Genomic DNA, 288358 nt, shown 5'->3' with positions numbered 1-288358 from the left:
CCAGTTGCCGTCCAGAAGTGCTGTACGCACAGTCAACAGTCCCTCCTCTGTTATTGGGGTTCAGTAACGTCAGCTGTTCCCCTGCTGTGTGTGTGGCAATCCCTCCTACCTCCTCCAACCTCCTCCAACCTCCTCCTCCTCCACCTGTCCCTGGGCTCCAACACCGCCAGTTGCCGTCCAGAAGTGCTGTACGCACAGTCAACAGTCACTCCTCTGTTATTGGGGTTCAGTAACGTCAGCTGTTCCCCTGCTGTGTGTGTGGCAATCCCTCCTACCTCCTCCAACCTCCTCCTCCTCCACCTGTCCCTGGGCTCCAACACCGCCAGTTGCCGTCCAGAAGTGCTGTACGCACAGTCAACAGTCCCTCCTCTGTTATTGGGGTTCAGTAACGTCAGCTGTTCCCCTGCTGTGTGTGTGGCAATCCCTCCTACCTCCTCCAACCTCCTCCAACCTCCTCCTCCTCCACCTGTCCCTGGGCTCCAACACCGCCAGTTGCCGTCCAGAAGTGCTGTACGCACAGTCAACAGTCCCTCCTCTGTTATTGGGGTTCAGTAACGTCAGCTGTTCCCCTGCTGTGTGTGTGGCAATCCCTCCTACCTCCTCCTCCTCCACCTGTCCCTGGGCTCCAACACCGCCAGTTGCCGTCCAGAAGTGCTGTACGCACAGTCAACAGTCCCTCCTCTGTTATTGGGGTTCAGTAACGTCAGCTGTTCCCCTGCTGTGTGTGTGGCAATCCCTCCTACCTCCTCCAACCTCCTCCAACCTCCTCCTCCTCCACCTGTCCCTGGGCTCCAACACCGCCAGTTGCCGTCCAGAAGTGCTGTACGCACAGTCAACAGTCGCTCCTCTGTTATTGGGGTTCAGTAACGTCAGCTGTTCCCCTGCTGTGTGTGTGGCAATCCCTCCTACCTCCTCCAACCTCCTCCTCCTCCACCTGTCCCTGGGCTCCAACACCGCCAGTTGCCGTCCAGAAGTGCTGTACGCACAGTCAACAGTCCCTCCTCTGTTATTGGGGTTCAGTAACGTCAGCTGTTCCCCTGCTGTGTGTGTGGCAATCCCTCCTACCTCCTCCAACCTCCTCCAACCTCCTCCTCCTCCACCTGTCCCTGGGCTCCAACACCGCCAGTTGCCGTCCAGAAGTGCTGTACGCACAGTCAACAGTCCCTCCTCTGTTATTGGGGTTCAGTAACGTCAGCTGTTCCCCTGCTGTGTGTGTGGCAATCCCTCCTACCTCCTCCAACCTCCTCCAACCTCCTCCTCCTCCACCTGTCCCTGGGCTCCAACACCGCCAGTTGCCGTCCAGAAGTGCTGTACGCACAGTCAACAGTCGCTCCTCTGTTATTGGGGTTCAGTAACGTCAGCTGTTCCCCTGCTGTGTGTGTGGCAATCCCTCCTACCTCCTCCAACCTCCTCCTCCACCTGTCCCTGGGCTCCAACACCGCCAGTTGCCGTCCAGAAGTGCTGTACGCACAGTCAACAGTCCCTCCTCTGTTATTGGGGTTCAGTAACGTCAGCTGTTCCCCTGCTGTGTGTGTGGCAATCCCTCCTACCTCCTCCTCCTCCACCTGTCCCTGGGCTCCAACACCGCCAGTTGCCGTCCAGAAGTGCTGTACGCACAGTCAACAGTCCCTCCTCTGTTATTGGGGTTCAGTAACGTCAGCTGTTCCCCTGCTGTGTGTGTGGCAATCCCTCCTACCTCCTCCAACCTCCTCCAACCTCCTCCTCCTCCACCTGTCCCTGGGCTCCAACACCGCCAGTTGCCGTCCAGAAGTGCTGTACGCACAGTCAACAGTCGCTCCTCTGTTATTGGGGTTCAGTAACGTCAGCTGTTCCCCTGCTGTGTGTGTGGCAATCCCTCCTACCTCCTCCAACCTCCTCCTCCTCCACCTGTCCCTGGGCTCCAACACCGCCAGTTGCCGTCCAGAAGTGCTGTACGCACAGTCAACAGTCCCTCCTCTGTTATTGGGGTTCAGTAACGTCAGCTGTTCCCCTGCTGTGTGTGTGGCAATCCCTCCTACCTCCTCCAACCTCCTCCTCCTCCACCTGTCCCTGGGCTCCAACACCGCCAGTTGCCGTCCAGAAGTGCTGTACGCACAGTCAACAGTCCCTCCTCTGTTATTGGGGTTCAGTAACGTCAGCTGTTCCCCTGCTGTGTGTGTGGCAATCCCTCCTACCTCCTCCAACCTCCTCCTCCTCCACCTGTCCCTGGGCTCCAACACCGCCAGTTGCCGTCCAGAAGTGCTGTACGCACAGTCAACAGTCCCTCCTCTGTTATTGGGGTTCAGTAACGTCAGCTGTTCCCCTGCTGTGTGTGTGGCAATCCCTCCTACCTCCTCCAACCTCCTCCTCCTCCACCTGTCCCTGGGCTCCAACACCGCCAGTTGCCGTCCAGAAGTGCTGTACGCACAGTCAACAGTCCCTCCTCTGTTATTGGGGTTCAGTAACGTCAGCTGTTCCCCTGCTGTGTGTGTGGCAATCCCTCCTACCTCCTCCAACCTCCTCCAACCTCCTCCTCCTCCACCTGTCCCTGGGCTCCAACACCGCTAGTTGCCGTCCAGAAGTGCTGTACGCACAGAGCCAAACACCTCGCCAATGTGTTAGTGGGGTTCAGCACCGCCAGCTGTTCCCCTGCTGTGTATACGGCAACGTGTACTGCGACCGCCACGCAGACACAACAAGTTAAATGTAAGGGAACCTGACCCCCCCCCCCCCCAGGCGTTTGTTACTGAAGGAGCCACCTTGTGCAGCAGTAATGATGCAAAGGGAAAAAGTGCCTCTTTTCGTGATGCTCCTTGCACATGCTGAACCTAACACTTATGAAATGTGTCCCCACACAGCGTTAAACCGTCCGGTAGGTGGAACTTTCCTTTGTCGTGTGACGCAGCACAGCCATCATTTTTACCCCCTTGGCGCCGTGCGCCCCCTCCTCAGCGTTGTTTGAATCTGTCCCGGAGCCTGCGCTGTTAGGTTAGCCCTTGGCCATGCACACATGTTGCGCTGCCCGTCTTCTGACCTCATTTGGTGTCAGGCTGGCTGCGCCTGTGCGGGTGCGCTGGCCGAGATCCCGCCTCGCAGTGTCGTCTAATGTAATCCCACCGCGGGCCTGTGATCCGTGCCCGTGCGCAGTGCATATCCTCTCCTCTCACTCCCCTCCCTACGGCTTCTTCAGACTGTGCGATGTCAGCTGGTCCCTAATAGCATGCCACGGCCGTGACACCGCACAGTCTGAAAAAGCCGTAGGGAGGGGAGTGAGAGGAGAGGATATGCACTGCGCACGGGCACGGATCACAGGCCCGCGGTGGGATTACATTAGACGACACTGCGAGGCGGGATCTCGGCCAGCGCACCCGCACAGGCGCAGCCAGCCTGACACCAAATGAGGTCAGAAGACGGGCAGCGCAACATGTGTGCATGGCCAAGGGCTAACCTAACAGCGCAGGCTCCGGGACAGATTCAAACAACGCTGAGGAGGCGGCGCACGGCGCCAAGGGGGTAAAAATGATGGCTGTGCTGCGTCACACGACAAAGGAAAGTTCCACCTACCGGACGGTTTAACGCTGTGAGGAGACACATTTCATAAATGTTAGGTTCCGCATGTACAAGGACCATAATTAAAAGAGCTAAGTTTACCTTTTCCAGCATTAGTGCTGTACACAATGGCTCTTTCAGCTACAAACGCCTGGGGGGGGGGGGGTTAAAGGTTTCCTTTCAACTTGCTCGAGTGCAGGCTTCGGCCAACACTCCGCTCCCCCTGCTCCTCCTGCTGACCCTGGGCTCTAACACCGCCAGTTTTTGCCCAGATGTGCTAGCTGCACAGAGAAAAACACCAGCCAATGTGTCAGTGGGGTTCAGCACCGCCAGCTGTTCCCCTGCTGTGTAGCCGGCAACGTGTCCTGCGACCGCCACGCAGACACAAGAACTGAAATTGAAGGGAACCTGTCCCCCCTCCCCCAGGTGTTTCTATGTTTTACAGCTACCTTGAACAGCAGTAATGCTGCATGTGTTCAAGGTGGCTCAGAAACTTATTCTCCTTGCCCATGTTGAAGTGAACACGTCTAAAATGTGTCCTCTGTGACCATTAAAACGTCCCTCAGGTGTGATTTGACTTTGTATTGACACACGCAACAAGCTCCTTGGTAACGCTGCCCGTCTTCTGGCATCATTGTTTGGCTGGCTGCGCATCTGCGGCCGCCCTGACCCACACAACGCCCCTCGTTGTCTTATTTAATGGGACTGCGAGGGTGTGATTGATGGGCAGGATCAGTGCATCAGTTCGCCTGTCCCTCCTCTCCTTCCGCCTTCTTCGGACTGTGCGGCTTCATGGCCGTGGCATGCGATAAGGGATCAGATGACGCCGCACAGTCTGAAGCGGGTGTAAGGACCCGAGTGTGAGAGGCCAACATATGTGCTGCGCCAGGCCCTGAATCCCAGCCCCGCAGTGTTTTAACAATGTTAAGACACTGCGGGGCTGGGATTCATGGGCATCGCGAACCGCACCGGCCGACATTACATGATGCCAGAAGATGGGCAGCGCTAACGGCGCTAGGCCAGGGGATAACACGACAGCGCAGACTCCTGTACAGCAAATAACAACGCTCGGGAGGCTGCACCCAGCACCAAGGTGGGATTCTTGACACCTGTGCTGCGTCTCATTACAAAGGGAACTCTCGCCTCCATTACACAGTTTGACTGTATAAAGGGCTGAATGTTATACGTGTTCCATTCAGCGTGTGCAAGGAGAAAAATTACAAGAGCAACCTTTGACTTGCGCAGCACTGCTGCTGCATAAGCTGTGGCTCTTCTACTTTGTAACCCCTGAGGGGGGGTTAAAGGTGACTTTTGAAATCGGTTCAATTAGGCTTCGGCCTACACTCTGCTCCACCTGCAGAGCCCGGGCTCCAACAACGCTAGTTGCTGTCCGGAAGTGCTGGCTGCACAGAGCCAAACACCTCGCCAATGTGTCAGTGGGGTCCAGCACCGCCAGCTGTTCCCCTGCTGTGTAGCCGGCAACGTGTCCTGCAAAAGCCACGCAGACACAACAGACCCAAAGCTGCCGCCAGTGCAGGCTTCGGCCTACACTCCCCTCCCCCTGCTCCTCCTCCTCCTGCTCCTCCTCCTGCTGACCCTGGGCTCTAACACACCGCCAGTTGGGGCCCAGATGTGCTAGCTGCACAGAGAAAAACACCTCGCCAATGTGTCAGTGGGGTCCAGCACCGCCAGCTGTTCCCCTGCTGTGCAGCCGGCAACGTGTCCTGCAAAAGCCACGCAGACACAAGAACTGAAATTGAAGGGAACCTGTCCCCCCTCCCCCAGGCGTTTTTACGTTATCCAGCCACCTTGTACAGCGGTAATGCTGCATGTGTGCAAGGTGGCTCAGAAACGTATTCTCCTCGCACATGTGGAACTGAAAACACGTCTGAAATGTGTCCTCTGTGTGACCATTTAACCGTCCCGGTGGTGTGACTTTCCTTTGTAATGACACGCTGCAACCCCCTTGGTAGCGCTGCCCGTCTTCTGGCATCATTGTTTGGCTGCCTGCGCCTCTGCGGCCGCCCTGACCCACACAACGCCCCTCGGTGTCTTATTTATTGGGACTGCGAGGGTGTGATTGATGGGCAGGATCAGTGCATCAGTTCGCCTGTCCCTCCTCTCCTTCCGCCTTCTTCGGACTGTGCGGCTTCATGGCCGTGGCATGCGATAAGGGATCAGATGACGCCGCACAGTCTGAAGCGGGTGTAAGGACCCGAGTGTGAGAGGCCAACATATGTGCTGCGCCAGGCCCTGAATCCCAGCCCCGCAGTGTTTTAACAATGTTAAGACACTGCGGGGCTGGGATTCATGGGCATCGCGAACCGCACCGGCCGACATTACATGATGCCAGAAGATGGGCAGTGCTAACGGCGCTAGGCCAGGGGATAACACGACAGCGCAGACTCCTGTACAGCAAATAACAACGCTCGGGAGGCTGCACCCAGCACCAAGGTGGGATTCTTGACACCTGTGCTGTGTCTCATTACAAAGGGAACTCTCGCCTCCATTACACAGTTTGACTGTATAAATGGCTGAATGTTATACGTGTTCCATTCAGCGTGTGCAAGGAGAAAAATTACAAGAGCAACCTTTGACTTGCGCAGCACTGCTGCTGCATAAGCTGTGGCTCTTCTACTTTGTAACCCCTGAGGGGGGGTTAAAGGTGACTTTTGAAATCGGTTCAATTAGGCTTCGGCCTACACTCTGCTCCACCTGCAGAGCCCGGGCTCCAACAACGCTAGTTGCTGTCCGGAAGTGCTGGCTGCACAGAGCCAAACACCTCGCCAATGTGTCAGTGGGGTCCAGCACCGCCAGCTGTTCCCCTGCTGTGTAGCCGGCAACGTGTCCTGCAAAAGCCACGCAGACACAACAGACCCAAAGCTGCCGCCAGTGCAGGCTTCGGCCTACACTCCCCTCCCCCTGCTCCTCCTCCTCCTGCTCCTCCTCCTGCTGACCCTGGGCTCTAACACACCGCCAGTTGGGGCCCAGATGTGCTAGCTGCACAGAGAAAAACACCTCGCCAATGTGTCAGTGGGGTCCAGCACCGCCAGCTGTTCCCCTGCTGTGCAGCCGGCAACGTGTCCTGCAAAAGCCACGCAGACACAAGAACTGAAATTGAAGGGAACCTGTCCCCCCTCCCCCAGGCGTTTTTACGTTATCCAGCCACCTTGTACAGCGGTAATGCTGCATGTGTGCAAGGTGGCTCAGAAACGTATTCTCCTCGCACATGTGGAACTGAAAACACGTCTGAAATGTGTCCTCTGTGTGACCATTTAACCGTCCCGGTGGTGTGACTTTCCTTTGTAATGACACGCTGCAACCCCCTTGGTAGCGCTGCCCGTCTTCTGGCATCATTGTTTGGCTGCCTGCGCCTCTGCGGCCGCCCTGACCCACACAACGCCCCTCGGTGTCTTATTTATTGGGACTGCGAGGGTGTGATTGATGGGCAGGATCAGTGCATCAGTTCGCCTGTCCCTCCTCTCCTTCCGCCTTCTTCGGACTGTGCGGCTTCATGGCCGTGGCATGCGATAAGGGATCAGATGACGCCGCACAGTCTGAAGCGGGTGTAAGGACCCGAGTGTGAGAGGCCAACATATGTGCTGCGCCAGGCCCTGAATCCCAGCCCCGCAGTGTTTTAACAATGTTAAGACACTGCGGGGCTGGGATTCATGGGCATCGCGAACCGCACCGGCCGACATTACATGATGCCAGAAGATGGGCAGCGCTAACGGCGCTAGGCCAGGGGATAACACGACAGCGCAGACTCCTGTACAGCAAATAACAACGCTCGGGAGGCTGCACCCAGCACCAAGGTGGGATTCTTGACACCTGTGCTGCGTCTCATTACAAAGGGAACTCTCGCCTCCATTACACAGTTTGACTGTATAAAGGGCTGAATGTTATACGTGTTCCATTCAGCGTGTGCAAGGAGAAAAATTACAAGAGCAACCTTTGACTTGCGCAGCACTGCTGCTGCATAAGCTGTGGCTCTTCTACTTTGTAACCCCTGAGGGGGGGTTAAAGGTGACTTTTGAAATCGGTTCAATTAGGCTTCGGCCTACACTCTGCTCCACCTGCAGAGCCCGGGCTCCAACAACGCTAGTTGCTGTCCGGAAGTGCTGGCTGCACAGAGCCAAACACCTCGCCAATGTGTCAGTGGGGTCCAGCACCGCCAGCTGTTCCCCTGCTGTGTAGCCGGCAACGTGTCCTGCAAAAGCCACGCAGACACAACAGACCCAAAGCTGCCGCCAGTGCAGGCTTCGGCCTACACTCCCCTCCCCCTGCTCCTCCTCCTCCTGCTCCTCCTCCTGCTGACCCTGGGCTCTAACACACCGCCAGTTGGGGCCCAGATGTGCTAGCTGCACAGAGAAAAACACCTCGCCAATGTGTCAGTGGGGTCCAGCACCGCCAGCTGTTCCCCTGCTGTGCAGCCGGCAACGTGTCCTGCAAAAGCCACGCAGACACAAGAACTGAAATTGAAGGGAACCTGTCCCCCCTCCCCCAGGCGTTTTTACGTTATCCAGCCACCTTGTACAGCGGTAATGCTGCATGTGTGCAAGGTGGCTCAGAAACGTATTCTCCTCGCACATGTGGAACTGAAAACACGTCTGAAATGTGTCCTCTGTGTGACCATTTAACCGTCCCGGTGGTGTGACTTTCCTTTGTAATGACACGCTGCAACCCCCTTGGTAGCGCTGCCCGTCTTCTGGCATCATTGTTTGGCTGCCTGCGCCTCTGCGGCCGCCCTGACCCACACAACGCCCCTCGGTGTCTTATTTATTGGGACTGCGAGGGTGTGATTGATGGGCAGGATCAGTGCATCAGTTCGCCTGTCCCTCCTCTCCTTCCGCCTTCTTCGGACTGTGCGGCTTCATGGCCGTGGCATGCGATAAGGGATCAGATGACGCCGCACAGTCTGAAGCGGGTGTAAGGACCCGAGTGTGAGAGGCCAACATATGTGCTGCGCCAGGCCCTGAATCCCAGCCCCGCAGTGTTTTAACAATGTTAAGACACTGCGGGGCTGGGATTCATGGGCATCGCGAACCGCACCGGCCGACATTACATGATGCCAGAAGATGGGCAGCGCTAACGGCGCTAGGCCAGGGGATAACACGACAGCGCAGACTCCTGTACAGCAAATAACAACGCTCGGGAGGCTGCACCCAGCACCAAGGTGGGATTCTTGACACCTGTGCTGCGTCTCATTACAAAGGGAACTCTCGCCTCCATTACACAGTTTGACTGTATAAAGGGCTGAATGTTATACGTGTTCCATTCAGCGTGTGCAAGGAGAAAAATTACAAGAGCAACCTTTGACTTGCGCAGCACTGCTGCTGCATAAGCTGTGGCTCTTCTACTTTGTAACCCCTGAGGGGGGGTTAAAGGTGACTTTTGAAATCGGTTCAATTAGGCTTCGGCCTACACTCTGCTCCACCTGCAGAGCCCGGGCTCCAACAACGCTAGTTGCTGTCCGGAAGTGCTGGCTGCACAGAGCCAAACACCTCGCCAATGTGTCAGTGGGGTCCAGCACCGCCAGCTGTTCCCCTGCTGTGTAGCCGGCAACGTGTCCTGCAAAAGCCACGCAGACACAACAGACCCAAAGCTGCCGCCAGTGCAGGCTTCGGCCTACACTCCCCTCCCCCTGCTCCTCCTCCTCCTGCTCCTCCTCCTGCTGACCCTGGGCTCTAACACACCGCCAGTTGGGGCCCAGATGTGCTAGCTGCACAGAGAAAAACACCTCGCCAATGTGTCAGTGGGGTCCAGCACCGCCAGCTGTTCCCCTGCTGTGCAGCCGGCAACGTGTCCTGCAAAAGCCACGCAGACACAAGAACTGAAATTGAAGGGAACCTGTCCCCCCTCCCCCAGGCGTTTTTACGTTATCCAGCCACCTTGTACAGCGGTAATGCTGCATGTGTGCAAGGTGGCTCAGAAACGTATTCTCCTCGCACATGTGGAACTGAAAACACGTCTGAAATGTGTCCTCTGTGTGACCATTTAACCGTCCCGGTGGTGTGACTTTCCTTTGTAATGACACGCTGCAACCCCCTTGGTAGCGCTGCCCGTCTTCTGGCATCATTGTTTGGCTGCCTGCGCCTCTGCGGCCGCCCTGACCCACACAACGCCCCTCGGTGTCTTATTTATTGGGACTGCGAGGGTGTGATTGATGGGCAGGATCAGTGCATCAGTTCGCCTGTCCCTCCTCTCCTTCCGCCTTCTTCGGACTGTGCGGCTTCATGGCCGTGGCATGCGATAAGGGATCAGATGACGCCGCACAGTCTGAAGCGGGTGTAAGGACCCGAGTGTGAGAGGCCAACATATGTGCTGCGCCAGGCCCTGAATCCCAGCCCCGCAGTGTTTTAACAATGTTAAGACACTGCGGGGCTGGGATTCATGGGCATCGCGAACCGCACCGGCCGACATTACATGATGCCAGAAGATGGGCAGCGCTAACGGCGCTAGGCCAGGGGATAACACGACAGCGCAGACTCCTGTACAGCAAATAACAACGCTCGGGAGGCTGCACCCACCACCAAGGTGGGATTCTTGACACCTGTGCTGCGTCTCATTACAAAGGGAACTCTCGCCTCCATTACACAGTTTGACTGTATAAAGGGCTGAATGTTATACGTGTTCCATTCAGCGTGTGCAAGGAGAAAAATTACAAGAGCAACCTTTGACTTGCGCAGCACTGCTGCTGCATAAGCTGTGGCTCTTCTACTTTGTAACCCCTGAGGGGGGGTTAAAGGTGACTTTTGAAATCGGTTCAATTAGGCTTCGGCCTACACTCTGCTCCACCTGCAGAGCCCGGGCTCCAACAACGCTAGTTGCTGTCCGGAAGTGCTGGCTGCACAGAGCCAAACACCTCGCCAATGTGTCAGTGGGGTCCAGCACCGCCAGCTGTTCCCCTGCTGTGTAGCCGGCAACGTGTCCTGCAAAAGCCACGCAGACACAACAGACCCAAAGCTGCCGCCAGTGCAGGCTTCGGCCTACACTCCCCTCCCCCTGCTCCTCCTCCTCCTGCTCCTCCTCCTGCTGACCCTGGGCTCTAACACACCGCCAGTTGGGGCCCAGATGTGCTAGCTGCACAGAGAAAAACACCTCGCCAATGTGTCAGTGGGGTCCAGCACCGCCAGCTGTTCCCCTGCTGTGCAGCCGGCATCGTGTCCTGCAAAAGCCACGCAGACACTTGCTCTTGTACCTTCTGCTCCCCATCCTGGTTCCAGTACCGTCAGCTGGTTCCGGGCAGAGCCTTTGGCTTAGGTGCCTCCCTTTGGTATCCGAGTTCCACCAACGTCAGGTGGTCCTTGGTAGTGCTTTCAGGCACGGGTACCTCCTGCTTAGTAACCGGGTTCCAGTAACGTCAGCTGGTCCTCGGTAGTTCCATTGGCTCTTGGACCTTCGGCTACCCATCCGGGTTCCAGCACCGTCAGCTGGTTCTCGGCAGTGTCTTTTGCTCTTGTACCTTCTGCTCCCCATCCTGGTTCCAGTACCGTCAGCTGGTTCCGGGCAGAGCCTTTGGCTTAGGTGCCTCCCTCTGGGTATCCGAGTTCCACCAACGTCAGGTGGTCCTTGGTAGTGCTTTCAGCACAGGTACCTCCTGCTTAGTAACCGGGTTCCAGTAACGTCAGCTGGTCCTCGGTAGTTCCATTGGCTCTTGGACCTTCGGGTAGCCATCCGAGTTCCAGTTCCATCAGCTGGTTCTCGGCATTTTCTCAGCCTTCTTGTACCTTCTGCTACATTTCCAAGTTCAAGAGACTAAACACAATGACCCAGAAGACCACCCCTAAGATGACGACGACACCAGAGACGACAACCACCGTGATGACGACGACCCTGGAGACGATGACCCCGAAGACCACCCCGATGACGACGACCCCGGAGACGACGACCCTGAAGACCACCCCGATGACGACGACCCCGGAGACGACGACCCTGGAGACGACGACGACCTGGAAGACCGAGAAGCAGAAGAACAAGAGGCTGCAGAACAAAGAGCAGAAGGACATTAAGCATAACACAAAATATCAGAGCAAAAAATATTATGTAAATTATAAGCAGAAGAAGACTAAGCAGTGTATGGGGGTGAGTCCGTTCCTCCTCGTGGTGCCCCTGGATAAAGCCTGATGCTGCAGGCCAAACTGAACGCGGACAAATGTAACTGTTTTGTGACAGGCAGAACGGAAGGTGTAATCTTCAAACTTTTATAGATAACAACTACGGGAATGCCTGTCACAAATAAGAATATGATGAAGAAGTTGAATATGATGAAGATAATAGTAAAATAAAAAGAATATGAACAATGTAACCCAAAAAATAATAGGTAGAAGATGAAGAAGAAGATGAATAAGGTGAAGAAGTTGATGTCAAAGAAGCTGATGATGAGGATAATTAAGAAGAAAGCGTGGGAGAAGTAAAAAAGAAGGTGAAGGGCGTGGAAGTAGTGAAACATCAATATCTGACATAAAAAAAAAAAAAAAAACATAGTCAAATTCTTTCTAACGCCGAACTTCATAAAAAAAAATAAAAAATCCTGCTATTCTATTACATTGGGCTAAACCTCTGTCCCTTTAATATCTCCGCCACGTCCCCCAATACATCCTACAATATTCTTAGTTGTTTTCCTTCATGTAGAATGAACCTACAAGTGTATAAAGGGTTTATTTTAATTCCGATATTTTCGTCCCATTGACTTGCATTGGGATCGGGTATCGGTATCGGATTGGATTCCGATACTGTGACGGTATCGGCCGATACTTTCCGATACCGATACTTTCCGATATCGGAAAGTATCGCTCAACACTAGTGAGAATGCTTTATTTGTTAAGGGCTCAAAGTGTCTCTTTGGAGTACAGAAGGTTCCCTTTTTGGGGTTTATTTTTTCCCCTTCTGCGGTGGAGATGGACCCAGTCAAGGTCCGTGCTATTCATGATTGGACTCAACCCACGTCAGTTAAGAGTCTTCAGAAGTTCTTGGGTTTTGCTAATTTCTACCGTCGTTTTATTGCTAATTTTTCTAGCATTGCTAAACCTTTGACGGATATGACCAAGAAAGGTTCTGATGTTGCTAACTGGGCTCCTGCAGCCGTGGAGGCTTTCCAGGAGTTGAAGCGCCGGTTTACTTCGGCGCCTGTTTTGTGCCAGCCTGATGTCTCACTTCCCTTTCAGGTTGAAGTGGATGCTTCTGAGATTGGGGCAGGGGCCGTTTTGTCACAGAGAGGCCCTGGTTGCTCTGTGATGAGACCTTGTGCCTTTTTCTCTAGGAAGTTTTCGCCTGCTGAGCGGAATTATGATGTTGGCAATCGGGAGTTGTTGGCCATGAAGTGGGCATTTGAGGAGTGGCGTCATTGGCTCGAGGGTGCTAAGCATCGTGTGGTGGTCTTGACTGATCACAAAAATTTGATGTATCTCGAGTCTGCTAAACGCCTGAATCCTAGACAGGCCCGCTGGTCATTGTTTTTCTCCCGTTTTGACTTTGTGGTCTCATATTTACCAGTTTCAAAGAATGTGAAGGCTGATGCTCTTTCAAGGAGCTTTGTGCCTGACTCTCCGGGAGTCGCAGAACCAGTTGGTATTCTTAAAGAGGGAGTTATCTTGTCAGCCATTTCTCCGGATTTGCGACGTGTGTTGCAGAGATTTCAGGCTGGTAGACCTGACTCTTGTCCACCTGACAGACTGTTTGTTCCTGATAAGTGGACCAGCAGAGTCATTTCCGAGGTTCATTCCTCGGTGTTGGCAGGGCATCCGGGAATTTTTGGCACCAGAGATCTGGTGGCTAGGTCCTTTTGGTGGCCTTCCTTGTCACGGGATGTGCGGTCGTTTGTGCAGTCCTGTGGGACTTGTGCTCGAGCTAAGCCTTGCTGTTCGCGTGCCAGCGGGTTGCTCTTGCCCTTGCCTGTCCCGAAGAGGCCTTGGACACACATTTCCATGGATTTCATTTCAGATCTCCCGGTGTCTCAGGGCATGTCTGTCATCTGGGTGGTATGTGATCGCTTTTCTAAGATGGTCCATTTGGTACCTTTGCCTAAGCTGCCTTCCTCTTCCGATCTAGTTCCTGTGTTCTTTCAGAATGTGGTTCGTTTACACGGCATTCCTGAGAATATTGTGTCTGACAGAGGATCCCAGTTTGTTTCCAGGTTCTGGCGATCCTTTTGTGCTAGGATGGGCATTGAGTTGTCGTTTTCGTCTGCCTTTCATCCTCAGACTAATGGACAAACGGAGCAAACTAATCAGACTCTGGAGGCTTATTTGAGGTGTTTTGTTTCTGCGGATCAGGATGATTGGGTGACCTTCTTGCCGTTGGCTGAGTTTGCCCTTAATAATCGGGCTAGTTCCGCTACATTGGTTTCGCCATTTTTCTGCAACTCTGGTTTCCATCCTCGTTTTTCCTCGGGACATGTGGAGCCTTCTGACTGTCCTGGGGTAGATTCTGTAGTGGATAGGTTGCAGCAGATCTGGAATCATGTGGTGGACAACTTAAAGTTGTCACAAGAGAAGGCTCAGCGTTTTGCCAACCGCCGCTGCGGTGTGGGTCCCCGACTTCGTGTTGGGGATTTGGTATGGCTGTCTTCTCGATTTGTTCCTATGAAGGTCTCCTCTCCTAAATTTAAGCCTCGCTTCATCGGTCCTTACAAGATATTGGAAATCCTTAATCCTGTGTCCTTTCGCTTGGATCTTCCTGTGTCGTTTGCCATTCACAACGTGTTCCATAGGTCTTTGTTGCGGCGGTACGTTGTACCTGTGGTTCCTTCTGTTGAGCCTCCTGCTCCGGTGTTGGTTGAGGGCGAGTTGGAGTACGTGGTGGAGAAGATCTTGGATTCTCGTCTCTCCAGGCGGAGGCTTCAGTATCTGGTCAAGTGGAAGGGCTATGGTCAGGAGGATAATTCCTGGGTGGTTGCCTCTGATGTGCATGCGGCCGATTTAGTTCGTGCCTTTCACGCTGCTCATCCTGATCGCCCTGGTGGTCTTGGTGAGGGTTCGGTGACCCCTCCTTAAGGGGGGGGGTACTGTTGTGAATTAGACTTTTTGGCTCCCTCTTGTGGTCACTAGTGGTATGACTCTGGGATTGTCTTTTTTCTGTTTGGCACTCACCTGGGTCGTTAGTCCAGGGGTGTCGCTATATTAACTTCCTGGATCCTTAGTCCAGTGCCTGGCATCGTTGTAATCAGATCCTTCTGTTGCTCCTGTCTGCTGGTCCTGGCTCTTGCAAAATTAAGCTAAGTCTTGCTTCTTTGTTTTTTGAGTTACTTGCTTTGCTACTATTTTTGTCCAGCTTGTACTAAATGTGATTTCTGACCTTGCTGGAAGCTCTAGGGGGCTGGTGTTCTCCCCCCGGCCGTTAGACGGTTCGGGGGTTCTTGAATATCCAGCGTGGATATTTTAATAGGGTTTTTGCTGACCATATAAGTCATCTTACTATATTCTGCTATTAGCTAGTGGGCCTCTCTTTGCTAAATTCCTAGCTCATTCTTATGTTTGTCTTTTCCTCTTACCTCACCGTTATTATTTGTTGGGGGCTTGTATCCAACTTTTGGGGTCTTTTCTCTGGAGGCAAGAAAGGTCTTTCTTTTCCCTTCTAGGGTTAGTTAGTTCTCCGGCTGGCGCGAGACGTCTAGAACCAACGTAGGCACGTTCCCCGGCTACTTCTATTTGTGGTGCTAGGATTAGATATATGGTCAGCCCAGTTACCACTGCCCTATGAGCTGTTTTTTTGTGTTTGCAGACTTGGTATTTATTCCTGAGACCCTCTGCCATTGGGGTCATAACAGAGGGGCCTATGACTCATCTTTGAGTAACCCTGACAGTAAGGGAAAGAGGAGAGGAAGATGAGCCAGCCTATCAATCAGCCGATGGTATTATCCCAAAATTATATCATAAACTCGTATCGGATAAAATATAACTTTTACTTATATATTTAAAAATAGAAAAACCACAAACTCACATATAAAGTGCAAGGTGCATATAACAGATAAACACACAAATACTGTGAACAGAAATTAGCGCTATAAATCCTTAAAACGCTATGTCACTATAACCCTTATATTAATCTTCCGAAATAGGGTACAATAGCGCTTCAAACCTCTATGATCTCTAAGATCCTTCAATATTAACATAGAATATCATTAATACAGCAATAGGGACCTTTCAATAATTGGCATCCCAAAGAGGTTTTTTAAACCCCAGTATCGCAGAGAACATATACATCTATACACTGCAGATCGGGGAATAACAGGTCTGGATTCTTATTTTACCGGAACCATACCAATATTTAGTCTGTCCAGGACCATTCAACACTCTTATTAGGTCCTACTAAAAAGAATCCATTTAGTTTTGACTGGTTTGTGCAGAAATAAATAGGAACAATCTCACCCGCTTTGTATTATTGCTGATGGCGGTGGATGTTCTTCCCCATTGTCCCGACGCGTTTCGTTTAAAACTCTTCAGGGGATAACATCGGGGTTAATCTAGTGTTTTTGCCCAGCCGACGCTGCTAGTCCATGCGCGTATTGTATATAGGTATGCTCGTTTCTTATATAGTGCATCTTACATTGTCGGCATCCGGTCTTTCTCCCGCCCGGAGTTTACACATGTGACCGGATGTGAGGTAATCTGACCGCATCAGCTGACCGGAATCTACGTCAGCCGTATACCATACTAGCTCCTGGAACGCAGGCTTTTCAACGCGCCTGCGCTCTCACTGTAGTATGTCTAGTACGCAAACATTCTCAATGCGCCTGCGTTACTAGTTGCGGTATTTATTTATATCGTTTGATAGCTATAAAATCCAGCTATCTTGCCTATATCACTAGATGGATGCTTATAACTTTTACATTGCATCTCTAGTGTACCATCATGTTATGTACATGTATTTTCCCTTATCGGTAAGACATTATTAAATAGTCAAAAGGCATATTGGACCCAGGACAAGTCTGTACAGATCAAGTATACTACCTATATAGGGGATAAAAAGATAATAAGCAGAGTGACATGAATTGGGGATACTATGTTACATATATACTTTTTATTTTTGTATTTTTTGTATATACGACCGACTATTCCCAAGAGTTCTGGGGCATAGAGGGGATAGTTTTAGATGGAAAAAGAAAGAGTAAAGTGGCAGCCTACACAGGCCCTAGGGGCCCCTATAACTACTAACCCTACCTAACGCGGAGGTTGGCACCCTAGGACCTACGCAGTGGCGCCCCCACTCAACGTCGACTCACCCTCTCTAATATCCCTAATCCACCCTACATCAGAGGAAGGAAGTAAACGAGAGCTGATCATTAAGACCATTTGGATGGACTGTACCTAACCAAAAAATCCATTTACATTCCCTTTGAAGAATCATTTGATCCCAGTTTCCCCCTCTAATAGGTGGTTTGATTCTATCAATCCCTACAAAGGTGATTTTCTTAGTGTTGCCTTGATGGTATCTATTTACATGATTGGCTATAGATGTATCGTTTTTCTTTATAATATCTCGTATATGCTCTCTTATCCTTTTGCAGAATTCCCTCTTAGTCTTTCCTATATATTCAAGCCCACATTCGCATGTAGCTTTGTACACCACTCCCTTCGTTTGGCAGTTGATGAATTGCCTAATCTGGTAGGTCTTTCCTGTATTATTTCCCACAAATGTCTTGCTTGTTTGTACAGAAGTACATGCTTTGCATCTACCGCATTTGTAGCAGCCAGCCGGCTGCGTACTGAGCCATGAGTGATTCTTTTTTTCTTCTTGGTAGTGGCTATGGACTAATCTGTCCTTTATGGATCTACCTCTGCGAAAGGTGACCTGAGGCAATGGGTTTATGCTATTCCTGATGTCTGGGTCCATACAGAGGATTTGCCAATGTTTTTTTAGAATTTTACGGATCTCGTTAGCTCCATTTGAGAAGCGGGTTATGAATCGTGTAATCCCTTCATCCCCATTTTTTGGTTTTTTTTTTATCAGCAGCTCTCCACGTTCTCTTGTAAGAGAGGATCTATATGCTTCATTGAGTACACGTTCAGGGTATCCCCTATCCCGGAACCTTCCTCTCAAATCATCCGCTTGTTCTTTAAAACTGCTCAGCTCCGAACAGTTTCGGCGGAGTCTTAAATACTGTCCTTTAGGTATACCTTGTTTAAGGGGACCAGGGTGGCTACTCTCCCACCTTAATAATGCATTGGTGGCTGTGGGTTTACGATAGTTTTTCGTAACCAATAATCCCCCTTCACCCCTTTGGACCAAGACATCAAGAAAAGCCAGTTTACTTCTATCCATTTCAGAGGTGAAGTGTAATCCAAGATCATTGTCATTCAAATTATCCAAAAAATTATGAAATTCCAATTCACTGCCCCTCCATAGTACAAAAACATCATCCAGATATCTTAACCATAATGCCACTTTCTCCTCCACACCTTTTGTTGTCTCACAGAATACAACATTTTCCTCCCACCAGCCCAGGAGCAAATTTGCGTACGCAGGGGCACAAGGGCTCCCCATCGCGGTGCCCCTGAGCTGGTGGAAGTACTTGCCGCCAAACAAAAATACATTGTTCTCCAGACAAAAACGTAGGGCTTTCAGCACAAACTCATTATGCCTCTTAAATTGTCGGCCCCTTGTCTGTAAGAAATCACTCACAGATGCAATGTAAAAGTTATAAGCATCCATCTAGTGATATAGGCAAGATAGCTGGATTTTATAGCTATCAAACGATATAAATAAATACCGCAACTAGTAACGCAGGCGCATTGAGAATGTTTGCGTACTAGACATACTACAGTGAGAGCGCAGGCGCGTTGAAAAGCCTGCGTTCCAGGAGCTAGTATGGTATACGGCTGACGTAGATTCCGGTCAGCTGATGCGGTCAGATTACCTCACATCCGGTCACATGTGTAAACTCCGGGCGGGAGAAAGACCGGATGCCGACAATGTAAGATGCACTATATAAGAAACGAGCATACCTATATACAATACGCGCATGGACTAGCAGCGTCGGCTGGGCAAAAACACTAGATTAACCCCGATGTTATCCCCTGAAGAGTTTTAAACGAAACGCGTCGGGACAATGGGGAAGAACATCCACCGCCATCAGCAATAATACAAAGCGGGTGAGATTGTTCCTATTTATTTCTGCACAAACCAGTCAAAACTAAATGGATTCTTTTTAGTAGGACCTAATAAGAGTGTTGAATGGTCCTGGACAGACTAAATATTGGTATGGTTCCGGTAAAATAAGAATCCAGACCTGTTATTCCCCGATCTGCAGTGTATAGATGTATATGTTCTCTGCGATACTGGGGTTTAAAAAACCTCTTTGGGATGCCAATTATTGAAAGGTCCCTATTGCTGTATTAATGATATTCTATGTTAATATTGAAGGATCTTAGAGATCATAGAGGTTTGAAGCGCTATTGTACCCTATTTCGGAAGATTAATATAAGGGTTATAGTGACATAGCGTTTTAAGGATTTATAGCGCTAATTTCTGTTCACAGTATTTGTGTGTTTATCTGTTATATGCACCTTGCACTTTATATGTGAGTTTGTGGTTTTTCTATTTTTAAATATATAAGTAAAAGTTATATTTTATCCGATACGAGTTTATGAAGATGAGCCAGCAAAAGATAGAGTAAGGCTAAGTGCCCACGTTGCAGAATAAACAAAGAATTTTCTGCTTCAGTTCTGCATACCCTTGGTAGGAAAAACACATATGGATTTAGACGCGGTTTATATGCGTTTTTAACATGTATTTACAGCGTTTTCCATGCGTTTTTCAAGCGGATTGCAAGCGGATTTCTAATGCATGTCTATGGGTGCAGAATTGCCATGATTCCGCAAAAATAATGAACATGGGGGAAACGCATGGCGGAAAAAAATGCAGCATGGGCACATGAATTGCGGAATGCATTAGAAATGAATGGGATGCTGTTTGTAAGCGTTTTTTAAGCGTTTCCGCTGCGGAAAATCATCGCAAAACTGCTTAAAAAATGCAACGTGGGCACATAGCCTAAAGGAGATGTCAAAGAGGTAGGAGGAAAACCTGGAGAGAGCAGTATCCTTGTGGCTGATAGTGTAGAATATACTGTAGTGAGGAGGAGCAAGTGACCTACAGTGTCGATTGCTGCAGAAATATCCAGGCGAATCAGCAGGGAGTAGTGATCATTAGATTTAGCTATTAGTAGATAATTAGAGACTTTAGTAAAGGCCCCGTCTCACATAGCGAGATCGCTAGCGAGATCGCTGCTGAGTCACAAGTTTTGTGACGCAACAGCGACCTCCATAGCGATCTCGCTATGTGTGACACGTACCAGCGATCAGGCCCCTGCTGCGAGATCGCTGGTCGTGTCGGAATGGCCTGGACCTTTTTTTGGTCGTTGAGGCCCCGCTGACATCGCTGAATCGGTGTGTGTGACACCGATCCAGCGATGTCTTCACTGGTAACCAGGGTAAACATCGGGTTACTAAGCGCAGGGCCGCACTTAGTAACCCGATGTTTACCCTGGTTACCAGCGTAAATGTAAAAAAAACAAACAATACATACTCGCCTTCTGATGTCCGTCAGGTCCCTTGCCGTCTGCTTCCTGCTCTGACTGAGATCCGGCCGTACAGTGAGAAGTGAGAGCACAGCAGTGACGTCACCGCTGCGCTCTGCTCTCACTGTACGGCGGCTCAGTCAGAGCAGGAAGCAGACGGCAAGGGACCTGGACACCGAAAGGCGAGTATGTACTGTTTGTTTTTTTTGGTAACCAGGGTAAACATCGGGTTACTAAGCGCGGCCCTGCGCTTAGTAACCCGATGTTTACCCTGGTTACCCGGGTGCTGCAGGGGGACTTCGGCATCGTTGAAGACAGTTTCAACGATGCCGAAGTCGTTCCCCTGATCGTTGGTCGCTGGAGAGAGCTGTCTGTGTGACAGCTCCCCAGCGACCACACAGCGACTTACCAACGATCACGGCCAGGTCATATCGCTGGTCGTGATCGTTGGTAAATCGCTTAGTGAGACGGGGCCTTAAGTGTAGTTTCAGTAAATTGTAAACAGTGGAAACCAGATTATAAGGGGTCAAACTTACTATTTCAAGATGGGCCAGGGTTTAAGAGATCTCCGACTACTAGGAGAAGGAGAATAGAGAGAGAGAGCAGATGGTTAAGTGATTTGTAAGAGTGTCTCTTGTGTTGTATGTGTAATTGAATGGATCTGTGTGGTTTATGTTTGTGATATACAAATAGTGAATACTTTTTGCAATGCAAATGACCTGTAAACAAGTTTCTTTGAATGTGGTGCATGACTTACCTGTCTCCTGCCAACTGCAATATTTTACTGCCCTGGCACTTTGGCAAATATGACATTTGGACAAAATCTGCGCAAATGCCCCCCTGCACAAATGTCTTCCTCTTGGACAGATCTACATATATAGGGAAGTTTTTGCTTAGATCTATCACTAATTTAACTCATTAACAATCAATCAACTAATTTAAGACAGCAGGAGGCAATAACATGCAGAGACAAACAAACAAACTTGGGGCCCAAAATGGGTCATAAACTCTAAAAGTAAGTGAGGTTACCTTACACCATCATGGAACAAACCCCATCACATGCATACATAGGACAAAGAGTGAAGGTATACTCATTGGTAAAGACATCAATATTTAAAGAAAGGAAAAACTCTAAGGCCGGGGTCACACTAGAGAGGAATACGGATGAGGGAGAGGCGCAAAAACAACGCATTGAACACGGACCAAAGTTTCTCTATGGGGCAGCTTCCATCAGGAAAAGTTTGACCTCTGTCATTGCCAACAAAGGATATATAACAAGAAAATTGAAATGAACTTTTATTAATGACCAAATACTTATTTTCCACCATAATTTGCAAAACAAATCTTGCCAAATCAGACAAGGTGATTTTCTGGATTTGTTTTCTCATTTTGACACTCATAGTTGTGGTCTACCTATGATGTCAATTACATGCCTCTCTCATCTTTTTAAGTGGGAGAACTTGCACAATTGGTGGCTGACTAAATACTTTTTTCCCCACTGTATCTATATGTGGCACCCCAGGAGTTCGATTACCACAGTAGTGCTGCCTTACTCTCTGGGAGGGTAGTGGTATGCCTGGAAACAAGAGGGATCTCTTTGGCAGGTAACCTCACACACACAACACCTTCTGAATCCAGGCTAGGAGGGGGAGCTCAAAACCCGGATTTAGGACAGCTTCCCTGAATAAAGATCCTGGTCTGGAGGAGGAGTCAGACAGTCGGAGAAAGACAGTGGACAGAGACAGTAGGTCCAGAGAGACCAGTGAGTGCAGTTCAGTCTGGTGTAGACGAGTGATAGGAAAGGAGCACAGAGGAGAGAATAGGGCTCAAGGAGGCTGCGAGTGGGCCTCCGAGGAGCCAGAGCGCAGAGACCTGGTACCGGGAGCCCGAGGCTTTTGTGGGACTCTAAGACACAAAGCAGAACCGGAGGGCACAGAACTACATGAATATTGCTCAAATTAAGCCTGTGGTACAGCAGCATTCTGGAGCCTGGAGTCACCATGCAGAGACCCCAGAAGGAACGGCTCAAGCTGCCTACCATACAGGTGCCTGTCCCAGGACAGGGGAAAAAACCAGGACCTTGTTAGGACACTTCAGGCAGCAAGGGACTTATAGCGAGCGCAAAGTGAAAGGCTCCCAACCTGACTTGCCAAGGGGATTTCACTTGTTTCCCGGATGCCTGGAAACCTAATGTATCTGTTGCCGGTACCCTGGACTGAGGCCTGCTAGATCTTCAGTAAACCAGGTAAAGACTGCAACGCTGTGTCCTTTACTCATTGACCGACATACAACATCATCGCCATACACCTTGGGAGCCTTGGGGACCCCGCTTCACCTGTGGGAAGCACCACCATCATTGCTGCAACAACATCCCCCAGAGGACCCCTTTAAAGCAGTGTCGGTCCCCCTATTGACCGAACCCCACAGGTGGCGTCACGACAGATTTTATCACAAATCCATCTAAAGACCGTTCCCTTTTTACAGTGAGTCCCAGGGCCACGGACCGGGTCGCAGCCACCGTGACATCCCCTTTAATCGCGACTGGACCCGGTGCCGAGTACCCCGCTGCTCTGGTGGACGACTCATATACGATGGTGGCAAAAAAGTATATACAATATAAACTCAAAGTCATCTAAGTTTTTATGTGTAGAATCAATATATACATATCAAGTAATAGGTAGAAAATGATTAAGAGATGGAAGTAATAAAAAATGTATGTACCAACATATTGAAGAATTAAGAAAAGTGCATAAAAATCAAAGAATAATACCTAAATAAAAAGTTGAAAATGAAATTGCCTAGAGATCGTATGTATCTGTGACACTGATCGGTAACTAAGATGATATAGGTAGATGTATACTCTGAGTAACGTAGAAGATTAGTAAGGCGCATGTGCATAAATACCTATTTAACAATTTTCTCCAGGGTCAGAGGAATAACATTTATATATATAGCTATAATGCAAAATTATCAAAGCCACGTATATACTGTAAGAAAAATTGAGGGTATGGGAGTCCACGGTACCTGTATAGTTGTTAGAGGTGACTGTCCCTGGGATGCCTCCACCCCAACACAGATTTCGGCGTGTGCCTTATTTCATGGCCCCCATGAAGTATGATGCCAAAAAAATGCCCTGCAAATGAGTCGCCCGCCTGCGCCGTGGGGTACTCGGTACCGGGTACGGTCTTAAAGGGGATGTCATGGTGGCTGCGACCCGATCCGTGACCTTGGGCGCCCAATTTAAAGGGAATGTCTTTTAGGGGATTTACACTCCTGCCCATGTAATAATAACCCCTTATACTAATAATGATCTTGTCCTTTCTCATAATAATAAAATCCCACCCCTGTGCTTCCTTACAATAATAATAATGTTTATATTACTTCTCTTATGATGATAATCATCTGTTTTCTAGAGCACTTGCATTAATATATTCTAGGGTATGCAAATCGCCTCTGCTGAAAAAAAGAGGACTTAACTCTATAGCGCCACCTATTGGAAGTAGCGATCCTAAAAGTCACAATCAACCCTTTAACGAGTCGTGCAATATGACTTAGGATAAAAGCCAAATGAGTATCTCAAATCGCAGACACGGTGTTTCGGGCTGTTGGCCCTCGTCAGTGCGAAGCATGAGAACTGATTTGGCTAGGTGAGAGGCTCTGGACTGGGGTCTAAGGGGTAACGTTTCTCCTTATGGAGAGTGACATACCAGCTGGCTTGTAAAGGTAAGGAGGCTTATTCGCCGTGCAATGCTCCTCTGGGAATTTAAATATGCAAATCGCCTCTGCCGAAAAAAAGAGGACTTAACTCTATAGTGCCACCTATTGGAAGTAGTCACCCCTGTCCAGAGCCTCTCACCTAGCCAAATCAGTTCTCATGCTTCGCACTGACGAGGGCCAACATATTGCACGACTCGTTAAAGGGTTGATTGTGACTTTTAGGATCGCTACTTCCAATAGGTGGCGCTATAGAGTTAAGTCCACTTTTTTTCAGCAGAGGCGATTTGCATATTTAAATTCCCAGAGGAGCATTGCACGGCGAATAAGCCTCCTTACCTTTACAAGCCAGCTGGTATGTCACTCTCCATAAGGAGAAACGTTACCCCTTAGACCCCTATATTCTAGGGAACAGTTTTATAATCTAGAGGGCACAAATGAGGCATTATGCTTTATAAGGGGCAGAGTGGTGGTCATTATTACTGCGTGGGCAGTAATAGGAGCCCTGGCACAATAACAGGGCTCCTATTACTGCGTGGGCAGTAATAGGAGCCCTGTTATTGTGCCAAACAGCAAGTAAAGTAATAGGGACACATAAGGCAGCAGTAGCTCAGCATTGGGGTATCAGCAGGATGAGAAGTTTGTGGTGGGACTAGTTGGGGATGGTCCCGTAAATGTGAGAAGTCCAATGTGTCTTTATTGCAAACTCTATCTACCACTACATGGTCACCATGTGGCAGAGCGGTAATATCAGTGTTGATATACGTATAGTGATTTATTTTCTATAACAACATGGCCATCTGCTGATGTTCCCCAATACCCCAAAATTAGGGTGTGCCAACATAGTTTTCAACATAGTTACCTGGTTAGGGGCTCACTCAGAAGTTTTGACCCCTGAGCTGAACCACTATCTATGCTTCCGATTAAGAGTAAGGATGTGCCGAGGGCACCAGAAACACATTGTTGTTTTGATATTCTATTTTATGGACTACAGATGCATGTAGAAATTTTAACAATGTGTTAATAAAATTGAGTATTTTTTTATCCATTGACTTGGATCCCCTTTCTACTCTTCTGAGTGCAAAATACTCACCTTGCTTAACTTTGGCAACCCACTCTATGCCAATGCCTTTCACATACCTCATATGACAAGCCTACAACCTGCAATGATCCTTAGCCTGCTGAACCGCCGCACAACCAGCTCTACCCTCTCCTAGTGTATCCTCACACATCCCCTGTGGTCTGTGAGCCCTCGCGGGCGGGTCCTCTCTCCCTTTGTACTTGTGTGTGCCTTGTTTTGCTCATGTTTATTGTACTTGTCTATATTTGCCCCTTCCACGTATAAAGCGCTCTATAAAAATGTATAATAATAATAATAATCAACTAGAACTCCACGTTTGACTTCCATGCTAGGGAAGATCTTTGAACAAATTATTAAACAACATGTATGTAAGTACCTGGATAAGAATAAAGTGATTAACCAAAGTCAGCATGGGTTTGTAACTAATAAGTCATGTCAGACTAACTTAATTTCCTTCTATGACAGAATCACTGACTGGGTGGATCAGGGAAATGCTGTAGATATAGTATATCTTCATTTCAGCAAAGCATTTGACAAAGTATCTCACACCATCCTTATTGACAAAATGACTAAGTATGGAATGGACAAGGCAACTGTTAGGTGGATTCATAACTGGCTTAGAGATCGGACCCAAAGAGTGGTTGTAAATGGTTGCACATCGAGTTGGAAGAATGTCTCAAGTGGGGTACCTGTTATGATCTGGTGGCCTAAGAGCAGCATGAGACGTACTCTGGAGAAGGTGGTACCTGTACTGACCGCAGACCCTGAACCTAACACCGCAACTAGAAGTAGCCGTGGAATGTACCTAGTGCTCCCTGGACATCTCGACACAGCCGGAGGACTAATTACCCCTAAAGATAGAAAAGGGAAAACTATCTTGCCTCAGAGAAAATTCCCAAAGGATAGGCAGCCCCCCACAAATATTGACTGTGAGAGGAGAGGGAAAAAACATACACAGGCTGAAATCAGAATTTAGCAAAGGAGGCCACTTCTAGCTAAATAGAAAGGATAGGACAGAGTACTATGCGGTCAGTATTAAAACACTAGAAAATATCCACCACAGAAAATACAAAAACTCCACAGCTAACTAAAGATATGGAGGGTATATCTGCATCTCCAGAGATACCAGCTTGGCTAAACAAATCCTTATACAGACCAAGCTGGACAAGACAAAAAAACATGGAAAAGAACTGAACAATAAGGCCACAGCATGTGGACAGCAAAAAATCAAGGCCAGAACTTATCTTTGTTGAAAAGAACTGCAAAGCAGGAGAGACCAGGCAGAGATGTGAATCCTCCAGGAACAATGGACAACTGGCACTGACTAAAGGGTGAAGCAAGACTAAATAGCCCAGTCAGATTTGCAAAAAGTGAACACACCTGACAAATGCTGCGACTCAGAGACAGCAGCGCTACCACTTACAACCACCGGAGGGAGCCCAAGAGCAGAATTCACAACAGTACCCTCCCTTGAGGAGGGGTCACCGAACCCTCACCAGAGCCCCCAGGCCGATCCGGACGAGCCAAATGAAAGGCACGAACCAAATCATCAGCATGAACATCGGAGGCAACAACCCAAGAATTATCCTCCTGACCATAACCCTTCCATTTGACAAGATACTGAAGCTTCCGCCTCAAAAAACGAGAATCCAAAATCTTCTCAACCACATACTCCAACTCCCCATCAATCAACACCGGGGCAGGAGGATCAACAGAGGGAACAACGGGCACCACATATTTCCGCAACAAAGATCTATGAAAAACATTATGGATGGAAAAAGAGGCTGGAAGGGCCAAATGAAAGGACACTGGATTGATAATCTCAGAAATCCTATAAGGGCCAATAAACCGAGGCTTAAACTTAGGGGAAGAAACCTTCATAGGGACATGACGGGAAGACAACCAGACCAAATCCCTAACCCGAAGCCGGGAACCAACACACCGACGACGGTTAGCAAAACGCTGAGCCCCCTCCTGAGACAACACCAAATTGTCAACAACATGAGCCCAAATTTGCTGCAACCTGTCAATCACAGAGTCCACCCCAGGACAATCAGAAGGCTCAACCTGCCCCGAAGAAAAACGAGGATGAAAACCAGAGTTACAAAAGAAGGGTGAAACCAAGGTAGCAGAACTAGCCCGATTATTAAGGGCAAACTCGGCCAATGGCAAGAAAGCCACCCAATCATCCTGATCAGCAGACACAAAGCATCTCAAATAAGTTTCCAAAGTCTGATTAGTTCGCTCGGTTTGGCCATTTGTCTGAGGATGAAATGCGGAAGAAAAAGACAAATCAATGCCCAGCCTAGCACAAAAGGCCCGCCAAAACCTAGAAACAAACTGGGAACCTCTATCGGACACAATATTCTCCGGAATGCCATGCAAACGAACCACATGCTGAAAAAACAACGGAACCAAATCAGAAGAGGAAGGCAACTTAGGCAAAGGTACCAAATGAACCATCTTAGAAAACCGGTCACAAACCACCCAGATAACTGACATCCTCTGGGAAACCGGAAGATCCGAAATAAAATCCATAGAAATATGCGTCCAAGGCCTCTCAGGGACCGGCAAAGGCAAAAGCAACCCACTAGCGCGGGAACAGCAAGGCTTGGCCCGCGCATAAGTCCCACAGGACTGCACAAAAGAACGCACATCCCGTGACAAAGAAGGCCACCAAAAGGACCTACCAACCAAATCTCTGGTACCAAAAATCCCCGGATGACCAGCTAACACAGAACAATGAACCTCCGAAATCACTTTACTAGTCCATCTGTCAGGAACAAACAATTTCCCCACTGGACAGCGGTCAGGTTTATCAGCCTGAAATTCCTGAAGAACCCGTCGTAAATCAGGGGAGATGGCAGAAAGAATCACCCCTTCCTTCAGAATACCGACCGGCTCAAGGACCCCAGGAGAATCAGGCAAAAAGCTCCTGGAGAGGGCATCAGCCTTAATATTCTTAGAACCCGGAAGATACGAGACCACAAAATCAAAACGGGAGAAAAACAGGGACCATCGGGCATGTCTAGGATTCAGCCGTTTGGCAGACTCGAGATAAATCAGATTCTTATGATCGGTCAAGACCACAATACGGTGCTTGGCCCCCTCAAGCCAATATCGCCACTCCTCAAATGCCCACTTCATAGCCAACAACTCACGATTGCCGACATCATAATTGCGTTCCGCAGGCGAAAACTTTAGAGAAAAGAAGGCACACGGTTTCATCAAGGAACCATCAGAATTCCTCTGAGACAAAACGGCCCCTGCCCCAATCTCAGAAGCGTCAACCTCAACCTGAAAAGGAAGAGAAACATCCGGCTGACGCAACACAGGGGCAGAAGTAAATCGGCGTTTAAGCTCCTGAAAGGCAGAAACAGCCGCAGAGGACCAATTCGTCACATCAGCGCCTTTCTTCGTCAAATCGGTCAGGGGTTTAACCACACTGGAGAAGTTGGCAATGAAACGGCGATAAAAATTAGCAAAGCCCAAAAGTTTCTGAAGGCTCTTCACGGATGTGGGCTGGATCCAATCATGAATGGCCTGAACCTTAACCGGATCCATTTCTATAGATGAGGGAGAAAAAATGAAGCCCAAAAAAGAAATCTTCTGTACTCCAAAGAGGCACTTAGACCCCTTCACAAACAAGGCATTATCACGAAGGATCTGAAATACCATCCTGACTTGTTTCACATGAGACTCCCAATCATCTGAAAAAATCAAAATATCATCCAAATATACAATCAAGAATTTATCAAGATAATTCCGAAATATATCATGCATGAAAGACTGAAACACAGATGGAGCATTAGAGAGTCCGAATGGCATCACAAGGTATTCAAAATGGCCTTCGGTAGTATTAAACGCAGTTTTCCATTCGTCACCCTGCTTAATATGAACAAGATTATATGCCCCTCGAAGGTCAATCTTACTATACCCACTAGCCCCCTTAATCCTAGCAAACAGATCAGAAAGCAAAGGCAAAGGGTATTGGAATTTGACCGTGATCTTATTCAAGAGGCGATAATCAATACAGGGTCTCAAGGAGCCATCTTTTTTGGCAACAAAAAAAAACCTGCTCCCAATGGTGAAGAAGATGGCCGAATATGCCCCTTCTCCAAGGACTCCTTAACATAGCTCCGCATGGCGGTATGTTCTGGTACAGACAGGTTGAAAAGTCGGCCCTTAGGGAACTTACAGCCTGGAATCAAGTCAATAGCACAATCACAGTCCCTATGCGGTGGAAGGGAACTGGACTTGGGCTCATTGAATACATCCTGGAAATCTGAAAAAAACTCAGGAATTTCAGAAGAGGGGGAGGAGGCAATTGACATCAAAGGAACGTCACCATGAACCCCCTGACAACCCCAACTAGTCACAGACATAGATTTCCAATCTAATACCGGATTATGCACCTGTAACCATGGGAAACCCAGCACAATAGCATCATGCAAATTATGCAACACCAGAAAACGACAATCTTCCTGATGGGCTGGCGCCATGCACATGGTCAGCTGTGTCCAAAACTGAGGTTTATTTTTAGCCAAATGTGTAGCATCAATGCCCCTCAAAGGAATAGGACTCTGCAAAGGCTGCAAGGGGACACCACAACGTCTGACAAATTCTAAGTCCATTAAGTTTAGAGCGGCGCCTGAATCCACAAATGCCATGACAGAAAATGACGATAATGAGCAGATCAGGGTCACAGATAACAGAAATTTAGGTTGTACAGTACTGATGGTAACAGAACTAGCGATTCTCTTGGTACGCTTAGGGCAATCAGAAATAGCATGAGCAGAATTGCCGCAGTAAAAACACAACCTATTCTGACGTCTGAATCCTTGTTGTTCAGCTCTAGACACAATCCTATCACACTGCATAGGCTCAGGAATGCGCTCGGAAGACAATGCCATAGTGTGCACAACTCTGCGCTCACGCAAGCGCCGATCAATCTGAATGGCCAGAGACATAGAATCACTCAGACCAGCAGGCGTGGGGAACCCCACCATAACATCTTTAACGGATTCAGAAAGACCCTTTCTGAAGATTGCCGCCAAGGCATCCTCATTCCATTTAGTCAGCACAGACCATTTTCTAAACTTCTGGCAATATGATTCTGCCGCTTCTTGACCCTGAGACAGGGCCAACAAGGTCTTCTCAGCATGATCCACTGAATTAGGTTCATCATACAATAACCCAAGCGCCTGAAAAAAGGTGTCTACATTAAGCAACATCGGATTCCCAGGTTCCAGGGCAAATGCCCAATCCTGGGGGTCACCACGCAGCAGAGATATAACAATTTTAACCTGCTGGATGGGATCACCAGAGGAACGGGGTTTCAGAGCAATAAACAGTTTACAGTTATTTTTAAAGCTCAGAAATTTGGACCTATTTCCAAAAAACAAATCATGAGTTGGAATTCTAGGCTCTAAAACCGGAGTCTGAACAATATAATCGGAAATACCCTGTACTCTAGCAGCAAGTTGATCCACACGAGAAGCCAATCCCTGAACATCCATACCAGCGCTGAACTCCTGAGCCACCCAGAGATAAAGAGGGAAGAGAAAAAAAAACACAACAGACTACAGAAAAAAAAATGGCTCAGCACTTTCCTTCCCTTCTTCTGAGATGCGGTTAACTCATTGTTGGCCAGTTGTACTGTTATGATCTGGTGGCCTAAGAGCAGCATGAGACGTACTCTGGAGAAGGTGGTACCTGTACTGACCGCAGACCCTGAACCTAACACCGCAACTAGAAGTAGCCGTGGAATGTACCTAGTGCTCCCTGGATATCTCAACACAGCCGGAGGACTAATTACCCCTAAAGATAGAAAAGGGAAAACTATCTTGCCTCAGAGAAAATTCCCAAAGGATAGGCAGCCCCCCACAAATATTGACTGTGAGAGGAGAGGGAAAAAAACATACACAGGCTGAAATCAGAATTTAGCAAAGGAGGCCACTTCTAGCTAAATAGAAAGGATAGGACAGAGTACTATGCGGTCAGTATTAAAACACTAGAAAATATCCACCACAGAAAATACAAAAACTCCACAGCTAACTAAAGATATGGAGGGTATATCTGCATCTCCAGAGATACCAGCTTGGCTAAACAAATCCTTATACAGACCAAGCTGGACAAGACAAAAAAAACATGGAAAAGAACTGAACAATAAGGCCACAGCATGTGGACAGCAAAAAATCAAGGCCAGAACTTATCTTTGTTGAAAAGAACTGCAAAGCAGGAGAGACCAGGCAGAGATGTGAATCCTCCAGGAACAATGGACAACTGGCACTGACTAAAGGGTGAAGCAAGACTAAATAGCCCAGTCAGATTTGCAAAAAGTGAACACACCTGACAAATGCTGCGACTCAGAGACAGCAGCGCTACCACTTACAACCACCGGAGGGAGCCCAAGAGCAGAATTCACAACAGGTACCATAGGGTTCTATCCTGGGCCCTGTATTGTTCAACATCTTTATCAATGATTTAGATGAAGACATTGAGGGTACACTAATTAAATTTGCTGATGACACAAAGCTAGAAGGGATAGCTAATACTAGAGAAGAGAGAGAGGATTCAAAAATATATAAATAAACTGGAGCAGAGGGCAGTAACTAACAGAATGGCTTTTAACAAGGAAAAATACAAAGTATTCCATCTGGGCAATAAAAATGAAAAAAGCATATACAGAATGCTTAATAGGGCTAAGCAACAGCACATGTGAAAAAGACTTGGGTATACTAATAGATCATAAACTGAACATGACTCAACAGTGTGATGCATCAGCAAAAAAGGCAAATACAATTATGTGATGTATTAACAGAAGCATACAGTCTAGATCACGCAAAGTGATTATTGCCCTCTACTCCTCTTTGGTCAGACCTCACCTGGAATACTGTGTCCAATTTTGGGCACCACATTTTAAAAAAGACATCAACAAACTGGGGCAAGTTCAGAGAAGAGTGACCAGAATGGTGTTTAGCTTGCAAAAAGGAAGACTGAGAGGAGACTTAATTGCTGTCTAGAAATATCTCAAGGGCTATCACATTGTAGAAGGATCATCTTTATTCTCATTTGCACAAGGAATGACTAGAAGCAATGGGATGAAACGGAATGGGAGGAGACACAGATTGGATATTAGAAAAAACTTTTTGACAGTTAGGGTGATCAATGAGTGGACTGTGCTGCCACGAGAGGTGATGAGTTCTCCTTCCAAGGAAGTTTTCAAACAGAGGCTGGACAGACATCTGTCTGGGATGATTTAGTGAATCCTGCTTTGAGCAGGGGGTTGGAGTAGATGACCCAGGAGGTCCCTTCCAACTCTATAATTCTATGATTCTAAGTACTCTACAGTACATAATGTATTAAATAACATTTACTCTAAAATAAAGGAAAACTTTGGGTTCTAAACAGTAACAGACACATTTTGTCATCATTGTGGTTTTCCTTCCTCTTGCAGACAGAACATTTTGTTCCACTAATTTAGAATACAATGAATTATTCATATTCAGTAAAAATATATGACAAAAAATCTTTAATATAAAAAAATTTGATTTTATATTCCCCAAAGGTTGACCTGTAGTGAGTCGCCCCGCGGGCTAGGGGTACTCGGTACTGGGTCCGGTCGGTTTGCAGGGGGATGTCACGGTGGCTGTGACCCAGTCTGTGGCCCATGGCGCCCATGCAAAAGGGGAAAGGTCTTTAAAGGGATAAAGTTTATGTTCGTGACGCTACCTGTGGTATTCGGTCAGTGGGGACCGACGCTGCTTTAAGGGGTCCGCTTGGGTGATGTTATGGCAGCTAGATGGTATAACTTCCCACAGGTGAAGTGTATCCCCAGGGCTCCCAGTGTGTAGATGGTAGGATGGTGAGAGGAGCAGTGAAGAACGAGGACACAAGGTTGCAGTCTCTTTACCTTTACTGAAGACTTCAGCGTCCACAGTCCAGAGCACCAGACCACAGGACAGGTAGAGTCCGGCTGGTTTGGAGGCAAGTCCAGAGTCCCCTTGGCCAGGTGGAGAATAAAAGCCTTCATTTGCGCTGTAGTGGTGTAGTCCCTTACTGCTAAGCTTCACATAAGGTCCTCACAGATGTTATCTCTCTCTCTCTCTGTCCCCCGGATAGGATAGGACAAAACCCCTATGACTGGTGACTTGAGCCTGTTTATAGGATCTCTTAGATGACCTGACTCTGTGGGGTGTCACTGTGCCTCCTGGGTGTAGGTGCGGACAGGTAATGTGCAATTAGCTGTCCTGCCGGTCTCTGATGTAAGGCGTAGAGGCCCTCACAACCTTGGTGTTCCAGCTACCGGCGTTTCTGCACCTCAGAAGGAGGCAGCCTGCTCGGGGCTGGTCCCCTTCTGGTATCCTCTCCTTTGCTTCCTCTCCTGCACGCTCGCTGCAAACAATTCGGCCTTCAATGTCTCTTTCTGGGAGCTGCAGCTCTGTGGGCATGCACAGCTCCATGGACCCTCTGTCCTCCTCAGATGGCTGTCTGGAACTAACTAATTTTCCCTACAGACTACCATTTATATATCTATATATGGGGAGTAACCTAGTAAATAGGATCAGAAGCTCCCCCTGGTGGCCTGGAGTGTGAAATGTTGCATGTTTGTGGTACATGGATGCAGTTATCCTTCCTTGCCTCCAAACGTAGCATCACTCTCCCCGGGAAGAAAGCAATACCACTGTGACGACCAGGACCCTGGGGCGCCACACTCCCCCCCATTAAGTCCAGTACTCCCAGACTGGGAAAAGAAAACAACAGTTACAGGTTAGCAAAAAGACATACAATTTTTGGAATGCAATACATTTAGAAAACAAATATTATAGCTAAAGCTTCCCTTTATGGGAGGTGAGGACACTTGAACGTTGCAATAACTATTTACATTGTATGCGTATTTTAATAAAACAATATAACTATGAAATACAATTACCCACTTTGGGTATACTAGCTTAAAGCTTTCAAAGTGCAGATAATCATTCAATCTTTATTCAGGTGCAGAACTATCTATCAACCCCCACGGGCTCACTATATCTTCTTCTTAGTTTATTCAAAAGTGCATCTTTTACTTCTTTCACATAATACTATTTAACTTCAACCCTCAATTCTATTATCATTGACTATATTAACTCTGTAACATATTAACCATCTATCTTGCAACATATAAGTCTATCTGTCAAAGTGCAACAATTCAACATTCCTTTTAAGAGTTCAAGCAATATTCAAGTCTTTTCATTTTAATACTCAGGTAGTGCAAATGTATCAATCACATTAATATTCAAGTCAATCACTAATGTTATAACAGCAGGAACGATGCGAGGGACCCTTCATTAACCCCCAACGTTGGCTTGGGCGGGCTACAAGGCGTGTATCCAGACCTGGAATCCTGCCGTGCCAAACTTGTTTTTCTTCAGGTCTCTGGAAAACAAAGCAGTTCTCACAACAATGTTAAAAGCAGTCTCTTGTCTTTAAAAGCTTCCTTTGTAAAACCAGTAGGAAACACCTTTAAGAAGGTGCAAACTATTTACAAACAAAGTCTCGATCATGCACAGTTCATGAGTCACAGTTCTTTAAGGCAACTTGTGCAACTTGTGCAAAACATAGGATCCCTTAAAACAGGGGACCCCTTTAAAAAGAAACCCTGGTAGGGTGTATTTAACTTTTGAACGGTAGCAGCAAAGAGTTAATGGTAAACTTGTGAAATGCAACAGTTATTTTAAATTTGCAGAAGATGAACTATTTACAGTCATTTTCAGATATGTTTGTTCTACTGGGGTAGCATTGGTAAAGACAGTCCCTTTGGATATGGGCGGCTACCAGGCACCACATAAAGTGCGTCTGCACTCCGAATGGGAGTCTGAGTACTCACTGTGTTTTGTTCTACAACAGCCCATGTGCATCTGGAGCACAGAACAACTGGTGCTCTGTCGCAGATAGAGACATTCTTCACCTGGCCAGGTGGGAGCGATAGTGTACGAGGAAGAGCCACTGGTTGCGGAGGCTCCAGGTCACAAGATCGGCGGTTTCGTGCATGCATCTGTGCACATGTAAAGCGTATCACCCCTTATCTACCCAATGTCGTGTGTAGGTAACACAGTCACCAGGGTAGAGGTCTCTGCCAGGGTGTCCCTTGATAAGGTGCGCCTCCACGTCCCGGGATATAAGCCTTGTTCTTTAATGAAGCCCCAACCAGATTTCAGGTGGAAGGTGACTACAATCCCTTGTCTCCGTGGGCCTCGATTGTCAAAGGTCTCCTTCCTGACCCGGGCCTTAGCTTGCAGGTCTTTTTCATGGGCAACATGGCGTCGGCGCTCCTCCTCCTGCTCTTCCTGTTCACGTGGGAGCTGCAGCTCTGTGGGCATGCACAGCTCCGTGGACCCTCTGTCCTCCTCAGATGGCTGTCTGGAACTAACTAACTTTCCCTACAGACTACCAGTTATATATCTATATATGGGGAGTCACCTAGTAAATAGGGTCAGAAGCTCCCCTTGGTGTCCTAGAGTGTGAAGTGTTGCATGATTGTGGTACCTGGATGCAGTTATCTTTCCTTGCCTCCAAATGTAGCATCACTCTCCCCGGGAGGAAAGCAATACCACTGTGACGACCAGGACCCTGGGGTGCCACAGTAGTAGAAATAACATGCAGCAATACAGAGCCATACAGAGGCTTCATTCATATGAAGGAAATAAAGAAATTACATTTTAGAAAACATCATACAGTGGCACATGGATAGACTTTATGGGCTGCTGTAAAAACGTCTACACTAGGGTCTGCCATGTTCATGAGCAGGGGTGGGCGAACCCAAACGGTAAGGTTTCAGATTCCGTACTGGACACCTAGTGTCTGTGCACGGACCCGGAACAACGACTTGTCACAGAAGACCGTGTTACTGTTTGGGTTCAGCAGCCCGAACAAAGCTTGTTGAATGACTGCAGTGCAGCCAATCAACAACATTTTCCTGTGTGAGCACTTCCGGTCCCATCACAGCCACAAGCACAGGTAAAACAGACAGATGTGAGCTGCTGGTTTATCTTGGCTGGTTTTCAAAATAGATGCCCCCTCACGCCATTTTTTAAAATTATCTAAATAAATAATTTACAAAATAGCATGAGGTTCCCCCATTTTTGATAACCAGCTAAGCTAAAGCAGACAGCTGGGGGGCTGGTCTTTTCAGGCTATAAAAGTTCCCCCCAGCCTAAAAATAGTAGCTTGCAGCCACCCTAATTCTGGTGCTTTGCCTCACTTACCCTGGTTCGTTGGCAAACGGAGTAATATTTTTGGGTTGATGTCAGCTGTATAATGTCTGCTTATATCAAGCCCAGAGGTTAGCAATGGGGCGACGTCTATCTAACACCCCCATTACTAACCAGGTAATTAATATGAGGGAAAAAAAACAAGAAAAAGTCTTTATTTGAAAAAGCCCTCCTCAACAATTTTCCTTTTTCCCGATTTATTTAAAAATAAAAAATAAATAAAATACACACCAGTCCGTCGCAGTTCAAATGGAAGTCCAACGACGATCAATTTATCCAGTCTATGGAGCTCCGTTGAGAAACGCAGCTCCATAGACTGGATGAGCAGCTACTGCTAGGCCTCAGTAAGGTTATCTTAGTTCACAGCAGTCAGTTCTCACAAGGGCAGCACGAGTGCCTGACTAATGCGCAACCAAGAATCTGGCCCTCCGACACTCATCACTCTGGCACTGCTATGTGTAGAGAAAATCACTATCTCCTAAAGGCTAGCTTTCATAGAAGGATCGTAATGACAGACACAAGGGCCATCAGCAAATAACAACCCATCGGCACACCGCAATCACGTCATGATGGAATCGTGGAGTGACGCACCCCTCTGCCGGCATGTGTTAAATGTTGCTGTCAGAGATAGATAGCGGGATTTAACAGGTTAACAGCTGAAGAGGTTAAAGTGTTTTTCTCTGAATTGCAGCAGCGTTTCAGAGGCAAACATACATGGCTGAAATCATACAGTACGACCAGTGTCTGATACATTATGCCCATCAGCTGATAGGTTACTTTTAAAGAGAACTTTTCACCACTCCTGACATGTTTATTTAAGTAAATGTTGCATATTTTACAAAAATTACATTTCATTGTTTCCAAATTAGCAGTGCCAGACTGTCGAAGGGTAATGGTAACACTCAGTTGCTAATTGACGCATACATTTCCAGGAGTTATAACAGAGGAATTACACAATAAAAAGTTATGAAAAATATGCTCCTGATTTATAAATAGATTTGAAATGCACACAGGGATGGACTGGGACTAAAATGCAGCTCTGGCATTTCAAAGCACACAGGTCCATGCAGTTGCCGTCCCCTTCCCCAGATGGGCATCTCTGCTAATAATTACCTTGCCTGGAGAAAATCAAGATTGATTGTAAGACTTATTCTTCCAATAATACCGCTATATAATATTTAATAATAATATTGCAATATAAGTTCCCATGATGAATTTTTGGTGAGTTTTTGATGCTGGGTATTTTTGTAGCACAAAAAATGGAGCATCTTTTGTGTTCCATCCAGCAGTATGGAGGGGATTAATAGAAATCTCATACCCACTGTTCTTTCTTTTAGGCCAGAGTCAGACACAACGTATAAAAAATCTGTCCGATTTTGTCTGCCGAGAATCGCACTAATGTTTTCTGCATGGTGATCCGTATGTCATCCGTGTGCAATGCGAGGATGCGATTTTCTCACATTTAAGTATCCATGTGACATCCTTATGGCGAGATTTTCTCGCCGGCTTGCAAAATGAACATATAATGGATCCCAGCCCAAAAAAATCATGAATAAATAATGTGGAAGCCTATTTATTGTCTCCACAAGTTCTATCCTACAAGCAAAAAAAAATTGTGTGGGCTCCCGTGCAATTTTCTTTGCCAGAGAAGGAAAGCCAAAGGTCGGGGCAGATATTTTTAGCCTGGGAAGGGGTTAATACCCATGGATCTTCCCAGGCTATGAATATCAGCCTGCAAATGTATATTTAGCCTTTACTGGCTATTCTAATTGGAGGACCCCCCCAAAAAATGACATGATATTCACAGCCTAGGAAGGGACTATGGATATTGACCCCCCTGCCTAAAAATACCAGCACCCAGCCGCCCCAGAAAAGGCACTTAAACTATTTAACCCCTTGAGATGGATTGTAGCGTGGAACTTGACTGTATGGCGGACAGGTATGGGAAATTGTTGGTTTTTTATTTTGGATTTTTTACAGGAGAACGAGGGCTTTACTTGGATTGAGAGTGATAATAAATATGGAAAACCTGTGTGTATAATTATTTCATTAAAAGACTTTATTCGTAATGTGTCTGTATTTTTTTAATCCTTTCATACTATCGTATTGACACCTCTCCATTATTAACTGGGCTTAATGTCACTTTACAATAGCAAGGTGACATTAACCAATTTTTACCCCATATGCCACCGCTACAGGGCAATGGGAAGAGAGGCTAAGTGCTAATTTTTCTTCAAATGACTCCTTATTATGCATCTTGAAACAACAACACCAGTAGTCTTCAGAGAGTCCAGTATTTCAGCTGATGTTATTTGTGGGTTTTTCTTTGCATGCTGAACAATTTTCCTGGCAGTTATGGATGAAATGTTTGTAGGTCTACCTGACCGTGGTTTTGTTTTAACAGAGCCACTGATTTTCCATTTGTTAATCACAGTTTGAATGCTGCTGACTGGCATTATCAATTCCCTGGATATCTTTTTCTATCCCCTTCCTGTTTTATACAGTTCAACTACCTTTTCCCTCAGATCCGTTGACAATTTTTTTGCTCTCCCCATGACTCACAATCCAGAAACGTCAGTGGCTGGATGAAAGATGCAAGAGTCTGTCTGGATCCCAGAAACTCACTCAGCTTTTATGCACACACACTGATTACAAGCAAACAGGTCACAGGTGAGGATGCTACCTTTAGTAGCCATTCAAATCCATTTGTGTCAACTTCTGTGCATGTTATCAGGCCAAAATCACCAGGGTAGGTGAACTTTTGATCATGGTCATTTGGATGCTTTGAGTTGTCATTATTATTAAAAATGAGGAAACACAGTAGGTTGACAATAAATAGCTTCACCCAACCACTAACCATGAGTGGGGAAAAAAGTTTTGGTGTTATCATTTATATTCTCTGAAAAAGGCCAAGAAAGCAAAAGTTTTGCCGGTGTATGTAGATTTCATTCACGCCAACTTACATTCCAGTTCATTGCTTTGCTTTCTATCCAGTAGCTGCAGAGATCGGGACTGAGAGAAGTGCTGTCTATTATTACATTTCACAGGAGAAGGCATATTCTTCTCACCTTCTGATTGTGTGTTAATTTTTCTTTGCATGATGCCTCCTGATTATGATTGGTCATCCTCATGCAGTGGAAGAAATACACCCCCCTCCACAGAAGAGTCTCATTCTTTCAACTTAACATAAATTACAACTTGAACTTTACAAGCTAAAATCTCCACAACAGAGATGAGAAATTAAAAGATAAAAACTATGTTTTATACTAATCTCTATAGCCACTATTCTGTGATGTGGCCAGTTCTAAAACTGGTGAAATGTCCTCTTTAAGTGAAAGGTCTAAAAAGGCACTGTATAATTCACCATTTAATACATTTAGTTAAAACGACAATAAAAGAAAATTCAGAAAACAGTAAAAAGGTGCTTTAATGTAGTGTCAATACATCAAACCATAGTTTGACTTCTATCTAGAAAAAGGCACATTAAAATCTAATGTGGCATTGTGAATATGATACGGCAAACATGTACAAACAAACATAAATATCATCATGACATTTTAGGTTGAGAACATTGTATAAAGGGGAATGAAGAGAAAAGACTTTTACATCTGTCTAGCCTTACTAGTTCTAAAATAAACACTAAATAAATGGCCTCTTGTCCAACATTTCTTTTCACAATGTTGCAAAACAAGAAATCAGTAATTTGTTGAAAAACAAATTTCTGCCACCAATTTAAGTCGTAAACATAATAGGCACCACACACAGAAATATGAAAACCATGATGTTTTTTTACAGTACGCGCTACTATACAGTATTGATAATATACTAATTATACCAATTAGACAGACTAAACATAGGACTCCTTAGCATATTGTATCTGATCATAAATCTCAAAGATGGGCTGACTGCACCTTCGACTTATGCTTTCATGCTTGCTCCTCTGTCTCGATTCTGACTTGGCTCTGACAAGTCCTGATTTTACCCTCTCAGGCTGAGAATTTGGCTGAATTGGTTCACAAGCACTTTGAGTTTTTAGGTCGTTAGCAGATCTTGGTCTATTGTCTTTATGAGATGGGTTCTCCATATTGATGGAATCTGTTGAAGGTCCATTAGTAATGTCTGGTGTTAGGCAGCCATTATTTGACACACTGTCTCTCATGGTTTGGACAGTCATGCTATGACTGTAAGGGGTTACACTTTTATAGACAGCCTCTTCATACGAGGGAGGTTTTCCAGGATTTCTTTGGTCTACCATCCTGAACACTTCATCTACAGATATTTTCCGAGCAGAAGGAGATCTTTTCCTTACGACATGTGGTTGTTGGAAATTTGTGACCTGGGAATCAATACAATCCACTTGGCTCCTATATCGAAAACTCTTGCTGAATCCATTTCTTTGTAATCCCTCAGCATTATCTCCGCCAGGGCCCCAGCTTTGTGTTTTGGTTAGTAATTTTTTGTGATTCACATAGCAAAAAGAATTTGAGTGTTTCTTGATTTCTTGCCCTGGTTTAAACATATCATTTATGACATTGCACTTTAGGGATAAAGATTTGTGTCTCAGCAAGTCATTTTTCTTTGAATGTAAGGGGGAAACAAGTGGAGAGCTTGTAAAAACAGAGCAGTCTGAGCAAGAGCTGTCAAGGGAACAGCTTGAGCACGCATTGATCAAAGAGTCATCAATGGTATTTGGGTCACAGTTGCTATCAATTGTCAGACCCTTTGGCATATTCCTCTTATATAAAGCTCGATCACAGTATTTCTCAGGGGAAATAGTGGGCAGCTTATCATTACAAAGCAGCCATTGTTTCCTGATGGTAACATCATCATGACTTCTGGTTAGCTTCTTTTCTGTCACTGACATATCATTCTCTGAAGGATAAATGAATGGCTCAGAGGACCTTCTATCCATGCTGCTGACTTCATTTTTAAAGTGGGTTATAGGCAAAACTGAAAGAGGCATATCATGGTGTATTTTGGCCTCCTTATTTTCACTTTTGCTGTGTATCTGCAGTCCACAGTGGTGTCGAGTGAAAGTTCTAGCTTGACATGCATGGTCTGGGCCAGGGCTGTCATAGGCTGAGTCATTCTGATGAAGAGACAATTCTGCAAAAAGACAAAATGTGTTTTCTTAGTTTTCATATATGCACAATAATAATTCCTTAGGCCTCAATAATACTGTATGTCAGTTTTTCTTATGTGAGTTCTATCTGTGAGGATAGAACTCGTACCTATTATAGTCTATGGGGCTGTTCACATGTCTTTGTATTTTTGTGTACTAAATGGTCCACACACGATCATGGAGTCATGTCCAATTTTGATTAGAGTCATGGATCAAACTCACCAATTGTAAAGTTGGTGTCCCTTCATGGTTCCTCCCCTCCTCCCGGCAGGGACACCAACATGCTCACCGCTTCGACCACCCAGCTATTTTCTCAGCTCCTGATCCCGTGTCCCAGAACCTGGGCACGGCACGCAGGTCTCCTGAAAGCATGCTTAGGGCATGTGTCCACCTCTTAAAGGGGTCAGTACCTGATCCTGAAACAGCTTTGTCAGTACCAGACCCTGAAACTGCCTTGTTGGTTCCAGAACCTGAAACTGCTCTGTCGGTCCCTGAAGCTGAAACCGCATTCTCGGTCCCTGAAACTGAAACCACCTTGTTGGTACTTGAACCTGAAACCGCTCTGTCGGTATCTGAGATACCCACAGATTCTACAGTACACCACGGGGATAATTGATTATATATAACTTTGAACTGCTGATTTTTAATTCTGTAGGGTGTTACTGTTGTGTTTATCTAACCTGTCGATATCTGAACCTGAAACTGTCATGTCAGTCCCTGAACACAAAACCGCTCTGCCGGTACCTGAACCTAAAACCGCCCTGTTGGTACCTGAACCTGAAACCGCTCTGTCAGTGCCTGAACCTATAATGACTCTGTCAGTACCTGAACCTGAAACCGCCCTGTCGGTACCTGAATCTGGATTCATCCCATCTGTTCCTGAACCTGAATACCTAGACCTGAATCTGTCCTTTCTGAACCTGTCCCTCCAGAACCTGAATCAGTCCTGTCTGTTCCTGAATATGAATACCTGAACAAGAACCCGTCTAGTCTGAACCAGCACCTGAATCTGTTATCCATCATGTCTAGCATTCCAAAATCCGCACTGTCTGAAACAGAACCAATGTCCATGCTGTCACGTGTTCCAGAACCCACACTTTCTGAACCTATACCAGTGTCCATTCTGCCAATTGTTCTAGAATCCACTCTCTCCACACTAGCATCAGTATCCGGTCCCTGCCTTGAACTCTGATTCCATACCTGCATTCTTAACCCTTGGAATCAGCTGTTGCAGTATCAGGGACTGTCTTGGAGTAGTACCTGGTGGCTACCTGCAGCTCAAGCCTAACTCCAGCATCAAAGCCACTAGTGAAAACCAGGTAGCAGCTTAGCAACACCTTTCGAGTGTAAGCCAGGCCTGTTACACAGTGGGTCCACAACCCACCAGTATGACACCAATCCAAGTCCATTAAAATAAATTGGACTGCACTTGGACACCATCCGTGTACTGTCCGTGTTTTCTGGATTGTTTAAAAAGAAAAGCTTGAGAAACCATAATCAATTTTTTTAGTTATCAAACTATGATGGTAAAAACTGACACACTGACCAAAATCTGATGCCACCTGATCAAAACGCTGATGAAACTCGGACCCCTATTTGCATACGAGGAAAATCACTGACATCTGAATAAATAATACTTACATATTACTAGAGAAGAGGTAAAAAGATTTGCATTACCATTATATCGAGGGGACTGGAATGCCAGTTCTAGTTTTCCTGGTCCAGCTGCCGCAGAATAACAAAGTGTAGGCCAGACCAGGATAATGCAAATATTTTTTTGCTCAACTCTACACGTTACACATGTATAATTTTAGATTGCCCTATTTACCCACCTGGACTATGAATGTTTTCTAGGGAATCCTCTTCAAAAGTGCTGATTAACTGTGATATGTTTTCACCAAACACTTCAAAGCAGTGATCTATGAAGAACTCAACCAAAGCTGTCACCTATTAAAATAAAGGCATATAAAAGTAAGCATAAAGGGTGTCGATACAGATAAAGAAGTTGTTTGGTGATTAAAACTGTTCTCATGGTGTTTAGTGCTAAACATCAGATGCAGCACAGCCAATTGTACACATACTCCAAGCTCTTGGGCTAGGTTGAGGATAAGTTGTTGAAAAAGCTAGAATAAGCAACTGGGTTCTGAAGTTGTAGGCACTGAGCAAATTAAGAAGCAAGAGAGGAACGAGAAGCTTGGGAGAGTCCATATAGCTTTCCCAGTTATAACCAGTAATTCTGGTTTAGGATTAGATAGCTGGGAACAGACTAAAGTTGCAGATTGAAATATCACAATTGCACAATTTTTGCAATTTTTTATGCATTTGATTGATTTTTGTGCTGTAAGCGGCAGTCATGTTAGCGCTATATAAAGTCACTATCACAGGTCCTGCTGATCTATGCAGTGGTGCCACTCCTTTTCTAGACTACTGTACATTATACATTCATTATAGTGTTTTTTTTACCTTCTCATTTAGCTCCATTTGAGTTTCTAAGGGAAGGTTCTTATCCACCTGAGGGATAAGCATGGTTGGCGCAATGCAGACAGCTAGGTTTCTGGAGTCCATCTTGTTTATGTCTGAAGCTTTACTAATATGATGGAGAACACAGATCAAGTGTCGCAGCAAAATAAGATTTGGTTTTGGTAATTTCTCTGCAGCCCTGCAAAAAAAGAGAAACAGAAAGAATTCAGGATTTGCGCAATCTTAGTTCAGCCATTCTGAAAACTTCCACGTCAAACGTGAAACTAAAGAAAACTTCCTTACGAAAGAGGAACTAGAATTAAAAAATTTTCATCAAAAACTCCCATTCAAGCTCAAACGGTCTGGTATTTCCAGTGTGAGCTTGCTGAAACAATGGTAAAAATCATAGGGCAGGGTTCACATTACATTTTTAGCCTCTGTTTATTCTATAATATGGGAAAAGCTACAAATATACATGTTCAGCATGTCCAAAAAGGCTTTATTAGTCAGACAGGGATGAAAAGACTTTTTTCTTACAATGTGACCTTATCAGTGAGCGATGCCACTGTATGACATCTATTAAAGGTTTAACATATGCTTTTCCAGTTTGTAAGTTCAACAGCATAGACCCAAAGTGGGTAAGCAAAATGTAAAAGCAATATGTCTAGAAATGTTAAACTAATATAGATGCTGAAAAAGCTTATAAATGAATTAAATATATAATTAGCACTCAGATTCCATTTCACAAAGGCCATGTTTAGGTAATAACAACCATAATCAATCTATGCCGCCATAGACAGCGCCAGTCTCTAGCAAATGTAATTGGAAAGGAGATTCAGATTGGAGTATAATTTTCACTGGTAACATGTGTGATTGGTAAGTGAACACTCAGTCAGCGCTCCACATTGGGAGAAAACGGTTGTAACGCATTGAAGATCACCAACCCACCTCAAATTATAGAGTACTTTTTCTAGAGAGCTATGTGGTCTACAATAAGTGTTACCTTGGTATACCATTCTGGCTAGAGCAGGTCATTTGGCAGACAAGCCACTACCCTAACGGACAAAATTGTAAATCCCATCTGCTAAACCCATTAGATGCTGCTACTGTGGATCCTATGTGTCTTTAAAGAGGGATGGGGCACCGTGTGTAAGCCCTTTGGTTCATCCTGGAACAATCATAGGTTGCGAATAGGTTGCCAGGGGGTCTTTAAAGGGAACCTGTCACCTGAATTTGGCGGGACCAGTTTTGGGTCATATGGGCGGGGTTTTCGGGTGTTTGATTCACCCTTTCCTTACTCGCTGGCTGTATGCTGTTTTTGCCATCAGGCACAATCCGGCAAATTTTGAAAACAACGGATCCGGCAAAAGTTGCCGCCGGAGCTGTTTTTTTCTCATAGACTTGTAGTAGCGCCGGATTGTGATGGATGGCCTCATGTTTCATCCGTTTTTTGCCAGATCCGTCCAAAATGTGTTTTCCGGCAGCCGGAGAAAATGTACAGAGGAACATTTTTTCTGTCCGGTGAAAAAACGCCCAGCGACGGATGAAACGTGAGGTCAAATTATAGAATCCGGCGACCAGTTCCGTTTTTTTAAGAAATTATGCATTTTCCATTCTGGAAAATCTCTCTCTCTTTTTTTCATTTGCACCTTGGAGTATGTGCACACGTTGCATTCTTGCTTTTTTTTTTCCCGCACGGATACACAGCGTTTTATAGCACCAGAAAAGTGAATGACATTTCTGAAATCTCCTTCATATGTTGCTTATTTTTTCCTTGCAAGTCTGCTGCAAGTCCTGAATGTGTGAACACTGCCTTATTCTTCTTTTATTTTTTTTCCTATTCTTTGTTTGCCTTTTTTATCTTATTCATTATTCATTATGGGGTCAGGGTTTTGAGTGTCCAATGTTTTCGGCTGATTTATCAATTGCAACTTTTTAAAAACTTGCCAAATTTTTACATATATATAATCCCAGTCCCTCATCCCTTATGAAGTAATTTTATCTACTCCTGAAATCTTTCAACACATGTTTCCACGTGTAGAGGAACATGTGACTTTTTGTTGTAAAAATTTGATAAAGGGTTGAAGATAAAAATCAAGAACGTGTTCAATTTTGCTCAAAATTCACGAAATCGTGGTCAACATTTTGAAGAATCTGGCACAAGAAATGTCACTAAATACAAGACAAAAGAAAAAAAGTGACTTAAATGAAAAATGCTAATGATGATCAATCAGGCCATACTGTAAGTGTGGCTCCAATATGCTAGGTAACTATTGTGGCAAACAAAGATTACACTCTCGCTCACCATTTCATCTCCTCAACTTTCTCTTCCAAATTCACCTTCTCCAATGCATTTATCCATTCGTTGTACAGATCTGATGACAGGAGCTGGTTTGGGATGCCTCTTAAGAAATCCTGATAATAAGAGAATATTATTTTAGCTAAAAAAATAACATTAAAATGGGCAAATAGATTTACCATGAACAAAGCAGAATACTGAAATACCTGACATTTACTTCTATAGAGACTAGGAGTTCTGTGTAGCAAGGACATAAGGTGTCGGAGGCGCTAGGGACAATGGTGACATGCCAACAAACCTTTCTGCTTTGACCAGTGTATTTGGATAATTTAGGACCGTACTCCCTAAGGCCAGTCTCACACGTCCAGATAATTCCGGTACCGGAGAAATCGGTACCGGACTTATCCGTGTCCGTGTGTCCGTGTGCTCACGTGGCACATCAGTGTGGCACACGTGCGGCAGCCATGTGCCGCCCGTGTGCTCACTGAGGACCACACGGACCGTGCAGAAGACAGCGCTAGAGTTAAGCGCTGTCCCCTGCTTTTAGTGCTGAAGCCGGCATTCATTCCTTCTCCCCAGCAGCGTTCGCTGGAGAGAAGGAATGAAAAATCAAGGTTTTTTAACTTTTTTTTTGTTAAGAATAAAGTTCGGGGTCACCTCCCGCCTCCCACCCCCTGTGCGCCCGCCCGTTTGCATTAAAATACTCACCCAGCTCCTACGATGTCTCCTCTCAGCGCCGACAGCTTGTCCTGTGTGAGCGGTCACGTGGTACCACTCATTATAGGGATAAATATGCGACTCTACCTCCCATAGGAAGGTGAGTATTTTAATGCAAACGGGCGGGCGCACAGGGGGTGGGAGGTGGGAGGTGACCCCGAACTTTATTCTTAACAAAAAAAATAAAAAACCTTGATTTTTCATTCCTTCTCTCCAGCGAACGCTGCTGGGGAGAAGGAATAAATGTCGGCTTCAGCACCAAAAGCAGGGGACAGCGCTTAACTCTAGCGCTGTTTCTCCTGCGGCGGTACGTGCACACGGAGGAGAGTGCACACTGTTCTCCGTGTGCACGTGTGCGGGACGTTTTGCGGACCGTGCTGCCAGAGAAACGTGGCCATGTCTCCGTGTTTTGCACACCGACACACGGTCAGCGAAAAATCACTGACATCTGCAGAGACACATTGATTTTAATGTGTCTACGTGTGTCAGTGTCTCCGGTACGTGAGGAAACTGTCACTACATGTACCGGAGCCACTGACGTGTGAAACAGGCCTTATGCACAATAATTCTTACAAGATGACATAACGAGATGTTTCTACAGGAAGCATTAGGAATAATTTTAGGCTTTACAAAGGAAGAAATGTTAATGTCAAGACCAGTCAGGTTTACCTTAAACACAACAGCAAGTAGGTGCACAGGTTTTTTTTTCAAGTCCAAGTCTCTTCCATAGCTCAGGTTGTCTTTGAGTTCCTTGCGAGCTCTTTCATTGGCTGCTTTGCGAAAAATGCCCTCCGTCTGTGGACCTTGCACTCTCAGAATAGTTAATATGTCCTAAAGGGAAATCGTAGAAAAAGTTATTGATTAGCATATAAAGATTTGGGTATAATTGCCCCTGTCATCCATTTGCCCTCTTTACCCTACGTTTTCAGCCCAGGGGGATGGTAATCTACTGTGCCCTTGCTATGTTTTTAACATATGATCATAGTCTCAGGGCACTTTGATTAAATGTAAGTGGGTGCTTGGCTCAGGAACATTAAGAAGTACCTCTCCAAATATCATCAGACATAATATACCCTTTCTAGAGTATGACTAGTATTATTAGATTGTCCTTCTTTTTACCGGACAAACAAATTTTTATGGTTTACCATATCAGTGGTGTAGCATGGGCCAACTGCGAGAATACCTATATATAAATGTGTTTCACCAAAACATCACATTTAAAATTTGCATTTTTTAAAGTAAGCAATTACTTTGTCAGGAGGTTTGTAAAGGATTGCATTACCAGACACAGCTTACATACAAGAGTCGTGCTATTTCATACAACCCCTTGAATCCTTACTTACAAGGATTGCTTTAGGAAGGTTGTCCTCTTCACAGATAATGGACAAGGGCTGGTCAAATAAAGGCGTGTTCAGTTCTGGTGGACTTGAAGACCCTGAGAGTGTAGAACTGCGTTTGAAAGTGAAGGGCCAGGAGATGACGGCTTTCCTTTTCTTGTTGCTTTCTGGACAGTCCAAGAGAGAAAAGACACCAATAAATCCACAGAAGAAATATTCTGCTTAAACTTATTACACCAAGAAATCTGGTTCTATGGTTTTCCACCGTTGGATACTCTACCTAGTCTGATAATGTGCCAATCATTATTATTTTCTTTAACTGCTTATTTCACATAAACTTTCTTTTAAAGATGTATAGTTCATTGTGAAGTTGTTGGATTGTTGTACTAAATCGTTAAATTATATTCAGTATGAGTTAATACTGCAAGGGCTGATATTACTCACCAATGACATGGCAGATGCCCTCCTCACTCATCATGTCTGCCAATAATTGGAATTTCTTGGCATCTGCCTGGGAAAGAGAATGAAGAAAATATAAAATATGAGTAATTCTTTTCGGACAACTAAAGGAACTTTTTATAGGAAAACAATCCTAATCAGTGATTGACAGTCTTCCTTGTATAAGGGTGAATACATAGATTGATGTAAATCAATGGACAGAAGCAATTACTGGACTCCTCGACAAAAAATGAGCAACCACTAATCCCAACATATCAGTCTGCTCCTGCTTTAGGGTATGTGCACACGTTGCGGATTTTGCTGCTGATCCGCAGCGGATTTGACACTGCGGATCTGCAGCTGTTTTCCATGCATTGTATAATACCATGTAAACGTATGGAAAACAAAATCCGCAGTGCACATGCTGCGGAAAAAGTCGCGCGGAAACGCTGCAGTGTTTTTTCCGCAGCATGTCAATTCTTTGTGCGGATTCCGCAGCGGTTTACACCTGCTCCTCAATAGGAATTCGCAGGTGTAAAACCGCAGGTGGAATTCGCACAAAAACTGTGGCAAATCCGCGGGTAATCCACAGTGCGGTTTACCTGCGGATTTTGCAAAAACAGTGAGGAAAAATCCGCACACCAATCCACAACTAATGCACATAGCCTTATACCCTGCTACCTGCAGATTGAGCTGAATATTTAATTTCACAGGTTCTCTTTCATTTAGGCTTTTAAAGTAAAGACTGGAAAATAGTTTAAAAAGTAATAAAAGAACAGACGACCTAATACTAACAGTAGCTATGGTAAGGTCAAACAGCCCATAATACATATAATTTGGCATCTATCTTTCATTCCCATAAAACAAGAGGAATGCTTTCAGTTTCTTTTTACAGTGTGCAGGATATCAGAAGCGTATTTTAAGATAATTATTATCAAGCATTATCTATTGGGTGTCAATTCACCATTTCCAGGATGTCTGTTTGCTGTTAATAAATTTGCATCCGAAGACTGAACTATTTCTTTTAATAAACTAGACAAGGATTTTTAGCAACGAGAAAATGTTTCCATCCTTTGATAGCAAGCAGAAATCTTAAAAAGTGGGAAGAGTTTATACTCCATTAATGTCAGGAATTTTATTATAGGGTAGAAGATCGTTATTTGCCTGCGAGTGATCCATTCCTTACATCTAAATATGGCTAATCCAGTAATTTATGGAGAAACTGATACCGAGATGCTTTGTCCTGCACTGAACGGACAATCCTGTGCACAATTCATAATCCTAATCTCGCCCTCCAGTGGATAATATACGGTAATCTGCAGTCTTGGCTGTCTTATGGCTTTTTAGCCCACCTCTATGAATAAATGAGAAGTTATCGCCTCTTTTACTTATAAGAGGAAGTATTAATGGTTGCTTCCTCCATTCACAACACATACATAACATACGTCAATGACTCACCTCTGTGTGACTTTCAATTCGTGAATCCATGTTGTTGGCAACAAGAGCCTTAGACTGCAGTGGAAATAAAATAGGGATAATGTAAGGATGATGTCTGTGTGTACACAAATGTCAGATATGGAAAGAGGCCGTCTACTCACAGCATTGCAGCCGGTTAGAACCTTCATTAGTAATCCTGCTCCAGGGGCGGCCGTACCCTCAATGCCACCGACTTCTCTTATCTGCCTGTGAGCAGAAATCCTGTGGTTAGTTGTTACAGTGACTGTTCAGTAGAGGAGACCGCTAACCTGCGCCTTTGCATTATATGTAAAACAATCACAAAATATTAAATGTTTACCATGAATTATGAAAAAAGGGGAATTGCAAAGTGAAACGAGCACACACTATTCTACCCATAATTTGGTAAATATTTCCTATACATGTAATATATGGTAGGATGTATTCTTTGAAAATTCCTCATCTTCTCCACCTGGTGGTTATAGTTGGTACTACAGTTTTGCAAAACGGGATTCTTATAACAGTTTGTAAAGTTTTGTCAAAAAAAAATAAAAACGCATTTACTAAGGCATCAAAGTGATTTTTACAGATCAAACTAGTATTGGGCTATTCAAGTCTGATTTTTTTGCATCAGTCCGAGTGGCCCACGTAAAATCTTGCCTGATCATGATCAAAATCGGCAATGCAAGTGTATGGGTCAGTGAAAAAACACTTGGATGCCATCTGTGTGCAGTCCGTTTTTAGGGTCTTTTAGAGAGGAGTAGGTGGAGAAACTTTTTTTTTCTTTTTCCATCTGAGAAAAACTGATGACACTCAGACCAATCTCTGCTGAAAATGTGCTAAAACTACAAACAAAATTGCTGATGAAACTGGGAACATTTTTCTCATACATGTAAAAAACTGCCAAAAGCAGAGCTCAAACAGATCATCAAAAATTAGTGATTTATTCTCCTGCAAGTCGGACACCTGCTACTGTGGGGGTGAATCAATCACTAATTTTTGAGAATCTGTTGGAGTCCTGCTTCATCTATCACGTTAATTAGTTAACCTCGTGGAAGGATTTATTGTTGCTGTGCTGCTCTCCTTCATCACTATTTGATATAATCTAAAAAAAAAACATGTTTTCTCCATGGTGCCACTTGAATGGCTGCAGGTGAACAGAGCTGTTGTGAATTATTTCAACCGCAAAGCAACTCCCATGGTGACAACAACCACAATCAGAATAACAGATCTACAAAACAAAAACTGGCGCGTTTGGGCACGCTTTGTTCTGTTCCATCTGCTTATCAGAGACGATAGTCAGAGTAATACAAGTCACATAGAACCACTACAGAAACAATCATTCCAATTAGGTATCATCACGTATCTGTAATATACAGGTCCACATGAAGCTGCATAGACTGATATAAGTCATATATTCTGGGCACTGAGCGTGAAAACGTTATACACCGCAAGTCCCGTGTAGTTATAGTAATCCATAGCAGATACTGGTATTTTCTCAGTATAAGCAACAACTAACGTAGATAAGTATGAGATATGGAAATTGGATATATTTAAGTATAAGGTGTTAATAATATGACTATTCTTAGCTAGGGATAATTTAATGTCAACGCATACAGCACCATCCAATATGTAGGTGATATGTAAACAACAATATAAACAATAATCACTAATAATAATCATAATAATAATCGCTTGTCTGCTTGGAAATCTGTCATTTGGACATTTTTGCCATATTAATGTATATATATATGTTACCCTCTTCAGCACTTTCCATACTTTCATACATTATATATTCCACTCACCACACAAGTGTGTCCAGCCAGAGTTCCTTCACTTCACAGGAACTGTAAGAAAGAAGAGACAAAGCTCACGACCATCCTGCGCCAAGAAGTCGGGCATGTACTGAAGACTGAAGTGTTCTCCACGCTTTCCTATTTTGTGTAGGGGGCAGGTGGAAATTCACAAGAGTCACGGAGACAGGAAGAAGCATCATCATGGGTCGCTCTGCAAAAGTCACTGTTTTACAAAACACGCCTGTTTCCTCTTCTCTCAAACAGGGGACTACTGCTTAAAGGTAATCATACTAATGGAAACCATGACCGTAGGCAGGTATAAGCACCCATGACATCACGGCCTGTGATCAGCTACCACAAACAAAGCCCAGCGTACACCCACAGCATTATATCCTGCCATGAAAAGTCTTCATTATCATTCAACATAATAACGATTAAAAATTCTGTAGTGATTGTCGTCAATGGTAGTGGGAGCAAAAGCATCAACAGCTAAAATCACAAATGACAAAACATCATTTCAAGGGGTTTTCCCGGTGAGGTCAAATAACATAAGAGCTAAACGGTTCTTATTGACCGACATACATGAAAATAAGCAACTTTGTAATATATCTTATCCGAGAAATCTGCTTCTTTCTCCTCCTGAACTGATCTTTCACTCTCAATTCTGAGGTAAAATCTGTGTTCAGTGAAGACAGATTTCTTATACAGAGATAGGAGATGGCAGTTGGTTCTAATGTAAGCAGGTTGCGGGATGCAGTGACACGAGAAACGCAGAGCGAGGGTTAATGATTTAATTTAACAGTAAATATACTCCTTGCAGGGAGATGAACAGTTAAATGGCAAATGATAGTGAAATAGAGAACAACAGTGTGATAACAGTCCACGCAATCAACTTATCGTGTTCGTGTCTTCCTTGTCCACGGATGATCCGATGAGGGTTGTAGTCCCAGCAACGGCCGATGCAATGTCCTCAGAGGAGATTCCACAGCTCACGGTATATCTTCTGGCGGCAACAGGTGGTCTCCAGTTTTTACCCATTGAGCCAATTAGTCCATAAACTTGTGCAGCCAAAGTCAAGGGGGTTGCATACAGTCTATTGTCGAGGGAGGTCGGCGGTGTGCTGTCCGGCAAAGAGGGCCGCAATGAACAGTTCTGAACATGGCCCCCGTTCCTATAACCCGCGCGAGGCACTCAGCTTAACGGAGCCCACAGCCCTTCCTCGAATGCTGGTCTCAGTGGCGTGCTAGTGTGCAGCCACCAGCGGTATGTTGCGGTGCTGCCGCATGCTAAGCTGAGCATGCTGTGTGCACAGCACGCTTTTCTCTTTTGCCATGCCCCCTGCTTCCTGGTGAAAAGGTCTGTCCGGTTCCCTATTCTTTCCCCCGAACAACCGGGGATACAGCCTTGACAGTTGCGGACCCAGCGCAGTAAAGGTGCCCCCAACCCGGTCTTCCTCCTTACACTGATAACATTTTATGGAGGAAAGAGAAACTAGAGGCTGACACGGACATTCTGCTGCAACTTGTCCTGAAAATGACAAGTTAAGTTCGCCATAGAACTTAAGGAGCATCAGCTGCCATCTCCTATCTCAGTAATGGGAAAGTCTGTATTCACTGAAGACATATTTCAACTGTGAATTGAGAATGAACGATCAGTCCGGAAGGAGAAAGAAACTGATTTGTCTGAAAAGATATTACTTTTTTTCATCAGTACTATTGATTTATGGAGTGGAATTAAAACAATGGTTATTCTTTAATTTTTGTTTCTCCATCGACACTATTCCATGACACTTTGGCCAATTCCCTGCCCCTTGCTAAAAAAAAATTTCTCTGAGAAGGGAATCCCATAAAAGTTCTTACCATATGGTATCAAAAGGAACTGACCCTTCTCTCTAGGGGCAGTACAACAGCCATATGCTCTGTACACCTTTCACTGCATCCATACTCAAGCAGGGATGGGCACCGACAAAAGACGGCCCCTGCGCAAGAACAATATGGGCCCTGTGAAGTCTAACAGCTCATCATAATGAACAATTCCATCTGATTTGGAGGTAAAATCAGACTGCATAGGTTACACCAATGTTGTGTTTGCCAATTTTCCTTTTTTCTCCTCTTCTTACAAGAATTATATATTTTTTTAATACTATATTCACATAGTCATATGATTGCTTGTATTCTGTTGGATAAGGTGTAGTTTTCAATCACGCTATTAATTTTCCAAAAAAATAATAATTAAAAAAGAGGGAAAAAATGAAGTAGTGAAAAAACACACCTCCGACATTATTTTTTACTTATTGTTTTTTTCGGCATAAAGTGTGTGGTAAAAATCTGCAGAAAATAGATTGTTGTATTGAGCCTTTCCTTCAGTTTAACAGCTCTGGCAAAAATTAAGAGACCACTGCAAAATTTTCAGTTTGTCTGATTTTTCTCTTTATAGGTATATTTTTGAGTAAAATGTGAATTGTTCTTTTATTCTATAAACTACTGACAACGTGTTTCCGAAGTTTCAAGCAATACATTTTGTATTTATTTTCAGAAAATGAGAAATGGTCAAAATAACAAAAAAATGCATTGATTGCAGACCTCAAATAATGCAAAAAAAAACAAGTTCATAATCATTTAGAAACAACAATACTAATGTTTTAACTCAGAAAGAGTTCAGAAATCAATATTTTGTGGAACAATCATGATTTTTAATCACAGCTTTCATGCGTCTTGTCATGCTTTCCACCAGTCTTTCACACTGCTTTTGAGTGACCTTATGCCACTCTGGGTACAAAAATTTAAGCAGTTCTTTGTTTAATGGCTTGTGACTATCCATCTGCCTCTTGATTACATTCCAGAGGTTTTCAATGGGGTTCAGGTCTGGGGATTGGACTGGTCATGACAGGGATTTGATGTGATGGTCCTTCATCCGCATCTTGGTTGACCTAGCTGTGTGGCATGGCGCATTGTCCTGCTGGAAAAAAACAGTCCTCAGATTTGGGGAACATTGCCTGAGCAGAAGGTATCAACTGTTTTTCCAGGATAATCTTGTATTCGGCTAGATACATACATCCTTTGAAAAGATTAACTTGCCCAATTCCAGCCTTGCTGAAGCATTCCCAGATCATCACCAATCCTCCACTAAATTTCACAGTGGTTGCAAAACACTGTGGCTTTTACGCCTCTCCGGGTCTCTGTCTAACCATTGGATGACCAGGTGTTGGGCAAAGCTGAAAATTAGACTCATCAGAGAAGATTGCCTTACTCCAGTCCTCTATGGTCCAATCCTTATGGTCTTTGGCAAACTTCAGCCTGGCTCTCCTTTGCTTCTCATTGATGAAAGTCTTTTTGCTAGCTTTACATGACTTGAGTTCTGCCTCTAGGAGCCTGTTACGAACTGTTCTTGCCATACACTTCACCCCAGCTGCCATTTGCTATTCCTTTTGTAGGTCACTTGATGTCATCCTGCAGTTGCTGAGTTACATTCGAATAAGATGAGGTCATCCTGGTTAGTGGAGAATCGTTTTCGCTCTCTGCCGGCCTGTAGCTTTGTTGTCCCCAATGTCTGCTGCTTGACCTTGTTGTAATGGACTGCCGTCTTAGAAATTTTAAGGATGGAGGCAGCACGACACTCACTGTGTCCCTCTGCTAGTAAAGCCAGAATTGAGCGCTTCTTTTCCTCACTTAAGACTTTTCTTTTTAACTCCTTTAGCATGGTTTAAAGTTATTTTTTCATTCCTATTATTTTTGGAATACTGCAAGCACTTGTTTTGCCATCCAGCTTGTCCTGTAGCAAGATGATTGTGAACACCAGAGCAGTGTTTTTTATACTTTCCTTCATTAAATAAGATTTGGTTCAGGTGATCACCTAATCAGAAGCACATTATGTAGAATGAGGTGTACTCTGGTTGGAATTCAACTGACACTGGAATGGAATGGCTGTCAGACAAGTAGAGCAGCTGATTTTTATAAAACTGTGCAGTGGTCTCTTAATTTTTGCCAGAGCTGTACATATATGCAATGGGATTTGCACATTCTCTTGCTGGTTGAATGTATCCAGCTTCTTTCAAAGCACTTCTATTGAGAGAAACCGGCATGTGATCGCCAGCTTGCTCTAGGGAATTCTGTGGAATCCTGACAGCACTACAGTGGACAAAATTGCTGTTATTGTGAACAGTTAAGCAAGTTGAAGATGAAATGATCTCTAAAAGACCTAAAGTTAAAGATGACACATTTTCTTTGTATTTTAGGCAAATAAAAAATATATATTTTCACTTTTACATTTAAAAACTACAAACAGGAAAGCAGGCTGATGGAAAAGTTTGGGCAGGTTGCATGGTTAGTACGTAGTAGCACTCACTTTTCAAACTATCACAGCTTGTAAACGTTTTTGTAGCCAGCCAAGAGTCTTTCAATTTTTCTGTGAGTGATTTTCATCTATTCTTCCAGTTCTGTGAAATTCTTTGGTTGTCTTGTATGCACTGCTCTTTTGAGATCTAGTCAAAGATTTTCAAAGATGTTCAGATCAGGGGACTGTGAGGGCCATCGTAAAACCTTCAGCTTGTGCCTTTTGAGGTAGTCTGTTGTGGATTTTGATGTGTGTTTAGAATCATTATCTATTTGTAGAAGCCATCCTTTTTTTCGACTAGCTTTTTTACAGATAATAAGGCTATGTTCACACGTTGCGGTTTTTGCTGCGGATCCGCAGCGGTTTTGACGCTGCGGATCCGCAGCAGTTTTCTATGCGGTGTACAGTACAATGTTACCCTATGGAAAACAAAAACCGCAGTGCACATGCTGCGGAAAATTCCGCGCGGAAACGCTGCAGAAAAAAAGAAGTAGCATGTCACTTCTTTCTGCGGATTCCGCAGCGGTTTTCAACCTGCACCAACAGGAAAGTGCAGAGGAATCCGCAGAAGAAACCGCAGGAAAATCCGCAGTGAAAACCGCAGTGGTTTTGCACTGCAGATTTTCCAAATCCGCTGCGGAAAAATCTGCAGCAAAATCCGCAACGTGTGCACATACCCTTACAGTTCTAGGCCCCCTCCTCTTCTTCCTATATACAGCCCCTGTTTAACAATCCATCAGCAGTTTTGATTTCCAGTATCGTCTCTATGCTTATGGAACCTAATTATATACCTCTTCTCTTGTCATTACCCCTACCTTGATGCAAGAAAACAGGGATTGTCTGGCCGCTGTCTCTATCATCATGTCCTCCCTCTATCTGAAATTGAATCTCTTGAAAACTGAAATACTTGTGCTTCTGCCATCTATCCTCCCAAACTACCTATACAAGGTATTGCAATTGCCTTGAGTGGTTCATAACTCCAAAGCAGCACACTCACTGTCTTGGGGTCATATTTGGCACAGAACTTTCCTGTATTCCCTATATCCAATCACTTACTCACTCATGTCACCTGAATCTTAAAAACATCTCCAGAATTTAACCTTTTCTCACCTTTAAAACTTCAAAAACTCTCATTGTCACTCTTATTCATTCTCATCTGTACTATTGCAACTGTCTATTGATCAATTTTCCTTTTATAAGGGTATTTGCACAAGATCAGTAATTGCTGTGGGGTTGATGCTGCGTACTTATGAAGCATCAAATCCGCAGTGGCCAGCTGTTACAGCATAGTGGATGGGATTTCAAGAAATCTCATGCCCACTATATGTCCACAGACGCCCACGGCTCACCCGCAGAGATGGACATGCGTCTCTGCAAGAGAAATTTCACTCATAGAAATTATTGAATGTGGTGAGTCCGCACGGTTCAGTGAACACTTACGGATTTACCTGCGTTATTTTTGTTTTTTGCTCCCCTTATTCCCAGAGCCATAACTTTATTTTTTGGTCAAAATGGTCATGTGAGGGCTTGTTTTTTTGCGGGACGAGTTGCACTTTTGAACAACACCATTGGTTTTAACATATTGTGTACTGGAAAACAGGAAAAAAAATTCAAGTGCGGTGAAATTGCAAAAAAGTGCAATCCCACGGTTGTTGTTTTTTTTTTAACCATGTTCACTAAATACTAAAACTGACCTGCCATTATGATTCTCCAGGTCATGACGAGTCATTACAGACATGAAACATGCATAGGTTCTTTTTTATTTAAGTGGTGAAAAAAAATTCCAAAGTTTGTTAAAAGGGAAAAAAAAAGCATCATTTTCCGATACCCGTAGCGTCTCCATTTTTCGTAATCTCGGGTTGGGTGAGGGCTTATTTTTTGCGCGCCAAGCTGTTTTTAACTATACCATTTTGGTGCAGATAAGTTCTTTTGGTCGCCCATCATTGCATTTTAGTGCAATGTTGTGGCAACCACAAATAATGTAATTCTGGTGATTTGACTTTTTTTCTCGTTACGTCATTTAATGATTGGGTTATATCTTTTTTATATTGATAGATCGGGAGATTCTGAATGTGGCGATACCAAATATGTGTATGTTTGACTTTTTCTATTGCTTTATTTTGAATGGGGTGAAAGGGGGGTGATTTGAACTTTTATCTGCATTATTTTTATTTTTAGAACGTTCTTTTTACTTTTGGCATGCTTCAATAGTCTCCATGGGAGACTAAAGCTGCCATAATCCGATTGGCTCAGCTACATACAGGAGATGACAGAGCGCCTGTATGTAGCAGAAATGCTCACTTGCTATGAGTGCCGACCACCAGGCGGGACACATAGCAATCCGGCATTGACAACCATAGAGGTCTGCTGGAGACCTCTGGTTGTCATGCCAACCCATCGGTGACCCACGATCACGTGATGGGGTCACCGATGGGCGGGATTTGCCGGAAGCACGAGTTAAATGCTGCTATCAGAAATTGATAGCGGCATTTAACTAGTTAACTGCTGCGGGTGTATTGCGATTCCACCCACGGTTGTTGTGGGCACATGTCAGCTGTATATATCAGCTGTCATATGCCCGGAAAGGGGGATTCCGACATTGGTGTACTATTACGCCCAATGTCGGAAAGGGGTTAACAAGCATGATCTGATCAGTTTCATGAGAATGTTTTATTATCACTATTCCTTTCTGCTGATTTACAACTAATCCTGTATCCTAAGGTTATAAACATTTTTTATAAATAGCATTTAGAAAATGTATCGCCCTTACAATTAGGTACTTGAAAATTTCTAGAGGAAAAAAATGAGCATGATCTATGACCAAGGGTTTGACCACAGGTTTTCCTTCCCTTGCTGTGGGTAATAGTTGGCTGATGTTCGAGAACATGTTTCACTGTTGTGCTTACGATAATTGGCTACATGCAGAGGTCTCTTTCCTTGCCGTATGATATATCATTGACAGACCCATGTTTTCATTTCACTTGTGGTAAGCACGTCCTTCTGACTGCTCACTTAAGTAATTACTACCACTTACCACTTTCATTAGAATTGTCTCTTTACTTTTCATATTTACAATGGTTGTGGCAGTAGGCTTCATACAGTCTGATTTTTCCTACAGTTCTGGCATTTAGCACTACTGTCCCATCTTTTTTTTGTTTTACTTGGGCCAGCGTTCCTCCCATTTGACCCAGGTGTTTTTCAATTAGCAGGATACTGCAAGAGGGGTTCTGCCTATTTTTGCTCTCAGTTCACAGTCTGATCTATTCATCTGGTGTTGGTGCTGTGTGGGGACTGTTGTTGCTGTGGTGTTTTGCCTGTGGGGTGCTGTGGCCTGGAGTCATGTTGACTCTTGCAGCATGGGTGCTGTGAGGCACCAGGTCGCTCACCCTGCTGGTGCACTGTAGCTGTGATGGTGGATGGCACACTGTGCCGCACCTTTTAGGTTAGGGACCAACTGAGGGCAGTGGGCTTCATACAGTTTGAACAGAATGTTAAACTAAGAACCTCATATTTAGTTTTGTACAATTTTACCTAGCAACATTAGATCATTGTATGAGTTTTGCATGTGCAGTCCATGTCAGTTTTCTAAAGTTCTACAATAATTTACAATACTTCCATTATATTTTTTGACACACCTTAGTGTTTTTTTGTGGCATGTATCATGCCTTTGTAAGCAGGTTGCAGGATGCCATGACAGACAGGGGGCAGAGCAAGGGTTAACAAATTAAGATGACTCGCCCACCAGGGCCGTGGGGTACTCGGCACCGGGTCCGGTGTTCACAGGGGGATGTCACGGTGACGGCGACCCAGTCCGTGGCCCTGGGCGCCCATGTAAAAAGGGAAAGTCTTTAAAGGGATTTGGTGAATAAAGTTTATGTTCATGATGCCACCTGTGGTATTTGGTCAGTGGGGACCGACGCTGCTTAGAGGGGTCCACTGAGGTGATGTTATGGCAGCTAGATGGTATAACTTCCCACAGGTGAAGTATAGCCCCAGGGCTCCCGGTGTATAGATGAGGATGGTAAACAGTGCAGTAAAGAACGAGGACACAGGTTTGCAGTCTCTTTACCTGGTTTACTGTAGGGTTCAGGCAACCGCAGTCCAGGGTACCAGATCACAGGGCAGGCAGAGTCCGACCGGCTTGGAAGCGAATCCAGAGTCCCCTTTACCAGGTGGAGTTAAAAGCCTTCCTCTAGCACGGTGGTGTTGTAGTCTATTACTGCCTGTGACTTCAGATAAGGTCCTCACATTTCTTCTCTGTCCCCCATATAGGATAGGACAATACCTGTATGACAGGTAACTCGAGCCTTTTTATAGGGACTCTATCACGCCCCGGGCTCTATGTGTTACTGTGTCTTCAGGTGTGTGTGGCGGACAGGTAACTTGCAGTTCAGCTGTCCTGCCGATCTCTGCTGTAAGTCGTAGAGTCCCTTACAACCTCAGTGTTCCGGCTACCGGTTATCTGCGCTTCAGAGGGAGGGAGCCCATTTGCAGCTGGTCTCCCCTGATATCACTCTCCTGTGCTTTGCTCTCCTGCACGCTCGCTACAATCTGTTCTTCTTTCAGTATTATCTCTGTCCAGGAGCTGCAGCACTTTCCCGTGGCTGCACGGCTCCTCATACACTCTTCCTGCCTCAGACTGCTCCAGTCTGCTTCCTGGCTCTTTCTGACTGACTTTCCCTCCAAACCACAATATATATAGGGGAGTCACCTAGGAATCGGATCAAAAGCTCCCCCTTGTGGCCTGGAGAGTGAATATGTTATGTGCATTGTGATTATCTGATAAAGAGATATCCTTCATCGCTTCCAAGCGTAACATCACTCTCCCCGTGAGGCAAGTGCAGCGCCCCAGAGTCCTGGTCGTTGCAGTACTGTTGCTCCGCCACTAAGGGGAGTGATGGGGAGTCACAATCTGGTAAAACTGGGGGCTGGATAGGAAGTTAGTCAGAAGCTGACTGGGTTGGAACCAGGCAACAACCTGTGGCAGGGGGTGTTGCAGGGGAAGATTCAGGGGGGTCTCTGTCACCGGTGGGATCCTGACAGTGGCCTAGCGAACAGAACAGAACATTACGGAGCCGCGCCTGCACCCGTTGCGGCGGCATCCTACGAAAGGAAAAGAAGCGAGGTTTACTGTGGAGAAGTGAGAAACAAGATTGCAGCAAAAAGGAGATAAAGCCAGTAGGAGTCGTGCCGTAAGATCGAGGCAACATCCTACTGAGGCGCGTAGCCAGTGGCTGGAACGCCGAGGAAGTATTAGGCTCCAAGCAATACTTCAAACAGCGGCAGGACAGTTAATTTTAGGTTGGCTATCTCACCTAAATCACCTAATCAGACATAGGGGGCAATTGTGGGAGAGGGGCGACGCTAGGGTCCTGGAAGAACTCCAGGCCTACCTGTCATACGGGTGCGTCCTATCCATATCATCTGGGGGACGGAAAAGAACATCAGAATAGATACGAGTTGTGAGAGAAGAACATCAGAAACAGACACAACAGTTGTGAGGACTATCCCGTGGTGCTCAGCAGGGAGGTACTACAACATACAGGCGCTAGAAGGTAGGCACTGATTTCCACCTGCAAAGGAAACTCTGGATGTGCCTTCGGACCGGCCGGTCTCAGTCAGCCCTGTTAGCAGTACTCTGGATTGAGGATCCTGAAGCCTTCAGTAAAGAGGTAAAGAGACTGCAACCCTGTGTCCTCGTTATTCATCGCGACCTGCACCACGCATCATCATCACATCTTTCATTGGACGCCCCTTAGCAGGGTCACGGACCGGGTCTAGCCACCGTGACAACCCCAGAACTGAGACAGAGAGGCTGTTATGGACTGGTAATTTAGGAGTGACGTGCGACTAGCTCTGAGCAGGTGGTAACTATACAGACCGCAGTTCCTGATCTTAGCACAACACTAGCAGTAGCCGTGGGATGTTCCTGTCACTCCCTGGACACCTCGTCACAGCCGGAGAACTAGCTACCCCTAAAGGTAGAAACAGGAAAGCTATCTTGCCTCAGAGAAAATCCCCAAAGGATAGGACAGCCCCCCACAAATATTGACTGTGAGAGGAGAGGGAAATAACATACGTAGTATGAAACAAGATTTAGCAAAGGAGGCCACTTCTAGCTAAATAGATAGTAAGGAAAGTACACTGTGCGGTCAGTAATAAAAACTAGAAAAAGTCCATCGCAGAGATATGCAAAAATCTCCACACCTGACTAAAGGTGTGGAGGGCAAAATCTGCAGCCCAGAGCTTCCAGCTTAGCTGAATAGATCCATACTGATAAGCTGGACAAATGAGCAAAACATAGAATGTGCTGAACAATCAAGTCCACAACAAGTAGACTGCAAAAGGACAAACAAGGACTTATCTTTGCTGGACTGGACAGAGTGTCAGGGAAATCCAAAAGAGCAGTGGCTCCAAGCAGGAACAATTGACAACTGGCATTGATTGAGGAATAAGGCCAGACTAAAATAGCCGAGCCAGAAAGACGATCAGTGGAAGCAGCTGCTCATGCTAAATCCAAGAAGCAGCTATACCACTCAAAACCACAGGAGGGAGCCCAAGAGCAGAATTCACAAAAGTACTACTTACAACCACCGGAGGGAGCCCAAGAGCGGCAGTCACAACAGAGGCCCGGTACCGAGTACCCCGCGGCCCTGCGTCTGGGGGCGCTCCACAAGCAATGACACTGTGACGACCAGGACCCTGGGGCACCACATAACAGTTTAATGAAACAAGGTGTAAACTCCTCGCAGGGAGATAAATGTTTAAAGAACAGATAGAATAACCAACAAGTGGAAAATAATGGCAGTCCAATTATTAAACTTATCGTGTCCTTTATGCTCCTCCACCACAGATGATCCTGCAAGGATTGTAGCACCGGCAGCGGCCGGAAAGATGTCCACAGGGGGGGTTCTTTAAACAATGATCCATCTTTTGGCGGCAGCGCTTGGTCTCCGATACCTTCCACTGAGCCCCAAGTCCATGAACTTGTGCGGTCGAAGCAAACCAGTCCGCAGCACTCTCAGGGTATTTTGTGGGCTGGCATCCAGCAAATGGCAAGGAAGGCCACAAACGAGTGTCCGGTACTCGGCCTTCTCTCATGCGCATGAGTGCAGTACTCACAGTCTCTGGGCACATGACACCTCTCTCTCTCTCGGCCCTGATGGTCGTGACTGGAGATGACAACCGCAGCCTGTCGCAGTGCTGGTACTCAGGAGGAGGAGCACTGCTTGTTCACGCCAGACTCCTCGCTACTGCGCACACTTTTTTTTTTATATCGCCGCTCCTACCCGGGTCATGGGGTTGGTCTGGGCCCTCATTCCTTCCCCCAGGCAACATGGGAGGCAGCCTCAACAGTTCCGGATCCGGCTCGGTAAAGGTACCCGCAGCCCGGTCTTCCTCCTTACACTTTCACAGAAATGCATATAACAAGTTTAACTTAAGCCTTTTGTAATATCATTGAATTTAGTGTCTTGTGATAGTTTAACCAACAGCGCCATGTGTTGACATGTTTTCTCATTGCGACCTGTTTATTTTTTCCTCATTTGTTTCCTGTACAGCCTAACTTTTGCTCCTTAGGCCTTCGTAATTTCCCTTCAGCCCCTTCACCAGCCTCCTCCCTTCCTTTTTGCAGTAGCCATCTTGGCCCCTTGGAAGCTGACATAATGATTGTCTCTCTTTATATTTTCAGTCCTTCTGCTTTCTTACTGTAACACCCCAGGGTCCTGGTTGTTGCAGTGGCATTGCTTTCCTCATGGGGAGAGTGATGTCACGCTTGGAAGTGAGCGAGTATCTTCTTTATCAGGTAACCACAAGCATACAACATGTTCACACTCCAGGCCAGAAGGGGGAGCTCTGATCCAGCTTGTGGGTGGCTCCCCTATATATATATTCTGGTCTGGAGGGAAAGTCAGTTTGTTCCTGTCAGAAAGACAGAGGGAAAGGAAGCAGAGGGGCCGTGCAGCCACAAGAAAGTGCTGCAGCTCCTAAAGGACAGAGACAACACAGAAAGGCAGACAGATTTGTAGAGAGCGTGCAGGAGAGCAAAGAACAGGCGAGTGACAACTGGGGAGGATTACTGCAATTGGGCTTCTTCCATGCTGAGCACAGATACCGGTAGCCAGAAGACCGTGGTTGTGGAGGTAACTTCATGCCCCAAGGCTGAAACCAGTGGACAGCTGATTGCAAGTTTCCTGTCCACCATTGACACCTGAGGACACAGTAGCAAAAAGAGCCTGGGTCGTGATAGAGATCCTGTAAAAAAGGCTCGAGCTACCTGTCGTACAGGTAGTGTCTTACCAACAAGGGGGACAGAGAGAAAATGTGAGGACCTTGTGTGAGGCCTAAGGCAGCAAGGGACTACAACACCACAGCACTAGAAGGAAGGCTACCAACCCCACCTGGTTAGAGGGATTCCCAATTCGCTTCCAAGTCGGCCGGACCACACCAGCATCCGTGATCCAGTACCCTAGACTGTGGCTGCCAACCAAGTAAAGAGGTAAAGAGACTGCAACCCTGTGTCCTCCATTTATTCTAGATTGTGAGCCCCATCAGGGACAGCGATGACAATGGGGGCAAACTGTAAAGCGCTGCGGAATATGTTAGCGCTATATAAAAATAAAGATTATTATTATTATTACTACCTACACCACCTATCACCATCTTCATCTATTACACCCGGAACCATGGGCACCCAACTTCACCTGTGGGAAGCCATACCATCTCTGCTGCCATAACTTTACCCCAGTGGACCCCTTTAAGCAGCGTTGGTCACCCCTGACCGAATACCACAGGTGGCGTCACAAACTTTTACTATTCAACAAACCCCTTTAAAGACCATCCCTTTAACATGGGCACCCAGGGCCACAGACTGGGTTGCCGCCACCGTGACACATCCCTTTAAGTATCGGGCCCAGTACCGAGTACCCCACGGCCCTGGCGGGTGTTCCATTACCTCAACATAGCACAGTCGGAGAGGTGTTATGTTCCCTTGTTAGTGCTCACCATATTGTCTGTTGCAGCTGCTCTGTTCTTCATTATGTCTTATTGAACAGTCTCTTCTGCCTGAATAGTTATCTCTGTCATTCGCCATGTTATGTAATTACGTTGTGTGTGTGTCCTGTACCATACGTAATGTTATTGACCTCAGATATGTTGTATGCTTTGTACTGAGTACTTTCATTTTTATTGTTGTTTTACACTGATCCTATCAATAAAAGTTGTAAAGGACCTCCTGCGTCTATCTCAGTGCATCGATGGGAAAAGTTTACCTGTCTGTCAACTCATTCTCCATGAACAGAGTGATGGCGTGAGAACAGTAAAACAACTGCTATAGAATAAGGTTGAAGCACAGACACTGGCTTCTATCAGAGAGCAGTCAAGACGCAAACCGTGTTAGATAGAGGTTATGAAGAATAGGCAACACGCTCCCAAGTAAGAACAACAGCGTCTAGGAAGTCTGCAAGTAGCACCACATCCTTCCCATTACGAAGGTAGAAGTCCCCAAAGTGATAGCTGCCTTCGCTGAAAAGGAGTTGAAATTAAAGATGGAAATAGCACATCTAGAAGCAGTTCTTGCAAAACTCACTGTGTACAAGGAAGCCGCAGCAGCAAAAGCCGAGGCACAGGCTTTAGAAGAAGCAGCATGCTACAGTCAAACTTCGCCATTATGATATCTTGCGACGCACTTCAGATTACGTGCTACAGCATTCCCTGCTAGATGACTACCTACATTCTGTTCCAAGAGCGAGACCAAACCCTGCTGCTCATCAATGACAAAATGCTGTCATTCAGTCATCAACCCTCATCCTCCAATCACCTCATAATAAGCATGAAGGTAATTCTGTCTACCTACTGTCATCGGTGGACCCTGCACCCAAGCCTTATTAACAGTGACCGCTTTAAAGAAAGAAGACATCCATAGTTACATACATAGTTACATAGTTATTAAGGTTGAAGGAAGACTGTAAGTCCATCTAGTTCAACCCATAGCCTAACCTAACATGCCCTAAGGCTACGTTCACATTTGCGTTGTGCGCCGCAGCGTCGGCGCCGCAACGCACAACGCAAATAAAAACGCAGCAAAACGCATGCACAACGCTGCGTTTTGCGCCGCATGCGTCGTTTTTTTCATTGAATTTGGACGCAGCAAAAATGCAACTTGCTGCGTCCTCTGCGCCTGGACGCGGGCGCCGCAGCGACGCATGCGGCGCAAAACGCAAGTACGCCGCATGTCCATGCGCCCCCATGTTAAATATAGGGGCGCATGACGCATGCGGCGCCGCTGCGGCACCCGACGCTGCGGCGAGGACCGCAAATGTGAACGTAGCCTATCATGTTGATCCAGGGGAAGGCAAAAAAAACCCATGTGGCAAAGGGTAACTCCACCATGGGGAAAAAAATTCCTTCCCGACTCCACATACGGCAATCAGACTAGTTCCCTGGATCAACGCCTTATCAAGGAATCTAGTGTATATACCCTGTAACATTATACTTTTCCAGAAAGGTATCCAGTCCCCTCTTAAATTTAATTAATGACTCACTCATTACAACATCATACGGCAGAGAGTTCCATAGTCTCACTGCTCTTACAGTAAAGAATCCGCGTCTGTTATTATGCTTAAACCTTCTTTCCTCCAGACGTAGAGGATACCCCCTTGTCCCTGTCTCAGGTCTATGATTAAAAAGATCATCAGAAAGGTCTTTGTACTGTCCCCTCATATATTTATACATTAACATAAGATCACCCCTTAGTCTTCGTTTTTCCAAACTAAATAGCCCCAAGTGTAATAACCTATCTTGGTATTGCAGACCCCTCAGTCCTCTAATAACCTTGGTCGCTCTTCTCTGCACCCGCTCCAGTTCAGCTATGTCTTTCTTATACACCGGAGACCAGAACTGTGCACAGTATTCTAAGTGTGGTTGAACTAGTGACTTGTATAGAGGTAAAATTATGTTCTCCTCATGAGCATCTATGCCTCTTTTAATACATCCCATTATTTTATTTGCCTTTGTAGCAGCTGCCTGACACTGGCCACTGAATATGAGTTTGTCATCCACCCATACACCCAGGTCTTTTTCATTGACGGTTTTGCCCAGAGTTTTAGAATTAAGCACATAGTTATACATCTTATTACTTCTACCCAAGTGCATGACCTTACATTTATCCCCATTAAAGCTCATTTGCCATTTATCAGCCCAAGCTTCTAGTTTACATAAATCATCCTGTAATATAAAATTGTCCTCCCCTGTATTGATTACCCTGCAGAGTTTAGTGTCATCTGCAAATATTGAAATTCTACTCTGAATGCCCCCTACAAGGTCATTAATAAATATGTTAAAAAGAAGAGGGCCCAATACTGACCCCTGTGGTACCCCACTGCTAACCGTGACCCAGTCCGAGTGTGCTCCATTAATAACCACCCTTTGTTTCCTATCCCTGAGCCAGCTCTCAACCCACTTACACATATTTTCCCCTATCCCCATTACTCTCATTTTATGTAACAACCTTTTGTGTGGCACCGTATCAAAAGCTTTGGAAAAGTCCATATATACTACGTCCACTGGGTTCCCTTGGTCCAGTCCGGAACTTACCTCTTCATAGAAGCTGATCAAATTAGTCTGACATGAACGGTCCCTAGTAAACCCGTGCTGATACTGGGTCATAAGGTTATTCCTCTTCAGATACTCCAGTATAGTATCCCTTAGAATGCCCTCCAGGATTTTACCCACAGTAGAGGTTAAACTTACTGGCCTATAATTACCGAGTTCAGTTTTTGCCCCTTTTTTGAATATTGGCACCACATTTGCTATACGCCAGTTCTGTGGTACAGACCCTGTTATTATGGAGTCTTTAAAGATTAAAAATAATGGTCTATCAATGACTGTACTTAGTTCCTGCAGTACTCGGGGGTGTATCCCATCCGGGCCCGGAGATTTGTCAATTTTAGTTATTTTTAGACGCCGCTGTACTTCCTGCTGGGTTAAGCAGGTGACATTTAATGGGGAATTATTATCACTAGTCATATTGGCTGCCATGGGATTTTCTTTTGTAAATACTGATGAAAAAAAGTCATTTAGCATATTGGCTTTTTCCTCATCCTCATCCACCATTTCACCCAGACTATTTTTAAGGGGGCCAACACTGTCATTTTTTAGTTTCTTACTATTTATATAGTTAAAGAATATTTTGGGATTATTTTTACTCTCTCTGGCAATGAGTCTCTCTGTCTCAATCTTTGCTGCCTTGATTTGGTTTTTACAGAATGTATTTAATTTTCTGTATTTATTTAATGCCTCCTCACTACCTACTTCCTTTAATTCTCTAAATGCTTTCTTTTTGTCCCTTATTGCGCCCCTTACAGCTCTATTTAGCCATATTGGTTTCCTCCTATTTCTAGTATGTTTATTCCCATACGGTATATACTGTGCACAGGTCCTATCCAGGATGCTAATAAATGTCTCCCATTTTCTTTGTGTATTTTTGTGTCTCAGGATATCGTCCCAGTTAATTGCACCAAGATCCTCTCTCATCCGTTGGAAATTTGCCCTCCTGAAGTTTAGTGTCCTTGTCACCCCCCTACTACCCATCTTATTAACCCCTTCCCGACCCATGACGCCACATAGGCGTCATGAAAACCCGTGCCAATCCGACCCATGACGCCTATGTGGCGTCATGGAATGATCGCGTCCCTGCAGATCGGGTGAAGGGGTTAACTCCTATTTTACCCGATCTGCAGGGAGAGGGGGAGTGGTACTTCAGCCCAGGGGGGGTGGCTTCACCCCCCCGTGGCTACGATCGCTCTGATTGGCTGTTGAAAGTGAAACTGCCAATCAGAGCGATTTGTAATATTTCACCTAAAAAACAGGTGAAATATTACAATCCAGCCATGGCCGATGCTGCAATATCATCGGCCATGGCTGGAAAACCTGAAGTGACCACCCCCCACCCCACCGATCGCCCCCCCACCGCTCCGTTATGGGGTCCGGTCCCCTCCGTCCTGTGCTCCGCTGCCCCGTGCTCCTGCCCGCTCCCCCGTCCTGCTGTCCGCTCCCCCCGTCCTCCGATCACCCCCCCCTGTGCTCAGATCCACCCCCCCACCACCCCTTCATACTTACCGATCCTCCCGGTGTCCGGCCGTCTCCTCGCTGGGCGCCGCCATCTTCCAAAATGGCGGGCGCATGCTCAGTACGCCCGCCGGCCGGCAGATTCCTTACAGGTACATTTTGATCGCTGTGGTAGGTTCTACCACAGCGATCAAAATAAAAAAAATAATAAATAAACCCCCCCCTTTATCACCCCCATAGATAGGGACAATAATAAAATAAAGAAAATATTTTTATTTTTTTTCCCACTGTGGTTAGGGTTAGAACTAGGGTTAGGGTTAGAACTAGGGTTAGGGTTACGGGTAGGGTTAGGGTTATGGCATGTGCGGATTTGGCAGCGGATCCGCAGCGGATCGGCCGCGGATCCGCGGCGGATCGGCGGCGGATCCGCGGCGGATCGGCGGCGGATCCGCGGCGGATCGGCCGCGGATCCGCAGCGGATTGGCCGCTGCGAATTCGTAGCAGTTTTCCATCAGGTTTACAGTACCGTGTACACCTATGGAAAACCAAATCCGCTGTGCCCATGGTGCGGAAAATTCCGTGCAGAAACGCTGCGTTGTATTTTCCACAGCATGTCAATTCTTTGTGCGGATTCCGCAGCGTTTTACACCTGTTCCTCAATAGGAATCCGCAGGTGAAATCCGCACAAAAAAACACTGGAAATCTGCTGTAAATCCGCAGGTAAAACGCAGTGCCTTTTACTTGCAGATTTTTCAAAAGTCGTGCGGAAAAATCTCACACGAATCCGCTACGTGGGCACATACCCTTAGGGTTAGGGTTGGAATTAGGGCTAGGGTTGGAATTAGGGTTACGGGTGTGTTGGGGTTAGGGTTGTGGTTAGGGGTGTGTTGGGGTTAGGGTTGGGATTAGGGTTATGGCTACAGTTGGGATTAGGGTTAGGGGTGTGTTGGGGTTAGTGTTGAAGTTAGAATTGAGGGGTTTCCACTGTTTTAGGCACATCAGGGGTCTCCAAACGCAACATGGCGCCACCATTGATTCCAGCCAATCTTGCATTCAAAAAGTCAAATGGTGCTCCCTCCCTTCCAAGCCCCGACGTGTGCCCAAACAGTGGTTTACCCCCACATTTGGGGTACCAGCGTACTCAGGACAAACTGGGCAACAACTCTTGGGGTCCAATTTCTCCTGTTACCCTTGCAAAAATAAAAAATTACTTGCTAAGACATAATTTTTGAGGAAAGAAGAATTATTTTTTATTTTCACGGCTCTGCGTTGTAAACTTCTGTGAAGCACTTGGAGGTTGAACGTGCTCATCACACATCTAGATAAGTTCCTTGGGGGGTCTAGTTTCCAAAATGGGGTCACTTGTGGGGTGTTTCTACTGTTTAGGCACATCAGGGGCTCTGCAAATGCAACGTGACGCCCGCAGACCATTCCATCAAAGTCTGCATTTCAAATGTCACTACTTCCCTTCCGAGCCCTGACGTGCGCCCAAACAGTGGTTTACCCCCACATATGGGGTATCACTGTACTCACAACAAACTGGGCAACAAACATTGGGGCCCAATTTCTCCTGTTACCCTTGTGAAAATAAAAAATTCTGGGCTAAAAAAATATTTTTGAGGAAAGGAAACACATTTATTATTTTCACGGCTCTGCGTTATAAACTTCTGTGAAGCACTTGGGGGTTCAAAGTGCTCACCACACATCTAGATAAGTTCCTTGGGGGGTCTAGTTTCCAAAATGGAGTCACTTGTGGGGAGTTCCTACTGTTTAGGCACATCAGGGGCTCTGCAAATGCAACGTGACGTCCGCAGAGCATTCCATCAAAGTCTGCATTCCAAAACGTCACTACTTCCCTTCCGAGCCCCGGCATGTGCCCAAACAGTGGTTTAGCCCCACATATGGGGTATCACCGTACTCAGGAGAAACTGGACAACAACTTTTGGGGTCCAATTTCTCCTGTTACCCTTGCAAAAATAAAAAATTCTGGGCTAAAAAAATATTTTTGAGGAAAGGAAACACATTTATTATTTTCACGGCTCTGCGTTATAAACTTCTGCGAAGCACTTGGGGGTTCAAAGTGCTCACCACACATCTAGATTAGTTCCTTGGGAGGTCTAGTTTCCAAAATGGGGTCACTTGTTAGGGAGCTCCAATGTTTAGGCACACAGGGGCTCTCCAAACGTGACATGGTGTCCGCTAATGATTGGAGCTAATTTTCCATTCAAAAAGCCAAATGGCGTGCCTTCCCTTCCGAGCCCTGCCGTGTGCCCAAACAGTGGTTTACCCCCACATATGGGGTATCATCGTACTCAGGACAAACTGGACAACAACATTTGGGGTCCAATTTCTCCTATTACCCTTGGAAAATTAAAAAATCCTGGGCTAAAACTCATTTTTGAGGAAAGAAAAATTTTTTTTTTATTTTCACGGCTCTGCGTTATAAACTTCTGTGAAGCACCTGGGGGTTATAAGTGCTCACTATGCATCTAGATAAGTTCCTTGGGGGGTCTAGTTTCCAAAATGGGGTCACGTGTAGGGGAGCTCCAATGTTTAGGCACACAGGGGCTCTCCAAACGCGACATGGTGTTCGCTAACGATTGGAGCTAATTTTCCATTCAAAAAGTCAAAAGGCACGCCTCCCCTTCCGAGCCTTGCCGTGCACCCAAACAGTGGTTTACCCCCACATATGAGGTATCAACATACTCAGCAGAAATTGCCCAACAAATTTTAGGATCCATTTTATCCTGTTGCCCATGTGAAAATGAAAAAATTGAGGCTAAAAGAAATTTTGTGTGAAAAAAAAGTACTTTTTAATTTTTACGGATCAATTTGTGAAGCACCTGAGAGTTTAAAGTGCTCACTATGCTTCTAGATAAGTTCCTTGGGGGGTCTACTTTCCAAAATGGGGTCACTTGTGGGAGCGCTCCAATGTTTAGGCACACGGGGGCTCTCCAAACGTGACATGGTCTCTGCTAGCGATGGAGATCATTTTTCATTCAAAAAGTCAAATGGCGCTCCTTCCCTTCCGAGCCTTACCATGTGCCCAAACAGTGGTTTACCCCCACATGTGAGGTATCAGTGTACTCAGGAGAAATTGTCCAACAAATTTTAGGATCCATTTTATCCTGTTGCCCATGTGAAAATGAAAAAATTGAGGCTAAAATAATTTTTTTGTGAAAAAAAAGTACTGTTTAATTTTTACGGATCAATTTGTGAAGCACCTGGGGGTTTAAAGTGCTCACTATGCTTCTAGATAAGTTCCTTGGGGGGTCTAGTTTCCAAAATGGGGTCACTTGTGGGGGAGCTCCAATGTTTAGGCACACGGGGGCTCTCCAAACGCGACATGGTGTCCGCTAAAGATTGGAGCCAATTTTTCATTCAAAAAGTCAAATGGCGCTCCTTTCCTTCCAAGCCCTGCCGTATGCCCAAACAGTGGTTTACCCCCACATATGAGGTATCAGCGTACTCAGGACAAATTGGACAACATCGTTCGTGGTCCAGTTTTTCCTTTTACCCTTGGGAAAATAAAAAAATTGTTGCTAAAAGATCATTTTTGTGACTAAAAAGTTAAATGTTCATTTTTTCCTTCCATGTTGCTTCTGCTGCTGTGAAACACCTGAAGGGTTAATAAACTTCTTGAATGTGGTTTTGAGCACCTTGAGGGGTGCAGTTTTTAGAATGGTGTCACTTTGTGGTATTTTCAGCCATATAGAACCCTCAAACTGACTTCAAATGTGAGGTGGTCCCTAAAAAAAATGGTTTTGTAAATTTTGTTGTAAAAATGAGAAATCACTGGTCAAATTTTAACCCTTATAACTTCCTAGCAAAAAAAAAATTTGTTTCCAAAATTGTGCTGATGTAAAGTAGACATGTGGGAAATGTTATTTATTAACTATTTTGTGTCACATAACTCTCTGGTTTAACAGAATAAAAATTCAAAATGTGAAAATTGCGAAATTTTCAAAATTTTCGCCAAATTTCCATTTTTTTCACAAATAAACTCAGAAATTATCGACCTAAATTTACCACTAACATGAAGCCCAATATGTCACGAAAAAACAATCTCAGAATCGCTAGGATCCGTTGAAGCGTTCCTGAGTTATTACCTCATAAAGGGACACTGGTCAGAATTGCAAAAAACGGCAAGGTCATTAAGGCCAAAATAGGCTGGGTCATGAAGGGGTTAAAGGTTACATGAAAACTTATTATTTTGTGATCACTATTCCCCAAGTGACCCCCAACCCTTATATTTGATATGCGGTCTGGCCTGTTGGTTAATATTAGGTCTAGCAGTGCCCCCCTCCTTGTTGGGTCCTGAACCAGTTGTGAAAGGTAATTGTCTCTCATAGTTGTCAAAAACCGATTACCTTTGCTGGAACTGCAGGTTTCTGTTCCCCAATCTATTTCAGGGTAGTTGAAGTCCCCCATAATAATGACTTCTCCTTGAGTCGCAGCTTCATCTATTTGCTTTACGAGGATATTCTCCATTGCTTCCATTAGTTTTGGAGATTTATAACAAACCCCTATCAGTAATTTATTATTTTTTCCCCCTCCCCTTATCTCCACCCACAGAGACTCTACATTTTCATTAGATTCACCTATATTATCACGCAGGATGGGTTTTAAGGTCGATTTTACATACAGACACACCCCACCCCCTCGCTTATCTGTACGGTCATTTCTGAAAAGGCTATAGCCCTGCAAGTTAACAGCCCAGTCATGGCTCTCATCCAGCCACGTCTCAGATATCCCCACCATGTCATAATTATGCTCCAACAACATTAGTTCTAAGTCATCCATTTTGTTGGCGAGGCTTCTGGCATTAGTATACATGCACTTGATGTTACTCTCTGTACCTCTATTCTTTCTTAAATTACTAACTGTTCTAACCCCACCCCCCATGCCACCGCCACCCCCAACTTCCTTATTTGTGCCCAGGTCTCTATCTGCACTATCTTCCCCTCCTATAAAATGAATACCCTCCCCCCCAATCCCTAGTTTAAACACTCCTCCAACCTTCTAACCATTTTCTCCCCCAGTACAGCTGCACCTTCCCCATTGAGGTGCAGCCCGTCCCTAGCGTAGAGCCTATAGCCAACTGAGAAGTCGGCCCAGTTCTGCAGGAACCCAAACCCCTCCTTCCTACACCAATTCTTGAGCCACTTATTAACCTCCCTAATCTCCCGTTGCCTCTCTGGCGTGGCACGTGGTACAGGCAGTATTTCAGAAAATACCACGTTGGAGGTCCTTGCTTTCAGCTTGCAGCCTAATTCCCTGAAATCATCTTTAAGGACCTTCCACCTACCTCTAACTTTGTCATTTGTGCCAATGTGCACCATGACCGCTGGGTCCTCACCAGCCCCTCCCAGTAATCTGTCCACCCGATCAGCGATGTGTCGGACTCGAGCGCCAGGTAGGCAGCACACCGTCCGACGATCCCTGTCTTTGTGACAGATTGCCCTATCTGTTCCCCTAATAATTGAGTCCCCCACTACCAGCACCTGTCTGGCCTGTCCTGCTCTCCTTTTTCCCTCCTTACTGGAGCAGTCACTCCTCCGGCTTTCAGAGGACATGCCTGGCTGCAGCAGTGCTACCCCTGTACTGGCACCCCCCTCATCTGCCAACTTAGCAAACTTATTGGGGTGTGCCAGATCAGGACTAGCCTCCCTGGCACTCTTCCCTCTACCCCGCCTTCTATCTGTCACCCAGCTAACTGCCACACTGTCCTGCAGCTCTATCCTACCATCCCCCTCCTCATCTATCCCATTGAGCGTCTGCTCTGTGAGCAGAAGACTCCTCTCCATATTGTCTATGGATCTCAGTGTTGCCAGCTGCACATTTAGATCCAGTATCTGGGTTTCCAAATGCACAATGTGCTCACATCTCGCACAGCAGTATGCACCCTCGACCGGCTGGTCAAGGACTGCATACATGTGGCAAGATGTACACTGGATGGCATTAACAATTGTGGAGCACATTTCCTAATGGGGATTGCACCACACAGAAACGTTAATTAAAAATAAATACAAAGTATTAATTAAACCAAATAAAAAAAAAAAACAGAAGCAATTCCTCCCTTGGAAACTCCCTGATTCCAAAGTCACTGAATCACAAGTCACACACTTACCGCCGTTCACACTTACGCTCAGGTCACACTCAGCTCGCTCACACTCGCTGTGCTGAAGATTTATAGATTTTTTTTTTTTTCTCTCTCTATCTCCCCTCAACAGCAATCCACCTTGCTGTTCAGATGCACTTCCAAAAAGTCCATGGTGACTATCGCGGTGATAACGCTTTTTACGACAACAATAGCTCACTGAGACCACACCACATTGATACTCACCCAGATTACCCTCTCAGAGATCAAGAGCTACCAGCTTTTTTCAAGTTCTTCACAGGACGTGAATTACTCACCAAAGGTCTCTTAAAATTTAACGACTGTCCTGAAAATTACAGAGCGTGGATAGCTTCCTACAGAAACGCCACTGTTGGCCTAGACATCTCTGCCAGTGAAGAGATCGACCTGTTGGTCAAGTGGCTAGGAAATGAGGCCACAGAACATGAAAAATCCATCAGAGATATCAATATCAACCACCCAAGCAAAGGCTTGTATATACTATGGGAGAAGCTCGACAAGTGCTACATCTCCTCAGAGAAGAGACAAGAATTCCTTTTGAAAAGGTTGGAGGACTTTCCTAAAATCTCTAAAAGCTTTCACAAATTAAGAGAATTGAGCTACCTCTTGGTAGAACACCAAGTCGCCAAGTCTGAAGGAGACCTGCTAGGCCTCCTGTACCAGATTCAATATACAAGACCTGCAGTATAGCAGATCCCAAAGTATCACTAACGAAAGACCCACTAACAAGTGCCCCCTACATAAATGCCCTTACCCACTGCAAAAGTGTAGAAGTTTTATTGAAAAATCTCTTGAAGACCATAGAACCTTTTTTTTCAAAGAGAACAATATATGCTACATGTGTTGTGCATCTACATCTCACTTAGCTGGAGATTGCAAATCCAGTATTACTTGTTCGGAGTGTGCTAGCCAAGAGCATAATACAGCTCTACACCCAGGGTCAGCGCCACAGACTCACTCACCTGTAGATCGATTTAATGAGCACGGCTAGGAGGTGAAAGAGAGTGCAACTCCTGAAGTGCCACCCCAGTGCACTCAAGTTTGAGGGGAAGGTCTTAGTAAAAAATCTTCCCAAAGATTTGTCATTTACAGTTCAACCTATAGGCCTCAGAGAAAAGGTAATTAAACTCTATTCTTGACATTCACAGCAATAGATCACTTGCCAGGTCAGCTTTCTTCGACATCTTTAAAATTGAGATACTTCGATCATCCTACTCACTTAAAACATGCACAGGGGTGAATGAGAAATCTGGGAGAAGGGCCATCAAATTAAATCCCTAGATGGGCAGATCCCCTTTGTAATAACCATTGGGGCAATATATATGAAATTTTGCAGAAAAAGTGCCGCATACTGCTCAGCGAACCAAAACTAGTACCATTAATCAACAAGCATTCTAAGCTTATTGCGAAAAGAGCAAGAAATCTTTAATGTTTACTATGCTTCTGTCACTTCAGATGTGGGTCAAACCAGCCAGGAACTGTGCTGTAGAATCCAGCAACATCATTAAATATTAAATGTGCACATAAGGACAAGTTACAAGGGTTGGAATCACATTAACTTTCTTTCTCATTGCCTTTAGTGTCATTTCAATTGCACTAATGTTTATTATTTGTTACAATTGGCACAGGTCAATATTCTTATATACATTTATTTTCACATCTATTATCCCCCAATTTTTCTTTTCGGAGCCCTCATTCATCTTTTTTCACTATTTTTCTGATATCACCTTTGTAGAGCACATAATGGATTTTATAACTTGTTGGCTGCATTTCATATATACATTTATTATGAGCTATTGCATAGCCCATAGTTTGGTATGTCACTAAACATACAGTATATACTTACCTTTTTTGTTAATACTATAGGATTTTTTCTTTTGTTCACTATATTTCGACTTAAGGAGCCAGAAACTACAGTATGTGGATTTATGCTATTTTATCCATAATAATATAACGATAGGTTTCAACCATGGAAAATGGGTATTTTAAATTTTTTGCAGTCTTCCACCATAAGTCATTTCCTCCTTAAGATATTTACACTCTTCCCTATAAATCTTCACCAGTTACTGTCTTTCATGGCCACGATCATGCATTTGCATTTTGTCACCTGATCATTCATTTCAGTAGGACAACATTTCGGATTTTAAAATCATTTTTTCAAGCTGATGTTATAAAGTATTCTAATTTACTGAGATAATGACTTTTGGGTTTTCATTGGCTGTAAGCCATAATTGTCAACATTAACAGAAATAAACACTTGAAATAGATCACTCTGTTTGTAATGACTCTATATAATATATGAGTTTGACTTTTTGTATTGAAGAACTGAAATAAATTAACTTTTAGATGATATTCTAATTTTGTGAGAAGCACCTGTATATACAGATTATACAGATATATGGGAATAATACAGGCATGCAGTTACTTCTTAGATGATTTTCTGGTTGAGAAATACTGTTATGAAACATACATAACCGTTGGTTAGGAGGAAGATGACACAATGTGACTTCAAAGTGAATCAGACGACGAGAAGTAGTGAAAATATCTGCATTATACATAATATGCCTTTGAATGATTCATTGTACAGTTGGTACAATTCTGATAAGCACGTGAGGACATGTGATAAAAGTCATTCATAAGACCTTGGATTTCCTGTAAGAGCCCGTTTACACTATACATCTGAAAACGACCAATGATTCACAACATGCTTTACAGTCAGCATTGATTAATATTCTGTTTAGACAGGTTTACTGGGCTTACTAAGGGCCCAATACACATCAGATGAAAGTCGATTGAATCTTCTGGCCAAAAATCTGACATGATTAGGAACCTCCCAACTTTTCCCTCACAGATTATGTTGGGGAAGAGAAGATTGGACTGTTAGATATTCAACAGTGTCCTTTTATTTTTTAGGGAAGATAAGTTGCTGCCAGAAAAGTCTGCCAGTGACTTTGATCTCTCTCCTTGCTGAAAATACATGAATGTTCAGCCAAGCCCTCATGTGTATGGTGGAGTCAGGAGAGATGGCTGTTTGCCAAAAGACTATTCAGGTGAGAGTTATTTTATGTGTATGGCCATATTTACCTTTCAAGGTAATCTTATTACTATGATGACGAGAATGCTGAATAATCATCATACAGAACATGGAACATGAAAAGTAAAGAAAAAAAACCCTTTAATATAAAAACCTTTTTACACTGGGATATGATAATGCAGGAAATCCCCCCCAGGCCTGATTTTGCTCCCTGTGCTCCTTCTGACTAATAGCACTTACTGGCACAGACACAGTGCTTTGCAGTGGCTCAATTAACTCCTCAAATGCCATGGTCAATAGCAACCACAGCATGTAAGATGATTGGCAGAGAGAAAAGCTCAATCTGTCACTCCATCCTCTCCCCACAGCACGCTCTTGAGGAGCTGATAGTTGATATGGCAACTGGAGGCTTAACTGCCCTCAGACGCATTAGATTAAAATTGGCCGAACGCGCCAATATCAGCTAATGTGTGTGAGAGCCTCCCGGCACTCCACCAGCAGGTGTTTTTGTGGAGATATCGATCCGGCATGTCCAATTTTGGACTTCTGATCCTTTTGTTCTCTGAAATAAGCCACTACTACAGGAATCTGTCAGGGGCTCTCTCACAGAGCGCACAGAAGCATCATCTTGGCTGAGGAGGACTTACTCCATGAAAAGATAGCAACCAGCTGAATTATTGGCTGAACCATTGTTTGGCTGACAGCTCTCTATTGTGCATGGGGCCCCTAACAATGGATGCCATTCTGCTAGAGATCATATTTCATGGCAGAGGCATGATCTACTAAGCTGCCTGTCTCATCCAGGAGAGTGGGACCATTTTTTTCTCACTTGTCATCCATGTGCTGTCAGTGTCTGTTTTTTTACTTAGCAGTTATGACCCAGCCTATTTTGACCTTAATGACCTGGCTATTTTTTGCAATTCTGACCAGTGTCCCTTTATGAGGTAATAACTCAGCAACGCTTCAACGGATCCTAGCGATTCTGAGATTGTTTTTTCGTGACATATTGGGCTTCATGTTAGTGGTAAATTTAGGTCGATAATTTCTGCGTTTATTTGTGAAAAAAATGGAAATTTGGCGAAAATTTTGAAAATTTCGCAATTTTTACATTTTTAATTTTTATTCTGTTAAACCAGAGTTATGTGACACAAAATAGTTAATAAATAACATTTCCCACATGTCTACTTTACATCAGCAAAATTTTGGAAACAAATTTTTTTTTTGCTAGGATGTTATAAGGGTTAAAATTTGACCAGTGATTTCTCATTTTTACAACAAAATTTACAAAACCATTTTTTTTAGGGACCACCTCACATTTGAAGTCAGTTTCAGGGTTCTCTATGGCTGAAAATACCCAAAAGTGACACCATTCTAAAAACTGCACCCCTCAAGGTGCTCAAAACCATATTCAAGATGTTTATTAACCCTTCAGGTGTTTCACAGCAGCAGAAGCAACATGGAAGGAAAAAATGAACATTTAACTTTTTAGTCACAAAAATGATCTTTTAGCAACAATTTTGTTATTTTCCCAAGGGTAAAAGGAGAAACTGGACCACGAAAGTTGTTGTCCAATTTGTCCTGAGTACACTGATACCTCATATGTGGGGGTAAACCACTGATTGGGTGCACGGCAGGGCTCGGAAGGGAAGGAGCGCCATTTGACTTTTTGAATGAAAAATTGGCTCCTATCTTTAGCGGACACCATGTCGCGTTTGGAGAGCCCCCGTGTGCCTAAACATTGGAGCTCCCCCACAAGTGACCCCATTTTGGAAACTAGACAACCCAAGGAACTTATCTAGATGCATAGCGAGCACTTTAAACCCCCAGGTGCTTCACAAATTGATCCGTAAAAATGAAAAAGTACTTTTTTTCACAAATAATTCTTTTAGCCTCAATTTTTTGATTTTCACATTGGCAACAGGATAAAATGGATCCTAAAATTTGTTGGGCAATTTCTCCTGAGTACACCGATACCTTAAATGTGGGGGTAAATCACTGTTTGGGCACATGGTAAGGCTCGGAAGGGAAGGAGCGCCATTTGACTTTTTGAATGAAAAATTATCTCCATCATTAGCAGACACCATGTCGCGTTTGGAGAGCTCCTGTGTGCCTAAACATTGGAGCTCCCCCACAAGTGACCCCATTTTGGAAACTAGACCCCCCCCAAGGAACTTATCTAGATGCATAGTGAGCACTTTAAACCCTCAGGTGCTTCACAAATTGATCCGTAAAAATGAAAAAGTACTTTTTTTTCACAAAAAAATTATTTTAGCCTCAATTTTTTCATTTTCACATAGGCAACAGGATAAAATGGATCCTAAAATTTGTTGGGCAATTTCTCCTGAGTACACCGATACCTGATATGTGGGGGTAAACCACTGTTTGGGCGCACGGCAAGGCTCGGAAGGGAAGGCGCGCCATTTGACTTTTTGAATGGAAAATTAGCTCCAATCATTAGCGGACACCATGTCGCGTTTGGAGAGCCCCTGTGTGCCTAAACATTGGAGCTCCCCCACAAGGGACCCCATTTTGGAAACTAGACCCCCCAAGGAACTTATCTAGATGCACAGTGAGCACTTTAAACCCCAAGGTGCTTCAGAGAAGTTTATAACGCAGAGCCGTGAAAATAAAAAATAATTCTTCTTTCCTCAAAAATGATTTTTTAGCCCGGAATTTTTGTATGGGGCAAATGTTTCTGTGGAGCATCTTATGGGGCCATAATCAACCTTTGTGCAGCATTATATGGGGCATACTTTTGTATGAAGCATCTTATTGGGCCCATCATAAACTTTATGGAGCATTATATGGGGCATATTTTATTATGGAGCATCTTATGGGGCCCATCATGAACTTTATGGAGCATTATATGGGGCATCTTATGGGGCCCATCATGAACTTTATGGAGCATTGTATGGGGCTCCTGATTCAATATGAATATTCAAAAACACTTAACCTACTGATGTCTCAATTAATTTGACTTTTATTGGTATCTATTTTTATTTTTAAAATTTACCAGTAGCTGCTGCATTTCCCACCCTAGGCTTATACTCGAGTCATTAAGTTTTCCCAGTTTTTTGTGGCAAAATTAGGGGTCTCGGCTTATACTCTGGTCGGCTTATACTTGAGTACATACCGTAAGTAGATTTGTATCACTACCGCAACCCTCGACCTACTGTCTCCTTCCCCATAATCCTGTAGAATATAAGCCCGCAAGGGCAGGGTCCTCTTCCCTCTGTACCAGTCTGTCATTGTTAGTTTTGTTTACTGTAAGTGATATTTGTATTTTGATGTAACCCCTTCTCATGTACAGCACCATGGAATTAATGGTGTTATATAAATAAATAATAATAATAATATCACTATACTAATGCAGACTCACAGAATAAACTTAAGGCCGGGGTCACACTTGCGAGTGCAATGCCAGAAACTCGCACGAGTCACTCGCATCAATACCCAGCACTGCCGCCGGCACTCGGGAACGGCGCGTTCAGCTGCATAGAAATACATGCAGCCACACGCTCCAGTCCCGAGTGCTGGGTATTGATGCGAGCGACTCATGCGAGTTTCTGGCATTGCACTCGCGAGTGTGACCCAGGCCTAACACTTAATATCTGCAACAAATGAAAAGCGTTAAATTTTCAATGTAAAAAACAATAGTAGTATTTCTTCCCATAAAGAGTCAATAAAAGATAGGTATTAGGTTGTATGCAGCCTAAAATGTTGGCACTGCCAAATACATCTCATGCAGCATTAACCCCTTAGTGACAGAGCCAATTTGGTACTTAGTGACCAAGTCAATTTTTGCAATTCTGACCACTGTCACTTTATGAAGTTATAGGTCTGGAATGCTTCAACGGATCCCACTGATTCTCAGACTGTTTTTTCATGACATATTGTACTTCCTGTTAGTGGTTAAATTTCTTCTATATAACTTGAGTTTATGAAACAAATGGAAATTTGGCAAAAAATTAGAAAATTTTGCAATTTTCAAAAATATAATTTTGGTACACTGAATCAGAGACTGGTGTCACATAAAATAGTTAATAAATAACATTTCCCACATATCAACTTTACATCAGTACAATTTTGGAAACATAACTTTTTTTCTTAGGAAGTTATAAGCGTTAAAAGATGACTAGCGATTTCTCATTTTTCCAACAAAATTAACAAACCCATTTTTTTAGGGACTATCTTACATTTGAAGTGAGTTTGGGAGGTCAATATAACAGAAAATACACAAAGGTGACACCATTCTAAAAACTGCACCCCTCAAGGTGTGCAAAACCATATTCAAGAAGTTTATTAACTCTTCAGGTGCTTCATGAGAACTAAAGCAATGTGGAAGGAAAAAATGAACATTTTACTTTTTTCACCAAAAAATTACTTTGGAACTAATTTTTTTTATTTTCACAAAGGTATCAGGAGAAAATGGACCAAAAAATCTGTTGTGCAATTTCTCCTGAGTACGTCGATACTCTGTATGTAAGGGAAAGCCAATGTTTGGGGGCATGGCAGGGATCAGAAGGGAGGAAGCACTATTTGACTTTTTGAAGGCAAAGTTGGCTGGAATCAATGGCGGGCACCATGTCGCATTTGGAGACCCCCTGATGTACCTAAACAGTGAAATCCCCCAATTCTATCTCCAACCCTAACCCCAACACATGCCTAACCCTAATCCTAACCCTGACCATAACCCTATTCCCAACCCTAACCATAATCTCAACCATAACCACAACCATAACCCTAACCATAATCCTAACCACAACCCTAACTCCAACAAAACCCTAACCCCAACACAACCCTAACACAAATCATAGCCCCAAACCTAACCCTAGCCCCAATCCTAACCCTAGCCTAACCCTAGCCCAACCCTAACGCTAGCTCTAACCCCAACCATAACAATGGCTCCAACCCTAACCCTAATGAAAAAATGGAAATAAATAAAAAAAATTATTTATTATTTTTACCTAAATAAGGAAGGGGGTTGATTTACTATTCTATTATTTTGATCACTGTGATAGGGTCTATCACAGTGATCAAAATGAACCAATAGGAAAAATTTCCAATTGTTGCAGAGTGCCGGCCGGCAGATCTCGGCGGGTGCAATGCGCATGCACCCACCATTTTCTTCCTGGAAGAAGACACAACGGCCGGGGACATCACCATTCCATTCCATGAATAACGGTGATCACAACACTGGGGTCGGTAAAAACCCCAAATCCCAAATCATGTTCTCCAGCATCTCAGCTACTCCCGGTAGCCGAGACCCTAGAGAATTTCCGACACTGGGGGGCACTATACACTTATTTCTCAGTGAGGAATAAGTATCCTTAACTGCCGCCGTTAAAAGGTGTATCGGCGGTTGTTAAGGGGTTAAACAAGCCCTCATTCAACAACGTTGACAAATGGGAAAAAAAACAAGACTCTCGGAATGCAACAAATAAAATAGATAAATAAATGTGGACCTTAAGGCCAACTTAGGCCTGATCTTTAAGGGATTAAACAATAAAACAAGAGGTCATTTTCTTTTAATACATTACCTATACCCATTTATCTATCTTGTACTGACCTCTTTTAGGCCTCATTCAGACATAATTGAATTTTTCCTTGTACTTAAAAAATGGACCAATTTTCATGACTGTTTTGGATCCGACTGTCATCACTGTTTGGTCACTGTTTGTTGCATACCATAAATTTTCTCAAGCTCCTATCAAGCAAACATGAAAGTCAGACAGCATGCGGATGGCCGATTTTTGTTTCACAGACCCGTAGACTGGTGAGTTTGATCTGCAATTTGGATTACATTTGGATATCTCCCTGTGTTTTGGTGCACAACATTAAGCCTGTAAAAAAGGATATGTGAACAATAGGTATTTGTTCTATCTGTGAAAAATACAGATAGAACTCAAACGTGAATAATGTATGTCTGAATGAGTCTTATGCTGATTTATATCCAAGTTCAAAGTTCAACCTCATAAATTAACTTACAAGGTGCAATGAGAACAAGCTCCCTGAAAGATTTAACCATTACTGTAGTACATAGAGGCAGCATACGTCAAATGGTCCAAAATTTTACAGTAAAAAATAAATTCTTTTAAGAAATCAATTCTATCAACAGTCATTTTAAGCTGGTCATCAGCTTGAAACAACTGGTAATCTAAATATTTCATAAGCTGTATTTAAAGGAGAAGGGTTATTTCATTAATAGTTTACATACTGATAACATTAGTATTTTATCTAGTTTATACTGATCGTTAGATACAGCGTTCATCTTTTCTGAGCTGAAATACATAAGCATTCCCTGTGTCTAGAAAAAGCTTGCTCTGCTTGTTTGTATTCTGTGAAGAGTAGTCTTCGCAACGGGAATGAAAAATTGAAATAACTCTTCTTCAATGAAATGCACTATAGACTTTTTTTCGGATGCGTACAGGACGTTGACTATGTCACTGACTGTTTCCAACAATTTCCAGAATATTTGGATTATAATACAGGAAGAAAGTTAGGATGAGTTGAAGATTAACAAAGTAACATAAATTCTAACTTTCTTCACACTGTAAAATGACACTTGAATGTACAACTTCCACAACACTCAGTTTTTAATGTAAGTACACCATAACAAGCTTCTGAATTATTATCCAACATCACACCACCATTATATTGATCACATTACTTGATATTGAATTAGTATTTAATTGCCAAAAATTCAATATTCAACAAGTAATCTTGTAAAACATTAAATGACAATGTTTACTTAACACTAAATAATTTTTCTCTAAAATTTCTAGAACGTGTTCTACTAAATTCAGAGAATAGATTATGACCATGGTGACAACTGGCAGGCATTAGAGTTAAGCAAAAAGATTCTCACTGTCCGGAGTAGATGACAGACCTCTGTAGCAGCTAGACCAGGGCAGTCTCAACTTCTGAGCCCAGCATTCTTAGCACCTCTTGGATTACCAGGTCCCCTAACATCATGTAATTGTGGTGTGTTGCCTGTCATAATGTCACCTGAGACCTAGTGTCAAGACATAGAAGAGTCTACTAAGTAGAACAGGTGCCCAGGATGCCTGTACCTCAGATGTCAAGCACAGAAGAGAAGACTGGCTTGATCTGGCTGTCATGGAGGATCAGACTGGAGGCTAGACCCGAGCAGCACAAGACTTTTTCTCAACTTTTACTCAACTCAATGGAAGCATACTTGAAGCTCATAATTTTCATGAAATTCAATTGTCTTAATCCAACCTACCGGAATGATGCAATACAGCCATTGAAAGGCCATATAAATATTAGGGCGTTCTTTGGTGAACCATGGAAAGCACATATATCTTCCTCATCTTCATCACATGACAACACTTTCATCTGAGAGAGATTCACTTTGTGTTTTAGTCTAAAGCTGGTGCCTGACCTGAGAAAAAGAAAATCAAGTTACAATATGCAGTGTTGAGAAGGGTTTATTCTATGCATTGCAATAATTTATGGTAGATTTTTAGGCACACTTTGTAGTATTTACATAAATTGTATGTTTGTCACAGAAGTTTTTTGTGGTCAGTGAGTTGAGTAATGGAATAATCAGGATACAATTTTAATTTGTGATATTGCGCCTGTAATATTTTTACATACTTGCTATAGATGGTTGCTATTCATTGGTTACTTTACAGGTACAATCAGGTTGGACATATCTGATGGTAGACAATTGTACATGACGACCTTGAATTTCCACCATTAGTAAAAATCGGTGACCAGAAAAATGCACACAGGAAAATTGCCCACATGAAAAATGCACACAGGAAAAATGCACACAGGAAAATTCCCCACACGGAAAATTCCCCACACGGAAAATTCCCCACATGGAAAATTCCCCACACGGAAAATTCCCCACATGGAAAATTCCCCACATGGAAAATTCCCCACACGGAAAATTCCCCACACGGAAAATTCCCCACATGGAAAATTGGCAATTACAGCATCACAAAAGTTTCAGATCTATGATATTTCAGGTGCAAGGTGAGGATGTTCACATAATATGTGATCAACTTGTGATTTACAGTTGACCTAGTGCAAAACTGCAAAAATGATGATCTGTGGTTTGCAGCAGTCTGTCATTATCAGCAATAGATAGATCTAGTCTGCTCTCTTCTCTCACTGATTCTGCCTTACTCCTCCCACCAGCCAAGAGCAGCAGCACATGCAGAACCAGCAGCAGTGTGATCCAGAGGAGCCATAACTGCTATCAGTGCTCACAAAAGAATCACTGCTGCTGGCAGAGATATTTGGTCCTGGAAGCCCAGAAGGCACCGCAGAAAGGTGAGATTCTGTCACTTGTACCACTTTGTGTTCTTGCTGAGAATGTATGATGTGCTTTTGCAGTGGAGTCCGATGGGCCCCAGTGCAAAATTTGGCCCTTCCCCCCCCACACACACACACGTTGGTCAGATGTATGGGCCCCTGTAGTGTTCTAAATTCTATAAAGACTTATGAATTGCCCCCCCCCCTTCATTATGTAGTAATGTCCCCCATACTGGTACATATGCCCATCATCCTGGTGCATATGTCTGCATCCTGGGCATTTTTCCTGTGTGCATTTTTCATGTGGGCAATTTTCCTGTGTGCAATTTTCCTGTGTGCATTTTTCAGGGAACCGTAAAAATCAAGTAGGCTTGTCCGTTACAACCAGAAATCCTTATGTATACAGATTTTTTTATTGATCCACATATCAAAGGACATAATAAAATTATATTTGGGATCAACTACACAAGAAATAGGCACAACCATAAATATGTTACATCTGCTGTCATAACTATAGTACCATTTATGGCGCTTCCACACAGAATGTCACAAGATGCGGTAGATCTCTGGGGTAGTTTAATATATAGTGCTAAAGTTAATCTCTATATATAATCATCTAAGGGGTACTTTCATCTGTCTGTCTGTCTGTCTGTTTGTCTGTCTGTAACGGAAAACCTACCTCGCTGATTGGTCGCGGCCGGTAGGCTGTGCTATATACTACGTGGCTGCTATATACTAAGTGGCTGTGCTATATACTACGCGGCCGTTCACGACCAATCAGTGATATTGTCACGGGATTTAAACACCGCTTCGGTGATTAGTCGTGCCCGGCCAACCGCGACCAATCAGCGAAACGCAGTCCGGCCGCGAATTGGTGCGGGATTTCAACCACACTTCGCTGATTGGTCGCACCCGGCTGGCCGCGACCAATCAGCGATAATGGTGCGGAATTTAACCCCCACTCACAGCACAACGTACATACATACATTTATATTCTAGAATACCCGATGCGTTAGAATCGGGCCACCATCTAGTTTCTCATAATCTTTCTTAACTAGTGACATCAGTAATGACATTTTCCTGGTGGTAACTTATAAGGCTACTTTCACACTTCCATCTTTTTTTCTCCGTCGCAATCCGTCGTTATGGCAAAAAAACGGATCCTGCAAATGTGCCCGCAGGATCCGTTTTTTTGCCATTGACTTTAACTAACGACGGATTGCGACGGATGGACACACGACCGTCGTGACAAAAAAAGTTCAATGCAACGTTTTTTTGTGCGACACGTCTGCCATTTTCGACCGCGCATGCGCGGCTGAAACTCCGCCCCCTCCTCCCCGGAACTCACAATGGGCAGCGGATGCGTCGTATAACTGCATCCGCTGCCCATGTTGTGCACAACATCCGTCGGTATGTCGGGCCGATGGTTTGCAACGGCCCCGTACCGACGGATGTGTGAAAGTAGCCTAATAACACATTTTAGAATTTTCCTAATAGACACGATACATAGGAACTGAAAGGTGTAGTTATGAAGAAAGCTATATTTTGTTTGAAATCTGTATTGACCTGAACATAAAATTAACTATCTTAAAAATATATATAATTTATACAGAATATACAGTAATAGTTTTATGGAAATAAGTCCCCCATAGACATTAGACAAACCCTCCGATATCAGTGGGTTCAGTTGACAGTCTCATGTGTATGGGGGCCCCCAACAGATGATGTTGGGGGAGAAAAGGATCTGGCTTGTCTAATTCCAGACTGTTGATCCTTTTGTTCTCAGTGGAGGCAGTGCTGCTGTATATGGAAGAGTCAGGCTCAAAAGCAATCTTAACCCCTTCACGACATATGACATAAAGTTACATCGTATGTCGTGTCCCTGACTTTGATGCGGGCTCACAAGCCAAATCCACATCTTTCCCAGCACATGATGGGTGATTTAATCTGTGGAGCGCCACCCACAGCTCTTAACCTGTTAAATCCCGCTGTCAATCCCTGACAGCAGCATTTAACAGATGCCAGCAGGGACACACGTTGTTCCACATTCCCATCTGCAATCCCGTGATGTGATCGCGGGGTGAAGATGGGTTGTCATGACAGCTAGAAGTCTGCTGACGCCCCGTGTCTAACATTACGATTCTCCTGTGAAAGCCATGGAGATCATGATTTTCTCAAACTATCTGATGATTGCAGCTTCAAGTCCCGTAACGGAACTATTAAATCCAGTAAAAATTAGGAATTAAAAATTAAAAATTTTTAAAATGTAAAAAAAATAAAAAAACACAAAACTTCAAATCACCGTCCAATTAAAAATAAAACAATTAGTTCAATCTATCAAAACATAAAATAAACTGTTCGATTGGTAAAAGGCGTGACGGAAAAAAAATCAACAAGCCAGAATTACATTTTTTTTGCAGCAATATTGCAATAAAATGCAATAAGAGACAATCAAAATATTGTGTCTACCCCAAAATGGTATCAGTAAAAATGTCAGCTCAGGCTGCAAAAAATAAGCCCTCACACAGCATCATATCTCAAAATATGAAAATGTTAGGTCTTGGAAAACTTCTACAAAAGCAAAAATGTTTCTTATTATAAATTTCAGATTTTTTTCACCACTTAAATTAGAAAAAATATATATGTTTCGTATCTGCGTACTTGTCCTGACCTGGTGAATCATATTGACAGGTGAGTTTTACCATATAGTGAACATGATAAATAAAAATCACAAAAAGCAATTGTGAAATAGCATTTTTTTTTTTTTTTTTTTTTTGCAATTTCATTGCACTTTGAATTTTTTCACATTTTCCAGTACACTATGTGGTAGAATTAATTGTGTCATTCAAAATCGCAAATCATCCCGCAAAAAACAAGCCTTCATACTGCTATATTCCCATAAAAATAAAAAAGGAGAGAACAACAACAAACTGAAAAAAATGAAAAATGGCCATGGTGTGAAGGGAGGGATGTACAGCTGACAAGAAAGATAACAATCAGTCATATAGATTTACAGTAGATACAAGTTCCAGTTCCTATGCAGTGATCATTACTAATCTGTTCAGTTCAAGCTTTTTTATGTATTAATTTTCACATTTCATCAGTCATATTTTGGTAAATGGCTTCACTGCACAGTAATGTCTCATTTGAGGACAGCTACATTAGTCACATAAAATGATTTATTTTTTTCAAGTAGTATTAAGGTTACTTAACTCACACTGTACTTTCCACATTGTCATTTTAATAGTGAAGTGTGAATAATCAGGGGCCACTGTGACTCTGGAGCAGACCACCCACTGTGCTTGGTATAAGTAGGAGGAAAGTGAGAAAGTCAACTATCATGCACTGAGTGTGGTGGGTGAGAGCTCGATCTCTGACATTTACTCTTTTTCTAATAATAAAGATTTTATTGACATTATTCAAGGTGATAAATTGAGTTTCTTACCACTTGTACTGCAAGAATAAATACGATATACAGTAGGTAAAATAAGTATTTGATACACTGCTGATTTTGCAAGTTTTCCGATCTACAAAAAATGGTAAGGTTAGTAATTTTTTATCAAAGGAACACTTCAACTGTGAGATACAAAGTCTAAAAAGAAAAAAAAACAGAAAATCACATTGAATGATTCTTAAATAATTAAAATGCAATTTATTGCATGAAATAAGTAATTGATCACCTACCAACTAGCAAGAATTCTGTCTCTCACAGACATGTTAGTTTTTCCTACTCCGCACTTATTACCTGTATTAATTGCACTTGTTTGAACTCGTGGTGGCTGTTATAAAAGACACCTGTCCACACACTCAATCGATCACAACCTCTCTGTCATGGCCAAGGACCAAAGATCTGTCAAAGAACAGCAGGGACAAAATTGTAGACCTGCACAAGGCTGGGATGGGCTACAGGACAATAGACAAACAGCTTGGTGACAAGGCAACAACTGTTGGCACAATTATTAGAAAATGGAAGAAATACAAGATGACTGTCAATCTTCCTTGGTCTGGGGCTCCATGCAAGATCTCTCCTCATGGGGTAAGGATGATTCTGAGAAAGGTCAGGAATCAGCCCAGAACTACACGGCAGGACCTGGCCAATGACCTGAAGAGAGCTGGGACCACAGCATCAAACATTACTGGTAGTAACACACTACACTGTCATGGTTTAAATTTCTGCAGGGCATGCAAGGTCCCACTGATCATGCCAGCTCATGCACATTTGAAGTTCCACAATGACCATCTGGAACATCTAGAGGAGGCACGGGAGAAGGTCAGTGGTCAGTTGAGACCAAAATAGAACTTTTTAGTATCAACTCCACTAGCCATGTTTGGAGGAAGAAGGATGATTACAACTTCAAGAGCACCGTCCCACCCGAGAAGCATGGTGGGAGAAACATCCTACTTTGGAGGTGCTTTTCTTTAAAGTGAACAGGACAACCACCATATTAAAGGGAGGAAGGATGGGGTCATGTATCATTAGATTTTGGTCCACAACCACCTTCCCTCAGTAAGTGCATTGAAGATGGGTCGTGGCTGGGTCTTCCAGCATGACAATGACCCATAACACACAGACTGGGCAACAAAGTAGTGGCCTGTAACAAGCATTTCAAAGTCCTGGAGTGGTCTAGCAAGTTTCCAGACCTGACCACAATAGAAAATCTTTGGAAGTAGCTGAAATTTAATGTTGTCCAGCAACAGCCCTGAAACCTGAAAAATCTGGAGATCTGTATGGAGAAATGGGCTAAAATCCCTGCTGCAGTGTGTGTAAATTGGTCAATAACTACAGCAAACGTCTGACCTCTGTAATTGAAAACAAAGGTTTATGTATATGAATTGCAAGAATTACAAGAATTGGAGCACTCACCCGGATCCTTACTGATGTCCAGTTTTTATTCCATTGTCCATTGAATGGACCCATAGAAGCGCTAAAAGAGGGCAAAATGGCGGTAGTCCGTCAGGCTCTTTCACCTGCATAATTTCCCTGCCTACCTGTATACCGCACTTTAAGATGTTTTTTTTATGTCATCTCCTAGTATGAAAAAAAACTGCACATCAGCAGGATCTGGGTGAGTGATCCAGTTCTTTCAATTCTTGCAACTCATATACATGTTTTCTACGTGAATGCACCACCTTGAAATCATCCTAAGGAGATATTCTGAGATGTTAGCTTATTAACACTCCCTTAATCCCAGCAATTGGTGCCTATTTCTTGAATATAAAGGTTTATGTACTGTGACAGGATCACTGGCAATGTATGTGCAAGAAGATATGTATCACGAAGATTGCTGTCTTCCATGATGTGAAAGCCCAGAAGTTTCTCTACAGCATTTTATGTGCTGAGAGGGGTTAATCGGCAATGACAGGGTTGTTTTTTTTTATGAGCAGTTGTAAGAGATGGGTGAGATGGTTACTCACCATAATTTAAACTGTAACTGTAAAGCGCTGAGGAATATGTTGGTACTATATAAAGATTATTATTATTATTATTATTATTATTATTATTATTATTATATCCTCCTGTGGTTCAGCAAGTTAAATTTCAAGCCATTGAATTTTTTTTCTCGGTCTGTGGGTCTGGAGGCAGGAAAGCTCCAGAGAAGTGTTTATGTGCAACTCTACTGGACTGTTGATTGTACCCTGAGCGGGTGGATTTCCGCAGACCTAAAGACTGTGCTATACGTTATCTTTTTGTTTCTGGTTTTGCAAGAAAGTCCGTGTTTATTTGTTGAACCTTGAACTGGTTTATGCCATGATTTAAATAAACCAGCAAAAGAAACGTTCCTGTGTCTACTTCTGTGAGCAGATGAGTGAGTCGACCTACCACAGTACCAAATATTAACTTCTGTTTTTCTATTGTATCACATACTTATTTCATGCCATAAAATGCAAATTATTTATGTAAAAATCATACGACAGCAAATTAGTTGCTGAAATTTTTGTTACTGAAAATTCATTTCATACATCTGAATGGGATTGTTTCCGCAGCTTGTGCATGGATTTCTGTGACAGTAGCAGAAACGTCTGAAAAGTTTGCATGTCACTTGTAAAAGGGTTCAGTAAGGAGGAAGGAGCTTAAAACTTTGATAAGATGAGATACCCCTTTGATAAGATTGTGTACCCCTTTAAGTATAATTAGGATGTAGAGAAGGAAAATTAAGGTAATCACCTCACCTTTCCAGGAGAACTGTCACGCTACGGACGCAGCTTAGCTTACTTAGCTTACGCACTCACGCCGCCAGGCCATGATGACGTAGGGTGTGCATCCCAGGTGGTAATGGAATGTGGATCCACTGGACCACAGAGGAGGACCCAGACCTACCCAGACTAGGGAAGGGTAGCGACAGGGGTCTATGGCAGCTGAGCATGTGGGCAAGGTGGTGACTTGCAGGACTAGATGACACAGCACAACTTCAGGTTTGAAGAAACATAAACTTTACTAAATAAAGTCACAATACAGAAACAAGACATTACAATGCCAGGTTCCCAATTCCGCACATCTAGCAAGGGTGAACATCTCAGGACAGCAGACATCAGACGATGGCAAGAGGTCATCACGGGTTGATGCAGTCCAGGGTCATCTGGCGCGGGCATATCATGAGATCTCAGGCCTCAGGCGTAGCACAGGCACAGCAGGAAAACATCAGACACCGCCCTCGGACATAAGGCATCATGGGATGGACCCCAGGGAACAGGCCAAACATCGAGACACAAGCAAAATACGAATAGCACGGATCCAGGAACACCGACATGGAAGCTCAAGACATCGGCTGGTCAGATCCAGGACACACAGGCAGAGCCGTAACCAAGGAACATGAGTAGACTAGAGACTCCCCAGAAACACTGAGGAGGAGCCCGTCCAGAAACACGAGTAGATCTGACTCTGAAACACCGACTGGACCCCCAGGACCATGGACTGGATATCTGGACACAGGCTGGACATTTGGAACAAAGGCAGGACATCTGGGCTACAGACAACAGACATGGCTCCATTCAGGGAATGACAGGACATCAGGGACACTGACAGAACATCAGGAAAGACTCCAGGCACCAGAGGACGGTCATCAGGCTCCAGGCACCAGGCAGAGGTAGTCAGGCTCCAGGCACCAAGCAGCGGTCGTCAGACTACGGGCACCACGCAGCGGTCATCAGGCTCCAGAGAATGGACACGACCTAGAAAGGAACTCAAGCGGTATGGTGCAAGCACCGCAGCATTGGACCGGAGCTGGACGGAGCTAGAACCTCATAGTAGGCTGAGCACAGTGCAGTAGACGCTCCGCAGGTTCTTTAATGTAGGTAACGAGTTGATTAGGAGCGTCTAACTGGTCTGTAGGAGCCAGAACTCTTAATGGTTGGTAGGAGATCAAATACTTATTTCTCACTGTAAAATGCAAATAAATTAACACAATTTATACAATGTGATTTTCTGGATTTTATTTTTGATATTCTATCTCTCAATGTTAAAATTAACCTACCCTTAAAATTATGGACTGTTCATGTCTTTGTCAGTGGGCAAACTTACAAAATCTGCAAGGGATCAAATACTTATTTCCCCCACTGTGTGGGTATTGCTACGTTGTAATTGTGAGACAAATTGTGGTGACATTTTTACCCACTTCTTGTGTTGTGAAAATGTAAAATCTGGGGCTAAAACTACCTTATTTTTCAGATTATAAGATGCACAAAATGTCGGCAGAGCCCTCGCAGTATCGAACACCCGTAGCAGCGCAACACACATCCAAACACCCCCTCATCCCAGCCTGCAGCAGCCCCCCCCCCCCCAATAAGCAATAAGATGCAAGGATTATAAGAAGCACCACTATTTCAATAAAAAAAAGGTTTTCTTCCTATTTTTCTCCTTAAAATTTGGGGTGCGTCTTATAATCTGGTGCATCTTATAAGCTGCAAAATACGCTAAATTTGGGTGGCACACATGTAGTTATTTTGTCTTCACTGCCCAATGGTATAAAATTCTGTGACACACCTGTGGTGTCAATATGATTACTGCACCCCTAGATGAATTCATTGAGAGGTGCAGTATGTAAAATGGGGTCACTTATGGGGGGTTCTGCTGTTCTGGTACCTCATGGGCTCTCGCAGTCGGTCATGACACCTGCAAACCATAGCAGTAAAATCTGGCGCTCCTTGCCTTTTGAGCTTTGCACTGTGTCTGATAAATATTTCCCAATTACATATACGGTATTGGCGCACTCAGGAAAAAATGGACCTCAGTCTGTTGTAAAATAAAATTCCTATTAAAATTTAAAACTTGAGGCTAAAACAACATTTTTGTGAGGAAAATGTGATTTTACTATTTTTATGGCTCAACGTTATGACCTTCTGTGAACCACCTAGAGGTTCAATGTGCTCCACACACATCTAAATACATTCCTTGAGGGATCTAGTTTCCAAAATGGGGTCACTTGTGGGGGGTTTCCACTGTTTTGGAACATCAGTGGCTCTCCAAATTGGACATGACATCTGGTAATGATTCCAGGAAATGTTACATTCAAAAGTCAAATGACGCTCCTTCCCTTCTGAGCCCTGCTGTGCGCCCAAACAGTAGTTTTCTCCCTCATATGGGGAATCGGCGTACTCAGGAGCAATTGCACAACAAATTGTATGCTGCAATTTCTCCTGTCACCCTTATGAAAATTCAATATTTTCTGCTAAAAACATATTTGTGGGGAAAATTTGATTATTTTTATTTTTATGGCTCAGCGTTACAAACTTCTGTGAAGCACCAGAGGGTTCAATGTGCTCAAGACACATCTAGATCAATTCCCTGAGGGGTCTAGTTTCCAAAACGGTTTCATTTGTGGGGTATTTTCACTATTTAATCACATCAGAGGCTCTCTAAATGTGACATAGCGTCCGCCAACTGTGCCAGCAAATTTTGCATTAAAAAAATCAATTGGCGCTCCTTCCCTTACGAGCTCTGCCGTGTGCCCAATCAGTGGTTTTCTCCCTCATATGGGGTATTGGCATGCTCAGGAGAAATTACATAACACATTTTGTGGTCCATTTTTCCTGTTGCCGTTGTCAAAATGAAAAAATTTGGATCTGATATAAATTTTTTGTGAAAAAAAGTAAAATGTTAATTTTACAAAAAAAAAAATCCTGTGAAGCACCTGAAGGGTTAATAAACTTTTTGAATGTGTTTTTTAGCACCTTGAGGGGTGCAGTTTTTAGAATGGTGTTGTTGGAAAAATGAAAAATCACTGGTCAACTTTTAACCCTTATAACTTCCTAACAAAAAATATTTGGGTTCCAAAATTGTATTGGTGTAAAGTACACGTGGGAAATGTTATTTATCAACTATTTTGTGTGACATATCTCTGTGATTTGAGGGCATGAAAATTCAAAATTGGAAAATTGCTAAATTTTCAAAATTTTCGACAAATTTCCGTTTTTTTTTTCAAATAAATGCAAATCATACCAAAGAAATTTTACTACTATCATGAAGTGCAATATGTCATGAAAAAAAAACCTCAGAATCACCAGGATCCGTTGAAGTGTTCCAAAGTTATTACCTCATAAAATGACAGTGGTCAGAATTGTAGAAATTGGCTCGTCATTAACATTCAAACCGCCCTCGGGGGTAAAGGGGTTACTGATGGTTATAGAAGTGGAAACAGATCTAAATATACAGTAAATAAGTAGAGAACTTAGTATATTAATAGAAGACAGCTAGGCAATAACAGATGGTATCTTTGGTGTAGTGGATAAGATGTTTGGGGTAATTGACCTAACACAGCCTGATGGTTCTGTTTTACTCTGCTAGTTTCGATTTTCAGTTAGTATTGGTTTCCCTTAACGGCTATTACAAAATCTGTCAGTTACAATAAGGAACTTAGCAGTTATTATCTTTTCATCATAAAGGTTATTATTCTTTCTTTTACACAACAGTGTCTTATGAAAAAATAAATGAAAAAGAATTGCAAGACTAGCAACCTGACCTCCCTGGCTGGAGAAGAGGACCATGTTTACATTATATCCACAGTAGACTGCAAAACGGGGATGACAAGTGGCATAACTGGAACCTTGGGGTAAATCTGGCAAATGCCAGATGGGCTAGTCCGGCTATGGGCTTCAATAAACTGCAACACCATTAACTATATCAAATGCCCAAACTGAATTTTTGTTCCATTCCTGTCCCCTTAGCAAAATTTCTGACAGGATTCCCAATTCTTAAAGGTCTTTAATATTTGTTACTGCAACCCCTGGACCCAGACCAGGACAAGGTAATTTGTTGCCCTAGGTAGATGAACCTAGTGACGCCCCACTTCTTCCCTCTCGCCCAGAGGCAAATGAATGGGTTAGACACTGAGGTAAAAGAACCCCTATTGCACCCCTCCTTTCCAGAAAGGTCAGGTATCAAGTTAATTACACTAGAATTGTTACCATTTTTACCAAAAAATACCAGCAAAAGTAAAAAAAAGCAGTGTAGTTTAGGTGTGAGGCTTAATGGGGGTGCAATATCAAAATTAGATATAGAACTATTAATTGTTTGTGGACCTCTTACTTAATGCAAGGGACAAATTGTGATACACTTCCCTGATGTCCTATTTTTTATATGTCAAATCCAAGGATGGTCATGGAAACGAATATAGCTTAACTATAATGTGGGCCATTTGGTTTCAATTAAGCTATCCAGCATTTGGCTCATATCTTAGGGTATGTGCACACGTCAGGATTTCTTGCAGAAATTTCCTGAAGAAAACCGGAAATTTTCTGCAAGAAATCCGCAATTTTTTTGGGTTTTTTTTTTCGCGTTTTTTTAGCATTTTGCAAGCGAAATTAGCTTGCAGAATGCTAAAGTTTTCCAAGCGATCTGTAGCATCGCTTGGAAAACTGACAGGTTGGTCACACTTGTCAAAAGTAGTGTTTGACAAGTGTGACCAACTTTTTACTATAGATGCTGCCTATGCAGCATCTATAGTAAAAGATAGAATGTATAAAAATAATAAAAAAAATTTAAAAAAATGGTTATACTCGCCTGCAGACAGCCGATCTCCTCAGCGTCGTCCGTTCCTATAGATGGTGTGTGCAGGACCTTCGGTGACGTCATGGTCACGTGAGCGGTCACATGAGCGGTCTCGCGACCAATCACAAGACCGCGACGTCATCGCAGGTCCTTCACACAGAGCATCTATAGGAACGGAAGAGAGAGCATGCAGCACTGAGAGGCGGGAACACTTCGGGGGCCATCAGAGGGTGAGTATATGACTATTTTTTATTTTAATTCTTTTTTTTTACCAATTATATGGTGCCCAGTCCGTGGAGGAGAGTCTCCTCTCCTCCACCCTGGGTACCAACCGCACATAATCTGCTTACTTCCCGCATGGTGTGCACAGCCCCGTGCGGGAAGTAAGCAGATCAGTGCACTCCTAGGTGTGCGGAATCCCCGCAATTCCGCATTTTTAATGAACATGTTGCTTTTTTTTCCGCAATGCGATTTTTTCGCGGAAAAAAATGCAACATTTGCACAAGAAATGCGGAATACACTGTAAATAATAGGAGGCATATGTTAACGTTTTTTTCGCGTTTTTATCACGTTTTTATAGCGAAAAACACGAAAAAAACGTGAAAAATACTGAACGTGTGCACATGGCCTTAAAGTAAACTAAACAGACCACATTATAGATAAAGGGATACATATGTTGGTTTTTGCATCCATTATGCGACAAATACCGCTGCACTGCACAAACTGATGGTGGTACTGGTGATGTATTCATGTACTTGCGGTTGTTATAGTGCTGTATTCATGTACTTTTTATGGATTTGGTGATATATATTTATGAAGTGATGATGCTTCTGGTGATGTATTCATATGAATCCAAAATCATCATCAGTAAATAAATAGAACACAAGAAGCACCATCAGTACATGACTATGTTACCAGAACAACCATCAGTACATGAATAATTCACTAGAAACACCATCAGTGCATGAATACGTCACCAGAACCACCATCAGTACATGAATGTGTCTCGAGAACCATCATCAGTACATGAATACATCATCAGAACCACCTTCAATACATGAATGCATCACCATAACCACCATTAGTACATTAATACATCACAAGAACCACCATCAATGCATCATTACATCACCAAAACCTACAATCAGCACAAGAATGCATCACCAAAACTACCATCAGTACATGACTACATCACCAAGCTTAGTACAGCAATCAATTGTAATGTCATGGCAGCCCCATATTCAATTGTATCAATGAACCTACAACTCCCAGTATGTCCTTAACAATGGTAAGGAAATGCTGAGATTTGCTATTATCAGTTATCATTATCAGATTGTGGACCATACAGTAACCACTGTACTGCTGAGACATAGTCAGTATCACAAATAAACATTAAATCCAGGTGCCTTATAAGTGACTCTGATTGGAGTCATCTCTTTCTTCTCATCTCCATCCTGTATAGGTGCAATGATAACTAATCTTTCACATCCACAGCTTGTCTTTGCAGACTTCCTTCTGCTCCTCTTCTGCAGCACATCCCCACAAGGTGCTCTTACAAATATGAATATTATTAAAATTCCCTCTGCATAAAAATATCTGTCCATACTATGCATTAAATAAGTCTCCCATGGTATTTGACCTCCACACTGTCTGCCCTTATGAATTATAATAACCACACTATCTACTTTAATGAACTATAACGGACACAAAATCTTCCCTTATGAACCACGGCCTATACCATGGTTGTCTCCTCTCCATTTACACTCTTTACATTTCCACACTGTCCCCCCACCATTCTAACCTCTCTCCATATTGTGCCCCCATTTCACGTTTCCCCCACTCTATATCCATTCTGTGCCGCCTTTTCACACAATGCCCCTATATACTGCCCACTATCCTACCCTCCCTATATAGTATGGATACTAACACAGCCCTGCATATCTAAAATGATGGACCTCAAAGCACCCCATACAGTGTTATGGGCCCCACAGTTCTTCATACAGTATATTGACCCCCTTTCCCGATACAGTATAATAGCCTCCACAATCCCTTATATACAGTCTAATGTCCCCCACAATAGCCCACACAGCATGATATCCAGCACAACTCCTATCCAGAATGGTCAGCGCAGCTCCCAGTATAATGTCCCCCAAAGCCCCACGTACAGTATGGTCACAACAGTCCCTCATATACAGTGCTGTCGCCCACAGTCCATGGTATGATGTCCCCCACAGCCCCACATTTGATGTCCCTCACAGACCTTTGCTTAATGTCCCCCATAGCCCATATTTAGTGGCAAATAACTTATTTAAAAAAAATTATACTCACCTAATCCAAGCTCCCCGTCCAGCGTAGCCTCTGTATCCTCTTCTTTCTGGTACAGCAGTGGGCCCTGAACGGCAAGATGATGTCACTGCATGTTCAAGTAGTGGACAACTCCGTAAAGGTTAGTGATAGTATTAATTATAGTGACATGAGACTAGCAGTCAGTCTAGTAAGGAAAAACTGTATAAAAGGCAAAATGGTAAAAATGTTAATGAAAATACAGGATGTTACAGAGAATCGAGATGAAAATGTACTGAATATCTAACCAAAATGTATCAATAGGTATGTGGGCATTAGAGAAAAGTCCAATGAAATGATGTCTGACTATACATGCTATAAATGTGTATATTTAATATTATGTTTTTGAATGGACGAAAGTGAGACTAATGTCTGCTATGCATACGGCGGGATGTGCTTTGAACTTTCGATATTCAATGCTCCTGAACAGGGGTCAGCTATTGTTGTGGACCATACATGGGATTTAGCTTAAGTATCTCGCTATAGACAAAACTGTTTAAAAAAACCCCTATCTTTGTTGTCCATAGTAAATAATCACAGTGCAGCTCTCACTTTACCAGAGCTGTTTAAAAAGTGAAAGAGGAGTTCTGAAAGTATACCTTATGAGCAGCGTCGGACTGGGGAGCCAAGGGCCCACCAGTAACATCAACTCCAAGTCCCCACTTTTCAGCTACATGCAAATATGACTTTACCCCCATTCACAAATTTCTATAGCAATAAACTAGGTTGATTGTTAAATGAATAAGATGCTACCTCTGTCTGTACATAGTGATTCAAGTATATAGTGCCAAGTACTGTTCATATAAGACGGTGGTGGCCCACTCCTGCAGGGAGGCCCACCGGAGGATTCTCCAGTTCTCCTGAGAGCCAGTCCGAGACTGATTATGGGTAATATGAAGGAAAATTACACTCTTAAGCCACTATAAAAAGTTACTAAGATATTAACATATAGGGGCCAAGTCATCATTGATTTTGCGCCGTTTCTTGTCTAGTTTTGTGACGGTTTTTGCTTGTATGCCAGATAATTTTTGTACAAATTTGGCATTATTTTATGAAACATGCAACTTTTTGTTCTAGAATGTTGCAAAAAAGGTTCACGATGACTAAAAATAAAAACCATTTTTAACTGTGCACAAAAGTCATGAACCACAGGCGGCATTTTGAAGAATTTGACACAGAAAAACAGCAATGAATACCACAAGAAAATAAAAAAATATACAAAAAAAATGCTAATGATGAATCAGGGCCATAGTATTCAAGGTTTTCTAAAGTTTTGATAAAGCTTGAGATTAGTAATTTTACCATGAATAGAATAATAAGTGCAATTAAAGATTTAAAATCTTACTTCAGTTTGGCAATTATGATCGTATCACTGAAGAGGAAAATGTATCTTTCTTTAGTCTTGAAATCTTGTGTCACCTGCACACATTCATGCAAAATTAGCTCAGAGTCTTCAGTAGATAATCCCAGAACAAAGGGACATTGTTCAATTGACATGGAACAGCCACTGCTCTCCCTAGAATGATAGAAGCCATAACAAATGAAATAAAAATGTAATAACATCTTTCTACTATGGTTGTATTTCTTTAGATGTTGCTGAGAAGTGAGCTCCGATTCTTTACAAGAATTACAGTGGGGAAAAAAAGGCCTGTAATTGACATCATAGGTAGGCCACAACTATGAGAGTCAAAATGAGAAAACAAATTCAGAAAATCACCTTGTCTGATTTGGCAAGATTTATTTTGCGAATTATGTTGGAAAATAAGTATTTGGCCAGTAACAAAAGTTAATCTCAATATTTTGTTATATATCACATGTGAGGGCAGCCAACGCTGATGTGTTCCACCAACTCCATTCGTCCTACCCTCAGGGAGCAGAAAGCAACTATCAGTTAGATAATTTCTGTATTTCATCCACCATCCGTTTGTGTACTCTGTCTGACAAGTGTGAACGGAACCATATCTAGCAAGCTATTTTCATGGTATTTCATCCATCACTCTTGCAGTGCTTTTGTTTGTTTGTTTTTTCTTTTCTCTCTTTTTGGTTTCTGCTTTAAAGTGTTCAAAGCTATTTTTTTTCTCTTTCCCCACTGTTTTATGGCCTTGTTCAGCAATGGCATTGGTTGTTTACGCTGCATAGTAATGCCTGCTCTGGCCGTATGCTAATTGCTTAATTGCTGACTGTGGCCATTTGTTGCCTGATGCTAGCAGTCTTTTCATTTCTATATATTTAGTCTGGCTGGGATAGCACGCGCGCGGGGTCACGTGTGCAACAGATATTAGGAGCTTGGCAGTTAGACAATGGCAGTTGGACAGGGCAGGAGACAGGTAAGGTGCATAAGTTTTTCAAACAATCATGCTTCTTGGTCAGTCATACTACATTATGCATTGATCATATCAATTTGCTTCTTATTTGTTTTTACTTCTGCTTTCTCATAACTCACCCGCCCTTTAACACATTCTGTGCACTCTCTCCATATCCACCCCTCCCTTCTCCCCTCTCCCATGTATAACTCTGAGGCTCTACTGACATTTCTTGCCCACTCCAAACCATCGAATACCTCTATGCAGCACTCAAAACGCTCATACAAATCATCCCACCACCTGCTCTTTCTGTTTTTTTCTCCTTTTACTAGTTGCAGGCGGCTTCTCCCCAACCCTGGGCCTCCCTCCACCAGCATTCATTACTCTCCTCCAGCAGCATATAGAAACCCTGCTAATCTTATTAACATTCAGTGCATGCCTTCTCCTATCGCTTTCCCCTGTGCTCTCTGGAATGCACGGTCTGTGTGTAACAAACTAATTACATTCACGATTTCTTCCTCTCTAATTCCCTTAACCTTCTGCCTATTACAGAAACCTGGATCAAGCATTCAGACACCACTGTCACTGCCGCTCTCTCATTTGGTGGGCTGAAATTTTGACATACCGCCATAGCTGAGAACAGACAGGGTGGAGGTTTTTGTTTGCTCCTTTCATCACAATGTGCTTTCCAGGTCATCCCCCCGGTTCCCTTACTTACATTTCCTTCCTTTGAAGTCCACGCCATCAGACTCTTTAAGCCCTTCTCCTTGCGAGTGGTGGTTGTTTATCGCCCTCCAGGCTCCTCCTGCCAGTTTCTAGACCACTTTGCCACCTGGCTTACTCACTTCCTATCCTGTGACATCCCCACCCTCATCATGGGAGACTTTAACATCCCCATCAGTGATCCCCTCTCCCAATCTGCCTCTCATCTTCTTTCTCTAACTTCTTCATTCAGCATCTCACAGTTTACTAATTCTCCTACGCATGAGGATGGGAATACTCTGGACCTGGTTTTCTGCCATCCCGGCTCACTGCACGACTTTACTAACTCCCCTCTCCTGCTCTCGGACCACAACCTTCTTTCCTTCTCTGTCAAGAATTGTCTGCTCACCCGGGACACCCCCCACCTACCACACTTATCTGAATACACGTACCATTAATACCCAGCAGCTTATGGACAATCTCCACACATCTTTAGCCTCCATCTCCTCCCTCTCCTGTCCAGACTTAGCATTGTCACACTTCAATAATACACTGAAGAATGCCCTAGATGAAGCAGCACCTTCTTCACGCAGAAAGACACGACACAAAGAATGGCAGCCCTGGCACACTATGCAAACACGCTTTCTTCAGCGTTGCTCAAGGTGTGCAGAGTGGCAGTAGAGAAAATCTCTCTTAGCAGAAGACTTCATCTACTATAAGTTCATGCTCAAAACCTATAACTCTGCCCTTCATCTGGCCTAACAATCCTACTTCACCACACTCATCACCTCACTATTCAACAACCCAAAACGACTTTTTGAAACCTTAAACTCCCTCCTGAAACCTAAAGTACAGGCCCCCATCACCAACCTCAGCGGTGAGGATCTGGCCACTTATTTCCTAGAAAAAATCAACCACATCCATCAGGATATCTCAGCCCAATCTCCTCAGTGCCCCTGCCCTGCCGCACCTCAAGCTCACTAGACATCTTTGAGCCTGCTTCAGAAGAAGTTTCCAAGCTTCTCGCTTCTGCTCGGCCTACCACCTGCAACAGTGACCCCATTCCTTCACATCTCCTGCAGTCTCTCTCACCAGTGGTCACCACTCACCTGACTAAAATTTGAACCTCTCTCTTTCTTCAGGTATCTTTCCCTCCTCATTTAAACATGCCATCATAGCCCCTTTACTTAAAAAGCCATCCCTGCACCAGAACTGCACTGCTAACTACAGACCTGTCTCTAACCTTTCCTTCATCTCTAAACTCCTGGAACGCTTGGTCCACTCCCGTCTAATCCGCTATGTCTCGGATAACTCTCTTCTTGACCCCTTACAATCTGGTTTCCGCTCTTTACACTCCACTGAAACTGCCCTCACTAAAGTCTCTAATGATCTAACAACAGCTAAATCCAAGGGTCATTGTTCCCTGCTGATTCTCTGGATTCTGGATCTCTCCGCAGCATTCGACACTGTGGATCATCAGCTCCTCCTCTCTATGCTCCGCTCTATAGGCCTCAAGGACACAGCCCTCTCCTGGTTCTCCTCCTACTTCTCTAACCACTCCTTCACTGTATCTTTTGCCAGCTTCCCTTCCTCTCCTCGTCCCCTAACTATCGGGGTTCCGCAGGGCTCAGTCCTTGCCCCCCTCCTCTTCTCTCTATACACTGCCCTTATTGGACAAACAATCACCAGATTTGGGTTCCAGTACAATCTCTATGCTGACGACACCCAATTATACACTTCTTCCCTTGACATCACCCCTACCCTAATTCAAAATACCAAGGATTGTCTGTCTGCTGTCTCTAACATCATGTCCTCCCTCTATCTGAAACTAAATCTCTACAAAACGGAACTTCTTGTGTTTCTCCCTTCTACTAACCTCACTCTACCCAACATCGAAATTACCCTGGAGGGATCAACCATAACTCCCAAGCAGCATGCCCGCTGTCTTGGGGTCACATTCGACACCGAACTTTCTTTTACTCCCTATATCCGATCACTCCCTCGCTCTTGTCACCTGCATCTTAAAAACATCTCCAGAATCCGACCTTTTCTCACCTTTGAAACTGCTAAGACTCCAGTATAAACTCATCTCTCTCACCCACAAAGCTCTCCACACTTCTGCACCGCCTTATATCTCCTCTTTCATCTCTGTCTATCACCCTACACGTGCCCTCCGTTCTACAAATGACCTAAGACTAGCATCCCCCGTAATCCGAACCTCGCACCTCCGTCTCCAAGACTTCCCTTGTGCTGCGCTAGCTCTCTGGAATGCACTTCCCCAGACGATCAGGCTGATACCTAGCCCCGACCTATTCAAGCGCGCTTTAAAAACCCATCTCTTCAAACAAGCCTACCACATCAACTACTCAGTAAACTAACTTTGCCCTGTTCCCTCCTGCTATATATTATTCTGAATCTGCACCCTATTATTCATCTGTCTCCACACCCTCCATGCACACGATAACTGCACTTGATACTTGACTATTGCACTTAAACACACGGGCTGATGACCGGATCATGCAGCTTTATATGAAAATCCCTATTTATTATAATTGCCAGACCTGAAATAACAAGCACTATTCACCTATTGTGTCCCCCCCATTTCCTTGTAGATTGTAAGCTTGCGAGCAGGGACTTCACTCCTAATGTCACTCTTTAAATTGTCTTAACTTGTATTGAATTTATTGTCTGTACATGTCCCCGCTTAATTGTAAAGTGTTGCAGAATATGTTGGCGCTATATAAATACAAATTATTATTATTAATTATTATCCTTTGTTGGCAATGACAGAGATCAAACGTTTTCCCTAAGTCTTCGCAAGGTTGGCACACACTGTTGGTGGTATGTTGGCCCATTTCTCCATGCAGATCTCCTCCAGAGCAGTGATGTTTTGGGCCTGTCACTGGGCAACACGGACTTTCAAATACCTCCAAAGGTTTTCTATGGGGTTGAGATCTGGAGACTGGCTAGGCCACTCCAGGACCTTCATATGCTTCTTATCAAGCCACTCCTTCGTTGCCCTGGCAGTGTGCTTGGGATCATTATCATGCTGAAAGCCCTATCCACCTTTCATCTTCAATGCCCTTGCTGATGGAAGGAGGTTTACACTCAAAATCTCACAATACACAGCCCTATTCATTCTTTCATGTTCCTGGATCAGTCATCAGTTTGTGGGCTGTGGTAACTGTGAAACTGCAGCGGGGTGGACCTCATACTGAAGGGTGGGCTGTGGGGGGAGTATCATCATGCTATGGATGGGAAGACCATCATACTGTATGGAGGTCTGCATCATACTGTATGGGAGGACCATTATACTGTGTGGGGGGCTGTGGCGACCATCATACTGTGTAGGGGGCTGTTTCAACCATCATACTGTGTGAAGGAACTATCATACTGTGTTGGGGTGGCTATGGAGACCTTCATACTGGGTGAGGGGAACATCATACTGGTGGGGCTGTGGAGACCATCTTACTGTGTGGGATTTGTGGGGCCATCATGCATGAGGAGTCACCAAAAAGAGCCAGCATTTGGTGGGTCAGGAGGCAAGAAAAAGGTCAATGAGGACCAACATACTGTCTGGCCTCTTAAATAATAAATAAAAAAACAAGACAACATGCTGTATTGCTACAGATTTTATCTCTAATGTCATGTGTGTGTGTGTGTGGTTGGTGGTTAAGGCCATGTGACTGATTGCAGCATTGGGTGATTTTCACCTTCAGCAGCATTCTGATTCTAGGAAAGTGAAAACACAAGAATTATTCTTCCTCTCTTAAAAAAATCACCCTTTTGCTACATACATTAGGGAACATTTATTATTATGCATGAGCTCAAACTCTTGCGCAGTTTGCGACAATTGCTTGTCTTAAATGTGTGAGCCAAATTTATCAATGTTTTAAGTCATCTATTACTCTATTTTTACTATCTACTCCAGAAGTTAAAAATGTGCAGAAAAAGTGAAGTATGACATATTTATGAATACATTTTTATATAAAAGTCAAAAAAATAGCATATTCTAAATAGATTATTCCTGTCTAAAAAAAAATCATGAGACGAATACCTATATTTTGCATCCTTTATTTTTAACGTGACAAAAAGTTGCAATTTGCTCAAAATTGAACACTATATGAGATATTTGACACAAGGTATCCCTCTCATTATTAACATTGAGTAGTGTACTATCATGCTTACAAAGTTGAGAGGGTGTAATTTGCTCCCAATTTACCTCCAAGACAACAACATTTCAAGACTGAACTGTAAAGTTGAAAAAATGCTCTAAAGATTTGGTACAAATTATGCTGTTTTTGAAAAAGGTGACCCATTATCTCATATTATCCGTAGTCTAATCTTAAATTATCAGACATGACAGTCTGGAAAATTTCGGTCACATTCACAAGGGAAGACTGACAGCTGCCCTAGCTCCCCTAAATCTCCACCAAACATGTATAGCAACCTTTCCCTAGATTCCAACAAGCCCCTTTGACTTAGTGATTGCTGAACAAATATAAAAGTAACTTTGAAGCTGCCCTTGCTCTATGCAAATTAGTTATTGATGAGTTGGGGGATGTTAGTTACCCCAGACTAATCCTACCTCTAATTATGTAAGCATGCCTGAGCAATATGACTTGCAAGAGGAACATCACTGTCAGCTCTTTGCAAATATCGCACATGCGCGATGTTCTCCCTCCCTAGGATTGTGCAATAAAGATGGGTGTACGCTCTCTAGATTCATTGGCACACTACGCATGCCCAGGAACAAAAACGTCAATACAAATATATCATTGGTGGCTTGTGTGTTTCATTGATGATATACTGTATGTGGGCTGTAGGACCATCCTTACATTTTCGGCCAGTAAATGTGGAGCTCCTCCATGACTATCAGAGTCCCGCGTCCCTGCTTCCTCCCTAGGCGTGTACAGTGCGATGATGAAGCATGAGCATGTGTACACCCGGCTTCATTATGAATTCCCAGGTACGGAGAACAAAGTGCATTTGCGATAGTTGCAAAGGGGCGAAGGTAATGTTGCTCTTACAAATCATGTCACTCATACCCACAGAGGCATATTTATATGATTTGATGAGAAAATGAAACAATGGAACAAGGTGGGTCCCGCTGTTTGATAAACTTATAATATTGATAGCATCAATAGTACATTATCAACACAACCCAAGAGATGGGACCATATGTGTCAAACAATAGGACAGTTGGTAAATAACACCAAGAGAAAAGAGAGGAGTCCGACCAAAATGGTACCAGTACATCATAAATAGTGAACCAAAATTACTACTTTATTTAAATCAGGTGATAAACAAAAGGATAACAGAACAATGTAAAAAGTTAAAACAGTTTGATAAAAACAAGGGGTGCATACCCAGAAAGGTGTAATCGGCTGCCTGAAGGAGGGAATGAGAGTCAGATACAATACAATATAAATAGTATAAAGATTGGCACATTAAGATAGTAACTTTATCGATATGTTGTTTATAACAGCTGTTAACCAGCAGAATGAGTGACAAATTAAATAGGTAAAGTGCTAGTGCAAAGAAAGTTATATTATCAAATTCTGTGTGGTATCTAGTAGATGATAGTCATCTATGGTGAAGGCATTCACTATAGATGACAGATATTGTTCCATATAGGACCAACACGATGCAGGAAAATTAGCCTTCTTCTATACTATATGTTTGGGTTTACTACTCTGTTTCTTTGCAATGGCAATTTACACGTATGTAGATCCCATATGAAATAATCACGCATTAATAGTTTTATATTAATTTAGCAATCATTAAGCCACAAAAATGGCTTGTTAGAATGCAGTGAATAGTTGATATGCATTTTTGTGGGATAGGGGGGCTGTGTTACCTGTCAGATTCCCTTTAAGCACAAATGGCATAAAAAATATTGTACAATCCTAACAAAGAATACAGCAGATACCTTACTAGTGTTTGATAGCAGGTGTGTATACAGCCAGATATACAGTCACTATTAGTCAATCGTGAGATGGCAGGAAGAGATAGGACATGGCTGTCCTCAGAAATACTCAGAGTCAACTACATTCTGTCTTAGGTACAATTAACCACATTTTTTGACTGATTGCTATTTTGGCAATTGTTCCACCTATTATAGCAACCTAAAGGCTTCATCACTTTTTTCTTTGATTTTTTAAATTCTGTGGAGATGCCTATGGAAAAACACACCCTTCACCCCACCCCATTAGCCAAACAAGAGAAACACGCTTCAAAGAGGGTCTCCCTTTCTGGCAGTGTAACAAAGTATTTATTTTAAGTGAGTTCTGTAAGATGAAAATCTATCTCCACACTTTCAATACTGAAATGTAGAAGATACAAGCCACCAGTACTTTTGAAATGAAATGAAAGGGGAATATATTTTTTCACCGTTTGACTCTAATGGGGTATTCCCACTTTAGATATTTAAAGCATATTCAAAGGATACGCTGTAAATATCTGACAGGTTCAGTTTCCACCTCTGGGATCTGCAGGTTATCTCTAGAAAGCAGCATAACTGCATGTATTTGTGCCTTTCTTGTGCAGTCTCGGCAGCACAATTCTAAGTGTGTGAACTAGCTATCTCATGCAACAAAAGCAGTCACAGGTGCATGTGAGCAGTCAGTGCATTGCTTCTCACATGGAGCTTTTTTGACTGTCAAAAGGTAAAGGCCAGAAGTGGAAACATGGTACTGTCATGATCCGTTCCAGGGTTTAATACTCTCTGCCCTTTTTCCGGGCGGATCATGTCAAGGGTTAACTTTGCTCTGCCTCATTCTGAGTTCAGGTTTGCTATTTAGCTCCGATGCATCTTGCTGGCGGTGTCAGCTATAGTTCTGCCTTTGGCATGTGTACCTGACTCTGGTAGCTCTTGATTTGTCCTGCTGTGATCCCTGACTTTCCCTGTGTCTGTCGACTCCCTCTGGCTGCCCTTTTCCCAGTGTTTTCCTGTTTGTTGGTTTGATTCTCTGTTTTTTGACTTGGCTCGTATTCGGACTAGCTTTTACCTTCTGTCTTTGTCTTATCCACTTCTGACCATTGCTGAAACCCCTGGCTTGTTCCTGACCAAGTATATTACTGCTACTTTTGATACTTCTGCTTCTGTTTTTTGACTCGGCTTGGCTGACCACTCTCTCGCCACTTGGTGGCATCTGTGCTGCTGCTCTGTTTGTGCAGTCTCTCTTCCCTCTCAAGCTCCCCCTGGTGGAGGTTGCGCTCTACTGCACTGCAGCAGCATGACATTATAGGTGACCAATACATTTAAAGCGACTTCTGCATTTTTTTTCTCTGCCCTGTTTTCTATGGATCCGCTCCACACCTTGGCGGATCAAATGGACAGTTTGACAGTAATGATACAAGATCTGTTTGTGGAACAGAGGGCCTTGGCCTCGTCTCATAACCACCTTCAAATACAGCTTTCTGACACTGTAAAATTCTTACAGACTGACTGTAAGCACTCTAACACTGCTGATGTTTCATTGCACTCTCCTGAACCTACAGTCAAGCTCCCAGATACCTTCTCTGGGGAAAGGGAGAGATTCTGTACGTTTAAGGAGAGTTGCAAGCTATTGTTTTCTCTTAGACCCAATCTTCTGGAGATGAGAGTCAGCGGGTGGGTATAATCATTTCCTTACCGCGGATTGACCTCAATCGTGGGCTTTCTCTCTATCTGCTTCTGCCACTGAACATGTGTCTGTGGACAGATTGTTTGAGGCTTTGGGACTGATTTATGATGCACCAGACTGGGTCAGGGTAGCAGAGCACATGATCATGGGTCTCTCCCAGAATGAACTCACTGCTGAACAGTATTGTTCTCAGTTTAGACGGTGGTCTGTTGAGGTGTCTTGGGGTGACTGCTTTGAGATGCCTGTTTGAGAGAGGACTTTCTGATCATCTCAAGTACGCGCTGGCCCTTCATACGCCACCCAGTTCCCTGGAGGAGGCCATGACCCAGGCCATTCGTATGGACCGGAGGTTATGGGAGAGAGGAATAATTCAGCGTGAGATTCCTGTATTGCCTGCCAAGTCTGAGGTGATATCATTAAAGGAGACTATGGAAGTTGGTGCCACCAACTTCAAGGAGAAAGAGAGGAAGCAATGACGTGATGGGAAATAATGTTTTTATTCTGGAGATCCGGAACATTGGAAGGACTGCCCCTCTTGTCTATCGAGTAACAAGCTGCCGAGTCTGGGTGATTGTCTAGGAGGTCATCCATACTCTCAGGTACCATTTTCATCATTTCAAAATAAAGATTATTATTATTATTTCAAAAAGTTTTGTTAGAGGTGGAAATGTGTTATTGAGGTGGTTATGCATCCACTTCAGCGTTTGTGGACTGTGGATCTTCCATGAACTTCATTGACTCTAGTCTGGTGTCCAACTTAAAGTTAGGGACAGTTAAGCTAGAGACTCCCATCTATATCGGTGTTGTCTCAGGGACCCGTTACTTTGACCAATTTAAGAATATGTGCCTTTTTCTCCCGGATGTTTTCTTCTGCAGAGAGGAACTATGATGTTGGTAACCGGGAGTTATTGGCCATAAAATTGGCTTTTGAAGAATGGAGGCATTTTTTGGAGGGGGCAGATCATCGGATCATGGTGATTACGGACCACAAGAACTTGTCTTATATTGAATCTGCCAAACGGTAAACTCCTAGACAAGCTAGGTGGTCGATTTTTTTTTTCTCGTTTTCATTTTTCAATCACTTTTTGGCTTGATTCCAAGAATGTCAAGGCGGATGCCTTATCTCACAGTTTTGATTCGATATCACCCCCCGAATTTCCTTCCTCCATTCTTCAGCACGGGGTGGTTGTTGCGGGGGTATCCTCTGAATTGGAGCAGGAGATTCGGAAGGCTCAGTCTCATGCTCCTCCCTCTTTGCCTGACAGTAAGCTCTTTGTCCCGGTTCAGTACTGGTTGAGGGTTCTCCGGGATTTCCACGATTCTGCTCTCAGTGGACACCCGGGGATCTCAGCCACCCGGAAAGCCATTGCTAGGCTGTTTTGGTGGCCCTCCATGACCTCTGATATCACTGTGCTTGTGTCTGCTTGCGATACCTGTGCCCATGCTAAGAGCTCCCATAACCGTTCGTCCGGGGAATTGGTGCCATTGCCAAATCCGGATAGACCTTGGACTCATTTGTCCATGGATTTTATCACTGATCTCCCTCCTTCTAATGGCAAAACTGTAATCTGAGTAGTGGTTGACAGATTCAGTAAACAGGTGCATTTTGTACCTCTGGCAGGATTGCCTAATGCTTAAACAATATCTAAGCTGTTTGCTGAGCACGTTGTATGGCTGCATGGCATGCCTTTGAATGTGGTTTCTGATAGAGGGGTACAATTTGTGTCCAAATTTTGGAGGGCATTTTGTAAAAGGGTATTTGCTTGACCTTCTCCTCTGCTTACCATCCTGAGACCAACGGTCAGATAGAGAGGACCGATCAGTCACTTGAACAGATTTTGAGATGTCTTGCTACATCTCAGCGGATGATTGGTGTTCTTCGTTGCCCATGGCTGAGTTTGCATTTAACAATCGGATTAACCAGCCCACGGGCACCTCTCCATTCTTCTGTAACTATGGTTTTCACCCCCATTATGGCAAATTTTCTAGGCTGGATTCAGGATGTCCAGGGTCTGATACGGCAGTGCAACGATTGGGGGAGGTGTGGAGGTTGGTCCAGAAAAACATTGGGAAGTTTCAGGGCAAACATAAATTTTTTGCAGATAAGCTATGGACTATAGGACCTATATTCCTGGTAGGAGATAAAGTGTGGTTGTCTACCAGGAACATTTGTCTTAAGGTTCCTTCTGCTAAGCTAGGTCCCAGGTTTATTGGTCCTTATGAGATCATTGAGGTGGTCCATCCAGTTGCCTTTCACTTACGTCTTCCTCTGTCGCTTCGGATCCCCAATGTGTTCCATAAATCCTTTCTTAAGTTATTTGTACCATCCTCTGCTGGGCCTCTTTCCCCTCTGCCTCCTGTCTCTGTGGATGGTCAGACAGAGTATGAAGTGGAACGGATTGTGGCTTCTCGCATGGTCCATAGTTCACTTCAGTATTTGGTCCATTGGAGGGGTTACAGTCCTGAGGATCGATCTTGGGTCCCAGTGTGATCGGTCCTTGCTGATTGATTGGTTCGGTCATTTCATGCACATTATCCTGGGAAGCCTGGGGGTCCGGTGGCCCCACTTGAGAGGAGGGTACTGTCATGATCCGTTCCAGGGTTTAATACTGTCTGCCATTTTTCCGGGTGGATCATGTCAAGGGTTAACTCTGCCTCATTCTGGGTTCAGGTTTGCTATTTAGCTCTGATGCATCCTGCTGGTGGTGTCAGCTATAGTTCTGCCTTCGGCCTGTGTGCCTGACTCTGGTAGCTCTTGATTTGTCCTGCTGTGATCCCTGACTTTCCCCATGTCTGTTGACTCCATCTGTCTGCCCTTTTCCCAGTGTTCCCTTTTGTTGGTTTGATTCTCTGGTTTTTGACTTGGCTCGTACTCGGACTCGCTTCTGCCTTCTGCCTTTGTCTTATCCGCTTCTAACCGTTGCTGAATGCTGAACCCCCTGGCTTGTTCCTGACCACGTATACTACTGCTACTTATGGTACTTCTACTTGTTTTTTGACTCGGCTTGTCTGACCACTCTCTCGCCACTTGGTGGTGTTTGTGCTGCTGCTCTGTGTGTCAAGTCTCACTTCCCTCTCAAGCTCCCCCTGGTTGAGGTTGCACTCTACTGCACTGCAGCAGCATTACAGGTACATTCAATTCATAAGTCATTTCGATGCAGTGTTTAAACTAGGGATTGGGGGGGAGGGAATTCATTTTATAGGAGGGGAAATAGTGCAGATAGAGACCTGGGCACAAATAAGGAAGTTGGGGGTGGCGGTGGCATGGGGGGTGGGGTTAGAACAGTTAGTAATTTAAGAAAGAATAGAGGTACAGAGAGGAACATCAAGTGCATGTATACTAATGCCAGAAGCCTCGCTAATGTTGTTGGAACATAATTATGACATGGTGGGGATATCTGAAACATGGCTGGATGAGAGCCATGACTGGGCTGTTAACTTGCAGGGCTATAGCCTTTTCAGAAATGACCGTACAGATAAGCGAGGGGGTGGGGTGTGTCTGTATGTAAAATCGACCTTAAAACCCATCCTGCGTGATAATATAGGGGAATCTAATGAAAATATAGAGTCCCTGTGGGTGGAGATAAGGGGAGGGGGAAAAAAATAATAAATTACTGATAGGGGTTTGTTATAAATCTCCAAAAATAATGGAAGCAATGGAGAATATCCTCGTAAAGCAAATTGATGAAGCTGCGACTCAAGGAGAAGTCATTATTATGGGGGACTTCAACTACTCTCAAATAGATTGGGGAACAGAAACCTGCAGTTCCAGTAAAGGTAATCGGTTTTTGACAACTATGAGAGACAATTACCTTTCACAACTAGTTCAGGACCCAACAAGAAGGGGAGCACTGTTAGACCTAATATTAACCAACAGGCGAGACCGCATATCAAATATAAGGGTTGGGGGTCACTTGAGGAACAGTGATCACAAAATAATAAGTTTTCATGTCTCATTTAATAAGATGTGTAGTAGAGGGGTGACAAGGACACTAAACTTCAGGAGGGCAAATTTCCAACGGATGAGAGAGGATCTTGGTGCAATTAACTGGGACGATATCCTGAGACATAAAAGTACACAAAGAAAATGGGAGATGTTTATTAGCATCCTGGATAGGACCTGTGCACAGTATATACCGTATGGGAATAAACATACTAGAAATAGGAGGAAACCAATATGGCTAAATAAAGCTGTAAGGGGTGCAATAAGTGACAAAAAGAAAGCATTTAGAGAATTAAAGGAAGTAGGTAGTGAGGAGGCATTAAATAAATACAAAAAATTAAATAAATTCTGTAAAAAGCAAATCAAGGCAGCAAAGATTGAGACAGAGAGACTCATTGCCAGAGAGCAAAAATAACCCCAAAATATTCTTTAACTACATAAATAGTAAGAAACTAAAAAATGATAGTGTTGGCCCCCTTAAAAATAGTCTGGGTGAAATGGTGGATGAGGATGAGAAAAAATCCAATATGCTAAATGACTTTTTTTCATCAGTATTTACAAAAGAAAATCCCATGGCAGCCAATATGACTAGTGATAAAAATTCCCAATTAAATGTTACCTGCTTAACCCAGCAGGAAGTACGGCGGCATCTAAAAATCACAAAAATTGACAAATCTCCGGGCCCGGATGGGATACACCCCCGAGTACTGCAGGAATTAAGTACAGTCATTGATAGACCATTATTTTTAATCTTTAAAGAGTCCATAATAACAGGGTCTGTACCACAGGACTGGCGTATAGCAAATGTGGTGCCAATATTCAAAAAGGGGACAAAAACTGAACTTGGAAATTATAGGCCAGTAAGCTTAACCTCTACTGTGGGTAAAATCCTGGAGGGCATTCTAAGGGATGCTATACTGGAGTATCTGAAGAGGAATAACCTCATGACCCAGTATCAGCATGGGTTTACTAGGGACCGTTCATGTCAGACTAATTTGATCAGCTTCTATGAAGAGGTAAGTTCCGGACTGGACCAAGGGAACCCAGTAGATGTAGTGTATATGGACTTTTCAAAAGCTTTTGATACGGTGCCACACAAAAGGTTGATACATAAAATGAGAATTATGGGGATAGGGGAAAATATGTGCAAGTGGGTTGAGAGCTGGCTCAGGGATAGGAAACAAAGGGTGGTTATTAATGGAGCACACTCGGACTGGGTCTCGGTTAGTAGTGGGGTACCACAGGGGTCAGTATTGGGCCCTCTTCTTTTTAACATATTTATTAATGACCTTGTAGGGGGCATTCAGAGTAGAATTTCAATATTTGCAGATGACACTAAACTCTGCAGGGTAATCAATACAGAGGAGGACAATTTTATATTACAGGATGATTTATGTAAACTAGAAGCTTGGGCTGATAAATGGCAAATGAGCTTTAATGGGGATAAATGTAAGGTCAAGCACTTGGGTAGAAGTAATAAGATGTATAACTATGTGCTTAATTCTAAATCTCTGGGCAAAACCGTCAATGAAAAAGACCTGGGTGTATGGGTGGATGACATAGTAACATAGTAACATAGTAACATAGTTAGTAAGGCCGAAAAAAGACATTTGTCCATCCAGTTCAGCCTATATTCCTATATTCCATCATAATAAATCCCCAGATCTACATCCTTCTACAGAACCTAATAATTGTATGATACAATATTGTTCTGCTCCAGGAAGACATCCAGGCCTCTCTTGAACCCCTCGACTGAGTTCGCCATCACCACCTCCTCAGGCAAGCAATTCCAGATTCTCACTGCCCTAACAGTAAAGAATCCTCTTCTATGTTGGTGGAAAAACCTTCTCTCCTCCAGACGCAAAGAATGCCCCCTTGTGCCCGTCACCTTCCTTGGTATAAACAGACCCTCGGAGAGATATTTGTATTGTCCCCTTATATACTTATACATGGTTATTAGATCGCCCCTCAGTCGTCTTTTTTCTAGACTAAATAATCCTAATTTCGCTAATCTATCTGGGTATTGTAGTTCTCCCATCCCCTTTATTAACTTTGTTGCCCTCCTTTGTACTCTCTCTAGTTCCATTATATCCTTCCTGAGCACCGGTGCCCAAAACTGGACACAGTACTCCATGTGCGGTCTAACTAGGGATTTGTACAGAGGCAGTATAATGCTCTCATCATGTGTATCCAGACCTCTTTTAATGCACCCCATGATCCTGTTTGCCTTGGCAGCTGCTGCCTCGCACTGGCTGCTCCAGGTAAGTTTATCATTAACTAGGATCCCCAAGTCCTTCTCCCTGTCAGATTTACCCAGTGGTTTCCCTTTCAGTGTGTAATGGTGATATTGATTCCTTCTTCCCATGTGTATAACCTTACATTTATCATTGTTAAACCTCATCTGCCACCTTTCAGCCCAAGTTTCCAACTTCTCCAGATCCATCTGTAGCAGAATACTATCTTCTCTTGTATTAACTGCTTTACATAGTTTTGTATCATCTGCAAATATCAATATTTTACTGTGTAAACCTTCTACCAGATCATTAATGAATATGTTGAAGAGAACAGGTCCCAATACCGACCCCTGCGGTACCCCACTGGTCACAGCGACCCAGTTAGAGACTATACCATTTATAACCACCCTCTGCTTTCTATCACTAAGCCAGTTACTAACCCATTTACACACATTTTCCCCCAGACCAAGCATTCTCATTTTGTGTACCAACCTCTTGTGCGGCACGGTATCAAACGCTTTGGAAAAATCGAGATATACCACGTCCAATGACTCACCGTGGTCTAGCCTATAGCTTACCTCTTCATAAAAACTGATTAGATTGGTTTGACATGAGCGATTTCTCATAAACCCATGCTGATATGGAGTTAAACATCCTTCAGAAACCCTTCAAATATTTTACCAACAGTGGAGGTTAGACTTACTGGCCTATAATTTCCAGGTTCACTTTTAGAGCCCTTTTTGAATATTGGCACCACATTTGCTATGCGCCAGTCCTGCGGAACAGACCCCGTCGCTATAGAGTCCCTAAAAATAAGAAATAATGGTTTATCTATTACATTACTTAGTTCTCTTAGTACTCGTGGGTGTATGCCATCCAGACCCAGAGATTTATCTATTTTAATTTTATTTAGCCGGTTTCGCACCTCTTCTTGGGTTAGATTGGTGACCCTTAATATAGGGTTTTCATTGTTTCTTGGGATTTCACCTAGCATTTCATTTTCCACCGTGAATACCGTGGAGAAGAAGGTGTTTAATATGTTAGCCTTTTCCTCGTCATCTACAACCATTCTTTCCTCACTATTTTTTAAGGGGCCTACATTTTCAGATTTTATTCTTTTACTATTGATATAGTTGAAGAACAGTTTGGGATTAGTTTTACTCTCCTTAGCAATGTGCTTCTCTGTTTCCTTTTTGGCAGCTTTAATTAGTTTTTTAGATAAAGTATTTTTCTCCCTATAGTTTTTTAGAGCTTCAATGGTGCCATCCTGCTTTAGTAGTGCAAATGCTCTCTTTTTACTGTTAATTGCCTGTCTTACTTCTTTGTTTAGCCACATTGGGTTTTTCCTATTTCTAGTCCTTTTATTCCCACAAGGTATAAACCGCTTACAGTGCCTATTTAGGATGTTCTTAAACATTTTCCATATGACAAACTCATATTCAGTGGCCAGTGTCAGGCAGCTGCTACAAAGGCAAATAAAATAATGGGATGCATTAAAAGAGGCATAGATGCTCGTGAGGAGAACATAATGTTACCTCTATACAAGTCACTAGTGCGACCACACTTAGAATACTGTGCACAGTTCTGGTCTCCGGTGTATAAGAAAGACATAGCTGAACTGGAGCGGGTGCAGAGAAGAGCGACCAAGGTTATTAGAGGACTGGGGGGTCTGCAATACCAAGATAGGTTATTACACTTGGCAGGGCCGGCGTCAGCACCCGGCGCACCCGGGCAAATGCCGGGGCCCTGGCGAGACTGGGGGGCCCACAACGGTAAGACACTTATTATGCCGGCATTGCCGACACTGATGCGCAGCACATCATGCGCTCCTGGGGGGCCCCCGAAGCCGGACTACATCATTCCCGAGTCCAACCCTCCCTCCCTTTGTTAGTGTGCTGTGTGCTGTGTCTGATTGCAGCCAGGGGACTCGGAGGCGGAGCTGGAGCTGATATATGATTCCCGGCACTGGCAGCAGGAGGCGGGACTCACTGACTGACTCACTGCAGCAGGAATACTCACCAATCACCGTCCATGGGGATAGAAGAGTCACTTCCGGGCCGGCGGTCGTCACTTCCGGGTGAGAGTGAGGAGCTCGTCACTAAGAAGAGCAGCGCTGCCGCTGTCACACAGATCACGTCGCAACATTGTCCAGGACCCGGTTCCACCGTCCAGTTCCAGCGCAGCGAGCAGCAGAAGATTATCAGCATTCGTCAGTGCATGTGCACAGATCCTGTGTCCACAACGGTCGGGGGCGATGGCGATGGCGTGGTGGTGAGCTGGGCTGCCTGTGCTATATACTATGTGGGCTGCCTGTGCTATATACTAAGTGGGCTGCCTGTGCTATATACTACGTGGGCTGCCTGTGCTATATACTACGTGGGCTGCCTGTGCTATATACTACGTGGGCTGTTGTGTATCCGCTTTTTGGGCTCCCCTGGTGGTTGCTGGTGGTACTGGTGACTTGTTTGCACTTTGCTTCTTCTGTTCACCTGCTTCCATCAGTGTTTGGGAGTTTCCTATTTAGCCTTGCTCTCCAGTCATTTCCTTGCCGGTCATCATTGTAACCAGAGCCTTCGGTTGCACGTTCCTGCTACTAGTCTGCTGATCAGCTAAGTGGACTTTGTCCTTTTGTTTTGTACCTTTTGTCCAGTTTGCAGTTTTTGTAATTCTCTGTAGCTGGAAGCTCTTGCGGGCTGAAATTGCCATTCCTGTGTCATGAGTTGACACAGGAGTCTTAAAGTAATTTCAGGATGGTTTTTGAAAGGATTTTCAGTTGACCGTGAAGTCCTCTTTTGTATCCTTCTGCTATCTAGTAAGTGGACCTCTCTTTGCTAAATCTACTTTCATACTGTGTATGTCTTTTCCTCTTAATTCACCGTTATTACATGTGGGGGGCTGCTATCATCTTTTGGGGTATTTCCCTAGAGGTAAGCCAGGTCTGTTTCTTCCTCTACCAGGCGTAGTTAGTCCTCCGGCTGGCGCGTGGCATATAGGAAGCCGTAGGTATGCTCCCTGGCTACTGTTAGTTGTGTGGTAGATTTAGCTCACGGCCAACTCGAGTTTCCATCACCCGAGAGCTCGTTCGTTACTTATTTGTTTTTTACGTTCCCTTGCCATTGGGAACCATGACAGTATGACCGGCCTACAAAGTGTTAATTGTTTGGGCTGAAGCAGGAGAAAAAGAAGTGTTGAAGGGAAATTTTTTTTTTTTTTCTTTCCTTTTCCTCAGAGTTTTGCTGCCTAGCCCTTAATTGCTGTCTAGCTGCTTCTTACCTCCTCTTAACCCTTGAATGGCTCTGACCTTAGCTGTTTAATATGGATGTCCAGAGTTTGGTTGCAGGTTTAAATAATCTTGCTACGAAGGTTCAAAATTTACAAGATTTTGTTATACATGCTCCTATTTCTGAACCTAAAATCCCTACACCAGAGGTGTTTTCCGGAGATAGATCTCGGTTTTTGAATTTCAAATATAATTGTAAATTATTCCTTTCTCTCAGACCTCACTCCTCAGGAGATCCTGTCCAGCAGGTTAAGATTGTAATCTCTTTGCTGCGAGGTGACCCTCAAAATTGGGCATTTTCATTGGCACCAGGGGATCCTGCGTTGCTCAATGTGGATGCGTTTTTCCTGGCTTTAGGGTTGCTTTATGAGGAACCTAATTTGGAGATTCAAGCTGAAAAAGCTTTGATAGCCCTATCTCAAGGGCAAGATGAAGCGGAGATATACTGCCAAAAATTTCGTAGGTGGTCTGTGCTTACTCAGTGGAATGAGTGCGCCTTAGCGGCAAATTTCAGAGAGGGCCTTTCTGATGCCATTAAAGATGTTATGGTCGGGTTCCCTGCGCCTACAGGTCTGAATGAGTCCATGACAATGGCAATTCAGATTGATCGGCGTTTGCGGGAGCGCAAACCCGTGCACCATTTGGCGGTATCTTCTGAAGAGACGCCAGAGAAAATGCAATGTGACAGAGTTATGTCCAGAAGCGAGCGGCAGAATTATAGGCGTAGAAATGGCTTATGCTTCTATTGTGGTGATTCTGCTCATGTTATATCGGCATGCTCTAAGCATACTAGGAAGGTTGACAAGTCCATTTCAATTGGCACTTTACAGTCCAAATTTATTTTGTCTGTAACCTTGATTTGTTCATTATCAGTTATTACCGTGGATGCCTATGTGGACTCGGGCGCCGCTCTGAGTCTTATGGACTGGTCCTTTGCCAGGCGCTGTGGGTTTGATTTAGAGCCTCTGGAAGTCCCTATACCTCTGAAGGGTATTGATTCTACACCTTTGGCTTGTAATAAACCACAGTTCTGGACGCAAGTGACTATGCGTATGACTCCAGACCATCAGGAGGTGATTCGCTTCCTTGTGTTGTACAATTTACATGATGTTTTGGTGCTTGGATTACCATGGTTACAGTCTCATAACCCAGTCCTTGACTGTAAGGCTATGTCTGTGTTAAGCTGGGGATGTCGGGGGGCTCATGGGGACACTCCTATGGTGTCCATTTCGTCATCTATTCCATCTGAGATTCCGGCATTTTTGTCTGATTATCGTGATATTTTTGAAGAGCCTAAGATTGGTTCACTCCCTCCTCACAGGGATTGTGATTGCGCCATAGATCTGATTCCTGGCAGTAAATTTCCAAAGGGTCGTTTGTTTAACCTATCTGTACCTGAACATGCTGCTATGCGCGAGTATATTAAGGAGTCCCTGGAAAAGGGACATATTCGTCCTTCTTCATCACCTTTAGGAGCCGGTTTTTTCTTTGTCTATAAAAAGGATGGCTCTCTGAGGCCTTGTATTGATTATCGTCTCCTGAATAAAATTACAGTCAAATATCAGTATCCGTTGCCTTTGCTGACTGATTTGTTTGCTCGCATAAGGGGGGCTAAGTGGTTCTCTAAGATTGATCTTCGTGGGGCGTATAATTTGGTGCGAATTAAGCAGGGGGATGAGTGGAAGACCGCATTTAATACGCCTGAGGGCCATTTTGAGTATTTGGTAATGCCTTTCGGCCTTTCTAATGCACCTTCTGTCTTTCAGTCCTTGATGCATGATATTTTCCGGGAATGTTTGGATAAATTTATGATTGTGTACTTGGATGATATTTTGATTTTTTCTGATGACTGGGAGTCTCATGTTCAGCAGGTCAGGAGGGTTTTTCAGGTTTTGCGGGAGAATTCTTTGTGTGTAAAGGGTTCAAAGTGTGTTTTTGGGGTTCAAAAAATTTCATTTTTGGGGTATATTTTTTCCCCTTCTTCTATTGAGATGGACCCTGTCAAGGTTCGGGCTATTTACGACTGGACGCAGCCTACTTCTCTGAAGAGTCTCCAGAAATTCTTGGGCTTTGCTAATTTTTATCGTCGATTTATAGCTGGTTTTTCTGGCGTTGCTAAACCTCTGACGGATTTGACTAAAAAGGGTGCTGATGTTGCCAATTGGTCCCCTGCTGCCGTGGAGGCCTTTCGGGAGCTTAAGCGCCGCTTTTTGTCTGCCCCTGTGTTGCGCCAGCCTGATGTTTCTCTTCCCTTTCAGGTTGAGGTCGATGCTTCCGAGATCGGAGCGGGGGCGGTTTTGTCGCAGAAAAGTTCCGACTGCTCAGTGATGAGACCTTGTGCGTTCTTTTCGCGAAACTTTTCGGCCGCCGAGCGAAACTATGATGTTGGTAATCGGGAGCTTTTGGCCATGAAGTGGGCATTTGAGGAGTGGCATCATTGGCTTGAGGGTGCCAGACATCAGGTGGTAGTTTTGACTGATCACAAGAATTTAATTTATTTGGAGTCTGCCAGGCGCCTGAATCCTAGACAGGCACGTTGGTCGTTGTTCTTTTCCCGGTTTAATTTTGTGGTCTCGTACTTACCGGGTTCTGGGAATGTGAAAGCAGATGCTCTTTCTAGGAGTTTTGAGCCTGACTCTCCTGGGAATTCTGAACCTGCTGGTGTCCTTAAGGATGGAGTGGTTTTGTCTGCTGTCTCTCCAGATTTGCGACGTGCTTTGCAAGAATTTCAGGCGGATAGACCTGATCGTTGTCCGTCTGGTAGACTGTTTGTTCCTGACGAGTGGACCACTAGAGTCATCTCGGAAGTTCATTCTTCTACTCTGGCAGGTCATCCAGGAATTTTTGGCACCAGAGATTTGGTGGCTAGATCCTTCTGGTGGCCTTCCCTGTCTCGAGATGTGCGTGTTTTTGTGCAGTCTTGCGATGTGTGTGCTCGGGCCAAGCCTTGTTGTTCTAGGGCTAGTGGGTTGTTGTTGCCCTTGCCTATTCCGAAGAGGCCTTGGACGCACATCTCTATGGACTTTATCTCGGATCTCCCTGTTTCTCAGAAGATGTCTGTCATCTGGGTGGTGTGTGACCGTTTTTCTAAAATGGTTCATTTGGTGCCATTGCCTAAGTTGCCTTCCTCATCTGAGTTGGTCCCTCTGTTTTTTCAAAATGTGGTTCGCTTGCATGGTATTCCGGAAAACATCGTTTCTGACAGGGGTACCCAGTTCGTGTCTAGATTTTGGCGGGCAGTCTGTGCCAGGTTGGGCATTGATTTGTCCTTTTCGTCTGCATTCCATCCTCAGACCAATGGCCAGACGGAGCGAACTAATCAAACTTTGGAGACTTATTTGAGGTGTTTTGTGTCTGTGGATCAGGATGATTGGGTTGCCTTTCTGCCGTTGGCGGAGTTTGCTCTTAATAATCGGGCTAGTTCTGCCACTTTGGTTTCTCCTTTCTTTTGCAATTCAGGGTTTCATCCGCGTTTTTCATCTGGTCAGGTTGAGTCTTCGGATTGTCCTGGAGTGGATGCGGTGGTGGATCGGTTGCATCGGATTTGGGGACAAGTGGTGGATAATTTGGAATTGTCCCAGGAGAGGACTCAGCAGTTTGCTAACCGTCGTCGTCGTGTTGGTCCCCACCTTCGCGTTGGGGACTTGGTGTGGTTGTCTTCCCGTTTTGTCCCTATGAGGGTTTCTTCTCCCAAATTTAAGCCTCGGTTTATCGGTCCTTATAGGATTTTGGAGATTCTTAACCCTGTTTCCTTTCGTTTGGACCTCCCGGCATCTTTCGCGATCCATAATGTGTTCCATCGGTCGTTGTTGCAGAGATATGAGGTACCGGTGGTTCCTTCTACTGAACCTCCTGCTCCTGTGCTGGTGGAGGGTGAATTGGAGTACGTCGTGGAGAAGATCTTGGACTCCCGTATTTCCAGACGGAGACTTCAATATCTGGTTAAATGGAAAGGCTATGGTCAGGAAGATAATTCTTGGGTAACTGCCTCTGATGTTCATGCCTCGGATTTGGTTCGTGCCTTTCATAGGGCTCATCCAGATCGCCCTGGCGGTTCTTGTGAGGGTTCGGTGCCCCCTCCTTAAGGGGAGGGTACTGTTGTGTATCCGCTTTTTGGGCTCCCCTGGTGGTTGCTGGTGGTACTGGTGACTTGTTTGCACTTTGCTTCTTCTGTTCACCTGCTTCCATCAGTGTTTGGGAGTTTCCTATTTAGCCTTGCTCTCCAGTCATTTCCTTGCCGGTCATCATTGTAACCAGAGCCTTCGGTTGCATGTTCCTGCTACTAGTCTGCTGATCAGCTAAGTGGACTTTGTCCTTTTGTTTTGTACCTTTTGTCCAGTTTGCAGTTTTTGTAATTCTCTGTAGCTGGAAGCTCTTGCGGGCTGAAATTGCCACTCCTGTGTCATGAGTTGACACAGGAGTCTTAAAGTAATTTCAGGATGGTTTTTGAAAGGGTTTTCAGTTGACCGTGAAGTCCTCTTTTGTATCCTTCTGCTATCTAGTAAGTGGACCTCTCTTTGCTAAATCTACTTTCATACTGTGTATGTCTTTTCCTCTTAATTCACCGTTATTACATGTGGGGGGCTGCTATCATCTTTTGGGGTATTTCCCTAGAGGTAAGCCAGGTCTGTTTCTTCCTCTACCAGGCGTAGTTAGTCCTCCGGCTGGCGCGTGGCATATAGGAAGCCGTAGGTATGCTCCCTGGCTACTGTTAGTTGTGTGGTAGATTTAGCTCACGGCCAACTCGAGTTTCCATCACCCGAGAGCTCGTTCGTTACTTATTTGTTTTTTACGTTCCCTTGCCATTGGGAACCATGACAGTATGACCGGCCTACAAAGTGTTAATTGTTTGGGCTGAAGCAGGAGAAAAAGAAGTGTTGAAGGGAAATTTTTTTTTTTTCTTTCCTTTTCCTCAGAGTTTTGCTGCCTAGCCCTTAATTGCTGTCTAGCTGCTTCTTACCTCCTCTTAACCCTTGAATGGCTTTGACCTTAGCTGTTTAATATGGATGTCCAGAGTTTGGCTGCAGGTTTAAATAATCTTGCTACGAAGGTTCAAAATTTACAAGATTTTGTTATACATGCTCCTATTTCTGAACCTAAAATCCCTACACCAGAGGTGTTTTCCGGAGATAGATCTCGGTTTTTGAATTTCAAATATAATTGTAAATTATTCCTTTCTCTCAGACCTCACTCCTCAGGAGATCCTGTCCAGCAGGTTAAGATTGTAATCTCTTTGCTGCGAGGTGACCCTCAAAATTGGGCATTTTCATTGGCACCAGGGGATCCTGCGTTGCTCAATGTGGATGCGTTTTTCCTGGCTTTAGGGTTGCTTTATGAGGAACCTAATTTGGAGATTCAAGCTGAAAAAGCTTTGATAGCCCTATCTCAAGGGCAAGATGAAGCGGAGATATACTGCCAAAAATTTCGTAGGTGGTCTGTGCTTACTCAGTGGAATGAGTGCGCCTTAGCGGCAAATTTCAGAGAGGGCCTTTCTGATGCCATTAAAGATGTTATGGTCGGGTTCCCTGCGCCTACAGGTCTGAATGAGTCCATGACAATGGCAATTCAGATTGATCGGCGTTTGCGGGAGCGCAAACCCGTGCACCATTTGGCGGTATCTTCTGAAGAGACGCCAGAGAAAATGCAATGTGACAGAGTTATGTCCAGAAGCGAGCGGCAGAATTATAGGCGTAGAAATGGCTTATGCTTCTATTGTGGTGATTCTGCTCATGTTATATCGGCATGCTCTAAGCGTACTAGGAAGGTTGACAAGTCCATTTCAATTGGCACTTTACAGTCCAAATTTATTTTGTCTGTAACCTTGATTTGTTCATTATCAGTTATTACCGTGGATGCCTATGTGGACTCGGGCGCCGCTCTGAGTCTTATGGACTGGTCCTTTGCCAGGCGCTGTGGGTTTGATTTAGAGCCTCTGGAAGTCCCTATACCTCTGAAGGGTATTGATTCTACACCTTTGGCTTGTAATAAACCACTGTTCTGGACGCAAGTGACTATGCGTATGACTCCAGACCATCAGGAGGTGATTCGCTTCCTTGTGTTGTACAATTTACATGATGTTTTGGTGCTTGGATTACCATGGTTACAGTCTCATAACCCAGTCCTTGACTGTAAGGCTATGTCTGTGTTAAGCTGGGGATGTCGGGGGGCTCATGGGGACACTCCTATGGTGTCCATTTCGTCATCTATTCCATCTGAGATTCCGGCATTTTTGTCTGATTATCGTGATATTTTTGAAGAGCCTAAGATTGGTTCACTCCCTCCTCACAGGGATTGTGATTGCGCCATAGATCTGATTCCTGGCAGTAAATTTCCAAAGGGTCGTTTGTTTAACCTATCTGTACCTGAACATGCTGCTATGCGCGAGTATATTAAGGAGTCCCTGGAAAAGGGACATATTTGTCCTTCTTCATCACCTTTAGGAGCCGGTTTTTTCTTTGTCTATAAAAAGGATGGCTCTCTGAGGCCTTGTATTGATTATCGTCTCCTGAATAAAATTACAGTCAAATATCAGTATCCGTTGCCTTTGCTGACTGATTTGTTTGCTCGCATAAGGGGGGCTAAGTGGTTCTCTAAGATTGATCTTCGTGGGGCGTATAATTTGGTGCGAATTAAGCAGGGGGATGAGTGGAAGACCGCATTTAATACGCCTGAGGGCCATTTTGAGTATTTGGTAATGCCTTTCGGCCTTTCTAATGCACCTTCTGTCTTTCAGTCCTTGATGCATGATATTTTCCGGGAATGTTTGGATAAATTTATGATTGTGTACTTGGATGATATTTTGATTTTTTCTGATGACTGGGAGTCTCATGTTCAGCAGGTCAGGAGGGTTTTTCAGGTTTTGCGGGAGAATTCTTTGTGTGTAAAGGGTTCAAAGTGTGTTTTTGGGGTTCAAAAAATTTCATTTTTGGGGTATATTTTTTCCCCTTCTTCTATTGAGATGGACCCTGTCAAGGTTCGGGCTATTTACGACTGGACGCAGCCTACTTCTCTGAAGAGTCTCCAGAAATTCTTGGGCTTTGCTAATTTTTATCGTCGATTTATAGCTGGTTTTTCTGGCGTTGCTAAACCTCTGACGGATTTGACTAAAAAGGGTGCTGATGTTGCCAATTGGTCCCCTGCTGCCGTGGAGGCCTTTCGGGAGCTTAAGCGCCGCTTTTTGTCTGCCCCTGTGTTGCGCCAGCCTGATGTTTCTCTTCCCTTTCAGGTTGAGGTCGATGCTTCCGAGATCGGAGCGGGGGCGGTTTTGTCGCAGAAAAGTTCCGACTGCTCAGTGATGAGACCTTGTGCGTTCTTTTCGCGAAAATTTTCGGCCGCCGAGCGAAACTATGATGTTGGTAATCGGGAGCTTTTGGCCATGAAGTGGGCATTTGAGGAGTGGCGTCATTGGCTTGAGGGTGCCAGACATCAGGTGGTAGTTTTGACTGATCACAAGAATTTAATTTATTTGGAGTCTGCCAGGCGCCTGAATCCTAGACAGGCACGTTGGTCGTTGTTCTTTTCCCGGTTTAATTTTGTGGTCTCGTACTTACCGGGTTCTAGGAATGTGAAAGCAGATGCTCTTTCTAGGAGTTTTGAGCCTGACTCTCCTGGGAATTCTGAACCTGCTGGTGTCCTTAAGGATGGAGTGGTTTTGTCTGCTGTCTCTCCAGATTTGCGACGTGCTTTGCAAGAATTTCAGGCGGATAGACCTGATCGTTGTCCGTCTGGTAGACTGTTTGTTCCTGACGAGTGGACCACTAGAGTCATCTCGGAAGTTCATTCTTCTACTCTGGCAGGTCATCCAGGAATTTTTGGCACCAGAGATTTGGTGGCTAGATCCTTCTGGTGGCCTTCCCTGTCTCGAGATGTGCGTGTTTTTGTGCAGTCTTGCGATGTGTGTGCTCGGGCCAAGCCTTGTTGTTCTAGGGCTAGTGGGTTGTTGTTGCCCTTGCCTATTCCGAAGAGGCCTTGGACGCACATCTCTATGGACTTTATCTCGGATCTCCCTGTTTCTCAGAAGATGTCTGTCATCTGGGTGGTGTGTGACCGTTTTTCTAAAATGGTTCATTTGGTGCCATTGCCTAAGTTGCCTTCCTCATCTGAGTTGGTCCCTCTGTTTTTTCAAAATGTGGTTCGCTTGCATGGTATTCCGGAAAACATCGTTTCTGACAGGGGTACCCAGTTCGTGTCTAGATTTTGGCGGGCAGTCTGTGCCAGGTTGGGCATTGATTTGTCCTTTTCGTCTGCATTCCATCCTCAGACCAATGGCCAGACGGAGCGAACTAATCAAACTTTGGAGACTTATTTGAGGTGTTTTGTGTCTGTGGATCAGGATGATTGGGTTGCCTTTCTGCCGTTGGCGGAGTTTGCTCTTAATAATCGGGCTAGTTCTGCCACTTTGGTTTCTCCTTTCTTTTGCAATTCAGGGTTTCATCCGCGTTTTTCATCTGGTCAGGTTGAGTCTTCGGATTGTCCTGGAGTGGATGCGGTGGTGGATCGGTTGCATCGGATTTGGGGACAAGTGGTGGATAATTTGGAATTGTCCCAGGAGAGGACTCAGCAGTTTGCTAACCGTCGTCGTCGTGTTGGTCCCCACCTTCGCGTTGGGGACTTGGTGTGGTTGTCTTCCTGTTTTGTCCCTATGAGGGTTTCTTCTCCCAAATTTAAGCCTCGGTTTATCGGTCCTTATAGGATTTTGGAGATTCTTAACCCTGTTTCCTTTCGTTTGGACCTCCCGGCATCTTTCGCGATCCATAATGTGTTCCATCGGTCATTGTTGCAGAGATATGAGGTACCGGTGGTTCCTTCTACTGAACCTCCTGCTCCTGTGCTGGTGGAGGGTGAATTGGAGTACGTCGTGGAGAAGATCTTGGACTCCCGTATTTCCAGACGGAGACTTCAATATCTGGTTAAATGGAAAGGCTATGGTCAGGAAGATAATTCTTGGGTAACTGCCTCTGATGTTCATGCCTCGGATTTGGTTCGTGCCTTTCATAGGGCTCATCCAGATCGCCCTGGCGGTTCTTGTGAGGGTTCGGTGCCCCCTCCTTAAGGGGAGGGTACTGTTGTGTATCCGCTTTTTGGGCTCCCCTGGTGGTTGCTGGTGGTACTGGTGACTTGTTTGCACTTTGCTTCTTCTGTTCACCTGCTTCCATCAGTGTTTGGGAGTTTCCTATTTAGCCTTGCTCTCCAGTCATTTCCTTGCCGGTCATCATTGTAACCAGAGCCTTCGGTTGCATGTTCCTGCTACTAGTCTGCTGATCAGCTAAGTGGACTTTGTCCTTTTGTTTTGTACCTTTTGTCCAGTTTGCAGTTTTTGTAATTCTCTGTAGCTGGAAGCTCTTGCGGGCTGAAATTGCCACTCCTGTGTCATGAGTTGACACAGGAGTCTTAAAGTAATTTCAGGATGGTTTTTGAAAGGGTTTTCAGTTGACCGTGAAGTCCTCTTTTGTATCCTTCTGCTATCTAGTAAGTGGACCTCTCTTTGCTAAATCTACTTTCATACTGTGTATGTCTTTTCCTCTTAATTCACCGTTATTACATGTGGGGGGCTGCTATCATCTTTTGGGGTATTTCCCTAGAGGTAAGCCAGGTCTGTTTCTTCCTCTACCAGGCGTAGTTAGTCCTCCGGCTGGCGCGTGGCATATAGGAAGCCGTAGGTATGCTCCCTGGCTACTGTTAGTTGTGTGGTAGATTTAGCTCACGGCCAACTCGAGTTTCCATCACCCGAGAGCTCGTTCGTTACTTATTTGTTTTTTACGTTCCCTTGCCATTGGGAACCATGACAGTGGGCTGCCTGTGCTATATACTAAGTGGGCTGCCTGTGCTATATACTAAGTGGGCTGCCTGTGCTATATACTAAGTGGGCTGCCTGTGCTATATACTAAGTGGGCTGCCTGTGCTATATACTAAGTGGGCTGCCTGTGCTATATACTAAGTGGGCTGCCTGTGCTATATACTAAGTGGGCTGCCTGTGCTATATACTAAGTGGGCTGCCTGTGCTATATACTATGTGGGCTGCCTGTGTTATATACTACGTACGTGCCTGGGCTGCCTGTGTTATATACTACGTGGGCTGCCTGTGTTATATACTACGTGGCTGTGCTATATACTACGTTGCTGTGCTATATACTATGTGGGCTGTGTTATACACAGCGTGGGCTGTGCTATATACTATGTTGGCTATGTTATACACTGCGTGGGCTGTGCTATATGCTACGTGGGCTGTGCTATATGCTACGTGGGCTGTGTTATATGCTACGTGGGCTGTGTTATATGCTACGTGGGCTGTGTTATATGCTACGTGGGCTGTGGTATATTTGTCTGCTGTATCTGAGCATCACGAAGCATGGTATGTGTTTAAGAGGGGGGCCCACTGAGACTCTTTCGCCCGGGGCCCTCAAAAACCTGGAGCCGGCCCTGACACTTGGGGCTATTTAGTTTGGAAAAATGAAGGCTAAGGGGTGATCTTATGTTAATGTATAAATATATGAGGGGACAGTACAAAGACCTTTCTGATGATCTTTTTATAGACCGGTGACAGGGACAAGGGGGCATCCTCTACGTCTGGAGGAAAAAAGGTTTAAGCATAATAACAGACGCGGATTCTTTACAGTAAGAGCAGTGAGACTATGGAACTCTCTGCCGTATGATGTTGTAATGAGTGATTCATTACTTAAATTTAAGAGGGGACTGGATACCTTTCTGGAAAAGTATAATGTTACAGGGTATATATATTAGATTCCTTGATAGGGCGTTGATCCAGGGAACTAGTCTGATTGCATGTGGGGTCGGGAAGGAATTTTTTCCCCATGGTGGAGCTTACTCTTACCACATGGGTTTTTTTTTGCCTTCCCCTGGATCAACATGTTAGGGCATGTTAGGCTATGGGTTGAACTAGATGGACTTAAAGTCTTCCTTCAACCTTAATAACTATGTAACTATGTAACAAGCAAGAAGCGCATCATAAAAGAATGATAAAAGAAGGAAGGACCAATACTCTACTTATCCATTTGTCTCAAAAACATGTATAAAAAAGAACAGCTGAAATTTAAAGAGGATGTCCATTACTTTTACATTGATGGCCTATCCTTAGGATAGGTCATCAACGTCTGATCAGCCAGGGTCTGACACATGGCACCCTGCCAATCAGCTGATGTTGGCGGCTGTGGCCCCCGGCCAGATATACTCACTTACCGAGCTGCTCTGTCTACTTGTAGTGGCTGCCGCATGGGTACTGCACATCTGTCTCCTAAGGATAGGTCATCAATGAAAAAGTAGTGGACAACCATTTTAAGTCTAAGATATTTTGACTTCCTTTTGTGCCTAAAATGGAAAAACAACAAGCTTTACATAAAATGCTTATCCTTCAAAAATTCAGTTTGTTTAAATGCAAGAACAGTCCTTTAACTCATAGGATACATTTTCAGTTCTACAAAATTTTTATAATGAACAGTGTTTTTGTAGCAATGTATTATAGGAATGTGGCTAAAGTGTCATCTGATGCTATACTATCCAGTTAATTTACTTTGTTTTTGAAGCAAATAAAAATAAAAAATATACTAAATGACCACTTCATAAGAGACACCCATCTAGTTGTGCCAGGGGAGCAGAGAAAACTTGCTGTTATGTTTCTGAAACCAATCTATGACTATATGCCCTTGTGGCATGGTGCACTGTCCTGATGAATGTGTCCTTATGCCATGAGGTAAACAGATGTCATGAAGTGATGATCATGGTCAGACGCAATGCTTAGGTAATCTCTACTGTTCAAAACCTCCATCCACTAATATCAGTAGATCCAGTATGTGTCATGAAAATATTCTCCACATTATTACTCCAACTTCCCAGATTCAACTACTGACTACTGTCTTGGTTAGGATCTACGATTCATGCTGTTTGCATCAAATTTTTTACCTTTCCATCAGTATGCTACTAAAGAGTTTTGGGTTCTTTTTTTTTTACAGATCCGTGATTCAGTGGATTCTTGCTTTTCTATTTCCTATGGCACTAGAGTAAGTAATCTGCTGTAATAGCCTATCTATGCTAAGTAGTACTGAGTTGTGAATGTGGACATGATATGCTCCATTCACACATCTGTGTGTCATGTTCCATGATTCATGGCCTGGCTTTTACGGCTACTTATCAGCCTTATAAGCATAGACTGTTTGAGGCATTCAAGTTTTGGTCAGGTGACCTGGGGCCACTCTATGCGTCATGGTCCACAAGCGACAGTGACACAGAAGTACAACTCTGGCAAAAATTAAGAGACCACTGCAAAATGTTCAGTTTCTCCGATTTTTCTCTTTATAGGTAGGTATATTTTTTAGTAAAATGTAAATTGTTCTTTTAGTCTATAAACTTCCGACAACATGTCTCCAAATTTCCAAGCAATAAATTTTGCTTTTTTTTCTGAAATGGGAAAAATGGTCAAAATAAAAAAAACAAAAACCCAATGCTTACAGACCTCAAATAATGCAAAGAAAACAAGTTCATAATAATTTAGAAACAACAATACTAATGTTTTAACTCAGGAAGAGTTCAGAAATCAATATTTTGTGGAATAACCATGATTTTTAATCACAGCTTTCATGCTTGGCATGCTTTCCGCCAGTCTTTCACACTGCTTATGGCGCAAAAATGTAAGCAGTTCTTCTTTGTTTGTTGGCTTGTGACTATCCATCATTCTCTGGATTACATTACAGGGGTTTTCAATGGGGTTCAGGTCTGGAGATTGGGCTGGTCATGACAGGGTTTTGATGTGGTGGTCTCTTAATTTTTGCCAGAGCTGTATGTGAATTTGGGTTTCGTTGAAGTACCAGAGTTGTATTTGCTTGCAATTTGCTTGACTGTGTGTTAGGCCCCTGTGTTTTGGATCAGTGTGCCATCAGTGTTTTTATGTCTTGGCAAGAGAAAAAAAATTACAACGTTTCTCCTATACTTTGCAATGTTAAACACTGATGGCATATAGATAATAATAATAATAATAATAATAATATTTTAATATTTTGTATTTATATAGCGCCAACATATTCCGCAGCACTTTACAATTAAGCGGGGACATGTACAGACAATAGGATACTGTATGTGTTTTACATCATCCCATAGACTTGTATTGGTCCTTTTCATCTGTTCTGATGGTAAAAAAGGGACATGTCTCCATGGACACACGGTCCGTGGAAAATCACGAACATATGAGCAGCAGCACCGGTTATAATGGGTACTTGTGGCATCTGTGAAAAAAGGTACCACACGTACTGCAAACACTGAGATGTGAAGGGGACCTTAGGATGATTCTGGATATCCTCGTCTGACCCAATTATGACTTTTTTGCGTCCACAGGGAAGATAATAGTATGTGACACAAGTTTTAAGACTTCTATAGGTGGGCAATAACATTTACAACAGATTTTTTTCAACACCAAAAAAATAAAAACAGTCAATTTGCTACAAGTTATACATAGCAGAATAACAGTTTGACATTCAAAGTTTGGGTAATTTTCATGCTATACTACAAACATTTTAATATTGTAGCATGTATAGTGAAGGGGAACTCCAAGTCATGAGATTAGTCTCAACTTTCTATTACTATTTATAAGCTTCCTGTCTGTGACGTTAACTGAAACGATAGTGACCTCTTAAGATTTACATCCTTGCTGGTTTCTTCAGATGTTCATACATTTCCAATTGCATATCATTAGGCAAAACTCAACATTCAAAATAACAATAATGTACACTTAGTATCATAGCTAGTGGATGTCCATTGGTGTCTGTGGCTCCGGCCCCACTTACATAGTAGAGACCACCCAGAGCAACTGACACTCTCCACTGTATTGGCGTGAAAGGGCATTGATACAGTTGAACCCTGCAGTAGAACAAGGTTCCATTGATCTCGTTGAACTACCACTCTCCATTATGTGAGTCTCAAAGTCCCAACGCAGACAGCACAACAATGTCACCATATTGTTCCACTTGCACCAGAACTCTAGTGGAAGGTGGAATAGTCAGGCAGTATTTTTTTGTGGTGGGGACTCGTCTTTATTCGTATTTGTGGGCTATTGGGGGCATTATTAATTGTTAAGGTCACACTCAAGGAGCACTACCTTTTTTTAGGGGCACTCAGGACAATACTAATTGGGTACTTAGGGGCATGAGTATGGTGCGAAAAGTATAAGAAGTGAAATCTGTCTGCCTTGAAAACTCAGACAATTGGAACTGATAAAAAATATTCATCGCAGTCTGGGGCTGATGGAAAAGATGGGAAATGAGAAAATTTTCTACCAGGAAGGATATCAACTTTGAGTCTTTACATAACTGCACTGTAATATAGTTTTCTGAACTGTTATTTACCACTATATGTTCACTGTATGATGGTATTATTTGTCTTGGTCTTTGTATATTGAATTTTATTTAATAACAGCTTTGTCATGTGCTGGGTGCCCACTATACCTACTAGAATTAGTGTGCACCTCCTTAGTTGTAAAAATGGTTGTCTAAGTTAGAGAGTCTGCGCTGAACACCTTGCTACACTTCTGTGCACACAATATTGAATAGATTATTGGAACACCTACATATTACACCTATAAGAGCTTTCTTAACACCCCATTCTAAATCTTTAGGCATTGCTATGTGTTAGGACAGCATCGGCGACCCGGCATGAGTCCCCTTCCTCTTCTCGGCAGGGACGCTGGTGTTATCACTTACCCTCCCACGCTGCTCCGATCCCTGCAGCATTTGCTTCCTTCCAGGATCTATGCACAGCACGCAGGCCTCCTAGGAGTGTACTTACGGGGCGTGCGCTGCCTGCTTCTTAAAGGGGCAGCACGCACGCTTTTGGAAATGTTCCTGGCCAATGGCTGGGAGAGATCAGGCTTTTAAGGCACCATCCCCTAGAGAGATGTGCCTTAGCAACTCTAGTCCTTTAGTGTCTTACACATCCATCTAAGTTGTAAAGTCCTTGTACTTATGCTCCCTGTTCCTGATCCTATCTGTCCTGTCTAAACCTGCTCCTGATCCCGTTCTGCCTATACCTAGTCCTGATCCTGACTCACCTGGTCTGTACATGTTACCACCCAGTGCAAGAGGGAGCAAAGCAACCCAAAAACTTATTTGAACCTCCACCATATTTGACTGTAGGTGCTGTGTTATTTTCTTTGTTGGTCTCTTCCGTTTTTGGTAAACAGTAGAATGATGTGCTTTACCAAAAAACTAAATCCTGGTCTCATCTGTCCACAAAACACTTTCCCTTGTCAGCAGTGGGGTTTTCCTGGGTCTCCTGCCATAATGTTTCATTTCATTCAAATGTCAACTGATAATTCACACTGACACTGATGCACCCTCAGGCCGGCCTCACACTAGCGAGTTTTACGGACGTATGAGCGCATAAACTACGTCCGTAAAATACGCATAACACACGGCCCAATGATTCCCTATGTCCCAGCTCCTATCAGCCATATTTTACTGATCCGTATTATACGGTCTTGTACGGCCGTACAAAATCGCAGCATGCTGCGTTTGTCACCGTATTGCGCAAAAAAATCGCCAATGAAAGTCTATGGGGGCAAGAAAAATACGGATTACACACGGACCAGCGAGAAATACGCACCAGTGTTAGAGAGAAAAGCCGGTAATTCAATTGCCGGCTTTTCATTTCTCCTTCCCAAACCCGACAGGATATGAGACATGGTTTACATACAGTAAACCATCTCATATCCCTTTTTTTTTGCATATTCCACACTACTAATGTTAGTAGTGTGTATGTGCAAAATTTTGGCGCTGTAGCTGCTAAAATAAAGGGTTAAATGGCAGAAAAAATTGGCGTGGGCTCCTGCGCAATTTTCTCCGCCAGAGTGGTAAAGCCAGTGACTGAGGGCAGATATTAATAGCCTAGAGAGGGTCCATGGTTATTGGCCCCCCCTGGCTACAAACATCTGCCCCCAGCACTTGGCCTCTCTCTTCCCACTCCCGTGTAGCGGTGGGATATGGGGTAATGAAGGGTTAATGTCACCTTGCTATTGTAAGGTGACATTAAGCCAGATTAATAATGGAGAGGCGTCAATTATGACACCTATCCATTATTAATCCAGTAGTACAAAATGTCTCAATGACATATATATACACTCACCGGCCACTTTATTAGGTACACCATGCTAGTAACGGGTTGGACCCCCTTTTGCCTTCAGAACTGCCTCAATTCTTCGTGGCATAGATTCAACAAGGTGCTGGAAGCATTCCTCAGAGATTTTGGTCCATATTGACATGATGGCATCACACAGTTGCCGCAGATTTGTCGGCTGCACATCCCAAAGATGCTCCATACAAGGCAGGATGGATCCATGCTTTCATGTTGTTTACGCCAAATTCTGACCCTACCATCCGAATGTCGCAGCAGAAATCGAGACTCATCAGACCAAGCAACGTTTTTCCAATCTTCTACTGTCCAATTTCGATGAGCTTGTACAAATTGTAGCCTCAGTTTCCTGTTCTTAGCTGAAAGGAGTGGTACCCGGTGTGGTCTTCTGCTGCTGTAGCCCATCTGCCTCAAAGTTCGACGCACTGTGCGTTCAGAGATGCTCTTAGGCCTACCTTGGTTGTAACGGGTGGCGATTTGAGTCACTGTTGCCTTTCTATCAGCTTGAACCAGTCTGCCCATTCTCCTCTGACCTCTGGCATCAACAAGGCATTTCCGCCCACAGAACTGCCGCTCACTGGATTTTTTTTCTTTTTCGGACCATTCTCTGTAAACCCTAGAGATGGTTGTGCGTGAAAATCCCAGTAGATCAGCAGTTTCTGAAATACTCAGACCAGCCCTTCTGGCACCAACAACCATGCCACGTTCAAAGGCACTCAAATCACCTTTCTTCCCCATACTGATGCTCGGTTTGAACTGCAGGAGATTGTCTTGACCATGTCTACATGCCTAAATGCACTGAGTTGCCGCCATGTGATTGGCTGATTAGAAATTAAGTGTTAACAAGAAGTTGGACAGGTGTACCTAATAAAGTGGCCGGTGAGTGTATATATACTGTATATATGTTTTAACGAACATTTGAGCACATAAATCCATTAGATGTCTGTTTTGCAAGCCTGCGAGAAAATATCGCAGTACGGATGCCATACGGATTACATACGGAGGATGCCATGCGCAAAATACGCTGACACACCCTGCCTATGGATGACATACGGATCACTATTTTGGGGACTTTTCTGCGTATTACGGCCGTAAAAAATGGACCGTATTTACATACGCTGAGTGTGACGCCGGCCTCAGTCTGTATGACATCTTGAATTTCTTTGTAAATTCATTATGTATGCATAGCTGCCATCTGTACTTTCATGCTTTGCAAAATTTTATCAATCTTTCTCTGCCGTCCACATCCAGGGAGATTAGCTACAGTGTCATGAATTGTAAATAGAGATGACTGAACCTGAACTGTAAAGTTGGGGGTTCTTACCATCTGGTGCTGAACTCCAAACACAGACTTCTCCTGGAAAAACATTTTACAGTTCAGGAGTTCAGGGAGAGAGAGAGAGATTATGTTGTGCACCGTGGACAAAGGAACATCAAAATCTCTAGAGATGGACTTGAAACCTTGATATCTTTTATATTTTTTTAGCAATTTTGGTTCTCAAGTCCTCAGACAATTCTCTTCTCCTCTTTCTGTTCTCCATACTTAGTGTGGTACACATAGACATGCAATGCAAAGATTGAGTCAACTGGTTTTTTTTTCGTGTTGTTCCAATACACACAAAGGAAATAAACATGTATATAACAAAACATGTGTAATTGCAGTAATGTTATAGGATAAATACATTTTCTGGAGCAATTTCAAGGGTGTAAACACTTTCAGCCTTGATTGTATGAGCATGCAAGCAGTGATGGATGAACAGTACCCGAAACCGAACCCCATGCAGTCTCCCCAACATGTTTCACCATTACTGGTGTCATAAGGGATAATGAGGCTATATAATATGCAAGTAATGGTGAAACATGTTGGGGAGTCTGCTGGGTCTTTGTTTTAAATTAGCAATATAATGTAGGTCAATAGGCATAAAGCAATAAGTGTGGTCTGTGGCCACATGGTGCAATCACAATTTATAACAATTAGCATTATGACAGAAAGATTTAGGTGAATCAAGTTATTGATCTCAAGTTCTTGAGGACACTTGCAAAACTACAGCAATTGTATAGAAAGCTTATCACTTTGAAAGTGACTCAATAGTCAGCTGTAATTGCAGACATTGCCTTTCTGACCTCAGTACAAGGGAATTCAATTTAGGCAATAACTTAAAAGCTTTAGTTCCACTATCTAGTAATAAGTCACTTTTACTTCAGTATAGGAATTTTTTTCATGTACTAAAGATAATATAGCTATACTCTTAAACAGCATTATTATCTGTGAGATCTTGATAAGGATTATTGATTATAAAATAGGAAATCTCCTGTAATAAAGAATAAAACATTTAGCTCAAATACCTCACATTATATGTGGTTTTAATAGAGCACATACCTTTATATATTATAAGAATTAATAAAAAGTTAAATTGTATCCAAGGTATCTTTAGTTAGGAATTATTTGCTTTAGACAATTTGTAAATAAACATTGAAAACCCCACACAAGTGACCCAATTTTGGAAACTAGACTCCTAAAGGAATTTATCTAAATGTGCGGTGAGCATCTTGAACTCCCAGGTACATCACAGAAGTTTATACCATTGAGCCGTGAAAATAAAAAAATATTGTTTAAACCCATTTTTTATTTTCATAAGGGAGCAGGAGAAAATGAACCCCACAATTTGTTGTACATGTCATGTCGCATTTGGAGAGCCCCTCATGGCACTGCTCGGAAGAGAAAGAGCACCATTAGACTTTTTGAACTCAAAATTGGCTGGAATCGATAGCGCATGTGGAGTGCCAGCTAGGGCCTAGGAGATACTCGGTACGGGGTCCGGTGGTCGTTAAAGGGGTAGTCATGATGGCAGTGACCCGGTCCATGGCCCTGGGCGTCCAAGTTAAAGGGAAAGTCTTTAAAGGGGTTATTTGAATAAAGAGTGTTCTTGACCCCACCTGTGGTATTCGGTCAGGGAAGACCGATGCTGCTTAAAGGGGTCCACTGGGAATGGTGGTACTGCAGCAGGGATGGTATGGCTTCCCACAGGTGAAGCTGAATCCCCAGGGCTCCTTGTGTAGTAGGGACAGGTGGTAGATGGAGTAGGAATCAGTGGACACAAAGTTGCAGTCTCTTTACCTTTTACTGGTGTAAGGCAGCCACAGTCCAGGGTACGGATCACAGGTGATGGTAAGGTCCGGCCAGCTTGAAAGCGATTCAGAAATCCCCATAGCCAGGAGGGTTAGAAACCTTCCTCTCTGTGCTGTGTTGTAGTCCATTGCTGCCTTAGGCCTCACACAAGGTGCTCACTTTCTCTCTGTCCCTTTTAGCAGGACAGTACCCGCATAGCAGGCAACTCGAGCCTTTTTACAGGTGTCTCTAAGTATGACTCCGGGCTCTATCTGTTGCTGTGCCTTCGGGTGTTAATTTTGGGCAGGCGACCAGCAATCTCCTGTCTGCCGGTTTCTGCTGTGGGGCATACAGTTACCCCCACATTCGCAGCTCCCCTCCAGCTCTTTAATTCTCCTGTGCTTCTCCTCCGCTATCAGTCTTCTACAGACTGCTCTGTTTCTCCTTCCTCCGTCCAGGAGCTGCAGCACCACTTGTCTGCATGGCCCCAGCTTTCCTTTCACAGACTCTCTCAGTCTGCTTCCTCTCTCCTCTGTCCCTCTGACAGACTGGACTCCTAACTTCTCCTCCAGCCAGAATATATAGGGAATAGTGATGAGTGAATATACTCGTTACTCGAGATTTCCCAAGCAGGCTCGGGTGTCCTCCGAGTATTTTTTAGTGCTCGGAGATTTAGTTTTCATCACCTCAGCTGAATGATTTACATCTCTTAGCCAGCATAAGTACATGTAGGGATTCCCTAGCAACCAGGCAACCCTCACATGTACTTATGCTGGCTAACAGATGTAAATCATTCAGCTGCGGTGATGAAAACTAAATCTCCGAGCACTAAAAAATACTCAGAGGTCACACGAGCATGCTTGGGAAATCTCGAGTAACTAGTATATTCGCTCATCACTAATAGGGAAGTTCCTCTGAACACGGGTCTCGAGCTCCCCCTTCTGGCCTGGAGTCAGAACAGTGCTGCATGTACTGGTTACCTATTAAAGGGATTCTTCCTCGCTTCCAAGCATGGCATCACCCTCCCCGTGAGGAAGGCAATACCACTGTAACAACCGGTTACCTCGGGTGTTAAACTCCCCCCTGTTAAATTCAGTACTCCAGACTGGGAAAAGAAAAACAATAACAGGTTAAAGACATACAAGATTTTTGAAGTGAAGGTATTATAAGCTCATCTTCCCTTTATGGGAGGTTACTGTCTTGAACATTGCAGGAACATATATTACAAAAGTGCAAAACATTAGCTTTACCAAAAATATAGCATATATTAATTGTCTGATATATAAAATACGATTCAATTCCCTTACGGGTAAATTTTCCTAGCAATATTAAATACTATCACTTTTAAAAAAGTGCAAGAAAATCAACATTTTCTGGAAAAGGTGCAAACGACATTCAAGTACTTCAACATCACATTAATAGCAGTTTCATTCAGTAAATTGTGAGATCTCTCTCACCAACAACAGCAGCATGAGGGACCCGTTCCAAACCCCCAACATAGGTCTTGGGCGTGCTGCAAGGCTTAAGTGGTCTCCTCTCCGGACCGCTTCTTCGACTACGCCAAATGGGTTTTTGTTCTTGGTCAATTTAAGACAAGTAAACTTTTTAATGCAAACAGTAAACAGTTTCTTCACTGGTTAGTTGTAAAACCAGTAGGAAGCACTTTAAGAAGCGCCAACTATTTACATGACAGTTCTGATCATGCTTAGTTCATGATTCTGCAGTTCTTTTTAAACAAGTTAACTTTTTTAAACAGAAACCTTGCCAGGTTAAATGTACTTTCAACAGCTTACAGTCATACTCTTGTTTCTATATGAATCCTCATGCTTCCAAGGATATACCTGACATTGCAGTCTCCTTGCCGGGAGTTCAGTCTTATCCCAGGTAAGATGAAAAGTTGGTCAGTACCCACTATGAAAGTCTGGGTGCTCCTAGAATGCAGTTCCACTGTGGCCTGCATAGCTCTGGAACACACTGCAGTTGGTTCTTTTGTGGTCTCATGTGTAGAGGTTACCTTTCCAGGTAATGGAGCTGGGTTGACTGCAGATGGCTTGGGTGTTGCTGGGGGCAGTGGCTCTGGATCACTTGCGGGTGACCTAGGTGCTGTTCCTTTTGGGGTGCATTTGTGGACGTGCAGTGCATACCACCCCTTTTCACCCCAGTGTCGGGTGTAGGTGACACGGTCTCCTGGGTAGAGGTCCCTATCCGGGTGTCCCTCTAAAAGGTGGGATTCCACATCACGTCAGGTGATAAAGACTTCTGCCTGCACTCCAGGTTCTTTAATGAATCCCCAGCCTGCCTTTATGCAAAACTCTACTACTGTGCCTTGTTTCCATGGGCCCCGTTCTTCATGTTTTGCCTTAGGCGTCTGAGCCTTAGCTTGCAGGTTCTTCTCCTCCATAGCCCTGTGCCAGAGGTGCCGTTCTCTGTCCTCCTGCTCTCACTTAAGTGTTTGCTGATGGCAATACTCCTCTTTGCTGATGACCTCCAGATACTCTCCCTCTGCCTGGGCCTCCCCGGAGAACCCTATCAGTTCGGTGCCAGAGTGCTCCCACTGGAATGTCACCCATTCTCCGCTTACTTCTGGGAGCTCCTTCCTCGGCTGCAACGGGGCTTTGAAGAGGTCTATTATGCCTGAGGGTCGCTCACACTCAAGGTGGTTTAATATCCGGCCAGGTGGTGGGTGTGTCGGAGCGTCAAAGGGTCCTATTAGGGTGTCCTCGGCTACCGAGGCAGGGTCGGTCTCCTTACCTGCCACAGCTGGGTCTCCGGTGCCAGACTCCTCCATTGCAGGCTGGGATACCGGAAGCTTGCTCCTCCGCTGCTCCCATACTCTCTCTGCTGCACGGAACCAGGACCTACGGAGCTGACAGTATAGCTCCTCCACATCGGCTCCAAGAACCTCTTTGTTCATTGGTGACGGCTGGTTTTCTCTTTTCTCCCATTGGATGGGGCAGCTTCCTGCTTCCTCCCCATCCTCCGGGTGACCTCTGCTCACCATCTTGCCGGCTGGGTTCTTGGCGGCACCTTCCTGCTGCTCCCACGTTCTATTCCATAGGCGGTCCCTTCTTCGTTGCTTCCCGCCATCCCAGACTAGGAGGCGGGCTTCTCTTGTTGACGGACAGCTCTCTCGGACATAATAGTATCAGTGAGGGGCGCCCATAACTTTCGAGCTGTTTCTTCACCCATGACAACACGCCCCACTCTTCCTGCACGCCACATGGGGCTGTAATGGCGGCGGTAATGGCAGCAATTAGCAGTTCAATGATCTCTCAATTAAGCACAGTCTCTTAGGCACACAAGACCCAGTTTGCTGGGTCGGTCCATCCTGTTCATGATGCCAAGTTTGGAGCGCCTGCTAGGGCCTAGGTGATACTCCATACCAGATCTGGTGGTGGTTAAATGGGTAGTCACGGTGGCAGTGACCAGGTCCGTGGCCCTGGGCATCCAAGTTAAAGGGAAAGTCTTTAAAGGGGTTATTTGAATAAAGAGTGTTCGTGTGGCATTCGGTCAGGGATGACCGACGCTGCTTAAAGGGGTCCACTGGGAATGATGGTACTGCAGCAGGGATGGTATGGCTTCCCAAGGGTGAAGCTAAAACCCCAGAGCTCCCGTTGTAGTAGGGACAGGTGGTAGATGGTGTAAAAAGAATCAGAGGACACAAAGTTGCAGTCTCTACTTTTACTGGTGTAAGGCAGCCACAGTCCAGAGTACGGATCACAGGTAATGATAAGGTCCAGCCAGCTTGGAAGCGATTCAGAAATCCCCATAGCCAGGTGGAGTTAGAAACCTTCCTCTCTGCGCTGTGTTGTAGTCCCTTGCTGCCTTAGGCCTCACACAAGGTCCTCACTTTCTCTCTGTCCCTTTTAATAGGACACTACCCGCATGGCAGGCAACACGAGCATTTTTACAGGTGTCTCTAAGTATGACTCCGGGCTCTATGTGTTGCCGTGCCTTCAGGTGTTAATGGTGGGTAGGCGGCCTGCAATCTCCTGTCCGCTGGTTTCTGCTGTGGGGCATACAGTTACCCCCACAACCTCGGTCTTCCGGCTACCGGTTTCTTGCGCTTCAGCGTGGAGGGAGCTCAGCTCCCCTCCAGCTCTTTACTTCTCCTGTGCTTCTTCTCCTCTATCAGTCTCCTACAGACTGCTCTGTTTCTCTTTCCTCCATCTTGGAGCTGCAGCACCACTTGTCTGCACGGGCCCAGCTATTCTCTCACAGACTCTCTCTGACTGCTTCCTCTCTCCTCTGTCCCTCTGACAGACTGGACTCCTAACTCATCTTCTAGGCAGAATATATAGGGAAATTCTCCTGAATCTAGGTCTCGAGCTCCCCCTTCTGGCCTGGAGTCAGAACAGTATTGTGTAGCGCCCCCACTGCCGCAGGGCCTAGGGGTACCCGGTACCGGGCCTCTGGGTCTCTGCTCTGGGGTTGTCACGGTGGCTAGGCCCGGTCCGTGACCCTGCTGAGGGGCGCACAATGAAAGGTGGTGGTATGGGATGATAACGTTATGGTGCGGTGTAGTGCCGGTCGCAGTAAATAACGAGGACACCAGGTTGCAGTTTCTTTACCTCTTTACTGAAGGCTTCTAGGTCCTCAGTCCGGAATACGGTTAACAGGGCTGCGCATTTCCGGCCGGTCCGATGGCACCTCCAGAGTTCCCTTCGCAGGTGGAAATCTGTGCCTACCTGCTAGCGCTTGTGTTGTGGTCCTTCCCTGCTGTGCTTACGGGATAGTACCCCACAACTGTTGTGTCTGTTTCTCGTGTTCCCTCACAACTCGATTCTGATGTTCTTCTACGTCCCCCTGATCTTACGGTTAGGACGCACCCATATGACGGGGAGGCTCGGAGGTTCTTCCTGGGCTCTATCGTCACCCCTCTCCTGTTGTTACCCCCCTGTGTATTCCTGGGTCTGTGTGAGACAGCCCGCCTGTGACTCTGTCCTGCCGTAGGTTTGAAGTTTGGCTTGGAGCTCTATACTTCCTCGGCGTTCCGGCCACCGGTTATGCGCCTCAATAGGATGTTGCCTCGATCTTACAGCACGACACGTTCTCTCTGGTTGCTAGGCCTCTGTCAGGATCCCACCCCTGACAGGGACCCCTCCGAATCTTCCCCTACAACACCCTCTGCCACAAGGTGTTGCCTGGTTCCAACCCAGTCAGCTTTCTGTCTAACTTCCTGCCTAAACCCCAGTTTTACCAGACTGTGAGGAGTGGCCTAATAAATAGAACCCTTAGCTCCCCCTGGAGGCCAGACTGTGAAATGTATTGGTGTCTGTGATACCTGGTCAGATGAACTCCTTCAGTGCCATCAGACGTACCATAGCCCCCCTTAGCGGCGGAGCCACAGTACTGCAACGACCAGGACTCTGGGGCGCTGCAGTTGCATGTACTGGTTACCTGTTAAAGGGATTCTTCCTCTCTTAGAAGCATTGCATCACCCTCCCCATGAAGAAGGCAATACCACTGTAACAACCGGTTACCTGGGGTGTTGTTGGGATTGGAGAGCTCCTGATGTGCCTAAACAGTAAAAGCTCCTCACAGGTGACCCCATTTTGAAAACTAGACCCCTCAAGGAATTTATCTAGAAATGTGGTGAGCACCTTGAACCCATAGGTGCTTCACAAAGTTTTACAACTTTGAACTATGAAAACTATGAAAATGAAATATTTTTATTTTTCAGACAAAAATGTTTTCTGTTCCAATGTTTTTTTCATTATCACAAGGATAGCAGGAGAATGTGTAAACCAAAATGTGTTGTTCAATTTCTCCTAAGTACTCAGATAAGCTATATGTAGTTGAAAACTACTTTTTAAGTAAAATGCAAAGCTCAGAATGGAAGAAGCGTCATATTGGATTTCAGATTTTACTAGAATGGCTTGAGTGTGCCATGTCACACTGGCAGAGCCCCTGAGGTGACACAAAAGCAGAGACCTCCCCCCATAAGTGACCTTATTTTACAAACTAGACCCCCAATAAATTAATCTAGGAGTGCAGTGAGTACGTTGACATCACGTGTCTCACAGAATGTTATACCATTGGGTGGTGAAGCAAAAATAATTACAATCAATAATAATTTTACCACTAAAATGCTGTTTTTGCCCCCAATTTATTATTTTTATAAGAGCTAATAGGACAAAATTAACCTCTCAGTTTGGTGTGCAAATTCTCTGGAGTGCACCAATATCCTACATGTAGTTGGGAACTACTTTTCAGGAACAGTGCACAGCTCAGAAGGGACGGAGCGTCATTAAGTGTAGATTTCACTGTTATGGTGCCATTGCCCACTGAAAGAGCCCCTGAGGTGCCAGAACAAGAGAAATTCCCATAAGTGACCCCATTTTACAAACTACACCTCTCAATGTATTTATCTAGGGGTGTAGTGATCATGGTGACACAACACGTGTGTCACAGAATTTTATACTATTGGACAGTGAAGAAGAAATAATTACATTTTTAGCACAAAAATTTAGATTTAGCTCCAGATTTTACCTTTTCACACAGGGAAATAGGTAAAATTGGAACCAATATTTGTCATACAATGTCTCCTGAATGTGAAAATACCCCATATGTGGCTAGTATGGATGAGTGAACCTGCTATGTGCTGAATAGTCACCCTTTTAATTTAGGAAGTCTAGTGACCTGTATGTGACCTCAACTCTATACTACATACTGATCATCCTGTGTTTAGTGTATCCAGGTTTTCATTCCTCGCTATTAGTGATGACGAGCAAACGTGCTCTGCTCAGTGATACTCGGATATCACTCGAGCATATGGGTGCTCAAATGTGCTATGAACTTGCCGAGCATTGCCTGGTACTTGGATTTAATGCTTGAATCACTGCCCCACATATTTGGCGCCTGTTACACAGTCAATAAACATGTGACATAAGATGCCATAGACATCTTGGTAGTAGGTAGCATTACCATGATTGACTGGCCGCTTTACCTCATCAGAGGTTATAAAAGGATCAGTGTGGCCACGCTCAGTACACTGATGCTATTGCACAGAGTTTTCTAGTGGTGATACTGTTGTTGAACCACCAAACAAAAAGTCCTTCTAAATGAATCCTTGTGACTTGCTGTTTCTGTGCGATACACTCTGTATTTAACCTAGGGACAACAGCTGGAGTAGGGAGAGTGGCTGAATTCATCCTCTAGGTAAGGCTTAGCAGTCTATTGCTAAATGTACTGTATAGCTGCTGCAGGTGACGACTTTTTTTGGGGGTAAAAAAATTGACTGTATTGTCATCCATACAGTTTAACCTGCTTTGTGTTAAACTGCGGTGGTAATAACCCCTTCCCAACATGCGTTCCTGCAAAGTGGCGTACATGTACGGTGCTGCGATCACGACGGCTCACACTGATCGCTTCCATGATCGGGTGCGAGTGTCAGCTCTATGGGAGAGCTGACTCTCTGCAGCAATGCCCACGGGCGTTTAACCATTCTAATGCCGCTGTCAATAGTGACAGCGACATCGAGGAGGTTGCACAAGGAGGGGGCTCCCTGTGTCCTTCCATCAGCACAACGCTATGCGATCACGTTGTCCTGATGGTCTCCATACGCAAGATGGCCATGGGGTCCTTCAGGGATGGTGGCCTGTTTCAGGAAAATGGCTGCCGCGATCTCCATCTGCGCACGCGCGGCAGCCCGCGGCCATTTTCCTGAAGCCCCGGGCAGCAGAGCGCTCCAACTGCGCACGCGCGGCCACAGGAAGATGGCCGCCCCCACCGATCACCAGGGATATAGCACAGATGGCGCTCTTTTTCGTCACCTGTGCAGTCGCAAACCATTACGCCACCAACGGAAACCTAAGCAAGATCTGGGGGAAGAAACAGCTTTGTCACCACGCCCATCAGACCAGACCAGCATGATTGACAAGCGAAAACGGCGACTTTGGTAAGTAATTTCGGCAGCTTAGGTGGGGAATCAGGGTAGAAAAAAAACACGTTTGTAAAGCACAGCTCATGCCCTATGTAGCGGTATTTTTATTTCAGAGTGAAAAACCGGGGTGACAGGTTCCCTTTAAAGAACAAAAAAAAAGAAAAAATATTATTCCAGTAAATACCTTTGTTTATGTAAAAAAATATATTTGGTATTGCAGGGTCCGGAACGACCTGGTATATAAATCTGTTCCACTAGTTAACCCATTCAGTGAACACTGTCAAAAAAAAAAACGAGGCAAAAAACAATACTCTATCATCACAAAATGTGTAGTAAAACGCGATCAAAAACATGAATGTAAATACAAATGGTACCACTGAAAGCTTGATCTTCTCCCACAAAAAAAGCTCCATCAACAAAAAAATAAAAAAGTTATAGCTCATAGAGTAAAGCGATGCAAAAATAATTATTTTTTGTAAATGTTTTTGTTGTGTAAAAGCAGCAAAACATTTTAAAAAAACTGTAATCTGACCAAAAGAATAAAACTTCCTTATCAGTTTTACCACACACGGAATGGTATAATTACAAAAAACAATTCCTGAATTGCCGATTTTTGTTCATTATATCTCCCAAAAATCTGAGTAGAAAGCAATCAAAAAATGTCATGTGACCAAAAATGATACCAATAAAAGCTTCAACTCGTCCTGTAAAAAAAACAAGCCATCAAATGACTCTGTCGGCTGAAATATGGAAAAATTACAGCTGTTTAAATATGTGGTTGCAAAAACTAGTTTTCAATAAAAAGCGTCTGTTAGTGTGTGACAGCAGCCAAACATAAAAACCCCATATAAGTCTGCTATCGCTGTAATCACACTGACCCGAAGAATAAAGTCGCCATATCACTTATACCGCACAAGGAAAGGCATAAAAAATATATAAAACCAATTCTTCATTCTGCCTCCCAAAGATCACAGTAAGGTTCGGAGCACATTTATCCTGCACTCTACGCTGAGTTCTTATACAGTGGTTTCCGTGTAAATCTATGAAATACGTGATTCAGACAGAACCCACGGCGCAAGATTCCCTATTAGGCTATGTGCACACGTTGCGGATTGTAGGCGTCTTTGCCGCATTTTTTCACCGTGAAATAGCGGCGTAAACGCTGCGAAAACGCATACACAACACAGCCCATTGAATTCAATGGGATTCCGCAATGCTGTGCTAATGCTGCGTATTTTTCCACGGCGGAAAAATACACAGCATGCTCATTCTTTGTGCGGAATCGCCGTGATTCCGCACACATAGGAATGCATTGATCCGCTTACTTCCCACATGGGGCTATGCCCACCATGCGCAAAGTAAGCAGATCATCTGCGGATGGTACCCAGGGTGGAGGAGAGGAGACTCTCCTCCAGGCCCTGGGAACCATATACCTGTAAAAAAAAAAAGAATTAAAATAAAAAATAGTTATATTCTCACCTTCCGGTGGCCCCCGCACCACGCGATGCTCCTGTTCCTAGTGATGCTTTGCGACAATGACCTGTGATGATGTAGCGGTCTTGCATGATGCTACGTCATCTGGGGTCATTGTCACGAGGGCTGCCGGAAGGTGAGAATATTACGATTTTTAATTTTTTTAAATTATTTTTAACATTATATCTTTTTACTATTGATGCTGCATAGGCAGCATCAATAGTAAAAAGTTGGTCACACTTGTCAAACAATATGTTTGACAAGTGTGACCAACCTGTCAATCAGTTTTCCAAGAGATATTACAGATCTCTTGGAAAACGCTAGCATTCTGCAAGCTAATTACGCTTGCAAAAGGCTAGTGTTTAGCGGGAATATGCATGCCAATTCTGTATGCGTTATACCCGCGGCAGCGAGTGGCAGAATTGCCGCGGAAATTTCTGGGGCAATTCTGCAACGTGTGCACATAGCCTAATGAGGTTGATGGAGGCACTGTGGAATCGTCTGGCATGTGATCCGGTGTCTTTTTTAGGGTGAGTATAAAAGTGCGGTCGACCACAGTTTTGTGCACTTCTGAAAAAAACAGCGCTGAACAGAGGCCAAATGAAGTCCACAGTAACTCTGCTGCCTCATAATAGTGAACGGATCCCTTCATGGTTTCATGTGAATCACGTCACGTGGAGATTTAGATGGAAACCACAAAGTAAGTGCTCAGCATAGAGAGCCGGATAAATTTGATCCTAAATGTTATGTAAAATGTTCCCAATAAGAGCTTCAACTCAATCTACAAAAAAATGCAAGTCTCCACTCAGGTCCATCATCCGTTAACGGAAATATAGCGGGCTTCCACAATACTAGTAGCACAATGGCTCTGGAAAAGCGAAATGGCTCCTCGCCCCCCCCCCCTCCCCAAAGAAATTCAGCAAGTTCTGCGCTCCCAAATCGAAATGCCCCAAACCCAAATCCTCTCTTCTGAGCCCCAGTGTGCCTAAACCACATTTAGCTCCCACATGTTTGCCATTTCTGTAGTGATGAGAGCCCGCCTAATTTACAGTTGCGTGTCTACAGTAGCATGAGCTGGGAATAATGTATTAGTCACTACAGAGTACTGATCACTAAAACGGCAGTTTGCAATTTTCACTCAGCAACATCCACTGCTGCTTGTTTCTGGAAAACAACCATGGAGTCAAAATCATCTCTACACCTGTAGATAAATTCCCAAAGGGGTATAATTTCCAAAATGGGGTCTCTTGAGGGAGACTCTGCTCTTCTAGCACTTAGGGGCTCTTTGTATGGAGCCTGCAAACTATTCTAAGAAAATCTGTGCTCCAGGAGGCAAATAGCGCTACATCCCTCCTGAGTCTCACCGTGTGGCTAAACAGTACTGTACATCCACATATGGGGTATTTAAACATTCATCAGAAATTGTGGGACAAATTTTGGCACCATTTTTACCCATTTTCCAGTGTGAAAATGTGAATCACTGCACCCCTAGATGAATTCATTTAGAGGTTTAGTTTGAAAAATGGGATCTCTTATGGGGGGGTTCTGCTGTTCTGTCACCTTAACTGATCTGCCAGTGTAACATGGCACCCTCAAATTAGTGCAGCAAAATCTGCACTGTAATATGGCGCTCCTTCTCTTCTGAGCTTTGTACTGTGCCTCAAAAGTAGTTTTTGACCACATATGGGGTATAGGTGAACTCAGGAGAAATTGCACAACAATTTTGGGGTTCATTTTCCAATGCTACCCTTGTGAAAATATGAAATTTGTAGCTAAAAAAAAGATTTTTGTGGGAAAAATTTGATTTTTTTTATTTTTACAGCTCAACGTCAGGGGCTGGCTGGGCCAGGTGGCAGAGAGGCAAATGCCCCCTGGGATGCTACCCCAGCAGCTGTGCAGGGCTGTCTGTCTGATGGCCACTCACAAGAAACTGCGCATGGCCGTGTCTGCTGTGCTGTGATGTGGCCGTCAGCAGACACGGCCACGCGCATCAGTCTGTCTCATAAGCTGCAGACCGTGGCTTGTGAGACCTCAGCATGTTCATGCAGGGGGTGTGATGATGTCATTGTCTCACACCGCTCTACAGGCCGGAAGAGAAGACGGTGCCAGGAATCAGGATAAGGTGAGTATGAACTTCATTATTTGTTATATGAACTGGCTGCGAGGCCATCCTACTATATATATGGGGGCTGGGGCCATCATACCTTATATATGGAGGAACTGAGGCCATCATACTGTATATATGGGGGCTGGGGCCATCATACTTTATAGATAAGGGAACAGGGGCTATCATACTGTAATACTGTATATATGGGGGCTGGGGCCATCATACTTTATATATGGAGGAACTGGAGCCATCATACTGTATATATGGGTGCTGGGGCCATCATACTTTATATATGGAGGAACTGGAGCCATCATACTGTATATATAGGGGCTGGGGTCATCATAGTTTACAGTGGTGTTCAAAAGTCCTGCATAGGCATAGGATAAATTGATTTTTCAAGTTTTAAACGTTTTCTGTCGAATATCTGTGATGCTAATATGACATATTATATATGGTTTTGTTCAGAATACAATTTTGCATTCTCTCCGTGTAATATTTTTAGCTTTTGAAGCAGTTTTGCCTGAAATTATTGCAACAATATGGGAATTGAAAGCACAACTAAATATTGTACAGCTTCAGATCCAAAATTAGCCAATCACAGATGAGGTTCTTGTGACCAATCATAACCTGGATATGGCAGCCAATCACATTGCATTACATTGCATCACATCTGCTGCTTTGTTTGTTTGTTTTATCTGTTGGTCTATCTAGTGAATCATACTGTAGAGTTTTATGATGGGAGCCTTCAGATTTTTGTCAGCGGAGGATCGTGTGCGAGTTGTGGTGCTACATGAAGAGGGTTATACTGGCCCCCAGATCGCAAGGAAAGTCGGCTGTAATCAGAGTACAGTCGTAAGAATTTTGCAGAAACATAAGCAGCTTGGAATTACCCAGGACAGGCCCAGATATGGTCGGCCCAGAAAGTCAACTAAAGGGGAGGATAGAGTACTGATACAAACATCCCTTGCCAATCGAAAGCTCACCTCTCCTCAGCTTCTGCGAGAATGGCAAGAAAAGTGCAATTTTGAGGTAGCAACATCAACTGTTAGGGGGGATGATTGGAAGCAGGATTGAGAGGGTGCAAGGCCCGAAAGAAGCCATTGATGACAGCCATACAAAGACAAAGGCGAAAACTGTGGGCATTGAAATATTTAAAATGGAGGAAGGAGGAGTGGGAATAAGTGCTATTTAGTGATGAAAGCACTTTTTGTATTTTAGGAAATGATGGCAAGTCTTATGTGAGAAGGTTCCCACATGAAGAGAACAAGCCAGAGTGTTTGAGCTTCTCTGTGAAACATCCGATGAAAGTAATGGTCTGGGACTGTATGGCAGCCAATGGTGTTGGAAGAACAAGGTGGCTACTATTGACTGGCCAGCTCAGTCCCCGGACCTCAATCCAATTGAAAATTTGTGGCACAAGGTATCATTAGAGATATCTAGAAAACAGCCAAGGACCAAGAGTGAGTTGATTGAGGCTCTGATACAGGCCTGGAACTACATTATCACTCGTGAACATCTGCAGAAGCTTGTTCACTCAATGCCACAGAGATTCAAGCTGGTGCTCAAGAGCAAAGGCTGGCCAATAAAGTATTAGAAGCTAAAGATGCACTCAAAGGGCCCTTTTCAGGACTCTGAATTAAATAAAAAATAATAAATCTTAAAAAGTAAAATTTAAGTCTGTGTGAACTTGCATTGGAAGTTAATGAACTTAGAAACCTGTTCACCATTCTACACACTGTACTGGTGTAGGTATGGTTATGCTGTAAAAAAAAAAAAAAAAATGTGCATACCATAACAATTTATACACTTGGGACATTCAAAAATGAGTATGGCATACAATGAGGGATTACAAAAACATATATGTTCCACCAGTTTCACTGTAGAGATGCAGAAGTATGAAACATATAGTTTTCTTCACGCCTATGCAGGACTTTTGAACACCATTGTATATATGGAGGAACTGGAGCCATCATACTGTATATATGGGGGCTGGGGCCATCATATTGTAGAGGGGGCAACTGGGGCTATCATCTATATATATAATTGTCTAAGGGTTTTTCCGTCTGTCTGTCTGTCTGTCTTTCTGTCTGTCTGTCTGTCTGTCCTGGAAATCCCGCGTCTCTGATTGGTCGAGGCCGCCAGGCCTCGACCAATCAGCGACGGGCACAGTATCGACGTAGATGTCATAATGGTTGCCATGGCGACGATGATGTCATAAAGGTTGCCTCGACCAATCAGCGACGGGCACAGTCTGCCGCGAATTATGGAATCATCATTGTCCATATACTACGGGGACATGCATATTCTAGAATACCCGATACGTTAGAATCGGGCCACAATCTAGTACAATATATATGGGGGAACTGGGGCCATCATACTATATATATATATATATATATATATATATATATATATATATAGGAGCTGGGGCCATCATACTGTACATATGGGGGCTGGGTCATCATACTTTATATATGGGGGAACTGGGGCCATCATACTGTAATACTGTATATATGGGGGCTGGGGCCATCATACTTTATATATGAAGGAACTGGAGCCATCACACTGTATATATGGGGGCTGGGGCCATCATATTGTATATATGGAGGAACTAGGGCCATCATACTGTATATATGGGGGCTGGGGCTATCATACTTTATATATGGGGTAACAGGGGCTATCATACTGTAATACTGTATATATGGGGGCTGGGGCCATCATACTTTATATATGGGGGAACTGGGGCCATCATACTGTAATACTGTATATATGGGGGCTGGGGCCATCATACTTTATATATGGGGAGAACTGGGGCCATCATACTATATATATGGGAGCTGGGGCCATCATACTATATACAGTATATGGGGGAATTGGGGCCATCATGCTATATATATATGAGAGCTGGGGCCATCATACTATATATATGGGAGCTGGAGCCATCATACTGTACATATGGGGGCTGGGCCATCATACTTTATATATGGGGGGAACTGGGGCCATCATACTGTAATACTGTATATATGGGGGCTGGGGCCATCATACTTTATATATGGAGGAACTGGAGCCATCACACTGTATATATGGGGGCTGGGGCCATCATATTGTATATATGGAGGAACTAGGGCCAACATACTGTATACTGTATATATGGGGTACAATTTACATATGGCGGTACAATTTAGTAATATAAACAGACTCTGTTACTTCACAGAGTCTATTAGCAAGGATAACGCTGTGCCCTGTTTGGCTCACAGAGGAACACAGCTACTTAGTAGAGCAGATGGTGGTCATGCAGTCAAATGCAAACACGCAGCTCCTCGCCGGAGGTGCCAGTATTCTAGGGGCTTATTTCAGCCGGGTCCCTGAATACACACACACCAAACTCCTCACCGGAGGTGCCAGCATTCTAGGGGCTTATTTCAGCCGGGTCCCTGAATACACACACAAACAGGGGCTGGCTGTGCCAGGTGGCAGAGAGGCAAATGCCCCCTGGGATGCTACCCCAGCAGCTGTGCAGGGCTGGCTGTCTGATGGCCGCGCACAAGAAACTGCGCATGGCCGTGTCTGCTGTGCTGTGATGTGGCCGTCAGCAGACAGGGCCACGCGCATCAGTCTGTCTCATAAGCTGCAGACCGTGGCTTGTGAGACCTCAGCATGCTCATGCAGGGGGTGCGATGATGTCATTGTCTCACACCGCTCTACAGGCCGGAAGAGAAGACGGTGCCAGGAATCAGGATAAGGTGAGTATGAACTTCATTATTTGTTATATGAACTGGCTGCGAGGCCATCCTACTATATACTGTATATGGGGGCTGGGGCCATCATACCTTATATATGGAGGAACTGGGGCCATCATACTGTATATATGGGGGCTGGGGCCATCATACTTTATAGATGAGGGAACAGGGGCTATCATACTGTAATACTGTATATATGGGGGCTGGGGCCATCATACTTTATATATGGAGGAACTGGAGCCATCATACTGTATATATAGGGGCTGGGGTCATCATAGTTTATATATGGAGGAACTGGAGCCATCATACTGTATATATGGGGGCTGGGGCCATCATATTGTAGAGGGGGCAACTGGGGCTATCATACTATATATATGGGGAGAACTGGGGCCATCATACTGTAATACTGTATATATGGGGGCTGGGGCCATCATACTTTATATATGGGGAGAACTGGGGCCATCATACTATATATATGGGAGCTGGGGCCATCATACTATATATATGGGGAGAACTGGGGCCATCATACTATATATATGGGAGCTGGGGCCATCATACTATATATATGGGGAGAACTGGGGCCATCATACTGTATATATAGGGGCTGGGGCCATCATATTGTATATATGGAGGAACTAGGGCCAACATACTGTATACTGTATATATGGGGTACAATTTAGATATGGCGGTACAATTTAGTAATATAAACAGACTCTGTTACTTCACAGAGTCTGTTAGCAAGGATAACGCTGTGCCCTGTTTGGCTCACAGAGGAACACAGCTACTTAGTAGAGCAGATGGTGGTCATGCAGTCAAATGCAAACACGCAGCTCCTCGCCGGAGGTGCCAGTATTCTAGGGGCTTATTTCAGCCGGGTCCCTGAATACACACACACCAAACTCCTCACCGGAGGTGCCAGCATTCTAGGGGCTTATTTCAGCCGGGTCCCTGAATACACACACAAACATGACCACACTGGAGCTGAGCTCGTACATAAATTGACACTAGCGCATGGCCATGCGGTCCTGCGCATCTCTTATAGCTGCAGCAAGTACAGGACCTTCCTATAAGGACCAATGAGAGACTGCCACAGACGTTGAACACCTTCAGGACCTTCCTAGAGGACCAGTAGGATTTGCTGCAGTACCTGAGCATGTGACCCTTGATCTCCAATGAGAGATCTTACCCTGGGCATGCTCAGAAGAGGAAAAGTAGGACTTAGTCCCAAAGACATCTGCTCGCTGCTGACCAGTACTGGCCACAATGGCAGAAGCTGGAAGGACAGGAGTAACCCTTCGGCCTCCGCTGAGCAGGCTCCACTGCGGCAGAAGAAGAATGGGAAACTGCAGCAGAGATGGATCGAGATTCCCCCTGTGCAGAGGCAGGAACTTGACCCCTAACATTACCCCCCCCTCCTAGGCCCCCCCTCCTTGGACCTCGCCACGCTCGAAGGCAGCAATGAGCTGCGGAGCCCGAATATTCTCAGCAGGCTCCCAGGACCTGTCCTCAGGACCATAACCCTTCCAGTCCACCAAATAAAATTTTTTGCCACGTACCACCTTGCACCCCAAAATAGCATTCACCTCATAATCGTCCGTAGACGAACCCAATGTCCCAGCAGATGACTCGGAAAACCGGGACATGTATACGGGCTTCAAGAGGGACACATGAAAGGTGTCGGTGATACCTGTTGTGAACTCTATTTTTGGGCTCCCTCTAGTGGTCACAAGCGGTACTGTGTAGTGTTGTCTTTCTGCAGGTTGCAGCATCAGCTGGTTCGTTATCCTTGGTTGGTTTCCTATTTAGCTCACCTGGATACTCAGTTCCTTGCCTGCTATCAATGTATTCAGTGCTCTTCAGATTCCTTGTGTCTACCTTGCTCCCAGTCTCTCCAAGACAAGCTAAGTTTTTGTTTGATCATTTTTTGATTATCAGCGTTCATTATGTTTTTAGTCCAGCTCGCTAAAATGTGATTTCCTCGCTTGCTGGTTGCTCTAGGGGACTGAGTTTCTCCCCCCACACCGTTAGTTGGTGTGGGGGTTCTTGAAATCTCAGAGTGGATATTTTGTAAGGGTTTTTTACTGACCGCATAGATTCCCTTTTCTATTTTCTGCTATCTAGTATTAGTGGGCCTCATTTGCTGAATCTGCTTTCACCCCTGTGTATGTGCCTTCCTCTTACCTCACCGTTATTATTTGTTGGGGGCTTCTATATCTTTGGGGATTATTTCTCTGGAGGCAAAAGAGGTCTTTCTTTCTCTCTAGGGGTAGTTAGTTCCTCAGGCTGGCTCGAGACGTCTAGGATTTTTAGGCACGTTCACCGGCTACTTCTAGTGTGTTTGGATAGGTTCAGATTTGCGGTCAGTCCAGTTTGCCACCTCCCAAGAGCTTGTCCTATGTTTGTTACTTAGCTGGAGTAATTTGTAATCCTCCACCACTAAGGATCATAACAGTATAGCAGGCCCAAAAGTGTTTAATGCATCACAGAAGTGGGATAAAAAGAAGACCTGAGCACATTTTTTTTTTTTCCTCCCGCTTTTCCTTTGCTGCAGTCTGTTTAGCTTCTTTCATCCCCTTGAACTCTGGGTGGTTTTTAGCTCAGCTGCAGACATGAATGTTCAGACTCTGACTTCTAGTGTGGATCATCTTACTGCACGGGTGCAAAGTATTCAGGATTTTGTTATTCATAGCCCTATGTCAGAACCAAAGATACCCATTCCTGAGTTGTTTTCTGGAGATAGATCTAGGTTTCTAAATTTTAAGAATAATTGTAAGTTATTTCTATCTCTGAGACCTCGTTCCTCTGGTGATTCCGCTCAGCAAGTTAAAATTGTTATCTCCTTGTTGCGTGGCGACCCTCAAGATTGGGCTTTCTCTCTGGCGCCAGGAGATCCTGCATTGCTTAATGTAGATGCATTTTTTCTGGCTCTTGGACTGCTTTATGAGGAGCCTAATCTTGAGAATCAGGCAGAAAAAGCGTTGCTGGCTATCTCTTAAGGTCAGGATGAAGCAGAGGTGTATTGTCAAAAATTTCGGAAATGGTCTGTGCTTACTCAATGGAATGAGTGTGCCCTGTGTTATGGTTCTCAATGGCAAGAGAACATAGCCCAGCAAACATACGAACTAGCTCTTGGAAGGATGGAAACTAAACTGACCATGAACTAAACCTGCCGCACAACTAACAGTAGCCGGGTAGCGTAGCCTGCGTTTTATCCCTAGACGCCCAGCGCCGGCCGGAGGACTAACTAATCCTGGCAGAGGAAAATATAGTCCTGGCTCACCTCTAGAGAAATTTCCCCGATAGGCAGACAGAGGCCCCCACATATATTGGCGGTGATTTTAGATGAAATGACAAACGTAGTATGAAAATAGGTTTAGCAAAATTGAGGTCCGCTTACTAGATAGCAGGAAGACAGAAAGGGCACTTTCATGGTCAGCTGAAAACCCTATCAAAACGCCATCCTGAAATTACTTTAAGACTCTAGTATTAACTCATAACATCAGAGTGGCAATTTCAGATCACAAGAGCTTTCCAGACACAGAAACGAAACTACAGCTGTGAACTGGAACAAAATGCAAAAACAAACGAGGACTAAAGTCCAACTTAGCTGGGAGTTGTCTAGCAGCAGGAACATGCACAGAAAGGCTTCTGATTACAATGTTGACCGGCATGGAAGTGACAGAGGAGCAAGGTTAAATAGCGACTCCCACATCCTGATGGAAACAGGTGAACAGAGGGGATGATGCACACCAGTTCAATTCCACCAGTGGCCACCGGGGGAGCCCAAAATCCAATTTCACAACAGTACCCCCCCCTCAAGGAGGGGGCACCGAACCCTCACCAGAACCACCAGGGCGATCAGGATGAGCCCTATGAAAGGCACGGACCAGATCGGAGGCATGAACATCAGAGGCAGTCACCCAAGAATTATCCTCCTGACCGTATCCCTTCCATTTGACCAGATACTGGAGTTTCCGTCTGGAAACCCGGGAGTCCAAGATTTTTTCCACAACGTACTCCAACTCGCCCTCAACCAACACCGGAGCAGGAGGCTCAACGGAAGGCACAACCGGTACCTCATACCTGCGCAACAATGACCGATGAAAAACATTATGAATAGAAAAAGATGCAGGGAGGTCCAAACGGAAGGACACAGGGTTAAGAATCTCCAATATCTTGTACGGGCCGATGAACCGAGGCTTAAACTTAGGAGAAGAAACCCTCATAGGGACAAAACGAGAAGACAACCACACCAAGTCCCCAACACAAAGCCGAGGACCAACCCGACGCCGGCGGTTGGCAAAAAGCTGAGTCTTCTCCTGGGACAACTTCAAATTGTCCACTACCTGCCCCCAAATCTGATGCAACCTCTCCACCACAGCATCCACTCCAGGACAATCCGAAGATTCCACCTGACCAGAAGAAAATCGAGGATGAAACCCCGAATTACAGAAAAAAGGAGACACCAAGGTGGCAGAGCTGGCCCGATTATTGAGGGCAAACTCCGCTAAAGGCAAAAAAGCAACCCAATCATCCAGATCTGCAGACACAAAACACCTCAAATATGTCTCCAAGGTCTGATTCGTCCGCTCGGTCTGGCCATTAGTCTGAGGATGGAAAGCAGACGAGAAAGACAAATCTATGCCCATCCTAGCACAGAATGCTCGCCAAAATCTAGACACGAATTGGGTTCCTCTGTCAGAAACGATATTCTCCGGAATACCATGCAAACGGACCACATTTTGAAAAAACAGAGGAACCAACTCGGAAGAAGAAGGCAACTTAGGCAGGGGAACCAAATGGACCATCTTAGAGAAACGGTCACACACCACCCAGATGACAGACATCTTCTGAGAAACAGGAAGATCCGAAATAAAATCCATCGAGATGTGCGTCCAGGGCCTCTTCGGGATAGGCAAGGGCAACAACAATCCACTAGCCCGAGAACAACAAGGCTTGGCCCGAGCACAAACGTCACAAGACTGCACAAAGCCTCGCACATCTCGAGACAGGGAAGGCCACCAGAAGGACCTTGCCACCAAATCCCTGGTACCAAAGATTCCAGGATGACCTGTCAACGCAGAAGAATGAACCTCAGAAATGACTTTACTGGTCCAATCATCAGGAACAAACAGTCTACCAGGTGGGCAACGATCAGGTCTATCCGCCTGAAACTCCTGCAAGGCCCGCCGCAGGTCTGGAGAAACGGCAGACAATATCACTCCATCCTTAAGGATACCTGTAGGTTCAGAGTTACCAGGGGAGTCAGGCTCAAAACTCCTAGAAAGGGCATCCGCCTTAACATTCTTAGAACCCGGCAGGTAGGACACCACAAAATTAAACCGAGAGAAAAACAACGACCAGCGCGCCTGTCTAGGATTCAGGCGTCTGGCGGACTCAAGATAAATTAGATTTTTGTGGTCAGTCAATACCACCACCTGATGTCTAGCCCCCTCAAGCCAATGACGCCACTCCTCAAAAGCCCACTTCATGGCCAAAAGCTCCCGATTCCCAACATCATAATTCCGCTCGGCGGGCGAAAATTTACGCGAGAAAAAGGCACAAGGTCTCATCACGGAACAATCGGAACTTCTCTGCGACAAAACCGCCCCAGCTCCGATTTCAGAAGCGTCGACCTCAACCTGAAAAGGAAGAGCAACATCAGGCTGACGCAACACAGGGGCGGAAGAAAAGCGGCGCTTAAGCTCCCGAAAGGCCTCCACAGCAGCAGGGGACCAATCAGCAACATCAGCACCCTTCTTAGTCAAATCAGTCAATGGTTTAACAACATCAGAAAAACCAGCAATAAATCGACGATAAAAGTTAGCAAAGCCCAAAAATTTCTGAAGACTCTTAAGAGAAGAAGGTTGCGTCCAATCACAAATAGCCTGAACCTTGACAGGATCCATCTCGATGGAAGAGGGGGAAAAAATATATCCCAAAAAGGAAATCTTTTGAACCCCAAAAACGCACTTAGAACCCTTCACACACAAGGAATTAGACCGCAAAACCTGAAAAACCCTCCTGACCTGCTGGACATGAGAGTCCCAGTCATCCGAAAAAATCAAAATATCATCCAGATACACAATCATAAATTTATCCAAATAATCACGGAAAATGTCATGCATAAAGGACTGAAAGACTGAAGGGGCATTTGAAAGACCAAAAGGCATCACCAAATACTCAAAGTGGCCCTCGGGCGTATTAAATGCGGTCTTCCACTCATCCCCCTGCTTAATTCGCACCAAATTATACACCCCACGGAGATCTATCTTAGAGAACCACTTGGCCCCCTTTATGCGAGCAAACAAATCAGTCAGCAGTGGCAACGGATATTGATATTTAACCGTGATTTTATTCAAAAGCCGATAATCAATACACGGCCTCAAAGAGCCATCTTTCTTAGCCACAAAGAAAAAACCGGCTCCTAAGGGAGATGACGATGGACGAATATGTCCCTTTTCCAAGGACTCCTTTATATATTCTCGCATAGCAGCATGTTCAGGCACAGACAGATTAAATAAACGACCCTTAGGGTATTTACTACCCGGAATCAAATCTATGGCACAATCGCACTCCCGGTGCGGAGGTAATGAACCAAGCTTAGGTTCTTCAAAAACGTCACGATATTCAGTCAAGAATTCAGGAATCTCAGAGGGAATAGATGATGAAATGGAAACCACAGGTACGTCCCCATGCGTCCCCTTACATCCCCAGCTTAACACAGACATAGCTTTCCAGTCAAGGACTGGGTTATGAGATTGCAGCCATGGCAATCCAAGCACCAACACATCATGTAGGTTATACAGCACAAGAAAGCGAATAATCTCCTGATGATCCGGATTAATCCGCATAGTTACTTGTGTCCAGTATTGTGGTTTATTACTAGCCAATGGGGTGGAGTCAATCCCCTTCAGGGGTATAGGAGTTTCAAGAGGCTCCAAATCATACCCACAGCGTTTGGCAAAGGACCAATCCATAAGACTCAAAGCGGCGCCAGAGTCGACATAGGCATCCGCGGTAATAGATGATAAAGAACAAATCAGGGTCACAGATAGAATAAACTTAGACTGTAAAGTGCCAATTGAAACAGACTTATCAAGCTTCTTAGTACGCTTAGAGCATGCTGATATAACATGAGTTGAATCACCGCAATAGAAGCACAACCCATTTTTTCGTCTTAAATTCTGCCGTTCACTTCTGGACAGAATTCTATCACATTGCATATTCTCTGGCGTCTTCTCAGTAGACACCGCCAAATGGTGCACAGGTTTGCGCTCCCGCAGACGCCTATCGATCTGGATAGCCATTGTCATGGACTCATTCAGACCCGCAGGCACAGGGAACCCCACCATAACATCCTTAATGGCATCAGAGAGACCCTCTCTGAAATTCGCCGCCAGGGCGCACTCATTCCACTGAGTAAGCACAGCCCATTTACGGAATTTCTGGCAGTATATTTCAGCTTCGTCTTGCCCCTGAGATAGGGACATCAAGGCCTTTTCCGCCTGAAGTTCTAACTGAGGTTCCTCATAAAGCAACCCCAAGGCCAGAAAAAACGCATCCACATTGAGCAACGCAGGATCCCCTGGAGCCAATGCAAAAGCCCAATCCTGAGGGTCGCCCCGGAGCAAGGAAATCACAATCCTGACCTGCTGAGCAGGATCTCCAGCAGAGCGAGATTTCAGGGACAAAAACAACTTGCAATTATTTTTGAAATTTTGAAAGCAAGATCTATTCCCCGAGAAAAATTCAGGCAAAGGAATTCTAGGTTCAGATATAGGAACATGAACAACAAAATCTTGTAAATTTTGAACTTTCGTGGTGAGATTATTCAAACCTGCAGCTAAACTCTGAATATCCATTTTAAACAGGTGAACACAGAGCCATTCCAGGATTAGAAGGAGAGAGAGAGAGAAAGGCTGCAATATAGGCAGACCTGCAAGAGATTCAATTACAAGCACACTCAGAACTGAGAAAAAATAAAAAATAAAAAATCTTCAGCAGACTTCTCTTTTCTCTCCTTTCTCTGTCAATTAATTTAACCCTTTTGGGCCGGTCAAACTGTTATGGTTCTCAATGGCAAGAGAACATAGCCCAGCAAACATACGAACTAGCTCTTGGAAGGATGGAAACTAAACTGACCATGAACTAAACCTGCCGCACAACTAACAGTAGCCGGGTAGCGTAGCCTGCGTTTTATCCCTAGACGCCCAGCGCCGGCCGGAGGACTAACTAATCCTGGCAGAGGAAAATATAGTCCTGGCTCACCTCTAGAGAAATTTCCCCGATAGGCAGACAGAGGCCCCCACATATATTGGCGGTGATTTTAGATGAAATGACAAACGTAGTATGAAAATAGGTTTAGCAAAATTGAGGTCCGCTTACTAGATAGCAGGAAGACAGAAAGGGCACTTTCATGGTCAGCTGAAAACCCTATCAAAACGCCATCCTGAAATTACTTTAAGACTCTAGTATTAACTCATAACATCAGAGTGGCAATTTCAGATCACAAGAGCTTTCCAGACACAGAAACGAAACTACAGCTGTGAACTGGAACAAAATGCAAAAACAAACGAGGACTAAAGTCCAACTTAGCTGGGAGTTGTCTAGCAGCAGGAACATGCACAGAAAGGCTTCTGATTACAATGTTGACCGGCATGGAAGTGACAGAGGAGCAAGGTTAAATAGCGACTCCCACATCCTGATGGAAACAGGTGAACAGAGGGGATGATGCACACCAGTTCAATTCCACCAGTGGCCACCGGGGGAGCCCAAAATCCAATTTCACAACAGCCCTGGCTGCAAATTTCAGAGAAGGTCTTTCTGAGGCCGTTAAGAATGTTATGGTTTCCCACCCCTACAAGTCTGAGTGATTCTATGGCTTTAGCCATTCAGGTTGATCGGCGTTTGCGGGAGCGCAAATCTGCTCATCCTTTGGCGGTATTTTCTGGACAGAGACCTGAGTCTATGCAATGTGACCGAACTCTGACCAGAATTGAGCGACAACGTCATAGACGTCAAAATGGGTTGTGCTTTTACTGTGGTGATTCTACTCATGTTATCTCAGCATGCTCTAAACGCTTAAAAAAAATCGCTCAACCTGTCACCATTGGTACTATACAGCCTAAATTTATTTTGTCTGTTACTTTGATTTGTTCTTTGTCGTCCTACCCGGTTATGGCTTTTGTGGATTCGGGTGCTGCCTTGAATCTGATGGATTTGTCGTTTGCCAGGCGCTGTGGTTTTGTCCTGGAGCCTTTGGAATTTCCTATTCCTCTGAGGGGAATTGATGCTACGCCATTGGCTGAGAATAAGCCTCAGTATTGGACGCAAATGACCATGTGCATGACTCCCGTACATCAGGAGGTGATTCGCTTTCTTGTTCTGCATAATTTGCATGATGTTGTCGTTTTGGGTCTGCCATGGCTGCAAGCTCATAATCCAGTTTTAGATTGGAAAGCTATGTCTGTGTCAAGTTGGGGTTGTCAGGGAATTCATGGCGATACTCCGTTGGTGTCTATTGCTTCTTCCACTCCTTCTGAGGTCCCTGAGTTTTTGTCTGACTACCAGGATGTATTTGATGAGCCCAGGTCCAGTGCCCTGCCCCCTCATAGGGATTGTGACTGTGCTATAAATTTAATTCCTGGTAGTAAATTCCCTAAGGGACGACTTTTTAATTTGTCTATACCAGAGCATGCCGCGATGCGGAGTTATATAAAGGAGTCTTTGGAGAAGGGACATATTCGCCCATCCTCTTCCCCTCTTGGTGCAGGATTTTTTTTTGTGGCCAAGAAGGACGGTTCTTTGAGACCTTGTATAGATTATCGTCTTCTGAATAAAATTACAGTCAAATTTCAGTATCCTTTGCCACTATTGTCTGATTTGTTTGCTCGGATTAAGGGTGCCAGTTGGTTCACCAAGATAGATCTCCGTGGTGCGTATAACCTTGTGCGCATTAAGCAGGGAGATGAATGGAAAACAGCATTTAATACGCCCGAAGGCCAGTTTGAGTACTTAGTGATGCCTTTTGGACTCTCTAATGCTCCTTCTGTGTTTCAGTCCTTTATGCATGACATCTTCCGAGAATATCTGGATAAATTTATGATTGTTTATCTGGATGACATTTTGGTCTTTTCTGATGATTGGGAGTCCCATGTGAAGCAGGTCAGGATGGTGTTTCAGGTCCTGCGTGCTAATGCTTTATTTGTGAAGGGCTCAAAATGCCTCTTCGGAGTACAGAAGGTCTCCTTTTTGGGTTTTATTTTTTCTCCTTCTACTGTGGAGATGTACCCAGTCAAGGTCCAGGCTATTCATGACTGGACTCAGCCCACGTCTGTTAAGAGTCTTCAGAAGTTCTTGGGTTTTGCTAATTTTTACCGTCGTTTCATCGCTAATTTTTCTAGCGTGGTTAAACCTTTGACGGATTTGACCAAGAAGGGTTCTGATGTGACTAATTGGTCTCCTGCGGCCATGGAGGCCTTTCGGGAGCTGAAGCACCGGTTTTCTTCAGCTCCAGTCTTATGTCAGCCAGATGTCTCTCTTCCTTTCCAGGTCGAGGTTGATGCTTCTGAGATTGGAGCGGGGGCTGTTTTGTCGCAGAGAAGCTCTGATGGCTCTGTGATGAAGCCATGTGCTTTCTTTTCAAGAAAGTTTTCGCCTGCCGAGCGGAATTATGATGTCGGTAATCGGGAGTTGTTGGCTATGAAGTGGGCATTTGAGGAGTGGCGACATTGGCTCGAGGGAGCTAAGCATCGTGTGGTGGTCTTGACTGATCACAAAAATCTGATTTATCTCGAGTCGGCCAAGCGGCTGAATCCTAGACAGGCTCGTTGGTCGTTGTTTTTCTCTCGTTTTGATTTCGTGGTCTCGTACCTGCCTGGTTCGAAGAATGTGAAGGCTGATGCTCTTTCTAGGAGTTTTGTGCCTGACTCTCCTGGAGATTCTGAGCCGGCTGGTATCCTCAGAGAAGGGGTGATTTTGTCTGCCATCTCCCCAGATTTGCGACGAGTGCTGCAGGAGTTTCAGGCGGATAGACCTGACCGTTGTCCACCGGAGAGACTGTTTGTCCCAGATAGATGGACCAACAGAGTTATTTCCGAGGTTCATTCTTCGGTGTTGGCAGGCCATCCTGGAATATTTGGTACCAGAGATTTGGTGGCCAGGTCCTTTTGGTGGCCGCGTTCCTTTGTGCAGTCTTGTGGAATTTGTGCTCGGGCTAAGCCTTGCTGTTCTTGTGCCAGTGGTTTGCTGTTACCTTTGCCTGTCCCGAAGAGGCCTTGGACGCACATTTCCATGGATTTTATTTCGGATCTTCCAGTATCTCAGAAAATGTCTGTCATCTGGGTGGTGTGTGATCGTTTTTCCAAGATGGTCCATTTGGTGCCCTTGCCTAAGTTGCCTTCTTCCTCCGATTTGGTTCCTCTATTTTTTCAGAATGTGGTTCGCTTGCACGGCATTCCTGAAAATATTGTGTCTGATAGAGGATCCCAGTTTGTGTCCAGGTTTTGGCGGACTTTTTGTGCTAAGATGGGCATTGATTTGTCTTTTTCGTCGGCCTTCCATCCTCAGACTAATGGCCAAACCGAGCGAACTAATCAGACGTTGGAAACTTATTTGAGATGTTTTGTTTCTGCTGATCAGGATGATTGGGTGACTTTTTTGCCTTTGGCCGAGTTTGCCCTTAATAATCGGGCTAGTTCTGCTACTTTGGTTTCGCCTTTTTTCTGCAATTCTGGTTTCCATCCTCGTTTTTCCTCGGGTCAGGTTGAGCCTTCTGACTGTCCTGGGGTGGATTCTGTGGTGGATAGGTTGCAGCAGATTTGGAACCATGTGGTGGACAATTTGAGGTTGTCACAGGAGAAGGCTCAGCGCTTTGCCAACCGCCGCCGCGGTGTGGGTCCCCGACTTCGTGTTGGGTATTTGGTGTGGCTGTCTTCTTGGTATGTTCCTATGAAGGTCTCCTCTCCTAAATTCAAGCCTCGCTTCATCGGTCCTTATAAGATCTTGGAAATCCTTAAGCCGGTGTCTTTTCGTTTGGATCTCCCAGCATCGTTTGCCATTCATAATGTGTTCCATAGGTCTTTGTTGCGGAGGTATGTGGTACCTGTGGTTCCTTCTGTTGAGCCTCCTGCTCCGGTGCTGGTCGAGGGCGAATTGGAGTACGTGGTGGAGAAGATTTTGGATTCTCGTATCTCTAGACGGAGGCTTCAGTATTTGGTTAAGTGGAAGGGCTATGGTCAGGAGGATAATTCCTGGGTTGTCGCCTCTGATGTTCATGCGGCCGATTTGGTTCGTGCCTTCCACACGGCTCATCCTGATCGCCCTGGGGGTCTTGATGAGGGTTCGGTGACCCCTCCTCAAGGGGGGGGGTACTGTTGTGAACTCTATTTTTGGGCTTCCTCTAGTGGTCACAAGCGGTACTGTGTAGTGTTGTCTTTCTGCAGGTTGCAGCATCAGCTGGTTCATTATCCTTGGTTGGTTTCCTATTTAGCTCACCTGGATACTCAGTTCCTTGCCTGCTATCAATGTATTCAGTGCTCTTCAGATTCCTTGTGTCTACCTTGCTCCCAGTCTCTCCAAGACAAGCTAAGTTTTTGTTTGATCATTTTTTGATTATCAGCGTTCATTATGTTTTTAGTCCAGCTCGCTAAAATGTGATTTCCTCGCTTGCTGGTTGCTCTAGTGGACTGAGTTTCTCCCCCCACACCGTTAGTTGGTGTGGGGGTTCTTGAAATCTCAGAGTGGATATTTTGTAAGGGTTTTTTACTGACCGCATAGATTCCCTTTTCTATTTTCTGCTATCTAGTATTAGTGGGCCTCATTTGCTGAATCTGCTTTCACCCCTGTGTATGTGCCTTCCTCTTTCCTCACCGTTATTATTTGTTGGGGGCTTCTATATCTTTGGGGATTATTTCTCTGGAGGCAAGAGAGGTCTTTCTTTCTCTCTAGGGGTAGTTAGTTCCTCAGGCTGGCTCGAGACGTCTAGGATTTTTAGGCACGTTCACCGGCTACTTCTAGTGTGTTTGGATAGGTTCAGATTTGCGGTCAGTCCAGTTTGCCACCTCCCAAGAGCTTGTCCTATGTTTGTTACTTAGCTGGAGTAATTTGTGATCCTCCACCACTAAGGATCATAACAGATACCCAGATGTGGCGGAAGGGCCAGACGGCAGACCACTGGGTTAACCTGTTTGAGGACCTTGAAAGAACCCAGGTAGTGAGGAGCAAACTTAGTGGACTCAACTCGCAGCCTGATGTTACGGGCGGAGAGCCACACTAAGGAGCCAGGAGCAAAGGTCGGAGCGGGGCGCCGATGTGAATCGGCGGAGGGCCTCATTCTCTCCTTTGAGGCCCAAATGGCATCCTGAGTGCGGTCCCAAATGTCCCACACCTCCACAGCTCAGTCTGCCACCCTGGAGTCGGCGGAAGATACGGGCATAGGCACAGGTACCCGCGGATGCTGACCATAGTTTATGAGGAATGGGGTCTGTCCAGTGGAGTCGGCTACGGCGTTATTCAGCGCAAACTCCACCCACGGTAGCAAGGATGCCCAGTCATCCTGCCTGGCTGAGACAAAATGTCGAAGATATGTGACCAAGGTCTGGTTGGCCCTCTCTACCAACCCATTCGTCTCGGGATGATAAGCTGAAGAGAGATTCAACTCAATACTGAGTAGACGACAAAGCTCTCTCCAGAAACGAAACGCAAACTGGGGACCCCGGTCACTGAAAATTTTGTCCGGCATACCATGTAGATGAAATATGTGTTTGATAAACAACACCGCCAGAGCCCGTGCAGAAGGTAGCCGTGGAAGAGGCACCAAGTGCACCATTTTGGAAAAATGGTCGGTGATAACCCAAATAATGGTGCCGCTACGAGACTTAGGTGTTATGATCCTAGTGGCAAGGATCGCAAGTTTGACTAGCTAAGTAACTAAACCGACGACCAGCTCTGGGGAAGTGGTATCTGGATTGACCGCAACCTGATCCTATCCGCAAACAACTATAGGCAGCCGTGGAACGTTACCTGGAAATCCTAGACGTCTCTTCACGGCCTGAGAAACTACCTATTCCTAGAGGGAAAGAAAAGTCCTTACTTGCCTGAGAGAAATGACCCCAAAGATATAGAAAAGCCCCCCACAAATATTAACGGTGTGTTAAGGGGAAAGCACAAACGCAGAGATGAAATAGATTTAGCAAATGAGGCCCGCTAACACTAGATAGCAGAAAATAGGAAGGGAGCTGTGCGGTCAATAGAAAACCCTAAGCAAAATATCCACGCAGAGATTGCTCGAGCCCCCGCACCAACTAACGGTGCGGGGGAAGCAACTCCGTACCCCAGAGCTTACCAGCAGCAAGAACTCACATATTAGCAAGCTGGACTAAACTCATCATACACTGAAATCATATTGCAGACTGATGAGCAAAAAATAATCAAACAGAAACTTAGCGTCTCCAGAAGAGACTGAAAACGAAGATAATCAGAGGAGATCAGAATAGCACTGAATACATCGACAGCCGGCAACAAGTGGAGGTGAAGCAGAGCTAAATAGGAAACTCCCTAGTGCATAACGAGGCAGCTGATCCAGCCACAGATCCGCAGGATAACAAACAAAGCCACCAGGGGGAGCCCAAAAACAAAACTCACACAATACCACCTGTGACCACAAGAGGGAGCCCGAAAACAGAGTTCACAACAGTACCCCCCCCTTGAGGAGGGGTCACCGAACCCTCATCAAAAAACCCCAGGGCGATCAGGGTGAGCCACATGGAAGGCACGAACCAAATCAGCCGCATGAACATCAGAGGCGACAACCCAGGAATTATCCTCCTGACCATAGCCCTTCCACTTAACCAAATACTGAAGCCTCCGTCTAGAAATACGAGAATCCAAGATCTTCTCCACCACGTATTCCAATTCTCCCTCAACCAGCACAGGGGCAGGAGGCTCAACCGAAGGAACCACAGGCACCACATACCTCCGCAACAACGACTGATGAAACACATTATGAATAGCAAACGATGCTGGGAGGTCCAAACAAAATGACACAGGGTTAAGGACTTCCAAAATCTTATAAGGACCGATAAACCGAGGCTTGAACTTGGGAGAGGAGACCTTCATAGGAACAAAGCGAGAAGACAACCACACCAAGTCACCAACGCGAAGTCGGGGACCCACACAGCGACGGCGGTTGGCAAAGCGCTGAGCCTTCTCTTGTGACAGCTTCAAATTGTCCACCACATGATCCCAAATCTGATGCAACCTATCCACCACAAGATCCACTCCAGGACAGTCAGAAGGCTCCACCTGACCCGAGGAAAAACGAGGATGAAACCCCGAATTACAAAAAAAAGGCGAAACCAAAGTAGCAGAACTAGCCCGATTATTAAGGGCAAATTCAGCCAATGGCAAAAAAGCCACCCAGTCGTCCTGATCAGCAGAAACAAAACATCTTAAATAGGTTTCCAAGGTCTGATTAGTTCGCTCGGTCTGGCCATTCGTCTGAGGATGGAAGGCCGACGAAAAAGACAAATCAATGCCCATCTTAGCACAAAAGGTCCGCCAAAATCTAGACACAAACTGGGATCCTCTGTCGGAAACAATATTCTCAGGGATCCCATGCAAACGAACCACATTTTGAAAAAACAGCGGAACCAACTCGGAGGAGGAAGGCAACTTAGGCAAGGGCACCAAATGGACCATCTTAGAAAAACGATCACACACCACCCAGATGACAGACATTCTCTGAGAGACAGGGAGATCTGAAATAAAATCCATGGAAATGTGCGTCCAAGGCCTCTTCGGGACAGGCAAAGGTAACAGCAAACCACTGGCACAAGAACAGCAAGGCTTAGCCCGAGCACAAATTCCACAAGACTGCACAAAGGAACGCGGCCACCAAAAGGACCTGGCCACCAAATCTCTGGTACCAAATATTCCAGGATGGCCTGCCAACACCGAAGAATGAACCTCGGAAATAACTCTGTTGGTCCATCTATCTGGGACAAACAGTCTCTCCGGTGGACAACGGTCAGGTCTATCCGCCTGAAACTCCTGCAGCACTCGTCGCAAATCTGGGGAGATGGCAGACAAAATCACCCCTTCTCTGAGGATACCAGCCGGCTCAGAATCTACAGGAGAGTCAGGCACAAAACTCCTAGAAAGAGCATCAGCCTTCACATTCTTCGAACCAGGCAGGTACGAGACCACGAAATCAAAACGAGAGAAAAACAACGACCAACGAGCCTGTCTAGGATTCAGCCGCTTGGCCGACTCGAGATAAATCAGATTTTTGTGATCAGTCAAGACCACCACACGATGCTTAGCTCCCTCGAGCCAATGTCGCCACTCCTCAAATGCCCACTTCATAGCCAACAACTCCCGATTACCGACATCATAATTCCGCTCGGCAGGCGAAAACTTTCTTGAAAAGAAAGCACATGGCTTCATCACAGAGCCATCAGAGCTTCTCTGCGACAAAACAGCCCCCGCTCCAATCTCAGAAGCATCAACCTCGACCTGGAAAGGAAGAGAGACATCTGGCTGACATAAGACCGGAGCCGAGGAAAACCGGCGCTTCAGCTCCCGAAAGGCCTCCACAGCCGCAGGAGACCAATTAGTAACATCAGAACCCTTCTTGGTCAAATCCGTCAAAGGCTTAACAACACCAGAAAAATTAGCGATGAAGCGACGGTAAAAATTAGCAAAACCCAAGAACTTCTGAAGACTCTTAACAGATGTAGGCTGAGTCCAGTCATTAATAGCCTGAACCTTGACTGGGTCCATCTCAACAGTAGAAGGGGAAAAAATAAAACCCAAAAAAGAAACCTTCTGGACTCCAAAAAGACATTTTGAGCCCTTCACAAATAAAGCATTGGCACGCAGGACCTGAAACACCATCCTGACTTGCTTAACATGGGACTCCCAATCATCAGAAAAAAACAGAATATCATCCAGATACACAATCATAAATTTATCCAGATACTCGCGGAAGATGTCGTGCATGAAGGACTGAAAGACAGAAGGAGCGTTAGAAAGTCCAAAAGGCATCACCAAGTACTCGAAATGGCCTTCGGGTGTATTAAATGCAGTTTTCCATTCATCACCCTGCTTAATACGCACAAGGTTATACGCACCACGAAGATCTATCTTGGTGAACCAACTAGACCCCCTAATGCGAGCAAACAGATCAGATAACAATGGCAAAGGATACTGAAATTTGACCGTGATTTTATTTAGAAGGCGATAATCAATACAAGGTCTCAGGGAACCATCCTTCTTAGCCACAAAAAAGAATCCCGCACCCAGGGGGAGGAGGAGGGGCGAATAAGTCCTTTCTCCAAAGACTCCTTTATATAACTCCGCATAGCAGCATGCTCCAGCACTGACAAATTGAAAAGTCGTCCCTTAGGAAACTTACTACCAGGAATCAAATTTATAGCACAATCACAATCCCTATGAGGAGGTAGAGAACTGAGTTTGGGCTCATCAAATACATCCTGGTAGTCCGACAAAAACGCAGGGACTTCAGAAGGAGTGGATGAAGCAATTGACACCACAGGAGCGTCACCATGAATTCCCTGTCAACCCCAACTTGACACAGACATTGCTTTCCAATCCAGGACTGGTTTATGAGTCTGCAACCATGGCAGACCCAACACGACAACATCATGCAAATTATGCAGAACAAGAAAGCGAATCACCTCCTGATGAACAGGAGTCATGCACATGGTCACTTGCGTCCAGTACTGAGGTTTATTCATAGCCAATGGTGTAGCATCAATACCCCTTAGTGGAATAGGGAATTTTAAAGGCTCCAAAACAAAACCACAGCGCCGGGCAAATGACAAATCCATCAGGCTCAGGGCAGCACCTGAATCTACAAAAGCCATAACCGGGTAAGATGACAGGGAACAAATCAGGGTAACAGACAAAATGAACTTAGGCTGTAAAGTACCGATGGTGACAGATTTATCAATCTTTTTTGTGCGCTTAGAGCATGCTGAGATAACATGAGCTGAGTCACCACAGTAAAAGCACAACCCATTTTGCCGTCTATAATTTTGCCGTTCACTGCTGGTCAGAATTCTATCACATTGCATAGACTCAGGTGTCTGTTCAGAAGACACCGCCAAATGGTGCGCAGTTTTGCGCTCCCGCAAACGCCGATCAATCTGAATGGCCAGAGTCATTGACTCATTCAGACCTGCAGGCGTAGGGAACCCCACCATGACATTCTTAATGGCTTCAGAAAGACCCTTTCTGAAATTTGCAGCCAGGGCACACTCATTCCATTGAGTAAGCACCGACCATTTCCGAAATTTCTGGCAATACACCTCTGCTTCATTTTGGCCCTGAGAGAGGGCCAACAAAGCTTTTTCAGCCTGGTTCTCAAGATTAGGTTCCTCATAAAGCAATCCAAGGGCCAGAAAAAAACGCATCAACACTGAGCAATGCCGGATCCCCTGGCGCCAATGCGAAAGCCCAATCTTGAGGATCGCCACGCAAGAAAGAAATAATAATCTTAACTTGCTGAATGGAATCACCAGAGGAACGAGGTTTCAAAGAAAGAAACAATTTACAATTGTTCTTAAAATTCAGGAACCTAGATCTATCTCCAGAAAACAACTCCGGAATAGGTATTCTAGGCTCTGACATAGGACTGTGAACAACAAAATCCTGAATACTTTGTACCCTTGCAGCAAGATGATCTACACTGGAGGCCAAACTCTGGATATCCATGTCAGCAGTTGAACTCAGAGCCACACCAAGATTAAGAGGAGGAGAGAAGCTAGACACACAGCAGCTAGAGACACGGCAGCAAAAAAAAAAAAAATTCCTCAAGGCTTCTCTTCTGCTTCTGCCATGCAATTAACACTTTATGGGCCGGCTGTACTGTTATGATCCTAGTGGCAAGGATCGCAAGTTTGACTAGCTAAGTAACTAAACCGACAACCAGCTCTGGGGAAGTGGTATCTGGACTGACTGCAACCTGATCCTATCCGCAAACAACTATAGGCAGCCGTGGAACGTTACCTGGAAATCCTAGACGTCTCTTCACGGCCTGAGAAACTACCTATTCCTAGAGGGAAAGAAAAGTCCTTACTTGCCTGAGAGAAATGACCCCAAAGATATAGAAAAGCCCCCCACAAATATTAACGGTGAGTTAAGGGGAAAGCACAAACGCAGAGATGAAATAGATTTAGCAAATGAGGCCCGCTAACACTAGATAGCAGAAAATAGGAAGGGAGCTGTGCGGTCAATAGAAAACCCTAAGCAAATTATCCACGCAGAGATTGCTCGAGCCCCCGCACCAACTAACGGTGCGGGGGAAGCAACTCCGTACCCCAGAGCTTACCAGCAGCAAGAACTCACATATTAGCAAGCTGGACTAAACTCATCATACACTGAAATCATATTGCAGACTGATGAGCAAAAAATAATCAAACAGAAACTTAGCGTCTCCAGAAGAGACTGAAAACGAAGATAATCAGAGGAGATCAGAATAGCACTGACTACATCGACAGCCGGCAACAAGTGGAGGTGAAGCAGAGCTAAATAGGAAACTCCCTAGTGCATAACGAGGCAGCTGATCCAGCCACAGATCCGCAGGATAACAAACAAAGCCACCAGGGGGAGCCCAAAAACAAAACTCACACAATACCACCTGTGACCACAAGAGGGAGCCCGAAAACAGAGTTCACAACAGTACCCCCCCCTTGAGGAGGGGTCACCGAACCCTCATCAAAAAACCCCAGGGCGATCAGGGTGAGCCACATGGAAGGCACGAACCAAATCAGCCGCATGAACATCAGAGGCGACAACCCAGGAATTATCCTCCTGACCATAGCCCTTCCACTTAACCAAATACTGAAGCCTCCGTCTAGAAATACGAGAATCCAAGATCTTCTCCACCACGTATTCCAATTCTCCCTCAACCAGCACAGGGGCAGGAGGCTCAACCGAAGGAACCACAGGCACTACATACCTCCGCAACAACGACCGATGGAACACATTATGAATAGCAAACGATGCTGGGAGGTCCAAACGAAATGACATAGGGTTAAGGACTTCCAAAATCTTATAAGGACCGATAAACCGAGGCTTGAACTTGGGAGAGGAGACCTTCATAGGAACAAAGCGAGAAGACAACCACACCAAGTCCCCAACGCGAAGTCGGGGACCCACCCTTCGCACAGTGTCAGACTGAGCATGATGCTGGGACCGATGCCTCTGCTGAGCAGGCTCCACTGCGGCAGGAGAAGAATGGGAGACCGCAGCGGAGATGGATTGAGATTCCCCCTGTGCAGAGGCAGGAACTCGACCCCTAACACTGGGGCAATAATACTGTATATATGTGGGCAACTGGGGCTATCATTCTATATATATATATAGGGAGAACTGGGGTCATCATACTATATACAGTATATGGGGGAATTGGGGCCATCATACTTTATATATGGGGGGAACTGGGGCCATCATGCTATATATATATGGGGGAACTGGAGCCATCATACTATATACAGGTGCATCTTACAAAATTAGAATATCATCAAAAAGTTAATTGTTTTCACTTCTTCAATACAAAAAGTGATACTCATTTATTAGATAGCGTCATTACCAGTAGAGTGATGTATTTCAAGTGTTTATTTCTGTTAATGTTGATGATTATGGCTTACAGCCAATGAAAACCCAAAAGTCATTATCTCAGTAAATTAGAATACATTATAACACCAGCTTGAAAAAATGATTTTCACATCCGAAATGTTGGCCTACTGAAATGTATGTTCAGTAAATGCACTCAATACTTGTTCAGTGCTCCTTTTGCATCAATTACTGCATCAATGCAGCGTGGCATGGAGGCGATCATTCTGTGGCACTGCTGAGGTGTTATGGATGCCCAGCATGCTTTGATAGCAGCCTTCGGCTCATCTGCATTGTTGGATCTGGTGTCTCTCATCTTCCTCTTGACAATACCCTATAGATTCTCTATGGCGATAAGGTCAGGCGAGTTTGCTGGCCAATCAAGCACAGTGATACTGTTGTTTTTAAACCAGCAATTGGTACTTTTGGCAGTGTGGACAGGTGCCAGGTCCTGCTGGAGAATAAAATTTCCATCTCCAAAAAGCTTTTCGGCAGAGGGAGTCATGAAGTAACCTAAAATTTCCTGGTAGACGGCTGCGCTGACTTTGGCCTTGATAAAACACAGTTTACCTATACCAGCAGATGACATGGCTCCCAAACCATCACTGATTGTGGGGCCATCATCCTTCAAAGGAGCATACAGGCCTTTGCACAGTGGAGGTATTAATACTTTCTATGGGACACTTTAATTTTGGGGGGAGGGAGTAATCATAGTAATGACTCAGTTTTTTAAATATTGGAGTCAGTATTCTATGCCTCAGGTGCATGCAGAGTGGGGAGTTTTTGTAGGATGGGAATAGATGGAGACATCACTATAAATGTGAGAAGTCAAATGTGTTTTTGTTGTAATCTGTGCAGATGAGTTGTGGCTGGAGAAGTGGTAACGGAGGTATGGGCGAGATGGAAAAGACGGGAAAAGTGAGCGACCCAAATCAGAAAGATCGTCGTCAGCTGTTAGTCACTATAAAAACTGTACTGTACTCATGTGTATGTTCTGTAGGACTGGTATCTACCAATATACGGTTACAGTAAGGTGGTAATATTGCTGGTTTTAGTAGTCTTTTAGTTCTTTTTTTATTTGGTGACAGATGAATTTGTTTCAGTAATTATGTAGTAGAAGGTGCATGGTGGTGTCATTGCTCTCTGTATAGTGTTTTGTTATGTAAAGGTAATGGTCATATTATGTTATATTATATTATGTATTCGCTGTGTAGTGGTGATGGTGGTGGACATTGAGTAGTTTTATTGTTTTTGGTCTTTGCATTGTATGTTTATTGATTAGCAACAGTGGTATACTGTAAGTATATATGTATAGGTGCTCTTTTAAATGGCTATAGGGTTGTTAGATGGGGAGACATGCACTTTGGGGCTTAAACCCCTGATCTTTTAGAACCTTAGCAATGTCCCTGCTGTACCGTGTATTTACTTGTCAGTATTTCTAGAGATATATGTATGTTTGTAAGTAAGCTCAATTATGGCACCATATCTAAAGAGTAAGCTTGGTTCTGGTACTGTATCGATGTAGTAATCTAGATTCTGGTACCATATGCATGCCATAAGCTTGGTTCTGTTCCGTATCTGTGCAGTAGACTTAGTAAGCTTGGTTCTGCTCCCTTATCTCTGTAATAAGCTCGGTTTTGCTTCCATATCTCTGTAGTAAGTTCGGTTCTGCTCCCATATCTCTGTAGTAAGCTCAGTTCTTCTCTCACAGCTCTGTAGTAAGCTCAGTTCTGCTCCCATGTTTCTGTAGTAAGCTTGGTTCTGCTCCCATATATCTGTAGTAAGCTCAGTTCTGCTTCCTTACATCTGTAGTAAGCTCTGTTCTGCACCCATGTTTCTGTAGTAAACTCAATTCTGCTCCATTATCTCTGTAGTAAGCTCTGTTCTGCTCCCTTATCTCTGTAGTAAACTCCGTTCTGCTCCATTATCTCTGTAGTAAGATCTGTTCTGCTCCCATATCTCTGAAGTAAGCTCAGTTCTGCTCCCTTATCTCTGTAGTAAGCTCAGTTCTTCTCCTACAGCTCTTTAGTAAGCTATGTTCTGCTCCCTTATCTCTGCAGTAAGCTTGGTTCTTCTCCCATATCTCTGTAGTAAGCTCTGTTCTGCTCCCTTACATCTGTAGTAAGCTCTGTTCTGCTCCCTTATCGCTGTAGTAAACTCCATTCTGCTCCATTATCTCTGCAGTAAGCTTGGTTCTGTTCCCTTATCTCTGTAGTAAGCTCAGTTCTGCTCTTATCTCTGTAGTAAGCTCTGTTCTGCTCCCTTATCTCTGTAGTAAACTCCATTCTACTCCATTATCTCTGTAGTAAGCTTGGTTCTGCTCCATTATCTCTGTAGTAAGCTCAGTTCTGCTCCCTTATCCCTGTAGTAGTAAGCACAGTTCCTCTCCAGTTTCACTGTAGTAATCTCTGTTCTGCTCCCATGTCTCTGTAGTAAGCTCGGTTCTGCTCCCATATCTCTGTAGTAAGTTCTGTTCTGCTCCCATATCTCTGCAGTAAGCTCGGTTCTGCTCCTATATCTAGTAAGGTCAGTTCTCCCTTATCTACATAGTAATCCATCCTTCTCCGGTCTATGTAGTCAGCTTGCTTCTGTTATGGTATTTATGTAGGCAGTAAGCTTGATTATGCTCCCATATCTATGCAGCAAACTCCATTCTATTTATATATCTATGTACAAGCCTGTTTTTAAAGCCTGTTATCTCTGTTGCTTTAATGCAGCAGCCAGCGATAAGTAGGGCAAAGGTGGGCGACTGCAACTCGAGGGCCACTGCTTTGTGATTGCCTCCCGGGCTGAAAAGTGGCTGCAGCATGATTACTGCAATCAACCACTGAGCTCAGTGACTATGCTGACGTAGGTGATAAAAGCCACTGAGCTCAGTGACTGTGCTGATGTAGGTGGTAAGAGCCACTGAGCTCAGTGACTGTGCTGATGTTGGCGGTAAGAGCCACAGAGCTCAGTGACTGTGCTGATGTTGGCGGTAAGAGCCACTGAGCTCTGTGACTGTGCTGATGTAGGCGGTAAGAGCCACTGAGCTCAGTGACTGTGCTGATGTAGGCAGTAAGAGCCACTGAGCTCTGTGACTGTGCTGCTGTAAGCGGTAAGAGCCACTGAGCTCAGTGACTGTGCTGATGTAGGCAGTAAGAGCCACAGAGCTGTGACTGTGCTGATGTAGGCAGTAAGAGCCACTGAGCTCAGTGACTGTGCTGATGTAGGCGGTAAGAGCCACTGAGCTCAGTGACTGTGCTGATGTAAGCGGTAAGAGCCACTGAGCTCAGTGACTGTGCTGATGTTGGCGGTAAGAGCCACTGAGCTCTGTGACTGTGCTGATGTAGGCAGTAAGAGCCACAGAGCTGTGACTGTGCTGATGTAGGCAGCAAGAGCCAATGAGCTCAGTGACTGTGCTGATGTTGGCAGTAAGAGCCACTGAGCTCTGTGACTGTGCTGATGTAGGCGGTAAGAGCCACTGAGCTCTGTGACTGTGCTGATGTAGGCGGTAAGAGCCACTGAGCTCAGTGACTGTGCTGATGTAGGCGGTAAGAGCCACTGAGCTCAGTGACTGTGCTGATGTAGGCAGTAAGAGCCACAGAGCTGTGACTGTGCTGATGTAGGCAGTAAGAGCCACTGGTCTCTGACTGTGCTGATGTAGGCGGTAAGAGCCACTGAGCTCAGTGCCTGTGCTGATGTAAGCGGTAAGAGCCACTGGTCTCTGTGACTGTGCTGATGTAGGCGGTAAGAGCCACTGAGCTCAGTGACTGTGCTGATGTAGGCAGTAAGAGCCACAGAGCTCTGTGACTGTGCTGATGTAAGCAGTAAGAGCCAGTGAGTTCAGTGATTGAATGCAGTGATGATGTGCGCTGTTGATGCGACATCATCACTTTGTTATTCTACATGCCTGCTAGTATTTGGAGGCCATTTGCTGAAAGTGAAAAACTCATTTAAATGCTACAAAAAGTGGGATTCCTTTTTAAATTGAAAATAACTTAAATTAAATAAAAATAGTACATAAATGCTTAAGGCACAAAGCACAACATATCACATGTACCTTCCTGTGGACCATGGTTTGCTGAGAGCCTTAGGAAACACAAGGGAAGGCGCTGAGCATCTTCGCTGAGTCAGAGACTTGTGCTAAAAGTAAAAAAACAAACAGACATGAGTCTGGGGCACTTTGTTACAGTACATGAAAGGCCTCATTCAGATAAATGTACCATCTATGATTTCCACGAATAGAGCATGTACCAATTGTACCCATTATAGTCTATGATGCAATTCACATGTCCATTTTTACTGACATGAATGATGAAAAGTACCTATACAAGTCTATGGGTCCGTGAAAGTCAATGACAGGCAACAGAAGGAGAACTCACCACCTCTCGTGGCAGCCTGTTCCACTCATTAATCACTCTCACTGTCAAAAAGTTTTTTCTAATATCTAATCTGTATCTTCTCCCTTTCAGTTTAATTCCATTGCTTCTTGTGTTTCCATGTGCAAGTGATAATAATGATGATCCCTCTACACTGTGGCATCCCTTCAGATATATGTAGACAGCTATTAAGTCTCTTCTTTGCCTTCTTTTTTACAAGCTAAACATTCCCAGATCCTGTAACCGTTCCTCGTAGGACATAATTTGCAGTCCGCTCACCATCCTGGTAGCTCTTCTCTGAACTTACTCCTTTCAATATATTTTTTAAAATATGGTGCCCAGAACTGGACATAGTATTCCAAGGAGGAGTAGAGGGGGGTAATTACTTCACATTATCTAGACTCTATGCTTCTCCTAATACATCCTAGAAGTGTATTTGACTTTTTTGCTGCTGCAATCACACTGTTAACTCATGTGCTGTCTGTGATCCATTAGCTTTCCCAAGTCTTTTTCTCACTTGCTGTTGCTTAGTTCTATTCCTCCCATTATATAGATGTATTTATTGTTTTTCTTGCCCAGATGTAGAATGTTGCATTTCTCCCTGTTAAATACCATTCTATGAGTTGCTGCCCATTGCACAAGCTTATCTAGATCCGTCTGAATCTTTTCTGTCTTCTCTAGTGTTAGCTATTCCTCCTAGCTTTGCATCATCTGCAAATTTGATTAGTTTACCTTCAGTGCCCTTATCTAGATCATTTATAAAAATGTTGAACAACACTTGGGCCAGCACAGAGCCTTGTGGCACCCCACTTGAAACACTTTTCTGTTGTGAACTGTGTTTCTGGGCTCCCTCTGGTGGTCACTAGCGGTATTGTGTTAGGTATGTCTTGTTGCAGGCCTGAGCTCCAGCTGTGTCGTTAAGCAGCGGGTGTTTCCTATTTGAGTCTCCTCTGGACTCAGTCTCTTGCCTGGCATCGTTGTATCCAGACCTATTTGGTCTCCTCCGGATTCCTTTCAGTCTGCCTCATGCAAGAAAAGCTAAGTCTGTTTTGTACAATTTGGATCGTTTGCATTATTCAGTGTTTTTGTCCAGCTTGCTTTACATTTGATTTTTGACTCGCTGGAAGCTCTAGGGGGCTGATATTCTCCCTCCACACCGTCAGTCGGTGTGGGGGTTCTTGAATGTTCAGCGTGGATGTTTTGTAGGGTTTTCTGCTAACCGCATAGTCCACTATCTATTTTCTGCTATCTAGACTATTGGGCCTCACTTTGCTGAATCTAGTTCATCTCTACGTTTGTGTTTTCCTCTTGCCTCACCGTTATTATTTGTTGGGGGCTTTCTATATCTTTGGGGTTCAATTTCTCTGGAGGCAAGCGAGGTCTTATTTTTTCCCTCTAGGGGTAGTCAGTTCTCCGGCTGGCTTGAGACGTCTAGAACCAACGTAGGCACGTTCACTGGCTACTTTTAGTTGTTTGTGTCAGGATCAGGTATGCGGTTAGCCCAGTTTCCACCTCCCTAGAGCAGTATTTATATTTTTGCTATCTTGCCGGAATATCAGAGATCCTCTGCCATTGGGATCATAACAGAATGCCAGGCCGAAAGAAAATGTTTAATGCATCGCAGAAGCGGGATTAAAAAGAAGTTCTGAGTTTTTTTGGGTTTTTTTACTGCAGTTTGCCTAGCTTCTTCCATCCCCTTTTTCTCTGAGTGGCTGAAACTCTGCTGCAGATATGAATGTCCAGACTTTGACTTCTAGTGTGGATCAGCTTGCTGCTAGGGTGCAAAGCATTCAGGATTTTGTTATCCATAGCCCTATGTCTGAACCAAAAATACCTATTCCTGAGCCGTTTTTTGGAGATAGATCTAAATTCCTGAATTTTAGGAATAATTGTAAATTGTTTCTGTCTCTGAAACCTCGTTCCTCTGGTGATTCCGCTCAGCAAGTTAAGATTGTTATTTCCTTCTTGCGCGGCGACCCTCAGGATTGGGCCTTCTCTCTGGCGCCAGGAGATCCTGCATTGGTGAATGTTGATGCGTTTTTTCTGGCACTTGGTTTGCTTTATGAGGAGCCTAATCTTGAAAATCAGGCTGAAAAAAAGTTGCTGGTTATCTCTCAGGGTCAGGACGAAGCTGAGGTATATTGCCAAAAATTTCGGAAATGGTCCGTGCTTACTCAATGGAATGAGTGTGCACTGGCCGCAAATTTCAGAAATGGTCTTTCTGAAGCCATTAAAGATGTGATGGTGGGGTTTCCTATCCCTACAGGTCTAAATGATTCAATGGCTCTAGCCATTCAAATTGATCGACGTTTGCGGGAGCGCAAATCTGATAATCCTTTGGCGGTGCTGTCTGAACAGTCACCTGATTCTATGCAATGTGACAGAATTCTGACCAGAGCCGAGCGACAAAATCATAGACGTCAAAATGGGTTGTGTTTCTACTGTGGTGATTCAACACATGTTATCTCAGCATGCTCTAAACGTTTAAAGAAAAAAGTTAATCCTGTCGCCATTGGTACTTTTCAGCCTAAGTTTATTTTGTCTGTGACTTTAATTTGTTCATTATCTTCTTACTCAGTTATGGCTTTTGTGGATTCTGGTGCTGCTTTAAGTCTGATGGATTTGTCGTTTGCCAAGCGCTGCGGTTTTGTCCTGGAGCCTTTGGAAAATCCTATTCCTCTTAGAGGAATTGATTCTACGCCATTGGCAGAGAATAAACCTCAGTATTGGACGCAGGTGACCATGTGCATGACTCCTGTACATCAGGAGGTGATTCGTTTTTTGGTACTGCATAAAATGCATGATGTTGTCGTTTTGGGTCTGCCATGGTTACAGGCCCATAATCCAGTTTTAGATTGGAAAGCTATGACTGTGTCTAGTTGGGGGTGTCAGGGGATTCATGGCAATTCTCCATTGGTGTCTATTGCTTCTTCTACTCCTTCTGAGATCCCTGAGTTTTTGTCAGACTTTCAGGATGTATTTAATGAGGCCAGGTCCAGTGCCCTTCCTCCTCATAGGGACTGTGATTGTGCTATAGATTTGATTCCTGGTAGTAAGTTTCCTAAGGGACGACTCTTTAATTTATCTGTGCCAGAGCATGCCGCGATGCGGAGTTATATAAAGGAGTCTTTGGAGAAGGGACATATTCGCCCATCCTCGTCCCCTCTTGGTGCAGGATTCTTTTTTGTGGGCAAGAAAGACAGGTCTCTGAGACCTTGTATTGATTATCGTCTTCTGAATAAGATCACTGTTAAATTTCAGTATCCTTTGCCATTGTTGTCTGATTTGTTTGCTCGGATTAAGGGATCCAGTTGGTTCACCAAGATAGATCTTCGTGGTGCGTATAACCTTGTGCGCATAAAGCAGGGAGATGAATGGAAAACGGCATTTAATACGCCTGAGGGTCATTTTGAGTACCTGGTGATGCCTTTCTGATTATCTAATGCTCCTTCTGTGTTTCAGTCCTTCATGCATGACATCTTCTGGAAATATCTGGATAAATTTATGATTATTTATCTGGATGATATTTTGGTTTTTTCTGATGATTGGGAGTCCCATGTGAACCAGGTCAGGATGGTGTTTCAGGTTTTGCGGGAGAATGCTCTATTTGTGAAGGGCTCAAAATGTATCTTTGGGGTACAGAAGGTTTCTTTTTTGGGTTTTATTTTTTCCCCTTCTACTGTGGAGATGGACCCAGTTAAGGTCCGTGCCATTCATGACTGGACTCAGCCCACGTCTGTTAAGAGCCTGCAGAAGTTCTTGGGCTTTGCTAATTTTTACCGTCGTTTTATCGCTAATTTCTCCAGCGTGGTTAAACCTTTGACGGATATGACCAAGAAGGGTTCTGATGTTGCTAATTGGTCTCCTGCGGCCGTGGAGGCCTTCCGGGAGCTGAAGCGTCGGTTTACTTCAGCGCCAGTCTTGTGCCATCCGGATGTCTCTCTTCCCTTCCAGGTTGAAGTCGATGCTTCTGAAATTGGTGCAGGGGCTGTTTTGTTGCAAAAAAGTTCTGATGGCTCCGTGATGAAGCCATGCGCCTTCTTTTCAAGGAAATTTTCGCCTGCTGAGCGGAACTACGATGTTGGTAATCGGGAGTTGTTGGCCATGAAGTGGGCATTTGAGGAGTGGCGACATTGGCTCGAGGGAGCTAGACATCGTGTGGTGGTCTTGACTGATCATAAAAATCTGATTTACCTCGAGTCTGCCAAGCGCCTGAATCCTAGACAGGCCCGTTGGTCGTTGTTTTTCTCCCGTTTTGACTTTGTGGTCTCGTACCTGCCTGGTTCGAAGAACGTGAAGGCTGATGCACTTTCTAGGAGTTTTGTGCCTGATTCTCCGGGAGTCTCTGAGCCGGCTGGTATTCTCAGAGAGGGAGTAATTTTGTCTGCCATTTCCCCAGATTTGTGATGAGGGCTGCAAAAATTTCAGGCTGATAGGCCTGATCGTTGTCCACCAGAGAGATTGTTTGTCCCTGATGGATGGACCAACAGAGTTATTTCTGAGGTTCATTCTTCGGTGTTGGCGGGACATCCTGGAATTTTCGGTACCAGAGATTTGGTGGCCAGGTCCTTTTGGTGGCCTTCCTTGTCGCGGGATGTGCGTTCTTTTGTGCAGTCCTGTGGGATTTGTGCTCGGGCTAAGCCTTGCTGTTCTCGTGCCAGCGGGTTGCTTTTGCCCTTGCCTATCCCAAAGAGGCCTTGAACGCACATTTCCATGGATTTCATTTCGGATCTTCCGGTGTCTCGGAAGATGTCTGTCATCTGGGTGGTGTGCGATCGTTTTTCTAAAATGGTCCATTTGGTGCCCTTGCCTAAGTTGCCTTCCTCCTCTGATTTGGTTCCTTTGTTCTTTCAGAATGTGGTTCGTTTGCATGGCATCCCTGAGAATATTGTATCTGACAGAGGATCCCAGTTTGTGTCCAGATTCTGGCGATCCTTTTGTGCTAAGATGGGTATTGATTTGTCTTTTTCGTCGGCTTTTCATCCTCAGACTAATGGCCAGACCGAGCGAACTAATCAGACGTTAGAGACTTATTTGAGATGTTTTGTTTCTGCTGATCAGGACGACTGGGTTACCTTTTTGCCACTGGCCGAGTTTGCCCTTAATAATCGGGCTAGTTCTGCCACCTTGGTTTCACCCTTTTTCTGCAACTCTGGTTTTCATCCTCGTTTCTCCTCGGGTCAGGTTGAGCCTTCTGACTGTCCTGGGGTTGATTCTGTGGTGGATAGGTTGCAGCGGATTTGGAACCATGTGGTGGACAATTTGAAATTGTCACAAGACAAGGCCCAGCGGTTTGCCAACCGCCGCCGCGGTGTGGGTCCCCGACTTCGTGTTGGGAATTGGGTTTGGTTGTCTTCTCGGCATGTTCCTTTGAAAGTCTCCTCTCCTAAGTTCAAGCCTCGCTTTATCGGTCCTTATAAGATTTTGGAAATCCTTAATCCGGTGTCTTTTCGCTTGGACCTTCCAGCGTCTTTTGCTATTCATAATGTGTTCCATAGGTCCTTGTTGCGGCGGTACGTGGTGCCTATGGTTCCTGCTGTTGAGCCTCCTGCCCCGGTTTTGGTTGAGGGCGAGTTGGAGTACGTGGTGGAGAAGATTCTGGATTCTCGTATCTCTAGACGGAAACTCCAGTATTTAATTAAGTGGAAAGGCTATGGTCAGGAGGATAATTCCTGGGTTGTCGCCTCTGATGTTCATGCGGCTGATTTGGTTCATGCCTTTCACGCTGCTCATCCTGATCGCCCTGGGGGTCTTGGTGAGGGTTCGGTGACCCCTCCTCAAGGGGGGGGTACTGTTGTGAACTGTGTTTCTGGGCTCCCTCTGGTGGTCACTAACGGTATTGTGTTAGGTATGTCTTGTTGCAGGCCTGAGCTCCAGCTGTGTCGTTAAGCAGCGGATGTTTCCTATTTGAGTCTCCTCTGGACTCAGTCTCTTGCCTGGCATCGTTGTATCCAGACCTATTTGGTCTCCTCCGGATTCCTTTCAGTCTGCCTCATGCAAGAAAAGCTAAGTCTGTTTTGTACAATTTGGATCGTTTGCATTATTCAGTGTTGTTGTCCAGCTCGCTTTACATTTGATTTTTGACTCGCTGGAAGCTCTAGGGGGCTGATATTCTCCCTCCACACCGTCAGTCGGTGTGGGGGTTCTTGAATGTTCAGCGTGGATGTTTTGTAGGGTTTTCTGCTAACCGCATAGTCCAATATCTATTTTCTGCTATCTAGACTATTGGGCCTCACTTTGCTGAATCTAGTTCATCTCTACGTTTGTGTTTTCCTCTTGCCTCACCGTTATTATTTGTTGGGGGCTTTCTATATCTTTGGGGTTCAATTTCTCTGGAGGCAAGCGAGGTCTTATTTTTTCCCTCTAGGGGTAGTCAGTTCTCCGGCTGGCTCGAGACGTCTAGAACCAACGTAGGCACGTTCACCGGCTACTTTTAGTTGTTTGTGTCAGGATCAGGTATGCGGTTAGCCTAGTTTCCACCTCCCTAGAGCAGTATTTATATTTTTGCTATCTTGCCGGAATATCAGAGATCCTCTGCCATTGGGATCATAACACTTTTCCAATTGGATGTGCAACCATTTATTAGCACTCTTTGAGCATGATCATTGAGCCAGTTATGAAGCCACCTAACCGTAGCCTTATCAATCCCATACGTGGTCATTTTTTCAATACGGATAGTATAAGATACTTTATCAAATGCTTTACTGAAGTCGTGATATACTATATCTACTGTATTTCCCTAATTGACCCAGTCAGTGATTCCATCATAGGAGGAAATTTGATTAGTCTAGCATGACTTGTTTGCTACAGCCCATGCTGGCTCTGGTTAATTACTGTATTTTTATCCAATCTCTTTTTATGGATAGTGTGGATTCTCTTAGTCCTTCGATGGCACTGTGAAGATCAGTTGATGGTACAATTGCATTTTTAGAGAACACAGATGCAAAATAGAAATTTAAAAGTTTGTCCTTCTCAACATCATTTTTGACCATGACACCCTTTTCATCCTGTTAAAATTCCATGGCATCTTTGAACTCCATGGCATCATGAGTCATGGCATCATGAACTCTTTGTGCATCAAATGGCCAAGTTCTCCAAAAAATATGACATAGTAGTCATGGGAGATTTCAACTATCCAGACATTTGTTGGGAATCTCTCTCAGGCAAAACTAACAGGTCAAGCAAATTCTTATCCTCTCTTGCTGACAACTTTATCTTCCAAAAAGTAGGGGAGAAAACAAGGGGATCTGCTACCTTGGATCTAATCCTTATAAACAGGGAGGAAATGGTTGAGGAGGTAAGAGTGGCTGGGGCCTTAGGAGGTAGCGACCATGCTATTTTAGAATTTTAGAAAACTAGAAGAGAAAGACCTGTGAAGACTCAGACTTCAAGGTTAGATTTCAGAAAGGCAGACTTTAAGGGACTCAGAAAGTGAATCGGAGGGATCCAATGGCTGGATATCCTTAAGGTCAAAAATGTCCAGGAAGGATGGGAAATCTTGAAAAATTAGATTCTCAAAGCACAATCGTTAACAATTCCGAAAAGAGGGAAGAATACGAAGCAGTTAAAGAAACCAGGATGGATGAACACAGAAATTAAACACATGCTAAAAAGGAAGAAAGAAATGTGTGTCAAATGGAAAGAGGGAGTCATATCTAAAGAAGAATATAATGCTATCTGCAGAACCTGCAGGGCACGAATCAGATTACCTAAAGCTGACAATGAATTATGGCTTTCAAGAGACATCAAAAGCAATAAAAAAGGATTTGGGGGATATTTCAAAAGTAAAAGAAAAGTCAAAGATGCTATAGGATTTTTACAGGATGAAAATTATGAAATGGTAAGAAAGGATGTTGAGAAGGCTGAACTTTTAAATTCCTATTTTGCATCTGTTTTCTCTCAGAAAGGAAATGTAACATCAACTGATCTTCACTGTTCTATTAAAGGAATACAAGAATCCAGGATATCTATAAACAAAAAGATAGTGAGGAAACACTTAGCTAACATAAATTAATTCAAGTCTCCAGGTCCAGATGAATTACACCCCAGAGTACTGAAGGAGATAGCAGAAGACATTTTTGAACCACTCTCCATAATCTTTGAAAATTCTTGGATAACAGGAGAAGTCCCAGAAGACTGGAGAAGAGCAAATGTTGTTCCTATCTTCAAAAAAGGTGGACCCTGGGAACTATAGGCCGGTGAGTCTAACTTCTGTACCAGGAAAGATTTGGAACAAATTATTAAACAACATGTATGTAAGTACCTTGATAAGAATGAAGTGATTAACCAGAGTCAGCATGGGTTTATAACTAGTAAGTCATGTCAGACTAACTTAATTTCCTTCTATGACAGAATCACTGACTGGGTGGGTCAGGGAAATGCTGTAGATATAGTATATCTTGACTTCAGCAAGGCATTTGACAAAGTATCTCACACCATCCTTATTGAAAAAATGACTAAGTATGGAATGGACAAGGCAACTGTTAGGTGGATTCATAACTGGCTTAGTGATCGGACCCAAAGAGTGGTCGTAAATGGCTGCACATCCAGTTGGAAGAATGTCTCAAGTGGGGTACCACAGAGTTCTGTCCTGGGCCCTGTATTGTTCAACATCTTTATCAATGATTTAGATGAAGCAATTGAGGGTACACTGATTAAATTTGCTGATGACACAAAGCTAGGAGGGATAGCTAATACTAGAGAAGAGAGAGGATTCAAAAAGATATAAACAAACTGGAGCAGTGGGCAGCAACTAACAGAATCGTCTTTAACAAGGAAAAATGCAAAGTACTACATCTGGGCAATAAAAATGAAAAAGCATATACAGAATGTGAGGAATAGGGCTAAGCAACAGCACATGTGAAAAAGACTTGGGTATGCTAATAGATCATAAACTGAACATGAGTCAACAGTGTGATGCGGCAGCAAAAAAGGCAAATGCAATTCTGGGTTGTATTAACAGAAGCATAAAGTCTAGATCACGCAAAGTCGATATTGCCCTCTACTCCTCTTTGGTCAGATCTCATCTGGAATACTGTGTCCAGTTTTGGGCACCACATTTTAAAAAAGACATCAAGAAACTGGGGCAAGTTCAAAGAAGAGTGACCAGAATGGTGTTTAGCTTGCAAAAAAGAAGACTGAGAGGAGACTTAATAGCTGTCTACAAATATCTCAAGGGCTGTCACATTGTAGAAGGTTTATCTCTATTCTCATTTGCACAAGGAATGACTAGAAGCAATGGAATTAAACTGAATGGGAGGAGACACAGATTAGATATTAGAAAAATCTTTTTGAAAGTTAGGGTGATCAATGAGTGGAACAGGCTGCCACGAGAGGTGGTGAGTTCTCCTTCCATGGAAGTCTTCAAACAGAGGCTGGACAGACATCTGTCTGGGATGATTTAGTGCATCCTGCTTTGAGCAGGGGGTTGGACCAGATGACCCAGGAGGTCCCTTCCAACTCTACCATTCTATGATTCTATGACTCTTCTTTTGCTTTTGACATACGTTTTGATACATGTGCTAAGATCGTGACATCTATTGTCTGGATGTGAGGAACTATCTTATGAATTGTTGTTGCCAGCTAGAGCAGGAGACATGTGCTACGGCTGTGGTATGGAGCATGGATTGTGACTACAGCCTATTCTGGCAGCAAATATAAAAGCTGTGGGCCAACCAAAAGTTGGGAGACAGTGGGCATTGCCTGGTACTGGGGCAGTGAACTATTGGCCCCAGGATGATATCTTGTGGATTGGGGACATCGCATTGTGACCATCTACCTAGAATTGCTGTAAGACAATTGATGTAAAGAATAAAAATAGTTGCATTGTTAACCTGTCTAGGTGATTAATACAATCCACAACCTCAGATCTTCACAGAAATACCGTATTTTCCGGCGTATAAGACGACTTTTTAACCCCTGAAAATCTTCTTAAAAGTCGGGGGTCGTCTTATACGCCGGGTATCGCCTTGCCGGGTGTATATGGTGGGTGGGGGGGGAGTGGGCCTGATGACGACGAGGGGGCGTCTCACAGGAAAGTGAGTATCCCCCATTACCTCATTGTATCACTGCAGCGTGGGGTCTCTGCTGGGAGCGGCGGCGGCTGTGCTGTGGGGCGGCGGCTCCTCTTCTTCAGTGTGGGGCCTCTGTGCTGCTGGGCGGCGGCAGCGGCTTATCTTCAGGCAGTCGGGGCTCCTCCGGTATCTCCTTAAAGCCCGGAGGCCCTGCCGGCAACTCCATCGGTGCAATGCAGTGGCCTCCGGGAACATGGCCGCTGCTCAGATTCAGAGATCTGAATCTGAGCATGCGCCGCCCCCAGCGGCCATTTTCCCGGAGGCCACCGCATAGCAGCAATGGAGCTGTCTCTGGGAAAATGGCCGCTGCTCAGATTCAGATCTCGTCTCCCGAGATCTCGGGACGAGATCTGAATCTGAGCAGCGGCCATGTTCCCGGAGGCCACTGCATTGCACCGATGGAGTTGCCGGCAGGGCCTCCGGGCTTTAAGGAGATACCGGAGGAGCCCCGACTGCCTGAAGATAAGCCGCCGCCGCCGCCCAGCAGCACAGAGGCCCCACACTGAAGAAGAGGAGCCGCCGCCCCACAGCACCCACGCGGCACAATGAGGAGCAGCAGCCGCCGCTCCCAGCAGAGACCCCACGCTGCAGCGATACAATGAGGTAATGGGGGATACTCACTTTCCTGTGAGACGCCCCCTCGTCGTCATCAGGCCCACTCCCCCCCCCAAAAGGCACAAAAGTCACCGGCCCTATAAGACGACATACGGTTTATAAGAAGACCCCCGACTTTTAAGAAGATTTTACATTTTAACTGGAAAAGTTGGGGGGTCGTCTTATACGCCCAGTCGTCTTATACGCCGGAAAATACGGTACATATTTCTTTAGCAGATGCTTTCCTTGGGTGCATCTAATGGGGTGTGGTAGGCCGAGCATGTACCCTGCCCTGGTCGTAGTAAGCAGGGGGAGGGCTGAGAAGACAGTTCTACCTATGGCAGGGCAGAGAACCAGAACACATTCACACATTCAGTATGTGGTCAGTATTTGACATCAGTATTTGTAAGCCAAAATCAGAAATGGGACAATCAGAGGAAAAGTATAATAGAAACAGATAAAACGTGGTATGGTTAAGCCATCAATATAATATTTGAGGTATTCATATAACGCTCCAGGAACCAGTCATCAGCCAGTATCTGTATAAGTACAGATAAAAAGTTGAGTGGATGGTGGAAAGGAACAGATTCTGCGTGCATGAATGGTGTGAAAGCAAATAAAAGAGACCAGATTTTGAGGAAAGTTTAGAAAGAGATAACAGGAAATGGTTAGATTAGTGACTAGGTAAGGTGATAGGCCAATATAAAAAGATGAAGAACCAAAGAAACCATCTTTTTAGCTGTGGTTCCCCTTTCTTTTGTATCACTTATATCTTGTGCACAGATTGTCTTTTAAATTGTCTTTTTAATCTTATTATTGTATTTGTGCTGGCACTCTTTTGCACATAGTGCCAACTTTTGCCACCCACTGTTCAATAATGGTGTTTTACTTCATCACTATGGTCCCATCACCATTCTTTTAGGTCCATATCTAGCGGTTTCTTTGGTTCTTCAGACCTCCGAATGGTCTGCCATTCTTATTTTAGGACATATGTTCCACTATTACTTGTAGTATATGTTTATATATGGATTTCTTTTCCATTTAAGTCGCTACGTCCATTTTTCCTGTTTGTTCCAATATAAAGAGACGTAGTTTTAGAGAACACAAAACTATGTATACTATACTCTGCATTGGTTGGGTAATCAGTGCAATGACTGGCACAGGGTGGAGGCAGCGGTATAGCAGCTAGACAGAAATATGAGACTGGAAGCTTCACTCAGGATCGATTGGAGAGGAGAGTTTTTAGTAAGAGGGAGACCGATTATTGCAGAAGTCCAAATTAGAATGAAAGTAACTGTAAGAGTTTTGTGCAGTGTTAATGGTAACGAAAGGTCAGATTCTTGAGAAGTTTTTGAGGTGCAGGTGACCAAGTGAAGCGAGTGTGTGATTCTCAGTGAAGGAAAGATCCAAGTCAAACATACTGTAACTCCAAGACAGCGAGCGTGCTGCTTGGGAGTTATGGTAGACCCAACAACAGAAATGGGTTTAGATAGGTTAGTGGAGAAAGGAAACACAAGGAGTTAAGTTTTAAAAGACTCAGTTGCAGATAGAGGGAGAACAAGATGTTTAAGACAACAGACTGGTATTTTGCAGTAATGCAGGTGTAATGTCAGGAGAAGATGTTTATAACTGGATGTCATCAGCATAGAGGTGGTACTGAAAAACAAATCTGCTGATAGCTTGTCCAACAGTGGCAGTGTATACAGTGGGGGAAATCAATATTTGATCCCTTGCTGATTTTGTAAGTTTGCCCACTGACAAAGACATGAGCAGTCTATAAATGTAAGGGTAGGTTAATTTTAACACTGAGAGATAGAATATCAAAAAAATAAAATCCAAAAAATCACATTGTATAAATTATTTACATTTATTTGCATTTTGCAGTGAGAAATAAGTATTTGATCCCCTACCAACCATTAAGAGTTCTGGCTCCTACAGACCAGTTAGATGCTCCTAATCAACTAATTACCTGCATTAAAGACAGCTGTCTTACATAGTCACCTTTATAAAAGACTCCTGTCCACAGACTCAATCAGTCAGACTCTTACCTCTACAACATGGGCATGCACAGAGCTAGAATGGGCTACAAAACCATAAGTAAGACACTGGGTGAGAAGGAGACAGCTGTTGGTGCAATAGTAAGAAAATGGAAGAAATACAAAATGACTGTCAATCGACATCGATCTGGGGCACTGCAAAGTCGAGCTTGGCTACGGTAGCCATGCCTATATGCCTGAATGACTGATAGCTGGTGGCTCATGTGAGGAATAAAGTTAATTTTCTCCCGTGAGCCATGCTTTCAGTAAAGTGGCTACTTACCTTCCTTACGCTATTAACATGGAGATTAACCCTATATCTGCAGTTGAATAGCATTAACCGACCTGATATATTACATTTTACATATGTAATAAAATGTTATTGTGTTATTATAATTAAATACTGGGAATGGAAGTTTTTCTGTGCTCTCTGGAGTCACAACAAACTAGTAGTAGAATAAAAATGTAGATCTATTGCCTACGTGTTACAAAATCCACCAACTCCTTCATCAGGACAAACATACATTATATTATTATGTAATATTATTTTTTCAGGGTGCTCTTAATTTTTATTTTATTTTTTATTAGTTAGACAGATGAGATGGATAGATAGACAGACAGATTGATGATAAATATATAGATATTAAATAGATATGTGATAGAATGCACACTGTAGATAACACATATATACACTGTGTGTCAGCACATTGCAGTTAATGAATATATGAACTTCGCCTTTACTGTAAACATTAAAAACATAAGTTGCTTAGTTAGCATTATTTTGGTCAAAGAGCGCAAAAGCCATCTGACTACATCAAGGTGTACCTAAATATGGGTAGTCCCTATTCTTTTTTTAGATAAATAAATATTAGATCGATCGAGATAGATAGATAGATAGATAGATAGATAGATAGATACAGTAGATAGCTATTTGATTGATAGATCTAATATACAGTATAAAGCTGAATGTGTGTGTGTGTGTGTGTATGTGTGTATGTCCGGGATTGGCATCTGCACCATCGCAGCTACAGCCACAAAATTTTGCACAGTCACACGTCTGGACCCCGAGAGCGTCATAGGCTATGTTGTGAGGCGAAATTTTACCCCCCCGCGCTTTCCAATTCACCAAACAATTTTGCCCCTATCTACATAATGGGGAAAAAGTGAAAGGAAAAGTATTGGAGGCAAATTGACAGCTGCCAGATGTGAACAATTTGTCTGGGGATGGTAAGCGGAAGAGAGACAGACATTAATATTGAGTGCAGAGCAAAACCCCTTCCAGAATCTTGAAGTGAACTGCACTCCACGGTCAGAGATGATCTCATCCGGAACCCCATGCAACCGAAAGACATTCTGTATAACCAAGTTCACTGAATCTTTAGCTGAGGGGAGGCCGGTGCACGGAACAAAATGAGCAGCTTTAGTCAGGCGATCAACTATCACCATGATTGTATTCATGCCCCCCGATGTAGGCAGCTCCACAATAAAGTCCATTGATATAGACCCCCAAGGGCGGGACGGAACAGGTAATGGTTGTAGAAGACCCGTAGGTGCCACATGAGGAGTCTTGTAACGAGCACATACCTCGCAAGAGAGAACATAGTCCTTGGTATCCTCCAGGCAAGTTGGCCACCAGAAGAATCGGCTAAGGAACTCTTGTGTCTCCTGTACCCCCCTGTGACCAGCCAACTTGGAGTCATGTACCAACTTGAGGATCTGCAGACGGACGACCTCAGGGATGTAGATACGTCAATCTCTGAACCACATGCCATCCTTAAAGACAAGATTAATATCCACAGGTGGGTTGGCCAGAAATACATCACCGTCATAGGCCTCCCTGCACTCCTTCCACAAGTCATGATCGTGGATAACTCCGATGAAATTGGCATCAGATAGAATGGTCTTGGACGGGGCTCCAGGTACGGAATCCGCAGCATGGATTCGGGATAAAGCATCAGCCTTCCCATTACGAGAACCTGGACGGTACGAGATAACAAAGTTAAATTGATTTAAAAATAAGTTCCAATGAGCCTGACAAGGAGAAAGACATCTAGCGGATCTAAGGAACTCTAAATTGCGATGGTCAGTTAGCACTATGATCCATTATGCAGCTCCTTGCAGATGATGCCTCCATTCTTTGAAAGCCGCAATAATAGCCAGCAATTCCTTGTCTCCCACATCGTAATTCTTCTCTGCTGAGGTTAGTCTATGGGAAAAGAAAGCACAAGGATGTAGCAGACCCTTCTCTCCAGTTCTTTGGGAGAGAATAGCCCCCAAGGCATTATCAGAAGCGTCCACCTCCACAATGAAAGAAAGTGTTCGATCTGGGTGTATCAACAGCGGTGCTGATGTGAAACAGATCTTAAGCCGATCAAAAGCTTCTTGGGCCTGTGATGACCACTTAAAGGGCTTTTCCTTCTTTGTCAAGGAAGTAATGGGACGGACAATATCAGAAAAATTTCGAATTAAACGTCTGTAGAAATTTGCAAAACCAATAAAACGTTGGACCTCCTTAACGTTCTTGAGTACCGGCCAGTCAAGGATAGCCTGAATCTTACCAGATTCCATGTTCAGCCCCTGGGGAGAGATGATATAACCTAAGAACTGTATCTCAGAACGATGGAACTCGCATTTCTCCGGCTTAATATACAGTTGGTTCTCTTTCAGTTGTCTTAAAACAGTTTTGACATGTTCTTCATGTTCCTGTAGAGAGTCAGAAAAGATTAGTATATCGTCCAAATAGATCACTACAAACTGTTCCAACAAATCTCTGAAAATGTCATTAGCAAGGTTTTGAAACATTGCAGGGGCATTACAAAGCCCGAAGGGCATCACAAGAGATTCAAAGTGTCCATACCGGCATCTGAATGCTGTCTTCCACTCATCCCCTGGACGAATACGCACCAAATTATAAGCCCCACGAAGATCCAGTTTAGAGAACACCTTAGCATAGTGGACTCTTTCCAGTAATTCGGGAATCAGAGGCAAAGGGTAACGGTTTCGTACGGTTACCTAATTGAGTTCCCGATAGTCAACACAGGGTCTCAGGGTCCCATCCTTCCTCTTTACAAAAAAGAAAGTTGCCCCTGCTGGTGAGGAAGAAGGACGTATGAAGCCTTTGGCCAGATTTTCATCAATATACTCCTTTAAGGCTTGAAGCTCAGGTGCCCCCAAAGGGTATACATTACCAAAAGGAATAGCTGCCCCAGGAAGCAACTCAATGGGACAGTCATAATGCCTGTGTGGAGGAAGCTGATCTGCATTCTTCTTGTCACAGATGTCAGAGAACTCTTTATATGCTGGAGGTAAAGAAAACACCTGTACATGTGGTTTCTGTAGCCATGGACTCAGGGACAGCTTCTGTTAACGCTGAGTTGCTCCTTGTTGGAAAGATAATCTCCTTGGTCTCCCAGTTGATAATTGGGTTCTGAGAACGCAACCAAGGAATGCCTAAAATCACAGGAAAATGAGGAGAAGAAATTAGCAAGAAAGAAAGTTGCTCCTGATGATTAGGCTCCAACAAAATTTCAAGGGGTACGGTCTCCTGATCCACAGGCCCAGAGATTAAAGGTGACCCATCCACTGTTTCCTTGGTAATTGGAGAGGCTCTTTGCTGAATTTCAATACCATGTTCCTTGGCAAATGCGATATCCATGAAATTGCCACCTGCACCAGAGTCAATCATAGCTGCACTGGAAATCCACTGTCCTGAACACAGGATCTTAATAGGGAGAGAACAGTGAGAGTTCCTTTCCTTAAGCTCCTTGGGGGGTGAAGTCATAGAAAGTGAATGGAATACAGCGTTTAAAGGCAGGCTACATTCAGAGATGTCAGATTCATCATCACAGTTGTCATACTCCCCTACTGCTGCTAGCACCTTGTTAGGCCGTCTAGGACACTTAGGACAATTGATCAAGAAGTGGTCAGACTGGCCGCAGAAGAAACTTAGACTTTCATTAAGGCGATGCTCCCGGCGCTCATTGATCTCGCGCCTCTGAACGAAATCAATTTGCATGGGCACCTCCTCCACCTCCCGAGATGTTTTACCAGCAGGCTCTTTGGAAGGAAGGGAAAAGTTAGAAATACGGTTATATGCAGCAAACTTCTCCTGCCTATGCTCAGTAAGGCGAATGTCAATGCACACAAAATGCTGTATAAATGTCTCTAGCTCTTGTGGTGACTCAGAGCAAGCTAGTTCATCTTTTACAATACTAGACAGTACAATACTAGACAGACCCTTTTTAAAAATAGGCAATTGTGCATAACTGTCCCAATTGGTATCTACCGCTAATCTCCTGAATTCAGTGGCATACTCAATAACAGAACGTTTTGCCTGGCGTAAAGGCAATAAAGCAGATTCAGCGGTTGCACAGCGATTAGGATCATCAAACATTAATGCCATAGCGGCCAAGAAATCATCCAAGTTATTTAACCATGGGTCACGAGACTCAATCATCGGATTCGCCCAGGCGAGCGCTGGTGCGGTCAGCAGCCTTATTACACACAATACTTTGGATCTATCATTAGGAAAACGGTCAGCATGCACATCAAAATATAGCATACATTGATTCACAAAGCCACGAAATTTGTCGCGATCACCATTAAATCTGAATGGGGGCAACTTAGGTGGGCTAGCTGGTGGCGGTTGCCCAGAGGGAAAAGTCGCTTGTGCAGCTATTTGCGTGCTTATGTCCTGAAAAGCCCATCCATACTGGGACTCTATGCCAGCAAGTTTGTTTTCCTGAGCTGCCATGCGGGTGCTTAAGTCCTGCAAAGTCTGTCCAAACACTTGTTGATTGTGTTCAAAGCTTCCAAACTTCTTTTGCAGACCTTCCACATCTTTCTGCAGTGATCTAATTATGGAAAACACCTGCTCTAGACTGCTTTCTGCAGTCATTGTTCCAGCAGTCTCCTTTTTTTTTTTTTTTAGGCTAGAGTATCCTGTAACAATTATAGGGGATAACTCAGGAGACTCTTTGCGTGGAACAAGACAACTGCAGTACACAGTTTTATAAGTGGCAAAGTCTACATCATCACACGGTGATTCAAACAGGTGCAGAGAGAAACTCAAGTCCACAACACTTGGTGCAAATATCAAATGCAGCTCAGCAGTCTATAGGAAACTTCAGAGGGAAATGCAATCACGCAGAAAGTCTATGAAGCACAATTATTCTTGAGGATACTTGACATGAATAAGTCCTTTCTTAGTCCACAACACAGATATATGTTGTGAATTTGGATTCTGGGCTCCCCCGGTGGCTACTGGTGGAATTGAACTTGTGACATCATCTTCCCTGTTCACCTGTTCTGATTAGATCTGGGTGTCGCTATATAACCTGGCTTCTCTGTTAGATGCTTGCCGGTCAACAATGTTATCAGAAGCCTCTCTGTGCTTGTTCCTGCTCCCAGACATCTACTAGATAAGTTGGACATTCGTCCATGTTTTGTTTTTGTATTTTGGTTCCAGTTCACAGCTGCAGTTTCGTTACTGTGTCTGGAAAGCTCTTGTTGATCAGGAATTGCCACTCTGGTATTATGAGTTAATGCCAGAGTCCTAAAGTAATTTCTGGATGTGTTTTGTTAGGGTTTTCTACTGACCATGAAAGTATGCTTTCTGTCTTCTGCTATCTAGAAAGCGGACCTCAAATTTGCTAAAACTATTTTCCTGCTGCGTTTGTTGTTTCATCTCATATCACCGCCAATATATGTGGGGGGCTTCTGTCTCCTTTTTGGGCATTTCTCTAGAGGTGAGTCAGGTCTTATATTTCCCTCTGCTAGCATTATTTAGTTCTCCGGCCGGCGCTGGGCATATAGGGATAAAAAGTAGGACATGCTACCTGGCTACTTCTAGATGATGCGGTAGGTTTAGTTCATGGTCAGTACAGTTACATCTTCCAAGAGCTTGTTCCTATTGAGGCTTATGCTAGTTCTCTGGCCATGGAGATCATGACAGTTTGACCGGACCACTAAAGGGTTAAAATCCTTGGCTGAGAAAGGAGAGAAATAAGAAGTCTGCTGAGAATTTTTTTTTTTTTTTTTTTTTTCTCTAGTTGTGAGTGTGCTCTTAATTGGATCACTTGCCAGTCTGTCTATGCTGCAGTCTTTCTTTTTTTTTCTCTCTCCTTCTAATCTTTGAATGGCTCTATGTTCACCTGTCTATAATGGATCTACAGAGTGTAACTGCAGGTTTGAATAATCTCGCCACGAAAGTACAAAGTTTGCAAGATTTTGTTGTTCATGCTCCGGTATCAGAGCCGAGAATTCCTTTGCCGGAATTCTTCTCAGGGAATAGATCTAGCTTTCAGAATTTTAGAAATAATTGTAAGTTATTTTTGTCCCTGAAATCTCGTTCTGCTGGAGACCCTGCACAGCAGGTTGGGATTGTGATTTCCTTGCTCCGCGGCGACCCTCAAGATTGGGCTTTTGCATTGGCACCAGGGGATCCTGCGTTGCGCAATGTGGATGCGTTTTTTCTGGCCTTGGGCTTGCTTTATGAGGAACCTCATTTGGAACTTCAGGCAGAAAAAACTTTGATGTCCCTATCGCAGGGGCAAGATGAAGCTGAAATTTACTGCCAAAGATTCCGTAAATGGTCTGTGCTTACTCAGTGGAATGAGTGCGCCTTGGCGGCTACTTTCAGAGAGGGTCTTTCTGATGCCATTAAGGATGTTATGGTGGGGTTCCCTGTGCCTGCAAGTCTGAATGAGTCCATGACAATGGCCATTCAGATCGATAGGCGTCTGCGGGAGCGCAAACCAGTGCACCATCTGGCGGTGTCCACTGAGAAGACGCCAGAAAACATGCAGTGTGATAGAATTCTGTCCAGAAGCGAGCGGCAGAATTTTAGACGGAAAAATGGGTTGTGTTTCTATTGTGGGGATTCTACTCATGTTATATCAGCATGCTCTAAGCGTACTAAAAAGCTTGATAAATCCGTTCCCATTGGCACTTTACAGTCTAAATTTATTTTGTCTGTGACCCTGATTTGCTCTTTGTCATCTATTACTACGGACGCCTATATCGACTCTGGCGCCGCGTTGAGTCTTATGGATTGGTCCTTTGCCAATCGTTGTGGGTATGATTTAGAGCCTTTGGAGACTCTTATTCCTCTGAAGGGGATTGACTCCACCCCATTGGCTAATAATAAACCACAATACTGGACACAAGTGACTATGTGTATTAATCCGGATCACCAGGAGACTATTCGTTTTCTGGTGCTGTATAATCTACATGATGATTTGGTGCTGGGATTGCCATGGCTGCAGTCTCACAACCCAGTCCTTGACTGGAGAGCTATGTCTGTGTTGAGCTGGGGATGTAAGGGGACTCATGGGGACGTACCTTTGGTGTCCATTTCATCATCTATTCCCTCTGAAATCCCTGAGTTCCTGTCTGATTATCGTGACGTCTTTGAAGAACCCAAGCTGGGTTCATTACCTCCGCACCGGGAGTGCGATTGTGCTATAGATTTAATTCCGGGTAGTAAATACCCAAAGGGTCGTTTATTTAATCTGTCTGTGCCTGAACATACTGCTATGCGAGAATATATAAAGGAGTCCTTGGAAAAGGGACATATTCGTCCATCGTCATCTCCCTTAGGAGCCGGTTTTTTCTTTGTGTCAAAAAAAGACGGCTCTTTGAGACCATGTATTGATTATCGGCTTTTGAATAAAATCACGGTTAAATATCAATACCCATTGCCGTTGCTGACTGATTTGTTTGCTCGCATAAAGGGGGCCAAGTGGTTCTCTAAGATTGATCTCCGTGGGGCGTATAATTTGGTGCGGATCAGGCAGGGGGATGAGTGGAAAACCGCATTTAATACGCCCGAGGGCCACTTTGAGTATTTGGTGATGCCTTTTGGTCTTTCTAATGCCCCTTCAGTCTTCCAGTCCTTTATGCATGATATTTTCCGCGATTTTTTGGATAAATTTATGATAGTGTATCTGGATGATATTCTGATTTTTTCGGATGACTGGGACTCTCATGTCCGGCAAGTTAAGAGGGTTTTTCAGGTTTTGCGGTCTAATTCTCTGTGTGTCAAGGGTTCTAAGTGCGTTTTTGGGGTTCAGAGAATTTCCTTTTTGGGATATATTTTTTCTCCCTCTTCCATTGAGATGGATCCTGTCAAGGTTCAAGCTATTTGTGATTGGACGCAGCCCTCTTCTCTTAAAAGTCTTCAGAAATTTTTGGGCTTTGCCAACTTTTATCGTCGATTTATTTCTGGTTTTTCGGATGTCGTTAAGCCATTGACCGATTTGACTAGACAGGGTGCTGATGTTGCTAATTGGTCCCCTGATGCTGTGGAGGCCTTTCAGGAGCTTAACCCCTTCCCGACATGTGACGGTATAGTACGTCACATGTCGGGACCCCCGCTTTGATGTGCGCTCCGGCGGTGAGCGCACATCAAAGTCGCGACATGTCAGCTGTTTTCTACAGCTGACATGTGCGCGCAATAGCGGCGGGTGAAATCGCGATCACCCGCCGCTATTAACTAGTTAAATGCCGCTGTCAAGCGCAGACAGCGGCATTTAACTACCGCATCCGGCCGTGCGGCCGGATATGAGCGCATCGCCGACCCCTGTCACATGATCGGGGGTCGGCGATGCTCCTCCATTGTAACCATAGAGGTCCTTGAGACCTCTATGGTTACTGATTGCCGGTGGCTGTGAGCGCCCCCCTGTGGTCGGCGCTCATAGCACACCTGCATTTTAGCTACATAACAGCGATCTGATGATCGCTGTTATGTAGCAGAGCCGATCGGGCTGTGCCTGCTTCTAGCCTCCCATGGAGGCTATAGAAGCATGGCAAAAGTAAAAAAAAAAAGTTTTTAAAAATGTGAAAAAAATAAAAAAAACATAAAAGTTTAAATCACCCCCCTTTCGCCCCAATCAAAATAAATCAATAAAAAAAAACAAAAACCTACACATATTTGGTATCGCCGCGTTCAGAATCGCCCGATCTATCAATTAAAAAAAAGCATTAACCTGATCGCTAAATGGCGTAATGAGAAAAAAATTCGAAACGCCAGATTTACGTTTTTTTGGTCGCCACGACATTGCATTAAAATGCAATAACGGGCGATCAAAAGAACGTATCTACACCAAAATGTTATCATTAAAAACGCCAGTTTGGCACGCAAAAAATAAGCCCTCACCCGACCCCAGATCACGAAAAATGGAGACGCTACGAGTATCGGAAAATGGCGCAATTTTGTTTTGTTTTGTTTTTTGCAAAGTTTGGAATTTTTTTTCACCACTTAGGTGAAAAATAACCTAGTCATGTTAGGTGTCTATGAACTCGTAGTGACCTGGAGAATCATAATGGCAGGTCAGTTTTAGCATTTAGTGAACCTAGCAAAATAGGCAAGCAAAAAACAAGTGTGGGATTGCACTTTTTTTGCAATTTCACTGCACTTGGAATTTTTTTCCCGTTTTCTAGTACACGACATGCTAAAACCAATGATGTCGTTCAAAAGTACAACTCGTCCCGCAAAAAATAAGCCCTCACATGGCCAAATTGACGGAAAAATAAAAAAGTTATGGCTCTGGGAAGGAGGGTAGCGAAAAACGAAAACGGAAAAACGGAAAAAGCTCCGGGGGTGAAGGGGTTAAGCGCCGTTTTTCTTCTGCCCCTGTGTTGCGTCAGCCTGATGTGACTCTTCCTTTTCAGGTTGAGGTCGACGCTTCTGAGATCGGGGCTGGGGCAGTGTTGTCGCAGAAAAGTTCTGACTGCGCCGTGATGAGGCCTTGTGCCTTCTTTTCCCGTAAATTTTCGCCCGCTGAGCGGAATTATGATGTTGGGAATCGGGAGCTTTTGGCCATGAAGTGGGCGTTTGAGGAGTGGCGCCATTGGCTCGAGGGGGCCAGACATCAGGTGGTGGTATTGACTGACCACAAAAATTTGATCTATCTTGAGACCGCCAGGCGCCTGAATCCTAGACAGGCGCGCTGGTCATTATTTTTCTCTCGGTTTAATTTTGTGGTATCGTACCTACCGGGTTCTAAGAATGTTAAGGCGGATGCCCTTTCTAGGAGTTTTGAGCCTGATTCACCCGGCAACTCTGACCCCACAGGTATTCTTAAGGAGGGAGTTATCTTGTCAGCCGTTTCTCCAGACCTGCGGCGGGCCTTGCAGGAGTTTCAGGCGGATAGACCGGATCGTTGTCCGCCTGATAGGTTGTTTGTTCCTGATGATTGGACCAGTAGAGTCATCTCTGAGGTACATTCTTCTGCATTGGCAGGTCATCCTGGAATTTTTGGTACCAGGGATTTGGTGGCAAGATCCTTCTGGTGGCCTTCCCTGTCACGAGATGTGCGAGGCTTTGTGCAGTCTTGTGACGTTTGTGCTCGGGCCAAGCCTTGTTGTTCTCGGGCTAGTGGATTATTGTTGCCCTTGCCTATTCCTAAGAGGCCTTGGACGCACATCTCGATGGATTTTATTTCGGATCTGCCTGTTTCTCAGAAGATGTCTGTCATCTGGGTGGTGTGTGACCGTTTTTCTAAGATGGTCCATTTGGTTCCCCTGCCCAAATTGCCTTCTTCTTCCGAGTTGGTGCCCCTGTTTTTTCAAAATGTTGTTCGTTTGCATGGTATTCCTGAGAATATCGTTTCTGACAGAGGAACCCAATTTGTGTCTAGATTTTGGCGGGCATTCTGTGCTAGGATGGGCATAGATTTGTCTTTTTCGTCTGCTTTTCACCCTCAGACTAATGGCCAGACCGAGCGGACTAATCAGACCCTGGAGACATATCTGAGGTGTTTTGTGTCTGCTGACCAGGATGATTGGGTTGCTTTTTTGCCATTGGCGGAGTTCGCCCTCAATAATCGGGCCAGCTCTGCCACTTTGGTGTCCCCGTTTTTCTGTAATTCGGGGTTCCACCCTCGATTTTCCTCCGGTCAGATGGAATCCTCGGATTGTCCTGGAGTGGATGCGGTGGTGGAGAGATTGCATCATATCTGGGGGCAGGTGATGGACAATTTAAAGTTGTCCCAGGAGAAGACTCAGCTTTTTGCCAACAGTCACCGTCGTGTTGGTCCTCGGCTTTGTGTTGGAGATTTGGTGTGGTTGTCTTCTCGTTTTGTCCCTATGAGGGTCTCATCTCCTAAGTTTAAGCCTCGGTTCATCGGTCCGTATAAAATATTGGAGATTTTTAACCCTGTTTCCTTCCGTTTGGACCTCCCTGCATCCTTTTCTATTCATAACGTTTTTCATCGGTCGTTATTGCGCAGGTATGAGGCACCGGTTGTGCCTTCCGTTGAGCCTCCTGCTCCGGTGTTGGTTGAGGGTGAGTTGGAGTACGTTGTGGAAAAAATCCTAGACTCCCGTGTTTCCAGACGGAGACTCCAGTATCTGGTCAAGTGGAAGGGATACGGCCAGGAGGATAATTCTTGGGTCACTGCATCTGATGTTCATGCCTCTGATCTGGTTTGTGCCTTTCATAGGGCCCATCCTGATCGCCCTGGTGGTTCTGGTGAGGGTTCGGTGCCCCCTCCTTGAGGGGGGGGTACTGTTGTGAATTTGGATTCTGGGCTCCCCCGGTGGCTACTGGTGGAATTGAACTTGTGACATCATCTTCCCTGTTCACCTGTTCTGATTAGATCTGGGTGTCGCTATATAACCTGGCTTCTCTGTTAGATGCTTGCCGGTCAACAATGTTATCAGAAGCCTCTCTGTGCTTGTTCCTGCTCCCAGACATCTACTAGATAAGTTGGACATTCGTCCATGTTTTGTTTTTGTATTTTGGTTCCAGTTCACAGCTGCAGTTTCGTTACTGTGTCTGGAAAGCTCTTGTTGATCAGGAATTGCCACTCTGGTATTATGAGTTAATGCCAGAGTCCTAAAGTAATTTCTGGATGTGTTTTGTTAGGGTTTTCTACTGACCATGAAAGTATGCTTTCTGTCTTCTGCTATCTAGAAAGCGGACCTCAAATTTGCTAAAACTATTTTCCTGCTGCGTTTGTTGTTTCATCTCATATCACCGCCAATATATGTGGGGGGCTTCTGTCTCCTTTTTGGGCATTTCTCTAGAGGTGAGTCAGGTCTTATATTTCCCTCTGCTAGCATTATTTAGTTCTCCGGCCGGCGCTGGGCATATAGGGATAAAAAGTAGGACATGCTACCTGGCTACTTCTAGATGATGCGGTAGGTTTAGTTCATGGTCAGTACAGTTACATCTTCCAAGAGCTTGTTCCTATTGAGGCTTATGCTAGTTCTCTGGCCATGGAGATCATGACAGATATATATGCTTATAAGGCAGTTCAAATAATATCTTAGCTCAACCAGGGAGGTCTGGGTAATAGTCTCAGGTTCTTGCAGAGCAGAAACAGCTTACATGTCCAGCAAATGGAAGCAAACATGAGCAGCAGATGAAGGAGGATTACTGGAACTGGTGTATGCAGCAGGAACTCAGAGCAGAGTAGCAGGATAACCTCACGGGTTCACAGGAGCAGGTATATAGCCAGGGAGTCACCAGAGGTCAGGAGCTGGATGCATGCAGAATACTATAGCACAGACTGAAGGCTGGGGTGGAGTTTTATAGCAGGAAGACAAAGTGCACATGAGACCAAAGACGCCATCTTGGAAAAGGGCAGTAATGCACAAAAAGGTAATAAAAAATGTTCAGAGTCCTGACAGGTATTCACCAAACACCCACTAGACTTTCGGCAGGTAAAAGGGGTTCAACATCATATCCCTACTGGAGATCATCTGGCCATTAAAGAGAGGTACCGGCCTGTACCTCCAGCTTACTACCAATGTGCCAAGAGTATGTTACAAGAGATGAAGAAGGCAGGGTGTAATCAAGGATAGTTGTAGCCCCTGGGCAGCTCCATTAGTCCCCATTAGAAAGTAGGATGGTACAATGAGGATGTGTGTGGACTACAGACAGATTAACAGCATTACACATAGGGATGCCTACCCATTACCCAGAATTGAAATTTGCTATTTCTCCACCCTAGATCTCACTAGTGGGTATTGGCAGGTTCGCGTGGCAGAGGCGGATAAAGAGAAGACCACCTTCACGACACCAATGGGTCTCTCAAAATTCAACTACATGCTGTTCGGACTGTGCAAAGCACCAATGACGTTCCAGAGGATGATGGAGTGCTGTCTTGGGCACAAGAACTTTGAAACCGTTCTGTTGTACCTGGATGTTGTCATTGTCTTCTCCAATACCTATGCAGACCACTTGAAGCACCTGGCCGAGATGTTTGAAGCTGTGTCTAACTTTGGCCTGAAAGTAAAGCAGTCCAAGTGCCACCTGTTAAAGCCCAAAGTGCTTTACCTGGGCCATGTGGTAAGCGCCGAAGGTGTGGCATCAGACCCTGACAAAGTCACCGTGATCAGGGACCAGCAACATCCACGAAGTCCGGCAGTTCCTCCGTTGGTAGGCTACTACCGAAGATTTATCAAGGACTTCACTAAGATAGCAGCACCCCTGCAAGACCTATTAGTAGGCCAATCCAAGTAGACTGTTGTGAACTCTGTTTTTGGGCTCCCTCTTGTGGTCACAAGTGGTACTGTGTGAGTGCTGTCTTTGGGCTCCCTCTGGTGGCTCTTTGTGTCATTCTGCAGGTCTGAGGCTGGTTCAGCTGTCTCGTTATCTGTTAGCTGGCTTCCTATTTAGCTCACCTGGACTTTCAGTGGTTGCCTGCTGTCGATGTATTCAGTGCTATTTTGATCTCTCCTGAATCCCTTCGTTATCAGTCTCGCCGATAGAAGCTAAGTTTCTGTTTGGTTATTTTTTGCTCATCAGTGTTCAATATGTTTCTTGGTTATTTATTTGTCCTTGTCCAGCTTGCTAATATGTGATTTCCTTGCTTGCTGGTAGCTCTAGGGGGCTGAGTTTCTCCCCTCACACCGTTAGTTGGTGTGGGGGTTCTTGTATTCTCAGCGTGGATATTTTGTATAGGGTTTTTTACTGACCGCACAGTTCCCTGCCTGTCTTCTGCTATCTAGTATTAGTGGGCCTCATTTGCTGAATCTGTTTTCATTTCTACGTTTTGTATTTTCCCCTTACCTCACCGTTATTATTTGTTGGGGGCTTCCTATATCTTTGGGGTCATTTCTCTGAGGCAAGTGAGGTCTTACTTTCTCTATAGGGGTAGCAAGTTTCTCAGGCTGCGTCGAGACGTCCAGGAATTCAGGCACGTTCACCGGCTACCTTCAGTGTGTTTGGTTAGGATCAGGTTTTGCGGTCAGTCCAGTTACCACCTCCCTAGAGCTCGTTCTATGTTCAGTAACTTAGCTAGTTCATTCTGTGATCCTCAGCCACTAAGGATCATAACAGTAGACCAAGAAAGAGGGTCTTCCTTTTGAGTGGAACAACAGGCTGGAAGGATTCTTCACTCGGTTGAAGTTGGCTCTCATGGGAGATGAAGTACTGGCCTACCCTGACTATAACCAACTGTTTGTGCTCTACACAGATGCCAGCAATGTGGGATTAGGAGCTGTGCTGTCCCAAGTACAGAAAGGCAGAGAAAGAGTAATTGCCTACGCCAGCAGGAAGCTTCACCCACTGAAAGGAACCCCAACAACTACAGTTCCTTTAAGCTGGAGTTCCTCGCCATAGTCTGGGCAGTAACAGAGTGATTCAAGCACTACCTGGCTTGAGCAAAGTTCACCGTCTTCACGGACAACAATCCGCTGACTCACCTGGAGACAGCAAAGTTAGGTACATTAGAAAAACGATGGATGGCCCGGTTGTTCAACTACGAGTTTACCATCAAGTACCAGCAGGACACAAGAACGCAAATGCTGATACACTGTCCCGGATGACTAATTCACCAGAAGAGGGAGGAGATCCAGAAGCACTTGAAGAAATCGAGTTACCAGCCTTCCACCGCCCAGTTGCGGCCCAACATTCCCATTGTGTGAAGGACAATCGCCATGTCATGCAAGAAACCAAGCTTAATCCATTGTCCCACCATGGGTGGGCAGAGACACAAGATAGCGACCCAGCAGTCCAAGTGGTAAAAGAGCTGCTGACACAGGCTGATTCACACTATGGCCCAGATGCTTCACAGGAAACCCAACAGTTGTGGAAGGAGAAGGGCAGGTTGTTAATTTACGAGGGAAAGCTGTGTCGGATGAAAATCAACTCACGCACCCATGAACTGATCTGGCAAGTGGTAGTCCCGAGGCAGGATGCGCCAATGGTCTTAGAAGCGTACCATAATGGAGCAGGACACTTTGGATGGAAGAAGTTGGAAGTCCAACTTCGTGAGTCTACTGGATTGGCATGAGAAGCGCCATTGAAAAGTGGTGCCGAGAGTGTGGCCCATGCAACCTGCGCAGAGAGGATCGCAACAGCCAGAGGGCTCCCCTACAGCCCATAGTCACGAAATAGCCGCTTGAGCTGTAGCCTTAGACCATGTGAAGCTACCTCCAAGCCGGTCAGGCTATGTCTACGCACTGACCATAGTGGACCATTACTCCAGATTCCTGGTAGTCGTGCCTGTCAAGGAAAAATGAGCAAAGACGGCAGCCAAGGCATTCCAACAACACTTTTGTCGACAACATGGTTACCCTGAAAAGATACTCACTGACCAAGGCCCAGCCTTTGAAGCAGAAGTGTTCCAGGAGTTCTGTAATCTGTACGGATGCAAGAAAATCAGGACAACAGCGTACCATCCACAGACAAATGGCATGTGTGAAAAGATGAACCAGGTGGTAATTGACTTACTGAAGACCTTGCCCTTGGAAGAGAGAAACCTGTGGCCAGAGAAGTTGCCGGACTTGGTAGATCTGTATAACCATATCCCGGTGAATTCTACCAACTGCACTCCAGCCTACCTAATGAGAGCAAGACCTGGCAAACTACCTATTGACTTGGACATGGGAGTCTTAACACCTGAAGTCACATTACCAGATGCAGACTGGGATACAGAGCAGCAACAGCAATACCGCAAAGTGCAAGAGTGTGTAGAAAGAAGTTTGTCTCAAGCAAGACAGAGGCAAGAGAGAAACTATAATCAAAATGCCCCTGCAATTTCCTTGTCACCTGGAGAACAAGTTCTAAGGTGAAAAAGAAGAGTCCACACACTTGATGATCAGTGGGAGATGGAACCATATACAGTCTTAACGTCAAACTTTGATAACACCAAGGTGTGCCTCATAAGTCAAGATGGAGGAGAAACCTCAACAGTGGTGTCATGAGATCATCTGAAGGTATGCCCTATTCAGCTGAAAAACCAGGAAACGGATCAAGATATCTCTCAAACTAAAGAAGAAGAAAAGAAAATCCATACCATTCTTGGAGACTTCCTCAGTCATGGACACAAGTGAACCAAGCCATCGTAGTGCCTGAAAACCAACAGGCTCAAGCAGCAGATACCATACCCACAGTAGAACAAGAGAATCCACCCCATGCTATCGGTGAATCTGTCGTGCCCACAGTGAGTAGAAGTATTCCTAGGAGAGCAAGTATACCTGTGCTACGTAGAATCACTAGAAGTGTAGCCATGAGAGAGTGCACTACACCAGTAGTAGCAAGAATAGTGAATCTTGGCAGGTCACTATCAATCCCTGTACTGCCTAGATCTACCCGTAGTATCAGAGGTCAAATACCAGCCCGTTACAGGGACTAGAATATAAGATTTCAATAATTGCTGTTACCTGTTTAAAAATGTTTGGTGATGCTTATTGAAAATCTTAATTGGACAATAGGATAATGGATGGTTAATTGCCCAAAAACTTTACTGTAAATAGTTGGCACCTCTTAAGGTGCATCATATTGGTTATACGCACAATGCCAGCATGGGTAGGGCCTTGTTTGTCCCTAAGACCGAAGAAAAACTGTTTGGCATGGCCGCAGACCCGGTCTAGATGTTACGCCTTGCAGCCCGACCAAGACCTACGTTGGGGGTTTAGAATGGGTCCTCCGCATCATTACTTTTGTTGGTTCACAAGAGAGAGAAGCTGCGACTGGGCTTTCTCCATGCTGAGCGCAGATACTGGTAGCCAGAAGACCGAGGTTGTGGGGGTAACTTCATGCCCCACGGCAGAAACTAGCAGACAGCTGATTGCAAGTTACCTGTCCACCATTAACACCCAAGGACACAGTAGCAAATAGAGCTCGGGTCGTGATAGAAATCTTGTAAAAAGGTTCGAACTACCTATCGTACAGGTAGTGTCCTGTTATGACCCCAATGGCAGAGGGTCTCAGAAATAATTACTAAGTCTGCAAACACAAAAACCCAGCTCATAGGGCAGTGGTAACTCAGCTGACCATATATCTAATCCTAGCACCACAAATAGCAGCAGCCGGGGAACGTGCCTACGTTGGTTCTAGACGTCTCGCGCCAGCCGGAGAACTAACTAACCCTAGAAGGGAAAAGAAAGACCTTTCTTGCCTCCAGAGAAAAAGACCCCAAAAGTTGGATACAAGCCCCCAACAAATAATAACGGTGAGGTAAGAAGAAAAGACAAACGTAAGAATGAGCTAGGTATTTAGCAAAGAGAGGCCCACTAGCTAATAGCAGAATATAGTAAGATGACTTATATGGTCAGCAAAAACCCTATCAAAATATCCACACTGGATATTCAAGAACCCCCGAACCGTCTAACGGCCCGGGGGGAGAACACCAGCCCCCCTAGAGCTTCCAGCAAAGTCAGGAATCACATTTAGTACAAGCTGGACAAAAATAAGAGCAAAGCAAAAAAAACAAAGAAGCAGGACTTAGCTTAATTTTGCACGAACCAGGACAGCAGACAGGAGCAAACAGAAAGGATCTGATTACAACGATGCCAGGCACTGGACTAAGGATCCAGGAAGTTTATATAGCAACACCCCTGGACTAACGACCCAGGTGGGTGCCAAACTGAGGAAAGACAATCCCAGAGTCATATCACTAGTAACAACAAGAGGGAGCCAAAAAGTCTAATTCACAACAGTGTCCTACCTAAAGGGGGACAGAGAGAAAATATGATGACTTTGTGTGAGGCCTAAGGCAGCAAGGGACCACAAAACGACAGCGCTAGAGGGAAGGCTTCCAACCCCACCTGGTTAGAGGGATTCCCAATTCGCTTCCAAGCTGGCCGGACCACACCAGCATCCGTACCATGGACTGTGGCTGCCTTGAACCAAGTAAAGAGGTAAAGAGACTACAACCCTGTGTCCTCCATTTCTTACTGCACCACCTATCACCATATTCATCTATTACAATGGGAGCCCTGGGGACCCAGCTTCACCTGTGGGAAGCGATACCGTCCCTGCTGCCATAACATCACCCCAGTGGACCCCTTTAAGCAGTGTCGGACACCCCTGACCGAATACCACAGGTGGCGTCACAAACTTTTATTATTCAACTTACCCCTTTAAAGACCATCCCTTTAACATGGGCGCCCAGGGCCACAGACCGGGTCGCCACCGCTGTGACACATCCCTTTAAGTACCGGACCCGAGTACCGAGTACCCAACGGCCCTGGCGGGCGTTCCATTTATATATATACAATATATCTGCATGGTGTGTTCAAAGTATAAAATTTCAGTAAGCATTACAAATAAACGTGATGCTCGGGGGTGGATTAAAGGGTCAAACCCCACTTTCTACATATTAACTTATAGAGCCCACTGAAGTCGTGGCTTCAGGCAGACAAAATTTGATCAAATAACTGTGACCATTAGGGTATGTTTCCACGTTCAGGAAACGCTGCTTGTTTGACGCTGCGCAGCGCTGCAGCGTCAAACAAGCAGCGTCCAGATGTTCCTGCATAGTGGAGGGGATTTGATGAAATCCTGTCTCCACTATGCGTGGAAACCCGCACGCGGCGGCCCTGCGACTACGGACATGCTGCGCGTCTTTTCAGATCGCAGCATGCCCGTACACCTTGCGGGGACGCAGCGTCCGCGCAAGGCATATCACAGGGCCCTATGGGAGAGAGCGATCATCCCGGATGTGAAGAGTTAACACATCCGGCATGATCGCGTCCCATTAAGGGGGCGGGGCTTAGCACCGAGCGGCTTCGCCGCTGCGGCGATACCGCCGCCCATCCGTACCGTGGAGACATACCCTAACAAGGGGTTTTTTTAGAGCAAACCTAGGGGGTGTGGGTTCTGTTACCTCATCAGAAGAGACTTTGGACTGCCTGGGGAATTGTAATGTGCTGTTCTAGAAAAAAATATTTGATGCACCTTACTTTATCTGGATGTTCCAGGCTCTCTAACAGCACGTTAATTCAGCATTTTGCATTCATTTAATTGCTGTACTGCTGTATTATGATGATGATTATTATTAGTTTTAAAGAATCTTTATTCCAGGGTGCTGTACATGTGAAAAGTAGCTATATACATAACATATGTAAAAAAAATGCAAGCAAACATACTATTAGACTGATACAGAAAGGAGAGGATCCTACCTTTAAGGGTATGTGCACACGTCAGGATTTCTTGCAGAAATTTCCTGAAGAAAACCGGAAATTTTCTGCAAGAAATCCACTTTTTTTTTTTGCGTTTTTTTTGCGTTTTTTTTTTTTTAGCATTTTGCAAGCGTAATTAGCTTGCAGAATGCTAAAGTTTTCCAAGCGATCTGTAGCATCGCTTGGAAAACTGATTGACAGGTTGGTCACACTTGTCAAACATAGTGTTTGACAAGTGTGACCAACTTTTTACTATAGATGCAGCCTATGCAGCATCAATAGTAAAAGACAGAATGTTTAAAAATAATAAAAAAAAATAAAAAAAATGGTTATACTCACCTGCAGACAGCCGATCTCCTCAGTGGCTTCCGTTCCTATAGATGGTGTGTGTGTGCAGGACCTTCGATGACGTCGTGGTCACGTGACCGCGGCGTCATCGCGGTCATGTGACCGCGACGTCATCGCAGGTCCTTCACACACACCATCTATAGGAACAGAAGCGGCAGCATGCACCGCTGAGGCGGGAAGACTCCGGGGGCCATCGAAAGTGAGTATATGACTATTTTTTATTTTAATTCTTTTTTTTTACCAATTATATGGTGCCCAGTCTGTGGAGGAGAGTCTCCTCTCCTCCACCCTGGGTACCAACCGCAAATGATCTGCTTACTTCCCGCATGGTGGGCATAGCCACATGCGGAAAGTAAGCAAATCAATGCATTCGTAGGTGTGCGGAATCCCCGCAATTCCGCAAATTTAATGAACATGTTGCTTTTTTTTCCGCAATGCGATTTTTTTCGCTGAAAAAAAATGCAACATTTGCACAAGAAATGCGGAAAACACTGAAAATAATGGGAGGCATATGTAAGCTTTTTTTTGCGTTTTTTTCGCGTTTTTATCACGTCTTTATAGCGAAAAAATGCGAAAAAAACACGAAAAATACTGAACGTGTGCACATGGCCTAAGGGTGTTGAGAAAGGAGACAATAGGTTGTATTAGTGTGTTATCTAAGTGTGCCATAGTGGTATTATTTTTACAGTATAGTGACATAATCTACACAGAGGTTTAAGGGGTAAGGTTTCTCCTTGTGGAGAGCGACATACCAGCTCTGGTTTGTCAAGGTAAGGAGGCTTATTCGCCGTGCAATGCTCCTCTGGGAAATTTAATATGCAAATTGCCTCTTCAGAGAAAAAGAGGACTTGAACTCTATAGCACGACCTGTTGGAAGTAGCGATTCTACAAGTCACAATCAACCCTTTAACGAGTCTTGTAATATGACTTAGGATAAAAGCCAAATCGGTATCTCAATTCACAGACACGGTGTTTCGGGCTGTTGGCCCTCGTCAGTGCGAAGTATGAGAACTGATTTGGCTAAGTGAGAGGCTCTGGGCTGGGGTCTAAGGGGTAAGGTTTCTCCTTGTGGAGAGTGACATAATCTACACACACACTCACACACACACAATATGCTGAATTTATTCACTTTATAGAGGGAGCATGAACTGTTGAAAAAGTGTGGGCGTGTATCTTTTTAACCCCTTCAGTCCCAAGCCATTTTTCACCTTCCTGACCAAGCCAAATTTTACAATTCTGACCTGGATCACTTTATGAGGTAATGACTTTGGAACACTTCCACATATCCCAGTGATTCTAAGATTGCTTTTTTTCATGACAGATTGTACTTTATGTTAGAGGTATATTTAGGTAAAAAAATAAAAAATAGTTTATTTGTTAAAATACCAGACTTTTTGTGAAAATGTTGCCATTTTCAAACTTTTTAATGTTTTGCCCTTAAACCAGATAGCCAATAAGCATGCAGGGATTGCCTTTGAGTCACTGTAATGCCGAAGCCATCTTGGTTGTGAAATGACTGTGATTGGCTGGCCGTCTGACATTATCAGGACAGGTGCTGCCTGGCTCAGCACACTAATGCACAGCTCTGTGACACTTCGTATTGTAGGGAGAAAGTGCTTGCCTAGGCCTGTGTGCACAGTACAACGAATCACAGCCCTTCATCGAGGCAGAATTTTATTCACACCTAATGGCTATTACAGTAAGTTGGGACATTGCTATCTAATATGGATTCTGTAATCTTAAACAAGCACAATCTCATTATTATTGTTATAGTTTAATAAAAGTTACATTTTAATCTTAGAATCTTTAGTTAGGGTCTATTTTCCATTCGTCAACTTCTAAATTATACATTTTCCACTAAGTCTCATGTTTGTTAAGTCACAAAGTCAGGAGGAATACAGTGCATGGTGGAAGACAAGGTGGTGAATGACGAAGACCCAACCAAAGTAGCTGACTTGCAGAGCGAGGTCTGCAGCACTGAGGGAGAGAGATCGGCAGCACCAAAACAGACGGGAAGAGGAAGTGGGGTGACCACTCCTGAAATTCTCAGTCAAGGAGATATGTGTCGGGGCCTTTTTTAAAGCAAGTTCTGAGACAAACAAAATGGCCATTTTCAACTTGTGCCATTCAAAGATCAGCAGGGGTGTGATCACTAAGAATCTAACCACAACCAGCATGATCAGGCACATGTCACCTAAGCACCCAACTCGGTGGGCTGAATTCCTGGGTCTACGATTGGTGCCATCGAGTGACACCACTGCCTCTTCCTCTGTGTTAGATGCTTCCGAACACCCTGTCCAAAACACTTGTGCAAATGCTTCCTGCCTTGCCCTGCATCTATCCTTGCACATTCTGAGAACACTTGTGTGACTCTCAGCAGGGAGACTCAAACTGATTTTTCAGAAGTTAAGTTTGACCCTAGCCTAAAAGTGTGGCACCATTGTTCTCAGCAGTGATCTGGGATTCAGAGATCCTTCTAGAGGTCTTCCCCACGCTGTTCTTCCATTCAGCACTTTTCCCATCCATTTCAACATTTTCACTGCCCCCTTTGTAGGGTCTGCTGGAAAAAATCTCGGCTTTCCCATTGACTCCCATTCTACTCGTTACTCGAAACGAGCATGCGAGTGTTAGGAATTGCTTGGTTCGAGCAACGAGCATCTGAGCATTTTAGTGCTCGCTCATCTCTAATAGGTATGCAAATGTCATGAAGAAGTTAAATAACCATAACTTTGATACTCCTCATGTGACAGAATTCTGTATACTCCAATGTATCACTCAAAATAATGTGGATTTACAGACTTTTTCCCTACACAGATTTTATCCCTACACATTAACGACATGCATGCATGCGCCGCCTGTATCTCGTTGGTTGACGCGTTCCGGTGTCTTTATGCTGCCGTGTCGATGGATCACATGATATGTGCCCTGTCGTCACGTGCCGCATGACGTCGGCACTCGCGACTTCTGGGACCTCCTGGCCGTGCATGCTGCAACTCTATTCCACTCTCATTGGCCACATCTCTCTTTATAAACCCACTGCCCTTTATGGATGCCAACCCCTGACGAAGGACTTGATCCAAAATGTGCATTGGGGTGCGTTCTTGCCCATTCCAGGTGCACCATACAGGTAACTCTCTGCCACCATTACTAATAACCATATTTATAACAAATATGAAACCTGTCACTTTGCACTATTACAAGTGCTACTGCGTGGCTCATTGCAAATAGACCATTTATTATGTTCTTACATTTACCCACTAAAATTTGATTACCTATTATGGCCTTATGTGGATAATTGCAGTTTACTTGTTTTTTCTTGAGTGCTACCACATTTTTGCAACTTCCAGGTCTGTTTGCTCTTCTTTAACAGCTGTTAAAGGCACGCTTAACTATAACTATTTTTAAAAGGACACGTATGCACTTTATACTGGATACTTACATCATTCCCCTTTAACAGGTCCTATTTTCAATTGGACATGCTCTACAAATGGTGCATTTATTATTTCTAGCATCTTTTGCATTTTTTTCCCCTATGTATTTCTATATACAGTATAAGCATTATTTGTATGTGTTTTACACTTTTTATATGTATATATGTATTTATACAGTATATGCATGGTTCCACATACACATGTATATACACTTTCTGCATTCTTGTACCATGTGTGTATGGATATATATATATATATACTAGATGGTGGCCCGATTCTAACGCATCGGGTATTCTAGAATATGCATGTCCACGTAGTATATTGCCCAGTTACGTAGTATATTGCCCAGTCACGTAGTATATTGCCCAGCCACGTAGTATATTGCCCAGCCACGTAGTATTTAGTATATTGCCCAGCGACGTAGTATATTGGCCAGCGACATAGTATATTGCTCAGCGCTGTAGTATATTGCCCAGTTACGTAGTATATTGCCCAGCGACGTAGTATATTGCCCAGTCACGTAGTATATTGCCCAGTTACGTAGTATATTGCCCAGCCACGTAGTATATTGGCCAGCCACGTAGTATATTGCCCAGTCACGTAGTATATTGCCCAGTCACGTAGTATATTGCCGAGCCACGTAGTATATTGCTCAGCGCTGTAGTATATTGCCCAGTTACATAGTATATTGCCCAGTCACGTACTATATTGCCCAGTTACGTAGTATATTGCCCAGCCACGTAGTATATTGCCCAGGGACGTAGTATATTGCCCAGGGACGTAGTATATTGCCCAGTTACGTAGTATATTGCCCAGCGACGTAGTATATTGCTCAGCGCCGTAGTATATTGCCCAGTTACGTATATTGCCCAGCGAAGTAGTATAGAGCACAGAGCCACGTAGTATATTAGCCAGTCACGTAGTATATTGCCCTGCCACGTGTGTCACAGGTTAAAAAATAAAAAATAAACATATACTCACCTTTCCGAGGGCCCCTTGTAGTCCACGGCAGCTTCCGGTCCCAGGGTTGGTCTGAGCGCAGGTCCTGTGATGACGTCACGGTCACATGACCGTGACGTCACGTCAGGTCCTTGCCGCGCAGGCGCGCAGGACTTGTGATGACGTCGCGGTCACATGACCGTGACGTCATGGCAGGTCCTGCTGCCATACCATCTTTGCCACCGCAAGCTGCAACGGAAGATGGCGGGCAGCGCGAGCGGCTCAGTGGACTACAGAGGGTGAGTATAGCAGGTTTTTTGTTTTTTTATTTATTATTTTTAACATTACATTTTGTACTATTGATGCCGCATAGGCAGCGTCAATAGTACAAAGTTGGGGACACACAGGGTTAATAGCGGCGGTAACGGAGTGCGTTACCCGCGGCATAACGCGGTCGGTTACCGCCGGCATTAACCCTGTGTGAGCGGTGTTTGCGGGCGCCGGGCAGTGAGTGCGGGGAGTAAGGAGCGGCCATTTTTTTCTGGACGGTGCGCGTCGCTGATTGGTCGCGGCAGCCATGACAGGCAGCTGCCGAGACCAATCAGCGAACGAATAACCGTGACAGAAGGACAGAAAGACGGAAGTACCCTTAGGCAATTATATAGTAGAGATATATATATATATATATATATATATATATATATATATATATATATAAAGTCCAAAAAAGAAGGCAGCACTCCATTTTCCATATAATTGTGCAGAGTTTAATCAGACCACATGTCTGTGCAGCGACGTTTCGGCTCTGAATGAGCCTTTCTCAAGCAGTGGTTACATCAGCTGCGTGCATATTTATACCTTATTAAACATGATCCTTAATAGCTGCCATTTGTGTTCAATAAAATGCAATACAATTCTAAAAATCCTTCACATGTTCAATTTGCCCTCTAGTGGTATCTTTGTAAAGTGCATATGTGCTTTTGTGTAAAATAGGTTATATATTAGTAAACTAATGGAGGACAGCATTTTTCTCGGCGTTCCTACAATTCAATTGCGCATGTCCAGCGCGTCATATAACTATGTCGGGCTGCCGGCCAATCCAAGTTGGTGGTGCTGGAATAGACTGCCCGCTATTTAGTAAGATTATGTGATCAAGACGGTGTTGAATACCTAAGCGCACGCGCCCGTCATAGAATAATGGATTAGCATAATAGGATGATATGCCACTACAAAGATGGTGACATATAGCGCGTTTGCGCATGCACCGGTATTCTGATACTTGGATTGGCCGGCAGCCCGACATAGTTATATGACGCGCTGGACATGCGCAGTTGAATTGTAGGAACGCTGAGAAAAATGCTGTCCTCCATTAGTAGCGGGTCACACTGGGGGTAAGAACAAGTGGAATATGAACATAATATATACAGTACAATGTTTGGATGGATTAGTTTACTAATATATAACCTATTTTACTCAAAAGCACATATGCACTTTACAAAGATACCACTAGAGGGCAAATTGAACATGTGAAGGATTTTTAGAATTGTATTGCATTTTATTGAACACAAATGGCAGCTATTAAGGATCATGTTTAATAAGGTATAAATATGCACGCAGCTGATGTAACCACTGCTTGAGAAAGGCTCATTCAGAGCCGAAACGTCGCTGCACAGACATGTGGTCTGATTAAACTCTGCACAATTATATGGAAAATGGAGTGCTGCCTTCTTTTTTGGACTTTATGCATTTGAGTTAACCGGTGAACAGGTTACCTGGAGGAAATTGCACCCGGAGATAAGTTTAAAGTTTGTGCTGTTCCTTTTTTGTGAATATATATATAGATATATATATATATATATAGATATATATATATATATATATATATATATAGATAGATATATATATATATATATATATATATATATATACAGTGGGGCAAAAAAGTATTTAGTCAGTCAGCAATAGTGCAAGTTCCACCACTTAAAAAGATGAGAGGCGTCTGTAATTTACATCATAGGTAGACCTCAACTATGGGAGACAAACTGAGAACAAAAAATCCAGAAAATCACATTGTCTGTTTTTGTATCATTTTATTTGCATATTATGGTGGAAAATAAGTATTTGGTCAGAAACAAACCATCAAGATTTCTGGCTCTCACAGACCTGTAACTTCTTCTTTAAGAGTCTCCTCTTTCCTCCACTCATTACCTGTAGTAATGGCACCTGTTTAAACTTGTTATCAGTATAAAAAGACACCTGTGCACACCCTCAAACAGTCTGACTCCAAACTCCACTATGGTGAAGACCAAAGAGCTGTCAAAGGACACCAGAAACAAAATTGTAGCCCAAATTGTAGCTCAAAAAAATAAAGGGAACACTTAAACAACAGAATATACCGTATATACTCGAGTATAAGCCGAGATTTTCAGCCCAAATTTTTGGGCTGAAAGTGCCCCTCTCGGCTTATACTCGAGTCATGATCGGTGGTGGGGTCGGCGGGTGAGGACTGTCATATATTCACCTAGTTCCGGCGTTCCTGGCGCTCCCCCTGGTCCCACGGTCTCCGGGTGCCGCAGCCTCTTCCCCTGAGCGGTCACGTGGGACCGCTCATTAGAGAAATGAATAGGCTGCTCCACCTCCCATAGGGGCGGAGCCGCATAATTCATTTCTCTAATCAGCGGTGCCGGTGACCGCTGACAGAGGAAGAGGCTGCGGCACCGAAGACCAGCTGTCCGGGGGAAGGAGCGGGACGCCGGGAGCAGGTAAGTATCGCATATTTACCTTCCCTCGTTCCACACGCCGGGCGCCGCTCTGTCTTCCCGGCGTTTCTCCGCACTGACTGTGCAGGTCAGAGGGCGCGATGACGCATATAGTGTGCGCGGCGCCCTCTGCCTGATCAGTCAGTGCAGAGAGACGCCGGGACGGGACGCTGAGGAGCTGCAAGCAAGAGAGGTGAGTATGTGTTTTTTTTTTTTATTGCAGCAGCAGCAATGGCACAGCTTTATGTGGAGCATCTATGGGGCAACGGTGCAGAGCACTATATATATGGCACAGCTATGGGGCAACGGTGCAGAGCATTATATATATATGGCACAGCTATGGGGGAAAGGTGCAGAGCACTATATGGCACAGCTATGGGGCAACGGTGCAGAGCACTATATGGCACAGCTATGGGGCAACGGTGCAGAGCACTATATATATGGCACAGCTATGGGGCAACGGTGCAGAACACTATATATATGGCACAGCTATGGGGCAACGGTGCAGAGCACTATATATATGGCACAGCTATCTATGGGGCAACGGTGCAGAGCACTATATGGCACAGCTATGGGGCAACGGTGCAGAGCATTATATATATGGCACAGCTATGGGGCAACGGTGCAGAGCACTATATATATGGCCCAGCTATGGGGCAATGGTGCAGAGCATTATATATATGGCACAGCTATGGGGCAACGGTGCAGAGCATTATATATATGGCACAGCTATGGGGCAACGGTGCAGAGCATTATATATATGGCACAGCTATCTATGGGGCAACGGTGCAGAGCATTGTATATATGGCACAGCTTTATGTGGAGCATCTATGGGGCCATAATGAACGGTGCAGAGCATTATATGTGGCACAGCTTTATGTGGAGCATCTATGGGGCCATAATGAACGGTATGGAGTATCTATTTTTAATTTTGAAATTCACCGGTAGCTGCTGCATTTTCCACCCTAGGCTCATACTCGAGTCAATAAGTTTTCCCAGTTTTTTGTGGCAAAATTAGGGTGGTCGGCTTATACTCGGGTCGGCTTATACTCGAGTATATACGGTAACTCCAAGTAAATCAAACTTCTGTGAAATCAAACTGTCCACTTAGGAAGCAACACTGTTTGACAATCAATTTCACATGCTGTTGTGCAAATGGAATAGACAACAGATTGAAATTATTAGCAATAATCAAGACACACTCAATAAAGGAGTGGTTCTGCAGGTGGGGACCACAGACCACATCTCAGTACCAATGCTTTCTGGATGATGTTTTGGTCACTTTTGAATGTTGGTTGTGCTTTCACACTCGTAGTAGCATGAGACAGACTCTACAACGCACACAAATGGCTCAGGTAGTGCAGCTAATCCAGGATGGCACATCAATGCGAGCTGTGGCAAGAAGGTTTGCTGTGTCTGTCAGCATAGTGTCCAGAGGCTGGAGGCGCTACCAGGAGACAGGCCAGTACACCAGGAGATGTGGAGGGGGCCACAGGAGGGCAACAACCCAGCAGCAGGACCACTACCTCAGACTTTGTCCAAGGAGGAACAGGAGGAGCACTGCCAGAGTCCTGAAAAATGACCTCCAGCAGGCCATAAATGTGCATGTGTCTGCACAAACGGTTAGAAACCAACTCCATGAGGATGGTCTGAGTGCCCGACTTCCACAGATGGGGGCAGTGCTCGCAGCCCAACTCTGTGCAGGATGCTTGGCATTTGCCACAGAACACCAGGATTGGCTAATTCGCCACTGGCGCCCTGTGCTCTTCACAGATGAAAGCAGGTTCACACTGAGCACTTGTGACAGACGTGACAGAGTCTGGAGACGCCGTAGAGAGCGATCTGCTGCCTGCAACATCTTTCAGCATGACCCGTTTGGCAGTGGGTCAGTAATGGTGTGGGTTGGCATTTCTTTGGAGGGCTGCACAGCCCTCCATGTGCTCGCCAGAGACAATGCCAGACCTCATGTGGCTGGAGTGTGTCAGCAGTTCCTGTAAGATGAAGACATTGAAGCTATGGGCTGGCCCACCCATTCCCCAGACCTGAATCCAATTAAACACATCTGGGACATCATGTCTCGCACCATCCACCAACGTCACATTGCACCACAGACTGTTCAGGAGTTGGCGGATGCTTTAGTCCAGGTCTGGGAGGAGATCCCTCAGGAGACCATCTGCCACCTCTTCAGGAGCCTGCCCAGGCATTGCGGCGAGGTCATACAGGCACGTGGAGGCCACACACACAACAGAACATCATTTCCTTGTCTTGAGGCATTCACACTGAAGTTGGACCAGCCACTAATTTGATTTTCCACTTTGATTCTGAGTATCATTCCAAATCCAGACCTCCATGGGATATTAATTTTGATTTACATTGATCATTTTGATGTTTTATTGTTCTCAACACATTCCACTATGTAATGAATAAAGATTTGCAACTGAAATATTTCATTCAGTGATATCTAGGAAGTGGTATTTTAGTATTCCCCTTATTTTTTGAGCAGTATATATATATATATATATATATATATATATATATATATATATTAGATGGAGGCTCAATGCTATCGCAACGGGAGGGCGGCGATGTCACGATGGGGCAGGCATGTGGCGCTGTTATATATATATATAGAGAGAGAGAGAGCATTAGAAAAAATAAGGCAGCACTCCTTTCTTTGGGTACAAAAATCTGTGATTTACTTCAGACCCACATGGCAAGCAAGAAAGGCTCCACGGGAGCAGAAGTCGCTTGCCATGTGGGTCTGAATTAAATCACAGATTTTTCACTCAAAGAAAGGAGTGCTGCCTTATTTTTTCTAATGCTATTGGAATGTTTGCATAGTGGATAGATTGCAGTGAAGGCCTGTGCACCTGACAGTATATATTGTGCTGTTCCACTTTATTCTTTGCTTTATATATATATACCGTATATATATATATATATATATATATATATATATATATATATATACTGTCTTTTCAACATCTATTTTCCCTTTTATTGATGTATTGCTTAACCTGCACTTATTTCATGTAAAGACTCCTCGGCATACTTTCTATTTATGTCAGCTATTTATTGGTCACCTGTGTATTTGGCGGTTACACACTATATGTTGTTAGTACCATGCTTTTTACCCCTCCTTTTCTTTTTGTATTCTATTACTCACTATTATTGGTCTGCACTACCAATTATTTGACCATATATTTCGGGTGTTCCTCAATACTAATATTTATTTTTCAGAATGGTCTGCCATTTATTCCATAAGCAAGCATTTTAACATAACTATATTGTTGCGTTAAACCTCACATGGGGTATGCATAACTTTTATTGCTTTGCTCAGTGTGTAATCTTTTTCAACATTAAAGGCATGTACACACATTTTCTGCAGCAAAGTTCAGTGTTAACATGGAAATCTCTGCATTAAATTTGAGCTTTTTGATGCATTTCTTTTCCACCAATTCATTAGAAAGGATGAAGCACGCTGCAAAAATGCTGATAGAATTTACATGCCTCAGATTTAAAAAAAACCCCATCACTTTGATTATCCATTCATAGGTAATAAATAATCAGCATGTGCGTGTGATGTCAGAAATCACAATCACTTTGCTAATACTGAAAAATGCTGTATTTTCTTGTACAGAAAAGCAGCATGTGAACAAGCCCTTACCAATACATTTTATGTGTTAAATTAATCTTGGACTGAGACCATTACAAGAATCTTACATTGTCCTGACAAGTTCAATAGCAATGCAAGGCACATCACCAACAAGGAAATTAATTACGACACATCGAAATGTAAAAAGTAATCCCGATCTTTACACTCTCACTTATTCTAACATCAGAGGGGAACAGTGACAAGAGCTAATTTTAAGAGGATTTGACTAGCTTTTGCTGGAAAAAAAAGTTTTTTTTATTTGGGGGCAACAAGTTAATTTCCTTCCCCTGATGTGCCTACTGGAGCATGAGGCTTTTCTCATCTTACAATCTCTGCTTTGTCACAAACGAAGTATGTCAACAATGGAGCCATTGACTGCCTTAGTAGAAACAATAGGACCACCGAGCCAAATAAAGCTGTTGCTCTGATTTCACACAACCGAGAGATTTTCTGTAATTACTCTGTGAAAGTTAATAACCATAAAAAGAGCATGCTGAGGTCCTCAATAAATCAAGACTCTATATTCTCCAGACAGATCACAGCAGTCTATGACAACATACTATAGGAGTTTGTTTTTTAACATTTTCCAAAACCATATTGGTAAGTTAAGTAGCTTCTTATGAAATTGGCATATGTGTGTAATAAATAATAATAACAAAATAAGGAAGATAATTGGGAACAGAGCCAACATGAGAATTATGAACATGTTAGTGCTATAAAAGAAGCAGTAATGGGTAACATACAGTGGCAGGTAAAAGTTTGGGCACCCCTGGTCAAATTAACTGCTATTGTGAACAGTTAATCAAGTTGAAGATGAAATTATCTCTAAAAGGCCTAAAGAAGGAAAGGCCAGGTTATGTATATAATAAATAATAAATAATAATCTTTATTTTTATATAGCGCTAACATATTCCACAGCGCTTTACAGTTTTCACACATTATCATCGCTGTCCCCGATGGGGCTCACAATCTAGAATCCCTATCAGTATGTCTTTGGAAACTGGGAGGAAACCGAAGAACCTGGAGGAAACCCACGCAAACACGGGGAGAACATACAAACTCTTTGCAGATGTTGTCCTTGGTGGGATTTGAACCCAGGACTGCAGCACTGCAGTGCTAACCACTGAGCCACCGTGCTGCCCATGTACATGTCTCAGCTTAATAAAAACCCAGCTTCCTCTAACTTGTGCCAAAAAACAGCAGCCATGGGTTCTTCTAAGCAGCTGCCTAGCACTCTGAAATAAAAATAGTGGAGGCCCAAAAAGCAGGAAAAAAGTATAAGAAGATAACAAAGCATTTTCGAGTTGCCCTTTCTTCAGTTCGAAATATAATTAGGAAATGGCAGTTAACAGGAACAGTGGAGCTCAAGATATGGTCTGGAAGACCAAGCAAAATTTCAGTGAGCTGCTCATAGGATTGCTAGAGAGGCAAATCAGAACCCCTGCTTGACTGCAAAAAACCTTCAGAAAGATTTAGCAAACTCTGGAGTTGTGGTACATTGTTCTACTGTTCAGAAACACAAATATGGCCTTCATGGAAGAGACATCAGAAGAAAACCTCTCCTGCATCCTCACCATAAAATTCAGCATCAGAAGTATGCAAAAGAACATCTGAACAAACATGATGCAGTTTGGAAACAGGTTCTGTAGACCAGTGAGATTAAAATAGAACTCTTTGGCCACAATGATCAAAGGTATGTGTGGAGAAGAAAGGGCACAGAATTTCAGAATAACAACATTTCGTAAACCATTTGACATGGGGAACATTTCACGGATGGAGAGAAGCATGGATTCAATTTCAACAAATTCTTGATGCAAACATAACACCATTTGCAAAAAAGCTGAAGTTGAAATGGGAAGGCTTCTACAATGTATAAGATCCTAAACACATGTCAAAATCCACAATAGACCACCTCAAAAGGGGCAATTAGAAGGTTTTACAATGGCCCTCACAGTACAGGGACATGATCTGATTATAGAACTGCTCTTGGCCAGGGGCGGGAGCAAAACAGTATACAGAGAACAGCATGGGATCGCAGCTGCTGCTTTCAATGAGGTAAAGGATGCATAAAAACATGTATTTGGCTGCAGACTTGTGAATGCTCGCACCCCGACATTGCGCACTGTGAGGATACTCCTTTACAGGCTCATGTCAACACAAGTATGCGATATACATAGTCCTGGCCACATTCCCACTAGACTGCTTCTGGTCTCGCACAATATACTTGCCCATCTAGTTGAAATGTGACCGTGAGTATGCATATCGCATACTTGCAGTCACATGACTGCCAGTGCCCACTCCTAGCGTGGGCAACGGAGAATCCTCCTAGAGACCAGTGCGCGCAATGTGAGCGTTCCTAAGTCTGTAGTCACATATAGTGACTGCAGACTTGTAGGTTAAGGCTGGATAACCCCTTTAATCTGAAGCTACACATACTTATCTGCAATCGTGCAGACAGATTCTGATTCATGCTATTAGGACAACATGATTACAATGACATGTTCTCTTTAAATCCTTATTTTATCCTCCTGCAACATAAATAAAAGTTTACTAAGTATTTATATTATACCCAAACATTTTAATATTCATGTTTCCATGAGCCATCAAAATCACTCAGTGTATCAAGATATATATACTGTATATATATATATCATAGTGCGGGAACCTTGGGGAAAGTAAAGCTAAAGCAAATTTTAAGAGTTCCAATATTGATTGTGTCACATTTTCTCATAATGCTTTATTAATATAATTCCGTGTTAAATCAGGTTTGTGTTTTTAAGGTAGCTTACATTAAGTAGGATGATTACATATTTCTTGGTCTCCATATTAAATTAATAAAATTATTTCATTGAATTGAATTCAGAGATATTACCTAAAGTGTTCTTTCGGCAAACCGCTACCTGATACTTTTATGTTTAATACCTAATCACCAAGATTAGAAAAAGCATTTTGTGTCATAAAATAGAATATGTTTCTAACATGGGGTAGGAATTACAAAAGTACATGTTGTTCTGTTACCTAGAATAATCCTTCTATCATTTCATTCTTATTTAACCTGCAGCATAAAAATGAATATTTACTTTTTTCAAGCATGCCAAACGCTATACTTCAAGGATCCTAGAGAATTTAGTCAACAATCCAATGCTGTAAATATAACTTTTAAAGAGCAACTATTGCTTTAATTGTTATTTCATAAATCGGTAATACACGTGAAAATAAGAAACTTTGTAATATATCTTAGCAGAGAAATCTGCTTCCTTCCCTATCAAGACTGATTGACATTTTCAATTCACAGGTAAAATCTGTTTTCAGTGAAGACAGACTTTCCCATTAATGGCATAGAAGGTCACTGTTGCCAGGGCCGACTCCAGGTTTTCGTGGGCCCAGGGCGAAAGAGTCTCAGTGGGCCCCTTTAACACATACCACGATTCATGAGCACAGATACAGCAGAGAAATATAGGTATAGTACAATGCCAAAGATTTCACTTACTTCTTACATTACATGAGTGATATCTATTGTAAATTCTACAATAGCTCAGAAACCAGACAGTATAGTCCTCCATACAGTATTATGGGCACCACAGTGTTCCATTCAGAATAATGAACCCCATGTAATTCTCCATATAGTATAATGAGTCACATATATTGCTCCGTATAGTATAATTAGCCCCATATATTGCTCTATACAGAATAATGGACCCTATATAATGCTCCACATAATATAATGAACCCTATATATTGCTCCATGCAGAATAATGAACCCTATATATTGCTCCATGCAGAATAATGAACCCTATATATTACTCCATACAGAATAATGAACCCCATATAGTGCATCATACAGAACAATGAGCCCCATATATTGCTCAATATCGAATAATAAGCCCCATATATTGCTCCATACATAATGGGCCCCATATGATGCGCCAAACATTGCATGATGGGCTTCATATAATGCTCCATACAGTATATGATGGGCTCCTTATATTGATCCATATATAATGGGCCCCATAAAATGCTCTAGTATATGCTGGACCCTATATAATGTTCCAGTATATGATGGGCCCCATATAATGATCCAGTATTGAATGGGCCTCATATAGTACTCCAGTATATGATGGCTCTATATAATGCTCCAGTATATGATGGGTCCCATATAATGTTCCAGTATATTGTGAGCCCCATATAATGCTCCAGTATATGCTGGGCCCCATATAATGGTCCAAACATTAAAAAAAAATATTAAATACTCACCTCTCCTTGCTCTGCTCTGGACTCCTCAGCGTTACTGTCTTCCAGCTCTCTGCAGTGTGACTGTTCAGGCAGATGGCTCACGCTAGTTACGTCATTGTGCCCTCTGACCTGAAACGTCACAGTCAGAAGTCAGAAGATGTGGAAGATGCCACAGCGGAGGGAGGAGCAGGGAGCAGTAAGTATTGCAAGCACCGGGGCCTTGAGCAAGCGTGAGTACCCACTCGCGGGCGCTGACACCGGTCCCCCATAGCGTGCCTGTGTCCCCAATTGCAAATGGGCACTTGCCCTGGTGCATCGGTTGCTGACGCCGGCCCTGACTGTTGCTACTTACAAGATTCTATGTAGATAGGAGGGAGGAACTAGAGCCAAAGCTCATCCCTCCTTCCATTTACATAGATTTTTATAAGTACCAATGGTCAACTCCTATCTCAGTAATGTAATAATTTGTCTTTGCTGATTACTAATTTTACCTGTGAATTGAAAATTTAATAAATGAATGATCAGTCCTGGCAGAGAAGGAAGCAGATTTCTCTGATAAGATACAAAGATTAAAAATTTTCTTATTTTCATGCATGCTATTGATTTATAAAATAAAAATTTAAATTACAGTTACTCTCTAATGTTACCAGAAGAGTCATCATAAACTTGCAAAAATGGGGCGTTTACAGCAAATGTTCATTAATGAATTCAGGATTGGGCCATTTTTCCCACATTGTTTATCCCATGTTTTCATACATGTGGTTTGAAGAGCTTTTTTTCACTAGGGTGGGGCTAATAACAGTTTGGATTGTCAGTGTCATTTTTTAATTTACTTTTTTACATAGTTTTACTTAATTTATTTATTTATTATTTATTTAACACACAGTGCCCTCCATACGGTCAAAATAGACCTTTGGAATGCATTTCACCATTTAAATACTTTTTAAACCTTCAAAGCTACCCTACATATTGACCCACGACCATAGTGACTACCCTACAGTATGATGTTCCTACAGCTCCCCACACAGTATACAGGACACAGTATAATCTTCATCCAGAATATGATGCCCTCACAGCATGATGACTACCATACGGTATGATGGCCCAAACTGCCCACGCACAGTATGATGGCACCAGAACCCCCACACAGTATGATAACTCTCACAGAGTATGATGTTCACACAGTCCCACACACAATGATGGCTCCAACAACCCCACACATTATAATGGCTCTCACAGTCCCCAACACAGTGTGATATACCCCACAAAAAATTATGGCCTCCCCACAGCACCCATAGCTTCCACACAGAACAATGGTCCCTATAGTATGATCACCCCACACAGTATAATGGTCCCCACAGTTCCCACCACAGTATGATATCCCTCCAAATAATGGTCGCTACAGCTCCCCACTCAGAATGAAAGCCCCCATATCCTATAGAAGCCCCCCAACCAGTATGATAGCTCACACATAGCGTGATCCCCCATAGTGCCCCCAGATATAGTATGATGCCCACACAATGCCTTCTACACAAAATGTCCTTACTGTTCCCACATATATATTACTAGGTCCTTCTTACAGTAGCTCCTGCCCCACAGTATACTTTTCCAACAGTGAATGACTCACAGTATGATGTCATTATAGCCCTCACAACACAGTATGATCCTCCCACATCATGATGGCACCTTTAGCATGATGACCCACACACAGGGCCTCCATAGCCCCACACAGAGTATGATGCCTTCCCACAGCCCTCCACATACTCCACATAGTGTGATGGCCACTCCTATACAATAGTCAGAATAATTTGATCAGCTTCTATGAAGAGGTAAGTTCCGGACTGGACCAAGGGAGCCCAGTGGATGTAGTGTATATTGACTTTTCAAAAGCTTTTGATACGGTGCCACACAAAAGGTTGTTACATAAAATGAGAATAATGGGGATAGGGAAAAATATGTGTAAGTGGATTGAGAGCTGGCTCAGGGATAGGAAACAAAGGGTGGTTATTAATGGAGCACATTCGGACTGGGTTGCGGTTAGCAGTGGGGTACCACAGGGGTCAGTATTAGGCCCTCTTCTTTTTAACATATTTATTAATGACCTTGTAGGGGGCATTCAGAGTAGAATTTCAATATTTGCAGATGACACTAAACTCTGCAGGGTAATCAATACAGAGGAGGACAATTTTATATTACAGGATGATTTATGTAAACTAGAAGCTTGGGCTGATAAATGGCAAATGAGCTTTAATGGGGATAAATGTAAGGTCATGCACTTGGGTAGAAGTAATAAGATGTATAACTATGTGCTTAATTCTAAAACTCTGGGCAAAACCGTCAATGAAAAAGACCTGGGTGTATGGGTGGATGACAAACTCATATTCAGTGGCCAGTGTCAGGCAGCTGCTACAAAGGCAAATAAAATAATGGGATGCATTAAAAGAGGAATAGATGCTCATGAGGAGAACATAATTTTACCTCTATACAAGTCACTAGTTCGACCACACTTAGAATACTGTGCACAGTTCTGGTCTCCGGTGTATAAGAAAGACGTAGCTGAACTGGAGCGGGTGCAGAGAAGGCCAAGGTTATTAGAGGACTGGGGGGTCTGCAATACCAAGATAGGTTATTACACTTGGGGCTATTTAGTTTGGAAAAACGAAGGCTAAGGGGTGATCTTATGTTAATGTATAAATATATGAGGGGACAGTACAAAGACCTTTCTGATGATCTTTTTAATCATAGACCTGAGACAGGGACAAGGGGGCATCCTCTACGTCTGGAGGAAGAAAGGTTTAAGCATAATAACAGACGCGGATTCTTTACTGTAAGAGCAGTGAGACTATGGAACTCTCTGCCGTATGATGTTGTAATGAGTGAGTCATTACTTAAATTTAAGAGGGGACTGGATGCCTTTCTGGAAAAGTATAATGTTACAGGGTATATATATTAGATTCTTTGATAGGGCGTTGATCCAGGGAACTAGTCTGATTGCCGTATGTGGGGTCGGGAAGGAATTTTTTTCCCCATGGTGGAGCTTACTCTTACCACATGGGTTTTTTTTGCCTTCCCCTGGATCAACATGTTAGGGCATGTTAGGCTATGGGTTGAACTAGATGGACTTAAAGTCTTCCTTCAACCTTAATAACTATGTTACTATGTTACTATGTTACAATATGATGGCCCTATACAGTATGATGGCCCCACACACATTATGATGCCCCCATAGTGCCACACAGTATGATGGCTCCCACTGCTTCACACAGTACAATGGCTCACACACAGTATGATGCCCTCACAGCCCACCACACAGTATGATGGTCCTTACATCCTCCTAAATAATAAGATTCCCTACATCCAGTATTATCTTCTCACACAGTATGATGGCCCCCACAGCCCTTAACACACTATAATGGTACCACAGCCTTCGCACACAGTATGATGATTCCACCAACCTCCTCCACTGTCTCCTACACAGTATGATGCCATCACACACCATTTGAAAACTCTCATGGACCCCTCACACAGTATGAAGGCTCCCACATAGTACAATGGCCCCCACAGCCCCTCATACATTGATGTCCCCACAGCCACCCCCTCACGCACAGTATGATGACCCTCACAGCCCCCATACAGTATGATGCTCCCACAGGCCTCCCTAGTATGATGTCTCCATAGTCGCCACAGAGTATGATGGCTCTTCCAAAGAATGATACCCCCACATAGTTTGATGGGTCTCACATCATCTCACACAGTATGATATCATCATAGCCCCGCACACAGATTGATGGCCCCACAGCCTTCCTCACAGTATGATGGCCCCATGACCCCCGACCCCCACGCACAGTATGATCGGACCAAAAACCTACCCCACTGCCTCATACACTTTAGAATGCTGGCACAAACTACAGCCCACTATGTTGTCCACCAGCCACAAAATGAAGGCTCCCACAGCCCCCTCTCTCTGTATGATGGGCTTCACAGTATAATGGCCCTCGCAGCCCCCTACATAGTATAATGGTCCCCACAGCCCCTCACAGAGTATGATGTCCCCACAGCCCTCGCACAGCATGATTGGCCCCACAGCCTTCACACAATTGGAACACCCGCCAGGGCCGTGGGGTACTCTGTACCAGGTCCAGTACTTAAAGGGATGTGTCATGTCGGCGGCAACCTGGTCCATGGCCCTGGGTGCCCATGTTAAAGGGAGAGTCTTTAAAGGGGTTAGTTGAATAATAAAAGTTTGTGACGCCACCTGTGGTATTCGGTCAGGAGTGACAGACGCTGCTTAAAGGGGTACACTGGGTTGATGTTATGGCAGCAGGGATGGTATGGCTTCCCACAGGTGAAGCTAGCTCCCCAGGGCTCCCAGTGTAGTAGATGAGGATGGTGAGTGGTGCAATAAAGAATGGAGGACATAGGTTTGCAGTCTTTTTACCTGGTTTACTGATGGTAGAAGGCAGCCCCAGTCCAGGGCACAAGATCACAGGTACAGGCAGGGTCCGGCCGGCTTGGAAGCGAGTTCAGAGTCCCCTTTAACCAGGTGGAGTTAAAAGCCTTCCTTTTAACACAGTGGTATTGTAGTCCCTTACTGCCGAAGCCTTCTGGCAAGGTCCTCTCAGTTCTCTCTGTCCCCATTTAGGTAGGACTCAAACCCGTATGACAGGTGACTCGAGCCTTTTTACAGGGTCTCTATCATGACCCGGGCTCTATGTGTCACTGTGTCTCCTGGGTATTAGGGTGGACAATTTACATATAGTCTAGCTGTCCTACCGGTTTCTGCTATGCCTCCTAGAGTATGACACAACCTCGGTCTTCCGGTTACCGGTATCTGTGCTCTGTCAGGGAGGTAGCCCAGTCGCTGCTATGCTCCCTTGTTGTCACTATCCTGTGCTTCGCTCTCTGGCAAGTTAGCTAAAAGCTGTTCTTCCTTCTGAATCTCGCCTTCGTCCTTCTGCCTCAGACTGCTCCAGTCTGCTGTCTGCCACCAACTGTCTAACTCTTCCTAACTGTCTAGCAACTAACTCCTCCTCCTGACCAGAGAGAGCAGCTCCCCTGAAGTCGGGTGTAGAGCTCCCCCTTCTGGCCTTGAGTCAGAACGATGTTTTATGTGCTAATTACCTGTTAAGAGGAATCTTCCATCGCTTCCAAGCATGACATCACTCTCCCCATGAGGAAAGCAATGCCACTGTGACAACCAGGGCCCTGGGGCATCACACTCCCCCCCCGTTAAATCCAGTACTCCCGGACTGGGAAAACAAAAAGACAATAAATGTTTAAAGACTTATGCAAAAATTATAAAATATGCATTACAATAAGCTATGTAAACTTTTCTTCCCTTTATGGAAGGCTCTTTTCTTAAACATTGCAGGAACATATATACAAGTGCAGAAAATAACTTTGCTTCCCTTTATGGGAGGTTTCTTTCTTGAACGTTACATAACACAAATGCAAACATTTTTCAAGTGCACATTAAATTAATAACACTTTTACTTTTGGTTCTAAAGCAGGTCCTCAGGCCTGCATCCTCCTGGACTGGAGGTAGCTAGATCTTCTCCTTTGAGGGCATTGGCACGGACTGCACGATTTTGGTTAAGGGCATAGTCCCGTATACTGTCCTGCACCCTCTGCTTACATCCAAAGAATCGCATTTTTATTTCTGCTGCAGTGCGAGTGTCAAAAGTGTCCTTAAATTTGGCAAATATCTGCTCCATAGTCCCTTTTTCAATATCCAGCCAGGATTTTACTTCTGCGCCAATTAGTTGGCCAGTTAGGATGCTGACCTTTTGATGTTCCGTCAGGGGATATACTTCAAATAAGCTGCAAAGCCTTTCTTTAAAGTCACTCAGCATGTGGGACTCTCCTGAATATTGTGGCAGCCAGGCCGCTCCTGGTATATAGGGCATGGATAGCGGCATTATGGGAGCTGTAGTTGCGGTGGGGTCTGGTGGCATCATGGAGCCTGCGGCTGCATCCACCGCAGGGCCTGGTGGCATTGTGGGGGCTGTGGCTGCGACCACCGCAAGATTTTCTCCAGGGTTGGACATTTCCCTTTCCTCGTGCTAACCTGAAGCAGTCCTGACGTCTCACCACCGGAGTCTGCAGCGGTTCCTCCTGCTCTCGGTATGGTGCTCCTTCCGGTCCTCCTTCCGGCTTTCCACCTGCTGCACACAGAATGCGCCAGAGCTTCACTTTGCGCTCTTTCTTCTGAGTGCCGCCCATGACGGCACACCCCATCTGCTTCCCATGCGTCATGTGGCACTGTAATGGCAGCAGTTTTTGGTGGCAATTTTTTTAAAATTCTTTCGCGCGCAACGTGTGACGCAGTTATGGCGATGATTTAGAAACCCAATAAAGTCTCTGGCACACAATTTAATAAAGTCTCTCCTTTAAGCCCATTCTCTTAGGTGCACAAGACCCGTTTGCTGGGTCGGTCTATCCTGTTCGTGATGCCATAATACCCCAGGCCTGTGGGGTACTCGGTACCAGGTCCGGTACTTAAATGGATGTGTCATGGCGGCGGCGACCTGGTAAGTGGCCCTGGGTGCCCATGTTAAAGGGAAAGTTTTTTTAAAGGGGTTTTGAAATAAAGTTCATGATGCCACCTGTGGTTTTCGGTCAGGGATGACCAACACTGCTGAAAGGGGTCCTCTGGGGTGATGTTATGGCAGCCAGATGGTATAACTTCCCACAGGTGAAGTAGGTCTACAGGACTCCTGGTGAATAGATGGAAGATTGTGAGTGGTGCAGTAAAGAACGAAGAATGCAGTTGTGCAGTCTTTTTATCTGGTTTACTGATGGTAGCAGGCAGCCACAGTCCAGGGCACTAGATCACAGGTACAGGCAGGGTCCGTCTGGCTTGGAAGCGGGTTGGGATTTCCCCCTTACCAGGTGGGGTTAGAAGCCTTCCCTCTAGCACTGTGGTGTAGTTCCTTGCTGCCTATAGCTGTCCAACAAGGTCATCAAGAGTTTTCTGTCCTTTGTGTAAGTGGGACACTAACCTGTATGACAGGTGGCTCAAGCCCTTTCACAGGGTCTCTATCACCACCCGAGCCCTATACGCCACTGTGTCTTCAGGTGTTAGGGCGAGCAAGTGACCTGTAGTTCAGTTGTCCTGCCGGCAGGGCTGGCCCGAACGTATAGGCAAACTAGGCGGCCGCCTAGGGCGCTGACCCTAAGTGGGCGCCAGAGAAAAAATAGAAAAAATTATAAAAAATCTTTTCAAAAGGCAAAAGGTGTATGGAGCGGAGCTGAATGTGTATGAGGTGTACGGAGCGGAGTCGTGTGTGTATGAGGTGTATGGAGCGGAGCTAAATGTGTATGAGGTGTACGGAGCGGAGCCGCGTGTGTATGAGGTGTATGGAGCGGAGCGCATGTGTACGGAGTGCAGCCGCGTGTGTAGGAGTAGCTATGTGTGGCCATTATACGGTACGAAGTATCATGTGCGGCCAATATACAGTATGGAGCATCATGTGTGGTCATTATACAGTATGGAGCATCATGTGTGGCCATTATACAGTATGGATGATAGGAACGCGTGCACTACTAGTGATGGTGCAAAAGGTAGGTTCCCACACCATGTAGTGAATAAAATAATAAACCTTGCACTCAACTTAATGCTCAAGTGAGATATTTTAATGTAGTACTCAAAACGTTTCGGTCCAAAACAAACAGGACCTTCATCAGTTACGTACTATTAGTGAACTTTGCGGAAACAAAAAGAGACATTCATGTCTCTGGGCACACAGTAGGCTGCGCCTGTGACGACCATGAACACGGAACCAGATCAACTAGTGCTTTGTTGTGAATTCCGTTCTCGAACTCCCTCCTGTGGTCATGAATGGTACTTCGGTGAGTTCTGTCCGTGGACTCCCTCTGGTGGCTGTGAGTGGAGCTGCTGGTTCTAAGATTCCTTCCCCACCTGCCCTCGTTTAGGGCTAGGTTGGATTCTCTATTTAACTCCACTCTGATCATTACTCCATGCCAGCTGTCAATGTTCTAGTACTGGTTCAGATCTCTCCTGGATCTTTCTGAGGACCTGACTACTCCAGCAAAAGCTAAGTTCCGGCTTGTTCATTTGTTACTTATGGTTTTTCTTGCTAAGTTCTAGTCCAGCTCGCTATCATGAAACTGCCTGGCTAGCTGGAAACTCTGGGGGTGCAGAGTGGCACCACCGCACCGTGAGTCGGTGCTGGGGTATTTTTTGCACACTCTGCGTGGTTTTTGTAGTTTGTTGTGTTGACCGCAAATATCCCTTTTCTATCCTCAATCTGTTTAGTTAGACTGGCCTCTCTTTGCTAAAGCCTATTAAATCCTGTGTTTGTGATTTCCTCTTAACTCACAGTCACTACTTGTGGGGGGCTGCTTTTACCTTTGGGGAAATTTCTTTGAGGCAAGTGAGGCTTTGTTTCCTTTCTTTAGGGGTAGTTAGCTCTTAGGCTGTGAAGAGGCGTCTAGGCAGAGTCAGGCACGCTCCACGGCTATTTCTAGTTGTGTTGATAGGAGTAGGGTTTGCGGTCAGCAGAGTTCCCATTTCCCCAGAGCTCGTCCCTATTCCGTGTTTAACTATCAGGTCATTCCTGGTGCACCTAACCACCAGGTCCATAACAGTGCTTGTAGTAGCGGTGTGTGCCAGTATCAGACGCGGTATCCCCCGCTCGTCTCTGCGAGCGGGGGATACCGCGTCTGATACTAGCACACACCGCTACTACAAGCACTAGTTGATCTGGTTCCGTGTTCATGGTCGTCACAGGCGCAGCCTACTGTGTGCCCAGAGACACGAATGTCTCTTTTTGTTTCCGCAAAGTTCCCTAATAGTACGTAACTGATGAAGGTCCTGTTTGTTTTGGACCGAAACGTTTTGAGTACTACATTAAAATATCTCACTTGAGCATTAAGTTGAGTGCAAGGTTTATTATTTTATTATACAGTATGGAGCATCATGTGTGGTCATTATACAGTATGGAGCATCATGTCTGGCCATTATACAGTATGGAGCATCATGTGTGGCCATTATACAGCATGGAGCACTGTGTGGCCATATTTTTTTGTTTATAATTATTCTTTATGAAACAGTGTGATCAGCAGTGCTAAATGGGTGTGGTTGGGACGTGGATATGGGTGTGGCTAGTTATGAATGGGTGTGGTCAGAGGTGTGGCCTAAAATTTGCCGCGGCGCGTTGCGCGCCGCAAACTTTGTCCCTCTTTCCCATCTTCAAAAGTTGGGAGGTATGTTAAAAGTAGTAGGGGCGCAACAAAATAGTTTCACCTAGGGCGCCGTAATCTCTCGGGCCGGCCCTGCCTGCCGGTTTCTGCTGTGAGTCTTAGAGCTCCTCACAACCTCAGTTTTCCGGCCACCCACCAGTGTCTGCGCTCTGTCAAGAGGTAGCTAAATTGCAGCTATTCTCCTCTGGTCTTAACTTCACCTTTGCCTCTTTTCCCTTTCAGTCTCTTTATCAGTTGCTCTGTTCTGTCTTTCCTTCCCAGGAGCTGCAGAATCACTAGTCTGCACAGCTCCAGCTTTCCTTCCTCATTCGTCGCTCTCCTCTCATCAACTACTAACTCTTCCTAACTGCCTAGCAACAGCCTAGCAACTGACTCCTCCTCCTGACCAGACCACCTGAAGTCGGCTGTAGAGCTCCCCCTTCTGGCCTGAAGTCAGAATGGTGTTGTATGTGCTGATTACCTGTTAAATGGATCCTTCCCTGCTTCCAAGCATGACATCACTCTCCCTGTGAGGAAAGCAATGCCACTGTAACAACCTGGGGTGTTACACAATATCACAATATGATACCTTCACAGTTCCCACACAATATGATGGCTGCCCCACAGAAAGGTCCCCATAAAAATGTATGAGATGGCTAACACAGCCTCACACAGTAGGATGTGCCTACAGCCCCCCCTACATAGTATGTTTGCACCACAGCCTTCCTCACAGTATGATTCTCCTACAGCCCCCCACAGTATGATGCCACGCCCACAGAATGATCACCCCAAACAGTATTATGTTTCTCGCAGCCTCACACATTATGATGCCCACACACATACACACACACACACTATAATGGTTTTAAGAGCCTTTAACACAGTATGATTCACCCACAGTCCCCCATACAGTATTAAGCCTCCAAAGCCCCCCACAGACTTTGATGGCCCCCGCAGCCACTCACACAGTATTATGACCCCAAAACCCTCCACACAGTATGATGGTTACCACAACCTGTTCCACAGAATCCTACAATCCTACACGGTATGATGCCGCCACAGCTTTCAAAACAATATGTTGGCTTCAAAACTGTTGATGTCCACATAACCCCTCACACAGTATGATGGCTGCCACACAGTATGATGGCCCCACAGCCTTTCACACAGTATGATGTCCTCAAAGCTCTTCACTCAGTATGATGGTTGTCACAACCTGCCTACAGCCTCTCACACAGTATAATGACAACATAGCCTTCTACACAGCATGATGACTGCCAAACAATATGATGTCTACACAATATGATGGCTTTCACATTATGATGGCCCCCACAGCTGCTCACACAGTATGATGTTCCTGCAGTCCCCAACATAGTTTGATGCTCTCCCAGACCCCCCACTGTATAATACCTCCACAGTCCCCACAGAGTGTGAAGGCATTCCCACAGAATTATTCCCCACACAGTATGAAGGGTCTCCCAGACTCACACACAGTAAGATATTGCCATAATCCCCACACATTATGATGGCCCCACAGCCCTCCACACAGTATAAATGCCCCACAGCCCCCAGCCCCCACGCACAGTATGATTTGACCCACAACCAACCTCACTGCCCTATACACAGACAATATGATGCCACTGCAAACTACAACATAGTAAGATGGCCTTCTCATTATGATAGCTCTCAGAGCCCTGATGACGCCTCCTGACGAAGCCAAGACGGCAAAACGTGTGTCGAGGCCCCTCTCCCTGTTTACAGCACGCCGACACTTTACCACCAACATGTCCCAAGGTAATTATGTAATAGTAATGCTAGCACATGTATATACCTTTTAAGTACCTGGGCTACTGTTGGTATTTATTTATGCCCCTGGTCTCTTTGCATCCTCCGGAATTTTGAGATTTATCTTCTTTGACCATGGAGCACATATTGACTTGATGCTGTAGCAGGGATGCGTGGATTTCTGTGTTTCTTGCCAGCAGTAATTTTTCATCTTATATGCTGGCAGTCTCAGGTGTCCTTTTCTTCCATTCACCATTGTCTTGTCTACGTGCATATTTATTTGGTTTAAGTATATTTGATACTTCAATAAATTTTGATTGATTCTGATACCTCTATCGCCCTGATGTGGATTTCTGGTGTACAGTTCAATTTATTTTAAACTACGGATAATTTGACCCATTGACATTTGTCACTAGCCACAATCAAGGGTGTTTTTTATAGGTTTATATGGTTTTCGGCTTAGAGGTACGCCCTCTGGTGGCTGAGAGGGCGCTTTTGTTTTGGTAGTTTTTTTTTTCCCTGATCACAGCATGATGCCTCCTACACAGGATAATAGTCACACAGCACCTACACAGTATGCTGCTTCCTCAGGTCCTCAAACAGTATGATTCCTCTACAGACCCCACACAGTATGATCCTCCACATAATATGATGGCCTCCACAGTCCTCCACACAGTATGTTGGCCTCAAAGTCCTCCACTCAGTATGATGGGCCCCACAACCTGCCCCACAGCCTCCCACACAGTAATATGCTGCAGCAGCCCTCTACACAGTATGATGGCTCCACACAGTATGATCTGCCCATACATTATGATGGCCCCAACACAGTCTGATCCCCCAACACAGTATGATGGTCCTACAAGTATTGATTGATAAAATAAAAGCTACCAACATAGTTCTGTGCTGTGCGTAGGCTGAGGCTCTGCACAGCACATGTGATCTAATAACATAATCTAGCCTTCTGTGCTCAGAGTCAGATGCACTAGCAGAATAACGGAACATTCTGAAGATACCGTTGCAATTGTGACACTGGATGGGAAGGAGCACCTTGCACTTTACAGCACCAGAGCCCCGACTCGGGAGTCATACCTTTCATGTTGTCTACTTCTATTAGTACACCACTGATCCCAGATCAGAAGAGGGAAGTCTAGCAAAACTGCCAAAATAGTGATGACAATTCCAGACTGGCCACAGGGCCAGAGCTTTAATTTATAAATTATAGAGGGATTCAATCATATACAGCTGAGAAATATGTTTGTTTTGGTCTCTTTACTTCATGAAGTTGCTCAGGTTCACATTAGTTTTGAGTTGTCTTTATTAGGGTTGTCAGTGATGCATCACTAAAAGTGACTACTTTAATGGTCAACCTAGCTCCAAAGCTTTAACATTCTGTCCAGTCTATGAAACAGGTAATCCCTGCATGTGTTCCTGCTGTCAAACAGCCATGAGACATGCAGCCGCGGCAACTCGAACACAGTATTTGAGCACACTGAAGACACTCTGTTGGCACCCAAGCGTGCTCGGATAACACCTTATCCGAGCACATTTGCTCAACACTAATGTCTATTTAGCGAAAAAATCGAAGTTTTTCTAATATACATTTTTGAAAAAGTCCCTATAATTCCGTGTCTACTCTCTCAACCTGCTTTATTAATTTTTTACCTACTTCCAGATTGATGACTTTTCTTTGGAGAATCCCTAGTCCTGCTGGGATACTCAAAGTAGACTTCATCAGGGGTAGAGTCTGAGGTCACTGATGCAGCTTCTGTCCCCACCCTGAAGCATCATCAGTGGCATCCATTTCAGGGGCTGCTCTCATCCCTGCTCTACTGAGCATGTGTCGGTTCTCAGCTCCAACACATGATAAGTACGAGCTCCCTTGTCACTTTACTTTCAATGCACAGTGTGATCCTTCTCCGGCTCTAATGAGAAGTGACAAGCCACCAAGAGAACACATTGTGAGTGCTGTTATGAACTGGTGGCCTAGGAACAGCATGAGACGTACTCTGGAGAAGGTGGTACCTGTACTGACCGCAGACCCTGAACTTAACACCGCAACTAGAAGTAGCCGTGGAATGTACCTATCACTCCCTAGACATCTCGACACAGCGGAGGACTAATTACCCCTAGAGATAGAAAAGGGAAAACTATCTTGCCTCAGAGAAAATTCCCCAAAGGATAGACAGCCCCCCACAAATATTGACTGTGAGAAGAGAGGGAAATAACATACGCAGACTGAAATCAGAATTTAGCAAAGGAGGCCACTTCTAGCTAAATAGAAAGGATAGGACAGAGTACTATGCGGTCAGTATTAAAACACTAGAAAATATCCACCACAGAAAATACAAAAACTCCACATCTAACTAAAGGCATGGAGGGTATATCTGCATCTCCAGAGATACCAGCTTGGCTAAACAAATCCTTATACAGACCAAGCTGGACAAGACAAAATATGGAAAATAACTAGAACGATGAGGCCCACAGCATGTGGACTGCAGAAAACAAAGCCAGCACTTATCTTGTTGAAATGAACAGCAAGCAAGAGAGACCAGGCAGGGAAGTGAATCCTCCAGGAAACAATGGACAACTGGCACTAACCAAAGGGTCAAGCAAGACTAAATAGCCCAGTCAGAATTGCAATAAGTGGACACACCTAATGACTGCTGCGATCCAATGACAGCAACACTACCACTTATAACCACCGGAGGGAGCCCAAGAGCAGAATTCACAACAGAGTGCACATTGTAAAGAGAGAATGCTGTAATTTAATTTAGTAATTTAGCTTCTCTGTTAAAGGGATCATCCCCATTCAGATATTGTTTTGACCCAGCTTCAGTTCATTTAAAATATTAAAATGTGGTGTACTCACCTTTCCCAGGTCTGCCATCAAATCTCTCATTGTTCCTGGTGTCTGGCATTGGCTTTGGCACTGAGGTCATGTTGAAAGCGCAGCAGCTAATCAGTTAGCTCAGCAGCTCTACCAGTGTAGATGCAACACTCCCTTCAGAACTGCTGAGCTCACAGATTGGCTATCACACTTTCGACATGACATCAGCACTGCAGCCAATGCCAGACACAGAGAACAGCGGCGGATTTGAGGAAGGTGATTACAGTAAGGTTTGCGATTTTTTTTAACAAACTGCAGCTGGGGCTGAACACTATCTGAAATGGGACAGCCCCTATAAGTTTTCAAGTTCTAAATGCAGATCCATCTACAATATTGGGCTCTATTTTATCTCATTAAGTTTACACATACTACAGCTGAAGATAAAATACATTCAAGTAATATTAATAAAATAACCTTTACAGTTCTTAGCCACATTTTTAAGTAATTTGTTTAGAGTGTAAACTTACATTTGGAATACTATATTAACTCCCTCTCTCATTAGACTTTAAACCAATTCCAATATTGCAAAAATAAGTATCAAGCTGGAAGAGTCTTCTAAGCCTTTGGAATTTAGAACCACCTGACTAAATTTTTTATACTTCACAGAAACGATGGATGAGTGCAAACTGGCTAAAATTCTGTCATGAGACTTCTGAAAAATAACTGACTTAACTTGCAATAATACAGTGTATAATTAAGTAGTACAAAAGGGTAGAATCACATGTTCGAATGCTGCAGTTCCAAATGTCTCTTAACAAGGTTAAGTATCAAAAGTATTAGATTTTGATTACTGCAGGTGTCACTTGAACCAATTTAATAGAGCGTATTTGGATGTATGAAATTAAAAGAAGATTAAAAATGAGATATCCATTATAGGATATGTCACAATGGACTGCTTTAAAAGAGCATCTGTCTTTAGAAGTTTTGAAACTTGTCTCTGCTGTTTTGCATATTGTAGGCAAGATACTTTGTGGCATTTGCGCAGTAATGGCTTTCTTCTGGCGACTCGACCATGCAGCCCATTTTTCTTCATGTGCCCCCTTTTTGTGCATCTTGAAACAGCCACACCACTAGTTTTCAGAGAGTCCAGTATTTCAGCTGATGTTATTTGTGGGTTTTTCTTTGCAACAATTTTCCTGGCAGTTGTGGATGACATTTTTGTTGGTCTACCTGACCATGGTTTTTGCGGCGCGCCCCCACACCGCCGCAGGGCCGAGGGGTACCCGGAGCCGGGCCTCTAGGTCTCAGTCCTGGGGTTGTCACGGTGGCTAGACCCGGTCCGTGGCCCTGTCCGTCAGTGGGGGACGTCCGGTGAAATAGGTGGTGATAACGGTGGTGTAGCGGTGCAGTTGTGGGGTGCAGGTCGCGGTAAATAACGAGGACACCAGGTTGCAGTCTCTTTACCTCTTTACTGGAGATCTCTGAGTCCTCAGTCCAGAATACGGTTCACCAGGCTGCGCAAGTCCGGCCGGTCCAATGGCACCTCCAGAGTTCTCTTCACAGGTGGAAATCAGTGCCTTCCTTCTTAGCGCTTTGTGTTGTAGTCCTTCCCTGCTGTGCTCACGGAAAGTACCCCACAACTGTTGTGTCTGTTTCTTAAGTTCCCTCACAACTCGATTAGATGTTCCTCTCTTATTCCATCCCTCCCTGTTATTCAGGTTGGAACGGCACCCGTTTGTCAGGTAGGCCTGGAGTTCTTCCGGGACCCTAGTGACGCCCCTCTCCCGCAATTGCCCCCCAAGACTTCATAGGTGATATGTGGTAGACAGCCCGCCTGAGACTGACTGTCCTGCCGCTGTTTGGAGTATGGCTTAAAGCTGTATATTATTCCACTCCCTCGGCGTTCCGGCCACCGGTAATGCGCCTCAGCAAGGTGCTGCCTCTTTCAACAAAACCCCTGCTGGTATTCTCCGTCTGCTTGATCTCGTTTCTCACTCAGCACAATCTATCTCGCTTCTAGTCCTTTCTTAGGGCACCGCCGCTATTCTGAGCAGGCACGGTCCCGTTGCGTTCTTTCAATGCCAAGCCTCTGCCAGGATCCCACCCCTGGCAGAGACCCTACTGTCTCTTCCTCCACAACACCCTCTCTCACTAGGTGTTGCTTCGTTCAATCCAGTCAGCGTTCTCTTCTAACTTCCTGCCTGACCCCCAGTTTACCCACTATGGTGGGGAGTGGCCTAATGAATAGCACCCTTAGCTCCCCCCGGAGGCCCTGCTGTGAAACATATTGGTGTCTGTGATACCTGATCAGAGGAACTCCTTCAGTGCCATCGAACGCACCATGGCTCCCCTTAGTGGCGAAGCCACAGTACTGCAACGACCAGGACTCTGGGGCGCTGCACTCCCCCCTGGTTAAACACAGTACTCCGGGACTGGGAAGAAAACAACAATACAGGTTAGCAAAAAGACATACAAATTTGTTGAGTGCAAAACAATAAGCATACTTGAACAGGCTTCCCTTAATGGGAGGTGAGGACACTTTAACGTTACAAAACATAATCAAATATCATAGCAACAGGCTACAATTTACTCTCATTACCCAACCGGGTATTCTACTAAGTGCAAATGCTGGAACAATAAATTAACATTGCCTTTAAGAAACATACACTCTTAGTTTATCAAAGGCCTTCCTATAATCACATTACAGGGCAAGGTAACTCTTCATTCTCCTACTTTTGAACCTGCAGGACCGCCTGTCCCTATGGCACCAGACCTACTGCCTCTCCTTTCTTTTACAGGACCGCCCCGTTCAGCCAGGGCCTACTGCCTTTCTCTACTATACATAGTATAGACATAACATTCCTTTCAGTTTGAGAACATGGAGCCCACTCTGCCTGGCTCCTATAAGGACTCACTCACTAACCCCTACGGGTCTACTTTCTGTCCTTAGTAACGAACTAACTTTCTATGGGGACGCAGGGTTTACCTTCTATCCTCACCTTCATTATTACTTTCTTACGTTTCTATCCATGCAGAACTCTAGTCTACCTCAACAGGCTTTCTGCATCTTTCCTTTTGAAGAACATTATTCAAGCTTCACATTTCAAACATATTAAACACATATAACTTTTCATGTAAAACGGTTACATTTCTTGCAAAGCATCATCATGACATTACTGTTCCAAAACAGTATCACTTTCAGGTTCAATTCCAACCTCCCCTTTAAGAGGAGATCAAGTCTTTCTGAGGTAGCTCTTCTTCTCAGCCTACCAGTCCATGCAAAGGCTCCGGAATGGTATCTTCGCAAAATGTCTTTAAACAAAACCAGTAGGAAGCACCTTTAAGAAGGTGCAAACTATTTACAGGAAAGTTTGAATCATGCACAGTCCATGATTACTGCAGTTCGTGTAACTTTGTGCAAAACTTCAAGAAAACAACAATAGTGACCCCGGGTCAACAAAGGGGTCACCTTTTTAAAGTTTACCCTGGACGGGTTTAGCAGCAACAGGAGACAACTTGATCTCGGTGGGCTGGCCCACCCGGGTGAGGGCACGGGCATCAGCCTTCAGGCGGCGGGCCAGCTGTCGGGCCTCGGCTGCAGCCACACATTCTTCGGACAGTGGCACAGGGGGTTGGCCCAACAGTGGCTCGGTGAGGGTCAGACCCCGCAGCGTTGGCGTTTCAGAGCCTGTCCCAGCTTGTGCGGCCTCGGACTGGGCCGGGTCAGCTCCGCGCTGTGCTCCTGGTGCCGCCATTTCTTGTTCTTTTCCCGCGTCTTCTTCCCGCGGTCTCTTCCGTGGGCGGCCCCGTCCCCATGGTCTCCACCCTCCGGCCAGGATCAGGAGGCGGACCTCAGCTGTTGACGGGCACGTCCTCAACACACAGAAATATTTAGACTGGGCGGCCATTGCTGTTCGCGCTCTCCAACTTGTCTACGCCCACTCCACGCCCCTCTTCTCTTCCTGCGCTCTCCTCAGCGCTGCAATGGCGGCGGATTTTGGCGGCAAATGGCACAACACACAGTCTTTTCAATAAAGTACGGTTCAAGTACGACAAATCACAGTCTCTAGGCACACATGACCTGATTCTTCAGGCTTAAGTAGATCCTGTTCGTGACGCCAAGTCTGCGGCGCGCCCCCACACCGCCGCAGGGCCGAGGGGTACCCGGAGCCAGGCCTCTAGGTCTCAGTCCTGGGGTTGTCACGGTGGCTAGACCCGGTCCGTGGCCCTGTCCGTCAGTGGGGGACGTCCGGTGAAATAGGTGGTGATAACGGTGGTGTAGCGGTGCAGTTGTGGGGTGCAGGTCGCGGTAAATAACGAGGACACCAGGTTGCAGTCTCTTTACCTCTTTACTGGAGATCTCTGAGTCCTCAGTCCAGAATACGGTTCACCAGGCTGCGCAAGTCCGGCCGGTCCAATGGCACCTCCAGAGTTCTCTTCACAGGTGGAAATCAGTGCCTTCCTTCTTAGCGCTTTGTGTTGTAGTCCTTCCCTGCTGTGCTCACGGAAAGTACCCCACAACTGTTGTGTCTGTTTCTTAAGTTCCCTCACAACTCGATTAGATGTTCCTCTCTTATTCCATCCCTCCCTGTTATTCAGGTTGGAACGGCACCCGTTTGTCAGGTAGGCCTGGAGTTCTTCCGGGACCCTAGTGACGCCCCTCTCCCGCAATTGCCCCCCAAGACTTCATAGGTGATATGTGGTAGACAGCCCGCCTGAGACTGACTGTCCTGCCGCTGTTTGGAGTATGGCTTAAAGCTGTATATTATTCCACTCCCTCGGCGTTCCGGCCACCGGTAATGCGCCTCAGCAAGGTGCTGCCTCTTTCAACAAAACCCCTGCTGGTATTCTCCGTCTGCTTGATCTCGTTTCTCACTCAGCACAATCTATCTCGCTTCTAGTCCTTTCTTAGGGCACCGCCGCTATTCTGAGCAGGCACGGTCCCGTTGCGTTCTTTCAATGCCAAGCCTCTGCCAGGATCCCACCCCTGGCAGAGACCCTACTGTCTCTTCCTCCACAACACCCTCTCTCACTAGGTGTTGCTTCGTTCAATCCAGTCAGCGTTCTCTTCTAACTTCCTGCCTGACCCCCAGTTTACCCACTATGGTGGGGAGTGGCCTAATGAATAGCACCCTTAGCTCCCCCCGGAGGCCCTGCTGTGAAACATATTGGTGTCTGTGATACCTGATCAGAGGAACTCCTTCAGTGCCATCGAACGCACCATGGCTCCCCTTAGTGGCGAAGCCACAGTACTGCAACGACCAGGACTCTGGGGCGCTGCACTTTGTTTTTACAGAGCCCCTGATTTTACATTTGTTAATCACAGTTTGAACGCTGCTGACTGGCATTATCAATTCCTTGGATATCTTTTTGTATCCCTTTCCTGTTTTATACAGTTCAACTACCTTTTACCGTACATTAGTTGACAATTATTTTGCTTTCCCCATGATTCACAGTCCAGAAATGTCAGTGGCTGGCTTAAAGATGCAAGAATCTGTCTGGATCCCAGAAACTCACTCAGCTTTTATGCACACAGACTGATTACAAGCAAACAGGTCACAGGTGAGGATGTTACCTTTAGTAGCCATTCAAACCCATTTGTGTCAACTTCTGTGCATGTTATCAGGCCAAAACCACCAGGGTATGTGAACTTTTGATCAGGGTAATTTGGATGTTTTGGGTTGTCATTATGATTTAGGCTGCCGTCACACTAGCAGTATTTGGCCAGTATTTTACATCAGTATTTGTAAGCCAAAACCAGGAGTGGGTGATAAATACAGAAGTGGTGCATATGTTTCTATTATACTTTTCCTCTCATTGCTCCACCCCTGGTTTTGGCTTACAAATACTGATGTAAAATACTGACCAAATACTGCTAGTGTGACGGCAGCCTTAAAAAGAGAAAACAGCAGTTTGACAATAAATGGATTCACCCAACCATTAACCATGAGTGGAGAAAAAATTTTGGTGTTATCATTCACATTCTCTGAAAAAAGGCAAAGAAAGCAAACATTCTGCCATGGTATGTTAACGTTTGTGGACAACTGTACATCTGTACATAGTAGTGTATTTCTATGTCTCTGTATACTAGAGGTGAAGAAAAAGTCAGATTTTTTCTTCCTAAAAAGTTACTGAAAAATTATTACAAATATTTCATTTTCTCTTCTTGAGATCTGGTCTCCCCAGAAATTGAAATCACAATCTACATTATTGCAAGCGATAACTAAAGCATTGAGTCATAGTCTGCACTTACAAGTATGGGAGGATTTTCTATACTTGAAGCTAAACTGCAGCCACCAAACCCACAGCCAGATTATACTGGTGCATAGCGCTAGATCTGTAAATAGCAGTGTATTTCTATGTTACTGTATTCTATCCTAATGTCATTTTTTATGCACTTTTTTGGGAAAATAATAAACATCACAAATCAACAAATAACATGGACATATTTTGTGTCCATGTAATTGTAACAACCCGCACTAAACAGTAATTAGATGATTTATGCTGATTGGTAAATGGCATAAAAAATGTCATGATTATCTTTTGTACATAACTTTTTAATCCAAGGAATAAATGTGAAGTTTTAACAAAGAAAAGGACTTGTATTTTGTTGGAAATCCTTTTTTCTATTGTATGCTTTTCCGTACGATTGTCCATTTGATTGATGCTGTATCAACATACCAAGTAAGCTGACTTTGATTTCCCTCTACCCCCCATTTTTTATATTACACTGCAGATCTCCTCAAAGTGGGAAATTGATCACTGCACACATTCCTAGAATGCAAGCAGTGGAAGGTCTGAAGTATATATATCACAATGGAGACACTAAGACAAAAGCATATAAATCAAATAGGACATGCTGGGGCTGAATTATATACAATACTATATAATATATACAATATTATATACGATACAATAGGAGACACTGAGGCTGGAGCATGAACATCACAGAAGACAGTGGGGCTGGAGCATGTACATCACAGGAGACAGTGGGGCTGGAGCATGTACATCACAGGAGACAATTGGGCTGATGCTGCTGTCTTCATCTGTGGAGCTGGCCAGTGTTCTGATGTAAAGCTTTAATGCATGCACTGCAGCGTTCAGTTGGTTGGCAAACACAATAGCTGGCCCAAGCACTGTGGTCCATGGGAATCTGCCCAGGGTCCAGTGAAAAGGTCGCTGCGGGACCCAAACGACCCATGGGCCGGAGGATCCCCACCCCTGCCTTAGCTGATGTAGAAAGATATAACTCCATGAGACACATTGTTTCCTGCTCCAGGTTACTTTTTAAGTGCAGAATCAAAGCTTTTCTGTACTATAAAAAACTTCAAAATGCTGCTTCACATCTGAACCAAAAATGCATCAAATAATGGGGAAAAGGAATTTAAAAATGCAGCATAATCAGAGAAGATTATTATTGCATAATTTGGTGCGGACACCTACAGAAAACAAAAAATACAGTATTTATGCAACTTGTAATCATGGCCTTACAGACACAAAAATGGCCAGATGTTGCGTAGTGAAGCTTACATTAAAATGAGAAAGTTCTGACTAACTTATTCAACTATGAATAAATGAACAAAAAGTAAATCCATAGGTCCACACTAGAGATGAGTATGACAACCAGATCACGTCTTGCCGGCCCTGGCTAATCAACAGCCATACCAGGGACCCAGGAAGTTAAGAGATTCTCAGGAATCTCATCCAATCACCAAGTACCACTGACCTGGATGCTGGACCAAAGTCCTGCGAATCGATCCGCTCATCTCTAGTCCCAGCCTTCCTGGATACAATGGGAAAGTCCTGGATTTGGTTCAATGCCCTGCTGTCTGCATAATGTCCCTCACTGCCATTGTCCCAGCTGACATCTTCTGCCAGCTTAGAAAGAAATTATTAATGGTTGTGGCTTGGCGAGTGGCTAGGGGTGTGGCAAAAATTTGCCACAGCATTGTGCATGCTGCATGATTCATCCCTCTGTCTGATCTTCTAAAGTTGAGTGGTATGATTTATTGCTGAAAAAAATTATCACAAGCAGGTGCAGAAGCACACCCACAAAATCTAAATGTATGTAACATAGTGTAAGTTTTAAAGTGTCAGAACGTGAAGAAGGGAGAAACCATCCAGCTTGTTATCAGTGAACGGTTCAAAAGCCTGAATCTCTGATGGTATGGGGTTGCGTTAGTGCCTTTGTCATGGGCAGGTCACACATCTCGAAAGGTCATGTGAATGCTGAACATTATTTAGAGGTTCAAGTACAGAACATGCTCCAGCCAGACATCCATTTCAGGAAAGGCCTTGCATACAGTGGGTACGGAAAGTATTCAGACCCTTTTAAATTTTTCACTCTTTGTTTCATTGCAGACATTTGGTGAATTCTAAAAAGTTTTTTTTTCTCATTAATGTATACTCTGCACCACATCTTGACTGAAAAAAAACAGAAATGTAGAAATTTTTGCAAATTTATTAAAAAAAAGTCATAAGTATTCAGACCCTTTGCTCAGACACTCATATTTAAGTCACATACTGTCCATTTCCTTCTGATCCTCCTTGAGATGGTTCTACTCCTTCATTGGAGTCCAGCTGTGTTTAGTTAAACAGATAGGACTTGATTTGGAAAGGCACACATCTGTCTATATAAGATCTCACAGCTCCCAGTGCATGTCAGACCAAATGAGAATCATGAGGTCAAAGGAACTGGCCAAGGAACTCAGAGACAGAATTGTGGCAAGGCACAGATCTGGCCAATGTTCTAAAATAATTTCTGCAGTACTCAAGATTCCTAAGAGTACAGTGGCCGCCATAATCCTTAAATGGAAGAAGTTTGGGACCACCAGAAGTCTTCCTAGACCTGGCCAAACTGAGTAATCATGGAAGAAGAACCTTAGTGAGAGAGGTAAAGAATAACCCCAAGATCACTGTGACTGAGCTCCAGAGATGCAGTAGGGAGATGGGAGAAAGTTCCACAAAGTCAACTGTCACTGCAGCCCTCCACCAGTCTGGCCTTTATGGCAGAGTGGCCCGACGGAAGCCTCTCCTTAGTGCAAGACATATGAAAGCCCGCATAGAGTTTGCTAAAAAAACACATGAAGGACTCCCAGACCATGAGAAATAAGATTCTCTGGTCTGATGAGAAGAAGAGAGAACTTTTTGGGGATAATTCTAAGCGGTATGTGTGGAGAAAACCTGTCACTGCTCATCATCTACCCAATACAATCCCAACAGTGAAACATGGAGGTGGCAGCTTCATGCTATGGGGTGTTTTTCAGCTGCAGGGACAGGACGAATGGTTGCCATTGAAGGAAACATGAATGCGGACAAGTACAGAGATATCCTGGATGAAAACCTCTTTCAGAGTGCTCTGGACCTCAGACTTGGCCGAAGGTTCACCTTCTAACAAGACAATGACCCTAAGCACACAGCTAATATAACAAAGGAGTGGTTCAGAACAACTCTGTGACCATTCTTGACTGGCCCAGCCAGAGCCCTGACCTAAACCCAATTGAGCATCTCTGGAGAGACCTAAAAATGTCTGTCCACCAATGTTCACCATTCAACCTGACGAAACTGGAGAGGATCTGCAAGGAAGAATGGCAGAGGATCCCTAAATCCAGGTGTGAAAAACTTGTTGCATCATTCCCAAGAAGACTCGTGGCTGTACTAGCTCAAAAGGGTGCTTCTACTCAATACTGAGCAAAGGGTCTGAATACTTATGACCATGTGATATTTCAGTTTTTCTTTTTTAATAAATTTGTAAAAATTTCTATATTTCTGTTTTTTTCATTCAAGATGGGGTGCAGAGTGTACATTAATGAGAAAAAAATAACTTTTTTGAACTTACCAAATGGCTGCAGTGAAACAAAGAGTGTAAAATTTAAAGGGGTATAAATACTTTCCGTACCCACTGTATATGTTTACTGCATGTTTTTATTTATCATTAATGCTCATAGTATACATATTGGATATCTTTGTTATTGAATTCATGTGTAAAGTAATTTTGATGAGCTTATGGGGCCTCAAAAAATAAGGTTAAAGCTACATCCAATTTCCAATTTTTTTGTAAGTATTTATATCTACACTGTGTTCCAAATTATTATGCAAATAATAATTCCTCATATTTTCTCTAAATTACCTATCTGAATTGCAGTCATTGTTATTTTCCAGTCATCTACTATTCTAGTATAATTGCAATGTTTTGGAACAAACTGCCTATGAAAACAGTATCTTTTTTTAAAAAAATAAACACTCAAAATGCATGTTCCAAATTATTATGCACAGCAGAGTTTTCAAAAAAATTTTTTATTTTGAACAAAAAAATGGTCAATTGTGAAGTTATAAGCATTATCAGCTTATTACAAAATAAAATCAAACAGTTTTCAAGTGAAAACTTTATTCTAGGTGATGTTACATTTGCACATAGGACCCCTTGTTCGAAAGAAGCTTCTGAACTCTCTCGTCCATTGAATTTGTCAGTTTTTGGATGGTTTCTGCTTCAATTGTTTTGCATGTGGACAGAATACCCTCCCAGAGCTGTTGCTTAGATGTGAACTGCCTCCCGCCATCATAGACACTCCTTTTGATGATGCTCCAGAGGTTCTCAATGGGGTTGAGGTCAGGGGAAGATGGTGGCCACACCATAAGTTTGTCCTCTTTTATGCCCATAGCAGCCAGAGATGCAGATGTGTTTTTTGCAGCAGGAGACGGTGCATTATCATGCATGAAAATGATCTTGCTGCGGAAAGCACGGTTCTTCTTCTTGAACCATGGCAGGAAGTGTTGTTTTAGAAACTCCACATAGATTATGGAGTTCATCTTTACCCCTTCAGGAATCATAAAGGGGCCGACAATCTCTCTCCCCATGATTCCAGCCCAAAACATTACTCCACCTCCTCCTTGTTGGTGCCTTAGCCGTGTTTTCATGGGGTGTCCATCAACCAGCCATCCTCCACTCCATCCATCTGGACCACTGAGCGTTGCACGGCACTTATCGGTGAAAAAAACAGTTTGGAAGTCAGTCTTCATGTATTGTTTGGCCCACTGGAGCCATTTCTGCTTATGTGCAGTGGATAGAGGTGGTCGACAGGATGGCTTAAAAACAGCTGCAAACCTCTGAAGGACCCTGCATCTTGTTGTTCTGGGGACGTTGGAGGCACCAGCAGCTTCAAAAACTTGTCTGCTGCTATGACAAGGCATTTTTGCAGCTGCTCTTTTAACCTTACACAATTGCCTGTTGGAAAGAGTCCTCAATTTTTCCTTATCAGCACGCACACGTGTGTGCTGGGAATCAGCTACATTCTTCTTGATTGTGCGATGATCACGATGAAGTGTCTTGGCAATGTTGATTGTAGTCATGCCTTGACCTAAATACTGCACAATTTGTTGCTTCTCAGCAGCCGACACATCCTTTTTCTTTCCCATTTTGGCAAAAAATGTAGGCTGCTTAATAATGTGGAACAGCCTTCGTAAGTAGTCTTGCCTTTATTTGGACACACCTGCCAAACTAATTTGCACAGGTATCTGCAATTGCTTTCAGTGATATAAAGAGCCCTGACACACATCACCATCAATGAGTTTAAATGACAAACAAAAAAATTCTAAACTTATCACTCCTAAACTCTTCGTGCATAATAATTTGGAACACAGTGTACACAAGTAGGTATAGCATAAATCCCAAGTGCATTGTAAGGCTATGTTCACATGTTGCGTTTTTTCAACTTTTTTTAATGCAATTTTTCAGATGCATTTTAAAGTACTAGTAAAGTGTATGAGATTTCAGAAATCCCATGACTTGGGTTTTTTGCCCTCAGTAAGATGTGCAAAACCTTGGGTTTTGCAGAACAGACAATGCCACTTCTTTTAACTTTTTTTCAGGGTTTTTCACCCATTGAAAGCAATGAGTGGTGAATTAAAAGCTAAAAGAAACACATGTATCAGTAATTGCTGCACTTTTTGTGCCAAAACCTGATGAAGTAGAATCAGATTTTTTTTTGCACTAATCTTTATCAGCAAGCACGAAAGATAAATGTACCAACAAAAACGCAGCAAAAAAACGCAGTAAAATCTAAGCAAAGCCTGCTTTTTTGAGTCAATTTTTTTAATGCCAAGACAGCAGGTTTTGCCATCAAAAACATAAAGTGTGAACATAGACTAAGAGTTCTGTATGGCAAATTCAATAATAAAAGGCTGCTGAAAGAGTCTAGAGAAAGTGAACTTGTGTCAAAGAATGAAAAAAACAGCAGCAAAATTGTTAACAAAATTATTTTCACACATCAGTGGCCAGTTAGAAGTCTTATTTTAAGAAATACAATATTTTAGAACAATACATTATACTTTGTGAGTTAAATATTAACCATGAATGTGTGCACATATGAAGTATTGCTTGAAGTTGTTACATATATTTTATTGGATCTATTACAGAATACAGCCTGAAGAATTGCTGCACCGTGCATTTTTTATGAAGAATAGAACTGAAGAAAAGCATCATAAAGTCCTATTTAATATGAAAGCAGCAATGTAATGACTGCATCTAGCACTGCTGCCCAGAAAATGGAAGTGCTCCTCTGTGCCAATTTAAAACCACAAGTAGTAACTGATTCTCTGCTACCTTGTATATATGGGAGCAGATACAGAATACCACTATAAGCAATATATTATGGAACAAGAAAAATATCATTGTAAAATGCTGCTGAATATGTTGGCGCTATATACCGTAAGTAAAATTATCATAATAATTATTAATATAGCGGAATAGGACATAAGATGGTGCAGATACTAAATATTATGGCAGAATTCAATCTTAGCTAATTGCTCTCAAGATATCAAAAGAAACAACTGAGGGTAGCATAATAGCTATATATATATGATAGAAAGAACAGAAACTAGGTGTACTCACTGGGGGTTTGTTGTGTAAAATTCCATCATAACTTCCTCTGCGTGCCTTGTTCTTAAGGTGTGGAAGGGACATGGCGATAGTGATCCAAGTGGGTAAAGAGCTTGCTTTACAAACACATGCCTAAGCAGAAACTGAATAGCTGAGCCACTTGATTAACCATTACAATGCTATATACAAACCCACATAGGAGGGGCTAAGTTCTGGTCTGATGGTCACAGCCTTCAACAGCTGTGACGTGTGATGAATCTCTAATGCCCCTTGACTGATAATATATTTATTTCCTTCATGTTTCATTTTACACTCTTTAATTTTCTTGATTCCGTGTTTTCCACAGAATACATCAGAATAATAGGCAGCTATAGGAACATGTTCAATATCTAGCCTACTGTTCACTAGGATACATTTGTCAGTCAGGAATTCAGTTAATATATGTTGATGCACTAGACAGTCAAAACATCACTCCATATAGATCACAGGGCATCTCCAAATGAACCCATAGAAGACCAATCACAGCTTAGCATCTGATCTAGTCTATAAAACCTCAGACCTTGCCGAGCTTTGATTTGTCAGTGCCTTGGAGGGAGAAGTGAAAGCATATGCCCCAGAGAAGACTCTAAAGAAATGCTGAGTTGTACTACAAGCAGAAATTTCACATGATGAGCTCCAAAATCAATAAATGTGAATATCTCTGTAATGGTGCAGCACAGCACAAAACTGAAAAGAGGAGCAGAATCAGGGGAGCTCAGGGATTTTTACAAGTTACTTAACTCATTTTTTGGAGCAAGTGATGGTCCTCTTTAAAGTAGTAATTAAATAATGTGCTAAATAGCACAAAATTTACAGATAAAATTAATATGATGACATAGATCAAAAAAATAATGAAAAGTATTAATCTAATTACAGATTAAATCATATTACTTGATGTTGATTACCATCCATGTGTACAGGCCCCCACCCTCATAATTACATCCCATGAACAGTTCCAGTAGTGTTCACTGATAAAAATTGTACAAGCAAAGTGCCTCTAGGCAAAGTGCGCCACCAAAGTGCTTCTCTTCACATAATTAAGGGCTCGCTCACATCACCGTATAAATGTGACGAGTGCTATCCGATTTTTTATTGGATAGCACTTGAACCAATGTTAAACAATGGCATAGTGCTGATGACCGTATTTTTTCACTGACAGAATCTGTTTGCTGTAATTTCACTCCAAAATCGGATGGGTGTGAGGAAAAAATTAGATGTCATATGGAGCCACAGTAAAGCATTCAATGTTAAAGGATACATTACAACTGTGTAGCATAGGAAACCATAAATGATTAATATTTGCTAAGTGAAAAAAAGGATAGCATACAGAAAATAAACGGACAGCAAACAGATGGCAAGTGAGAAAAAAATCGTGACACTTTTCTGGATGAGAAAAATATTTAATCTGTGTTCCGGTATATGAGAGACCAGAACTCACTTTGTGTATACAGACCTCCATTGTAATACTACATAGTATATGCCCATATGAGAACTCTTGAGGTTCAGGGATGCAAGTCATTTAAAAACACAGGTCTACTTAAGAGCTACAAATCTAAAGCATAAAAATATTAACCCCTTAACGACCAGTGATACGCATTAAAGTGTCAGCCGCTAATGGGCCATATTCCCTCACTGCCATTTTAAAACGGTGATTGGGAATAATTGTACAGCACCCCCAGAATCGGAAAACCTCTGGGGTCTCAGTTACTGAGAGTAGCTGAGACACTGGATTACACGATCAGGGCCGGTTCCAGTCCTCGATCACGTGAAAAGAATAACGGCGATCACGTAAAAAAAAGTGTGCCTGTTATTAAAATCATTTCTCTCTCTTCTGACATGATATACATGTCAGAGGAGAGAAAAATGATGAGCGCAAGTGCCCGCTACTTGAGTTTACATCAGGGTGCTCGGGTATGCACAGAGTATCGGGTGCTCGAATGACATGCTGGAGTTTCCATCCTGCATGTTTCACAGCTGTTAGACCGCCAAAAAACATGTGAGATTGCCTGCCAAACATGGGCAATACACGCATTTTTTGGGGGGTGTCTAACAGCCCAAAACATGCGTGGCGGGGACTCAAGCATGTCACTCAAGCATCCGCAATACTCGGCGTATACACAAGCACCCTATGCAAACTCAAGTAGCGAGCACTTGCACTCAACACTATTGAAAACATTAGGTCATTGTATTGAATATGCCATCAAATTTTTTGTAGTACCTTTGGGTTTAAAATCATCACTATTACAATGGAAAAAATCCTTGAGGGGTGTAGTTTCCAAAATGAGGTCAGCTGTGGGGGATTTCTGCTGTTTGGCCACCTTTGGTACCCTGCAAATGTTACATGTCGCCCGCAATCTATTTCAGCCAATTTGTGTTCCAAAATTCAAATAATGCTCATTCCATTCCAAGTCCTACCGTTTGTCCAAACCAAACTTTTTGACTACATGTGAGGTATCGCCGCGCTCATAAGGAAGTGGGTAACAAAAAATGGGGTTCACTTTTTGGTGTTACCTCTTGAAAAAGTGAGAAATTTGGGGCTAAAGCAAGATGTTAGAGGTAAAATGTATTTATTTTTTTCATTCCACTCCTGTGTACCAACTGGTTAAAAATTTCCCAACAACAGTTTTAAATTATTTGAGAGGTGCGTTTTTTAAAATGGTATCACTTTTGGGTAGTTTCCAATATACAGGCTCCTCAAAGTCCACTCTCCCAGTGGGTCATAGGACCCGCAAACCATAACAGTAAAATCTGCACTAAGTTATGGCGCTCCTTCCCTTCTGAGTTTTGCACTGTGCCTCAAAAGTAGTTCCAAATTACATCTAGAGTTTTGGCGTATGCAGGAGAAATTACACAACATACTGAAAGGTCCAATTTTTCCTATTAGTCCTTATATAAACATAAGATTTCGAGCTAAAACAGCATGTTTGTAAAAATCTAATTATTCTTTCTACACCGCCCAATGATATAAATTTCTATGAAGCACATGTGGTGTCACCATGCTCACTGCACCCCTAGATGAATTCATTGAGATGTACAGTTTGTAAAATGACATTAAAAATGTGTGTAAAGTGCTGAATATTTATAAAAAAAAAAACAGAGAAGAAAGGAAACATGCCTTACATACAGGGATCACCAAAAATAGAAAATATCTTTTTTGAATACCGTATTTATTTGGGTCATGTTATTTGGGTTATGCTACCATATAATATGGATTTCCACGTAAGATAAATAAGGCCATCATGTTATTTATGATTTTATTTGTGCTCATATTATATTAATTTTGGAATCTTCAGTTAGGAATTATTTGCCTTTGGCAATTTGTAAATAGTTTGCAAAATGTTGTCACTTATGGGGTGTTTCTGCTCTACTGACACCTCAGCGCCTCTGCCAATATGACATGGCACCCGCAAACCATTCCAGCATAATCTGAACTCCAATATGGCACTTCTTCTCTTCTGAGCTTTGTACTGTGCCTCAAAAGTAATTTTTGACCACATATGGAGTATCAGTGTACTCAGGAGAAATTGCACAACAAATTGTATGGTCCATTTTGCTCCATTACCCTTGTGAAAATGAAATATTTGGGGCAAAATCAACATTTTTGAGGGAAATTTTTTCTTTTGCATTTTCACAGTTCAACATAATAAACTTCTGTGAAGGACCAGTAGGTTCAAGGTGCCCACCATGCATTTTGATGCATTCCTTGAGGTCTAGTTTCCAAAATTGTGTCACTTGTGAGGGTTCTACTGTTTAGGCATATCAGGGGCTCCATGGCGTCCGCTAAAGATTCTTGCAAATTTTGTGTTCAAAAAGTCAAATAGCGCTAATTCCAAGTCGTGAGCCCAAACAGTAGTTTTCCCTCACATGTATCAGCGTACTCAAGCGAAATTACACAAATTGTATGGTCTATTTTCTCCTGTTACCCTTGTGAAAATGGAAAATGTGGGGCTAAGGAACATATTTTGTGGGAAAAATTTTATTTTATTTTATTTTCATGTCTCTACATTATACACTTCTGTGAAGCACCTGGGGGTTCAAGGTGCTCACCACACAACTAGATACATTCCTTGAGAAATCTAGTTTCCAAAATGTAGTCACTTGTGAGGAATTTTCACTGTTTAGGCACATCAGGGGCTCTCCAAATGCGACATGACGTCAGCTCTCGATTCCAGACATTTTTGCGTTCAAAAATTCAAACGGTGCTGCTTCCTTTCTGAGCCCTGCCATGAGCCAAAATAGTAGCTTTCCCCCACATATTGAGTATCGGTATACTCAGGAGAAATTGTGCAACATTTTTGTGAAAAAAAGTAAAATGTTAATTCTTTCCTTCCACATCCCATTAATTCTTTTGAAGTACCTGAAGGATTAATAAACTTCTTGAATGTGGTTTTGAGTACCTTGAAGGGTGCAGTTTTTAGAATGGAATCACTTTGGGCATTTTCTGTCATATAGACCCCCCAATGTCACTTCAAATGTGATGAGGTCCCTAAAAATTAGTTTTGTAAATTTTGTTGTAAAAATTAGAAATTGCTGATCAAGTTTGAAAGCTTCTAACTTCCTAATAAAAATAAATTATGTTTAAAAAATTATTCAGATGTAAAGTAGACATATAGGAAAATGTTATTTATTAATTATTTTGTGTTTTTTAACTAACTGATTTAAGGGCATAAAAATTCAAAGTTTGAAAATTGCGAGATTTTAAATTTTTTGGTCAAATTTTTAATATTTTCATAAATATGCACAAACCATATCAACCAAAATGTACCACTACCATAAAGTACAACATGTCAATGAAAACAGTCTCAGAATCACTGGAATCCATTGAAGCATTCCAGAGTAGTGATGAGCGAGTGTACTCGTTGCTAGGGTTTTCCTGAGCACGCTCTGGTGACCTCCAAGTATTTGTTAGTGTTTGGAGATTTAGTTTTCATCACGGCAGCTGAATGATTTACAGCTATTAGCCAGGCTGAGTACATGTGGGGGTTGCCTGGTAGCAGAGACCAACCGAGCATGCTCAGAAAACTCGAGTAACGAGCACACTCGCTCATCACTAATTATCACATAAAATGACACTGATCAGATTTCAAAAATGTGACCTGGTCATTAAGGTCAAAATTAGCTTAGGTTAGGTTAAAAGGGACTAAAATATCTATAGAAGTAGTAAAATTCATCTGCCGCTGAATAACTGTCTAATGGACTAAAGCAGGATCTGACAACACATGGATTAATTTTCAACAGCAACTAACCTGTTGACATTTGTAAAATAATTCACATAATCAGCTTTAAGAAAAAAAACAACAATAAAAAAAATATGTAGTAAAGATTTTAGGTTTTCACAGTTACTCTTTGTTTATTAACTTCAGACGTTTGATTTGTTAGCCATGTTCTAGTAAAAAAAATTGGATATTTTAGATGGACACATGATGTAATAGTGCACACAGGTTGGAATAAAATGTTGTTATTTTTTACTTCACCTCTTTGTTGTGGAAATATTAGCAATCAAAGTATTTGGCATCTAAAGAGTTTTACACTCTGAGTGAGTGCTATCAGTTTTCACTGGGGCTGTATACTTCTTCCCCTTGCATGATGCTGACCAATGATAAATAAGCAGCAATCAAAGGAAAAAAGAACCTGCCCCACCATATCTTAGATCAGGTTTCAGTGTGTGAGATGTGTGAGAATATGCATTGCTGTCTGTGCTTGGACTAAGATCTATGGACGTCTGCATGAGGCCTTAATCAGAGAGCAGCATGATGTAGAGACAGAGATCATGGTTGCAGAGATGTGTCACTTAATGGGCTGTTTGTGATAGATTTAATAAAGAAAAAGTTATTTTAGCAGGAGATTATCACTAGAGGAGTAGCAAAAATGCTGTCATCGAGTCCTCCATATTCATCATGAACTCTTTTTAACTCTGTTCCCACCATTCATTAGCAGCTGTCTGTCTATGTGTATTGTACGCAGAAAGCTGCCAATCAGTGGTGTGGGGGCGGGAGTATACTGAGCTCACCATTCATAGAACTGGAAGACCTGCAGCCGATAAATCAATCATTTTATCAAAACTGCAGCAAGAGACCCTATAAGTGACACATCTTCGGAATCAGCGTCTCTGCACCTACATGATTCTGTTCTCAGATAGGACAGCAAAAACCTGTTGACAATTCCCTTTAAGTATGCTTATAAAAATGAAGTCCTGCAGCTAAATGAACAGTGCAGAAATACAGAACTTGAGATTTAACTTTTAACTCTATTGTAAACCATATTGGCTCTTGTCCGAAAGGCAATAGTAGAACAGCACAGCCCGAGTAGCCGGGAAAGAATGAGCGTGTACTCAAACAATTAACAACCCGGTAGCTGCCCGGAGGTGCTCACATGAAATAGAAATAATTGGCATACAGCTCACAGAAAAAAATGCGGTAGCACTCACCAGTCCTGGAGTTAGAAGTACCTTTTTTATTCAAGCATGAAAAACATCTTCACGGCTCGGGGGAGTGGGATGGTGACAGGAGTGTGCAGGGAGAGACGACGGCCGTTTCGCGCTAAACACAGCGTGTTGAGCATGAAACGGCCGTTGTCTCTCCCTGCACACTCCTGTCACCATCCCACTCCCCCGAGCCGTGAAGATGTTTTTCATGCTTGAATAAAAAAGGTACTTCTAACTCCAGGACCGGTGAGTGCTGCCGCATTTTTTTCTGTGAGCTGTATGCATATTGGCTCTTGTGTTTGTAAATTTCTGTTTGTTCCCTGACATGCTAATCTTTGGTTATGGAGACCTGTCTTTACTTTTTTTTTGTCCAGATCTCGGATTTTTATCTTCCATAATTTTGGTTATGCTTCAATATTTGCATCAACCTAATTTCTAAGTGCCAGACATACCGTACAGTACATGAACAACATTGATTTTATTTGCACAGTCAATGGAACTTAACTAACACTGAGCTTATCATCTACTAGCATCCAATAAATGTGTTACTTAGACCTCTTGATACTACCATACACAAAGAATTAGTGATCATTCCAACGTGAAGAATTTCGTCGATCAGACAAGTTCAAGTATGTTTGATCAATACTTCCAGTGACAAACAAAGGCAGAATTGAAATTCATAGAAGTGTCTATGTATTTCTTATAGTGCAATAACAATTCTGTGAGAGCTTCACCTAGCCGTGATGCAGGGTTGGCAACCTCCGATAAATCCCTGAACATTCTGTAAAAATAGAAGACATTTTTTCCGATGTCTTTAAAAAAAACATTGAATTCATCTGTGAAGTATTTCAGCAGGTTATTGTGATTGCAGTTCTCATTTTACAAGTCCCAGTAAGTCCTGGTAAGGAATTTATATAAACTACAGACATGGATTATTTTATCATTCATTGCGGTTTTTATAACAACAATATTTCTATTGAATGCACCCACGGTAAGAAAGAAAACAAAATTATACATATGGCAGTCTTAAATGGATTCAAATTACAATCAAAAGATGCATTTGTTCAACACAAAGTTTATAATCTTCACGTAATATAACAGCAAGTATTCTAAAATAGTTGTAAATTTGCTTTTCAAAGTGGTAAATTCATCACTATGATCAAAATAGCATGGATGATTTAATGGCTCCATATACTATAAATGATATATGATATCCCTTTTATGGTAGTCTAATGTTAGAAATTATGTTTACATTTTGATGCTCAAAATAATGTAGAGTGCTTAGTTAACATAATTTTGATGAAAAAAAAATGCAAAAGCTGTCCCACCACTTCACGGTGACCCTATTCGGGATGATACTAACTTCTAATATTAAAACCTTACCATTTGTCAAGTGACGTGCGTGTGGATAAGGGCATAGACGGACTGAAACATAGCTAGTGGACACACAGCCATGGGGAACTGAATGAATATAAAGTCCAGCTCAAGAAACAGGGGAGGCCACACCTTTGTATGCACTGAATGCAAACAGACTGCAACAGAAAACCTAAAGAGATGAACTGGAATATAAGTTGGTATGCATGCAGCATATAAGCGCATGTTCTCATTGGCCACCAATCGGACACAAACCCAAGATAAAAACTTAAGCAAATACCCTGCAGTAAATATATAAACAGCAATAGTGCATGAAAACAACACAGGGTGATTAGTTAACATAATTTTAATTTAAAAAAAATGCAAAAGTCATTCCACCACGTCACAGTGACCCTATTCGGGACGGTCCTAACCTATAATATTAGAAGACAGAAATCTTACCTACATGGGGTGCTTATCTAGCATGTCCATTAGTGATGGGTGAACCTGAACAGTAAAGTTTAGGGGTCCGTACCGAACACCTACTGTTTGGGCATGGACCCAAACACGTAATTCTCCAGGAAGTCCAGATATTGCCCCCCCAGCCTAAAAATAGGAGCCTGCAGCTGCCCCAGAAAAGGCACATCTAATAGATGAGACAATTCTGCTGCTTTGTCCTGCTCTTCCCACGTGCCCTGTGGCAGCGACAAGTGTGGTAATATTTGTGGGGTTGATGTCAGCTTTGTATTGTCAGGTGACAATAAGCCCAGCCTTTAGTAATGGAGAGGTGTCTATAAGACGCCTCTCCATTACTAACCCCATAGTCATATTGTAAATAAAAAACACCCAGAATAAACTCTTTTATTTGAAATTAAAAATCTTCACCCTGTTTTACAACTTTTTTTAAAAAATAATAAGCAAAGTTATAAACACCTTATGTGCAGTCCATTGAAGCCCATGTCACCTGTAGTCAACAGAAAATATACAACCATATCCTTCACCTGTCCAAAGTGAAGATGTCCCATACTGTAATCCATGTCTGCGATATGTGGTTTACAACCTGGAGGTGCCATGATGTGACTGTTCAGGCTGAAAATCACAGAAGAATGGAGGTGCTGTGAGTGCAGCCTCAGTGAGTAGCGGCGACATCATCGAGGTTACTGCTAGTCACTTCACTGTGAGCAGGGATGATGGGGTGTTTGCTTTTTCTCTTCTAAGACGCTGATCAATAAAAACATGACCACATCATAGAGGAGAAAGCAAATACTCACAGTGAAGGTCACAGTTGCAGCCTGGTTCAACATGTTCTTACTCCACAGTCACCATGTCCATTCCTGCTATTAGAGCATGGAGAGATGCAGTGTAGGAGAGCCAGAGCACTGGACACAACTGTGTTACATGCACTGAGCTACTTTTTTCTTGTGCTCCCAGTGCTGCGTGTTCAGGTGAGATAAATCTCAATACAAGAGAACATGCCTGCAATCAGGCAGTAAACTGACAGGAAGGCAACACAAGAAGAAAGAGCAGGTGCAGAAAAGAGGACAGTGGGAGCTGTGAAGCCTTCAGCCTTAAAACCTGAAAAGTTGGGAAGAAGACAGTATCACTGTGGATTGTTCATTCTAAGATCAGAAAGCAAGACAATGTAGAGAGGAACATAAATGGTCAGTTTAATCAAAATAGAGCTGTAGATTAGGAGTGCATAACATTTTTGGGTTCAAGGGCCATATTGTAATACTGATCCAATCCCAAGGATTGCGAAATAAATTAAAGGGATACTTACATGAATACATCAGCAGAACCACTGTCAGTAAATGATTACATCTTCAGAGCCATGTTTTGAGTTAGGCAGGGGGCACGGCCAAAGAAGAGTGTGCGCGGCAGCAGACAGTTTTGACGGGGACAAGCAGCACACAGCAGGGTGAGCAGCATGCTCCGTCCCTTGAGCATCGGTGCCGTAAAGTATTGTGCCCGCCGGCTCCCGCCGCTACCAGCGGGACCGTGAGAGGGCGAGGTGCTGTGTGCCCAGTGACAGCCAAAGATCGAGGTGTAGTGTGCCCAGTGACTGCCAGAGAGCAAGGTGCCGTGCGCTCCATGAGTACAGCGCACATGCAGAGTAAAGAAGGTCGGGTACCGGACATATACCTGCGGCCTTCCTTGCCAGTTAATATTGATCAACCCACATTAGACATGGAGAGTGCTGCGGCCTTGTTTGCTTTGGCCGCCTCAGTTCATGGACTAATGGCTCAGCGGAAAGTACCGGAGACCGACCACAGCTGCCAGAAGACGGACCATCATTTCAAGGACCCCGTCTGAGGACATCTTCCCGGACGCTGCCAGTGCTGCAACCCCCTGTGAGATCACCTGCTGAAGAGGAGCATAAAAGACACGATAAGTTCCTTAACTGGACTGCTATTATTACTACCATTTCTCTAATTTTCCATTCTTTAACCATTTACCTCCCTGCGAGGAGTGAATACCCTGTTCTTTTAAATTGTTACATTTGTTAACCCGTGCTCTGCCTTCTGTCTGTCACTGCATCCCGCAACCTGCTTGCAATACGTTGCCTCCACACTGTCTTCCCTGATAAATTATAGCCACCAGACTGTCCTCCCTTATGAACTATAACTGCCACGCTATCCTTCCTTACAAACTAGGGTCTCCACATTGTCCTTATTTATGTTGTACCCATCTTCAGTGTCTCCCATGCTGCTGCCTCTTCATAATGTAACTCCAAGCTGCTCTACTCCACTGTCCTCCCACATCCCCACCTCTTCATACCCCAACCCCAGCTGCCATTATGTCTTCCAACACCTCTCTCAATACTACCTTCCTCCTGTGGCCCTTTTCTATAGTCTCTTCCATGCTTCCACCTCTCCATAATTTAATTTAATCCCGCCGTCAGAAGTAGTGAGTATTCCGGCAGTTGTCCTTCACCTTGTAAGCAGTGAACGACATCCCTGCCATGTGCTGCTTACAAGCATAAAGAAGCTGCTGGCATCGGAACAAGGCAAGGGAGCGCAGGAAGATAAGTGCAATGTTTTGTGGTTTTTTATGTTTTTCTGATGGGGCCATGCATACCAGGATGGGGATGGAGGCCAATCATACCAGGATAAGGATGGAGCCATGGATACCAGGATGGAGATGGGGGCCAATTATACCAGGATATTATTAAAGAGAAATGGACATTCACTGCTCTCCACGCCCATGGGCGTGGAATGCAGTGAATATTAATTTCTCTTTAGCAGTAGGCACAGGAGTTAGGCGCAGTATCCAGATCCTGCCTCCTGTGACCAGCTGCTCCGCCACTGCTGCTCCCTCACCTCCCCACCACAGCCAGAGCAGGTACATCCGGACTATAAGATGCACCCCTCATTTTCTTCCACATTTTTGGAGGAAAAAAGTGCGTCTTATAGTGCAAAAAAACAGTAAGTCCCCTCTCAGGTCCATCATCTGTAATGGAAATGTAAGGGACTTCCACATTACTGGTAGTACAAAGGCTCTGGAAAAGTGCTGTGGCTCCTTGTCCCACAATACAAATTCAGCAAATTCTGCACTCCCAAATCCAAATGCCCCTGGCTTACCCCACAGTGTGCCTAGACCACATCTAACGTCCACATGTTTGGCATTTCTGTAGCAAGGACAGCCCTCCTAATTTACAGGAGCATGTCTCCAGAAGCTGGTCACTACAACGTACTGGTCACTACAACGTATTGGTCACTCACTACAATGGCAGTTTGCAATTTTCACTCAGCAACATCCACTACTGCTTGTTTCTGGAAAATAGTCAGGAAGTCAAAATCGTCACTACACGATTGCCAATTCCCAAAGAGATATAATTTCTAAAATGAGGTCACTTGAGGGGAATTCTGCTATTCTAGCACTTAGGGGCTCTGTATATGGAGTCCTCAAACTATTCTAGGAAAATCTGCGCTCCAGGAGGCAAATAGCTCTCCGTCTCTCCTAAGTCTCACCGAGTGGCTAAGCAATACTGTACAGCCACAAATGGAGGATTTCTACATTCAGTAGAAATTGTGGAACAAATTTTGGTGCCGTTTTTACCCATATCCCAGTGTGAAAATGTAAAATCTTGGTCAAAAACAAAATTTTCTTCACTGCCCAGTGGTATAAAATGTTGTCATCACCTGTGGTGTCAATATGAACACTACACCCCTAGATGAATTCATTGAGAGGTTTAGTTTGTAAAATTATGTCACTGATGGGGTTCTGCTGTTCTGGCACCTCAGGGGCTCTACCAATGTGACATGGCACCCTCAAACCATTCAAGCAAAATCTGAATTCCAGTATGGTGCTTCTTCCCTTCTGAGCTTTGCACTATGCTTCAAAAGTAGTTTTCCCTGACATCTGGGGTGTCAGAGTACTCAGGAGAAATTGCACAACAAATGTTATGGTCAATTTTCTTCTGCTATCCTTGTGAAAAAGAAAATATTTGGGGCTAAAACAAAATTTTTGTGAGAAAAATGTTTTTCTTTTTCATTTTCACATATCAACATTGTAAAATCCTGTAAAGCACCTGTGGGTTCAAGGTGCTCACCACACATTTAGATAAATTCCTTGAGGTGTCCAGTTTCCAAAATGGCATCACTTGTGGGGAATTTACACTGTTTAGGCACATCAGGGGCTCTCCAAACACAGCATGGCACCTGCTAATGATTCCAGCAAATTTTGAATTCAAAAAGTCAGATTGTGCTCCTTCCCTTTCCGAGCCCTGCCATGCTCCCAAACAGTAGTTTTCCTCCACATATAGGGTATCAGCATACTTAAGAGAGTTCCATCATTTTAGAAGGTCCAACTTTCAGGATCTACGACAATCTTAAAGGATTGCAGCATTTTGCAGCATTGCCAATTGTGATTTTCATTCTGCTTACTGGGGCTGGGTGCAGTGACATGTTGATCTGTCTACCAGTAAGTACAATTTAGCCACATTTTCAGTAGGGATATTGCCATGTCCTTGGTCATAGCAACCACAATTGCAAATATTATATATTTTGTCAGTTACAAGTTTATTAAGAATTAATTTACCGTAATTGATTCTATTTTACAATTAAACATCTTTAGGTTCTAAAATAATATATTTAGGAGCTGTTGATTAAATGTTTATATAACACAGATTATTTACTGTCCATTATGTTCTTCTGTGTGTCCACAGCAAGGTGTAAAACAGGAGACTTGGTTTAAGTTTCTATTTATAGCACTTTAATATTCAATTATTTGAATTCCATTTCAGTGGTAAGTCAACCATCTACTTTGATCAGTTAAAGATTATAAGCCGAAGTGTCCATCATAGACATTTCAAGCGGCAAATTCACCAAGCTTATATAATGTTCTTTTATTGTGTGTTGCTGGAAGGGATCTGACCTCCACTTAAACTTAGGTAGATGACATTTGCCATGGGTAAGGAGTAGCTAAATTTTACACATTTTTGTTTCATACATTGTAGACACTTTCCATGTCTGTAGATCCAAGTTTTGTGACCATCTCCGATCGCTCTAAAGACGACTGAAAAGTGTGCAGCTCATGAGGCAGGAGTATGGTCGTCATCTTTTTGTTGCATCCGTACTCCGCTCTGTGCACGCTGACGCAGAGGCTGTGTGCCCCTGTCTCACGAGCTGCACAATTTTTATTGTTTTTTTCAGCTATTGGTGGGAGTCATAGGACTCAAACTGGCACCAATCTGCAGACATGGAAAGTGCATATAAAATATAAAAACTCATTAAAAGTTTAGTTACTTTATAAACTTTCACAATTATTATCTGTTTTCTATTCCACAGGGGTATGCTCCCATTATTTTATTTTTTTTAAGATTTTGGAACAGAAAACATGCATTTTCACAGCCAAGATCCTAGCAAGAGGAAACTTTATTTTAATTTGAATTTTATAAATCAATAGTACACATGAAAATAAGCAACTTTGTAACATTCGGTGAGACATCAGATAAATCTGCTTCTTTCTCATCCTAGATTGATTATTCATTTTCAAAATTCTCCATTCATGGGTAAAACCTCTATTCAGTGAAGACAGATTTTTATATTACTGAGATAGGAGATGATAGTTGCTACTGATAAGATTCTATGTAGAGGGGAGGAGGTGAGTTGGGAAGAAGTGGGAGGAGCTAGAGTCAGAGCTCCTCCCCCTTTAGTCTACATAGAATCGTATCGGTAGCAGCCTTCATCTCCTATCTCTGTAATGGGAAAGTCTTCACTGAATACAGATTTTACATATGAATTCTGAATTTTGAAAATGACTGATGAGTCCTGAAAGAAAAAGCAGCAGAATTTGTAATCTGAGGAAACAGTGACTGAGGCGAGAAGCGCATAATCGGGTAAACGCTAATAAGGGAGATGGTTAAAACAATAGGTTTGCTCACCTTGGGAGATTGTGTGAAGATACAACCACTATAAAGGTTCAAATAGCCAGGTGCCGCTGTCCCATGGCTGGGGGAAAAATCCGCCAGATGGAAATTTCCACAACAGGATAAAAACAGGTTTAAAAATTGTCTGCACTAGTGGAAAGAAGTCACTTGCTGCCGTATTCTTTGAAGGTTCTTTATTATTCACTATGCGTTTCAATGTACTGGCATCTTTATCAAGTGTAAAAAACTGACAGGTTTTCAGTTTTGATCTGAGTCATAGATCATATGGGAAGCCTGAGAAACCTCCAGCAGTTTTTTTGCATACAGAAAAAACTGATGAAACCTTGGTGATAAAAACTGATGGAGCTGTGGACCAATTACATGATGTATAGGAGAGCTGCGGATGCATCATATTGTGTATAGAGGATCTGTGAACCCACCATACTGTGTATACAGAGCTTTGGGGACATCATACTGCATATACAGGAATTTTGGCCACAATGATCACAGGTATGTGTGGAGAAAAAAAGGGCACAGAAGTTCAGGAAAAGAACATCTCGCCATTCATTAAACATGAGGGTGGACCAATCAAGGTTTAAGGTTGTGTTACAGACAATAGGACAGTTAACATTTCACAGGTAGGGGGAAGAATGGATTCAATGAAATTTCAACAAAGTCTTGTTGCAAACATAACACATCTGTAAAATAAAAAGCGGAAGCTGAAAAGAGGATGACTTCTACAAGTGGATAATGATTTTAAACACATGCCAAAATCCACAATAGACTACCTCAAAAGGCACAAACTGTAGGTTTAACAATGGCCTTCACAGTCCCCTGATCTGAACATCATTGAAAATCTGTGGCTAGACCTCAAAATAGCAGTGCATGCAAGACGACCCATAAATCTCAAAGAAATGAAAGAATTTTCCAAGGAAGAATGGATAAAAATCCCTCAAGGAAGAAATGAAAGACTCTTGGCTGGCTGCAAATAGCGTTTACAAGTTGTGGTAGTTTCAAAAGTGGGTGCTACAAGGTACTAACCATGCAAGGTGCCCAAACTTTTGCATCAGCTGTTTTCCTTTTAATGATTTTTAAAATGTAAAAGATGACAGTTTATATATGTAGCGCCCCCACTGCCGCAGGGCCGAGGGGTACCCGGTACCGGGCCTCTGAGTCTCTGCTCTGGGGTTGTCACGGTGGCTAGACCCGGTCCGTGACCCTGCTGAGGGGCGCACAATGAAAGGTGGTGGTATGATGGTGCTGATGTTATGGTGCGGTGTAGTGCCGGTCGCGGTCAATAACAAGGACACCAAGTTGCAGTCTCTTTACCTCTTTACTGAAGGCTTCTGAGTCCTCAATCCGGAATCCGGTTAACAGGGCTGCGCAAGTCCGGCCGGTCCGATGGCACCTCCAGAGTTCCCTTTGCAGGTGGAAATCTGTGCCTACCTTCCTGCGCTTGTGTTGTGGTCGTCCCCTGCTGTGCTTACGGCATAGTACCCCACAACTGTTGTGTCTGTTTCTCGTGTTCCCTCACAACTCGATTCTCATGTCCTCCCTCTAAGTCCCCCCTGATCTTACGGATAGGACGCACCCGTATGACGGGGAGGCTCGGAGCTCTTCCGGGACTCCAGCGTCGCCCCACTCCTGTTGTTACCCCCCTGTGTCTTCCTGGGTCTGGGTGAGACAGCCCGCCTGTAACTGACTGTCCTGCCGTAGGTTTGAAGTTTGGCTTGGAGCTCTATACTTCCTCGGCGTTCCGGCCACCGGTTATGCGCCTCAATAGGATGTTGCCTCGTCTTACAGCACGACTCCTACTGGTATTCTCCTTGTTGCGTTGATCTCGTTTCTCACTCAGCACAATAAACTTCGCTTCTTATCCTTTCTTTGGGTACCGCCGCTATATCGTGCAGGCGCGGTCCCGTAACGTTCTCTCTGGTTGCTAGGCCTCTGTCAGGATCCCACCCCTGACAGGGACCCCTCCGAATCTTCCCCTACAACACCCTCTGCCACAAGGTGTTGCCTGGTTCCAACCCAGTCAGCTTTCTGATCTAACTTCCTATCCAACCCCCAGTTTTACCAGACTGTGAGGAGTGGCCTAATGTATAGTACCCTTAGCTCCCCCTGGAGGCCAGACTGTGAAATGTATTGGTGTCTGTGATACCTGGTCAGATTAACTCCTTCAGTGCCATCAGACGTACCATAGCCCCCCTTAACGATCAGGACTCTGGGGCGCTGCATATATTTTTTGTCTCAAATACAAAGGGAATGTGTCATCCTTAACTTCAGGCCTTTTAGAGATCATTTAATCTTCAATGAGTGGTGCCCAAACTCTTTCATGCCACTGAACATTTCACATTACACCACACAACAGTAAACTATTTTTTTCCAAGGGAAATGTGGGCAGCATGTCCATATCCTTACATGTATATCACATAGGGTACACCAAGCATGATGTAAACTCACTCAGACTTTGGAGATGGTGCAAATTTCAAAGGCTGTAACCCACCAGGTGCAGGAGCTGATGTAGAGCAAAATGTCTTCATTGATGCAAACAGGACAGAAGAGAAGAGCCAGTCAATTCCACCCTCAAAGAACGTCCTTGCGCTGGCACTCGGCAGGGTCGGATATCATCAAGCAATTGTGTTCGTGCTCTCTACTAAAAAATTAAAGGGGAGGCAGATGAAAAATGGGCTGGTTGGTCAGGAGCCAGACCAAGTGAGTAAAACCCTGGTTTAATGAGTAATAAAAGCTATGATTTATTTTGTTTTCATACATGAAAAACAGATGTAACAAGGTTTGAAAAAACTGACACATGGACTAAAAATTAGTCCAACACACTGAAAAAAATACGGACTCTTTTTCATGTATGAGGAAAAAAAGGATGTTTGGTACCAGTCTTATATTGTAATTTCCTTTGTCAAATCTGCTGAATTTATAATTACTACATCATATCAGCATGAGTTATTTCGTGCCAATGCTTTAGCGATGAAGAGTACTTGTGTATTCCAGCAGTCATGTGACACCTATTATATTGTGTGCACTTGCTTATTCAAGTGGATTTCAAAGTTATTACTGCAAGAGTTCTACACAATTTCGACATTTCTTAGTTTATACTGATCAGTGTTTTCGTTGCTGCTCTGGTGAGAAATGTTTTAAGTTGGGACATATATATTTTTAACTTTTTGTTGGTTTTAGTCTTTTCTGGGCTGTAAAACATTCAGTACACGCTACATAACATCATTACAATACTTTCAACAATGCTGACATAGTACAATTATTTTCATAAGTCCTTTCACACAGGTGCAAAAACCGATGAACATCCACCCCCTATTCAGAATCGTACAAACACAAGAAGGATCTATGGACACAGTGCAATCAAATCACAGTTTACTGAATCTTGAAGATGGTAATAACCAACACTGTTAATACGCTTTTTATTTGGAATGTTAGAGTATAATGCAGAGACATCCAAAGATACTCACAAATAGCATTCTTTCCGGGATAAATCTTGGACTGATGTGATGAGATGAGAAGAATCTTTAAAATATGATTTGAGTTTTACACATCAACAAAATGAAATAAATTACTGTACATGAAAGGGAAGAAATATCCAATATGATGGGTCTTCCCAGAGATTTAGTTATTTCTTTTTGCACTATTAGTAAGTGATAAAAGGTAACCACTAGTGATGAGTGAGCGTGCTCGCCACTACTCGATCGAGCATCGGGTGATAAGGTACGCTCAAGCGACAGCAAGTACACCTGGGGGGATTACCTGTCATACATGGTAATGCCATGGTAATGCCGTAGCCATGTTGGCTACTGGCATTACTGTGATTGTTGTTATTGTTGTCCTGGGGTCTTATATAAGACCCGGTGATATGATGCTCAGCACACGCTCCTCTGGAAGCAGTTCAGGCAGCATTGATCCAGGAAGGAGAGCTTAGATTAGAGCAGCTATATAGACAGTGTGTAATTGCTATTGCAGTACTTGTATACCGTTGCTGCACCATTAAAACAAAAGTCCTTTTCAGGGTTACATACTGTCCTTTCTCTAGAAAAAAATTATTCAGTGTAGGAATGGTGGAAGAGGGATAGTTTTGGAGTAGAGACATAAAGGCAGGGTTTGTTGCCTTACAGTCCTTCTATAGGTATACTGCTGCTGCAACCTAAAAACAAAAGTCCTTTTCAAAGTTACAAATTTTCTTTTTCTTATTAATACTGGAAAGTTTGCAGGCATATATTACACACCTAATTTAAAATGTGCAAGGTGTGCGGTAAGGAAAGGGAAAATGGACTCGATCACTTTTCCTGTCTCTCCCATCAGTCTCAGACCGCCCTGACAAATTCTTCCAGTCAGGACTCGTCTACAGAGTTTTCAACAAGCACACATTTTACGCTTCACATTTCCAGCACGTCCCCATCTACTGTATTTCAAAACTACTCATACCCCAATGCTGAGCCCTTTACTGCTGTATGTGCTCTTATTACTGAATCTGCTGTTTGGCACCAAACAGTGCTCCCCACTGTCCCACATTATAATGCCCACCACTGTGCCCCTTACAAAGAAAAAAAATGCCTCCTTTGTGCCCCCTATAAAATTCTATAGCCCTGTGCAAGTGCCTTAGAAAACAGTGCCCACATTTTGGCCCCTAGAAAATAATGCCCCATACATGCACAATATCAAGTGCTTCTATGACAAGAAGTCCCCACTTAACATTTAATAATAATCTAAGTGCCCCCCATACAGGTCCCCTATATACAGAATAATGGGCCTGGTGGCCGGTGATTGGCTACAACTTCAAATCGGTAGATGATGGGTTTCTGCTGGACCATCTTTATGCAGATGTCATTCTATTGCATTGTAAGAATATAGTGAAGCAGCAGTCATGAATGGGTTAAAATTGCAAGCTTTGTTCTTGTCCTTTTATTCTTCATTTCCTACTCTCTCTTCATTATCTCATTTGGCCATGCATGCTGTCTTTTATTGTGTCCACAGATCTGGATGAATCTCTGCATGACAATCAACTCTGCTTTCTCATGAATCGGGGCAAGTGAGGACACCGTACAGGTCGCTGCTATATCAGAATTCAAGCATTTTCATGGGCACATTTCTCATATAAATTTAATCCTTTGCAGCTTTTTTTATTAAGGGCTCATCTGGTTAAGAAGATTCTCTAAGCCAGAAATCAGGGTGAGCAGCGCAGCCTGGAGCCAATAAGGGTACCGTCACACAGTGGCATTTTCATCGCTACGACGGTACGATCCGTGATGTTCCAGCGATATCCATACGATATCGCAGTGTCTGACAAGCAGCAGCGATCAGGGACCCTGCTGAGAATCGTACGTCGTAGCAGATCGTTTGGAACTTTCTTTCGTCACTGGATCTCCCGCTGTCATCGCTGGATCGTTGTGTGTGACAGCGATCCAGCGATGCGTTCGCTTGTAACCAGGGTAAACATCGGGTTACTAAGCGCAGGGCCGCGCTTAGTAACCCGATGTTTACCCTGGTTACCAGCTTAAAAGTAAAAAAACCAAAACAGTACATACTTACATTCCGGTGTCTGTCCCCCGGCGTTCTGCTTCTCTGCATTGTGAGCGCTGGCCGGCCGGAAAGCGAGCACAGCGGTGACGTCACCGCTGTGCTTTCCGGCTGGCGCAGACACAGTGGAGAGAAGCAGAACGCCGGGGGACAGACACCGGAATGTAAGTATGTACTGTTTTGGTTTTTTTTACTTTTACGCTGGTAACCACGGTAAACATCGGGTTACTAAGCGCGGCCCTGCGCTTAGTAACCCGATGTTTACCCTGGTTACCCGGGACCTCGGCATCGTTGGTCGCTGGAGAGCTGACTGTGTGACAGCTCCCCAGCGACCACACAACGACTTACCAACGATCACGGCCAGGTCGTATCGCTGGTCGTGATCGTTGGTAAATCGTTATGTGAGACGGTACCTAAGGCTGCAAAGTTATACTTGGCAAACAGCACATGGAGCAGCACAGCTGGATATGAAGAACAGCAGGTGGATATGAAAAACGAGGAGCACTAGATGCAGCAGAGCCCAATGTGTGAGCTACACAGGAACAGCAAAGTCAGAGATGCAGATGCACTAGGATATCTGCAACAAGTGTATTATTAGGTAACTAGACACATGGGAGGTGAAAATGCTGCAGCACCAGTAATGGCTGAGATGAGTTTGTTATCAGGTGATTTGTTGCAACAGGGTTGAAGTTATGAACAGCTCCAGAATTTGTTGTCAGGTACCTTGATAAGATAAAAATGTGAACAGCACCAAGAATAGCTGGACTGAGCTTGAAAATAGAAGCTGGTTTTTAGAAAGCAGTCTGGAGCAGCTAAACTGATCAGACATATGGCTTGAACAGAACTAACTGGGATGTGTGGCTTGACTGCAGAAATCATAAGATTGCAGAATAAAATACTACTTCAGTGCTCAGGAGGCACACATCTGCCTCAACTGGCATTAAAAGGCCTTGGTTAATGACATCCGAGATACCTACCTGATTACCATAGTAGACCAGAGTGGACTTGCACAAAGGGAGGTACAGGTAGAAGAAGGGAGTAGCACTTTTACATGAACAATTTTAAAGGGTTTTTGTATGTAATCTGACAGCACTAGAGATAGACGGACAACTGGATGTTTGGGTCCGGCTGAACAGCTAAAAAAGTTTGGGTTCAGGTACCACAACAGTACCCAGACCCAGGTCCAGTTCACTTGAATGGGGGTCTGAACATCCAGTAGTTGCCAAGCTGTCATGTGCATGACAGAGCGGCAAACCCCGCTTCTGATCAGTGGTAAAATCATTACCACCGGTCAGGCATCCACGGTTCCCACGCTGTCAAATGACAGCGTGAGCACGCAGCTGTTATCGGAGGAATCAAGTTTACCTCCGGTCACAGGTATCAGCTGATGGGACTACTGCTCCCATCTGCTGACATTAATAACAGAGAGATCAGGAGCGGCTGATGGGAGTATTCATCAGCCAGCTCCTGCGCTGTAAATAAACTCGGCATGGGATCCCCTGTATTTTTGATAACCAGCAACGCAAAACTCACAGCTGGGGGCTGCAACTCTCAGCTGTCAGCTTCAGGTGCGCCAATTCTGGCACATTGTCCTGCTCTTCCCACTTGCCATGTAGCGGTGGCAAGTGGGGTTCATATTTGTGGGGTTGATGTCACCTTTGTATTGTCTGGTGACATCAAGCCCATGTATACTAATAAGACACCCATCCATTACTAATCCTATAGTTATAAGGGAAATAAAAACACAGCCAGAAAAAAAGTTCTTTATTTGAAATAAAAATAAAACATACTTTTCCTTTTTTTATCTAAAAATAACAAACACAGTTATACTCACCTAATGCCAATTCCATTGAATTCTTCGTCTTCTGTAATAAAACAAAAAGTAAAAAACAGCAATATCCCTCACCTGTCCATCGTTCTGTCCCATGCCGTAATCCATGTCTGGGGATTAATAGTTTTCAACTTAGAAGCTGCCTGGATACAGCTCTATCAGCATAAAAATAAAAAAGTTATAGCTCTCAGAATAAAGAGATGCAAAAATAATTATTTTTTCTATAAAATTTTAAAAGTTTTTATTGTGTAAAATCTCCAAAACATAAAAATGATATAAACAAGTAAGCACTGCAATCTAGCTGACCCAAAGAATAAAGCTGCCTTATCAATTTTACCACCCGCAGAACAGCATAAAAAAATTCCTGAATTGCTGTTTTTTTCATTCTGCCTCCCAAAAAACAGAATGGAGAGCGATCAAAAAATATCATGTGCCCAAAACTAATACCAATAAAGACTAAAGATAAATAACTCGTCCCGCAAAAAAACAAGCCCTAGCACAAATGTGGAAAAATGAAAGCTATCAAAACATGGCAATGCAAAAACTAGGTTTTGCAAAATAAAATGCATCTTTTAGTGTGTGACAGCAGTGAAACATGAAAAAAGATATAAATCTGGCATTGCTGTAACTGCACCTACCTGAAGAATAAAGTTGTCTAATCATTTATACAGCACGAGGAACGATGTAAAGCTAACTAAAACCAATTCTTCACCTCCTGTTGATCTGTTCATTCTGCCTCCCAAAGATGGCAGTAATGCTCTGCTCAGATTTATCCAGCGCTCTTCTCTGAGCACTTAGGCTGGTTTCACACTTGGGTAGGGAAGAGCTGCAGAGGGTTGCGTAGTTCCTCCATTAAGCCCCGCCCACTGCCGCACCTCTTCCATTCAGCTCCACCTACCTAGGCATGCACCATGCATACCTATCTTTAACATTGGGTACGCAGGCCATGCGAATGTATGCAAATGCCTCCGCATGCGTCGCTTTGATGCTACGCCAAATGCAACATGTTGCATTTTATTGCGGTTAGCGCAGCATCAAAACCTGAAATATGTGATTCAGCCGTGACCCTTGCGGAAGATTTCCTATAATGAGGCAGATGAAGGCACTGTGGAAGCCGTCTGACCTGTGATCTGGCAGTGTCCCTCTTTTTAGGCACACATAAAAGTGCCATCAGCCACAGTTTTAAACACTTCAGAAAAGAAGAACACCACTGAACAGAGGTCCAACAGAGTCCAGAGTAACTCTGCTGCCTACTTATAGTAAATGGATCCCTCGGGCGTTTCATCTGAATCATGTCACTCGGAGATTTAGATGGAAACCCAGATATAAGTGCTCAGCGTAGAGCACAGGATAAATGTGATTCCAAATGTTATGTAAAATGTTCCTAACAAAAGCTTCAAATCAATCCACAAAAAAGCCCCCACTCAGGTCCATCATCTGTCAATGGGTGCATGTCTCCAGAAGCAAGAGCTGTGCACTACAACGTACTGGTCACTACAACGCTCTGGTCACTACAACGCTCTGGTCACTATAACGCCTTGGTCACTACAACACACTGGTCACTACAATGCACTGGTCACTACAATGCACTGGTCACTACAGTGTACTGGGGACTACAATGTACTGGGCACCACAGTAGCAGTTTGCAATTTTCACTCAGTAACATCCACTACTGCTTTCTGGAAACCCATGAAGTTAAAATCGTCACTACACCTGGAGATAATTTCCCAAAGGGGTATAATTTCCAAAATAGGGTCACTTGAGGGGGAATTCTGCTCTTCTAGCAATCAGGGGCTCTGTATATGGTGTCCGCAAACTATTCTAGGAAATTCTGCGCTCCACGAATCAAATAGCATTCCGTCCCTTCCGAGTCTCGCCGTATACCTAAGCAGTACTGTTGAGCCAGATATGGGGTATTTTCACATTCAGCTGAAATTGTGGGACACATTTTTGTACCATTTTTACCCAATTTGTCTTGTGAAAATGTAAAACCCAGAGCTAAAACAAAATTTTGGTGGTAAATATTTAATTATTTTTTCTCCACTGCCCCAACATTTTGGAACACACCTGTGATCACTGCATGACTAGATAAATGCACCAATAGGTGTAGTTTATAAAATGGGGTCAATTATGAGGGGTTCTACTGTTCTGGCACCACAGAAGCTCTCCCAGTGTGTCATGTCACCTGCAAATTATAGAAGTAAAATCTGCACTATAATATGGTGCTCTTTCCCTTCTGAGCTTTCCACTGTGCCTGAAAAGTTTTTCCAGATTACATATTGGGTATTGGCGCACTCAGGATAAATTTTTACAACACACTGAGGTCCATTTTTTCCTATTAGACCTTAGAAAAATTAAAAACTTGGAGCTAAAACAACATTTTAGTGGTAAAAATGTAATTATTCTTTCTTCACTGCCCAATGGATAAATAATTGATATACACCAGTTAAGTATAATGTCAGAAAGCAAGGTGTGACCAATATGATAAATATAAAATATAACTTTTAATATATATCTATTAAAAAGTTGGAAGGTCCAACTAAATATAAAACATGAAAGACTCCACAAAAGATTCCCTATTCAGGGAATAATATCAAAATCAAACCCTCTCCGTTGCTAGATACACCTCAGTGCATCTGCAATAACCGGGGGTAACAAAGCACAAACCCAAGTCACAGGATAGTGTGCGTCTGTGACCTGTAATCTATTTGCAGCCCCACCTATCCAATGGGGACGTACTGTTTAAACCCACACATGAACCGTCAGGTTTATATCACTGTTACCTGTCGCATGTCAGCTGCTCCCACCCGTCATAGGGACATATAATAAAAACGAACAAGTGCCGAAATAACTGGAACGATCTCACCTCAGGATTTCCTGTATTGTGGGCGAGAGTTCTCTTGTTAACAGTATCCGGAGGGGGGAGGCCTATAACTCCAGCCTCACACAAACCCGTCCACACTGTTAGAGCCAGTAGTTAAGTTTACGTCACAATACCTAGCCCAGAGGACTTAGGGCGGGTTATTTAAACACGCGCAGCACTGACTAATAGTGATTGCCGTTACACCCCTATATTGCGGATCCTCCACGGAGTTGGCAAGGACCTTTCTAATTTTCCCCTGATGAGTTCACTATAACGAAACGCGTAGGAAAACATGCAGTGATTTGTGGGTTCCAGACTACTGGCTCTAACAGTGTGGACGGGTTTGTGTGAGGCTGGAGTTATAGGCCTCCCCCCTCCGGATACTGTTAACAAGAGAACTCTCGCCCACAATACAGGAAATCCTGAGGTGAGATCGTTCCAGTTATTTCGGCACTTGTTCGTTTTTATTATATGTCCCTATGACGGGTGGGAGCAGCTGACATGCGACAGGTAACAGTGATATAAACCTGACGGTTCATGTGTGGGTTTAAACAGTACGTCCCCATTGGATAGGTGGGGCTGCAAATAGATTACAGGTCACAGACGCACACTATCCTGTGACTTGGGTTTGTGCTTTGTTACCCCCGGTTATTGCAGATGCACTGAGGTGTATCTAGCAACGGAGAGGGTTTGATTTTGATATTATTCCCTGAATAGGGAATCTTTTGTGGAGTCTTTCATGTTTTATATTTAGTTGGACCTTCCAACTTTTTAATAGATATATATTAAAAGTTATATTTTATATTTATCTTATTGGTCACACCTTGCTTTCACTGCCCAATGGTCTAAAATGTTATGATGTATATGTGGTATCAATATGATCACTGCATCCCTAGATGAATTCATTGGAGGGTGTAGTTTGTAAAATACGGTCACATATGGGGATTTCTGCTGTTCTGGCAGTGGTTCTGCCAATGTGACATGTCACCCTCAAACCATTCCAGCAAAATCTGAACTCCAATATGGCACTTCTTCCCTTTTAAGGTTTGCAATCTGCATCAAAAGTAGTTTTCGACCACACATGGGGTATTGGTGTACTCAGGAGAAATCGCACAACAAATTTTGAGCTCCGCTTTCTCCTGTTACCCTTGTGAAAATGAAAACAATTATGACTAAAACAACATTTTTGTGAGGACATTTTTGTTATTCATTTGACAAATAAACATTCTGTGAAAATTCTGTGAAACACCTGGGGGATCAATGTGCTCACCACATGCCTAGATAAATTGATTAAAGGTATCTAGTTTCCTAAATGAGGTCACTTGTGGAAGTTTCACTGTTTAGGCACATTAAGGGCCCTCCAAACGCAACATGACACCCACAGACCATTCCATCAAAGTCTGCGTTCTTTTTAAGCCCTGCCGTGCTCCCAAATTATAGTTTTACCACACATACAGGGTATCTACATACTCTGGAAAAATTGCACAACAAATTTCGGTTCCAATTTCTCTTGTTACCCTTGTGAAAATTAAAAAATTGGGGCTAAAATAACATTTTCGTCAGAAAAATATGTGTCACGATCCAATTTTGGATGTGTGGCAGCTCTGGTTCCTCTATAAATTAAATGTAGCTTTTTTCCTTTTCAGTCCAGTGGGGGTTAATATCAGTTACCCTCGCTGTAACTGCAGAGTTGCTAGGTCATCTGATGTGGGTGGTGACCACTCCCACCATACTTTAAATGGTCACCTGATGCATCAGCTGACTTTTGGTGATAGAGTTATTCTATGGAGACCAGCCGTGCAGTTGCAGATCTCTGATGTCAGCTACTTCTGGTGTTTGGAGTCCTGTTTCTGTGTCATCTGCGATGTGAGGCTTAGCAGCGGAGTCTGGAAGCTAAGTGTGGTGTTTTTTCCTCGTTTGTCTCATTTTGTCACTGTCCCCTGTGTTGTTCCATCTGGTGGTGAGGCTAGCACCCTTGCTGGCCAGTGCACTAGCCAGGGCAGTGTGGGGTGACAGCAAGGGACGAGGTTCCTGATGGCAGTGTGAGGAAGGACCCACTTAGGGCATTAGGGGAGTGCAGGGACAGGCTCAGGTTTGAGCTCAGGTGGTGACCATCCCTTAATTCCCTATCAGTAGAGCCTTCCTCTCCCCTTTTTCATCCTGTTGTGTGTTCCGCTGACTGACCCGCCCATTGGGTCGTTGCACATATTGTGACAATATGATTTTTTTTAACTTCACAGCTCAACGCTATAAACTTCTGTGAATCACCACACATGTAGATACTTTCCTTGTGGGGTCTAGTTTACAAAATGGCATCACTTGTGGGGGTTTCACCTGTTTAACCACATCAAGGGCTCTCCAAATGTGACATGGTGTCCGTTTATGACTCCGCCCAATTTTGCATTCAAAAAGTCAAACAGTGCTCCTTCCCTTCTGAGCCCTGCAGTGCGCACAAACAGTAATTTTACCTCATATATGGGGTATCAGCGTACTCAGGAGAAATTGCACAACAATTTTTGTGGTCCATTTTCTACTGTTATCCTTGTAAAAATATAAAATTTGGAGCTTAAAGAATATTTCTGTGGAAAAAATGTGATTTGTTTTGTTTTCACGGCTCAACTCTATATACACTGTGTGCAGAATTATTAGGCAAGTTGTATTTTAGAGGATTATTTCTATTATTGATCAACAACTATGTTCTCAATCAACCCAAAAGACTCATAAATATCAAAGCTTAATATTTTTGGACGTTGGAGTGGGTTTTCTTTTAGATTTGGCTATCTTAGGAGGATATCTGTTTGTGCAGGTAACTATTACTGTGCAGAATTATTAGGCAACTTAATAAAAACCAAATATATTCCCATCTCACTTGTTTATTTTCACCAGGTAAACCAATATAACTGCACAAAATTTAGAAATAAACATTTCTGACATACAAAAACAAAACCCCAAAAATTAGTGACTAGTGTTGAGCGATACCTTCCGATACTTGAAAGTATCGGTATCGGATAGTATCGGCCGATACCCGAAAAATATCGGATATCGCCGATACCGATACCCGATACCAATACAAGTCAATGGGACACAAGTATCTGAAGCTATCCTGGATGGTTTCCAGGGTCTGAAGGAGAGGAAACTCTCCTTCAGGCCCTGGGATCCATATTCATGTAAAAAATAAAGAATTAAAATAAAAAATATGGATATACTCACCCGTCCGGCGGCCCCTGGACCTTACCGATGTAACCGGCAGCCTCCGTTCCTAAGAATGAGGAGTTTAGGACCTTCGATGACGTCGCGGCTTGTGATTGGTCGCGTGACCGCTCATGTGACCGCTCACCTGGGAACCATACACTGGGAACTTCCGATTCCGATTTCCGATATCACAAAAATATCGGAACTCGGTATCGGAATTCCGATACCGCAAATATCGGCCGATACCCGATACTTGCGGTATCGGAATGCTCAACACTATTAGTGACCAATATAGCCACCTTTCTTTATGATGACACTCAACAGCCTTCCATGCATAGATTCTGTCAGTTGCTTGATCTGTTTACGATCAACATTGCGTGCAGCAGCCACCACAGCCTCCCAGACACTGTTCCGAGAGGTGTACTGTTTTCCCTCCCTGGAGATCTCAATTTTATGAGGAACCACAGGTTCTCTATGGGGTTCAGATCAGGTGAACAAGGGGGCCATGTCATTATTTTTTTCTTCTTTGAGACCTTTACTGGCCAGCCACGCTGTGGAGTAGTTGGAGGCATGTGATGGAGGATTGTCCTGCATAAAAATCATGTTTTTCTTCAACGATACCGACTTCTTCCTGTACCACTGCTTGAAGAAGTTGTCTTCTAGAAACTGGCAGTAGGTCTGGGAGTTGAGCTTCACTCCATCCTCAACCCAAAAAGGTCCCACAAGTTCATCTTTGATGATACCAGCCCATACCAGTATCCCACCTCCACCTTGCTGGCATCTGAGTCGGAGTGGAGCTCTCTGCCCTTTACTGGTCCAGCCTCTGGCCCATCCATCTAGCCCACCAAGAGTCTCTCTCATTTCATCAGTCAGTAAAACCTTTGAAAAGTCAGTCTTAAGATATTTCTTGGCCCAGTCTTGACGTTTTATCTTAAGTTTCTTCTTCAAAGGTGGTCATTTTTCAGCCTTCCTTACCTTGGCCATGTCCCTGAGTATTGCACACCTTGTGCTTTTTGTTACTCCAGTAACGTTGCAGCTCTGAAATATGGCAAAACTGGTGGCAAATGTCATCTTGGCAGCTGCACAGTAGATTTTCATCAATTCATGGGCAGTTATTTTGCGCCTTTTTTGCCCAACACGCTTCTTGTGACCCTGTTGGCTATTTGCCATGAAACGCTTGATTGTTCAGTGATCACGCTTCAAAAGTTTGGCAATTTCAAGACTGCTGCATCCCTCTGCAAGACATCTCACAATTTTGGACTTTTCAGAGCCCTGTCAAATCTCTCTTCTGACCCATTTTGCCAAAGGAAAGGAAGTTGACTTATAATTAAGCACACCTTATATAGGGTTTTGATGTCATTAGACAACACCCCTCCTCATTACAGGGATGCACATCACCTCATTTACTTAATTGGTGTTTGGCTTTCAAGCCTGAACAGCTTGGAGTAGGACAACATGTATGAAAAGTATCATGTGATCAAAATACAACTTGCCTAATAATTCTGCACACAGTGTATTTCTGTGAAGCACCTTGGGGTTCAAGGTGCTCATCACATATCTAGATAATTTACTTGAGGTGTTTAGTTTCCAAAATGTGGTCACTTGTGGAAGGTTTCTACTTTTCAGGCACATCAGTGGCTCTCCAAACATAACATAGGGTCCGCTCCCGATTCCAGCAATTTTTGTTTTCAAAAAGTCAAACTGTGATTCTTTACTTTCGAGCCCTGCTGTGCGCCAAAACAGTATTTTTCCCCATATATAGTGTATCTGTAACCTCAGGAGAAATTGCTCAACAAATTTTTGGATCCATTTTCTCCTGTTACCCTTGCAAAAATAAAGAAATTTGGGACTAAACTAAAATTTTTGTGAAGAAAAGTTGCAGCGTGCAGGCACCAGGAAAGGTCAAAACACCTCAGCGCATGTACACTGCAGTACTTTGCTCTGCCCTCAACAGGGAAGAAAAGTATGCCTGTGGAGGAGTGTGATGCCGAGGACACTGTGTGGATGATGTGAGGACACATCATCCACCAAGCAAGAAAGAAGATGGCGATCGTAAGAAGATGGGAGGCACCAGACCAAGAACATCAACACCCCTGGACCGTACAACCCCGCAGGTGAGTATAATAAAAGTCATTTTTCTTCTCTTGCAGGTTGGGTTCGGGGCTTATATACAGCATTTTATAATTCTGTATATCAGCCCTGAAAGGTGGTGACCGTATCTCATATTGGTCAAACCTGTTGACAGGTTCCTTTTAAGCACAAAGAAAGAAGCAGGAAATGCATGGAGGAAATTAAAACAGCAGTCATGAAGTCTATAGATGTAAATTTATCTTTGATGTGAGGTAAAAGAGAAAGCTCAGCAAGGCCTTTCAGTATATCCCTCTGTCCATTTTCACACTCTACTGCTCACTCTCCCTGGGATTGGCAAATGCTAGGAGAATGTTACCTGCCAACTGTAAAGTTTGGTTTGCCCCACCAATCAGCGTGTGAAACAGCTGATGCGATGACGTCATTTCATCGCGTCAGCTGTGTACTGCGGAGAGCCAGAGCGCTGGAGACACCCCATTTGCTGGACATGGAGAGGCTTTGTGGGCCTTTTAGGCCGGACATTGGGAGGCTGTGTGGGCCTCATATGATATCTAGAAGAGGCTGTATTCGGGTTCAAATGGTATATAGGGTAATGTCGGCATACTTAATTCTGCTCAATATTGAGTGATAATTAATATTAATTATAAATTTGATATTAATATTGATCTCAGTCCTCCATAACAGTCACGGTCTCTCATGTGACCCCCTGGGAAAATTAATTGCCCTGCGGCAAATATGCATATCAGGATAGGGGTGGGGGCCAATTATAAGGATGGGGCCATGCATACCAGTACCGGGGTTGAATGCAGTGAATATTTATTTCTCTATAGCAGTGGGCACTGGAGATAGCCGCAGCAGCGGGCTCCAGCCTTCAGTCACCCCCTACTCCACCGATGCCGCTCCCCCTCCTATCCCAAAGACACCTACAAAATCTTGTTAACTCCTTCACAACCTTTAACGTATAGATATGTTATACGTCATGTGTCTTCTTTTGATGGGGGTGCAGCGCCCTAGAGTCCTGGTCGTTGCAGTAATGTCATTCTTCCTCCAGGGGGAGTGATGTTACGTCTGAAGGCAATAAAGGAGATCTCTTTACCAGGTATCTCAAACAACACAATACACTTCACACTCCAGCCCACCAGGGGGAGCTACGCTCCTATCTAAGGGTATGTTTCCACATTCAGGATGGCCGGCGGTTTGGACGGAGTGGCAAACCCACTCCGCCATAAGCCCCGCCCCTTCTGTGACGCGATGATGCCGGATGTGTTCATTGCACACATCCGGCATCATCGCACCCCACACATAGGGCCCTGTGACATACCTTGCGGCGGTGCAGCGTCGCCGCAAGGTACACGGACATGCTGCGATCTTAAAAGACGCGCAGCATGTCTGTTATCGCAGGACCGCCGGGTGCACGCATAGTGGAGACGGGATTTCATAAAATCCCCTCCACTATGCTGTAACATCTGGATGCTGCGTGTTTGACGCTCCGGCTCTGCACAGCGTCAAACACGCAGCCTTTCCTGCACATGGACATATACCCTTAGGACACTCCTCACAATTAGGTAAAACTGGTGGTCTGGATAGGAAGTTAGGCAGAAGCTGACTGGGCTTCACCCAGGCAGCACCCTGTCGGGCAGCCAGTGGGGAAGGAGGAACATCAAAGAGCTGCAAACAGAGGGGTCCCTGACAGGGGTGGGATCCTGTCAGAGGCCTAGACGGAAGGCCACGGAGCTGCGCCTGCCCCACATGCGGCATCATCCTAAGAAAGGACACGAAAGAGAATTGTATTGCGGAGGGTGAGAAACTAAGTCATAGCATAAGGAGAAGAATCCAGAAGGAGTTCTGCCCTGTAAAAGGCTGCCTCCTTTCTGAGGCACAGAATCCGGTAGCCAGAACACTGAGGGAGTAATAATCTCCAAGCCTTGCTCCAGAGACCGGCAGGACAGGTAATTACACGTTACCTGCCCGACCTATACCCAGGAGGCACGGTGGCAACTTGTGGGGGCCGGGGCATGATAGAGTCCCTGTAAAAAGCCTCAGGCCACCAGTCATACAGGTTTGTCCTATCCATTCCATTAGGGGGACAGAGAGAAAGAGACATAACATCTAGAACACCAACATCACTTGTGAGGACCTTACCGAGAAGCTCAGCAGGGAGGTACTACAACACACAGGCGCTAGAGGAAGGCTACTGATTTCCACCTGGATAAGGGGACTCCGGATTTGCCTTCAGACCGGCCGGACTCTGCCTACCCTGTGGTCTGTACCCTGGTCTGTGGATGCTGAAGCCTTCAGTAAAGGTAAAAAAAACTGCAACCTTGTGTCCTCGTTCTTCACTGCGCCTCACACCATTCACCATCTACACTCTGGGAAGCCCTGGGGATACACTTCACCTGTGGGAAGGTATACCATCCAGCTGCCATTACATCACCCCAGCGGACCCCTAAGCAGCGTCGGTCACCCTGACCGAATACCACAGGTGGCGTCACGAACATTATCCCTTTAAAGACCTTTCCCCCATTTACAACGGACGTCCCTAGGGCCACGGACCGGGACAGCCACCATGACATCCCCACTGAGAACCGAAGGACCTGGTACCAAGTACCCCACGGCCCCATGGGGGCGATCCAGGGGCTCCGGTGCTGAGCCCAAATCGATCCACCAGAGGCTGCATTTTAAATAACTGACAGCGGCATTTAACTTGGACGCTTCTGAAGTATGTCATAAGACCAACACCCATCAGCGACCCTGTCACATGATAGTGGGGTTCAGATGGGTTGGCATTACAGCCAGTGTCTGCAAAAGACCCCGCATTAGTTGTTGCAGATCTTCTATGAATGCCAGCCCTTGCCTGGTGTTCATAGGAGATGATGATTTCTGCTGGCACTTCTATGTGTAGCACAAGCCATCAGAAGATCGCAGCTTCAAGTCTCCTAAGGGGACTATTGAACCAAGTAAAAAGTAGAAAAAAAGTTTTAAAAAATTTAAACGTTCAAATCACCCCCCTCTTTGCCCTATTAAAAAAAACAATACAAAGATACACATATTTGGTGTCCTTGAGTTTAGAAATGTCCGATGTATAAAAATATAAAAACAATTCATCCGATCAGTAAATGGCGTAGAGAAAAAAAATCAAAACTTCAGAGTTACATTTTTTGGTTGCCACAACATTGCAATAACAGGCGATCAAAACATCCTATCTACCCCTAAATAGTGTCAATAAAAGAGTCAGCTTGGTGCACAAAAAATAAGCCCTCACCCAGCTCCAGGTTCTGAAAAATAGAGATGCTATGGGTCTCAGAAAATTGCACCATTTTTTTCTTACAAACCTTGGATTTTTTTTCACCACTTAAATAAAAAAGAACCTAGACATGTTTGGTATATGGAAACTCATCATAATTGGAGAATCATAATGGCAGTTCAGTTTTAGCATATGTGAACATGGTAAGTTAAAACAAAAAAAAACAATCGTGGAATTGCACTTTTTTTTTGCAATTTCATCGCACTTGGAATTTTTTTCCCCATTTTCCAGTACACTGTATGGTAAAATCAATGGTGTTGTTCAACAGTACAACTCATCCAACAACAAAAAAGCTCTCACATGGCCATATTAATGTAAAAAAAGGTTACGGCTCTGGGAAGAAGGGGAACAAAAAATGATACAAAATGGAAAATTGCAAGGTCGGGAAAGGGTTAAATGCCTTCCCAGAAGAATGAAAATGTTATAGCTGCAAAGTGGTGACTAACGCCATATTTATCACTATGGATTTAGATTAGGGTGTCATAAAAGGTCCTGTGGGTGTTCCAATAAGTGTTTCCATGCAGTGTATCTTAACAAATCACTTAATTATGCAGCGATTTATTAGTCATTTCTTACTCTGATTATCAGTAATTTCCCATACTCTAGTTATATTCAGGAGCCACACTAGTTTAGGAATGAAAGAAAGAAAGAAACAAACAGTAAAGTGTCAGACTGGCTAGTTCTATTAGAGGTGATTCATCTATTTCCCCAGTCCATGAATTCCCAGAACAGACTGGCATGTATTATTATAGGGGGGTTTTGGTACATATTTCTCCTCACTATGTCTGGCATCAGTCATACAGTTCACTGTTTCACTGTTTTCATTGTATCCGGACTAATTCTTCCAATTAAGCTCAAATGTACTGTCTTGATGAAAACCTTTCCCCTTGAAATGACATTGACTTATACTCAATCCAGTCTTATAGTAAAAAGTCATACTATACGATTCCTGTAATTGGTGTCTTACTGTGCGAAATGCTTTGATAACAAGAAAGGTGACAACATGTAACGTGACCCGAAAATGTCAAACCATTTGCCTGGAAAGTTGCAAAAATTTTAAAATGTTAAATAAAAGATGCACGGCTTGTTTGTCTAGTGGGAAATACAGTGTGTCCGTAAAGTCATGGTGCACTTTTATAGTTTACATTTTGGCGCCCTTTCTCTGGCCCAATCATATCAGACCTGTTCATGAGAAGAGATAACAAGAACCAATCAAACAACACAAACTCATTTAAGCTGTTGCTGAGCCCCCAGTCAGATTAACCCCTGATAAACTGAACTCTGATTAATACACTGCCAGGTCTGTGACATCATGCAACCACAAGCTTATGCCAGCTGTGTGGTTTGCCATGCCAGATGAGATGTGGATGGTACAGAGGAAAGTTCAGTGTGTTCTGTGGTTCGCTAAATTCGAATCCATGACCAAAGTGCTACGTGAGTATCAGCGTGTTTATAATGATGCGCCTCTACATAGGAATAACATTACTCGGTGGGATAAGCAGTTGAAGGAAATCGGCAGTTTGGTGGAGAAACCCCGTTCTGGTAGGCCATCAGTCAATGATGAGTCAGTAGAAGCTATATGGGATAGCTACCTAAGGAGCCCTAAGAAATCTGTGCATGCTTGTGCTTGACAATTACACCTAAGCAAGACTACAGTTCATAAGATGTTAGAAACGTCTCTGTTTTACAGGGTACAAATTGCGGCTGTTGCACGCTATCAAACCGGCGGATAGACCCAAATGATGCACTTTTGCTACAGATATGCTTCATAAGATCGACAATGATGCAAGATGTTTGCA

At 44.1% G+C, this 288358-nt stretch overlaps 2 protein-coding genes across 2 annotated transcripts; both read right to left on the bottom strand.

Annotated features, from left to right (window-relative positions):
* Positions 1 to 39491: 39491 nt before the first annotated feature.
* Positions 39492 to 85678, bottom strand: TAGAP (T cell activation RhoGTPase activating protein). Its single transcript, XM_077289226.1, has 11 exons — positions 85535 to 85678; positions 51728 to 51769; positions 50066 to 50150; positions 49926 to 49979; positions 48474 to 48540; positions 48036 to 48196; positions 47362 to 47523; positions 45982 to 46091; positions 43680 to 43875; positions 43049 to 43163; positions 39492 to 41200 (listed from the first exon to the last, which is right to left on the bottom strand). The coding sequence occupies exons 1-11, from the start codon at positions 85645 to 85647 to the stop codon at positions 39942 to 39944; spliced, it is 2364 nt and encodes a 787-aa protein (XP_077145341.1). The 5' UTR covers positions 85648 to 85678; the 3' UTR covers positions 39492 to 39941.
* Positions 85679 to 101040: 15362 nt separating this feature from the next.
* On the bottom strand, positions 101041 to 253671 carry LOC143807558 (rho GTPase-activating protein 20-like). The gene is made up of 3 exons (XM_077289227.1): positions 253567 to 253671; positions 179119 to 179201; positions 101041 to 101417 (listed from the first exon to the last, which is right to left on the bottom strand). The coding sequence occupies exons 1-3, from the start codon at positions 253636 to 253638 to the stop codon at positions 101243 to 101245; spliced, it is 330 nt and encodes a 109-aa protein (XP_077145342.1). The 5' UTR covers positions 253639 to 253671; the 3' UTR covers positions 101041 to 101242.
* Between the last annotated feature and the right edge of the window lie 34687 nt (positions 253672 to 288358).

This window comes from Ranitomeya variabilis, chromosome 2, assembly GCF_051348905.1.
Source record: "Ranitomeya variabilis isolate aRanVar5 chromosome 2, aRanVar5.hap1, whole genome shotgun sequence".
Classification (NCBI taxonomy): domain Eukaryota; kingdom Metazoa; phylum Chordata; class Amphibia; order Anura; family Dendrobatidae; genus Ranitomeya; species Ranitomeya variabilis.
The sequence above is the reverse complement of the archived record's forward strand: the minus strand, read 5'-3'. Positions and strand labels throughout refer to the sequence as shown.

Coding starts and splice junctions, on each gene's coding strand:
- TAGAP (XM_077289226.1), bottom strand. CDS start 85,647: ATGAAAGTGTTGTCATGTGATGAAGATGAGGAAGATATATGTGCTTTC. Junction 48,197..48,473: donor GGGCATCTGCCATGTCATTG/GTGAGTAATATC, acceptor TGGACTGTCCAG/AAAGCAACAAGAAAAGGAAA. Junction 43,164..43,679: donor AAATGGAGCTAAATGAGAAG/GTAAAAAAAACA, acceptor TTATTTTAATAG/GTGACAGCTTTGGTTGAGTT.
- LOC143807558 (XM_077289227.1), bottom strand. CDS start 253,638: ATGTCCCTTCCACACCTTAAGAACAAGGCACGCAGAGGAAGTTATGAT. Junction 179,202..253,566: donor TTTTACACAACAAACCCCCA/GTGAGTACACCT, acceptor TTTTACTTTTAG/CACAAGTCTCTGACTCAGCG. Junction 101,418..179,118: donor AAACCATGGTCCACAGGAAG/GTACATGTGATA, acceptor CTATCATTCTAG/GGAGAGCAGTGGCTGTTCCA.